This window comes from Rhineura floridana, chromosome 9 (assembly GCF_030035675.1).
Source record: "Rhineura floridana isolate rRhiFlo1 chromosome 9, rRhiFlo1.hap2, whole genome shotgun sequence".
NCBI classification, from domain to species: domain Eukaryota; kingdom Metazoa; phylum Chordata; class Lepidosauria; order Squamata; family Rhineuridae; genus Rhineura; species Rhineura floridana.
Genome location: NC_084488.1, coordinates 26,329,428 through 26,617,785, shown reverse-complemented (window position 1 = coordinate 26,617,785; position 288,358 = coordinate 26,329,428). Strand labels below are relative to the sequence as shown.

The 288,358-nt window shown below is 41.0% G+C and overlaps 2 protein-coding genes across 6 annotated transcripts; one reads left to right on the top strand and one right to left on the bottom strand.

Moving 5' to 3' along the window:
- Positions 1 to 63,324: 63,324 nt before the first annotated feature.
- Positions 63,325 to 255,304, top strand: ATP8A1 (ATPase phospholipid transporting 8A1). Of its 4 annotated transcripts, none has more exons than XM_061584305.1 (37): positions 63,325 to 63,649; positions 89,506 to 89,620; positions 91,539 to 91,638; positions 93,136 to 93,234; positions 98,029 to 98,074; positions 99,965 to 100,005; positions 104,858 to 104,931; positions 110,444 to 110,513; positions 112,548 to 112,675; positions 113,981 to 114,092; positions 114,720 to 114,885; positions 117,191 to 117,318; positions 118,679 to 118,756; positions 134,898 to 134,986; positions 143,677 to 143,721; positions 145,335 to 145,407; positions 156,804 to 156,909; positions 158,523 to 158,605; positions 158,728 to 158,777; positions 166,871 to 166,940; positions 173,513 to 173,597; positions 174,922 to 175,061; positions 176,056 to 176,194; positions 181,650 to 181,714; positions 190,101 to 190,273; positions 197,821 to 198,004; positions 198,110 to 198,220; positions 210,670 to 210,744; positions 210,846 to 210,968; positions 214,731 to 214,809; positions 220,816 to 220,877; positions 221,896 to 221,952; positions 224,413 to 224,520; positions 234,058 to 234,146; positions 234,825 to 234,917; positions 247,595 to 247,686; positions 254,387 to 255,304. In XM_061584305.1, exons 1-37 carry the CDS (start codon positions 63,601 to 63,603, stop codon positions 254,482 to 254,484), a joined length of 3,495 nt encoding a protein of 1,164 aa, XP_061440289.1. In that variant the 5' UTR covers positions 63,325 to 63,600; the 3' UTR covers positions 254,485 to 255,304. The 4 variants fall into 4 exon arrangements, with proteins under 4 accessions (XP_061440289.1, XP_061440290.1, XP_061440288.1 ...); XM_061584306.1 differs by lacking the exon at positions 104,858 to 104,931 and adding an exon at positions 103,672 to 103,745 and having other exon boundaries at positions 197,821 to 197,869; XM_061584304.1 differs by lacking the exon at positions 104,858 to 104,931 and adding an exon at positions 103,672 to 103,745.
- Positions 224,878 to 276,446, bottom strand: SHISA3 (shisa family member 3). Of its 2 annotated transcripts, none has more exons than XM_061584315.1 (2): positions 275,841 to 276,446; positions 224,878 to 225,127 (listed from the first exon to the last, which is right to left on the bottom strand). In XM_061584315.1, exons 1-2 carry the CDS (start codon positions 276,139 to 276,141, stop codon positions 225,117 to 225,119), a joined length of 312 nt encoding a protein of 103 aa, XP_061440299.1. In that variant the 5' UTR covers positions 276,142 to 276,446; the 3' UTR covers positions 224,878 to 225,116. The 2 variants fall into 2 exon arrangements, with proteins under 2 accessions (XP_061440299.1, XP_061440298.1); XM_061584314.1 differs by lacking the exon at positions 224,878 to 225,127 and adding an exon at positions 270,955 to 272,534 and having other exon boundaries at positions 275,841 to 276,441.
- Positions 276,447 to 288,358: the final 11,912 nt, after the last annotated feature.

Genomic DNA, 288,358 nt, shown 5'->3' with positions numbered 1-288,358 from the left:
AATGGTGCAGAGAAAATGGATAGAGAGAAAAAGCAGTTCTTCACACAACGGCTAATTAACTTATGGAATTTGCTGCTAAAAAATATTTTGCTTCTAAAAGATACCAACCCTGTAGAGTGCTAAGATCAGCAGAGAGGGCCCACTTTGTAGTTCTGCTGCCCACAGAAGCCCAGGGGGTGATGGCCTGGGAGAGGGAGCTCTCTCCCACAGAGGTTTGTCTGGCAACTGCTGCTGAAAGAATTGCTCTGGCTGCCCATTAATTTCCAGGTTAAGTTCTAGGTTTTGCTTTTGGTGTACAAAGCCCTATGCAGCTTGAGACCAGGAGACCTGAAAGACCATCTTACTCCTTATATACCCAGTTGATCACTGTGCTCTGCAGCTAAGGGCCTCCTGCAGATACCTTATCAGGAAGTCCATTCCGCACTACATAGGAAGCGGGCATTCAGTGTTGTGGCACCTACCCTTTGGAAGTCCTTCCCCTTAAATATTAGACAGGCACCATCTGTTATTTTTTTCAGCTTCTACTGAAGACCTTGTTCTTTCAGCAAACCTTTTAAGCCTTTTAATTAGAGACCTTATCCTAGTCTGTGTCTGTGCTGGAATTGCTTTTTTAAGAAGTTTTAAAGTTGTTTTCTTAAAATGTTTTAAATACAGTATGTTTTTAAAGATGTTTTGTTTTAATATGTTTTAAAATCTTCTGTTTTTAAGATGTTTTAAAGTGTTTTCGGTGATTTTGTTTGCCGTCCTGGGCTCCTTCTGGGAGGAAGGGCGAGATATAAATTTGATAAATAAATAAATAAAACTTCACTATACAGTTTTCAGAGAATGATGAAGATGCACCTCTTTGTACCCTACCCTTTGACGCCAGGTAACACACACACCCCACTGCCAGCACGGACTGGCCATGCAATGTCTTGCAGTGCCACATCAGCATACTGCACATGCATACTTGCCATCACCCAAGATGGTGGCAGGGGCATCAATAAAACCCTGCCATGTGGTATGTGTGCACAGCATGCTAATTTATTGATGCAGCTGGGCCTTCTTAAGCCCCCAGTAGCAGCGGTAGTGCCACCTCTGTAGGGTTGCCATATTGCCCGGTTATCTGGGTTTTACCCGGATTCTTTGCATGCCACCTGGCGCCCGTTTAGTCCCTTAGGTGGCCCGGATTCTCAGCTTTAATTTAAAAAAAATTAAGTTTCTCGGTGGTCCGGTTCTCGAGATATACATAAAAATGTCAGCCGCCCCCCTGACTGTTAAATCTTTCTTTAAACAGTACTGTATAGCACTTCGTAGCTTTAACCCCACCCGTTCAGGATTGCAGCCAATCAGTGAAGCCAGGGTTGCATTTGGTTGACCTGAGGCAGTGTCTAGAAAACCTCATTGCAATGCCAGAAAATGGTGGTTCCCCCCCCCGTTTATCTGAAAATCTCATAAATTTAATAAGTATATACATTTCAGGTTTTTTTCCCTCTTGTGTGCAGGAGTCAGATCCTGGGCAGTGTTTTGAAAACCTTCCCAATACTTGCTTTTGTAAAAGCAATGCTAATCCCATATGCCCAGAGTAAATCCCATTGAATTCAATAGGACTTACTTTTGAGTAAACATGGTTATGAATGTGCTGAAAATCAATGGGACTTTGGAGTGAATGTAAAAAAGAATTGTGTTTGTGTTCTAACTCTTTCTGTCCTTACTCCAGTCCTATTTTAAAGCAAGTAGGCAAGGCTTACTTAGGTATTACAGTTTTTATTCTGTAGGAAACTAATATTGATTTTTTTAAAACTAATACTGATTTTTCTGCAATGACCAACTGGTTTGACAATAAACTATTATATGGGCTTTATGTATTTATATGTAACTTGTCCCTCGGGTCTTCCTCCGTGCCTGAGGACTGGAAAGTGGCAAATGTAATGCCAATATTCAAAAAGGGATCCAGAGGGGATCCCAGAAATTACAGGCCAGTTAGCTTAACTTCTGTCCCTGGAAAACTGGTAGAAAGTATTATTAAAACTAGATTAACTAAGCATATAGAAGAACAAGCCTTGCTGAAGCAGAGCCAGCATGGCTTCTGCAAGGGAAAGTCCTGTCTCAGTAACCTATTAGAATTCTTTGAGAGTGTCAACAAGCATATAGATAGAGGTGATCCAGTGGACATAGTGTACTTAGACTTTCAAAAAGCATTTAACAAGGTACCTCACCAAAGACTTCTGAGGAAGCTTAGCAGTCATGAAATAAGAGGAGAGGTCCTCTTGTGGATAAGGAATTGGTTAAGAAGCAGAAAGCAGAGAGTAGGAATAAACAGACAGTTCTCCCAGTGGAGGGCTGTAGAAAGTGGAGTCCCTCAAGGATCGGTATTGGGACCTGTACTTTTCAACTTGTTCATTAATGACCTAGAATTAGGAGTGAGCAGTGAAGTGGCCAAGTTTGCTGACGACACTAAATTGTTCAGGGTTGTTAAAACAAAAAGGGATTGCGAAGAGCTCCAAAAAGATCTCTCCAAACTGAGTGAATGGGTGGAAAAATGGCAAATGCAATTCGATATAAACAAGTGTAAAATTATGCATATTGGAGCAAAAAATCTGAATTTCACATATACGCTCATGGGGTCTGAACTGGCAGTGACCTACCAGGAGAGAGACCTCGGGGTTGTAGTGGACAGCACGATGAAAATGTCGACCCAGTGTGCGGCAGCTGTGAAAAAGGCAAATTCCATGCTAGCGATAATTAGAAAAGGTATTGAAAATGAAGCAGCTGATATCATAATGCTGTTGTATAAATCTATGGTGCGGCCGCATTTGGAATACTGTGTACAGTTCTGGTCGCCTCATCTCAAAAAGGATATTATAGAGTTGGAAAAGGTTCAGAAGAGGGCAACCAGAATGATCAAAGGGATGGAGCGACTCCCTTACGAGGAAAGGTTGCAGCATTTGGGGCTTTTTAGTTTAGAGAAAAGGCGGGTCAGAGGAGACATGATAGAAGTGTATAAAATTATGCATGGCATTGAGAAAGTAGATAGAGAAAAGTTCTTCTCCCTCTCTCATAATACTAGAACTCGTGGACATTCAAAGAAGCTGAATGTTGGAAGATTCAGGACAAACAAAAGGAAGTACTTTTTTACTCAGCGCATAGTTAAACTATGGAATTTGCTCCCACAAGATGCAGTAATGGCCACCAGCTTGGATGGCTTTAAAAGAAGATTAGACAAATTCATGGAGGACAGGGCCATCAATGGCTACTAGCCATGATGGCTGTGCTCTGCCACCCTAGTCAGAGGCAGCATGCTTCTGAAAACCAGTTGCCGGAAGCCTCAGGAGGGGAGAGTGTTCTTGCACTCGGGTCCTGCTTGTGGGCTTCCCCCAGGCACCTGGTTGGCCACTGTGAGAACAGGATGCTGGACTAGATGGGCCACTGGCCTGATCCAGCAGGCTCTTCTTATGTTCTTAGTGTGTGTGTGTGTGTGTGTGCGTGTATGGAGTGTTTCCAACAACCCTGTGAGGTAGGGTTGGAAACCAAGGCAGCTCACAAGAAGAAATAAAGCCATTTAAAATCCAAAAACCATAAAAACAAGTATAAACAGTTGCAAAACAGCGTAAAGTGGCATGATTCAGAATTTTGGGTTGTGTGAATGAAGTTGCTTTCACTTGAGGTTGCATTTCTGTCCCTGTTTGAGTAAGCCCCACTGAATACACTGGGACTTGCTTCTGAATAAATAAACCTAGGATTGCACTATAAATATCTTTACAGTTTGTGTAAATAATAAATATATTTGATAGTCATGCTTATATAAATATTTCATCATTTATCATATTTTTGGTTAGGAATCCTGACTGGTTGTGAGATGCTTAGTTTTCTGCCTTACTCATAGGAATCTTGTGGTTGGTATGGTGTTGCATTTAAGAAATCATGGTATGAAATGGCCTGAATCAGTATAAGGCAGATTCCTTGGTTCCTAAAAGTGGGAAGAGGCTCAAGGGCCACAGTGACTCCAACATTTATTTATGTATTTTTATTTACAACATTTATATACCGGTTTATTGTAAAAAATCTCAAAGCGGTTTACAGAAAGAATTAAAACAATAAAATTATTGGCAAAAGCGTTAAGGACAGATACGTAAAAACATTCAAAATAATAAAACCAACAATGAGTTAAAAACAGATTTAAAAACACAATAGCTTCCACATGCCTGGAGAGGCTTGCCTCAAGAAAACTGATTTTAGCAGGTGCTGAAAAGAGGCGTCTGCCTAATGTCAATAGGCAAGGAGTTCCAAAGCGTAGGTGGTGCCACTTTACAGGACTGATTTCTTACAACAGCAGAACAAGTACTGTACTATGTGGCACCCATAACATGGAAAGCATAGCTTGAACTTGGCCTGGTAGCAAATCAGCAACCAATGCAGATTTCAGAGCAGAGGTATTATGTGCTGATAGGATCTCACTCATGTCAGCAATTGTGCTGCAGCATTCTGCATTAACTGCAGTCCCCAGGTCAGGTTGTTCTGAATGGGGATTTCTGTGACCTTGGCTGACTGGCTGCCAGGATTTTTTTAGTTTGGATTTTTGGTTATGAATCCTGACTGGTTGTGGGATGCTGAGTTTTCTGCCTTACTCATAGGAAACTTGTTGTGGTTGGTATGGTATTACATTTAGGAAAGTGTTACTGCGTTTTGTGTTATTTTTTCCCTATTTTCATTTCACTTATCTTTAACCTCACTCCGTTTCAGCCATAGAAGCAACAGCAGGATATGCAAGGTAATTAACTCCCATTAGAGATAAGAGCAAGAATTTATAATTATTATTTTAATTAAAACAAGAGGCTTATGAGTACTTTGAAGAGGACCAGATATTTATTTTCTTTCTGAGCCCAGGACTGGGTCTTTCATGATGCCCGGTGGGGGGGGGGGAGCAGGAGAGTAGTCGATAAGACAGACATCCTGGCATTGGTAATCTAATTAGCAAGGTATGTGTGGGGTTGTTGCACACTTCCAGGTCCAGATTCATTTTGAGTATGGAGGTGGAAACTGTGTAGATGTGGTTGATCAAAGGGAGAAGAAATTTTGAGTTAAGCAAAGCTCTGGTTTTATAAAACCTAAGAAACATACAGATACTTTGAATGTCTGAGTGCCTGCACCAGAGGAATACTGGAGGAACTTGTAAAACTTGCTGCAACAGTATTTAGAACACAGCATGTGTTGTGAAAGACTCCTTTTCCTAACATTTTGGCTTCTTGTTTTTCTCCACCCACCACATCTCTGAAATATATCGTATATGTAATGGTTAACCATACTAAAAAATGTAAATAATTATGTTTTTATACTAATTGTGTATTTTTATTGTTTTTATTATATTTGTAAGCTGTGCTGAGCTTTGTTTTTAACAGCAGAAGGGCAGGATATAAATCCTCTTAATCAATCAATAAATATCCCACAGTGTTGGAAACTAGAGTCTAGGCATTTAAGGCTGAAAATGTTGCTTTTAAAAAATAGATTTCTCACATCTTTCCCCAGTTTTTGGTGGTAATTCCTAGGCGCAAAAACAAAACAACTGGACAATCCAAATATTAATATGCAAATAATTTGCATAATATGCAAAATTGCCTGCCTGGATTTGTGGAACTGGAATATGGCAACTCTACACCTCTGCCACCTTTGAGGGCCCCTGCAGTCTTGTGCCTAAGGGCCCACCTCAGTCTAGTGCTGGCCCTGCTTGTTGCCAAGACTGCACCAAGAACAGTCATCTCTGAATCATGCATTCTTGAAGTATTCTAAGAATTTTTTTTTTTGCCCCTGAAGAAAACATTGAATGAACCTGATGACTGTGTCCAGTATAACATAAAACTGGCCAATTTAATACTAATTTTTAAAAGCAATTGAGAAGGGGATCTGGGAAATTACAGGGTGATTAGCTTAATGTCTGTTTGGGGGAAACTGGTGGAAAGCATTATTAACGATATAAATGTACAGCAAACAGTGCTGAACAATAACCAGCATGACTCCCACAAGCATAAGACCTCTCTAACTAGCTTTTTAGAGGTTTCTTTAGAGTGTCAGTAATCATATGGGTACAGGTGATCTAGTAGATACTATGTACTTAGACTCCACACCTCAAAAGGTGTTGTAGAGCTGCAAGAGCTTCAGAAAACAGGAACCAAGATGGTAAAAAGGTTGAAGCAACTCTCCTATAAGGAAAGCTTACAACATTTGGGGCTTTTCTAGTTTAGAGAAAAGGCACATGATACAGATGTATTAAATTATGCATGGTGTCGAGGAAGTGTATAGGAAACATTTTTTCTCCCTCTCTCATATTACTAGAATCCTGGGCCATCTGATAGGTGAATGTTGGAAGATTCAGGACAGACAAAAGAAAGCATTTATTTGCACAGCACATCATGAAACTTCCACCAACCAGTCTCACTAAACAGATAACCTTTGCATTAATACATTGAAACCATACAGTTATCTACAAATGCACAGATGCATGTCTGAAGCCTAGTCTAGCTCCAGTCTGTGTTCTAAAGCAAGTGTGATACATATCATTTTATGTACAGAAAACCAATAAACCTGTAAATACAACCAATCTTTAAAAAGAAAATAACTCTGACGTATTTGGTTTATGTTGTCTCCTGCTTTCAGGCAGTTAAACAAAAAGTTCATTGATTTCAGCATTTCATTAAAAGAGCTGACATTTTGAATGCTGAATTCCTATCAACACAGGACCAAATCAAATGCAAGAAAGAAAAAGAAAACCAGACAGAAAGATTAGCTTATCATGGACGTTTAAAACTCACAGGAAGAAAAAAAAAACCCGCAAGTTTATTGATCACAATCATATCCTACTCCTCTTAGTAGGATCCTACTAATTTCATGAGCTTATCCTGTTTGATCCTCACAACAACCCTGTGAAGTAGCTTTGACTGAGAGATCATGACTTGCCCAAGGCCCACCTAATGAGCTTAGTGAGAGTGAAGAGATTTGTGAGAGTCTGTGTGGTATAGTGGTTAGTGTTGGACACATAGAAGATGTCTGGGAGAAGTGTTCCCCTCAGCCTTCTGACATCCTAATTTTGTATGGAAATAGGTTTTGGGTTGTATCCATCATTTGTCATATTCAGAATAGGGCCATTAAAAGTAATGAACCACCAGTGGGTCAACTCTGAATAGAACTTAGTTGGACACAGCCCTTTGTTTATTAGAATAGTGGGATGCTTACTCATGTGCAACCTGAAATCACATTGTCCACTTGATTCTACTGATTTTACAACCTTTCCCTAAAGAACGTCAAAAATGTAGTACAGTACTTAGCAGACATTTCAGATTCATTTCCTGCTTGAGCTAGCTTGAGGACTAGTCACTTCTTTATTTTAAATGTCTCAATCACTTAAATGAATGTATTAACTTTTTAAGTTGTCACCCTCCTAGCATGTTCATGATGTTTCTGAACAGTTTCTAAATTAGTCCTTGTAAACATAATTAGTACATTTAATTAGGAAGACAATTCTCATAGATAATAACAGGGTGGATGCCATTCTCACCCAGAATATCTGCCTACTGTTGGTTTGTACAATGCTTATCACGAGAGCTCTCTAAGCTCTGTTGCAAAGGGAAAATATGGCCAAGCTGGATTACATAATCTTCATCACACAGTTTGCATTACTCCTCCATCCCTGCTAACTATTCATCCAAAAGCTCAAAACACCTTATCTCCACAGCACATCCTGCCCAGCCACTCATGTGCTGATCAAACTATTCCAGCATCACTTACCCTTGTGTCTCAATTCCAGGGTATATCACCCCGATGGATTATCCTATATGATGGGTGAAGAACAAAGTGTAGGTACAAAACCTATCAAAAAAAACCTCCATCAGTGGCCATAGCATCAATATATAAATAGGTACTGATTACTTCTCAAGAGGTAAAGGTAAAGGTGTCCCTGCACTTATAGTGCGAGTCGTTTCCGACTCTTAGGGTGACGTCTTGCAACGTTTCCTAGGCAGACCGTATATATGGGGTGGGATTGCCAGTTCCTTCCCCGGCCTTTCTTTACCCCCCAGCATATGCCGGGTACTCATTTTAAATCCATGATTAATGCAGAAAGAGGACAGAACAGAGTATGAGTGAACAAACGCAGAAGTGACACCAACACCAAGTCATACAAAGTTCTGTAGCAAGTTCTACAAAGCAGCAAAATTGGAAGTGAAGGCTGATGCCTTAAGAGGTATGCCCATGATCAGTGATGAAGTTGTGCAATATCACAAATTGTACTTGATTGCAACTTATCCTCCATGCACCCACAGTTTCCCTTGGGCTTTCTCCTCTGAATCTAGATGGGGAGGATAGAGTGCCTGGGACCAGCAAAGATGCTCCACATTGTCCTGAATTTCTTTATGAATTATCTAAGCCTTACTGCAGGGATGGGAAACCTGTGGCCCTCCAGATGTTACTGGACTACAACAAGGAAGCAGGCCATATTCAATTAGTTGAAACTGAAATCAGTTAACCAATTATTTGTCCTCTCCTGGCAAAACAGAGCTCACAGGCAAGCCAGGACCATATATATATATATATATCCAGCAAACAGTCTGGAAGAGGAGAGGACAGGTAGAGTGTCATCAAGCTTATATATAAGGACTGCCTTCAAGCTGATCCCGACTTATGGCAACCCTATCAATAGGGTTTTCATGGTAAGCGCCACCACTTTGCAGGGGAGGGCAGAGCAGTCCTTTGGCCTAGAGCCTACCACTCTGTTATCTCTCCACAGGCTCATCTCAGGCATACTGCCTGCCTTAGTGAAGTGGCTCTGTGGACCACAAGGGTCTTGGAGGAGAGCATGCTGACCTCTTGTTGGTCCTGGGCTCAGGGGTCTCTGGTCAGGAGCCAGGGTGAGGGGTCTCAGGCATCTTGGTCCTGGTAATGACTGGCACGTCAGGCTTGAGGGTCTCAGACCTGGGAATCTCCAGCATCTTGTTCCTGGGGAGTTCAAGCATTTCAGGCTTGGGGGTCCCTGGTTCAGTGGTGGTGCTCAGGTCCAGAGCCTCCTCCATCAGCATTACTGGACCCTTGGCCTCTGTGACTGTGTGACTGCTGGACTCTGGAGTCATGGCATCTTTGAATATCCTGCTAATTTTCTTCACTCACCCCACTCCATATAGATGACAAGGACTGGTGGAACAAAGCAAGGCTGGTTGGGATGTCCCAGAGGAAAGGGTTTCTGATTCTCTGGGGCATTCCCCAGTATCCCAGCTGTATACTATATGGTGTCATATTTTGCACTCCATGAGATTCAGATAACTTATAATTGTGGCCTGCTCACAAGTTCTACTACACTGAGTGACTATTGTTATAAACGCTAAGTATATCTAACAATGGCATAAATCTTTTTGCTTCCAATTGCAAAGAGTGACTCTCTTCTCTGGATGACCTTCCTGTAGGTATTGTAAGTTGTAAAAAATGACATGTGTTCTTATTTCAATGCAACCTTGCAGTGGTGGCTGGTGGCCGTTGGGATTGGTAGGGCGGAAGGCAGGGATCCCAACAATAAGTGGGGCCGGAGCCAATGAGGAGAGCTAACTAATTCTTGTTTTGTCTCCTCCTCCCTGCTAAGTTCTCCAAGGGGCAACATTGAGACTAAGGAGGAAGCTGATAGGCAGTGCCACCCCCTGGACTCGTAAGAAAGAAGGCAGGCAGGTGGGGGCTGGCCGAGAGCATGCTGAGGTTGGTGGGGCTATGCCCCAGTTGCCCAAATGGACTAGCATCCACTGTAACCTTGCATATATACAAAAGAATAAGCCTTTGAAACTTGCTAGGAAGATTGTCCCTATCTTGAAATCCTTTTGCACACACCCTGCCACTGAAAACAAAAATGGCACCACTGGCTGCCATCTGGACATGCTCTTTGAAGCTTAGCCAACCACTCCCTGCCTATATTCAGTGCTGGCCCATGCCGTGTTGTCACTGAGGTAAACAATCCAAATGGCACCTCCCTTACCACTAACTCACAGAGCCCAAACCCACATGGAAGTTCTCCCCACTGAAATGGAGAGGGGTTGCACATTCCTATGTCTTGTCAGTGGGACTTGTTCAGAAGAACTATTGAACAAGCTCCTCCTGAAGAGTTGGAGACTTTCAGTCCCCCCATGGATAATATCTGACAAAACACACACCTGAATTTTGAACACATTTGGGAATTCAGTGTTTATATTTGTAACATCTTCATTTAACATTCTTGAAGGAAATTAAAGCCATGGGCTTGGTCTCTATACCTCCCAGTCAGTCCTCCTCTCTCAGTCCATTTCTTCCTTCATTCACCAATATGAGCTAACAAGAGAGCTTCATTCAACATAAAGTGAGCTGAAAACTGTTGGAGAATTTAATTTCCTTTCCCCCCATACACAACACACACATACCCTGTTTTGACACCAACAAATAACACAGAGAATTTGAGAGGCAATTTGCACTTAGCCATATCCTCTTCTCAGCTTCTCTCATACTTGTGCTCTCATACCTATGGAGGGGAAAGAGGGGAGGGAAAGCCTTATTTAGTCAAAGTAGGTTACTTCATGCATGAGTTGCATCTAGGCAGCATGAAGCAATTTCTCAGAGCAAAACACCCGTTGTCTCCACTCCCTGGGTGCTTTCAGATAACAGTAGAAATCCATGCCCAGATGAGACAACTTGTTCCCCAACACTTATGTATTAATTCCACACTTCCTGTGGTATTTGCACAGCTCTCCCTAAGTGGGTCATGGGCCTTTTCATATGTCTCTATTCATGACAACATGTTTCCAAGGCAACCAGAGGCGACACGGTCATAAATGCTATGGCTGACCCACAAACAAACAAACCAGCAATCACAGTTAGAACCTGCAGGATGCTGTGCTCAGGAACAGGCTGGTTAACTTATTGCCCCAGTGCACTCTATGTGGGGCAGCTCTTTGGTTCATCATTTTACTGTAATTTTTAAATAAGAACCACAAAAAGCTCTCCCTACAAACAATCGCTTCATATCCAATTTTTCTCTCTAGGTATCAGGAAAAACAGTTTTCCTCATACGCTATTCACTTTTTCACACTAAGAACTACACCAGTTTCAGCAGGACCATCTCCATCACAATCCAGTTGTGCTTGAAAATGTCTGTATGGGTATCCAGTGTATGCAAGTTCAATTGTCATACTCTTCTTCTAGTTCTTATTCTAACCAGTGCTTCCTCATCTGCATTTGAGAGATAAGAAGATGCACCAAAGGAATAGCAAAGAAAGATATATTTGGTTTGTCAGTACCATTCAGTATGTGCAATTCAGAAAACAGATTTTTTTCCCCTGGATGTTAGTCCATCACATGGTTTTTCAGAACAAACCTTCTAGTTGGCCAAGCCATCTTCGCAACTATCTCTTTGGCCTCTCTGCCCTTCAGCCTCCCATCTCCCCAAACTCCCTTGCCTGCTAATTCCCTTCCTGCTGACCACATACCTCTTCCGCCTTTAGGTTTTGCATTTGATTTTTCCTTCTTTCTTCTTAGACCATCCTTCCTTCTGCTCGAGCTACCTGCACTGATTGTTCACTTCACGCTCCTACTTTTCATTTAAATACCTACTCAGTTCATATCCTTCAACCAGTGGTGCTTTTGGTCTCCCTGGCCAGCATACCTGAAGTGTTTCCAGGTTAACACAGTGGTTCTGCTTGCTTGCTTGCTTGCTTGCTTATTTATTTGCTTGCTTATTTATTTGCTTATTTATTTATTTATTATACTTGTATACCGTCCCATAGCCGAAGCTCTCTGGGCGGTTTACAGTAACTAAAAACAAATACAATTTAAAATACATCTTTTAAAAACAATTTAAAACACAATTTAAAAATTTAAAACAATATAAAACACATGCTAAAATGCCTGGGAGAAGAGGAAAGTCTTGACCTGGTGCCGAAAAGATAACAGGGTTGGCGCCAGGCGCACCTCGTCAGGCAGATCATTCCATAATTTGTGGGCCACCACTGAGAAGGCCCTCTCCCTTGTTGCCCTTCTCCGAGCTTCCCTTGGAGTAAGCCCCTTTATATGGCAGTGCCTTGCACTGCATCAGAGGTTGCTCCAGAAAGTCTCTAAGCCGTCAAGAGTAACTTTTACTCTGTATCTCGGCTACCTCCCTCATTCACAGTTTTTATTATATAAATAAAGATGTTAATGGTTATGCTTTCGCTTCACTTCATTAACAGTTACTGCTATATGCAGTGGTGCAGTTAGGGCCGTTATTGCGATGGAAGACTAAATCCATCTTTTGCCCAATGGAACTATTGAGAATTAGGCCTGCTCTGATCTTCATAGGTAGCCATGTGAGCACTGACCTCAGACCAGGCCTTCTGCAGGACTCAGACAGAATATTGTAAGAGAACAGCACTCAGGTTCAGAAACAGTGCACCTTAGACTGAGCCTAAGTTTTGTCTCAGTTGTAAGCTCTGTCTTTACTGAAAGCTGCTTCTTCAATTAAAGGGGTTCAAGCAGTCTTTTACTCTGATGGAGGGAGGGAGGTGCTGTTTGCACTGGAGGTTCTGTCCCGACTCAGAACATAGCAATGTGACATCCTTTGGCCAGCAGGGCACGAGCACCATGGGCTCATCTTGGGGATGTGCTTCTTGAGGTGCCACTGCATGCAGTTCCCCTTCTGACACAGAGACCTCGATCTCATCCCCTAAAGGAGAATAGTCCAATCCCAGAGTCATGATAGGCTCACCTATTCAACTGCAGCAAATTGCTCAGTTCTTTATCTTGTCGAGTATAATGCAGTATTGGGAACTGACATATTAATGGGTGGTGAAATGAGGTGGGCATTTTAGTGCTTTTTCAAAGATGGGAGTGAACTTTGAGCATGTGGACAAACTTACCACCACCAGCATGGCACTCTTTTCAGAGGCTGCCATCAAGCAGTTGTCACAGCCCCCAAGATTGCACCTCTAACCGTGTAGCATCATTCAGAGGGGGAAGTTTTGTTGTTATGTGCCTCCAAGTCAACTACGACTTATGGCGACTCTATGAATCAGCGACCTCCAAGAGCATCTGTCATGAACCACCCTGTTCAGATCTTGTAAGTTCAGGTCTCTGGCTTCCTTTATGGAATCAATCTATCTCCTGTTTGGCCTTCCTCTTTTTCTACTCCCTTCTGTTTTTCCCAGCATTATTATCTTTTCTAATGAATCATGTCTTCTCATTATGTGTCCAAAGTATGATAACCTCAGTTTCATCATTTTAGCTTCTAGTGATAGTTGTGGTTTAATTTGTTCTAACACCAATTATTTTTTTCACAGTCCATGGTATGCACAAAGCTCTCCTCCAACACCACATTTCAAATGAGTTGATTTTTCTCTTATCCGTTTTTTTCACTGTCCAACTTTCACATCCATACATAGAGATTGGAAATACCGTGGTCTGAATGATCCTGACTTTAGTGTTCAGTGATACATCTTTGCATTTGATCAGAGGGGCATTCTGGGGGTAAATGGTGGCTGCTGAAAGGATCCCTACTTGCTGCAAACTACAGCCTATGGTGGCAAAAAGGCTAAACAGAGTGAGTAGTTTCCCCACTTTATCCTTAGCACACTCCCTTCCACGCATCCCCATACCCAATTCAACCAAAAGTTTGACTTTTTGAACTTTTGGCCCACCATTCATTTAGATAGACTTAACGAAACACAGGATGTATTTTGCATCTTTCCTCTCCCCTGCACACATCTAAAATGGCTGCAAGGACCTAGCTGATGTTTAAACAGATAATCATGCTGAAAATGTATATACCAAGTTTCACTGTAACATCTCAGTGCTCAAGGGAGCAATCATGTGATGTTTTGTCTTAAAGTTCTTCATAGCTCCTTTGAAAATTAGTGTGAGGGTGAAGTGTTGGTTTGAAGTAAGGTAGAGTTGTGTCCTAAATATTAGGACAAATTTCATTATCATCTCTTGAATGGAGTTATGTTAAAAACATACAATCAATGCTGAACATGGAAATAGGTCAGGCACAAACTGTAGGCAGGAGCAAATGAGGCAAATAACCTACAGGCTTCACTTTGTTTGGCCAATTAGGCAAAGTTAGTAGTGAACATGGAAAACAAATGTATCCATTTCTTTCACACTGTGTGGGAAAGGAAAATGAGAGGGGGACTGTATGCTGACTACTGTCATTGCTTTGATTTAAAATTTCTTTTTGAGCTAATAATGTTTGACCAGTAGGTGTTGAGTAATGGTTTGACTTCGCAAATGCTTAGAGTAAAGCAATATGTATGTAAGACTATTAAATTTACCAAGGGAAAAAGAAAACAGAAGTACAATGATTCTGTAATTATCTATGGCTGCAATCCTAAACACACTTATCTGGGAGTAACTCTCATTGAATGCAGTGGCCTTGCTTCAGAATAGATAGGTAAAGGTATAATAATGTGCCTTTGGAATGATCTTAGAATTCTTTTCTGTTTACTTTTATTGGAAGTAAAACTGTAAATGAAAAATGACATTACAGAAGTACTGTCAAACACATTTCATCAGAAACATAGTGTGTGTAATAAAAGTTATTGTGGTACAGCTTTCTGGAGCATATTATTGTTTGTAAGCATTTCCACAGAGCTTATAAGTGTTTATAAAGTACCTTGCCATTTTTGTCCAACAGCCCTATGAGAACAAGCTATACAAAAACAACTTCTCCAAGGCCATTATTACAATATTACAATTACAATATTATCACCATAATCTTTTCTTAGCATACGCTGAGAACTTCAGAAGTGCCCTGGTGGATCAGACCAAAGGCCCATCCAGTCTAGCATTCTGTTCTCACAGTGGCTAACCAGGTATTCATTCATTCATTCATTTATATTCATTCATTTATATCCTGCACTTCCTCCCACCAGGAGCCCAGGGCAGCAAACAAAAGCACTAAAAACACTTCAAAACATCATAAAAACAGACTTTAAAATATATTAAAACAAAACATCTTTAAAAACATATTTTAAAAAAAGCTTTAAAAATATCTTTTTTTAAGGAAAAAAGAAGTTTAAAAACATATTAAAAAGCAATTCCAACTGGGATAAGGTCTCTACTTAAAAGGCTTGTTGACAAAAAGAAGGTGACAAAAAGATAACAGAGATGGTGCCTGACTAATATTTAAGGGGAGGGAATTCCAGAGGGTAGATGCCATTACTGTAAAGGTCCATTTCCTATGTTGTGCTAAAGAGAACTCCTGATAAGATGATATCTGCAGGAGGCCCTCACCTGCAGAGCGCAGTGATGGACTGGGTATACAAGGGATAAGAGATAACCAGATGCTTATGGGGAGCCCAGAAGCAGGACATGAGTGCAATAACTCTCTCCTGTATCTGCAGTCCTCACCTGGAAGAAAGCCCAACAGAGTTCAGTGGGACCAAATTCTCTGTAGGACAGGGCTGTTAATCTTTTTTAAATTTCTTTTTTATATATGATATGTAAGTGCCAGTGCTATGTCTACTATTGTTCTTTGACAGGTATGAACTCAATAGATAATAGAGTAGCCATTTACACATCATTAAAAAAAAGGAAATGCATCACACACAAAACCTGCATAAAATTATATGTCCTAATTTATATATAAATATGCACATGTAGAAATAATTACTTTAACTTAAATAGAAATATAGTACATCTCATCATAGAGGATAAGTCTGTGGCCAGGTGACATGCATGTCTGTTCACTCTGCTGCCCAGGTGCCAACTGTTGATGGGCAGCTTCCCTTCTTATGGCTCTTTTATTTTTTGATGTTTTTCCTTCTATGGCTCTTATCTTTAAGCCAGACCTGGACCTCACATACCTTCAAATAAAGGATGCCTCCAAATAGATGACTGCTCACAGACACCCCTTCAAAACAGAGGGCTGTCCTCTATTAAGGAGAACACAAGACCACTCCAGAAGTTACCATTCTGTAAGATGGGATCAGACATGTATCTTAATATGAAGCAGGCTCAGTAGTAAGTGGTCCATGTTAAGGCCTGAATAGGGGTTTGTGCACAATTTTTCCAAGATGATTGCAAAATAATCAGAATTTGCCAGTGAATTATACATCATTGATGGTTGCATCATCAACAACACCAACATCCCCATGTCATCAAAATAACATCTTTTTATTTTTAGTATTTTTGATAGAACAGTTTTATCAGTGAGTTTTAGAATTGTATGATACACATTTTATGTGTTGATGAAGTAACTGATAAATTAAACCAAAAATATATAAATTAGATGGGAATCTGCTACTGGAAGCTAACTCCTCAGGGCAGGGCCTGTCCTCTTATACTCTGTAAAACACATGCACACTAATTTTATTTATTTATTTGAAATATTGATAGACCACTGATGGCACTATATAAGTTAGTAGCAGTAGTAGTAATAATTTATTTTCTCCAAAAAGCTGATATCTTTTCCCCTGTCACATAGAACTTCCAGCCATCAAAAGGCATTTATTTATTCCAGCTCCTTTTTCTCTGATCAGCAGTCCATAGAGATGATATGGTCTTTGAGGATTTCCTTTTTGCTAAGTGCAAATCAAGATCTTCCATTAAAATCCACTCTGCACAGAGCATGTGTTCTCAGTGTTCCATTTAGTTCCAGATCAGTGTGCTCTTTGGGTTATAAACATTCTGTAAAATGTACTTCAAATCTTACATGAGTACAAATAGAGTGCTGTCTGTGTGGTACTGCTAATGGCATTAAAACAAGTATTAGAGATACACATAATTCTGGTTATAACTGACAATTTTAATTAAGCTCTTAATATGTGCAAAACTAGAAGTTTCTCTCTCATGGATGAGGGAAGCAATAGTGTAAAAAAGGGATAAGAGAAGCAATAGTGTATCAAAACAGCAGCTCTGGAGGCATTTGACAAAATGTGCATAGGCAATAAATACAAAGTATTCAGCATTTGCAAAGGCAGCATATGGCGTCCTTCCCTGGCTCTCCCTGTCAGGTTCCCACCTGCTTGTGGCTACTGGCTTTCCCTAGGCACCACCAGGGACACTGCCAGTCAGGATCGTCGTTTTTATGTTTTCTCCACTCTGCTCTAGCTCAGATCTCACTAGATCCCACTGCTAGGCAACACCACCAGTCACATCCTGTAACCAATACTCCCAGAGACTTTGCCTGAGTCTCTCTATAGCTGGTTACTTTGTGACTGAGTGCTTATGCTGTTCCCAACCCCCTTGTATCTGTCTCTATAAAGCATACAACTCTGGGTTGCTCTGGATACTTGTCTTTGTTACAATATCTCCCTTCACGGCTGCTACCATTAGATACTGTTTCTGTTCAGCCTTGGTAATTACCTTGCCCTCCCTTCTGGTATGTATATTCCCCAGACAAGGATCAGGCCTTTGGTAAACCAAATAAGTATTTATTCAATAATACCAGGAAATAACAAGATTACTTAGGATTGTTTAACAAATGTATGGTTTCATTTAGTGTCACTCTTTATGTTTCTGTTCATTTATATACTTTCTAAATATCAGCCAAATATAATCCAAACCTCCCTCAGAACTCTGCCAACCAACCCTCACCAAACGACCTCACTCCAACCAACTCAACTTCTCCCTCCCCACACAACTCTCATCCTCACATTTATACCTTCAGCCAGCCAGCCACTGAGCCAATCATCATCCAGCATACTTCAGCTTCTAACCCATGTACTCCCCCTTTCTCTCTCAGTCATTTACCATACATCACCTAATAGACCCACACTTACCATATTTACAGATGCTAACTTACAGGAACATCACACAGCACTACACTGTTTTTCTAAAGAGGTTAGTTTAAAAACACATTATTTTTACTTAGGCATAAGACGATAATACCACCAGTGGCAGATATTTATTTATTTATTTATTTAGACTATTTCTATACCGCTTAATATATAAAAAGATCTCTAAGCGGTGTACAGAACAGTAAAACAACTACAACAGGTATTAAGATTTAACAGAGGCAGTATTGATCACATCATAAGAAGCCACCAGGGACAAGAAGATAAAATTGGCTTGCCTTTCAACAGATCAATAGAGTGCAATGCCACCCATAAGTAGCAGTCATTTGGAATGTTTAGGTGTATTGTCATACATGTAAAGGATTTCCTCTTAGGCGTACTCGTTGTTATGATGGAAAGATGAATCCAAGGCAGCTCTCTGTTTTGCATAGGAGGATGGTTTTCCTCTGTCCTTCGCAGCCAGGAACGGATATGCTTCTGTTTTTTCCTTTCACATGCCATGAATGGGAGCCAATAGTGCCTTGATAAACTTGCTTGCCTAGGATTGCAAAAACTAGAAGACTGGAGGAGTGCCATGCACCTGGCAGGCTACAATCCATGGCTTCAGGACTGTAGTCAGTTTGGTGGATCACAAGTCTTCAAACCTGATGCAACTACTGCATTGCTGTATTTAAGTATTTATGTTGGTTTAAAAAACAAGCTGTTCAAGATGTGGCTTAACAGCAGCAATTGACTAATGTGAAAAAGAGGTTTCCCCTTTTTCCCCCACATAGCCCCTTTCTCTCAAACCTCAGTGGATGATGACTGTAAATCCCCAAACATTTCATTTATCTTAATCTCTTTTAGTAGACTGTTCTGCATAACACAGGGGTGAGGAACTTTGTCAGTCCGAGGGCTACATTCCCTTCGGAGCAACCTTCGAGGGGCCACATGCCAATGGTGGACAGACCGAAATACAAAAGGGAGCAGAGCAATAAATGTGTGTGTTACCTTTGTAAAGTAGGCTAGTTTCTACACACACACCCCTCCATCCAGACAAGCATTATTGGAGTTCAAGGACACATTTCCACCAGACAAAAACAATCAAGCAGTGATGATGAGGGATATGGCTCAGGAAGTATACGGCCTGGGGAGACTCCTGAGAGCCATAGAGAGAGGTCTGGGAGGGCATATTTATTCCTGGACCTGAGGTTCCCCATCCCTAGCATAACAGGTACACATACTTGATATTGTTATGATAAAACCTTTCCACATCTCACTCTGGTTCTCTTTCGTGTCCTCCACCCAGCCCTTTCTTGAGGTGGCAAGGCAAAGCAGAGCAAACATATTATCTGGTTTTAATCCACATTCCATGCATCTTTTGCATTTTGTTATAAAAGGCCAGTATAACAAAGATACTGCTTTGCCAGTTGTAAAATAAATATTGGGGGACTTTGGTTTGTGTTAATGTATATTTGCCCCCTGGTAAAACTGTACTGGAAACAGAGAACATTTGGAGAGACCTAACTAATTTACTGGAACATATAGATCACGCATGTCCAGAAGCCAGACTTTTGATCATGGGAGATTTTAGTGCAAGAATAGGAACCCCAGTAGAGGGTATATATCTCCCATTGGGAATCCCTGAGGAGGAAATTTTCCCTTTTGGACACACCTCTAGAAATAAGAAGACCAACAAACATGGTAAAAAAAAAAACTTTTGGAGCTCATATATAGTAACACCTCTTTTCATTACATGGTACCCCTTTGGATAAATCAGAAGGTAATTACACCTTCTTGAACCAAAGAGATGGAAGTGTAGCTGATTATATTCTAATTTCCCCTTCAGTCTTTGCATGGATTTATCTTATGGATGTATTAGACAGGAGAGAGAGTTACCAACTGCTGTTGCAAATGAAGTTGCAGATTAAAATTAAAATTCACAAAATAATGAAACTGCATAAAGTAGATGGAGCAGTAATAGGGGAGAAAAGAATTCAATGGACCTTGTAGACAGGAGAAGCTATAGATGGAAAGTTACTAGAGCTCTTTATGCTAGAGTGATGCAAATATATTATGGAAAACCCAAATGTAGTAAATAACATATACCATGAGATAATAACTGAACTTAGAACCTTGGTAGTAAAGTCACTAACATCTAAGACCCTGAACCATCAGGCACACGGATGGTTTGATATAGAATGTAGGCTAGCCAAGAAACAATTAGCTAAACACATGAGGTCATTCAAAAACACCAGGAGCTATTGATGAACTGATTAACTTCTGGATTTTTTTGGTAAAAATCTCCTCAAGGTAAAGAAGGAAAATTTTAAAAGAAAAATATGGCAGAAGTTAAGCTTAGCAGTGAAAGAAAAGAGAGAGGATAAATTTTGGGAATTAGTGTCATCTGGTATAAAAGAAGTTAAAATTGTTATAGAAGCACAAAATCCCGCAGGAACATGGGAATCATACTTCTCTGAAATCTATGGAGCACACGCAGAACAGGAATTTTCAGACACACAACTAGATGTAAAACAATTACAGCTCTTAGCAGAATGGCAACCAGTATCACCTCAAGAAACAGATATTCTGATTGCCAGGTTAAAAACAAAAAAGGCACCAAGGGAGGATATGATACCACCAGAGCTATGTAAGAATATAATTCTATGGAGTGGAATCACAGTGTCAACTTTAAAAAAAAGACCCTTCAATAGAGGCACCTGAAGGGTTTTTGTTGTTGTTGTTGTTGATTCCATAGTGTCAGGAGATGCATGCATCCAAGCTCATTTAAGCCTTTCTATTAATTATATGTTTGCTTGTTTATTTATTTATTTAACAAAATGTACATGCCACTTGATTGTAAGAAAACCTCTACGTTTTATGAAAGAATAAATTGTCTAGGATATATTTCATTGTGTTCCTTTGTAATTAATCCTAAAGTGCTGTGGTCAGGCTGTTTCTTATGCTCCTTCATTCTTACCTTCAAAGCCCTGTATCACCTTGCCCACCCGTTTGTCTCCATTCTTACATCCGATTCCTGATACATCCTGCTGATGACAGCCACTCCTCTAACTCCACCACTCCCAGCTACCTGCAGGTCTCTTGCATTCTTAAACACCTCAGTGGGGCTTTCTTCTGCATAGATGCATATAGGATTACACAGTTTAATTGCTTTCCTGTGAAAATGCACAGTTTATTAAGATTTTTACCTTGGATCTCTTAACAAGCTTTCCAATGTTTCTCTGCTTCCCTGTGCAGGTTTTGATGGTGATGATGATTACAATGAATTAGAGTAAGATACAGCACAGGAGGTCATAGCTTAGCTGTTGTAAGGTTTTGAAATTTGCACCAATATATCTCTGCAGCAGCTGTTGCAGTCTTTGCAATATTATTAGCTTATGACTCAGAGGGATTTTTGTATCAGTGGATTCTGGCATGTAGTACAGGCCTAGTTATTTTCACTCTGGGGAAAATCACTCCCACAAAAGAAATGAGGAGGTACAGATGAATCAGCCATACAGAAAATAGTCTGTAATGAACACTGCACAAGCCATTTTACAAGATAAGTGTCATTTTCAGGCCTGTAGAGGAACACACTGCAGAAGAATGAGTGAATTTTACTGAGTCTAGGCATACTGCTCTTCGCTACAGGTAAAAAAAAGTGCATATGCAATTGGTCTTAAATTTTTAGGATGATAATTTTTGTCTCTAAAGCAGGGGTTCCCAAACTGTGGTCCGTAAGCTTCATTCAGGTGGTGCACAGAGTGTCTGTAAAATCACAATTTTTAAAAAAAACATACAGCATCCCACAAGGTGCATTACAATAGCTACAGCAGACAGAAAAATCACCAGGTGGTCCATCAAGACTCTCAGAGATTTTCAAATAGTCCCCTGGGGGGGGGGGTTGGGAAGCTCTGCTCTAAAGATGGACCTTTGGGCTGACCTTGCAGGGCTTTCCTTATGTTCTTCTTATATTTATTTATGTAATCATGTCAAAGCAGGGAATGATTATCACATAGCCTTGTTTGTAACATTATGGCTGCAATCCTATACCCACTCGCCTGGGACTAAACCCCATTGAATTCAATGGGACTTATTTTGGAGTAGACAACATGCACTCAGAATAATAGAATTGGAACCTAGTGGGAACCAGAGAGAGTATCAGTTTGTGTTTCCTCTTCCCAGTATGCTTCAGACATATCACTAGAGCTTCTTCATATTCATTTCAGTATATTTCACACAATTGTTAATTAAGCTTCTGATCACCAGGGAGCTTTTGAGATTTTTAAAACCATAATGTTTTGAGACTGAATCATAAATATACCAGGAAGAGGTTTTTCCTAATACAAACAGTCCTGCCTTTTCTTCCGTCATAGATTTGTGTAGATGCACACTATATTTGAATGGGACTACTGTGGATGTGCTTCCCTCCAGCAATTCTTATTGTCTTGGTGACTGGAAAAGGTACTGCTATGATGAACATGGAGGATAAGACTATCAGCAGTTACTAACCACAATAGTTATGTTCTGTTTATTATTATTTCCTGCATTTATATACCACCCCATAGCCAAAGCTCTCTGGGCGGTTTACAACAATTAAAAACACTAAAACACAAATTTAAAAACTCATTTTAAAAAGCAATTTAAAAACACATGCTAAAATGCCTGGGAGAAGAGGAAAGTCTTGACCTGGCACCAAAAAGATAACAGTGTTGGTGCCAGGTGCACCTCATCAGGGAGATCATTCCATAATTTGGGGGCACCACTGAGAAGGCCCTCTCCCTTGTTGCCACCCTCCGAGCTTCCCTCGGAGTAGGCACCCAAAGGAGGGCGTTTGATGTTGAGCATAGTATACGGGTGGGTTCATATCAGGAGAAGCATTCCATTAGGTATTGTGGGCCCAAGCCATGTAAGGCTTTATAGGTTAAAACCAGCACCTTGTATCGAGCTCGGAAACATACAGGCAGCCAATGCAAGCGGGCTAGAATTGGTTTTATATGTTCGAACTGCCTGGTCCCTGTTACGAATCTGGCCACTGCATTTTGCACAAGCTGCAGTTTCCGAACCGTCTTCAAAGGCAGTCCCGCGTAGAGCGCATTGCAGTAATCTAATTTGGAGGTTAACAGAGCATAGACAACTGAAGCCAGGCTATCCCTATCCAGATAGGCGCGTAGCTGAGCCATCAACCGAAGTTGGTAGAGCCTCAAGTGATAGAGATGGTTCTAGGAGAACCCCCAAGCTATGAACCTGCTCCTTCAGGTGGAGTGCAACCCCATCCAGGACAGGTTGGACATTCACCATCCGATCAGAAGAACCACCCACTAGCAGCATCTCAGTCTTGTCTGGATTGAGCCTCAGTTTATTAGCCCTCATCCAGCCTATTGTCGCAGCCAGGCACTGGTTCAGCACATTGACAGCCTCACCTGAAGAAGATGAAAAGGAGAAATAGAGCTGTGTGTCATCAGCATACTGATGGCAACGCACTCCAAAGCTCTGGATGACTGCACCCAACGGTGTAGATGTTGAACAGCATGGGGGACAGAAGTGACCCCTGCGGAACCCCATACTGGAGAGTCCAGGGTGCCCAGCAATGTTCCCCAAGCACCACCTTCTGGAGGCGATCTGCCAAGTAGGAGCGGAACCACCACCATGCAGTCCCTCCCACTCCCAACTCAGTCAGTCTTCCCAGAAGAATACCATGGTCGATAGTACCGAAAGCCACTGAGAGATCAAGGGGAATCAACAGATGTTCTACTATCACTGTCAGAGGCAATATGCCTCTGAATACCAGTTGCTGGGAATCACAAGTGCTGTTGAACTCAGGTCCTTCTTACTTCCCATAGTAACAAATGCTAGAACAGATGGACCTTTCGGTTGACCCAGCAGGGCTTTTCTCATGTTCTTATATTCTTATAGGAATTGCTGCCAGCTGGCAGACATATGTATGATCATCCACTTCATATTTAACGTTTGTCCATCTGAACAAGCGTTCAGTAAAGATCGAGATTACTTGGGTCTGAAGGGGGGGTGTTATCTGGGGTGAACTGCTGATCTCACCCAGCACGGGTGAACAGGTGGCAAAAGGGGGGGTACATCTTCAGTTCTGTACCTCACTCACTCGCTCAAGGCAAGCTATGTTCTGCTTCAGTCCCTCGTTCACTTCTCTCCCTTTTCTCCCATGGTTGATTAATATTATAATCCTGTACTTGTCTGTTAAGAAGTAAGTCTCACGGTGTTAAGTGGGGTTACTTCTTGGTAAGTATGCAAGGGTTACAGCCATAGACACCAAGGTTTCCCCTCAACAACAACTACAATAAATGTTATTATTAATGATATTTATTAGTCACTTTTTCATAACTCAAAGTGACTTACAAAAAAACCTCAAAAACATTTACATATTAAAGATCACAGTACAGAAAGTACAAAATTTTAATATTTTAATTTTATTGTTTTAATATGCAGTAAGAGGGTATCTCACAAGAGTGATTATGTTTAATGCTTCTTTTAAGTACTGTTGTGCATTTGTGTATTTGTATATGTTCAGTTTGGTCTATGACCGTAAATAAATAAAAATCAAATCAAAAATACAAAAAGAGAAATCAAAACAATACCAAGAAAAACTCAAAAAACAATACAGTAGGGCCCCGCTTCCCGGCGCCCTGCTTTTCAGCATTCCACTAATACGGCGCCAGCAGGGCAATCAGCTGGAGGGGGGGCTGGAGCTCCCTGCACTCCAGCTGATTGCGCTGGAGGAGGGGAAGATCAGCTATAGTGTGCTACAGCTGATCTTCTCCTCGGGGCAGTCATACTTCTGCACTCCAGCTGATCATGCCGGAGGAAGGGAAGATCAGGTGTAGCATGCTACAGCTGATCTTCTCCTCTCCTGGTATGATCAGACTTCCGCTTGAGCTGATCATGCCCGAGGAGGGGAAGATCAGCTGTAGCGCGCTACAACTGATCTTCTCCTTCTCTTGTGCGATCAGCGTGTTAGGTTCCAGACCCCTGCGCTACAGCTGATCCGCTTTTCGCCGGTTTTCACTTTTTGGCGGGGGTCTGGAACCTAACCTGCTGTATGAGTGGGGCCCTACTGTACAATAAATAATTAAACCACAAAACAATACACAATACAATATATACATACAATTAGTAGCCTAAGTAGATAAAAATAATTAGATAAAGGGACATCCTCATGGATACTCTCCTTATTCTTTTCATCTGAACTTCAAAACCTATATCTATCTTCCTTTATAGGGTGGGTTTTATTTGATTTCAAACTCTCATGAGGGTTTCCTTACCTCATTTGTTGAGGCCGTGACAATTTACTTTTGAGATTCTTTTTTCCCTGCAGGGGAGTAATAGCTCTTGTAATAGATGTGTGAGGTTTTCAAATTGGATGTTATTAGGAAAAGTCAGAGGGGAATTCCTCCTCCCCCTCCTGAGGGCCTCCTGGTGAATAGTTCTGGTTCACAGGGGAGGTTTACTCTAATTTTAGTGGCTTCATTCTAGGATAAATAGTAGGTAAAAGGGGTTTTTGGCAGAATAGGTCCCATTTCTGACAACAGTTAGTGGGATTGAGAATGGTGCAACGTGTTCCAAACCTTCATGCTTATATTGGGATTCCAAAATCCCAATTCAACACTTCCCTTTAAGCCATTTGAATAATGTATGTTAAGCAGCTTAACTTCTCCCTACTCCAGCAAAACTTCTGATAGATTATATAAGTCATGCAATAATGTTTGCTTCCCAACAAAGGAACTTTGTGGGTTTTTCACTCTCCAGTTATGGATGGTTAGAATTGTAGGCTCTGGTAGTTTATCCTCAAAACAGTTTTTAAGGGTGGAAAGAGGCAAAACAGTCAAATTATCCATTCTCAGGGCTTATCCACATGGGAGCATTACTGTGTACTAAATATGCTGTTTTTACCTCTGTTTTCTATTTGCACCATCCACAGTAAGGGCTCAATGCCAGCTGCAAACATGGTGTTTTCTATTCACACTGAGGGGAAGGACCAATCATGTAGTTTCCTAATGACCACGCCCTCTAATTTAACATTTCCACTCCCTCTGGTTACTTGGCAACCAACCATGTTCAGTTTGTTCTACCTCTCAGTTTCATTTAAAAACAACAACCTGGAAGTGCAATTATTTGTATTTTCACTGGTACAATGCACGTGAAATATAAATATTTGTTTGAGTAGTGTTATCCTTTAATGCACAAGTTAGGAGGGAAAGAAAAATAAGGCATCGTTTGCAGCAACATAAAAAAGCCTTGCAGAACAGGGGAGAGCAGCCAGAAGTTCTTTGTCAGCCCACAGGAAATGAAATGAAAGAAGGGAGGAGGAGGGAGTGGGCATGAAGAGGGAAACGATTAACACACCCACCTAAAAGCATCAGAGCACAGTGTTTGCAAGCACCATACAGAGTGAGGAAGTTTTTTTCTTCCCTTTTCATATTGTTATGAGCATGGGGGTTGGAATGGATGATTCCTGTGGGTCCCCTTTCCAGCCTCTGATTTGGAATCCTGTGCCTTGGGGCTGGCTCTGCTAGCCAGATGAATTTCTTTTGTTAAACAAATAGAGTGGCCAGGTAGTTAATGGGCCTATTAGGTGCCCAGCAACTGATGAATGAGCCAGGAAGATCCTTTTGTCATTGAAGCTCTTCAGGAGAGCCTTCCCCTCCCCTCCTGGAGCCTGGGAGAGGTTTGTGCTTTTATTTTTTCTTTGTGTCTTGAGAAAGGCTGGTAACTGGAGGCAGGCAGAGAGACTGGCTCCCTGCACCATGGCATTCGGGGTGCCTCCTGTAATACAGATGGAAAAGCTGGATATTGGACTGCTGATGCCTTGAAGCCCTCCATCTTAAGCTCAGGTTGGAATGTGTGTAAATAAATAAACCATATTTCATAAAGACACCACAGTCTCCGCTGACCTTCTTCCCAAAGGAAACCAAACCCTGGAGGAACGCAGGGACCCAGGAAATCTCACCACTTGGAGATTGGGGAGGCGCGCAACAGTATTATCAGAGGACTGGGTTAGTATGGATTTACAGGGGGGAAACTGTGTGATAGCTTCTGTTTGCCAGTAACGTCATGTGAACCATGTGAATTAAAAGGGGATATGAGTAGCACCAAACACACACTAAACCACCATGTAGATGAGCCCTTAGGCGGAGTTGATAACTCCCTACTACAATGGGTTCTCTCTCAATTCAAAGAGATAGAGGACTCACTCAGACTACCCTTCTACTTATCCAGGGTCCTCATGGACCTTTCTGCCAGTTGGCTTGCAAGACTATCATCCAGAGAACTATTCACTTTAGGGGTATTTTTTTTAGCAAATCAACGTTCACTTGGTTCACCCCTGGAACATCCAAGACAGAAGACACATATGTAGGGGTTTATGCAAGATGAAAATTAATTTCAGTTTACACTGGAGAATTTAAAAGATCTTCAGGATTAATATGAAATTATCCAGTAATGATAGGCTCTCTCATACTCTTCTCTGTGCTTAGAAAATTTTCTGGAAGAGCAAATGCCATTATACCAGATTCTATCAGGTCACATAGCACAGAAGTTGTAGCTTGGAATCCTGACACTATTTGTTTAAGCAGGGTTATTTCATTAAAGATTTATTCAGCAAGTGTAGAAGTCAGGAGACACTGGTCTCTTAAAAAGAGATATGGGGACTACATTAGTCTCATCCAACCCATTTAGCTCATGATCTCCAACATGAGTCTTTTTAAAGTCAGAAACAGAGGACCTATCTTTATGTATAATACCATCATAATTTCCAGGTGTATATGAGGCATAAGAGCCAGGAGAGAACAATTTATCACAACGTTGGAAGGTTCCAATCAAAAACAGCATAACCCTATAAATCTATTTCCTCCAGGTGCTTCACCCCTATCCTTTCTCCTTCTTTACCTTTCTCTATAAAATCACATTCAGCCAGAGGGTGGAAAAAATCCCTTATTGATTTTGGGGTTTGAGGGTTGTTTATTTATTTTTTTTTATCATTAATTTTTATTCAAATTTTCAAAGACAAAAAACAAAACAAAACAAAAACAATTAAACAATAAAATAAAATGTTGACTTCCGATTTGTCGCAGATCAGTTATAGGTCTACAATATATAACAATCCTGTCTCTAAAATTATATTATAAAATCACTTTCCTCCAGTAGTTATCTTAATTAATCATCAAATCTCATAAACATTACTTTATTCTTTCCACAAAAAGTCAAAGAGAGGTTTCAATTCCTTGAGAGAGATATCTTTCAATTTTTCTCCAAATAAACATGTCGCTTAATCCATCTGATTCAAATCTGTTACGCCCAATAATTTCAATAGCCATTCTTCCATTATCTGTATTAATTCCATCTTCCATCTTCAATAATCCTGTTAAGTCCAGTAATTTCAGTAGCCATTCTTCCATTATCAGTATCCCATAATAATCTTGTTGTCATAGCCATAGTCCAAATAAACATATTGATTAATCCATCTCGTCAAATCTGTTAGGTCCAATAATTTCCATAACCATTCTTCCATTATCAATATTAATTCCATCTTCCATCTTCAATAGTCCTGTTAAATCCAGTAGTTTCAGTATCCATTCATCCATTATCAGTATCCCATGATGATCTTGCTGTCATAGCCATAGTCATATAACAAGAGTCTGATGGGAATTTCCCCCATCACAAATATGTCCTTGCCATAAATTCTAAATATGTTGCTGAAATATTGTTGTAAAGTCACATCTCTGCTCTTCTTTTTTACAAAATGCACTGGCTCATCTCTTAAAAGTTTTTCCATTGTCACATATTTGTAGTTAATTCCATAAATTTTTTCTATGTCAAGCCCCATCACATCATTCCAGTCAAGAATTCTGAATATGTTGCTGAAATATTGCTGCAAAGTCATATCTCTGTTCTTTTTTACAAAATGCACTGGCTCATCTCTTAAGAGTTTCTCCACTGTCACATATCTGTAGCCAACTCCATAGATTTTTTCTATGTCAAGCTCCATCACATCATTCCAGTCCAGAAAATTATCCAAGACATTGATAACTTTACCACCAAAATCTTCATTAATTTCTTCAGAGACAACGTTGAATTCCAAACAGTAAACTTTACTTCTAACATCCATAAACTCCAAATCTTTTTCCAATTTCACATTTGTTCCAATCTCCAGGGTTTGTAGCTTCCCTTTAATTTTTCTTTTCTCATCTCTAATCTCATCAAACACCTCTCTCACAGAATCCCCTATTTCTTTAAGCTCCTGCGTCATTTTGTTAAATTCAATTTTCACCTCCTGTCTACCCTGTTTCAGGGTTTGTTTCGTTATCTCAATCTCACCCATTATTTTCTGAAACATAATTTCTTCCATGGTCTCAATCACTTTCCTGGTTGTCATTCTTAAAACCACAGAAACAAAAATTATTTCAGCCACAATTGGGTTAATATTACAGGCTTGCTGACATCAGTGTAGACAATACAGCCTGCCTTATCTTTTATGTGTTCAGGAATACAAAACAAACTTAGTTCCCAACATCAAAACAATTAGTGGCGTCATGAACAAGCAGATTCGTCAAAATGAAATAGACTCAAAAAAATATTTTTTTTTCCCTTCCTCGAAATAGAAATCCCTCTTCCGTTGGTATCTTTAGAATGCACCTCCAGGACAGCTTTTTGCAATAAAAACAAATATAAGCTTTTTCGATTTCTTTCCTCCTTAATTTCATGAGTGAAAGAGAAAAGCCACAGCTTCTTCACAGCTGATTCATTGACAAATCTCTTTTTTGCTGCAACAATTTAAACCAAGTGAAAAAAGAAAATAGAAAGAAGGATGCTTATCTGCCTGTTAGAGTCCATTTTTCTTTGAAGAAAAGATAAATGTGTCGCTGTAATCAGCTAGAGCTTGATGAAAGTCCGTCCGGCATTGCAGTTTGAACCTTCTCTCATAAATAAATGAAATCCAGTCCTCCCCACAAAAACAGGCTTTGTGGTTAATCTCTACATTTCTCCCTGTCCGGGAGAAAATCTTTACCAGTCAAAAAGAACGTTTTGACTGATTTTAAAGCTGAAAAAGCTTCTTCTGAGACGAGAGCTCGACTCAGAGGCAGCACAGGCAAAGCAACCCTTCCCGGAAGTCCGTTTGAGGGTTGTTTATATTGTCATGCTGCAATTTATCAAGCCAACATTGTCTCCTTGTCCAAACCATTACAATTACCACGGTAGAACAATACAAAATAAAAAATTAAGAGGTATAATTCTAAAGTAAAAGAAAATAATAATAAAATAATCTTTAAAAACAAACAAAAAGTAACCATTGACCCCCCCCAAGCCCTACTGTACTACTCCTACTATATTTCCTACTGCATCTCCAACAAAACTTCAATATTCTGAACGGAGGCTTGTTTTGGAGGGACTCTGCAAAAACACCGTCTCTTTGTAGGCAGAGGTGTAGATGCCTCCCCTTCAACACAGGTGTGGGCTTCCAAAGACACTTTGGGGTAAAGGGGGCAGAGCAGGTCTCTTCCCAGGCTGGCAGAGCATCTGCAGAGAACTCCTTGCTCAATGCTCAGTTACCTTTGCATCCCTGAATCCCTTTGCATCTAGTAACTTCTGAGTCCATGTACCCAAGCCAGCAGACCTTCAACAAGTTGTAAAGTTCTGTGAAGCTAAGGTTGTGTAGTGGTTAGAGTACTAAAGGAGAATTGGATAGAGCTTAAGATATCCACTTAACCATGAAACTCTGTGAATGACCTTGCTCCAGCCATGATCTCTTAGCCTAATCTACTTCACAGAATAAAATGTGGGGGAGAACTATGTATTCCACATTAAGTTACTTGGAAGAAAGGTGGGATATAAATCTCATAAATAAATTCTAATTTGTTGAAACTGAGCTTCTCTCAACAATCTTTGCCTCCTCCTGCTTTAGATCACTACGGGTGCAGTGAGTAATAGTATTTTCATTTTTGTATTTGCATATGCAGTTTCTACCATTTGCATGGGTATTTGTTTATTGTTCATGGTGATGTTGGCTGGGGAACAAAATACACTCTGGTAGGAAATATAAATCGTATTAGCTAGTTCAGATACATTTTTAAAACCTAGACCTCACAATGTACTGGTATGCATATATGCGCATTAATAATAGCGATCGCTCACATATCCATATATTCAAGATCTCAAATGCTGGTGTTTCCATCCCATCTTTGTTGTTATGTGCCTTCAAGTCGATTATGACTTATGGAGACCCTATGAATCAGTGACCTCCAATAGCATCTGTTGTGAACCACCCTGTTCAGATCTTTGTAAGTTCAGGTCTGTAGCTTCCTTTATGGAATCAATCCATCTCTTGTCTGGTTCTCTTTTTCTACTCCCTTCTGTTTTTCCCAGCATTATTGTCTTTTCTAGTGAATCATGTCTTCTCATGATGTGTCCAAAGTATGATAACCTCAGTTTTATCATTTTAGCTTCTAGTGACAGTTCTGGTTTAATTTGTTCTAACACCCAATTATTTGTCTTTTTCGCAGTCCATGGTATGCGCAAAGCTCTCTTCCAACACCACATTTCAAATGAGTTAATTTTCTCCTATCGCTTTTTTTGCTGTCCAACTTTCACATCCATACATAGAGATCAGGAATACCATGGTCTGAATGATCCTGACTTTAGTGTTCAGTGATACATCTTTGCATTTGAGGACCTTTTCTAGTTCTCTCATATCTGCCCTCCCCAGTCCTAACCTTCTTCTGATTTCTTGACTATTGTCTCCATTTTGGTTAATGACTGTGCTGAGGTATTGATAATCCTTTACAAGTTCAATATCCACATTGTTAACTTTAAAGTTACATAAATCTTCTGTTGTCATTACTTTAGTCTTCTTGATGTTCAGCTGTAGTCCTGCTTTTGTGCTTTCCTCTAACTTTCATCAGCATTCGTTTCAAATCATTACAGTAGGGCACCGCTTTATGGTGTTGCATTTTCCGGCGTTCCGCTGACACGGCGGCTTTCAATTAGGGGAAATTCCCCATTTTAAAGCCGATTTTGCGCTTTTGCATCATTTTTGCGCGACGTGACCCATTATAGTCAATGGATTCCACTTTATGGCGATTTCCGCTTTACGACGGGGGCCTGGTCCCTAACCCACCGTATAAGCGGGGCCCTACTGTACTGGTTTCTGCTAGTAGTATGGTATAGTATGCATATCTTAAATTATTGATATTTCTCCCTCCTGTTTTCATACCTCCTTCATCTTGGTCCAATCCCACTTTCCATATGATATGTTCTGCGTTAACAAATAGGGTGATAAAATACATCCCTGTCTCACACCCGTTTCCGATGGGGAACCAATCTGTTTCTCCATATTCTGTCCTTACAGTAGCCTCTTGTCCAGAGTATAGGTTGTGCAGAGTATCAGAGTATCAGAGTATCAGATGCTGTGGCACCCTCATTTCTTTTAAAGCATTCCATAGTTTGTCATGATCCACACAGTCAAAGGCTTTGCTATAATCCAGCCTTTCCCAACCAGTGTGCCTCCAGATGTTGTTGGACCACAACAGGTCACCAGGAAATAAACCTATGTGATCAAATCAATTTAATATAACTTTTTCTGCTCAACATAAGTATTCTCTTTCTTGTAACTGTAAATTTATTTTTAGGTAATCAAACATAATAATAAAATAATAACATATATATATTTATATATTGTGTTTGTTTTATCTCTTATGTACACCGCCCAGAGAGCCTTTTTGGCTTAGGGCGGTATATAAATAAAATAAAATAAATAAATAAATAAACTCCCATCAGCCTCAGCCAGCATTGCCAATGGTCAGGAAGATGGGAGTTGTGGTCCAACAACATCTGGAGGCACACTGGTTGGGAAAGGCTGCTATAATCTATAAAGCACAGGGTGATTTTCTTCTGAAATTCCTTGGTCTGTTCTATTATCCAGTGTATGTTTGCAATATGATCTCTGGTGCCTCTTCCATTTCTAAATCCAGTTTGAACGTTTGGCATATCTCGCTCCATATATGGTACGAGCCTTTGCTGTAGAATCTTGAGCATTACTTTACTTGCATGGGATATTAAGGCAATAGTTCAATAATTACTGCATTCCCTGGGATCCCATTTCTTTGGAATTGGGATGTATATTGATCAATCCCATCTAAAACACTCGTTTTTAACATCTGGCATGCTTATTGCTACCTTTATACGTATTTGCTCATGTCTTTAAAATTCTCACTGAGCTCAATGAAAGGACATGATTATCCCACACAAGAGCAGAGCAGTATGCAGAGGCTTGATCAGGGATAAGAATCTGTCCCTAGATCACTGAGATCTTTGTTCTCTCATTTTGCTTGTTTGGCTTCTGGATGATTCATATTACTATGACACAATATTCTTCCAGTAAAACTCTCCCCATAATTCCAGCTGCAACTGAAGAGACATAATGAAAAAGAACTCATTCATGACTGCTTGTCAAATGAAATCCATTAAATGAATTTAATTTAAGACAATTCAACAGTAAGCTGTAACTAAAGAATCACTATTGAAATTTTAGAGCTGTGCACAAATGGCAACTCAAAATTCTCCATCATATTTGTGGGCAGAGAAACTCAAGGGACCACTTCACCAAATTTCTCTGTGGGGAGGAGAAATTTTCCAACAGTTTCTTGTGTGTGAAGTTTCAGCATTAGCAGTGGCAATAATATAGCTTTCTTTGCTATCACAGCAAGAGGCTACTGCGTTGGCAGCCTGGAAACCCTTTGCATTCTCCACAATGCCCCAGACTTAGCATTGTTCCAGGGTACTGGCAGAAAATATTCAGACAGATTTTTGCACAGTGATCTTCTTTTTCTAGGGGAGTGGAAAAAATAAAAATATCAGAATTTTTTTCAGGAAAAAAAATGTCTTCTGAGAAATGTTAACCTATATTGAAAAGAAAGACTGGGTAAACTGACATGTTAATGGGGAAGAGTCGACTTTCACAGTGATTTTAACTGATATAGTATAGGGGACACAAGGCTAAGGGATTAATAGAGATTATGTTACTAATCTCTGCAGAAAACACAGCTAATTTAATTTTCAAAAGTCAAGCAAGCAAAAACAATACCATTGTAGATATATAATGATACTTGACACTGCAGATAGTCATGATAAAGGCTGTGTGCTAATGCTGGGCAGCATCAGTGTTAGTCAAATACTGAACAGCCACAATATTTCCAGAACACAAAGATTGCTTACACAGAACCAGACACTCTCTCTTCCCTCTTTCTAAAAGGAGAAATCTATTATCACTAAAGCATGTCTGGCAGAACTGCTTTATGTCTATTGTAAAAACAAGTCAAAAGAAAAACAGCTGATGAATTACTTCCAAAATAATATAGTCACTTTTCTGCACAAAGAATAGCATCAACAGCCATGTAATTTCATCTCCTAGGATAATGTATTTTATCTCTAGACATATCTCTGTAGCCTTTTGCAAAAGATCTGTGGATCTAGAGCTCCATATACAAAAACCTGACTAGAAGGTACTGTTTTACTCTTGTGTTCAACCCTTAAGCTTAAGCTGCCCCTCTTCATTAGGGCAATTATGTTGATTTCAGGAATGAATTTGTCATGGGAACATGGAATATAATTAGGAACACTAGGCCTTAAATCAATTCAGAGAGTTAAGCTGTGTGAAATACTAAGTTGGGGTGGAGGAGTTTACTTAAACACATGGAATTCAACAGCTATCAGAGCATTCTCAAATCCAGGGCGAATCTGAAAAGAGGTCAGGAGGGTTATTTGGCCTGGGCCTCATGCTCAAAGAGGGACTCAGATTTAGACACTTGCTAACTTTTTTGGCAGGTGATAAGTTTCACAACTTGGATTTATGTGCATAGAACCAAAATGTGACACACACTCTCAGTTTAGAGCTGCAAATTAGTGCATTTGCACAGAAAAAGGCTAAAAGAGCATTTGTTAAATAAAACAATATTGAAATTTTGTGTCTTCAGTCATCATTTTTTGCATGTCGTCATTTTTTATTTTTATTATGGCTAGGTGCCTAAAGAGAGCCAGTGTGGCATAGTGGTTAGAGTGTTGGACTACGGTCTGGGAGACCAGGGTTTGAATCTCCACACAGCCATGAAGCTCACTGGGTGACCTTGGGCCAGTCACTGCATTTCAGCTTCAGAGGAATGCAATGGTAAACCACCTCTAAATACCGCTTACCATGAAAACCCTATTCATAGGATTGCCGTAAGTCAGAATTGATTTGAAGGCGGTCCATTTCCATTTTTCAGGGGCCTAAAAGCTGGAAGTAGCCTGGGCCTAGGGTTGCCAGGTCAGAAGAATCCCAAACCCTGAGATTGCAGGGCAGACCCTAGTGATGTCATGGGGATGGGTCCTAGTGATGACATTACACATGATACATTAAGCATCAGCCACAGTTGCTTGGAGTTTACAATTCAAACAAAAACATTTCTCTGATTGGAAATTAAGATAGAAATCTTAGCTAAAAGATGGTGTTCCCAGGTCCAGTTGAAGTGACAGAATATTTCCTTCTCACCTGCTTAGGAAGCCTGGGTAAGGAACATTTAATCTAGTCTACTTGCTTCTGGCAAGAAGGGTCTAAGTGCCCTCAGGCCAAGCCAGTCACCAGAAGGCCATTGTAGGAAGAAAGGAGCCTAGAGTTGTGGAGATGTTAGATGGGAGTACTCAAGAATAAAGATGGATGCCCCTGAAGACTGCAATTCTATACACACTTACTAAGGGACTAAGCCTCAGAGAACTCAACAGGACTTACTTCTGAGTAGATATTGTTTGGATTGTGCTTTTGGTAAAGCTTGACTAGAAGTCCTCTGCAAAGATATCCATATCCAAGCAGGATTGGCAACCCCCTGCCTGGAATGCCCTGCCCCTGCCTTTTAACACGGCTGTGCCAAACTTCTTTACAGACTTGATTGTTCACTTCAGAAAGAGGTTTGAGAAATGAGTAGGAGTAAGAAGTTTCTCTACCCTTTTCTGTCAACCCTGTGGGATGCTATAAACTCACTTTGACAGCCAACCCAATTCCAGAGAGCAATAACTGACAGAGAGAAAACACACATGGTTTAGTCTACCTTCACAGGCAGTAGCTTGGGAACAACAGCAATTGCAGCTATACTTCCCAGTATATGAATTCTCTTTTACCACTATTGGGCAAGAAACAAACCATCATGCAACCAACAAGGTGCATCATCAGTGGGTTTAAGGGGCTTGAGCTGAGTTCATGGAACCACTGTTGTTGCTTCTATGGATGTAAGGGAGTGAGGTAAAACGTAAATGAAATGCAAATAGAAAAAGAAAAAGAAAAGACAGTGATGATTTCCTAAATGCAATACCATATCAACCACAAGAAGATTCCTATGAGTAAGGCAGAAAACTCAGCATTCCACAACCAGTCAGGAATCCTAGCCAAAAACCAAAACAAAAACAATGCTGGCAGCCAGTCAGCCAAGGTCACAGAAATCTCCATGTAGGACAGCCTGACCCAGGAGCTAAAATTCATGCAGAATTGTGGCACAATTGCTGACATGAGTGAGATCCTATCAGCATGTAATACCTATAGAATGAACTTTATTGCATATAGCCATAGGCCTTTGCAAAATACAGAGATAAAAAAATTAAAATAAAATAAAACATCCAAGTACAAACAAACAGCAAAACTAGTTGTACCCAAATTAAAAACTGATTATACTTCATAGTTCTTAATATGGCTAGCCCGCAGCTTCTTGGCTGCCAGGGCAAAATTGGCAACTGGGATTGTTACTTGTTTAAAATTGTCTGCTAAAAGTTCCAGTACCAACTCCTGGGATGGTCTATCTGAGTATAGCTCAATACAATATGCCAAGAATTTCCTTCTGGGATCCTCATACAAGAGACAATACAACAGGTAATGAATTATGTCTTCTATCTGGTCACACCCATAAATGCATTTCTGTTCATTAGTTGAGGTTCCCAGGTATCTCACCTCAAGATATGCAGAGGGCATCACTTGAAACCTAAGTTCCGTGAATGCCCTGCGAAGTTGTGCATAGGCCAAAACCTCAAAATAATTGGATCTTGCGTGATTAACCTTAAGTACCAGATAGAAAAGGGCGTGACAACTATTATTGCCCTGTCTTGACTTGCATCATGGTCAAATATCCAATTCCTTAGTGCGAGTGGGCTAAGTCTTAAATATTTGTCCATGGAGACGTTATAAATCTCTAGCTTTGCTTGGCACTTGTAGGCCCATCTCCCATTCCTAAGTTACTCAAACCAACAGAGCTTGATGAGGGACTGATCATCCATCCTGTTTAATCTACACCAATATCTAAGGTAGAATAAATAAATTCTTGCTGAAATTGAGGGTAAACCAAGCTCTGCTCTAAGGTGGGCTGATGGAGCCCCAGGGGGAAGCTCCAGTATCTACCTCATAAACTTATTTTGCAAAACTTCTGTCTCATGTGTGGCTGATTCCCCCCAAAGCTCTGCACCATAGAGCATTTGGGCTATGATTTTGGCAACAAAAACCTTGAGCACAGGATTAATTAGTTGCCCCCCTCTGGTATAAAAAAAACTTTTGAGTTTGGCCAGTTGATCTGGCACATGAAAGTTGAATTATGTCTAAATGATGTTTCCATGACAATTTCTCACTGAAACACAAGCCCAAATATTTGAACGAGTGAACCTGTTCTAGTTGGTGCCCATCAAGGACCTAGCTGGAATGTGAAGTCCTCTTGCCAAAAACCATGATCTTGGTTTTTGAGTAATTAACTGTTAGTTTCTCCTCTTTGTAAATCTTTCCAAAGTTAGCTAACATCCTTTTGAAACCGATTTTACTCAGAGATAAAAGGACTATATCGTCAGCATAAAGCAATACTGAGATCTTACACTTGCCAACCGATGGTGGAAAAAAGGAAGGGGAAGCCATGCCAGGAATTATATCATTGATATAGAAATTGAATTAAAAGGTTGCCAATATGCAGGCTTGCTTCACCCCCCGTTTGATATGAATAGCTCGAGACAGGGCACCTTGGAGGCCCAATTGTACCTGCAATGTATTGGCCTGATGTAAAGACTGAATAAGTCAGAGCAGTCTTTCATCAGTGTTTGTTTTGGCCAATTTGTGCCATAGAAGGTCCCTTATTAAATTGAAGGCAGAAGAGAAATCTACAAAAGCAGCAAATATGGACTTATTTGGGCCTTGATGGTTTTGTGAATTAAATACTGCAAGACAAATGCTTGATCTATAGTGCTTCTGCCCTTTCTGAATCCTGCTTCTTCCTTGTGGATAATTGAATAGCTTGCGTCCATTCAAGGAGCTTGTTTAAAAGATAATGGCCATATAGTTTAGAGGTCACATCTAGGAGGCTGATGGGTCTATAATTATGAGGGTCTGATGTGTCTCCTTTCTTAAAGACAGGCACAACAATGCTGGAGCGCCAACCAGACAGGGTGTCTCCAGTTGAGTTAATGTAAGTGAAGTATGTTGCTAAGACTAGGGCCCACCAGTTAACATCTAAAAGAAAAACCTCAAGAGGAATCATATCTTCCCCTGGGGCCTTGCCAGAGCAGAGAGACAAAATCAAATCCTCTATGTCAGTGTTAGATACAGGTGGTCAGGCTGGAAGGTTAGAAGGATTCCCCATTGTATCTGAAAGTAAGGTTGTACTACTACTGAAGATATTGCTGAAGTGGGAGACTCAGGTTGTAGGAGGGATTGGGGGAGCAGCCTCAAAAAGTTTTGGGAGAGGCCTCCCTGGATCAGATTCCAAAATTTGGGGTCGTTCCCTTCAATTAAGGCAAGGCCCAAGGACTTCCAATTATTAGTAGAAAAGACTTTTTTTCCCCTGAGCATTGTTTTTACTCTCTCCGGTGTAATTGCAAAAGAAGAATGGCCTCGTCAGAACCAATGTGCATTGCCTATTTTATTAATTTATGCAACTCCCTTTTCTTAGCTTTACATTCTCTATCGAACCAAGACCGAGAAGCATTAGGAGTTTTCTCTACTAGAGGGGTGGTCACTAGAAGTCTGAGCGCACTGATTATATCCTGGTAAGTCTGGGAGACAAACCAGGGGCTTCCAAGGGCAAGTTGTTGAAGCTGTGAAAGCTTATCCGACCCTAGCATCTGCCCTATGTTGGAATCAATTTCCAGAGACCATGTTAGCCATCTCACTCCCTGTAAATGACCTGGCATTTTGGAATCTGTTGACACATTAAGATATGAATTGTGTAAATTAAGAATGAGCCTAAGTGGAAGATGGTCACTTTCAGATCTGCCTTCCAGTGTCATACACTTGACAAAAGGAACAATAGAAAGTAACCCTATTATATAATCAAGAACACTGACTCCCTTCTCAGAAATGTAAGTATAGTATCCCTTGGAGTGATCTAATTAAGTGCCATTAAAACAAACCAGCTGAAATTTAAAAATTAAAGAAAAAAGAGCATGTCCATACTTATTATCTTGTGAAAATTGGGGAATGCTTACTATTTCCCCAAGTTCAAGACCCAGGGTCTTTTCCAGCAGAGGATAGCTATTTCCCATCCTTGCATTAAAATCACCACAAATAAGGAAAAAATGAAATGAGTAATTGGGCAGCCGGTTATCTAGGAGGGCTTCAAGTTTGCTCAGGCCATTTGGTACCATCTAGCTCAATACTGATCACATGGACTAGGGAAATTCAAACCAAGAGTAGGGATGTTGAATAATCAACAGGGGAACACACTGACTGAGATAAAATAAAAGGAAGCTGGAAGCAATACACTGAACAATTATATAAAGGAGATGCAAGGATGACAGATTCATTCACGGAGGAACTGAATGATGAAGAACCTGAAATTTTAGAATGTGAGCTGAATGCTGCACTTAAAATGCTTGGAAGAAACAAATCACCAGGAATAGATGGCATACCAATTGAGTCGCTACAAGTTACTGAGATTGAATCTATCCAAATTTTGACAAAAATTTGTCAACAACTATGGAAAATAAAATAATAGCCCCATAGACTGGAAGCGTTCAATATACATCCCAATTCCAAAGAAAGGAAACCCCAGGGAATGCAGTAATTTATCAAACTATTGCCTTAATATCCTATGCAAGTAAAGTAATGCTCAAGATTCTACAGCAAAGGCTCTTACCATATATGGAGTGAGAAATGCCTTATGTCCAAGCTGGATTTAGAAATGGAAGAGGCACCAGAGATCATATTGCAAACATACGTTGGATAATGAAACAGACCAAGGAATCTCAGAAGAAAATCACCCTGTGTTTTATTGATTACAGCAAAGCCTTTGATTGTGTAGATCACGAAAAACTATGGAATGCTTTAAAAGAAATGGGGGTATCACAGCATCTGATTGTTTTGATGTGCAACCTATATTCTGGAGAAGAGGCTACTATAAGGACAGAATATGAAGAAACCAATTGCTTTCCCATCAGAAAGGGTGTGAGACAGGGGTGTATTTTATCACCCTACTTGTTTAATCTGTATGTAGAACATACCATACGGAAAGCAGGATTGGACCAAGGAGGTGTGAAAATTGGAGAGACAAATATCAATAATTTAAGAGATGCGGACAATACCATACTACTAGCAGAAACCAGTAACAATCTGAAACAAATGCTGATGAAAGTTAAAAGAGGAAAGCACAAAAGCAGGACTACAGCTGAAAGTCAAGAAGACTAAAGTAATGACAACAGAAGATTTATGTAACTTCAAAGTTGATAATGAGGACATTGAACTTGGCAAGGATTATCAATACTTTAGCGCAGTCATTAACCAAAATGGAGACAATAGTCAAGAAATCAGAAGAAGGCTACGACTGGGGAGGGCAGCTATGAGAGAACTAGAAAAGATCCTCAATTGCAAAGATGTATCACTGAACACAAAAGTCAGGATCATTCAGACCATGGTATTTCCGATCTCTATGTATGGATTTGAAAGTTGGCCAGTGTCAAAAGTGGGTAAGAGAAAAATCAACCCATTTGAAATGTGGTGTTGGTGGAGAGTTTTGTAGATACCATGGACCATGAACAAGACAAATAATTGGGTGTTAGAACAAATTAAACCAGAACTATCAGTAGAAGCTAAAATGATGAAACTGAGGTTATCATACTTTGGACACATAATAAGAAGACATGATTCACTAGAAATGACAATTATTGTTGTTTTTATGTGCCTTCAAGTCAGTTACGACTTATAGCGACCCTATGAATCAGTGACCTCCAAGAGCATCTGTCATGAACCATCCTGTTCAGGTCTGTGGCTTCCTTTATGGAATCAATCTATCTCTTGTTTGGTCTTCCTCTTTTTCTACTCCCTTCTGTTTTTCCCAGCATTATTGTCTTTTCAATAGACGTACAAGCTGGATTTAGAAAGGAAAGAGGCACCAGAGATCATATTGCAAACATACATTGGATAATGGAATGGACTACAGCTGAATGTCAAGAAGTAATGACAACAGAAGATTTGTGTAACTTTAAAGTTGACAACAAGGACACTGAACTTGTCAAGGATTATCAATCTTTGGCACAGTCATTAACCAAAATGGAAACAAAGAACAGGAGTGAAGGAAGAAAGGAAGAGCTGTGAAGCATATGGGGGTGGCATTGGCATCTACTTTTCATTGCAGCACACACACACACAAAACCTTTCTCCAAGTACCTAATTTTAAAAATGAAAATGGAAGAAAGTGTTTTACTAGGAAAAGGAGGGGGGGCTGGGTCAGTATCATGTCAATTTCACGTGGATGCCCTCTCCCGGCTTCAGCCTTGAAGCCCAAACAGTCATGGGAATTGCACCTCCCTCTCCATTCTGAGTTCCATAGCCTCTTCTTCTGAGTGTGCATGTGTGTTATTTAAAAGTCCCCTGCATGATGGTTGATGGACCCCCCCCCAATATAGTTGTATCGCCCAATTACCGATGTGACAGAAGGCGTGTGTGCACACACACACACACACACACTTCCACTAAAAATTGCATTTCATAAGTACTTAATAAAAAGGGGGTTGCTATAAATATGTCAGGAGGAAATGAAACTTACAGAAAAAAGTCATTCATGTCAATTGCATTCCCCATGTGCAATTGACAGAAAACAATGAAACAACACCCCCCCTTTCTCCATTAGCAATACTCTGGAGGGAGTAAACATGTAGACTTAAGGGCAGGGCCACAAGGAAACAGAGATACTAAATGTGAATGGAAAACAGCGGATTGGAAGGTAGTGGAAAACAGCAGATTGGAAAGTAGTGTGAATCTTGCAAAACTATCGTAAAGGGAAAAGCTGTGTCTTTAATCTGAAGTTTACCTCCTATATGAATCAGCCCCTAATGTAAAGAAATCAGCAGAGGGGGAAACCCATATAAGTAAACAGAACAGGAGGAGGAGAGAGTAGAATGGTACTTGAAACCTGGTTCATCATCAATATATTTAGAATAGATAAGAACCAAGGGGAAGTGATAAGCAGGGGAAAATGATTACATGCCATTTGGCAGGATGAAGCTAGATGAAGGCAGAAGCTGGTGTCTGAATGGTGCGGCAAGACTTCTAAATTTGTTGGCTTGAGCAGAGAGGAGGTGTCCTTTGGGCTTCAGGCAGCAAAATATCTTGGGCCAGGACTTTTTACCTGGTAACTCCTCCAAATATAAGAGCTAAAGGGGGAAGGCGTTTATCCCTTAAAGAAGAGACTAATGGGTTTTCCAATGGATCAGAATTTGTATAATATGCCATTTGTACTTGGAAATAAGACTTTTTTTGTTCCTGTCTTAAACAGCCAAACTAGAAAAAGCTGATTAAGGCTGCAGTCTAGTACATGTCTACTCAGAAGTAAGCTCCATTGGGTTCAATGGGACTTACTCCCAGGTAAGTGTGCATTGGATTGCAGCCTAAGTGTGCTTGGTTCATTGTATATTATACAATTTTTTATGTTTAAAAATTGTATAAATGTGTATGTGTGTGTGCACATGCACACACACACACACTATGTATCGGTTTCATAGGATTTTAAAATCACATCGTTGTGGATTTTCTTTTAAATATACCCAATAATTAGATTTTCTGTTTTGCCATTGAACATGGAAATAAAAATTTAATTTGGTATATACATGACTCATAGTATTCCTTTGATCAAATTAATAAAGGTGCCAAGATGCTGATAATAAACACATGCTTAGTGGATGATGCATGCAACTAAATTAACCCTTTGCATTCTTGTAGCAATGATAAATCATCACTGAATAGTTCAAACCACCTTCTCAGCAGGAATAGGATTTACCTTTGTTCACGTGAGCAATTTGCCAGTTCAGTGGTTCCTGTAAACAGTTGCCATTGGCAAGGTTTTAATTTTAGAAATGAAAAATGTTCTGTGAGTGTGATTGATCTGTTGTTCAGGGGTACAGTTTGAGCCTGTACCAGGTGTTCATAGGATTATGGAATCAGAGTGCTAAATTGAATCAGAAGACCATCTACTCTGATCCTTGCCACAGATCAAGTCGATTCACACATCACCACCACTGCCCTCCACAGATCAGCCCCACAATCCAGACTAGTGTATATGCCACAAGCAATGCAAAAGAGACTGTTAACAGCAGAGCTTGGAAATGTTACTTTTTTGAACTACAACTCCCATCAGCCCAATCCAGTGGCCATGCTGGCTGGGGCTGATGAGAGTTGTATTTATTTATGTGTTTATTATTTATTTATTGCACCTGTATACCGCCCCATAGCCGAAGCTCTCTGGGCGGTTTACAGCAATCAAAAACATTAAAACAAATACACAATTTAAAACACATATTTTAAAAACAATTTAAAACACAATTTAAAAATTTAAAGCAATATAAAAACAATTTAAAACACATGCTAAAATGCCTGGGAGAAGAGGAAAGTCTTGACCTGGCGCTGAAAAGATAACAGTGTTGGCGCCAGGCGCACCTCATAGTTCAAAAGAGTAACTTTTCCAAGCTCTGGTACAACTACTGTTCTCCTCACTTTTCTTTTAATATGCAAAGTGTGACTCATGGATCTCATTGTTGAGATCCATTAACCTCTCTTGGATATTACATTAGATGTGACAAAGAAGCCAACTCACTTGCACTTGTGACATCTGATCTGAGCCAGCTCAAAATGTACCACATAGCTTGTAGTGAGCTGGTGAAACATAGGGAATAAGAGTGTAAGCCAGGAAGCCCCTGGTTAAACTCACTTCAGCCATGAACTCGTAGCTGACTGGCTTTCTCTCTTATTCTTACACACACACACATCTCATATGCAAGATGTGGATAATAATGCTAATTCAGCCTTAGGTAGCCCGAGGTGACAAGAAATGCCATACTGGTGAGTAGGTGGGCTAGCAGATTATGGATCTCTCTACCTTTCCTCTGCCAGTCCATTTGGTTTCCATGCTGATTGAGGAAGAGGGGAAGTCCATCCTTCATCTTCCAGTCAGCTTGATAGATGGTGTTTTTTTTATAATTAGCCTGATAAGCAGCCTCCCCATGGCCAGCATTGAAATGAGAGTTACTGGCACCTTAATAAAAGAGTTGGAAAACAACAATTGTAGACTAGTAACATTTGTAGGCTTATGTACAAGGCTGTACTATCCTACTATATGGAACTGATGTAAAGATTATGGAGATAATGTATGTGAAACACTTTCAACATTCTAAAGCACCACGGAAGGAAGGAATCATCTTATAAATTAAAGTTTTCCTAGTTGGTACGAATCTGGTACTCATGATACTCACGTGACAATTTTTTGTGAATGTCAGAGATACACCAGTGAATTTTGATAGTTACCTATATGTAACATTTAGAATTTTATTTATTAGTTTTATTTAATTAAGACATTTATATGCCACTTAAACATTTGCATTTCTAAATAGGGTACATAAAAACAAACTATACATAGAATTAAAAAATAAAATAATAAAACCATCATAGAACCAACCACTACCTTAAAATGCCTGCTGGAACAAGAAAGTCTTAACTGTGTGCCTGAAGATCGGCAAAGAGGGTGCCTGTCTAATTTCAGTTGTAAAGGAGTTCCACAGGTTTGGGCCTACTACACAGAATGCAGAGATTCTAGTTATTACAAGTTATCCATCTGAGCCATGGGGAATTACCAACAGAGAGTCCCCCCAAGATCTCAGTGATCGAGCTGGGATATAAGGCACCAGGTGGTCCTTAAGATATCTTGGAGCCAAATTATTAGGGCCTTGTAAATTAATACAAGAAGCTTGCCAGCTGACAGTCTCTTAACCTACCTCACAGGCTGTTGTGAGGATAAAATGTAATAAATTAATAAACCTTGAACCTGGACCAGTAACACATAGGCAGCCAGTGCATGCTTTTAAGCGCTGGAATTATGTGCTGGTGCTACTCTTTCCCCATCAATAGTCTAGCTGCAGCAGCTTGCACCAGCTGGGGCTTCTGCACCAGGCACAAGGTTAGCCCCACATAGAGTGCATTGCAATAATCGAGTCTTTTTTTTTTTACAATAATTTTTATTCAGATTTTCATAAAACATAGAAAACAAAATCATAAAACATTCAAAGACAAAAAACAAAACAAAACAAAAATGATTAAACAAAAAAAATAAAATGTTGACTTCCCATTTGTCACATATCAAATCAGTTATAGATCTACAATATATAACAATCCTGTCTCTTAAATCATATTATAAAATCGCTTTCCTCCAGTAGTTATCTTAATTAATCATCAAATCTCATAAACATTACTTTATTCTTTCCACAAAAAGTCAAAGAGAGGTTTCAATTCTTTAAGAAATATATCTATCAATTTTTCTCCAAATAAACATGTCAATTAATCCATCTCGTTAATAATTATAATAATCTTATTGTCATAACCATAGTCCAAATAAACATTTCGATTAATCCATCTCATCAGAATCTGTTAGGTCCAATAATTTCAATAGCCATTATTCCATTATCCCTATTAGTTCCATCTTCCATCTTCAATAGTCCTGTTAAGTCCAGTAATTTCAGTGTCCAATCTTCCATTATCAGTATTCCATAGTAATCTTGCTGTTGTAGCCATAGTCATATAATAAGAGTCTGATGGGAATTTCCTCTATCCCAAATATTTTCTTGCCATCCATTCTGAATAAGTTGCTGAAATACTGTTGTAAAGTCATATCTGTGTTCTTCTTTTTTACAAAATGCACTGGCTCATCTCTTAAGAGTTTTTCCATTGTCACATGGCTGCAGTTAATTCCATAGATTTTCTCTATATCAAGCTCCATCACATCATTCCAGTCCAGAAGATTATCCAAGCCATTGATAACTTTATCTCTAATATCTTCATTAATTTCTTCAGAGATAACGTTAAATTCCAAACAGTAGATTTTATTTCTAAAATCCATAAACTCCAGATCTTTTTCCAATTCCACATTTGTTCCAATCTCCAGGGCTTGTATCTTCCCTTTATTTTTTCTTTTCTCATCTCTGATCTCATTCTCCTCTCTCACAGGATCCCCTATTTCTTTAAGCTCCTGCGTCATTTTGCTCAGTTCAATTTTCAGCTCCTTACTACCCTGTCGCAGGGTTTGTTTCGTTATCTCAATCTCATTCATTATTTTCTGAAACATAGTTACTTCCAGATTCTCAGCCACTTTCTTGATTGCCATTTTTAAAACCACGAAAACAAAGCAAAACAAAAATAAAGAAGAACCACTTCTTATTTCAGCAACAATTGGGTTAATATTCCAGGCTTGATGACATCACAATATAAACAGAGCAACCTGCCTTATCTCTCTATGTTCAAGAATTCAAAACAAATTTAGTTCCCAGCATCAAAACAGTTAGTGGCGTCGTGAAGAAGCAGATTCGTCAAAATAAAATAGACCAAAAAGAGAATAGTCCCAGACAATATAATATTCCTCGGAATAGAAATCAGGAATAGAAATCCCTCTTCTGTTTATTATCTTTAGAATGCACTTCCAGGACAGCTTTTTGCGACAGAAACAGAGATAAGCTGTTAATTTCGTGAATAACAGAGAAGAGCTATATCTCACCCAGAAGTTGTCCAAAGCCGATCAATCTGACAAATCTCCTTTTGCTGCAACAATTTAAACCAAGTAAAAAAATAATAGAAAGAAGGGTGCTTGCCTGTTAGTCCGTTCTCTCTTTAAAGAAAAGATAAACGTATCGCTTATACAGATAGAGCTTGTTAGGAATTCCGTCCGGCATTGTTGGCTGGACCTTATCTCATAAATTAATGAAATCCAGTCCTCCCAACAAAAACAGGCTTTTGAGGTTGATCTCTACGTTTCTCCCTGCCCGGGAGAAATTTCATCAGTCAAAAAAAAAAATGTTCTGACTGATTTATATCTGAATAAGCTTCTTTTGAGGCGGGAGCCCATCCCAAAAGCAGGCACAAGCGAAGTCACCCTTCCCGAGTCTTGAGGTTACCAATACATGAATCACTGCAATCAGGCTATCCCTGTCCCAGAATGGCCGTAGTTGGTACACCAGCTGTAGCTGGTAAAAGGCATTCCTAGCCGCTGAAGCTACCTGAGCCTCAAGTGACAATGATGGATCCAGGAGCACCCCCAGACAACACACGTGTTCTTTCAGAGGGAGAGTAACCCCATCTAAAACAGACAAAAGACTAATCTCAGACTCTTGAACCAGCCATCCACATTACCTCTGTCTTCCCAGGGTTTAAGCCCAATTTATTAGCCCTCATCCATTCTGCAACTGCATCCAGACAATGTTCCAGACCATGCTCAGCCACTCCTGAATCAGATGTTATGGAGAAATAGAGCTGCATATCATCAGTGTACTGATTACACTTTGTCCCCAACCTCCTTATGACCACTCCAAACAACTTCATATAGATGTTAAACAGCATTTGCAACAGGATCGTGGCCTGAGGCACACCATACCACAAAGACCATGGGGCTAAGACACAATCTCCCAATGAAATTCCTGGACATGATCCTGCAGGTAGGAATGGAACCATCACAAACAGTGCACCTGGTATCCATCCCACAGAGCCAGTCCAGGAGGATACTGTGGTCAATGGTATCAAAAGCTGCAGAAAGACTAAGAAGCAGGAGAAGAGATGCATCCCCCCATCTCTCCCTCAATACAAGTCATCTATCCAGGTGATAAAGGCTGATTCAGTCCCCAAAGCATGCCTGAACTCAGATAGAAACAGATCCAAATAGTCCATATCCTCCAAGAGTTCCTGCAAGTGCTCAGCCACCACTCTCTCCACTACCTTGGCCAAAAAAGAGTATTTGTGACTGGAAGTAGCTATTATTAACTACAAGGTCCATGGTGGGCTGCTTCAGGAGTGGACACACTATTGCTTGTTTAAGGGCAGTAGGCACCACTCCATTGCAAAAAGCCACTTTACCACACCCTGGAACCACCCGGTCAGCCCCCGCCCCCTGCAGTCTGGCTTTCACCAGCCAGGATGGACACGGGTCAAGAGAGCAAGAAGGTGGTTGCATCATTGCAAGAAGCCTGTCCACATCATGAGGTCACATCGATGGAAACAAATTCCATAAAATACAGGAAAGTGCTGCACTGGAGACCTTGACTACACTTGCAAAACCTGCAGCATCTGAGACACTATGGAGCTGAGTGACTTTATCCTCAAAGTGTCGTGCAGTGAGAACTGCTCACAGCTTGCAACCAGGTGTGTCCCAGAGGGCCATCCACCACCTCTTGTATGGTTTGCCTCTGGACCACCCAAAATAACTCTGTGCATATAAATAATAGTACATCAAAGAGGCAATGCTGGCAGCAAAGTAATTCTTTGCAGCCTTCACCACAACTTGGTAGGCAGAATTGTATTGCATAACAAGTGTTTGGTCTTCTTTGGTTCATGTGTACATATACCTCTGAAAAGTGGGTAAGTATGTCTTGTCCCCAAAGACATTTGCAAAGTTAATTTGGGATTGTTGGGAGTCACATGTGAATGTCAACATCTGCCAGATTTTGGATATTTACACTAAATATATTATCACTCCCTCTTGTAGTGAACTGAGGTGGTAAATGCTGACAGAAATGGAATCAAGATAGGGGCACTGAGAAAAATGGTTTGCAGAAATATACTGCAATACACACACACACTTAATGCGGCAAAACCAGCAACACCCAATGAGATTTGAAAGTCCTCAGGAGCCACAAAATGTTGAATGTCATTTCAGTTAAAACACACACACACACATACAGAGAGAGAGAGAACAAAGAAGAAGCAGGATGCCCTGTCTGAGCTTCTTACAGATATTCGTATCCTGTAGGAGGGCATGGCTGGCAGGCAGAATCCTGAATAGGAGCTCTTTTGCTGAAAGGTGAAGATACGCTGCAACGTTTTGTCCCTAGCCCCACTTGTCCTTTTATACGAGGAACAAATATATGTCACACCGATTTACTCTTCTTTTCCTCCTAGGTACCTTTTTCCTACTTCCTATTAGGGACTTTAACAAATAATCACACACAATGTTAAAATCTAGACACAAAGCACAGCCGAGCACCAGGGCCGTATTAAGCTGAGGAGGGCCCCTAGGCTGATTGGTGTTTGGGGGGGGGCTATTCCCACGCTTCACCTACCTTTCAGTTGTTTTTTGCGGCGTGCACAGATTTGCCATCCATCAAGATGGCGGCAGAGGTTTCCCTAAGGAGCTGAAGCCTCTGCCGCCATCTTTGTTGATGGCAGCAATGCGCGTGTGTAGCACACATGTGTGCCATCAGCCAAGATGGCGGCAGAGGCTTCAGCCCCTTAAGGGAACCTCGGACGCCATCTTTATTGATGGCAAATCTGTGCACGCCACAATAAACAACGGAAAGGTAGGTAAAGTGGGGGGATAAGCAAGGGGATGGCGGTCCGCGGATGCTTCTGCGGATCGTGGAAGGAGAGCGGAGGGCCCCCTGTAGCTCCAGGGGCCCTTGGGCCAATGCCCCACGGGCCCCCAAGAGCTCCTGGCCCCTAGGCTTCAGCCTACTAAGCCTAATGGATAATCCGGCCCTGCCGAGCACAGATTACTACAGACTAATGATGCAGAGAATAACGTATTATTTTCTGGCAACAAGCTGCTAACAGTTTTTCTGGCTCAAGGTCTGGGTGAAATTCACTTTTATTTCTAAACTTTAAACGTACATTTCACATTGTGTGGCACAAAACTTCTCCTTTTGTGATAACTAGGGATTATTTTTAAAACAATTCCCAGGTCTTCAAAACCATTTCATCCTCAGTGTAATCTTTTACCTTGCTCATATATGTTGTATCAGTTTGCGTAATTAATTATGAGAACACATTCCATATATTCCCCTTCACCAATTAAAAAGAACACACAAAGATATATCTCTTATATCTAGTATTGCAGCTGGGTTTCTCTCATAAAGTGTACTTAGTATATTGTATTAAGTAAAACATTTCCTCTTGTTTAGAGAAAATGCACACATACAAGATTAATTTGTGAAGGTCATATTGTTAGCCTTTGCAGGGCATATCTAAGTATGATCAGGTTCTTGGAACAATAGCTGCTTTATTTGTTTTATTTATCCAGTTTTGGCTAGGCAGCAGTAGCATAGTGGCAAATTCAGAAGTGTAGAGTCCCTTCATGTTAGTCACAGCCCTGCCCCATCCCCACTTTTTTTGCTGCCGGGTTGAGAATGAGATCCTTGTTAATACTTTCTCCCACAAGAACAGACATCCCTAGGAGTCAATAAGCATGAAAGAGGAGAGTGTTAGCTACTGAGAAGAGACTTCTCAGTGTTTGACTCACTTCCTTTCACTCTGGTTGTCTCCAATCAGCAGGAAAGGACAAGGAAGCATGTTAGAAGACTATTCTCAGTGGCTATCATGCTGATTGGCTCGTAGGGTGCTGGAGACATAGGGACCCTGCTGGGACCCTGCTCCCAAGAAAGTAAAGGATCTGAGACCTCCTGAGACCCTACATGACTATACCCCTGCTAGGCAGTCAATAGTTTCTAGGAGAAGACAACTGCTTGAGGGTGGAGAAGAGAGCTCCCTTTTATAAGAGCCACCTCTAGCCAAGGCAAGCCCTGAGGAAGGTGAGAGAATCCCTACAGGACCTACACCTTGCTGCTGTGGCCTCCTGCAAAACTCCATCTGCAGGCTTCCTTGGGTGTCAACTGCTACCCCCTGCAAGGCCTTGGTGCCAGCCGAAGCCAGTTGGGGCTAAAAAGGGAGAAGACAACTGCTTGAGGGTGGGGAAGAGAGCTCCCTTTTATAAGAGCCACCTCTAGCCAAAGCTCCTCCCCCCAGTGTCAGGTTTCTTTTAACATGTGCCGGGGTAGGAGTAGTTGGGGGCCCGCCATTGAGGTAATACAGTAGGGCCCCGCTTTACAGCGATTTGCTAATACAGTGGTCTCATTTAGACGCAATTAGACTAAAGCCCCACTCATATGACGCTTGTTCTGCTTTTACGGTGGTTTTTGGGCATCGCGCACCATTCTATTCAATGGGTTCCGCTTTACAGCAGGGGTCCGGAACATAATCCGCCATATGAGTGGGGCCCTACTGTATTGGGCAGGGGATGTAATAGCTGTGGGAGGCAGACTAGCTGTTACAGGGAAAGGGATATAAGACATCTTTGTGCCTGCATCCCTTCTGGTCCCCCTTCCAACCCTCAGGACACTGCCTGGTAGCTATGCTGGGAACTCCTTGGATCTTACTGTCCTGCTGATGAATGCAAGGTCAGTGACTAATAACACCACTTTAATTCAGGACTTAATCCTGGATGAATGCGCTGACCTTGCTTGTATTACCGAAACCTGGCTAAATGACCGAGGCGGAGCAGGTTTCTCCCAGCTCTGCCCACCAGCTTTTGTGTCACTCCAGCAGCCTAGATCCAGGGGATGGGGAGGTGGAGTCGCAATTGTCTGCAGGGAATCTATCTCCCCTGTAAGGTACCCTGTCCCTAACGCCTCCAGCTTTGTGAGTGTGTGTGCCTGGCATTGGGTCAGGGAGACAGAGTGGGGATTCTGTTGGTGTACCGTCCACCCCGCTGCCCAACAGTCTCCCTCCCTGAACTGGTGGGGCTGGTCTCAGTGTTGGTGTTGCAGTTCCCCAGATTGATGGTCCTGGGTGACTTCAACATACATGCCGAGGTTAGACTCACAGGTCCAGCTCAGGACTTCATGGCTGCCATGACAACCATGGGGCTGTCTCTAATATCATTTTATTTTAACTCTGTTTGTACACCGCCCAGAGAGCTATTAGCTATGGGCGGTTTAAAAATGAAATGAAATAAATAAATAAATAAATAAATAAATAATCTGGACCTAACACACTTGATCTTGTGTTCTGTTCAGGACAGGAAGAAGGTGATCTGAGGGTGGAGGGGTTCTTAGTGACTCCGTTGTCATGGACAGATCACCACCTGACAAGGTTTAGACTTTGTGTCCCCAGTAACCTTCGCAGGGGTGAAGGACCAATTAAGATGGTCCACCCCCGGAGAATCATGAATCCAGAAGGCTTCCTGAATGCTCTGGGGGATATTCCCAGAATGGCTGGCGATACTGCCAAAGCCCTGGTCAATATCTGGAATATGGAGGTGACCTGGGCGGCGGACACTATTGCTCCCAAGCGCCCTCTCCCACCAGGAAAGGCCCATAATACACCTTGGTTTACTCAAAACTTGGGCCTGATGAAACAGCAGGTACAATGGCTAGAGCGATGATGGAGAAAAACTCAGTCTGCTTCCGAATGAACACAGGCTAGAGCCCATTTTCGAGCCTATCATGTGGCAGTGATGGCAGTGAAGAAAGGGCACTTCTCTGCCACCATTGCATCTGCTCAGTGTTGTCCAGCAATGTTTTTCCGGGTGTTCCGGCGTCTTTTGGACTCTGGCCCTACATTAGACTCTGAGCCCTCAGTCGCTCGCTGTGACATGTTTGCGAGGCACTTTGCAGATAAAATTGCTCTGGGCAAGGTGATTGAGAGGGTAGTGGCTGCTCAACTCCAAGTTTTCCTGGATGAATCAGACTATCTAGGCCCTTTTCAATCAGGCTACAGGCCTGGCTATGGGACAGAGACTGCCTTGGTCGCAGTGCTTGATGACCTATGCCGGGCATCAGACAGGGGGAGTGCATCCCTGTTGGTGCTGCTGGACCTCTCAGCGACCTTCGATACAATCGACCATGGTATCCTTCTGGATTGTCTAGCTGGGATGGGATTGGGAGGCACTGTTTTACGGTGGCTCTGGTCCTACCTGACAGACAGGACCCAGAAAGTGGTGCTGGGAGACTACTGCTCGACCCCCTGGCCTTTGGCCTGTGGGGTACCACAAGACTCCATTCTGTCTCCCATGCTCTTTAACATTTATATGAAACCGCTGGGAGAGGTCATCAGGAGATTTGGATTACAATGTCAATATGTTCATGACACTCAGCTCTATCTCTCCCTTCCACCTGATTGCAGGAGTGCTCATCCTTGTGCTGTCCAGAGCCGAAAGAATGAGGCTGGAGTGTGTGTGCGAGTAAATCTCATTTTATTAGAGTAATGGATACATCAAAGGCATTGCGCTTCATAGGAAACCTTATGCTAACTCACTAAAACCCCTGACTATACTCTAGACATGCTCTACAGCGTGCGAAGGAAGTTGACTCAACGACCCCCCACTGGGAGCGGCAGGCTTATATAGGAAATGTTTTTGAACGTAATCTCTGGCTCCTTCGTAACTCCTGTCTTTGCCCTGTCCGTTTCTCGCGCCGGCGGGAACGAGGAGACAGGGGGCGCGCATCCAACTGCTCATCAGAAGACACCTGCTCGCAAGCAACAGGGTCGAGGTCAGAGGGCAGTGCCGCACTGGAATCCTCCTGGGAACTACTTGGAAAAGGAGGAGCTGGCACTGACTCTGAAACTTCCCCCCACCCGTTCTCTGCATCAACTGGGGGCAGTGCGCTCGGCTCCTCGGGAAGGGCGTTACTCGTGGGAACTGGCTGAAGAGCAGGCTGCCCTCCTCCCGTTCGCTCTTGCTCAGACACAACAATCCCCAACTCTGCTTCTTCTGGCTGCGGAGGTGCCTGAAACTCATGCCTCCCCCCTTCCTGTCCCTTCTGAGTTGGCTGCAGTGTAACAATCCTAAACCAGTGCCTGGAGGCTGTGAAGGGCTGGATGTGGGCTAACAAACTGAAACTTAATCCAGACAAGATGGAGGTACTGCCGGTCAAGGGGAAAACTGAATCATGGACAGGGTTGCAACCTGTTCTGGATGGGGTTGCACTCCCCTTGAAGGAGCAGGTCTGCAGTTTGGGAGTCCTCCTGGATCCTGCCCTGCTGCTTGAATATCAGGTGGCTGCGGTAGCCAGGAGTGCTTTTGGCCAACTCAAACTGGTCTACCAGCTGTGTCCGTTCCTGGAGGCAGTTGACTTAGGCACAGTGACACATGCATTGGTGTCATCGAGGCTTGATTACTGTAACACACTCTATGTGGGGCTGCCTTTGAAAAAGATTTGGAAATTGCAGTTGGTTCAAAATGCAGCAGCCAGGATGTTAACAGGAGCATGGCGCAGGGAGAATATTACCCCTGTGCTTTATCAACTCCACTGGCTCCCAATTTGTTTCCGGGCCCAATTCAAAGTGCTGGTTCTGACCTTTAAAGCCCTAAATGCCCTTGAACCAATGTACCTGAGGGACCGCTTGTGCCTATATGTACCTGCCCGAGATTTAAGATCATCTGCCTCTGGTCTCCTCTGCGTGCCTGGAGTAAAAGATGTTAGATTGACAGGCATGCGGGAGAGACCTTTTTCAGCTTTGGCCCCCAAGCTTTGGAATACTCTACCCCAAGAAGTCTGCTCTGCTCCCTCCCTGTTGGTTTTCCAGAGAGTTTTGAAAATGATCTTGTTCTGGAGAGCCTTTGGGAGGTATTAAAAGTACAGCCTCACACTGATTTTATGCCTTCTGAGTTAAATTTTACCTTTGTAGTCCCTTTAGTACCAATCCCTATATATATGTACGTCTGTATGTGTGTGTATTGTATTTTATGTATTTTAAATTTATTTTAATGTTTTTGTGATTTTACTGTTTACAATTTTATTATGTACATGTTTGATTTTATTTTTGTAAGCCACCCTGAGTGCCCTATTATAGGGTAGAAGGGCGGGATAGAAATATTTTAAATAAATAAATAAATATTTGACTGGTATAACTGCCAAACACCACAGAATCAAGAATCCCTGCAGTATGAAAATTCTGCATCATACTTTAAAAAAATGATTACCCTAGCCCTCCATTCTTAAATTAGAAATGTTTTATTTTACGCCTCTGACATTGTGAATCTGCTTTTCTTTGCCTGTTAACCATTGTGCAAATTGTCAGTGCTAGTGTCAAAATAAGTCAAAAAGCAAAATACTGTTGATGTTTCTCTCTGGAGGAAACCATCGCTTGAACTTCTTTTTTTAATCAAGCTGTATAGTGGAGGAGCTTGATGTCACACTGATGCAGATTTGCCAAGCTGTGACAATCTGGACGTTATTTAAAAGCTACATGATTGAAAAGTCTGGATGAAACAAAGTGCTGAAGAAAGGCTTGCAGAGCAATCCAAACTATAGAAAATCAGTGTAATTTATGCCAGGGTAAATTATGCCAGTATAATTTACCCTTATTCCAAACTCCATTCAGGAGTCCATTTTGCAGATTAAAAGGTAGCGCTTCTGTCTTGATTTCTACAATTTCTTTCACATTGCAATACCTGATGCATTAAAGAACTGTGACTTTTTCAGCTGATATACCAGCATTTAACACAAATATCTTTCACACTGCTGCAAAAAATGTCTTGTTTTCCCCATCACCCATTATATATGTGTGCACTGCAGTTCCCCTAATTCACTGTGCATGTTAGCACAGGCCCCCCATTTCTGCTGGTATATGCAGATATACTGGTAGTTCCTCAGCTACAGAGTCAATTGAACTTCTAATTAAAAAATGGAGTTTATAGTTTTATTAAACCTCATTCAGCTCAATCTTCAGGCTTTGTTTTTATTTTAAAAAAAGTCCAAAACATATTAATTCACCTGAGGAGGCAAAGACAGAAACAGAAGAAGGGGAATGTGCTACCCGTGCCTATGCTAGAATGCCAGCATGATTTTCATCAGGCAAAAAAAAATTGACATGCACCTAGATGGTGAGAATGCATTGCACACTGGGATGCTTGTCACATGAGCGACTGCAGCTAGCGCAAAACTCCCGTGATTTTCTGCGTTCCCAAGCTTGCAAACGGATTATTTCTGAAATGGAAATGAGTGCTGATCTTCCACTATATTCCACTAGATTTCCAAAACTAGCTTTTACAGCATGTGAAACATCAAATAAAATGCACAAATTATCAGGTAAGAAATTGTCAGAATAATGGAATGAAGTGCAGTGTGAAAGCAGTCTAAAACCTAAAGATCAAATAAGGAACAGGTTCGAGGCTTTCAACTTAGTTGAGAGAGAACCAGAAGAACTATGGATTGAAGTCAGAGACATTATCAGGGAAGAATGTAAAAAGACTCTAGTTAAAAAGAGAGAAAGACCTCAGTGCATGACTGAAGAAACTCTTAAAATGGTTAAAGAGAGAAGGAAAGCAAAAGCAAGAGGAGATAGAAACACGGTCAGAACCCTAAATGCAACAATACAGCGACTAGTGCGTAGGGACAAAGAGAACTATTACAATAGTTATTGTATAGAAATAGGACAATAAAAAGGGAAGAACAAGAGCCCTATTCCAAAAGATTAGAAAAATGAAAGGCAAATTTAAACCAAGAGTAGGGATGTTGAATAATCAACAGGGGAACATACTCGCTTACCGAGAGGAAATAAAAGGAAGATGGAAGCAATACACTGAAGAACTCTATAAAAGAGATGCCAGGATGACAGATTCATTCATGGAGGAACCATATGATGAAGAACCAGAAATTTTAGAATGTGTGAAAGCTGCTCTTAAAATACTTGGAAGAAATAAATCACCAAGAATAGATGGCATACCAATAGAGCTGCTACAAGCTACTGAGAATGAATCTGTCCAAATTTTGACAAAAATCTGTCAAGAAATATGGAAAACTAAACAATGACCAACAGACTGGAAGCGTTCAATATACATCCCAATTCCAAAGAAAGGGGATCCCAGGGAATGCAGTAATTATCGAACTATTGCCTTAATATCCCATGCAAGTAAAGTAATGCTCAAGATTCTACAACAAAAGCTCTTACCATACATGCAGGGCCGGTTCTAAAGGGCGGCCAGGTGGGGCACAGGCCTGAAAGCCCCTGGAGCTACAGGGGGCCCCTCAGCCACCCCTCCGCTCACCTTCTGCGATCCATGGCCCCCCCATGCCCCCCACCTCCCACTTACCTGTCTGCAATTACCATTGCCCTTAATGAAGATGGCGGCCGCGGTTTCCCTAAGGTACTGAAGCCCCTGCCACCATCTTAGTTGATAGCAGAGATGCACACGCATAGTATGCACACATGCCATAAACAAAGATGGCGGTGGAGGCATCCCCTTAGGGAAACCGCGGCTGCCATCTTCGTTAAGGGCAATGGTAAAAGACAGCAGACAGGTAGGTGGGGGGCGTAGGGGTGCCACGGGCATGCGGTCGCGCACACACGCACACATGCACACATATGCCGGGGGCCCAGGGCAAGCTGATGCCCAAGGGTCCCGGCATTCCTGGAGCTGGCCCTGCATATATGGAGCAAGAAATGCCAGACATCCAAGCTGGATTTAGACAGGGAAGAGGTACCAGAGATCATATCGCAAACATATGTTGGATGATGGAACGGACCAAGGAATTTCAGAAGAAAATCACCCTGTGCTTTACAGATTACAGCAAAGCCTTTGACTGTGTAGATCATGACAAACTATGGAATGCTTTAAAAGAAATGGGGGTGCCACAGCATCTGATTGTCCTGATGCGCAACCTATACTCTGGACAAGAAGCTACTGTAAGGACAGAATATAGAGAAACCAAATTGGTTCCCAATAGGAAAGGGTGTGAGACAGGGGTGTATTTTATCACCCTATTTGTTTAATCTATATGCAGAACATATCATACGGAAAGCAGGACTGGACCAAGATGAAGGAGGTGTGAAAATTGGAGGAAGATATATCAATAATTTAAGATATGCAAACGATACCATACTACTAGCAGAAACCAGTAATGATTTGAAACGAATGCTGATGAAAGTTAAAGAGGAAAGCACAAAAGCAGGACTACAGCTGAACATCAAAAAGACTAAAGTAATGACAACAGAAGATTTATGTAACTTTGAAGTTGACAATGAGGACATTGAACTTGTCAAGGATTCAATACCTCGGCGCAGTCATTACCCAAAATGGAGACAACAGTCAAGAAATCAGAAGAAGGCTAGGACTGGGGAGGGCAGCTATGAGAGAACTAGAAAAGGTCCTCAAATGCAAAGATGTATCACTGAACACTAAAGTCAGGATCATTCAGACCATGGTATTCCCGATCTCTATGTATGGATGTGAAAGTTGGACAATGAAAAAAGCGGATAAGAGAAAAATCATCTCCTTTGAAATGTGGTGTTGGAGGAGAGCTTTGCGCATACCATGGACTGTGAAAAAGACAAATAATTGGGTGTTTGAACAAATTAAACCAGAACTGTCACTAGAAGCTAAAATGATGAAACTGAGGTTATCATACTTTGGACACATCATGAGAAGACATGATTCACTAGAAAAGACAATAATGCTGGGAAAAACAGAAGGGGGTAGAAGAAGAGGAAGGCCAAACAAGAGATTTTATTTATTTATTTATTAAATTTATTAGTCGCCCATCTGGCTAGCTGTTCAGCCACTCTGGGCGATGTACAAAATAAAAACATACAAATACATTAAAACATCTCAACAATAATAATAAAACTTAACCCACCCCAAAAGCCTGCCTGAAGAGCCAGGTCTTCAAGGCCCGGCGGAAGCTCATCATAGAGGTGGCATGGCATAGATCATTTGGGAGGGAATTCCACAAAGTGGGGGCCACAATTGAAAAAGCCCTCTCCCTAGTTCTCACCAGTCTAGCTGTTTTAACTGGTGGGATAGAAAGAAGGCCTTTTGAGGCTGATCTTGTTGAGCGGCATCCCTGATGATGCTGGAGGCTCTCCTTCAGATAGACTGGGCCGAAACTGTATAGGGTTTTAAAGGTCAGAACCAACACCTTGAATTGATTCCATAAAGGAAGCCACAGACCTGAACTTACAAGATCTGAACAGGGTGGTTCATGACAGATGCTTTTGGAGGTCACTGATTCGTAGGGTCGCCATAAGTTGTAATCGACTTGAAGGCACATAACAACAACAACTTCCACTAGATTGCTAGATCTCATGAGCGAACTGAACAGAATTTGGAATAGAGGTTAATCTCCCCTTGGCCTTTCTCCACCACACACACACCACTCTGCTGGAATGCCCCTTTGTCAGGACTTATGCTGGCCTCAGGTCAGCCAGCATTGGCTTAGCCAGGATGAGGGACTTCATATGGCATAGCCCCAGCTGAGCCCAGGCCAGGCTCAGCCAGGAATCCACTTATTCCAAATTCCACTCATCCCAACAGATCTTGGTTTTGGATTGCTCCCTTATTTCCATAAATGTAATTCTTAAAGTAATTTTTTTAAATTTGGGCTGAGCTCTCATGATGACTAGTGGTCAATGTCGTGGGGAGCGATTTAAAGAGTTGTGCTTTTGTTGTGATTTAAGAAACTTAATTTAAAAATTTAATTAGTTAAAAGAAATCACAGTTATAAATCAACTCGAAAACCAGGTTAACCTGAAAATGATTAGTCATAAAAGTGATTTAAATTTGTATTTGTTTTGTGGTTTTGTGGTTTCTGAACTCATAGAGGTATTGTTACAGGATTCAGGGGGGTTGTGAAGGATTATTTCTTTGGGTCCCCTTCAAGCCTGTGATCTTGTGTCTGGAAGTTGGGATATGCAACAGAAGAAACTTTTGGTCAGCCAAGTTTGTCAAGTGCACTCATTAACATTTGTAAGGATTGGCAAGGAGAGCAATGTTGGCCATGAGAACTCTTGCAGGAGAGAGGCCCTCCTACCCCCATCAACTTGCTGGAGGTCTCCTCATGCTGGAGTCTGGAAGTGGTCTGTGTTGGTCTGAGGAAAGGCTGGGAACTGACAACAGACAGAGAGACTGGCTTGCTCTCTGTGTCTGAACCCCCAAAGTTGTGGGCTAGCAAGATCTAGTGGACTTTAATGCTGTGATCCCCTCCATCTTAAGCTCTGGTTGTGTATATGTGTAAATAAACCATATCTCATAAAGGCACCACAGTCTCAGCTGACATTCATTCCAAAGAAACCAAATCCTGGGTAAAGCGTAGGAACTCTTGCAAGCCTCTCACCGCTTGGAGACTCGGGTGCATGCAACAGTATGTTGCAGCTCAGATTAGTGGGGGTTTTTTAATAAAAAAATACTATCATTTCTGTTTTTGTTGTTGTTGGTATATTGTTTGATTTTATTTCGTTATCCTGTTTTATTTATGATATTGTATGCTGCCTTGAGTGGGCATTTTAAACATATGTTGGTGGCAGCTCTAAAACATGTACCTAGTCATATTCAGCTGACTCCACCTTATCCCCCCGCCCTAACGTGCGATGCTTCCATATATTTAACCATGCCAAAGTAACATGGGAAGCAATTCAAGCATTGCTTCAAGCATAACCATGTGAAGTACAAACTACACAAAAGTGATTTCCAACGGCAGTCATCTTACTGTGGCAATGTGAGTTGGCCCTAAATTTTACACAATTTAATATTTGCTATATAAATAGCAAAGGCACAAGAAAAACAAAAACAGACCCACATTAGGGCAATATCTTTATTTAGCAAACCAAAATGTAACAAATCTGTATGCAAGCTTTTCAGTTCCGCTATATACGTGTGTATTACCTTCCTTTTTTTGCTTTGTTTACCAGCTAGCCTGAAGAGTTCTAAAGAAGTCAAAAGCCAACATTTTGGTTGGCCAAATAAGATATTGCCTTAATGTGTTTGATTTGCATTTTTCTCATGTTCCAGCACTGCTTCTTTTTCTTTTTATGTGATTTGGAAAACTCTGAATTTATCCATTCAGCTAAGCCGTCAGGACCTGAAGGAACTGGATCCTGAAGATGTGACTTTCTTCCCTAACAAAACATGCCATTCTACCTAAAGCTACCCAGTTTGGCTTCTATTGATGTTTATACCTGGCACTGCACCTAAAATTAATTTCTGCATTTGTTGTTATGACTATTTAGTTTTTCTTGTAAGCCTACAAAGAAACCTGTGTGTTTTGCCTAAGTGTGGTGGGCAGACCTGGGCAATGACTAGTTTCTATATCTGCATAAGAAGGAGAAGTAATGTTGTGTTTTTGTGTGTTTTTGTGCATTTCTGTGCTTTCTGTGATTTCTGTATAGCCTGAGACTTGAATAGCACATAATGCAGCCTCATTTGAATGTCTGTTGCCTCATCTCTCACTCCATCTTAAAACTCTTACAAGAGGCAGACAGAGATGGTTTCATCCCAACCATATTTTCTCTTCTTTCCCTATTTAGGTATTGCCCTAATGTGGATTTTAGTGTGCATTCAAATAGGTTCTGGGTCAAAAAAAAGATGCAATTAGTTACAAAAATATTTACATACAAACAAGTGACTGAAGCAACAAGCACATCTGTTGGATATGCTTTAACTTGAATTCCTGCATTGAGAAGAGGGTTGAACTTGATGGCCTTTAAGTTCTACTATTCAATGATTTTATGAGTTGTTAAGGTGAAAATAATTTAATTAAATGTTTCAGTTTGACTTTTCTCTTTCATACAGAGGGGTTTAGACCAGGCATTGGGTGCCAAAGTGACAATTCTAAGAATGCTGGAAACATATGTTAGGAAAAGAACTAGACTTTTGTGCTTGTGACAGAAATCACATCAGAAATCACAATAAAAAGGCTTGAACAACATTTTACAAGACACTTTAATTTAGATGGACTAAATTTAGATCAGACATGGAAATATTTTCAGTTGCAAATTCATCTAATCCTAGGACATTAGAAGCAAAAGAGAATTGCTGGGTATACAGACTAAACACCCTAACACACCTTGATCTTAACATGAAGGATAATACCTAAATTTATATCCTATGCTTTTACTTCTTGGTTAACTTTCTCTTGAATGTATTATATCAAAGATATCACCTTCCATCCTGGGAATTCTCTTTATTCCCAGCATTTTTAGAACGTTCACCTTGGCTTCCAATGCCTAGTTTGAAATCCAGTCATGACTAACAAACAGTGGAAGCTGAAATATTTAACTATTACTTTTAGCCTATATCTGTTTTGTTGGTCACTTGTTTACACATATGCACGGGCATGCACACACACAAACGTGTGTAATGTAAGATTAAACCATGTACAATTTTCCTATGTCTCTATTATCTTCTCCAATCAAAAGTAGAATTGTAAGCTTCTTGGAGCAGTGCCCGATCTTTTTAAAGGTATGATTCATTCAAAGGTACATTAATCATCCTTTCAGTCTGACAAAAGTGTCAAAAGAACAGCTGAGGACCAGACTGAACATGATGTGGTCTGCAGCAGCAAGAATATGTTAACTGCCATGGCAGTTCAAAGATGGCCCAGTTTAATGATTTGGCATAAGCTTTTGTGGACCACCATCTACTTTCTCAAAGGTGTGAGAAGTGGAATGAAAAATAGATTGCCAGGAGGGGCATTTCAGTACATAGTTTCCTAAAGTTGTATAGGCATGGGCCTTGGCACTGTTTATGAGGTAAAAAGACTTGTGCCTAATGTCAATCCTTTTATGTATGCACCTGCCTAATCTGAATCTGGTTTATGCTCCTGTTTACTTTAGACCCAAAATGTTCTCTATCTGTATCCTAGTTACTTCTGTGTTTCAGTCTGATGGATTTTATGCCCCCAGATATCCACATTTAAGGGTGTGCTACTGAGCATGCTTTTCAAGGTATGTACTAGAAAAACTCTTCCTGTAAAGCTATAATAGATGCAAAACCCTAGTCTGAAAAACAGACGGGACCTGTGCTCAAGATCTGTGAGTGAGGCAACATCCGCTGCTTGACAGCGGTTACCAACCAAGGTATAAGTTGCCTGCCACCAAACGTAACTGCCACCGCCCTGATGTAGCCGTTGAGAGAACTGGCCTGCAACCACGAGTGCAACAGGCAACAGCAAACCATCACTTCTCGCAGTTTCCGTCTCACACCCACCTTCTCTACAGCTGCAACCTCCACCCCTCCCGAAATTTATGACAATTCCTTTCCCCTCCTATTATTGTCAGGCAAAGATCCGCCCCAAGACGTGGCTTATTCCATTCTTTCCCAGTTGTGGGTGCAAGTGGAGACGACAGGTTTGCGGCTGGAACGAAGATACAAAATTATGTGAATTAAAATTATCCATTTTAATTACTGGGCTTCTGTTTTAAAAAGGCATAAGCGGAAGGTTTTAGGGCTGCGAAGAATAGGTGTCTGACGAGGACAGCTGCGTTTACGGAATGTAGTTGGTACATTCCAGGGTGGCTGAGGAAAGAGCGGGGGGAGAGGGGGAAGAAAGGAAGAGCTCGCGCGTCAGTTGACTCAAGCGGCGGCAGCGAAAGGGGCGAGTGGGCGGCTGTGCGCCTGGCTCGCGACCGGATGTTCCCGGAGGTCTTGAGACTGCAACAGTGTCGCTCTGGTGTGACAGAGGCCCCTGCCCTCTCCCCATTTCCCCCTCTGTGTTTTATTATTATTATTTCTGGCTTGCGCAAGGCGAGGGAAGGAAACGCCAGGCAGAGCCAGTTCAGGTTTGAGGAGCAACGACTAGCCCAGGCGGCAGCGGAGAAGACAAGTGGCAGGTTGAGTCACCCGAGGGCTGAGGCGATATGCCCGCGGTGCAGAAAACCGTGTCTGACCTGCGGTTCAGAGCGGAGGGTGAGTGGGGCGCGCTGCTGCTGGCTTTCTGGGGTGTCGAGAGTGGAAGGGGGCCGAAGACCGGCTGGCGCGAATTGTGTCTCATTTTGTTTGAGGACTAGGAGGGGGAAAAGGGAGATACGCTATCGTTGCCGCCGCCGCCGCTTGGTTGTTATCTCTTTCTTTATAAAAGTATTTATATACTATCATAAAATATCAGGGCGGTGTACAACAATATATTCAAATGCAGGAAAATGCAAGGTACAGGGAACATCTCTTGTTAATGTGGAAGGGAGTCCTAGACAAGGCAGAGTCGTTCGTCCCACGCCCCCTTTTCATTTCTTCCTTGGAGCTTCTCTTTTGTTTCTACCCTTTCTATGTTTTCATTCTTTAGTTTTCTTTCAATTCTTCAAGCATCCCCCGCAGTAGCGTCAGGACGAGCATTCAGATAACAAAAGATCCCCACCTAGCCCTCCGGTGCTTCTGTCTCCTCCCCCGCCGCCGCCCAGCCTTTCCCCACTTTGTCATTAAAAGCAGTGCGTACAGTGTGTAGTAGGAGAGTGAAAAGACCTTCTATCTAGCATCCCCCCCACACACACACATCTATTTCGTTCTAGTACTTACGCTACTTAATATGTCACCTTCCTTCCAGCTGTTCCAGCACCTAGTCTCCTTTATTCCAGGTATACATCCTGGACCATCTTTGAGTTGTCTCTCTGTTCCTCTGCATCTCGCTTGTAATTCCCCCCAGTCATCTAACTGCCCCTAAGCATAAGAAAATGGTCAGCATACCTGACACAGTGGAAGCCAGACAGTGGATATTCTCTGAATCCATTAATATTCCACTTTACCTCTACAGCTTTTGTTGTTTGCTACATACTTTCTGATAATGGTGGAGGGGTGCTATATATTGTTCTTATTGTGGCAGGGATAGAAGTAATAAATAATTCTCATTAGACTTGCACTAATAGTTAACCAGTGCATGTACATGTCAGTCATATGCACACACAAGGAAGACATTTCTGTATGTTCCAGGAATTCCCAGCAATGCAGAAAAAAATATTCATTAGTATTTATTTATTTACAAAAAGGGGAAAAGAAACCCAAAGAGCACTGAGTGTGCTCATTGCCTTTCAGGAGCTGCAAAATGTTGATGGCAGTTGAGCAACAGGAGAGAGATTGGCCTGATCAAGTCCTTAAAAGTTTGTGGTACCCTGAAGAGCTTTGAGTTTTGGAATAGGTACTTCACTCAATCCTAATTCCCCTCCCGTCCAAGGTGCTATGAGTTTTTAAAGGCTTTTGGAGTTAAGAGCTCAGGAAGGCAGATTTGGTAGAATTGAAGGCAGAGCCCCTAACAGCTTAAAGTATCCCAGAAAAATAGGATCAGGGATGTGCATCTCTCGATTCCAAAACTCCTTCCCTGGCTCTCTGATAGCGAGGAAGAAGGAAAATACACTCCTTTCATTTAGGTTTGGAGCTAGATGTAGAGTTTTCTGCTCACCAAGCCCCAAACCTCAGTCAGTGCTATAGGGCAATTACGCTACAGCACTGGACTGCTGAGGCTCAGGGCTCTGTACATAGGAAGCTATTCATCTAGCCCCAAAACACAGCTGGAGCTGGTGAGACAAAATTTCACACACTAACTCACAGTTTGATAATAAAAATAAGAAACTGATACCGGCAAGTGTTTGCTTGGATTTTTGTTTTGTTTGTATTCTCCCATATGCATATCCCATATTCACAAAAATGAAAGGGAAACTAGATAGTCATTCAAAGTTGCTGTTATGCCTTTAGTATAACATTTCTTACAGCTTTATAACTTTTATATAATATTTCATGTCTGAATGCACTGTCACAGTGCAAACATTGTGATAAGCTTATGTCATGCTGTGTTTCAGTACAAATATGTTTCTGTTGTCTCATATTTTCGCATAGAAGGATTGGATACATTTCAGCACTAAGCAGATAAAGGCAGACACAAGCAATACCACTTTTCATCTTGGAAATAGTGGATACGTTTATAAAACTGTTTGTGATGGGGATATAGAAAGCAAGAAACTTGGCTGAAAATGTTGGACATTAATATTTGATTATCTCTTGGGATTCATGTGCCACTTGGTATAATAAATAAATAATGAACCAGTTTATGGGACTAATAGTTAAATAGAGGAGCCTCCGTTTACTGGACTTTGTGTAAAAGCTAACACATTATTTGGCAGTTTGTGTTGTTTGGCAATTTCTACAGTAACCATAATAACTTTTATTTTACTAAATACAGTTAGTGTTCCCATGTTCATTTATATGGACCCATGTGTGACGTAAGGCATGTTATAAGAAATAATAATAACAGTATTGTCAAAAGAAGCTACTAGAAAGGTGGAACTTTGAATGAATGACTTTCATTTTTGTGGGCATGATTGAATGCCATATTTAGAAGCTGTGTTCACATATAATGTCTAGCCCTTGCTTGGCCATTCAGTAGTAAAAGGAAGCTAAGTTCCTTATTAACCACAACATACACATTAATTTAATTTCTCAGTTTTAAAAAGACTGTTCAAAATTCTGTTTTGGAAGGTAAAAAGAAAATTATTTTCCTAGTAATGATTTCACTCTCGTCTTAAGGCTGATGGTTTCTTTTTTCCTGCATTTATAAATCATGTGAACCAGTCAGGCTCTTTGAAAGGAATGGGAAATAAACTTTAGTTTTGGAATAATAATATGACAGTTTTAAACAGTAAACCTAAAATCTTTTTAATAGGCTTTGTAGACAAACATAAATAACAGACTTAATGCCATATCAGCATATAGAACAATCAGTATTTTATAATGTGTATATGTGAAATCAGGATTAGAGGATTATTTGACATTATTAATATAAATGTTGAAAAGAAAGGGCCAATAGACAACCTTATTTAACATTTCTGTTGGGTTTTGTTTTGTTTTACGCCCAATGTGCTCAGAGTGAAAAGTGGCACTTTAAAAAACAAAAGGTTTTGCTCTTATGATTACGGAGATAAACTCTGACTTTAACATATGGAGAATATCTTGTAAAATCTCAAAAGCTGAGGAAAGAATAAACAGGAGTTTCAGCGTTCAAGTGATTGGGTTTCAGTGTTTGGCACAGCTGTTTTTCTGTTCCCTAAGGGGCTAGTGGTTGATAGCAGTGATGAAAGGAAGATTGCCGTCCTGGACTCCTTCTGGGAGGAAGGGTGGGATAAAAATTTAATAAATAGATAAATAAGATTGGCCCTTGTCAGTGCCTGAATGGGAAACTACTGGAACCTTCATGTAAACTACTTTCAGCTTTTCAAGTAAACACAGGTTAAAAGGAAAATAAAACATCATTTCCCACTGATAACAGCCGCATACAGTAGGGCCCCGCTTCTTGGTGCCCTGCTTTTTGGTATTCCGCTAATACGGTGCCAGTGGGGCGATCAGCTGGAGGGGAGGCTGGAACTCCATGTGCTTCAGCTGATCTCGCCAGAGAAGGAGAAGATAAGCTGTAGCACGCTACAGCTGATCTTTTTATCTTCTGGTGCGATCAGACTCCCACGCTTGAGCTGATCGTGCCGGAGGAGGGGAAGATCAGCTGTAGCGCACTACAGCTGATCTCCTCCGGTGCAATCAGCGGGTTAGGTTCCTGACCCCCACGCTACTGCTGATCCGCTTTTCGGTGGTTTTCGCTTTTTGGCTGGTGTCTGGAACCTAACCTGCCGTATGAGTGAGGCCCTACTGTATCCTTTCCCATTATCTCAGTACTTGGTGAAAACAAAATGGGTTTGCTAGATCTTGCACTGAACAAAGATATATTTGAGGAATAGCAATATGGAATTGAACCGTTTCCCTGACACTAGAGTTAAGAATTCTTTCATTACATCCTCAAGTTAATATGTGAGGATACTGGTTAGCAGAAAACATTGTTCACTGAGTTGTTTCCTGTAAGTTCATGTATGTAATTTTAAGTTATAACTTGAAAGCTGACTTGCATGATTTTGTGATATCAAGAATGTTTGTGATATCAAGAATTTTATATGTAAAAATGTAAAATGGCTGATCTTTATTTTTCTGTTCAGTTCCCTGAACAAAGTTGACCAGTCTTTATTTATAACACCAAGAGCAGCCTTTCCCAACTGGTGGGCCACCAGATGCTGTTGGACCACAACTCCATTGCCAATGGTCAGGAAAGATGGTAATTGTGGTCCAACAACATCTGGTGGCCCACTAGTTGGGAAACGCTGACCTAGAGTCTCTGTCTTTATGCCTGTTTGCATGTGAACACCTCCATAAGTAAGGAAGCCTTTAGATGCAAGTTGGACAGTCTGAGGACATACTATTCTTCACAACAGTGGTGTTTGCAAGAACAGCTAAAGCAATCTATTCTTTGTATGATGATTGTAACATATAAACCATGTGTGATTTACAGTTACTCAAACATCCAGTAAGTCTTTCAGCAGGAAAGACCAGAAACCTATGGCTTTGAATAAGAGTTAAGACAACCCAGTCAAGAGCTCACATACAGTTTGTTTATTTATTTATTTATTTATTATTTGATTTATATCCTGCTCTTCCTCCCAGCAGGAGCCCAGGGAGGCAAACAGAAGCACTAAAAACACATCAAAACATCATAAAAACAGACCCTAAAATACACCAAGACAAAACAACTTTAAAAACATTTTTTTTAAAAAGTGTTTAAACATCTTTTAAAAAGGGTTAAAAAACATATTGTATTTAAAAAAACATATTAAAAAGCAATTCCAACACAGACGCAGACTGGGATAGGTCTCAACTTAAAAGGCTTGTTGAAAGAGGAAACTCTTCAAAAGGCGCCGAAAAGATAACAGAGATGTTGCCTGTCTAACATGTAAGGGGAGAGAATTCCACAGGGTAGGTGCCACCACACTAAAGGTCCATTTCCTATGTTGTGCGGAACGGACCTCCTGATAAGATGGTATCTGCAGGAGGCCCTCACCTGCAGAGTGCAGTGATCCACTGTGTATATAATGGGTAAGACGGTCTTCCAGGTATCCTGGTCCCAAGCTGTATAGGGCTTTGTACACCAAAACTAGAACCTTGAACTTGGCCTGGTATCAAACAGGCAGCCAGTGCAATTCTTTCAGTAGCGGGGTGACATGTTGGCGATACCCTGCCCCAGTGAACAGTCTCACCGCTGCATTTTGCACCAGCTGCAGCGTGCAGACCAACCTCAAGGGCAGCTCCACATGGAGCGCATTACAGTAATCCAGCCTTGAGGTTACCAGTGATGGACAACAGTGGTCAGGCTATCCCAGTCCAGAAACGGCCGCAGCTGTCTTAGCTGCCGAAGCTAGTAAAAGGCACTCTTAGCCACGGAGGTCACCTGGGCCTCTAGCAACAAAGATGGATCCAGGAGCACCCCCAGACTACGGACCTGCTGTTTCAGAGGGAGTACGACCCCATCCAAAACAGGCAACTGACCAATTATCCGAACTCTGGAACCACCAACCCACAGTGCCTCTGTCTTGCTAGGATTTAGGCTCAGTTTATGGGCCCTCATCCAGTTCACCACCAAGTCCAGGCAGCGGTCAAGGGCTTGCACGACCTCTCCCTATTCAGATGTTACAGAGAAATAGAGCTAGGTATTGTCAGCATACTGCTGACACCTCACCCCAAATCTGATGACGGCTCCCAAGGGCTTCATATAGATGTTAAACAGCATGGGGGACAAGATGGTACCCTGCGGCACCCCACAGCACAACTGCCAGGGGGCCGAAAGACAGTCACCCAATGCTATTCTCAGAAAGTGACCCTGGAGATAGGATCGGAACCACTGTAAAACAGTGCCTCCAATACTCATCTCACCAAGTCGGCCCAGAAGGATACCATGGTGAATGGTATCAAAAGCCGCTGAGAGATCAAGTAAGAATAACAGGGTCGCACTCCCCCTGTCCTTCTCCCGATAAAGGTCATCCATCAGGGCGACCAAGGCCAATTCAGTCCCATAACCAGGCCTGAATCCAGACTGGGATGGGTCAAGATAATCTGTTTCATCCAAGAGTACCTGCAACTGCTGTGCCACAACCCTCTCAATCACCTTCCCTAAAAAGGGGTATTTGCAACTGGTCAGTAGTTCTCACAAACCAATGGGTCCAGGGTGGGTTTTTTCAGGAGTGGTCGGATAACTGCCTCTTTCAAGGCGACTGGAACCACTCTCTCCTGCAGTGATGCATTGACCACAACCTGGATCCACTCGGTCAAACCCCCTCAGCCAGCTTTAATAAGCCACGAAGGGCAAGGGTCAAGAGGACACATTGCTGGCCGCATCATCGCAAGCACCTTGTCTACGTCATCAGGCCACATCAACTGAAACCGTTCCCAAGACGTTGCAGCAGATGTTGCACTGGACACCTCATTGGGGACTACAGTAGATGTGGATGGGGCATCAAGACTGCTACGGAGGCGAGCAACTTTACCCTCAAAGTGCCTTGCAAAGAATTCACAATGGGCCTCTGAAGGGTCTAAAACTCCATTCCTGGAGTTGATATCAACAGACCCCTGACAATACAGAAAAGCTCCACTGGATGGCTACCTGAGGATGCGATGCAGGCAGAGAAGTGGGCCTTCTCTGCCCTCACCGCCACACAGTAGGCATGGTTATGATGTTTTACTCGTGCCCGATCAGCATCACAGCACGTCTTTTGCCACTTGAGCTCTAGCCATCGTCCAGCCTGTTTCATTGTCCTTAGCACACTGGTGTACCAAGGTGCAAATCGGGCTCCACAATGCTGGAGAGGGTGCTCGGGGGCAACCGTGTCAAGAGCCCAACGCACCTCGCTGTTCCACAGGGTGACAAGGGCTTCAACAGAGTTACCTGCTCTATATCTTAAATGTTTAAGCTATAATTTTTAATTTCTAATTTTTAGGATTTTGATTATGTCTATATGGAATGTACTTGTGTTTGGTTGTAAGTCGCCCAGAGTGGCAGATTAACCTCTGCCAGATAAGCGTCTAACAAATCTCATAAATAAATAAATAAATCTACTGGGAGCTCCCCCAGGGCATTCAGGTATCCTGTGGATTCCATTAGTCTCCAGGGGCGCCTCATCTTAATCTGTCCATCACCCCTGCAGAGAAGGATCGGAGCCATAAGTCTAAAGTTCACCAAGAAGTGATCTGACCAAGACAACAGTTAATATCAAATACTTAATTAATTAATTAATTTGAAAGTGTATTCAATATAGATAAATGCAAAAGTATGTAAATACAGATCCATACTCCTATAAGGTGTATTTGAGCCCATTGATTGCAGTTAATGTAAATGTACCTAATACTGGCTTCTTTCAGACATGATGTCAAACCATGGTTTGATGTTAGATGAATGAACAGTGACAAGGGCTTGGGCTTCCTCCTTTCCCACAGGGCTGTGGAGTCAAGAGTCATGGAGTCGGAATCGGAGTCGGAAGCAATTTTGGGTGGAGTCGGAGTCGGTAGAAATGTACCGATTCCGACTCTGGCTTCAAAATAAAAACTTTCATAGGAATTTAGGAAAGTTTTCTTGTTCAGAAATTTTAATCAAATAAATATATTTTATGTTCTATCAATCTAGCCTGATGATTCACGTGGTGGTGATGAAATGCCTTGTGCTACCATTTTACTACAATAAATTTGTTATTACTAGTTAATATACATTTGCCATTTATGTTGGAGTCGGACAGTAGAAAAATAGAGGAGTTGGAGTCGAAGGTTTGGCGTACCGACTCCGCAACCCTGCTTTCCCCCCTCCCCCCATGAAGAATCTCTGGTTTCTTAGCAAACTCTCAATACACTCTCAGTAAAGGTGGCAAACCATGGTTTGTCCATAAACAAGGGCTTGTTCCTGGTTTGCTGACATACTTTTTGTGTGACCAAATCATAATTTGCTTCATGTACATGGATGCTTTGGCATTATACCTGAATACAGCTATTGTGTTGAGTTTTAGCAAAAGTGTTATGGAAACCAAGATTGTATGTGATGTATCTTTTATTGCATACAACATGTGAATCTTTATAAATTAAGGTTTAAAAAGTTTTAATGGTAGCTTAATTAGAGGTCATGGCTGGAACTTGATGATGATTAATTTAATTTATGTCCCATCCTTCACCCTAAAGTCCTGGGAAAGTCACAACAATTTAAAATACAACATTAAAAGCAGTTTAAAGCAAATTACAATAACAGTCATAGGATGGGTCCTAAAAATATACAAAACGAGTGTCAAAGACCAAGGTAAAGAGGTGCGTTTTCAGCATATGACGAAAACTGTATAGCAAGGTGCAAGATGCATTTCTGTGTGGAGGGAATTCCACAACTCTTGGGCCACTACCCCCTGAGCTTCTGAGGGGGCACCAAATATACAGTCATTTTCTAAACAATGTTAACAACAGTGTTTTGCACAGAGAATATACCAATATTTGAATAGAATCCCCAGAAGTTAATAGGTTCAGTGTTGTCTCCCTTTTTTAAACTTTGAGGAAGTCTGGTGTTAGAAAAGCTTTAATGACTATTTCTAGTTGCAGCGATACCAACAAATATCTTGTACCACCTTAAAGACTAACGTATTTACTGTGATATGAGATTTAAAAGGCAATAACCTGTTTTATCAGATGCATGAAGTGATTATAAACTGCTTTGATGTTTTTAAGTGAAATAGCGGTATACAAATATATTTATAATGAATTAACAGAGCAATTACAACTGAAACAAGGAAAAAGGTTTTTCAAGATGTGGGTAAATATGGGAAACAACCAGCAGACAGGAGACAGAAGCAAAATAATTTACAAAAGAGGTTCTTAAACTGTGGTCCGTGTACCACCAGTGGTCTACAAGCTTCATGCTGGTGGTCCATGGTGTGTTTTTGAAGAGCAGCAGCAATAGTGGCAGCTGCTCAAACATGATGTAAGCCTGGGCTTTCCATGTGGCCAGGACCCACCGACAGATGTGTGAATGGGTAAATCTTGAGCCCCCTCTTGCAATTTCTGTGGAATGAGCTAGCCTAGCCTGGCTGTTCCAAGTCCCCACTTTTCAGTGAGGTTAGAGCTGTGGGCCAGGGGTCCAGGAACTGCTAGGAGCCCCACATGTCTTCCTGCCAAACATTGATCACCCCTATTCAGGAAAGCTAGTAGAAGAGGTAGTGGCAGCTTTTCCCCCAGGGTCTTTCTTCTGTCCTCTCCTCTCCTTTGTAAGCTGACTAGTCAGATGGGATCTGTTCTTCATCTTCATTCCTCCCTCCTTTTCCTTGCACGGCTGTGGCAGAAGGAGTAGGGTGGGATGGAATGACCTGAGTGGTACTGGTTGGGTGAGGAAAGGAGGGAGGATTATGTTGTGAATCAGGTAGTCCCCTTCTCCTGCCCCTCCACTGCCTAGCAAGAAGGGATGCTGGCTTATTCTGCATGATCCCCAGGAATGAGTTTCCTCATTTATTTCTTGTTTGCTATCTTGCCTTCCTACTCCCTCACATCACTGCTCTTGAAACTTCTCTATCAGTGCCCAAACCTATGCATGCTTACTCAGAAGTAAGCCCCACTGTATTCAATGAGGCTTACTCTTGGGTAATATAGGACTGCAACCTCAATATTTGGGAGCAGGGGCTTCACCTGCTAAGTTTCTGTTTTTTATGTATCCATTATGTTAGCTTTTAGCTTTCCTTTAAAGAGCTCAAGGCTCTCCCCCTCCCCAATTTATCCTTACAACAGCCATGTGAAGTAGGTTAGGCTGAGAGAGAGTGACTGGCCAAAGGTCACCCAGTGAGCTTCATAGCCAAGTGAGGATTTGAAGCCTTGACTTCCAGGTCCTAGCTCACTTAATATCCTTCCATCTTACTCCACACTCTTGAAAAGAAGATGCAGAAGTGAACAAGCTGGGTGGGGTGGTTGAGATTCTCTTTCTCCTTAGAGTTGGAAGCTCACTACTCTGTAGCATCTTTAAGACAAACCAATTTAGGCTGCACTCCTATATGTACTATATGCAGTCCTGTGCACATCTACTGTTGATCTTTGTGGGGTTTACTTCTGAGTAAATAGGCATGGGATCAGCTGTATGATGCCCCATTTAATGCCCCCTCCCCTAGAAGCAGAAGTCTTCTTCAACAGCCTGGATATAAGGAGGGGTAAAACCAGTAAAGATTTCCAGGCTGTGAACAATGATGCTTTCTTGCAAGTAAGCATCCTAAAAAACATAGGCTTCTTTTTGAGTAAAGATGCACAGGATCAAGCTTCTAAGGCTACAGTTCTATGTGCATCTACTATTGATCTTGGTGGGGTTTACTTCTGAGTAAATGTGCATGAGATCATCTGCATGGTGAGGTTAGGGGAGAAAAAAATCACAAAACTGATTGTTTGTGAGGGAAAGGGCAGAAAAATAATTAAGTGGTCCGCCAAGATCCTTATCAGTTTTCATGTGGTCCATAGGGAAAATGTTTGGGAACCACTGATCTACAACAATGATGGTAACTCAAAACTGAGTGGCAGTAAGAAATAGAAAATAAAAATGTATACCATAGATTAGGAAAAAGATGCCAGCATGACTAAATAGTAGAATCAAGGGGCAACAAAGTTTCCTTTAAAAACTTTGCCCAAATAAAAATGCACAATCTCTAGAAAAACAAATGTAAATTGAGAACAAGGCAAGCAGAGAAGGAACTGCAGAAACAAATTGTTAAAAATGTAAAAGCTAATTAACTTAAATACATAAAAAGCAAGAAAACAAATAGCAGGCTTACTGGATGTCATAGATAAAAAGGGATACTGAAGGAAGATAGGGAAATAGAAGAGAAAGTAAATGAATTCCCTGGAAAGATTCCCAAATGTGAATTTTTTTCAGGGAGTGCCTCTGAAGGACTATGACAAAGACAAAAGGATGAAGTTTTAGAACTGACAAATTTAACAACTAACAAGGCACCAGGACACAATGGGATTCAGAAATAACTCAAATGTGAAATTGCTTATCTGTTGACTAGAATGTGTAACATGGCTAAAATTGCCCTTCCTGTTGGATCTGTCAGTTGGTTTTATCTTTAACAGCTAAACCGAACCTCCTATCGGATGCTGGGATAAACAATAGGGAATGACCACCATGTTCATTCCTTGCTTGTGAGCCTTCTGGGATACCTAGCTGAGTTGGAAACAGAATGACCTTGAATTATTATATCCTTATGTACACTTGAATCATAAAAATATTAATACTGTTTATTAGCTATGAGTGTGTGTGTCATAAGAAACATAAGAAGAGCCTTGCTGGATCAGATCATAGACCCATGTAGTTCAGCATTCTGTTCCCATAGTAGCCAGCCAGATGCTTTTGAAAAGCTCACAAGCAGGACATAAGCACAATAGCCCTCTCCTGCTCGTATTCTCTCAGTTCCTTGCTTCCTGAAAATGTCTGTTCAGAAATAAATGCAGTGCCTTGCAAAATTACTCAGACCCCTGACCAATGCTCTTATATTACTGAATTACAAATGGTACATTGTAATTTCATTCCGTATATTTTATATTGAAGCACTGAAACTCAAAATCAATTATTGTAAGGTGACATTCGTTTTATGTTGGGAAATGTTTGTAAGAAACATAAAACACTGAAAGATGTTGCTTGCATAAGTATTCAACCCTTCCCATTAACATTTGGTAGAGCCAACCTTTTGCTGCAATAATAGCTTTAAGTCTTTTGGGGTAGGTATGTACCAACTTTGCACATGGTGTCAGAGGGATTTTAGCCCATTCTTCTTGGCACATTTGCTCCAGAGCGTTCAGGTTGGTTGGACATCACTTGTGGAATGCAATTTTCAAAGAGTACCACAGATTCTCAATGGGATTGAGATCAGGACTTTGAGTGGGCCACTGTAGGACATTCACCTTTTTGTTCTTGAGCCACTCCAATGTTGCTTTAGGTTTGTGCTTGGGACCATTGTCCTACTGAAAAGTGAATTTCCTCCCAAGCTTCAGTTTTTTAGTGGACTAAAGCAGATTCTCTTGCAGTATTTCCCTGTATTTTGCTCCATCCATTCTTCCTTCAATTTTAACAAGATGCCCAGTCCCTCCTGATGAGAAACATCCCCACAACATGATGCTGCCACCACCATACTTCACTGTAGGGATGGTGTGTCTTGAGGCATGGGCAATGTTAAGTTTGTGCCACACATAGCGCTTTGAGTTTTGGCCAAAAACCTCTATCTTGGTCTTATCTGACCACAAAACCTTTTTGAGTAACGGCTTCTTTCTTGCCACGCTCCCATACAGGCCGGTGTTATGCAGAGCTCTTGATATGGTTGACTGGTGCACCATTCCTCCACTCCCAGCCACTGAACTCTGTAACTCCTTCAAAGTGATTGTTGGCCTCTTTGTGGCTTCTCTCACAAGTCTCCTCCTTGTTCGAGCGCTGAGTTTTGAGGGACAGCTTTTTCTTGGCAGTGCCTGGGTGGTGTGATGCAGCTTCCACTTCCTGATTGTTGATCCAATTGTGCTCACTGGGATATCCAAACACTTGGATATTATTTTGTACCCTTTTCCTAATCTATGCATTTGTATTACATTATCTCTCACTTCCGTAGAATGCTCTTTGGTCTTTATTTTCCTTCAAATCCACAGCCTGACCAATGATCCCTCAACAGTGGAGCTTTTATCCTGACAATGTGACAGCAACTTAATGGTTTCATAGGTGGAGGCCATTGGTAAGGTAATTGTGTCCTTGATAGGGCAATTTCTTTCATCTGTGTAAACTGGGAGCTTTTACAACACAGAGGTTGAATACTTACGCAAGCAACATGTTTCAGTTTTTTATGTTTCTTACAAACATTTCCCAACATAAAACGAATGTCACCTTACAATAATTAATTTTGAGTTTCAGTGTTTCAAAGTAAAATATCATCCAGAACAAAATTACAATGTACCATTTGTAACTCAGTAATATGAGAGCATTGGTCAGGGTCTGATTACTTCTGCAAGGCACTGTATCTTCCCTACATTTTCTGTAGTGGATAGATGTAATGTCCTCGTTTAGTACAACTTTCACTTCCCTGTCAGACCAGGGCTGTGGAGTCGGTACATCAAACCTCCGACTCAGACTCCTCTATTTTTCTACTGTCCGACTCTTGACTCCTTCATAAATGGCAAATGTATATTTATTTATTTATTTATTTATTTATTTATTTATTTATTTATTATTTGATTTATATCCTGCCCTTCCTCCCAACAGGAGCCCAGGGCGGCAAACAGAAACGCTAAAAACACTTTAAGACATCATAAAAAGACCTTAAAATACATTAAAGCAAAAAATTTAAATTATTAATTTTATTTTGAAGTTGGAGTCAGTACATTTCTACCGACTCCGACTCTACCCAAAATTGCTTCTGACTCCACAGCCCTGTGTCAGACAGTGGCTCACTACCTCCGTAGCTACTTTCCTCCTCCTGGTGTATTTTTTTTTAAAATGTTGGTTTTAATGTTTTTAGTAATGTGGTATTCAAACAAAAATGTACAATTTGTTGCCTCCTTGCATATCTTTGTACAAATTTATGTTCCTTTTTGTCTTTCTTGTTTGAGTAAGACAATAGGACCTCACTGGTTTTGGAAGTGTTAACTATTGCCCTGTGGTAAATATTCCCTTTTTGGGCAAGATGCTTGAGAGGATAGTGGCAGTCCATCTTGGCTTCAGGACTAGTCATGGCACTGAAACTACCTTGGCCACACTGGCTGATTCCATTTGTCAGCAGAAGGGTGGGAGGAGTGCAACCCTGCTCATTGTTCTTGACCTCTCAGCAGTTTTCAATACCATTGACCATGGTTTACTTCTGAAGTGGCGCAGAGAGGCATGGGGGCTTTCCTGTGTTGTCCTGTAGGGTTCCATCTTGTCCCCCATGCTGTTTAACATCTATCTGAGACCACTGAGAGCTGTCAGCAGGAGATTTTGAGAGAAGTGTCACTAATATGTGGATGACACAAAACTCTGTGTTTCTGTTCCATCTGAATTGAGAGAGACAGCTGAGGTGCTAGACCAGTGCTTGGAGGCAGCGAAGGGCTGGATAAGGGCAACAAATTGAAACTGAATCCTGAAAAGACAGAGATGTTATGTGTTCAAGTTCTCGGGTCCAGGAGGTGGGAAAACAGCCTGTTCTGGATGGGGTTGCACTTCCCTGGAAGGAGCAGGTTCATAGATCCAGGGTACTCCTGGATCCAACAATGTCACTGGTGGCTCAGGTGGCCTTGATAGCTAGGAGTGCCAATTTCCAGCTGTGGCTGGTTCCCCAGCTACAATCCTTTTGGACAGAGAAGCCTTGGCCACAGCAGTCCATGCTCTGGTAACTTCCAGATTGGGTTATTGCAATGCCCTCTACAAGGGGCTGCCCTTGAAGGTGACTTAGAAATATCAACTGGTCCAAAATGCAACCACCAGATTACTGGCTAGAGTCCCAATTAGAACTCATTTAACCCCTGTTTTAAAACAGCTGCCTTGGCTGCCAATTCATTTCCAGGTCCAGTTCAAGGTGCTCACATTAGTGTTTAAAGCCCTAAAACCACTTAGGCCCCAAATATCTGAAAGACTGCCTCTTTCCTTACAGACTTGTTTGGGTGTTAAGATCAGCAGAGGGGATCCTCTTGGTAGTTCCACTGCCCTCAGAAGTTTGGGGAGGGAAGAGAGTGCATACTCTGTGGAAGCTGCTAGATTGTTGAATTCCCTCCCCACACAGGTGCATCTGGCACCTTCATGATATAGTTTCTGCCATATGCTGAAGGTGCACCTCTTTCCCTTGGCCTTTGACACCTGTGATACATATTTTCAGGACCCACCCTGTTCCTGTGACTAATTTGTTTTAAACTATGTTTAATATTGAATTTAAATTGCTGTAACCTGCCCTGGGACCTTATGATGAAGGGTGTGTAAGAAATATAATCATCACATCACCATCATCATTCCATTTTCTGAAGTAAGGCTTTTTTCTCTTTAATAGCCTATTTGATGCTATTTGTTAACCATCCTTTTGTGATCTATAATACACATTTTAGTGGAACATCTGATATTTTGGTTTTGAGTCATCCAAAAGTGTTCTAGAGAAATCTTTAGTTTCCCTTTCACCAATCCCCTTATTTTGGAGAAATTTCTGCTTTTGAAGTCAAATGTGTCTGTGTTGAATTTCTTTGGCAGTTGTCGACTTAACTATACATTAAATGGATAGCACTGTGGCCTCTGTAGTCCTGGGTGCCATTTAGAATTAAGTCCAGGGTCCCTCTGGTGACCAGTTCCATGACCAATTGTTTCAGGGCACAATCATTCAAGGAAAAGATGGGGAATGTGGCCTGTTGCTGGACTACATCTCCCATTATCCTTGATCATTGGCTATTATGTCTGGAACTGATTGAAGTTAAATGTTCAATAACATCTGGAGAACCACCATCCTCTGATTTAGGATGTCTGGGATTATTACCTCTTGTCATGTCTGGAACATGCATTTATATACTCTGTGTGAGGATAAAGTCTCCCATTATTCCAACATCTTCTGTTTTGGGTGCTTCCATTATTTCATTCATCATTTCAGCATCACAATCATCATTTTGGTCATTGGAGCAATAGAATCTCCCCAGTACTAAATTACTTTTGGAGCCTGCTATTGTCACCCACAACAATTCTGTGGAAGAGTCTACTTTTGACATTTCTGGTGTCACCAGAGTCCATTCTAGTCCCATATGAAGTATAGACTAATCCAGCCAGAGATGATAAAGTTCAACAAGGCCTTGGGTTTTTTTTGTGAGTAATGTGATTTTATGTCAGCATAACCAGCACTTCAGCAGGAGTACACACATAATTTTACTTCATTAAAATGGATAATGATTTCATGGGTAATATTTATTGCAGATATCTGGGACCTGCTTTTTATTCTTTGTAATACTAAAACTCTTTGAATGTATAGCATTATTTCATCACTTATTATATATATGTAGACAGAAAGAAATGAATAAACAGTTTTTCATGAAAGTAAAAGCTAGGGTAAATGCAGATTATATTATTAGAGCTATGTTTTCCTCCAATAATATAATCTGCATTTACCTTAGCATTCACTTTTCTCTTTAAGATCTAACTATAAGAAAAATTATTGTTATTGCTTTTCCTTCCCTTGTGCCTCAGTTCTCTAAATCAATGCAGCTGCACAGCGAAATGTACAAATGTTGCCCTGTTTAACCATATTAATATTTTAATGAGCATCTGTCATCTATGGTTTAGGCTAAGGAATCCTACTGTTTCATGTTATGTTAAGAGGACCCCGGAGAGCCCTTTCAACTCTACAATTTTCTGAAACAAAACACATATCCAGAGCAGACATGAGCTATATCTTTTGTGGTCTGTGCCATTTTAGACATTACTTACTTATTTACTTACTTACTTACTTAAATATATATCCCACCCTTCCTCCCAAAGGAACCTAGGGTGGCAAACAACAAGCAAAAAACAATAAAAATATCCTTAAAGCAATTGTAGTACAGATGCAGACTTGAAGAACTGGATGATTGAATGTTACACCATATAAAAACAATTTCCAGCTATACACACATGGCCTTCTCCTTACATACTGTTTTTATACATGCAGGAAGTTTTTTTATATATATAAACAACAGGAGGGGCCCGAGACTTTATGGTCACGATAGCAGCCTGGGAGCTACAATCCATTCAAACAGGGCCTACACATGCTGTGGGTCATGCCCTTGATCTGGTGTTTCTTTCCAGGGAGGTGGGCAGTGACTTGGAAGTTGAGGTGTTCACTGCCCCCTGTCCTGGTCAGACCATTATTCGGTTAGAATAGATCTTCGCCTATCCCCCCTTCCTTGGAGGACTGGAGGATCTACCAGGATGATTTGCCCTAGGTGGCTGTTGACCCCAGAGGGCCTTATACGGGAATTGGGGGACTTTCTAAATGCCTCCGATGGCCAATCAGCCGAGACCTTGGTGTCTAGGTGGAACGTGGGGGTGACTGAGGCGGTGGACCGGTTAGCCCTGAAACGCCCCCTCCCTTTAAACAGACGTAGGACAGCACCGTGGTATACCCCTCGGTTGCTTGGCCTATGGCGGGAGGAAAGACAGCTGGAACACCGTTGGCAGAAGATACGTGCAGAGGCAGATAGAACGCAGAGTAGAGCAGCAGCGGCTACCTATCGGACAGCGATGAGAACAGCAAAAAGGGAATTTTTGCGGTCTCTATAGCGACCACGGAATGTTACCCGAGGAGATTGTTCCAGGTGGTCCATAGCTTGGTAGGGCCAGTTGCTCTGGACCCGTCAGATCAAGCCGTGGCCTCCTGTAACGACTTCGCAAAACATTTTGCTGATAAAATTGATCACATCAAGAGTTCTATTCCGCTTGCCACAACCTTAACAATGGAATCTGAGCTGACCACTGGACCTTCAGGGTCCTGGGATAGCTTCTATCTCCCTTCCTCTGAGGAAGTAGCCAAGACCTTGTCTGTGCCGAGACCAACTTCTTGTATTCTCGACCGCTGCCCAGCGTGGCTCATTGTGAGCTGCAGAGACAAACTGGGCGAGAGGATCAGGGCAGTGGTTAATGCGTCCCTTGATGAAGGTCATCTGCCTTCAAGGAGGCGGTAATAATTCCAACTTTGAAAAAGGCCTCCTTAGACCCCTTGAATTTAAACAACTTCTGCCCAGTCTCAAATCTTCCATTCCTGGGTAAATTGGTCAAGCGGGTAGTGGTGAACCAACTGCAAACGTACTTAGAGGAAGTGAACTACCTTGACCCATTTCAATCAGGGTTTAGACCCAGACATGGGACAGAAACAGCGTTAGTAGCCCTGGTGGACAATATGAGAAGGGCACTGGACAGAGGGGAATATACCCTCCTTGTTCTCCTGGATCTCTCGGCGGCCTTTGACACCGTCGACCACGGTATCTTGCTGGATCGCCTAGAAAGGTTAGGGATTGGAGGCACCATTCTATGGTGGTTCCGCTCCTTCCTTTCCGGGAGACACCAGAGAGTGGTATTGAAGGATGATGTTTCAGAGCCCTGGCCTCTCACATGTGGGGTGCCACAGGGCTCTATCCTCTCCCTGATGTTATTCAATGTTTATATCAGGCCGCTGGGAGATGTCATTAGGAGATTTGGGCTGCAATTCCACCAATACGCAGATGATACCCAGATCTTCCTCTCATTTAAATCTTTCCCACCAGCGGCGATAGAAATGCTGTCTAAGTGTCTGGAGTCGGTGAGGGATTGGATGAGCAGGAGTAAGCTCAGATTGAATCCTGATAAAACTGAGGTTCTGTTGGTGGGTGATAAAGAGAAATTGGGGATTACTGATTTGATGCTCAACAGGGTACTATTGCCCCTAAGAGATCAAGTCCGGAGTTTGGGGGTCATTCTTGACTCCCAACTATCTATGGAGGCGCAAGTAGCGGCCGTCAGTCGGGCGGTGCTTTATCAACTACATCTCGTCCGAAGGATATGCCCTTACCTCCCGAGCCACTTGCTTCTCAAAGTAGTACATGCTCTGGTCTTATCCCGGCTGGATTATTGTAATGCTTTATAAATTGGTCTTCCCTGGACTACAGTTTGTAAGCTGCAGCTAGTGCAGAATGCGGAGGCTTGCCTGATTAAGAGTAGTCGCCGCCGTGACCATATCACCCCAGTCCTTAAGGAATTGCACTGGCTACCTGTGGTTGTGCGGGCCAAATTTAAGATCCTGGCTTTAACTTATAAGGCTCTTCATGAGGCCAGCCCACTCTATTTAAAGAGTTGCCTTCACTCATACCAGGGGCGCCGGCTTACAAGATTGTCCTTGAATGGCTCACTTCTTATACCTCCAGTAAAAGAGGTGAGGTTGGTGAGGACAAGGTCTAGAGCCTTTTCTATCGTGGCTCCTATGCTTTGGAATTTGTTGCCAACTGACCTCCGTCAGGCCCCCTCCCTGCTATGCTTTTGGTGGACCTTGAAGACCTGGCTCTTTACCCAGGCATGGGAAGGGGATTAGGCTGGCAGATTGCAGTTCTTGGGGGGATTAAATTCAATTTAGGCTGGCAGATTGCAGTTCTTGGGGGGGGTTAAATGTTTAAATTTTTAATTTCTAATTTTTAGGATTTTGATTATGTCTATATGGAATGTACTTGTGTTTGGTTGTAAGTCGCCCAGCGTGGCAGATTAACCTCTGCCAGATGGGCGTCCAACAAATCTCATTCATAAATAAATAAATAAATAAATACACAAACCTACTGTCTGAAATGGTACAGTTCAGCAACAGATGTATAACTTGAGGTTGCTGATTATGGCTGCAGTGCAGTCTAAGGGCACATGGGCAGCAACTATGACTGTATATATGGAACCCTCTTCAAAAAGCATTAGTCATGTTGATCAGCTGGTCGGTTGGCAGATAGAGCAGGGCAAAATTAAATCCAACTTCCTCTCCCAAACAGTTGATAGGTACTGGTTTACTGGTTTTTAAAAAGGGCTCTGTGTGTGTGCAGGCAGCTGGATCCAGAAGAGGAAACCCAAGTATAGCAACTATTGGCACACTCAGTTCTTTCTGCTGCTAGGAATGTATTCATGGCAATTTGTTTCCTTGTGTGTCTGGCCAGTAGACATCTTACATATTTTACCTTTGTGATTGTGATAAATGATGAATTTACTTCCATAGTACAATTATTTTCAAAGTATTAATTATCTTCAAAGTATTAACACTTCTAACATTAACCTCGCTATAGAAAAAATTACTACAGATGTGTGAAGAAAAGAGCTGATATTGAATGAGTGGTCGTTTCTTTAATAGATAACAGGTAATGATCTGGATAGTTAACTACTGTCTACTTTTGGTTCTGTACAGAATAAGGAAATATAATGCTATATCACGTGACCACATTCTGGTTACTACTGCTTACTGATTAGAGGCTCACAAGGGCTTTGTAGGCATAGAGTCACTCTTAATATAGCTTGTAATATGAGGAACAAAGAAGAAAAGTGAATGCAGAAAAGTTTAATAGACTGTAGGTAGAGGCGAAAAATATATTTTTCTGTTGTTAAATCTCGAACTGAGCCTAATGACTATATTAACATAATCTACCCCATATTTTCAAGAAAGTAGTATTTTCCTTATACAAACAGCTGGCAATACACTTTAAACATCTGGCAATATGGTTTAAATAGAATATAAATTGTTAGAATAAGCACTACTCATTTTTTAGAAGTGAGGCTTGTATCCAGTGGTAGTCCTGATAAGAGTAGACCTATTGAAATAAAAGGACTTAAGTTAGGGGTTTTTCCTTTGTTTTAATGATTCTGCTCTTAGAACATTGGCTAAAACCCTCAGTATATTAATAATAAAATGCTGCACTGTGTGGAGCACTTCTGTATTAGTTCCATTGAAACAAATGTTACTTATACAAGAACATTACTTTGTGATATTATTATTATTATTTTTATTATTAACAACAACAATAATAATAATTGATTTATATCCGGCCCTTCCTCCCAGCAGCAGCCCAAGGCAGCAAACAAAAGCACTAAAAACATTAAAACATCATAAAAACAAACTTTAAAACACATTAAAACAAAACATCTTCCAAAACATTACTTAAAAAAGCTATCAAAACATCTTCTAAGATTAAAAACATTTAAAAAAAGAAAGTTTAAGAAAATATTAAAAAGCAATTCCAACACACATGCAGACTGGGATAGGTCTCAACTTAAAAGGCTTGATGAAAGAGGAAAGTCTTCAATAGTCGCCGAAAAGATAACAGAGATGGCGCCTGTCTAATATTTGAAAATGGAAATGGACTGACTTCAAGTCAATCCCGACTTATGGCTACCCTATGAATAGGGTTTTCATGGTAAGCGGTATTCAGAGAGGGGTTTACCATTGCCTCCCTCTCCCCAGCTGGCTAGGACCTGCTCAGCTTGCCATAGCTGCACAAGCCAGCCCCTTCCTTGTCCACAGCTGCCAGCTGGGGGGCAACTGGGCTCCTTGGGACTATACAGCTTGCCCATTCCTTCACAGGTGGCAGGACACATAACCCCTGAGTCACTCACTATGGGAGTGATCTTTAGCTGCCCTTTACACCCAGGAGACACAAGCGGGGATTTGAACTCACAGGCTCTGGACTCCCAGTCAGACTCTCCTCCCCACTGTGCTATACCAGCTGTCGTCTAATATTTAAGGGGAGGGAATTCCACAGGGTAGGAATTCCACAGGTGATATGCTACCAAACATGCTATTAAGGTAGTGTCTCTACATTGTTAAAAAAAACTGACTAGGAAATTATTGCAATATTGCCATTTCCTGCTGAGTACTCCCTCCCCCCCCCCCCCGGAATCTTTGAATTAACCCATCAGAGTTACTGAGTAATTCCTTAAGTTGTGTATGACTTGGTGGCCGTATCTTTGAAGATGGAAATCTTTACAAGTTTGCCCAGTTAGATTAGCCCTCTTAACTGGCCCTCTAAAATAGTGCTAAATTTCTAAGAGAGAGGGATATAAGATTTTCTTGGAAGGCTTTTCCTTGAAATTTTTCTGTCAAAGTTTGGTGCCTGGTGAGGGAAGAGAACTTTCTGCACTTTCAAAGGCACTGTTTCTGTGATTATATGATTAGTTTTCATTTTAAGGGACTGGGCTGTGGCATTACTGAGACTTAATTCAATCTAAGGATAGAGGCACACTTACTGTTCTGCCAGTTCCAGTGTGTCTCCTCTTTTCTGAAAATGGGGGCACACAATGCTAGTCAAACCCCATGCCTTTTTACAGATTTTGCAACTGATCAGCAGATCAACCCATTGCCCCTTCAGGTGTGGCCAATGGAAACACTTGCTGTATGCAACTAGTGTGCTCACAGCCTAAGTTGCAAACATAGTCCTGCTTTGCTCCTTTTTTCAAATAATACTATCTTTGAATGGAGTGGTTTAGTGTAGGTGCCTGTCGCTTGATTGAGATCTCTTGATGCAGTTGGGTATGTTTCTTTATTTGCATTTATTTAATTAGTAGACTATATCCTGCTTTTTGACTGGCATCCTCACAATGACATTTATGAAGTGCATGGATACATTAAAAACACTCTTAAAACAACTCCAGCTGGAGGTGGAGAAAGCATCTTGCTATTGCCTTCACTCACCTCTATTTCCTGGAAACCTTCCCATAGGGCACTTGGTGGTAAATGGTCCTGTGATAGAGGAGGCAACAGTTTGGCATTAGTAATTTCCTGTTGTCGTCGCCTTCCTCTTTCTTCAAGATTCCTTTTCAGAGGGCATTTGTGTCAAGATGGTCCTGTATTTAGGAAAGGGGGCAGGCCAGCTGGAGCAACTGTACAAGCACATGTATCATAACGTCTTTCTCACAGCCATACATAGCAATAATGGCACAGTTGTGAAGTGACTCCAGCAGATATTTCAGAGATACATAATTTGGTTTTCTACTTTTGAGCAGAATAATTGGTAATGCATTTTTGCTCAATTTTAAAAATCTATTTGGAAGATTTTGAAGCAGAGGAATTTTAACTCTGATGTGTAATGATCACAAGTATAATATTTAATGCCTAAAGGGAGAACCTGCAAGAAACTGAAGTTGTACACAGATAAGGTAAATATTTGTGGAAATGTTGCAAACCATTTGAAGATTACCGTGCATTTACTTTTGCCCTTTTATAAAGCAGTCTGCAGATTGTCAGACTGATACATAACAAAGCAGGTTTTTGAGATATCTTCCTGCTATTGCTGCTATCTTTGCCCAGTGTAAGGAAGCCTTTTAGAAACATAGGAAGCTGCATTATACCGACTCAGACCATTGGGACCATTGGGACATCTAGCTCAGTATTGTCTAAACTGGCTAGCAGCAGCCCTCCAGGATTACAGACGGGATATTCCCAGTGCTACTGGAGATGTCAGGGACCTTTTGACCTTTAGACCTTTTGCATGCAAAGCAGATGCTGTGCCAATGAGCTGTGGTTATTTCAAGTAGTTAGGAGGTTTCATCTGCTCCATTAAATTCATTAAAATGTTGCTTACCCATAGCTTTCTGATCTGGATAGTTCCTAAATCAGAACATGCCCCACATTGCTGTTAATATGCTTGTAATCTCCCTTTATCCCTATTTTTCTTCTACCCACCCTGTTGTGGAATATCTCATATTTCTTGGAAGTATTACCATAAATCTTGGACGTATTGGAAGTATACATTTCTTGGAAGTCACTGCCTTTAGTACTGCCTTTAACAAGAAAATGTACTGCCTTCAAGTCAATTCTGACTTATGGTGACCCCATGAATAGCATTTTCATGAGGCTGAGAGGCAGTGACTGGCCCAAGGTCACCCAGTGAGCTTCATGGCTATGTGGGGATTCGAACCCTGGTCTCCCAGGTCGTAGTCCAACACCTTAACCACTACACCACACTGGTTCTCTTAACAAGAAAGGCAGGGTATAAATAAAAAAAAATTAAGAGGAAAAAGAACTAGTGTTATCTAATACAGCTTGTTTAGACCAAAGAAATAAGAAATGATCATTTAATTTCAGCACATGGGCAGTACTTCAATTTCCTTATACTCTGAAGTTACCCTAATCCAGAGCCCCCTGTGTGGATCAGTGTACCCATAGAACTTGTGTGTGCCCAGTGCCATTGTCCCATTAACAAGATGTACATGTGTTCATTAAACATGTGCTTACTTGTTCATCTATAAAGTATCAGTGGGGGCTTTTCTTTATCCATCAAAATTGAGTGGATGGGGAGAGGAGCAAAACCTACCTACTTGCAAGCATTTCCTCACCATGTTTCCTCATCATGTGGGGGGAGAGAAAGAGTGCTCCTCGCCGCCGCTTCCCGGCACGGGGTCTCCTGCTCAACAACAGCTGCTGCCCCCGCCGCATCCTCCTCCTGCTCAAGGCAAGGCCCAGGTCCTCGCTGCCACTTCTCAGCGCGGGGCCTCCTGCTCAACAACAGCCCGATGCGGGGCCTCCCGGCACGGGGGCCTCCTGCTCAACGACAGCCTGGTGCCTCCTGCCCAACAACAGCCTGGCACTAACTACTATAACATAATAATGATGATGATTATGATATTCAGCTGCTGTCAGCCAATTTCCTCCAGCTTAGTTTACTTCTGATACTGGAACTGAGCTAGGGGGAAACAGCTTAATGTAGATGAGCATGGCAAGATAAGGCAAGGATGTGGAAAGGTTTGCTCCCTTCCCCTGTGTGCTCTAAGTGGAACCTTCTCTTGCTTTACCATGTAACCATGCCTAGTTTTGCCTGTTACTATATAAAAGGATGTAGAGGTGAAGCTGTGCATTCCTTTCAAATGAATGGGACAGCTCTATAGGAGAGAACTCGATCTGTAGTGAAGCAGGTATCAATGGAAACAAGCTGAATAGCTTTCTGATATCCTACATCAATTATAGACTTCTAAATGCAAACAATAATTAAGATTCTAATGAGACCATTAAGGCTGGCACTCTGGAGGCAAGTTTGGATGGGCTGAACAAGAGCTGCTCAGTCTGTGCCCAACACATATAGACTGAGGAGCTAGGCTTCCCTCCACCTTCTAGAGATTTTAATTTCACTGAGCCTTTTTTTTTAAAAAAAGAACCACAAATATGTAAAAACAATATCACTAGTACAAAAGCTTAATATCTTAAAACCTAGTATTAAAATAAACATATTTTTAAATATTTCCAAATTAAATATATGGTTACATGGTTGTTTTGTGCCCTTTACAGATTGAAAGTCACTTTGTTACTTTATGAACATAAAATATATTATGTATAACTTGATTTGTCATGAAATTACCATTTTTAGTATATGAAAAGTACAGCTTACCCAATATCCATGTCAAATCCTCTGACTACCCTATCTCACCATTGTCAGAGCAGCCACATTTTGCGCCATCTAAAGTTTCCAGACCCTTTTAAAGTGATGCAACCCCACATAGAGCAAATTACAGTAGTCTAGTCTGGATATCACTATTGCATGGGTAATCAAGCCTATATCCGTGCTCTCTAGATAGATTTAAGCTGCCACACTAGCTTAAAATGGTAAAAACCAAGGCGCTGCTAGGTATTGTCACCACCTGTGATAGTGCCAAGTCTAGGAACCCCATCCAAGGCTAGTAGCAAACATCCATTCATGTTCATCAGATTTCCTACTCGCAACACCTTTGTCTTATCTAGATTAAACTTGTTTGTCCTCATCCAAAACTGCCTTCAGACATCAATTCAAGGAGTCCAAAGCCTCCCTGGGAAATAAGTAGAACTGCGTGTTTTGTTGTTGTTGTTATGTGCCTTCAAGTTGATTGTGACTTATGGCGACCCTATGAATCAGCGACTCCAATAGTATCTGTCATGAACCACCCTGTTCAGATCTTGTAAGTTCAGGTCTGTGGCTTCCTTTATGGAATCAATCCATCTCTTGTTTGGTCTTTCTCTTTCTATTCCCTTCAGTTTTTCCCAGTATTATTGTCTTTTCTAGTGAATCATGTCTTTTCGTTATGTGTTCAAGGTATGATAACCTCATTTTCATCATTTTAGCTTCTAGTGATAGTTCTGATGTAATTTGTTGTAACACCCAATTATTTGTCTTTTTCGCAGTCCATGGTGTGTGTAAAGCTCTCCTCCAACACCACATTTCAAATGAGTTGATTTTTCTCTTATCTGCTTTTTTCACTGTCCAACTTTCACATCCCTACATAGAGATTGGGAATACCATGGTCTGAATAATCCTGACTTTAGTGTTCAGTGATTTGAGGACCTTTTCTAGTTCTCTCATAGCTGCCCTCCCCAGTGCTAGGCTTGTTATCTGCATATAAATGACAGTGCAGCCTAAATCTTTGAATAAGTTCTCCCTGCAGTTTTTTTATATAGGTTATTGTGCTATAAATATGTTTAATTATATATTGACTTAATATTTTGCAGGCTATGAGAAGACAGATGATGTTTCAGAGAAGACCTCACTAGCTGATCAGGAGGAAGTGAGAACTATATTTATCAATCAACCACAATTCTCTAAATTTTGTAACAATCACGTCAGGTATTTATGACTAACTTTTATAACCTCTTTATAACTTGCAATTGTTAATTTTGTTTTTATTGTTTCAATTTTCTGTTGTGATAATTTATGTACAGTTTTGAGGAAACAGAGTCTAAGAAAAATCTGACAGAATAATAAATCATTTTCATAAGAAGGCTTGCTGCAATATCCAAGTCTTAAGTCGGTATCTAAACTTCATTACAGAGGGTGCCAGCTTCATCTCATGCCGTCTACAACCCTTTGGAAGAAGCAGAGGCTTGTTTCAGTAAGGGCGCAATCCTGGTAGATACGCTGGGCTGAGGGGCTTCAGGATGCAGCATACCTGCAAAGGAGGAGGAAGGGTGTTGGTGGCACCAGGCTCCACCAACATAGCTGTGGCGCAGCCAGAGAACTCTGCTGCCACCCAGGTGCAGCTGGGGCCCAACTGGCTCAGCCAAGACTAGTGCAAGTGGAGCCAGCAGAAAGCCCCAAAAAGGGACATTTGGGAGGGTTGTCAGGTGGAACCAAGGGGAGGGAAACAAGCAGCACCCTGAGCACCTTCAGCTTGGTCCTGCAGCCCTCTGTCCTGGCAGCCGATACTCTGGGAAAAGGGGTGGCAGAAGGAAATATGCATTTTGTTTTCTTCCATTGCACCCTGTCGGCGCAGCCAGCATCCTCTCCTGCCAGCAGCTCCTGAACGGAAGTTGGATATGACGGCTCCTTCCACTGGCTCCACTTTCTCCAGCCTCTGATGAGTTGGATTGTGCCCTAATGCTGTAGTTTGGAGAAGGTTGGAAACAGGAGTTTCTCACACTGTTTCTTATTTTCTCTAAATATCCACATGTGAGACAAGACTATGTCTTTGAGCTCTTTGGCAAGTGCAGAAGACATGGAAGAAAAGTGGACTTTCCACTCACTTTTGATGCACTTTGGAAAAGGACACTTGCTTAAGAACTTAAGAAGAGCCTGCTGGATCAGGCCAGTGGCCCATCTAGTCCAGCATCCTGTTCTCACAGTGGCCAACCAGGTGCCTGGGGGAAGCCCGCAAGCAGGACCCGAGTGCAAGAACACTCTCTCCTCCTGAGGCTTCTGGCAACTGGTTTTCAGAAGCATGCTGCCTCTGACTAGGGTGGCAGAGCACAGCCATCATGGCTAGTAGCCATTGATGGCCCTGTCCTCCATGAATTTGTCTAATCTTCTTTTAAAGCCATCCAAGCTGGTCGCCATTACTGCATCTTGTGGGAGCAATTTCCATAGTTTAACTATGCGCTGAGTAAAGAAGTACTTCCTTTTGTCTGTCCTGAATCTTCCAACATTCAGCTTCTTTGAATGTCCACAAGTTCTAGTGTTATGAGAGAGGGAGAAGAACTTTTCTCTATCCACTTTCTCAATGCCATGCATAATTTTATACACTTCCATCATGTCTCCTCTGACCCGCCTTTTCTCTAAACTAAAAAGCCCCAAATGCTGCAACCTTTCCTCGTAAGGGAGTCACTCCATCCCCTTGATCATTCTGGTTGCCCTCTTCTGAACCTGGTGCTTTTGTATTTTTTATTTGAATTGTTTAAAAACATACATGTATATATACACATGGGCAAGTTGTAAAAAAATAGGTGTCCATGACGTTCACATCAAAATATATGCATGTACTTGATAGCAGCAAAGGTCATGTTCTGGGGGCTAGTTTTGACTTTTCCAGAGTACAGTTTCAAGCAGAGTACCAGTGACTACAGTAGAAATATTGTGATCAGTTACTGTTCTGTTAATACTGCCTCCACAGTGTTGAAAGGTATCTTATATATATAAAATAAGTATTGTTTGACAATTTGAATTGTCAGACTATATGTATACACTGATGAATGAATTCTGAATACAGAGTGCTGTATGATTTTTATCTCTTATCTCTTAACTACATACAGTTTTAATCTCTGTCTCTTAGCACTGCAAAATACAACTTAATCACATTCCTGCCGAGATTCCTCTATTCCCAATTCAGAAGAGCTGCTAATGCCTTTTTTCTTTTCATTGCATTGCTTCAGGTAAGATAGATGAGGTAAATATATATTTAATAATATTTAATTGTTATTTCAGAAGAAAAATCACTTTGAATGTCCTGAAATGCCATGTCTTCATTCATTTGAATTGTATGATGTGGTAGAATGTCAGACAATTTTTTTTGGAACGTAGTGTTTTACACTGCTGAATTGTTTTATTTTTATAAACATAGTAATGCTTTCACAAACACATAATGTCTGTATTCGCATGTAATGCTAAACCAACTATATGAACATGCTGTAACAAACTGAGCATAGTATTGGGCTCGTGTACTTCTGCTCCCCTCAGAGAATGTCACCTTGTTGTGTCATATGAACAAGGAATCCTTGCTTACAACAAACCGGTACACTTCAAAGCAAACCAACCAAACTATGAGTTATGAAGCTGGCTGGTTAGCTAATCAGAGTTTGTTTAAAGCCAGGGTTCCTAGTTTATATGACACAACAAGCTGGCATTCTCTGAAAGTGAAACTAATCTTTGTGAAAGGTTTCCTCCTGCCACATATGAAGAAGAAAGGGGAGAGAGAAACATACAAGCCCAACTTTGTTTGGGCTCTTTGCAGCCCATCTACATAGCGCTAAACTGTTGTTTAATGTTCTGTTTTGGTGCAGTCATACTGTTGCAATAAAATCTTAATGTAAACTCATTGTCACACTTGTATTTTTCATGCATCATCAAAAATTAAGAATTACTAGGAGAAAAGGAATACTTCTGAAATATGTGTGCCTACTCATCATACTCTTGAGGGACTTTGTCATAATACCTAGAATTCCTCAGGATATTAAGATTTTAGTTCTAGAAAGCATTTCTTACTGCAGTTGCGGCTTCTGCAAGGAGTTGCACTAAAAATAATGCATCACCTGGGACTGAGAAGGATAAGACAAACACCTGGGAAAGTGGACTGATAAAATTGCTCCTTAGATATGGGATACTGAGAGAGCAGAAGAAGAATGATCAGAAGGTGACAGAAGCACTTGGGAGCAGTAGAGTGGTGGGCATGTAGCAGATGACAGCAAAAGATAATTGAACAGGAGTTGACATCACTTCTTTGTCATGCCTCAGTGTGCTGCTTGGGTCATCCTTTTCAAGATGTGACTTGTAAGAGGAAGGAGACAGGGAATATGAAACAATAATATGGGACAGTAATATGACAAGCACTTGATAGGCGGAACTAGTTGGAGCCCAAAGTTCAGGCATCTACCAAGATTTATATGAGAAAGAAGGTCAGAGGCAATGAGAGATAGCAAGTGGTAAACCTTGTGTTGTGAGCAGTTAGGAACAATAGTAACGGCATCCCAGGTTTCCCCATTTGAAAGTGAAAAGCCTGCTGCTTCATTCAAACATTCAACGTCTGTTTGAGGAATTGTCCTTTTACATTTAAAAGGTATCCACTGCGAGTTTTTATTATTTATTTCTGCTTATAATAATTAAATAACATTTTTCAATATAAAGTCTACATTTTCCCTTCTTTTTGTCTTTAGCAAATTCCAGATGTTTCTCCAACAGGACGTTATACAACATTGGTTCCTCTCTTATTTATTTTAATTGTAGCAGCAGTTAAAGAAATAATAGAAGACATTGTAAGTATTTTTCCAAATAATGGTAATCCCTTATACATATCTTCATTATTTAAATTACGTTGGATTGAATCCAGAGGTGCCCATATGGAATTTCTGGAATTTCTAGCCCAATACTTTTATTTTATTAAACAGCAAGAAGAAAATATTGGGCTATTGAGCAGACGTCTGTTATTACATATGTAAAATACATGAAATTGTAGTGGTGTCTTTGAGCAGTAGGAGGCCCAGAAACAGAACTGATGCAACTGATTGGCTTTCTCCTCCATGTGTCTACCACTTCCTTTTTTTTTTTACAATAATTTTTATTCAAATTTTCATAAAACATAGAAAACAAAATCATAAAACATTCAAAGACAAAAAACAAAACAAAACAAAAATGATTAAACAAAAAAAATAAAATGTTGACTTCCCATTTGTCACATATCAAATCAGTTATAGGTCTACAATATATAACAATCCTGTCTCTTAAATCATATTATAAAATCACTTTCCTCCAGTAGTTATCTTAATTAATCATCAAATCTCATAAACATTACTTTATTCTTTCCACAAAAAGTCAAAGAGAGGTTTCAATTCTTTAAGAAATATATCTATCAATTTTTCTCCAAATAAACATGTCAATTAATCCATCTCGTTAATAATTATAATAATCTTATTGTCATAACCATAGTCCAAATAAACATTTCGATTAATCCATCTCATCAGAATCTGTTAGGTCCAATAATTTCAATAGCCATTATTCCATTATCCCTATTAGTTCCATCTTCCATCTTCAATAGTCCTGTTAAGTCCAGTAATTTCAGTGTCCAATCTTCCATTATCAGTATTCCATAATAATCTTGCTGTTGTAACCATAGTCATATAATAAGAGTCTGATGGGAATTTCCTCTATCCCAAATATTTTCTTGCCATCCATTCTGAATAAGTTGCTGAAATACTGTTGTAAAGTCATATCTGTGTTCTTCTTTTTTACAAAATGCACTGGCTCATCTCTTAAGAGTTTTTCCATTGTCACATGGCTGCAGTTAATTCCATAGATTTTCTCTATATCAAGCTCCATCACATCATTCCAGTCCAGAAGATTATCCAAGCCATTGATAACTTTATCTCTAATATCTTCATTAATTTCTTCAGAGATAACGTTAAATTCCAAACAGTAGATTTTATTTCTAAATTCCATAAACTCCAGATCTTTTTCCAATTCCACATTTGTTCCAATCTCCAGGGCTTGTATCTTCCCTTTATTTTTTCTTTTCTCATCTCTGATCTCATTCTCCTCTCTCACAGGATCCCCTATTTCTTTAAGCTCCTGCGTCATTTTGCTCAGTTCAATTTTCAGCTCCTTACTACCCTGTCGCAGGGTTTGTTTCGTTATCTCAATCTCATCCATTATTTTCTGAAACATAGTTACTTCCAGATTCTCAGCCACTTTCTTGATTGCCATTTTTAAAACCACGAAAACAAAGCAAAACAAAAATAAAGAAAAACCACTTCTTATTTCAGCAACAATTGGGTTAATATTCCAGGCTTGATGACATCACAGTATAAACAGAGCAACCTGCCTTATCTCTCTATGTTCAAGAATGCAAAACAAATTTAGTTCCCAGCATCAAAACAGTTAGTGGCGTCGTGAAGAAGCAGATTCGTCAAAATAAAATAGACCAAAAAGAGAATAGTCCCAGACAATATAATATTCCTCGGAATAGAAATCAGGAATAGAAATCCGTCTTCTGTGTATATCTTTAGAATGCACTTCCAGGACAGCTTTTTGCGACAGAAACAGAGAGAAGCTGTTAATTTCATGAATAACAGAGAAGAGTTATAGCTCCCCCAGAAGTTGTCCAAAGCCGATCAATCTGACAAATCTCCTTTTGCTGCAACAATTTAAACCAAGTAAAAAAAATAGTAGAAAGAAGGGTGCTTGCCTGTTAGTCCGTTCTCTCTTTAAAGAAAAGATAAACGTATCGCTTAAGCAGATAGAGCTTGTTCGGAAGTCCGTCCGGCATTGTTGGCTGGACCTTATCTCATAAATTAATGAAATCCAGTCCTCCCAACAAAAACAGGCTTTTGAGGTTGATCTCTACGTTTCTCCCTGCCCGGGAGAAATTTCATCAGTCAAAAAAAAAATGTTCTGACTGATTTATATCTGAATAAGCTTCTTTTGAGGCGGGAGCCCGTCCCAAAAGCAGGCACAAGCGAAGTCACCCTTCCCGGAAGTCCATGTGTCTACCACTTCCTATGAAATTTATAATTATTATAGTCTCCTGTTGTCTTGATATTTTAAATACAGCTAATCAATGTCACAGTAGTTCACTAACAATTTTTTTCTGCTAGTGAAAGTTTTTCTGGATGTGGAATTGCTTTTGAAATTGGAGACTTTCAAAACCAATATGCCCTGACTTCATAGGCCATTTTATTTATTAAATTTATATCCTGCCCTTCCTCCCAAAGGAAGGGTGGGGTTAGCTTCACTGAGGGTGCAGTCCAACTTGCATTTTCGCCAGCCTGAGGGGAGTTGGATGTGGTGGGTCTCCAGCTGGGTCCTGGCTCAGCTGGGCTGTGCTGGCGTAAGTCCCTCAGCCCAACTGGGTCGGGACCCAGCCAAGTGGAGCCAACATAAGCTGGTGTAAAGCCTGGAAAAGGGTGTGTCAGGGGAGGGGCCGAGGTGAGGGTCTTAGGCCACATCTAATTCACATTTGGAGCTCTCCTGCAGGTACCAATTCAGGCAAAAGTTATGCTGAGGAAAAGGTCAGTCTAAGAAAATAAAGACAATACAAGTTAATAGAGAGGGCTTACTCCCTGGTAGGGATATTTGGGAGAACAGGCTTTTGTTTTCTGGTCCCTGTGTGCAGCTTCTGGCTGAGCCAGCATTCAGCCGAAGTGGATGCAGTGGAACTTTGTGCTGGCTTCTCTTGCTCCAGCACAACTTACACCGGCTTCCCCTGAGTTGGATTGCTCTGCCCGGGAGAATTTGCACTTGTATATATATCTCTTGATATCTCATTAATTTTCTCAAAACATGCATTTTAAATAGTTATCAACTATAACATCAAGATATTATTAACATGTACGAACAACAGATTAAATATTACAGATACAAATTTCAATTCTTCAGTGTCAACTCAAAGACAGTACTTTTCAGTACAGACAATTTGCACATTTGGCCGACAGTCATCAAATGATGAATACTCATGTCTGAAGTGGCCTTGGTCCCTTGCAAGTGGATATGCATGAGATGCCTCTTCTTCAAAGTATTGTGCTTTAGATAATTATCAAATGGAATGAAAATGCTATATGTTTGCTGATAGCTCTTTCACATATGTAAATCATCAGTTGATATTTCAGTCACTGAGAGATAATTGCTTCAAACACAATATGTTTCAACAGAGGTAGCTCACATGTAATTCACTTGCAAATCACCCAGGTCTCTTCACACAGATATGTTCATTATTTGATGACACTCAACCAAATGCATAAACTGTGTTGGAAAGAATTGTCTTTGAGTTGACATTAAATTTAATGGGTAATCTTAAGAGGTACTCAAAATATATGATTCTACATGACAATTTATTGTGGACTTCGTGTTGTTCATACATGCAAGTTTTGCACAGTAGCTACCTGGCATCCTTATCAAAATATTGTCCCACATTATTTTCTTATTTAATCCGGATTTACTGTTTCTGTGGAAAATCTGTTAAATTAAAATTAAAAAACAATGGAAACAGTAAATTAGGATAAAAAGGGTTGGGGGAAATGGGATGGCATTTTGATGAGGAGTGTTAGGTGGATGTTGCACAAAACTTGCATGCATGAGCAGTACCGAGTCTAAAATAAGCTGCTGTGTGGAAGTGCTCTTGTACTTAGACGACATACACTCTTTTTTTCTTGCTTGCTTTAAGGCAGAAGTTACATAAATGTTTCCACAAATCTGCTTGTCAGCTCACCATCATTTTGCTTTCTAAACTACTGCAAGTTAGTGTAGTGGTTAGGAGCACACTTCCCTTCTCCAAGCTCAGAAGAAGGATGAGGAATCTAAGCTTAGGATATCGTAATTGACCCTTGAAAGAAGAGGAGGGATAGTTGCAAGCACAAATTTGGCTGGCTAAGGCCAGCCTAGATCAGTGAACTCCTGGTTACAAGTTCTGCTTTTTTAAAGTTATGCTATCTTGCAATAGCTAATAAGATACTAAACAGATTCTCTATTTCAAAATGCACTTATGACAGTATTCGTATACCCTTCTCTCTTTCCTGATTTATTTTATACATTTACAAAGGCTTCCTATAACTCTACATGACTATGATATGGCTTTGCTTTTTTAGTCATATTGACATAATTCCTAGAAAAGGGAGCATTATTAAAGGCTACTAATTCTTAAAAGCTGCAGTCCTGGATACGTTGTTGTGTGTTAAGGCCAAATGAATTAAGCGTAATTGGCAGTAGTGCCTGGTGGGCTGACATGGCTGGGGCTGAGGAAGTGTGGGGCCCAGGGAGAGTTCCAAGGGCCAGAGAGAGAGTCCTAGAGGGCCACAATTGACCTCTGGGCCTGAGGTTCCCCACCCCTGGTCTAGTCAGTGAAGAGTGAGTGCAGAGCTTATATTTCTGCTGCCAATCCTGCCATGGGGCAAGAATCTAGTGGTAGTGTTACTGCAGATGGACCAATGTGTGTCAAGGACACCCCCCAGACACAGATCCCTAAATTATGATTTTCAGTTGTAGTTTCTTTTCCACTTAAATAGCACAGTGTCTTGAAACTTAATTATAGTCGTCTCTATCATTGTACAATTTTGTTTCAGAAAAGGCATAAAGCTGATAATGCTGTGAACAAGAAGAAAATACAAGGTAAAAACATTCCAAAGCAATTTTTTAATGTACAGTGAAAAATTAAGTCATGTGAAATTTTCTGGCTTCCATCGTTATTATGACTAGTTTTTGAAAGCAGATATCGATTCGTGAATCACGTCATTACTGGGCCAAGTTCAAGGTTCTAGTGTTGGTGTACAAAGCCCTATGCAGCTTGGGACCAGGATACCTGAAATGTCATCTTACCCTTTATATAACCAGTCAGTCACTGTGCTCTGCAGATGAGGGCCTCCAGCAGATACCATCTTATCGGGAGGTCCATTCCGCAAAACTAGGAAGCGGACCTTTAGTATTGTGGTACTGATACTTCGGAATTCCCTCCCCTTAAATATTAGACAGGTGCCATCTCTTTTAAACATGTTTTTAAAGATGCTTTATTTTAATATGTTTTAAGGTCTTGTGTTTTTAAGATGTTTTATAGTGCTTTAAGTGTTTTTGTTTGCCGTCCTGGACTCCTTCTGGGAGGAAGGGCGGGATATAAATTTAACAAATAAATAAAATGATAAATGTTGTACCTAGAAAGCTGAGGAATTTTAAGCCACAAATGGCAGCTCTAAAATATGGTTGAGGATATTCAGCACCTCAAAGAGTATAGTCCTCAGGGCCGGCTCCAGGAATGCCGGGGCCCTTGGGCATCAGGCTGCCCCAGGCCCCTCTGCTCCCCTTGCACAATCCGTGGCACGAGCTGCGCCGTGGATCGCAAGACGAGCTTCCGAGCCCCCCGCTGCCACCACCGCCCACCGCCACCATCCCCACAGCTTCACCTACTTCTCTCCACTGTTGTTTGTGGCTGCGTGCACTGCGCGTGCAGGGTTGCCATCAATCAAGATGGCGGCCAAGGTCTCCGTAAGGGACTGAAGCCTCTGCTGCCATCTTGGTTGATGACACGCAGCACGCGCATTGCTGCCATCAACCAAGATGGCGGCAGAGGGTTCAGTCCCTTACGGAAACCTCAGCTGCCATCTTGATTGATGGGAACACTGCGTACTCAGTGCGCACAGCCGCAAACAACAGCAGAGAAAGGAAGGTGAAGCAGGGGGGATGGTGGCGGGCGGCAGCAGGTGGCTCGGAATCTCTTGTCTTGCTATCCGTGGCGTGGCTCGTTCCACGGATCTCAGAAGGGGAGCCCCCAGGGGCTCCTGTAGCTGGGGGCCCTCAGGCCAGTGCCCAACCTGGCCGCCCTTTGGAACCGGCTCTGATAGTCCTAATTGGAGAGGGGTGGGAAGTGAAGCAAAATGAGGGACAATCCACCCCTTTCAAGCCCCTGCTGGCTTGTGCCAGCCAAGTCAAGAAGTGAGGGCAGGCTTACCTCCCCCCATGTGGTTGTTGTTTTTCAGCCCCCCCTCCCCCACGGTTCCATTGTGGGGAAAATTAGTTAATCTGCCTCTAGGCTGGTGTAGATGAGCAATCTGATCCTCGGGCCTCATTGTGTAAAGAACGGCCCCTGTCCCCCCAATGCCCACCCATTTTGACACGGGATACTGCTAGCAGGAACACTGGTGATGATAGATCTGTGCCTGCAGAGCTTTCTGCAGTTCCATACAATCTTAATCTCCTCCAGCTGGCAGATCTGGATTTCAGATTGCTCTGTAGGATTGCTTTCTTCATTCTTGAAAGAGAATTTTGATCCAAAAATGATAGATGATAGAAACATTACCAAATTCTAACCCAAAGCTTTTCTATTCAATAAGGATGGTCTCTGTGTTGGCACACAAGTTAAGTAAAAGACTGATTGTATTAATGGCGTAACTTGTGTGGTTGTGATGCATTTTTTGTAGGTATTTGTAAATCATTTTGTTAAAACCATGCCTAACGTTTGGTTTTATTTGATATCAACATTTGTGGTTTTTATTCATTTTAATTTTGTAGTACTGAGAAACGGAGCTTGGGAAATTGTTCACTGGGAAAAGGTATGTGATCTCTAGCATTTTGAATAAAAATGTAAATATTGGATTAGATTCAAATAATTGAACAGATGGAAAATATCTGCTAGTGCTGTTCTCGAATTTTTTTGCATAAGATTTTTTACACTAGGTAGGGTTTTCATATTTTTATGCTTTTGCAAGAACTTAGAATTTTGTTTCAGTATTCTTGTGCAACAACTCTTCTGTGAGCAGAAGACACCTTCTGCCCATAGAAAGGCACCTTTGAATCCAAATCATGTTTGCCATATCGATTTTATTTGATTAAACTGCCATTAGTTGTAATTTCTGTTTCATGATCTACGGACAAATACGACAGTGGACATATAATTAATTAGAAAAGAAAATACTTTTATCTGTGAAATGTATTTACTCATTTATTTATTTGAGACCATTCTATACTACTTAATATATAAAATATATCTTTATTAGCTACAGATTTTCATGCAATTCTATGCAAAGGCAATAGAGTATAGAATCTGGTGCAAGGCTCCCAGTTCCACTTTAAAAAGACACCTGTACCCTTGCTTGATGCTGTAAGCTGGGCCCTATCACTGTGTAGGGGCAACAGCAACCAGCAGCACTGTTCTGTAAGCACTCTAAAGAACCCCTTTCACAATGTTGCTCTGCCACACAAGGACTTTGGGTGGTGGAATGGGTTTCCAAAAGTTCCTTGTTTCATTCTAAAGGTGGTCAATGTGGCCTCCTCCCCTTTGTATCAATGCAACGTTGTGCAAACAAAACATCAAAATAATGATTTTACTGGCTTTGCCTCACTTGCTTAAGAACATAAGAACATAAGAAGAGCCTGCTGGATCAGGCCAGTGGCCCATCTAGTCCAGCATCCTGTTCTCACAGTGGCCAACCAGGTGCCTGGGGGAAGCCCGCAAGCAGGACCCGAGTGCAAGAACACTCTCCCCTCCTGAGGCTTCCGGCAACTGGTTTTCAGAAGCATGCTGCCTCTGACTAGGGTGGCACAGCACAGCCATCACAGCTAGTAGCCATTGATAGCCCTGTCCTCCATGAATTTGTCTAATCTTCTTTTAAAGCCGTCCAAGCTGGTGGCCATTACTGCATCTTGTGGGAGCAAATTCCATAGTTTAACTATGCGCTGAGTAAAGAAGTACTTCCTTTTGTCTGTCCTGAATCTTCCAACATTCAGCTTCTTTGAATGTCCATGAGTTCTAGTATTATGAGAGAGGGAGAAGAACTTTTCTCTATCCACTTTCTCAATGCCATGCATAATTTTATACACTTCTATCATGTCTCCTCTGACCCGCCTTTTCTCTAAACTAAAAAGCCCCAAATGCTGCAACCTTTCCTCATAAGGGAGTCGCTCCATCCCCTTGATCATTCTGGTTGCCCTCTTCTGAACCTTTTCCAACTCTATAATATCCTTTTTGAGATGAGGCGACCAGAACTGTACACAGTATTCCAAATGCGGCCGCACCATAGATTTATACAACGGCATTATGATATCGGCTGTTTTATTTTCAATACCTTTCCTAATTATCCCTAGCATGGAATTTGCCTTTTTCACAGCTGCTGCACACTGGGTCGACATTTTCATCGTGCTGTCCACTACAACCCCGAGGTCTCTCTCCTGGTCGGTCACCGCCAGTTCAGACCCCATGAGCGTATATGTGAAATTCAGATTTTTTGCTCCAATATGCATAATTTTACACTTGTTTATATTGAATTGCATTTGCCATTTTTCCGCCCATTCACTCAGTTTGGAGAGATCTTTTTGGAGCTCTTCACAATCCCTTTTTGTTTTAACAACCCTGAACAATTTAGTGTCGTCAGCAAACTTGGCCACTTCACTGCTCACTCCTAATTCTAGGTCATTAATGAACAAGTTGAAAAGTACAGGTCCCAATACCGACCCTTGAGGGACTCCACTTTCTACAGCCCTCCATTGGGAGAACTGTCCGTTTATTCCTACTCTCTGCTTTCTGCTTCTTAACCAATTCCTTATCCACAAGAGGACCTCTCTTATTCCATGACTGCTAAGCTTCCTCAGAAGTCTTTAGTGAGGTACCTTGTCAAATGCTTTTTGAAAGTCTAAGTACACTATGTCCACTGGATCACCTCTATCTATATGCTTGTTGACACTCTCAAAGAATTCTAATAGATTACTTAGACAGGACTTTCCCTTGCAGAAGCCATGCTGGCTCTGCTTCAGCAAGGCTTGTTCTTCTATGTGCTTAGTTAATCTAGCTTTAATAATACTTTCTACCAGTTTTCCAGGGACAGAAGTTAAGCTAACTGGCCTGTAATTTCCGGGATCCCCTCTGGATCCCTTTTTGAATATTGGTGTTACATTTGCCACTTTCCAGTCCTCAGGCACGGAGGAGGACCCGAGGGACAAGTTACATATTTTAGTTAGCAGATCAGCAATGTCACATTTGAGTTTTTTGAGAACTCTCGGGTGGATGCCATCCGGGCCCGGTGATTTGTCAGTTTTATTGTCCATTAAGCCTAGAACTTCCTCTCTGGTTACCACTATTTGTCTCAGTTCCTCAGAATCCCTTCCTGCAAATGTTAGTTCAGGTTCAGGGATCTGCCCTATATCTTCCACTGTGAAGACAGATGCAAAGAATTCATTTAGCTTCTCTGCAATCTCCTTATCGTTCTTTAGTACACCTTTGACTCCCTTATCATCTAAGGGTCCAATCGCCTCCCTAGATGGTCTCCTGCTTTGAATGTGTTTATAGAATTTTTTGTTGTTGGTTTTTATGTTCTTAGCAATGTGCTCCTCAAATTCTTTTTTAGCATCCCTTATTGTCTTCTTGCATTTCTTTTGCCAGAGTTTGTGTTCTTTTTTATTTTCTTCATTCGGACAAGACTTCCATTTTCTGAAAGAAGACTTTTTGCCTCTAAGAGCTTCCTTGACTTTGCTGGTTAACCATGCTGGCATCTTCTTGGCCCTGGCGGTACCTTTTCTGATCTGCGGTATGCACTCCAGTTGAGCTTCTAATATAGTGTTTTTAAACAACTTCCAAGCATTTTCGAGTGATGTGACCCTCTGGACTTTGTTTTTCAGCTTTCTTTTTACCAATCCCCTCATTTTTGTGAAGTTTCCTCTTTTGAAGTCAAATGTGACCGTGTTGGATTTTCTTGGCAATTGGCCATTTACATGTATGTTTAATTTAATAGCACTGTGGTCACTGCTCCCAATCGGTTCAACAACACTTACATCTCGCACTTAGAATAGGACATTGCATTAATTGTTCTAGTACATGCCTCTGGGTGGTTTGCAGTCTCTCAAAGAGGAGCTCATAGCCACTTTGCTCCTCCCTGGTATTTTTTACTCCTGTACTGCACTGAGCTAAACCAAGGTTTGGCTTAGTGTGTCATCAGAACCCAGACCCATGCTATGAGCTGTAGTAGCTTTACTCCTCCCTCATCTTTTTTACTCCTGCACCACACTAAGCCAGGCCAGTTTGTTAAGTGTAGGAAGACTGTAGACAGATGAGACTTCACCTCCAACTGATTGCACTGAAATTCAGGTACTTTAGGAAACACCTTTGCAAATTCCAGTGTAAGTAGTTTAACAGTTTTATTAGGAAATGTGTATTTAAATATAGTAAAAAGATAAAGAGCTGTTTTGTTAGTCTCAGATTATTAACCAATTCCTAGTTTTCTTTTCAGGTAGATGTTGGAGATATAGTTTTATTAAAAGGCACAGAATATATACCTGCTGATACTGTACTACTCTCATCAAGGTAGAGATGCCCATCAACGCTTCCTGTGTAGAGGCTGGTTTCTCTACCCTGCATTAATTTTATAAATGCTCCAAGGAAATAAAGAATAAACAGAAGCACTTTTTACCTCTGTTCCTAATTATATGTAATGCACTGAAATAATGTATTACTGAAATATGGATTAACTATATAAACAATATAAATAAAACTATTACGAATGGATAAAGGGATTTATAGAGTAGGGGCTTCCAATGTGTTTGATGCTATTTGCACAAAAATATTTTAATATTGAGAGTTGCTTCTTGGAAGATTAAAAAGCATTGAGATTATTCTGAGGTGATTGTTTTCATACATGAAAAAATCCCATTTCTTCATGACATCAATATGGCAAATATTATACTTAATATTTGAAAGATTTAATCATAGAGGTTGTTTATCTTTATTTCCTTGCACAACTTTATTTACAAGTCCACACTGAATATGTAAAAGACATACTTTTTTTCAAAATCTATTTGATCAGCTCATTATATGAATGATATAAATGTTTCAATATGTTTTAATAGCCTTAAAAGAAGATTAAAAATCCCAGGCAGGTATTTTTATTTTTACATTTAATGTTTATTTTAGTTTCTTGATATAATACGGGCATACTCTCCTGGGAGGCCAGAAGAACCATGAATTCTAGTAGTCATGGTTATGTGCTGTTAATGGATCCAGTGTATTGGGGTTCTTTATCTAGGAAGGAAACCAGAAGAAGCAACTCCATAAGTATCTATAGTTTTTTGCCCTGACTAAATATAATATTCTATGTTACAGTATCTGATTTAGTAACTGAACATCTTCAATAAACAGATGCTTACATTTTAACTATTTTCAGGGTTAATTTTTCTTAGAGTTAGTCTTTGTGTCTAAAAATATGTTTATTGAATAATATTTAAATTCTGATATGTAAATATTGTAACCATATTTTCCTAGATCCAATTTAAATAGATTTTGAAAAAAAGTCATCAAGCATTTATGAACGTGCTTTGTATAGTAATTTCCAACTTTCTATCTCTTTTTGTCTTTTGTACATTTGATTCCCCTCCCCTTTATTTGTTCTCTTGTAATCATTTTTAAATTGGGATATGTAGGTTGCAGTAGGGGAAATAGTGAAAGTGACCAATGGGGAACATCTCCCTGCTGATCTCATCAGTCTGTCTTCAAGGTTAGAATGAACCAGTTTCAGAATAAATGTGTATGTGGGTCCTCATATACTAAAGAAGAATGTTTGCCACCAACTATTTACATGTTAATTGTATGCAGAAATTCAATTCTAGAAATTATAGTATTCGAATAAAATGGGAGTTCAAGAGAGTTTTACTTGCACTAAAGTAATCGGGCTAAATGGGAGTGCAAGAAAGTTTTACTTGGGCTAAACTTCACTTGAGTTCTTAAAGACTGTTAAGGCTGCAATCCTTTGCATGCTTACTACAGTGCACGCTCCATTGAAACACATGGGACATACTTTTGAGTTAACATGCATTGGATTGCACTGTAACAAATACAAATGTAAGCATATTTGAACAACCAAGAAATTTTTATTGCCTTCCTGTTGATGTATTTACACCATACTAAGTAATACTGTATTATAAAGGAAACAAGTTTATTTGAAATGGTTCAATGTGCAGCTGCCTGTATTAGTTAAAACTTTTAATGAATTCTATTTAAACAGATTCTTTAAATAGATTCTATTTAAAGTTAACTAATATCTATATGCATGCTGTAGAGAATCTCTTGTTTTCATTAATTTGATATCACACCTCCAAAATAGCAGTTGACATACTTTAACATTTGTAGAGGACCCTCAGCACAAACTTAATGTTGCACATTTTGTACTGCATGCAGTTGGGAAATAGTCATATTTTTGTTCATAGAAATACTGCATGATATACTTCAGATTTTGAAAGTATTTGTACTGTGATTGCATCTGATTTTGATTTCACTAATCAGAAAGCCTCATTTGATCTGAATGGCTGTAATGGAGCATGTTTCCTTTATTTTTAATGTTTCTGTTGCCTTGTATGCAGCCCAATGCTATGCATGTTAACTCAGAAGTAAACTTACTTATATCCACACAGTGCATAGGATTGCAACCTTACTTTGTATTTATAAAAACACATGAAGTATGGCAGAATATAAATATGTATCATCTAACTGGTATACTGAAATAGGCTAAATTCTAAGCAGTAATCAGTCATTTGCATTTACAGAAAAGATGGCTAGAAAAAAGTAATCGGTATCAAACTGAGAAATGTATTGTCTACAAATGGAAATATTTTGCAATTCAACTAAATAATATTTTGATACAATACAACAATGTCAAAATAACAATCATAGATATACCTTCAGAACCAGTGGTATCTTTATGAGATAGTTACTTCTTTTCGTAGCTGTAATATTTAAAATTTAAAATTTTAGAACTGATATTGGTAATCATTTAAAAAGATGTAGTTTTATGGCTGAAATCATATTCAGCTTCTTCTTTTGAAATTAAATGTGACATTGCCTCTACTTTCAAGCTTCTCTTAACAACCTAAATGACAAGAAACTTGCTTAGAAAAAGTGAGATTTTTGGAATCTGAATTCAATGGCAGAGTTGCTACTCACACATAGCCCAGTCTGTGGCCTGATTCATGTGTCACGTTAAGCCAAACCTTGGTTTTGAATGACTGCAAAAGCATGTGGACTCTCAGAGTGGAGCTCACAGCCCCTTTACTCCTCCCCAGTACTTTTTGCTGCTATATTGAGGTCTCATGGTTTAGCTCTTCTAAACTAGCCATAAGTTAAATAAATAATAATAAATAAATAAGTTGTAAACCAAGAATAAACCATAGTAATGTGCATCAGACTCTGGCTCCTGGTAAATCTGGATACAGCTAAATGATGACCCCAGGTTCAGATTACACACTAAGCCAAAACTTGCCTTAGCTCAGCATGGCACGACAACAAAACAATGGGGGAGGAGCAAAGGAACTGTTGCTCCTTTACAGGAGATGGAGCAATCTCACTAAGCCAAGGTTTGGCTTAGTGTGACATGCAAACCAGGCCTATGTGTGGTCACTTTTATTATAAGAGAAGAGTATCCTTGCACAGGCTTAGACAGTAGCTTAAACTGTGGAAATACATATTTATTTAATGTTTTTTTTAATGATTGTAATCCAAAGAACTTGGTGTTTATGCATTAAAAGACTTCTGTGTGTAATAAACTATTTTCCTTGCCTGAGAATTTGATTAATTATGTGTAGCTTTTTTTTCCAGTAATCTGCCACTCCCCACAGCTGCTTTTGGCTGTATTAGGAAAAGATATGGTGCTGTATTTATTATTATTAAAATATTTGTAACCTTATTAATAACATTTATTTTTAAATAGATACCAGGGTGGTACAGTACATCATGAAAACAAACCATACAATAACATTATAAATATATATATATTTTTAGAATAGCTAGAGGCAGCTAAAAACAAAGCAGCAGAGCAGCTTAGACAGTAAAACCCTTAAAATGCCTGGGCCAATAAATAAGTATTTACTGGGTGCTGAAATGATAACACTGTTAGCTAAGGGCACTGCTAATGGCAGGGTATTCCAGAGGCAGACTGCCACCGCAGAAAAGACACTCTCCATGTAATTATTTGGACTGTATAATGCACTTCCCTTGACATATGCTTTATCTTTAAAATAAAAAATGGAAATGTACTGCCTTCAAGTCAATCCTGCCTTACGGCTACCCTATGAATAGTTTTTAATGCTAAGCAGTATTCAGAGGGGGTTTATCATTGCCTCCCTTTGAGGCTAGTCCTCCCCAGCTGGCTAGGGCCTGCTCAGCTTGCCACAGCTACACAAGCCAGCCCCTTCCTTGTCCGCAACTGCCAGCTGGGGGGCAACTGGGCTGCTTGGGACTATACAGCTTGCCCACGGCTGCACAGGTGGCAGGGCATGTAACCCCTGAACCACTCACTGTGGGGGTGATCTTTAGATGGCTCTTTACACCCAGGAGACACAACCAGGGATTTGAACTCACAGACTCTGGACTCCCAGCCAGGCTCTCCTCCACACTGTGCTATACCAGCTGTTTTAGTATGCTTTAATTTGGATTCCTGCATTGAGCAGGGGGTTGGACTTGATGGCCTTATAGGCCCCTTCCAACTCTATGATTCTGTGATGATGCGATGCAGAGAAAAGCCCTCTTGGAGATTCGTAAGGCATGGGCAAACTAGTATAGCTTCCTTCATGTATGAGTCCTGAGCCATTTAGGACTTTGAAGGTATGCACCAGCACCTTGAGTTGGGCTCAGAAGCAAATAAGCTACCAATATAAGTCTTTCAGAATCAATATGTTTATTTTAAAAGGGTTATATACATTTAGGAATTCCAAAACAATGTACAACATAGTAAAATCATACAATAATAATAGTAAATAGAAAACAGATAATTTCCAGAGTGACCAATAATATTATTTATTTATTTATTTATTTATTTAATTTGTATCCCGCCCTTCCTTCCAGCAGGAGCCCAGGGTGGCAAACAAGGCACTAAAAACACTTTAAAACATCATAAAAACAAATCTTAAAATACATTAAGACAAAACAGCATTAAAAACTTTTTAAAAACTTTAATATACACCCATTAGTGTAAAAAATTAGGAAATGCTTTGGTGAATTGATAGGTCTTCAGCATACGTTGAGTGTCCTGAGCAAGCAGTGCATGCATAATTTTTAAAGGGAGAATTTTCCACATGGTGGGTGCCATTACACTAATTTTATTCAAAACCAAAGTTTGATCCTGGCTTGTTTAAACCAGGGCTGTGGACTCAGAACGCCAGACCTTCGACTCCGACTCCTCTATTTTTCTACTGTCCAACTCCTTCATAAATGGCAAATGTATATTAACTAGTAATAACACATTTACTGTAGTAAAATGGTAGCACAAGGCATTTCATCACCACCACGTGAATCCAGAGCTTGGAAAAGTTACTTTTTTGAACTACAACGAGCCCAATCTCTGGGGCTGATGGGAGTTGTAGTTTTAAAAAGTAACTTTTCCAAGCTCTGGATTCACGTGGTGGTGATGAAATGCCTTGTGCTACCATTTTACTACAGTAAATTTGTTACTACTAGTTAATATACATTTGCCATTTATGAAGGTGTCGGAATCGAAGTCGGAGTCGGTACATTTCTACCGACTCCAACTCCACCTAAAATTGCTCCCGACTCCAACTCCGACTCCACAGCCCTGGTTTAAACAAACCATAGTTTAAACCAGAGGTGGAGAGCCTCTTTGGTTCCACGGGCCAGTTCCTTATCTTCCTTGTGGGCCAAATTTGACAGGTGGACATGGCTGCATACCAGTCAATCACCTGATGTCACAAATGACATGAAGGTTTGTTGTCCCGAAGTCTGGACTTCAAAGCATGTAGCAGGCAGCAGTGTGCTGCTAAACGTAAGGGGAAAAACACTTTTAGCACCCCCTTGCTGCCTGCTACATGCGTTGAAAGCACAGCCAAACTGAGCAGATTTAGATGTGCAAGAGAGTTTCCTTTAGGGACCTCTGTCATGCACCTGGACCAAGCAGGATCACCCTTCCTTTGCATCAGCTGATACAGATGGGGGCAATCCTGCTTAGCTCTGGGTTCGGGTGCACAAAAGAAATGCGTGCAAGGAGCTCTCTTGCACACCAAGCAGGATCGCGCCCCCCCTTGCATCAGCCAGTGTAGGGTCGAGGGCAATACTGGGTTTGGATGTGTATATGAGAGAGATCCCTGCAGGGGGCTCACACACATATCCAGACCAAGCAGGATTGCCCTCCACATCAGCTCTGTGTGTGCGTGTGAATGAATTCTGTTTAGCTCTGGGTTTTGGTGCACAAGACAGTCTTCTCACGCACCCAGACCAAGCCCATGCAGGGAGGAGGCCAATCCTGTTTAGCACTAGTTCTGGGGTGTTTTGGAAGTAACAGAAAAAGGCTTGGGCCGATCCCTACCCTTACCTGTATGACATCAGGTGTAGGGCTGGTGAGCATGGCTTGCCCAAAATGGCTTGGCAGGCCAAATGGGGAAGTCTGGTGAGCCATGATTGGCCCATGGGCCAGAGGTTTCCCACCCTTCAATTTGATGAACCAGAGTTTACCCCAATTCAGAGGTAGTAATAAAATCTAGTTAGGTTTAAAGCAGGTAGCAAACACTTCTGATCTCCTCCCTGTGGCTGTGAGGACTGTATCTAAGATGTTTGAGTGAAGAATGTGAAACTGCAACTGGAATAACTGTTCTGCTTGTGCAAGTTATTTCCATATTGCTTCATGTTGCATTATTGCAAAGTGCAAAAGAATACCTATCTCTGCAAAGTGTTTTATTGTTTTGTGTTATGTGATCCTGTGTATTTTAGCATTAACATGTTTTAAAATATTTTTATTTATCTAACATTTTTGTTCAACCTTTTTCAAAGGAATTCTTTTAATCTGGAATATTCTCACTACTTAGTACATATGTGAAGACAGTATAAATCAATCATCTTTGTTGTTTAGTTATTAAAGGTCATATTTTGGTAATAATTTTCTGCAAATGTGAATGGCTTTTTACAGACAGTTTAATTTAAAAAACAACATATTAAAGGATATTGCATTTCAATAGATATAAATACTAAAGTGATTAACTTACAAAAATAAATCTTTTTTTTCCTATAAGTGAACCACAAGCTATGTGTTACATTGAAACATCAAATTTAGATGGTGAAACTAATCTAAAAATCCGACAGGTCAGTTGATCCCTATCAATTATAAATATTTATGTTGGTAAAAAGTGTTGTTTCTGTATTACTTCTAACTAATGGACCATGAATGGTAGATAAGATACCTAGTATGTTAAAGAGAGGTTAACGTGTGGTATGTGTGTGAGTGAACTGCCAGAGGTGTGCATACAATTCTTTTGGATTAGTTCATGAACACCAGTGAATGAATGTTGACTTTTGTCTCCATTGGGGAAAATAACTCTAACCCTTATTCCCCCTCCCCCAATGATCTACACTGTGGAAGCTGAGAGTGTATACCATAGGAAAATCCTATTGTGAAACAGCAAATGCATTCCCAGCTATTTCACACAGGTATCCCAGGATCAGGCTATGTACATTTTATTTTTCTAACTTCTGTTGGTAAAAGAGTATGTAGATTTTATGGCTTTAAAGATCTTCATTATTTTTAAGAATCTCAATTTAGAATGTTTTAAAAAGCAAAGCAAGTTCATATTTATTTTTTGTTTCAGCTTATTAGTGTTTTTATAAGATGGTACAGTTTAGCCACCAGTTGTTGATAGTGTGGGAAAGGGATTTTGATGAGATCCAAAAGGTACCAGCCATTGCGACTTTTAATTCCATTTCATAACCCACACCATTCTTTTACAAGCTGGGGTGTAACTTGCTCATATTTTAGTAGTGAAAAATTAACACATTAAGGCTGCAATCCAATGCACATTTACATGGGAATAAGTCCCATTGAACCCAATGGACCTTACTTCTGAGTAGACAGGTATTGGATTGCAGCCTAGGTATGTATTAGCAGAAGTTGAGTCTCAATTCACTAACAGGCAAAAAAAAAACCTTGTGGTTTAAAAACGTACCTATAGCCAACAAATATTTTTATCAAACTTTTAAAAGCAGGGAAATTGAACAGCTATGGTGAATGCACCAGGGGAGCAGAAAATCTGACCTCCTCTCTGAGATATTGTATTGCCCTACAAATTAGTAAAAATGCAAACACAATTTGGGTTGGTCTTTCACAGTCCAATCTACTTCCTGTGTAGCTTGGAAGAATTTGGTAACTTGTGCCTCTCAGCATGTGGTGTGTGGTGGCAATCAGCCCAAACAACAGAAAGAAGACATGTACTGTGCTGATCTTGTTTTATCAGGGAGGAAGCAACAATATTAAGATAGTTGATTTACTTCAGATACTCACTTTAAATATGTTTGCAATTTTATTTATTTATTTATTATTTGATTTAGTTTATTTATTATTTGATTTGGTTTCAGATTCAACTGCTGATGCACCCAAAATAGAAATAGAATATAACCTCAAGTTTGAAACACAAAAGGCTGTCTTCACCATCATATGACACTGACCAATAAAAAGGCTTTGAAAAAAATAAAAATTAATTTGACTCAGATTTCTAGGATGAATAATGAGTGAAATGTAACTTTCTAGGTTAGATTCTCTGTAAAAACACAGGAAAGAAGCAAAGTAAGAAGAACACCAACAAGCATACAAAAATGTAATTCTCCATCTTTGGAGATGCATCTCTGCAGGTGTTGCCACCCCTCACCATTGCTCAGAGGCACGTTACCAAATTCTTCCTAGCTACACAGGAAGTGGATTGGACTGTGAAAGACCAACCCAAGTTGTGTTTGCATTTTGACAAATTTGATGGGCAGTACACTATCTCAGAGAGGAGGTTAGGTCTCCTGTTTCCCTGGTGCATTCACTATAGCTACCCAATTTCCCTACTTTTTAAAGTTTGATAGAAATATCTCTTGGCTATAGATACATTCTTAACCCACAAGGCTTTTTTGCCTATTAGTGAATTATGATTATGATTATTACTCCTCAAACCCTGGTTACCAGATTTCATGATGATGACAATGATGATTACTAGATAAAACAAGGGAAAGGGTTTGAAAGACATAATAGATCAAGAAATTGTAGAAACAGTATATAGTATAGGCAATCTTGTTGTCCTAAATGCTGTTTACTGTACAAATTTTGGTTATTGTGTTTTACTGTATAAAAATGTGTTTACACAGGGTTTGCCATTGACATCAGATATAAAGGACATTGACAGCTTGATGGGACTTTCAGGCAGAATTGAATGTGAAAGTCCAAACAGGCACCTTTATGACTTTGTTGGCAATATCAGACTAAATGAACATGGGTATGTAAACATCTAATTAAGAATTGTATATTTTCATCTTACCATTAAAAACTTGAATATAAATTATAGAAATGAATTTTAGTGCATATAATGAACAAGCATTAAGTCATCTATACTTTATAAATATACAGAAAAGGTGTTAGTCTTTACAAGAGTTTTTATTGTCCCAGAGGACAACCTGCTTACCATATATCTTTAGCTAAAGGATCTCTCTTCAGGGAAGTTGTTGGATTTCGTAGTACTATTATTCCAAGCATAGGAGCCCATATATCTTTAGTTTCAAGATAATCAATAGTATTACATGGTAGTCCTACTCACAGTAGACCCATTGAGGTTAATAGATATGACAAACTTAGCTTCATAAATTTCAATAAGTTTACGCTGAGTAGAACTTAGATGAATACAACTCAATGTTTTTGAGCATGTTGTCTTATTTTTATTTTGCTTGTTAAGCATAAGAAAAGCTCAGGATACACCATACTCAGACTTTATGAGCATGAAGCAAAGCCTCTTAGCAATGGTGACATCCTGAACCTCAGGATATTACTCATACCTCTAAATTAGAGCTATTCCTTCAGCGGCTGCAAAGCAAAAGAGTGAAAAGAGAGGACTGTCCTCTTAACAGTTAACTCTGTTTTGTTAAAAACTTGCGATGCATTTGGGAACATCTCTTTTATTTCCCCCACCCCAAAACGGTGAAGTCTGCCCTTGCAAGAGAACCACTGAACCTATCTTTCTAAAACTTGGCAGGCTTTGTCTGCATGGAGACAGCTTACATTGTTGAGCTCTCAAACTTAACACCTTAAGAAAGTTGCATTTGGTATAAAGGTGCCTAGGGGTTCTTCAGCACAGCGTGCTTTTTCAAACCTATGGGTTCTGTGTCTGGAATGGGAATATATTATTTCTTTTGACATCCCTCATCTTCTGTTATTCTACTCTGATTTCTCAAGACAATAAAGGGGTCAGAAATTAAAACAAAATAGGCAGTAGCAGTTGGTGAGGCAGCATGGGTAGGGCACCATTGCTCTCCTGGCTTCAAATGCAGTGGGGTGCTGCTACTGCCTAGGGGTGGAGCAAGGCACGGGAGCCCAGTACAGCAGCAGGAGCATTTGCCTCTGTGCACCAAGTTCCCACACCTCCCCCTCTCAGTCAGTGGCAGTGATTCACTATGTTTGGAAGCTGGGAGAGCAGTGGTGCCCACCTTCAGCACCTCACCAGCCGCTACTAGACATTATTTAAGTGTTTCTCCAAGTTAGTATTTTACTTTAAACAAAACCTAACTCACCTTTATTATATTCATTTTAGCACTGTACCACTAGGACCTGATCAAATTCTTCTCCGTGGAGCTCAGCTAAGAAATACACAATGGGTTCATGGAATAGTTGTCTATACAGGGCATGATACAAAACTCATGCAGGTTTGTCATAATTGTGATTAATCTTTATTTTTTGTTTAGATGTTCTAGTTCATGGGTACTACTTATAGCAACTTCAGATTGTGTGTTTATGAGGTACCCAGACACGAGCAGGAGGTCCGTGGGCTTGACTGTGGCGTAGAGTCATACCTAAAACATAATCACTGTCTTCCTCTCTAGTGCAGTATTGTTGCCTACTCAATAGCCTAAAGGCAAATTCATCACAAATCATGGGAGGCTGTACTGTATTTGTAGAAGAGTGACACCACCTAATGCTGTGAATTTGACAGGGCACACTTGTCAAAAATGTTGGTCACCACTCATATTCAACAAATATAATTGCATTATTAGAAATATGTCAAGGGAATTCTTGGTTTCTTTTATTACTAGTTATAAACTCATGGTTAAAAGTTACTTCACATGTGTCATAGCAAAATATATGCTTTTGTGTTGTAGTATGCCTTCATTAGAATGTACTGTATAAGTGAAATGTTGCTTTATGATGGTATTCACACTTGTGTGATAGGCCATATTGTCTTTGATATCTAAAACCATCTTCAGAAAATGTAGTTAAAAAATAACACGTACATGTGTTCTCTTACTTATGAACTCTTTGTATTGCATCTACAGAACTCAACAAGCCCACCTCTTAAACTATCCAACGTGGAAAGAATTACAAATATACAAATTCTGTTTTTGTTCTGCATTCTTATTGTGATGTCCTTAATTTGTTCCATTGGTTCAGCTATATGGAATAAAAAACATGAGGAGAGGGACTGGTATGTCAATTTAAACTGTAAGTACAAAAAGAAAGAGGTTCTTTGATGTCACTGTGATATTTAAATTATCTTGTATTCATAAAATAAGATAAATAAATGTTATATACTTTCATTATTAACTTAAAAGCCCAGTATTTTTGTTCATACTGAATAAAGATTTTACATCAAAGTATTTTTATCAATGGCAAGTATTGTATGCACATATAGTTGCACTAACTTATAAAAATTAACTAGAGAACAGCTTAGTTCAGGGCCAAGTTAGATGATAAGTATAACTGCATTTCATGTTTCTGATTTCTTGTGGGTGAAATAGCAGCAGAGGGAGGGGGACAGAACCACAGCACATGGGGAAGGTGGGTTTATTCATTTCTATCCATGCCATGGTCCTAGTGAAAATTTCTTCCCCAAGCTGCTATTTTCCATTGGAGGGAAGTTGTTATTGGCACCACTAGCAGATTCAGGACTGCAGAGAGGTAACCTAAGGCCTGTGGTATAACATAAATTTAACAAGATTTATGTACTGCTTAAATCAACAAAAATGTATAAATGGTTTACATAAAATAAGACATTCATTTAAAAATACCCATAAAATCAAACTTTAAATGCAAGTAGACATACAGTTTATTAAAATATAGATAAAATCAGCAGTTTTAATGCTAATATACATCATTAAGTTGCATTTCAGGGTAGGCTTGCCTAAACAAACAAAATAGGTTTTTAGGAGGCATCAAAATACAGCAAACAATGCCTCCCCAATATTACATAGTCTTGGGGCCCTCCTCCTGCCCCTCCCCTCAAAAGCATTGAGTAGAAAATACAGCATGTTTAAGTTAATGAAATATCTACATAATAAATGTATTATATAATTTCGTGTGTAGTATTTAATGGTAGATTAATTCATAATCATGAATGCCAATTCACTAAAGTAGGCAAATCTATTTTAATGGAATGCAAAAGGAACATAAGAAGAGCCTGCTGGATGCAAGCGGGACCTGAGTGCTACAGTGCTCTCCTCACATGTGATTCCCAATAACTGGTATTTAGAGGCATACTGCTTCAGACAGTGCAGATAAAACATAGTCATCATGTCTACTAGCCATGGATAACTTTGTCCTCCATGAATTTGTCTTAATATTTTAAAGCCATCCAAGTTGGTGGCCATCACTACCTCTTATGAGAGTGAATTCCATAATTTATGCGCTGAGTGTAGAAGTACTTCCTTTTGTCTATCCTGAATCTTCCAACATTCAGCTTTACTGGATGGCGTAAGTTATTTTTAACCATGCATGCATGGTAATGTTATTTACCTAACTACACTGGGAATGGTTAGGTCACTTTTCACGTACTTAATAACTTTGAGGATCAAGGAACAGCAGCAAGATTTCAGGACAGAGTAAGGCTGAAGGTGCAACTGTCATCTAATTACAAAGACTCTGAGAATATTTTTAGGTGCAACCTTGTTTGTCACACTAACCTTAGGGAATATAAGCCAACAGGTTGTGGGGGCAGCCATGTGTGGATGCAGGGCAATTTGCCCTCTCTTGCCGTCATACCCCAAGCTAATTTCCCCCAAGGGCAAATAACAGGCTCCAGGGGGCAATTTTGTTGGGACCATGGATGAGGCAAGGAAATCATGCAGAGCAATCCAACTCAGGGGAAGCTGGTGTAAGTAGTGCCGGTGCAAGAGAAGCCACTGTAAAGTTCTGCCACATTCAGTTGCCATTCAGAAGCCTCTGGGATGGCTGAACGCCAACTCAGCCAGAAGCTTTGTGCAGGGACCAGAAGGTAAAAGCCTGCTCTTCCTAATACCTCTACTGGAGAGTAAGCCTTCTACATTGATTTCTGTTGTATTTATTTTCTTCAACTGACCTTCTGTCAGTGTAACTTTTGCTTGAATTGGGACCTGCAGCAGCACTCTGAGCACGAGTTGGATGTGACCTAAATCCCCTCACCTTGACTCCTCCCCTGAAATGCTCCTGGAATGCCCCTTTTTGGGGACTTAACGCCAGCTTATGTTGGCTTCATTTACACCAGTCTCAGCTGAGCCAGCTGAGCCCTGACTGAGCCAGGCTGAGGGACTTAACGCAAGCGTAGCCTGACTGAGCTGGGACCCAGACAGCTCAGCTGGGGTCCACTGCATCCAACTCCCCTCAGCCAAGCATAAATGCAAGTTGGATTATGCCCTTGGTTTAAATTTTTCTTTTAAAAATTTAAAATAAACTTTTAAAATGCCAGCTGATACATAAACTTTTTGAAGTATTACTGTTAATTTCCTCAAGTATGCACATAATCTTCTTACATTTTTTCTTTTTTAAAAAACAGATGGTGGAGCTAATAATTTTGGACTGAATTTCCTGACCTTTATAATTCTCTTCAATAATCTCATTCCAATCAGCTTGTTAGTTACACTAGAAGTGGTTAAATTTATCCAAGCATATTTCATAAACTGGGTAAATATGAATGGCATTATGCAATTTGCAGACTTTTTATTAAGAGATTTCAAGAATAAATGTTATATATAGCTTTTTCTTATAGAAAGCTTTGTTTTATCAAAGTAATTCAAATTTAATTAAAAGGTAACAAGTTTAATAAAATCTAAAGTTTACAACAGAGGTGGGAAACCTGTGGCCCTCCAGATGTTGCTGGACTACAGTTTCCATCATTTCAGATCATTGGATGGCTGGGGCTCATGGAATTGGAGTCCAACAACATCTGGAAGGCAATAGGTTTCCCTTCTCTGGTTTACAAGTTTATACAGTTTTTCTTGTATAATTCAACCCACCACTATGAATCACTGTGCTGATGTAGCAACTTACAGAATCTTGCTTAGTTCTTCTAGCATCTGAAGAAACAAATACATTCAGTCATGCAAATATGGAATCTAAGGCTGGCTTACACATTTTGTAATGAAACAAGTTCATCTGTAATGGCATTCAGATAACTTCTCCATGCATATACACAACATGTGGAAGGGGAACTGTGTCTGCTGGCCCCATCCCCAATATCATGCCATCCTTCCCTGCACCCAACATTTGTTCATTGATAAGTGGGTAAGAAGGGTCTACATATGTACAGTTGTATGCTTACTGGGTTGCCCTTGCCAACATTCTGCTAAACTCACAGAGGTTGAGGGCAGGGCTGAGAGCATGATGATATCGAGGGCAGAACCAGCAGGTGCAGTGCCATTTCCCCATCCCCTTCATGTGCTATATGTTGGGGGGGGCACTTGTGAACAGCCTTTACTTGTCAACCACAGCTAATAGTGAAGAAGTGGGTTGAATATGTAGTACGCAACATTTGTAATAAGACATGGAACCAAAGGAACATGTAGCTAGTTACATATCTCTAAGGGAGTTTGGATTTGGTTTTCTTGAACAGCTCACCATACCACATCTTCAAACTTCCTTTTAAACTGAAGGGAGTATCAAAATCAGTTTCCAGTTGAACAAGAGGGTATGCCACTCAAAGTAAAAAATTAACAAGGTCTAGGCTGCAATCCAGTACATGTCTACTCAGTAAGCTCCATTGGGTTCAGTGGGACTTACTCCCAGGTAAGTGTGTATTGGATTGTAGCCCTAGTCTAGGATTCAAAGAATTACTTTGGCACTCAAGGGTTTGAGCATGCCTAGTAGACTTTTTTGCTAAGTGATATCAGCATACATTACGGAATTCTGCATTGGTGTATCCACATGAAATAAGTCTCACTGACAACAATAAACATTACTTTTACATAATAGACATAAAGGCAGAATGAAACTTTAATAATTGTGGGCCATCAGCTTTTTAAAAGCTGCCTTTTTCTTTTGTTAGGATATTGACATGCATTATGAACCTACAGACACTTCTGCTATGGCTCGTACCTCCAATCTTAATGAAGAACTTGGCCAGGTAGGTTGTTTTTCCTAATCTTGAATGATTTTGAACTTCATGGAAATTAGTTATTAAAAGCTTTTAGTGAGCAATTGATAGGTTTTTAGATTGCAAAAACTATATTTTGCTTAGAAGGCAAACAGCCTGAAACTTTCCTCTGATCTCATAGTATATGTATGTTAGATGTATCCTTAAAATCTCTCTCATGGACATACCAGTTTAGGTTTTTGTTAGTCAATGCTACTTTGGTCTATAGACAAACATGTCTTTAAAATGTAGACACTGAAAGCACTACTGTTGACTTTGTGCACCTGCTTTATAAAAGACTTTCCCATGGTAGAATCAACTGGTTTCAAACTTTGCAAATTTGTGCATTCGCTTCTCAGTTGGTCCACTTCTGAGAAGTATAAATTGCTTGTGTATATTCGATGGGGGATACTTCCAGTCTTTGTGCATTATGGAAAAAAGACATGGGCATTCAAATTCACGTGGTATGGTGGGATGCAGTTTGGACCAAATCCCCATTGAAAACTCTGTCAGCCAGGGTTCAGGAAGCCATTCTCAAGACTTTACTCAGATGGCACTGGACTCCTATTTGTTTATCTAGAATTAATAGCTTGTTCTCTCCTCTGTTGGCATGGGTGTGGGGAGAGGGGGTCATTTTTACATATGTGGTGGGGATGCCCTAAAGTGAGAGTGTTTGGGGACTGGGTGATCATGGAAATCTCTAGCATTGCGCACCAACCTTTAACCCCTGAACCAGGACTGGCTTTGCTTGCTGTACACGCTGATCTGAATCCATCTGTTGTGTGCAAAGAACTAGTCTCCCTCCTCTTAGCAGCGGCCAGGATAGAGGTTGCAAAGCATTAGAAATCTCCTGAAGGTCTTATTGTAAAGGGATGGTGGTCCAGGTTTTGAGATATGGCATCATCAGAGCAGCTTATACAGCATCATCTTGTACTCAGAAGAGAAATGAAGCATGACCACTTTGATGTGTTATGATTTCCATTCCTAAGTTATGTGAATGGGAACAAATGGACAGTCCGACCCATTGACTCATGCTTCTGTGTGGAGCCAGCATTGTTTGAGTTCTCTCAGTTGAATAGTGTGTTGGCTCTTATCATACTAGTAAAGGGTTTTGCATACCTTGCCTTGTATCTAGCTCTGTATACAACTGTTCATTTGTATGTTACACATGTTATTTCTTTATTTTTGGGTTTTCTCTTTCAATTTTTTTTTTAAAAAGACTTTCCTATGGCATTCACAAATGATGTAGAAGCCTCTTAATGCTGGCACAGCAATACCAATACTTGCCCTAGTACTGAGGATCAGGGACATTCATAGATTGGCATATATGCCCTCATGCTTCACTGATAGGGAAAGCTTGTGCTCATGTGACCTCCAAGAGAGCACTGGTTGCTCTGAATTGTGTTGAGTATGAATTTATATTTATTGACACCTAATGGATTGTTAAAATAGAGGTTACTTAAATATAGATTTAGATTTTCCCCCCAAATGGGAAGAGGACAGCTAGCATTGGGATATGTCCCTCCTGCAAAGTTTGACAGGCAGTCTTCTTTTGAAAACAGAGGACCAAGGACCTTCTCCTGAATCATCAAATAGCTTCCTACCTTTGTAGCAAGAGTCAGATTTCAGCTGGGTTCTTTATTTTTGTTTTGCCTTTTGTTTTGTTTTGTTTGCACTGTGAGGTCACTAGAACAAAGAGAGGCTCCACGGAGGTTTCCAAGAGATCTGTGGAAGGAATAAGTGACAGCATTTGAATTTGAATTGGGAGCATGATGAAGGGAGAGAAGGAATCGTTTTACTCACCAGAAAGGTGTTTCTTTCGGGGCACCAGGACACCCCCAATAAGTATTGTCTTCCTTTGCTAGTGCTTGAGGCAGGAAGGAGTTGACACTTCAACAAACTGTCACCGAGCCCCTCCCACGGAGTGCTAGTTCGTTTTTCCTGCCTCGCTTGAGCAGTACTGATTTCGCCTTTCTCTTCAGTCTGGCTAGCTTATATCCTTATTTAAGTTTATATTATTCTTCAGTGTTGTAAATTAATTGTGTGTGAATGTGTATGGAGGGTTTCAGACAGTTTTTTAATGAATTGGTGTGTGTCTGAGTAACTGTTGAGTGTCCATTGTGTCTGTTGATTAATTAATTTATTGTAGAAGTAATTATTCTAAATATTTGATTCCCTGAATTAACTACCCTGGTGATTAGCTGAGGAGTTTAACTTATTCCCCTTACAGTTTTCCTGTGTGGGGCCTTACAGTTAATGAATTTACTGGGTTGATTCCTCCATTTTTAAAGAACAGTATTTCAACAAACAAACCTCTCCTGCCAATTATTATTTATTATTATTATTTATTTATTAAATTTATTAGTTGCCCATCTGACTGGCTGTCCAGCCACTCTGGGCGACGTACAAAATAAAAACATACAAATACATTAAAACATTAAAAATCTCAACAATAATAATAAATGGCAAAATGCCTGAGGATCATAACAAAGGCTCCACACAGCACTCTAAAAAAATTAAAATTGGGGCACAAAGCGGCAAGAACAGTTGGTGCGGTAGCGCCTACAGCCTGCTCAGGCAAGATGGTTAAAAAGACAAGCCGCAGCAGTGCACACAGAGGCAGCCGCCATTTGACTCAACAATAAACAGCATCACAGTCAGTGCGTGGCCCATTCACTCTTGTGGTAGCACAAAGAGAAGCCAGTAATCAGCAGCAAAGCGCTTTAAGCAATGCGGTAGCAGAGCAATCAGGGAGGAAACATGTTGCCAAATCCAAAAATACAGATAACCCTGTGAGCAATGCTGTAACAGAGCAATCAGAGAGGAATCATGCTGCCAAAAATAGCGTAATAAGGAAGAGGAATTTACGGGGTTAATACACAGCAGCCTGAATTTGCATGCAGCAGTTTAGGCACGGTGCCTTTGTGTAATATTGCCACCTCTGGTCAAAATCAGCAACAGCAGCTTAGAGTCTTAATTAATACACATAAGCGTGAATGGGAGATTGATTCCCAAGCTATGGTAGGGCTTCCACCAGACAGAAGAGGAGGTGATGGATCAGCGCCCAACCAGGAGTTTCAAGGACAGTCAGGCAAAGTAGCTGCTCCCAGAACTGCTTTCAAAAGAAGTCCAGGAGCTCAAAAGTCTTAATCCAGGCCAGGGATAGAAAACAAAAACAAGGGTGACTGCTGAAAAACGGTTCCGGTTCCGGTGCTGGGTGAGACGCTTTTATTTCTGCTCCAATGTTTATTTCTATAACCTTCAAATCTCCAACTGACAATGTTTAGGTTAACATTAGAGACTCCCTTTGAAAGGAAAAGATTTGGCATTTAGGTCCTTTTCTTAAATTGCTGTGTGAACTCCGAGGCTGACGAGCCGCAATAAATAAGATAACAAGCAGCAATAAAGATAACAGCCGGTGAAAACCCTGAAACTGTTTTTCAGGGTCATACCACCAGCTGAAATAAACTCAAGGTTTTAGCCACGGCTATAGCTAAAGAGAGGTCAATAGGATAATTCTTCATTCCACAGCTCTTTGTTTTGAAATTCTAACCAGAAAGCTCAACTACAGACGCCACCTAAGCTGAGCCATTTTTTCTATGATGCTTACAAGGAAAAAACGCCGAGAGCTGGGGATTCCCAACAGGGAAGGCTTGATTATTCCTGGAACAACACAAGCAAAGATAACCCAATTCTTATCTTCGAATTCGGTTCCCAGAGAGCTCTCACCATCAACATTAAAGAAATCAAAGGACAAGTTACAAACTTCAGCTCACCATGACTGGACTGTAGATCAGCAATTATCAATTTACCCAATTAAAGAGGACTTACAAGCTAAAAGTTTAGCTATTGAACTTCAAGATGCAGGATTCAATTATTTATCCTCCCCTAAGGATGAAGAATATCCCTCAGAACTAATTACAGTTGACTCTATTGTTGATCTTCAAGAAGACCGACACCATTGCGCGAAAATCAACCTACAAATAACTCTTCACACATACAAACAAAGAAGGAGCTTAATCTCTTATCCCTTGGTTGGGGAATGGCTGTTACAGAAGACCTGGACTTAATAAAATCTTTTATCGCTGAGACGAATAACTTATTAACTACCCTGATTAAGTCCATAGGCCCAAGAAGCACAGAATTATTAAAGCCCTCCAACAGTGTGGATCACAATTTAGCCACCCAGGACAATCAGACCAAGATGCCTGTCCTGGTAGAGAAGAGCACAATGACCTCTAGTCGGGTGATCCGGAGAGTAAAAAAAATGGAGAAAAAAAATCAAAGAATAGAAAAAACATCAGACCTAAACATAAACAGTCTCTGAATTTTAAACCTTTATTCAAGTTACTGGAAGCTTCAAATAACAATCCCCATGCACCAGTATGTGTTGGGAAAAAAAGAAAGAAATCAAATAAAAACCTAAGTCTCCAACAACAGAATAGGCCCAGCTCGACCATAGGGAAGGTCATTACTAAAGCCGCCTCTATCTTGGAGATTTCGGATTGGGACCAAGATTCTTATAACTCAACTAATACAAGTTTCTCTGATGAAAGCGTTTCTACTGACTCGAACTGGAACCTACAATTAATGAGAGACAAATTAGCAGTTACTTTACTACTCTCAAATCAGCAGGACGGACGAACTTTAAATATAAGACACCATTTTGAGTCACGTCTTAGTTTCTCATTCCCATATATTACGCTCCAGGGATTTATAAAGCATGTAACCCATTTATATGTGAATGCTTTTGAAAAGCGGGTAATATTCACTTTTCACTCTCAAATAGCAGATCAGATCTACCAAAGCAGAAATGATCTTTTTCCACATGGTTTTTTAATTCAACGCTATTTTATAAACAAGGCTCCCCCTATTTCCCTTCTACCACAAAATGAGGAGCTCTTGACCCAGATATCGCAATTAAGCCATATTAATCAAAAATACTCTAACCTTAACGACCAACCATCTAATTCACAAAGGCAGCTTCCTGGACAAGAGGATATGTATCCTGAAGAACTGTGTCTTTTGGAATCATATTCCCATTTACCTAATTCTGAACAAAAAGGAATTATAAATAGACTAGTTCAACTTATTAAATGTCTGGATCAAAGTTACATAGGGTTAAGTGACGATAATATACCATCAAGATCTACATCTTCCAAAATTAACTCTTGCAAATCCCCTAATAGAATAGATATAGTTCAACCCCCTTCCTCTGTATTAAGTAAAAACAAAGGAGAACTGACGTATAATAGAAAATTGAGTTCATCTAATCCTAAACTCCAAGAAGAATCCTTGAGCACAGGGAAGCCAATCTCTCCAGCTACCTGGCTTGAGATGCGCAGGTTACATCCAGAAGAACTGGGATCCCCTAATAGCTCATGGAGAAAAGAAGTTATTTCCCCCTGCAAGTTAACTCAAGCATTAAGAGTCACTTCAAATGTCAGTGTACTTACCCCTGAAATTAACGTTATTACCCCATGTCCTTGACTTCAATGTACTCCTCTAGTTAACTCAGTGAGGCCTTTCAATAACATTAGTCCTTCAGTTGGATTTAAAATCTTAAACACCTCTGGGCCGAACTCCTCCTTATCCATAATTTCCTGGAATATTGCAGGGTGGAATAGTAAGGCAGCTGATAGTGCGTTATTACAATTTCTACACTTATTTGATATCATCCTCTTGCAAGAAACATGGCTTACATCTGAGGACTCAGTTATGTTAGAGGGATATAAAACTTGGCTAAAACCAGCCACCAAAATTGCTAGAAAAGGCAGAGGACGAGGGGGGCTGGCCGTATTAGTAGATATTCATCTATCGGCCCACATAATGGATCTAAAAGAGAAGACTCCGGAGACTTCTTTAGCCGTGGGAATGAAAATCCCAGGCTTTCCAATTCTTATTTGCGTAAATAATTACATGTCTCCATTTAACTCCATGTCTCAAGATTCCCCTTGGCAGACTTTAGAAATATTTCTAGATGAACTCCAAGCTAGTTATCCATCATATGAGCTTCTCTTAGGAGGAGATTTTAATGCTAGGATGGGAAAAAATAATTCAGTAGATGATGACTTTCCCAATGAACCTCAATGGCACCCTTTATTACTCAATAGTTCTATTAAGGATCCTGTGACCAATAGATATGGTTTAGCTCTATCGCATCTAATTCAAAAAATTGATCTGATTTGTTTAAATGGTTCCTCTTTAGATATATCTAAAGGCTCTTTTACTTATTTAGCAAGTCAGGGAGCCAGTACAGTTGACTATTTTTTGGGTACACACCAGATAATAAACAGTGTCAAAGAATTTAATATATTGTCGAGACCTGAAAGTGACCATCTCCCTTTAAGGCTAACCCTTATACCTTCTGCTAAAAGCAGAGCTAACTTAAAAAAAAAAACCATTATAGATTCTATGCACAAGTATAAACGACGTAAATGGACACAAGCGGTAGGGAATAAGGCCCACTCCTTACTGCTAACAGACCCATTCCCTTATTTACAACAGATAGCTATAACAAACCCTCAGAACTCTATTAGAACATATGATCTATTACTTGATGAACTCTGTCCTAGAATTGCAGCTATAACTATGACTACGGCTGCATTCCAACCCAAATCATGGTTTGATAATGAATGCAGGTTTTCAAAGAAACAGCTAATTAGACAAATTAAAATTTTTAGAGCTTCTAATCGAACTGATAATTTTCACCAGCTGATAGTACAGAGGAGAGCTTATAAATCCCTTTTAAAAGCCAAAAGACTTGCCTTTTATCAAGCAAACTAGAGGTCTTTGGATAATGCGGCCCGTCTGGGAAATGAGAAAGAATTTTGGAGTCTTTTACAAGGGAAATTTAATCCAAAAAGCTATACATCCTTACCCCCTATTATGCATGAGGAATGGCTAGCACATTTTAGTTTAATCTTCGGAAGCTCGTTTTCCACTAAAACTGTGGACATATCGAAAGAGCTAGAAGACATCCCGTTATGGCCTTCAATTACTTCTGATGAGATAGAGAGGCTAGTGCGTTCCCTGAAAGCGGGGAAAGCTCCTGGAGAGGACATGATACCACCTGATTTCCTGCTTCAGGACCTATCCTGGTGGGCCCCTCTTTTAGCGGCCTTTTTTACCAACATAAATAATACAGGCTGTATCCCGAGGGGATGGCACACTAGCATTGTGGTTCCGATTTTTAAAAAAGGGGACCCCTCAAATCCAACAAATTATCGGCCGATCAGTCTCCTAGATGTATCAGCGAAGATTTATAGCCATTTTCTCCTAAATAAATTAAATGATTGGGACCAAACTAATTTAATCATACATGAGGAACAAGCTGGTTTTAGAACAAATCGGAACACAATCAATCAGGCCTTTATTCTGCATCACTTAATAAGGAAAACAAAGAAAAAAATCTGGCCATCCTTATATATAGCATTCATTGATTTCTCCACGGCATTCGATTCAGTGGACAGAGGACTCCTCTGGCAAAAGCTCACCCAATCGAATATTGATCGCAGATTGTTTTGGCTGATCAGGGCGTTATATCAATCAAATAATATCCAAGTGCGCCTAGGTAACAATGGCGCCCTCTCCACTAAAATTCCAGTTGCTAGGGGAGTAAAGCAGGGGTGCCTTTTGGCCCCCTTTTTGTTTAACTTCTTTATAAATGACTTAGTCGAGGCAGTATCTTCGCCCTCCTTCTTTCCCCCCTCAGTAGGAAATAAAAAGGTTCCCATCCTTTTATATGCGGACGACGTGGCTATATGCTTGCTGAATAAAATCGGCCTCAGACGAATGCTCCGCAAATTAAACGAATTCTGCCAATCACATAAACTTAAGATCAACCATAATAAATCTAAAATAATGGTTTGCGGCAAATTCTCCAGAGTTAAGAACACCTGGATATTAAATGGGGCCCCAATTGAACAGGTTGTATCTTTTAAATATCTTGGAATCCACCTGTCCAACAGACTTTCCTGGGCAACGCAAATTAAAGCCACGTCACTAGCCGGTACCCAAATCTTAGGCCTAACCAGAAGGTTTTATTTTTCGCAAGGAGGCCAACTTGTACCACCCATGATTAAAATTCTTAAATCCAAAATAATACCAAAGATTCTTTATGGCTCAGAACTGTGGGGCCTCTCTGCCAGGCACCAACTTGAGCCTACTCAAAACGCGTTCATGAGACTAGTTTTAGGCTTACCACCGGGGACGCCAGCAGCACATTTAAGAGCCGAGCTGGGATTTCCATCGATGGCTGCTTGCATTGATTTGGCCAATCTAAGACTCTGGCAGAGAATCTCTAAAATGGAAGAGGCAGCTCTGGTTAAACAATGCTGGCTAGAACAAATGCAATCTGAGGGTTGGGCTTCGGATTGCTTGAAGGTACTTGCAAAATACGATCTTTCTCAATCCAAAGTGCTGGGTTTTAATAGAATAGCCCTTCGAAATTTAGTCTTCGAAAATGATGCAGGCCAAGATCGTGCTTATATTATGATGGCTTCCTTTTCACGTTGGTACCCAGGTTTTAAATTAAATCACTACATGTCCAATTATCTTGACACTCTAGACAGAGCTAAAATCAGAAGAGCTTTCACAGCTCTTCGATTTCAAGTTATGCCCACAGCCTTTCTAGACGGCAGGTATAAAGGCATCCCTTTGGCTCAACGACATTGTTCATATGGCTGTATGGCAGTTGATGAGATTGATCATTATTTGCTTCATTGTCCTCTTTATGAACAACCTAGGCAAAAAAATTTAAAATCATTTTTAGAACCAATAGCATCTTACCCTGATGAGGTTAAGGTCAATATACTTTTATCGGACTACTCTAGGTTAGTCTCTCTCGCGGTTGCAAACTTTGCGATAGCCACACAAAAACTGAGAGAGAGTTTTATCCATAGGTTAACAGATCCATAGGACATCTTTTTTTTTTTAATATAATGTTCGTATCTCTATATGTATTTGCAAAAGGCTTATGGCTATGATGCAATAAAGTTGTTGTTGTTGTAATACACATAAGCAGCAACAACACCATACAGATTCAGCACAGTCAGTTAATGTGGTCTCTCTGCCACCTCCTGTTCCAATCAGGAACTCCATCAGGTGGTATCTTTTCATTTAAGCACTCCTGAATTGAATCATATTAGAAGAGCTCTGATGGATGTCATTTCAGCAGAACTTGCTGCTTTTCGCCAGTCTTTTCAAGTAGCTCCTGTACAAATACAGCAGTTTACACAATCACGTCATGCAGCAGGGAGTAGTCACTTGCCACCCAATATGTTGCAGTGCAGTGTTCAGATGGGCCAAGCAAGTATACCTAATGATGAGCAAGGGGCTACAGAGAGCACGTGCAGATGACTCACCAGATCCACATGATGTCGTCAGAGGTAGAGCGCAAGGGTTCACAGCACACAGACCTGACAGGGTAAAGCTGATATGCAACAGTTTGTGCACAATGATTCAGTTGTTACTCTGGAGGAGGATACAGATGAATGGAGTGATGGCTCACAGGTGGATGAGAAGCAGTCCACTAGACTGTTCCATAGTGCTTATTACATGCGTTTGCTATGCAAGGCTATGGCAGCTTTAGATTAAATGATTCAGTTGCAGAGCAGGCACCTTCTACTTCAAGGGAAGTCACTGTACTTCCAGAAACAAAGCCTAGTGACAAGGTGGTTAAAGTGCCATCACTTCTCAAGAAAATAGTGAAATCTGGATGGGATTCACCAGTTCAGTCTAAAAGATCAGTGTCATATGCTAATAAATTATACTTGTTAGAACCAGAGTTCATGGAGCAGCTGAGAGCTCCAGCCATTGATGCCCCAATTTCTGCTTTAGTTTCTAAAAATTTCCTTTCAAGGGAAGGGGATGCTCAGCTGAAGGATCTTACAGAATGAAAGTTAGGCAAGGCATTTAAGAAAGTACACGAGGCTACAGCAATGATTATACATGCTTCATGTGCAGCATCTGTGTTTTGAAGGGCAGCATTACTGTGGCTAGATGGTGTTTTGGGCAGTGCAAATCAGGATCCAGAGAGACTCAGGAAAACCATTCTGAAGCTTTCAAGAACGGAGGCTTTTATTGTGGATGCTACAATGGATGTGACACAATTTGCATAGAGGATCTAATGGTCTTAGCAAAGGTTTTGGGGATGCTAGTCTCAGCTATCCAAGTTACACCATGGGCCAGATTTCACGTTCGGCCTCTACAGTGGACATTGTTACCTTACCAGTGGCAAATAGCACATTCCAGGCACTTCCAATTTCCACTAACAGCACAATTGAGGGCAGCTCTGTGGTGGTGGACAAAGGATTGCAACTTATGCAGAGGTGTCCCACCATGGACCCACCACAGAAGATTGTTACAACAGGTGCAAGTCTGTGTGTTGTTGGGGCTTTCACTGCAGAGGCCAGATTCTGCAGGGATCGTGGTCTCCTCAGGAAGCAAAACAAAGCATCAACTTATTGGAGCTTTGGGCAGCGCAACTGGCGCTGCAGCATTTTGTGCCCTTTTCCCACCTCAATCATGTGATGTTGAGGACAGACAACAATTCTGTGCAAGCATTCATAAACAGTCAAGGAGGGATAAAATCACAGATGCTTCATCTGAAGGCAGCACGACCGCTATCCTGGGCAGAGAGGGCCCTGCACTCACTGACAGTAGAATACATAAGGGGAGTGGACAGTGTACAAGTGGATTGGTTAAGCACACCGGATGTGTTGCTGGGAGAGTGGCAATTTAACAAGGAGGTATTCAAACAGATCCACAAAAGGTTTGGAAGAATATCAATAATCAGCTGAGAAGGTACTACACTCGGTACTCATTGTTGGTATTGTTGGTAGCAGAAGGTGCAGACACCCTGAATTCTCCTTGGCGACCAGGAACACTTTACATCTCCCCTCCCCATTCCCTTTGTTGGCTTGAGTGCTGAAGAAAGTGAGGCTAGAGAGGACCAATCTCATTCTGGTTGTACCAGATTGGCCAAGGAGGCCATGGTTCTCAGCACTAATCAAACTATCTGTGGAGCCTACATAGTCTCTGCCGCTTCGTCTGGATTTGCTGCTGCAGGGATCTCTACAGCACCTGATCTGCAGTGTTTGAGCTTAACTGCATGGAAGCTGAGCGGAACAAACTGCTGATAGCAAGGTTGCCAGCGGAGGTAGTAACCACCATATTGGCATAGAATAGTAGAATTGGAAGGGGCCTATAAGGCAATCAAGTCCAACCCCCTGCTCAATGCAGGAATCCAAACCAAAGCATTCCCAACAGATAGCTGTCCAGCTGCCTCTTGAATGGCTCTAGTGTCGGAGAGCCCACTACCTCTCTAGATAATTGGTTCCATTGTCGTATAGCTCTAACAGTTAGGTCTTTTTGCCTGATGTTCAGTCAAAATCTGAAGGAGGAACTGGGGAACTACAGACCAGTCAGCCTAACATCAATCCCTGGAAAAACTCTGGAGCAGATTATAAAGCAGTCAATCCGTAAGCACCTTGAAAACAATGCAGTGATTACTAGGAGCCAACATGGATTTATGAAGAACAAATCCTGCCAAACTAATCTTATCTCGTTTTGTGATCGGATAACCTTCCTTGTAGACTGAGGGAATGCTGTGGACATAATATATATTGACTTCAGCAAAGCTTTTGACAAAGTGCCCCATGACATTCTGATTAGCAAGCTAGTTAAATGTGGGCTGGATGGAACAACTATCAGGTGGATCCACAGTTGGCTCCAGAATCATACTCAAAGAGTGGTTATCAATGGCGGAAGTAATGAGTGGGGTGTCACAGGGCTCGGTCCTGGGCCCAGAGCTCTTCGTTTTAATTAACGACTTGGATGAGGAGGTACAGAGCATGTTTATCAAATTTGCAGATGATATAAAATTGGGCACAGCTAATACTGTGGAAGACAGAAACAAAATTCAAAGGGACCTTGATAGGCTAGAGCATTGGGCCGAAAACAACAGAATGAAATTCAACAGGGATAAATGCAAAGTTCTACACTTAAGAAAAAGAAACCAAATGCACAGTTATAAGATGGGAGATACTTGGCTCAGCAATATAACATGTAAGAAGGATCTTGAGATTGTCATTGATCACAAGCTGAATATGAGCCAACAGTGCAGTGTGGCTGCAAAAAAGGCAAATGCTATATTAGGCTGCATTAACAGAAGTATAGTTTCCAAATTGCGTGAAGTATTAGTTCCCCTCTATTCAGCATTGATTAGGGCTCATCTTGAGTATTGTGTCCGATTCTGGTCTCTGCACTTCAAGGATGCAGACAAACTGGAACAGGTTCAGAGGAGGGCAACAAGGATGATCAGGGGACTGGAAACAAAGCCCTATGAGGAGAGACTGAAAGAACTGGGCATGTTTAGCCTGGAGAGGAGAAGACTGAGAGAGATATGATAGCACTCTTCAGGTACGTGAAAGGTTGCCACACAGAGGAGGGCTGAGATCTCTTCTCAATCGTCCCAGAGTGCAGGTCACGGAATAATGGGTTCAAGTTGCAGGAAGCCAGATTTCGACTGGACATCAGGAAAAACTTCCTAACTGTTAGAGCCATACGACAACAGAATCAATTACCTAGAGTGGTAGTGGGCTCTCCGACAATGGAGACATTCAAGAGGCAGCTGGGCAGCTATCCCTCAGAAATGCTTTGATTTGGATTCCTGCATTGAGCAGGGGGTTGGACTTGATTGCCTTATAGGCCCCTTCCAACTCTACTATTCTATGATTCTATAACTACCACGTTGCTATCTTGATCAGAAGTCTCCATGACCTCCTGACAGAAATGTGAGGTCTCTGATAGAAGACTGGGGAAAAAACAGTTCAGGGCAGTTTTTTTCTCATAATTGCTTCCTTAAGTTGTTAAAGCTATGACCATTGTCAGTTAAAATGACAAGCATCCGTCCAGCTACCTCCAATTCATCTACACTGTACAGAACTACTCTAGCCTTCCTAGCAACCCCACCTTCAGCCCTCTCTGTTCATATGCTAGTATGCTTCAGTGACCTGATGTATAAAGACTTGTCCATACCCAAAATGGATGCACATACCACAATCGTGATCTCAAAAGCTCTACTCAAGTCAAATCTGGCAAGCTTCCAACTGATTGACATGCAGAGTCCACCTTATAGAGAAGGTCTAATGCCTGAACATCAAGTGTCTTCTGAACCTCTTCCTTAGCCTCTATAGTTGTCATAATTTCCTTCACATGGATCAGTAAGGACCAGGGAGAAATTCATAAAGAAACCATATGCATCCTAAGCAAAACTTGCCTGATTGATTACTTTAAACCTGGTTGTGAGGAGGAACCTCTACTCCAGCAGAGGCTGTCCCTCCAAATGTTAGACTATAACTCATGCATCCCTGACCATTAATCATGCTGACTTGGGCTGAAGATTGGAGGGCCAAAGGTTATGAACCTCCGCTTTAGTGGACTGGACAGCCAGTATGCTGCTCAGGATACAAACTATTTAGAAATCCAGAAGAAGCAAGACTAGTGGAAGCCAAAGACAAAAAGAAGACTGTTCCACCATCTCCAAGAAGAAGGAAAAGAAGTGTTTATTATTCCTCCAAGTCATTCTCTTGAACCAAACATAATCCAGAGACTTTAAGCCCAGGCGGCCGCCATAGAAAAGAACAAGACCTGAACCCAGACTGACAGTGTAAAAAAAGATATCCAACTCAGCACATCTATAGCCCTTGTTCTAATAGATACCAGTCAGGGGTTATCTGTTACTATTTGTGACCATAATTTGACTATAGGACTGAAAGATGGCCAGACCTATAGCCTGGGTTCAGTCTCTAAGGGCTATGCTCTGGAATTTACCCGGGTTTGTTGTGATAAGTTTTTTTTCCTGTACTGTTACTCAGTAACCCCTCCAAACACCAGAGAAGCAATCTTGTACCTATTTGAATTAGCCTTAAAACTGATCCCCTCCCTGGAAAGAGTACTCAAAGACAAATGGTGTCCTGGGGCATAAATATGACAACAGATACAGAAGCTGCAATCCAATACACTCTTACCTGGGAGTAAGTCCCATTGAACCCAATGGAACTTACTTCTGAGTAGACATGTATTGGATTGCAGCCTTAGTCAAGTGCATATTCCATATGGAAACTGTGCAATCTGTTCTGGCATGGCTGAGGGCAGACAGCCTATTCATCAACTTTATGGAGGCCTATCTTCACATCTCTAGCGTAAAGAGACACCACCAATACCTCTAATTCAGCTACAGAGACTTGAGATCAGGCTATCTTGCCTGAGAAGCATTACCAATACTAGTTGTCCTGCTCTTAGGCAGATAGATACTCCTGGTCTTATTAAAGCATGAAAGACAGCTTAGTCCTCCTAGGAGATACCGCTGCAATCTCTGGTTCCCTTTCATCCTAGGAATTCAGGGAAGAGAGTGAGATCTCCTTATGTTTCCTTTCTCCTCACCATCTCTCCTACTTTCTGGAAGCCAATATATCACACATACTCCCCAGAAAGTGAAGATTGTGTACAGTTCTTGGTTTTATGTTTCTTTACACCATTCCTGTATTTGCTGCTTTCAGCAGTTTATTTGGTTTTGATATTGATTATCATGCAGCACGAGTACATCTGCAAGCCTAAGAGGAGGAACCTACCCTAATGCTGGCTCTCCTCTTTTCCTTAAAAAGAACAGTCACAGATAAGCCCAAGAATAAGTGAGACAGTATCTTCTGCTATTCCAGGTCATCATGGGTATTACTGGGTGCCACAACATATTTATGACACCTAAGAGCCTGAGGAAGGGTTGTAGTTCAGTGGTGGAGCACATGTGTTGTGTACAAAAGGTCCCAGGTTCAATCCATGATGTCTCCAGATGGGAAAGACTCCTGTCCAAAACCCTGGAGACCTGCTGCTAGTCAGCGTCAACAATACTGAGCTCGATGGATCAATTGTCTGACTTGCTATAAGGCAGCTTCCTGTGTTTCTTCCCCCCCCCTCCCAGCACATCCAACATCCAGTCTGAGAAACACTCCTGGGTAAATTCAGGCTTGCTTCTAGTACTTTATCTGCAGCTGATCTGAACAAATACCTCAGACGTATCTGTGGAATGCCTCTAAAAGGACTTTTGACTAGAATTAGCAGACCCCCATTCTGTGTCACAAATGACTTTGGAAATTTCCTCACGTTTTTGAAAATGACGTGGTTGACAGCTGTTCAAGACACAACAGTACAAAACTCATTTAGGTGTGCAAAGCCTGTAATGTGGTTTTGAATTGTGGCACTGGTATCACTTGTTTTGCATATATTTTTCAGTGAAACTAGTGTGGCTAAATTATTAATCTAAGAGTAGAAAATACACCTACCATTCAGAAAGATTGTGATTACAGTTCAATACTACTTTTCATGTTTCCACTGTGGCATTCTGTCTGAAGTATGTAAGTACAAATGTCCAGTAGTGTATGTTATTTTAGCTGCTAGCCTATTTTATTAGGTGCTTTAGATGTAGGTATAAAATTTACAAAGCAACAGTGTCAAAAAGCAGAAACTTGTAATTAATAATACTCCTACAACTTTGATCTAACAAATAAAATGAAAACATCACTATAAATGGATCTGTAAATATTTTAATGTGCAAGAAACTTAATTTATAAAACAATGCTAAAAACTAATACATAAAAACTAACACATGGGGCAGGGCAGACATTTCTTTTGTATATCACTCACCTACATGTGTAGTGAATGGGAGTGGGAGTGTGCCTTTTCTCCATGCCCACCCAGCACACCTGCTCCGTCTCTGGCAATACCTGCTACTCAGATGGGGGCATAACCATTTGACTGGAAATCAACTGAGTAGGCTGAACCTGGATTGTATGCATGTGGGCTCTGGTAGAATGTTATGCCTGTGCTGAACAACTGGCAGCATTGGAGGTGGGACAGGAGTTCTGAGTGGATGTGAAGAAAAGAGGAACAACCTACCAATGTATCATCCAATCCAGGCAGTAGTTTTTCTTCTTACTAAAGTGGTTTAGCATTTTCAACATTTATAATTTATGCAACTTGTTAAAACATGAACAGTTTTTACTACTGCAAATATCAATAATATGAATGTATGCTTAATGAAAAATATTAATTAACTTTATAATTCGTTTAGGTCAAGTACATATTTTCTGATAAAACTGGCACCCTGACATGCAACGTAATGCAATTTAAGAAGTGCACTATTGCAGGAATAGCTTATGGGTAAGTTTTCCTGAAACAATTGCTGTATTTCTACTCTTTGTTATTTTGTCTGGTGAAGATTTTTTTGTTATATTAATACATTTGGGACTTCAGTAAAGTCAGAATTTTAACCATCAATTCACTTTGGAATATCTTTTTAGCAGTTGAAATGAAAATTCAGTTAAATGGGCCAGAAACCTTCTTTTCACAATGAACAGGTGTCGGTGTTTGGGCAAACAGGATGTTTCACATAGACATATTTCACTCATGCAGAAATTAGAACTGAGCCTTTGAGCAGTAGGCTAAGACACCTCATAGCAACCATAAGATTAATAAGTCTTTAGTCCTGGTTTAGAAAATTAAAATTATAAAAGGTAATATTATTTTAAAATAATCATTATTTAATTAGTAAAATGAGTAGCTGTTGATTATTAATTTTCTAGGGAACAGGTATACTTATAATTAAAATCAATAATAGTAATTAAACAAGTTAGGGATCCATGAGAAATCACTGGTGTATGGTTGGATGTGTGTATATATCCCATTCTGCATCTGTATCAGAACTATTTTAACTGTTTGTATATATGGAATTGTTTTTAAATGTTTTTGTTGTTTTTAAATATGGAACTGTTTTTAATTGTTCTTACACTTTTCTTGTTCTATGGTTGTAAATGTTTTATTTGTTTTGTAATGTGTATTTTCTGTAATGTTTCATTGTTGTAACCCACCCTGGGACACCCTGGCCATTTATTCTTTTCCACAAATAAATAAAATATATAAACCACTGGTGGGGAACCAGATAATTATCACCACATGTTTGACAAGTGAGCAAGGCCTCCCACCTTTCCTCCAGGATGATAGTCCATCAGGTTGGTTATCATCGCCACCTAGTGACCAAAGGCCGGAAATGCACGCAAATTCAAGGAAGTAGGAATCTGAAGAAACTATTAAATGAACCCACAGTGCTTAGAAACACCACATTAGCATACACACATGTCTCTGAACCTCTCTGCAGCACAGCAAATGCCAGCAGCCCCTGGGAGATTAGTTTGTAGTCCTGGTGTAGTTTGTGTTCCTGGAATACATGTAGTCGTGTTGTGGAAAAGGAAGTTTGGGGGGAAAGCAGTTGGTGGGAGTTGGCCTTGTGAAGAAGAGGGAGGAGAAAGTCCAACTGGAACAAGCTCTGTGGTGCCTCCCTCTCTTTCCCAGAATACTTGCCACAGGGCAGTTGATGGTAGATGTCTCTGTGAGAAGATGGGAAAGTCCAGTAGGAGCAAGCCCTGATGTCTTCTCTGCCCTTCCCCTCTCGTCCTACATGGCAGTTGGCTATAGATGGCCTGGAGTTGGAGACTCTAGCTGGAGCAAGCTCTAAAGTGCTTTTTTGTCTCCCTCTCTCTATCGCGATTCTTACTTCTGGAAAGTTGGTGTTAGAAGGGTTTAGAAGAGAAACTCCAGTAGAGCAGGCTCTCATGTCTTCTTTGCCTGACTCCATCACTTTCCTGCTATCCTTCAGGAGATTAAATGGGACTTACTTGCAAGTAGGTAGATAGGACTGTAACTTCAGTGAAGCAACTGTCCACATGCCAATCTTAATGATAGCGCTTTGCTTCTGGCAGTGGGAAGAACTGCATTTTCCAGCAACTGTTAAATTTTAAGTACTGCGAAATGTGATATCTCCATTGCACAGTGCTGCCTGAGAGAACTGTTTGAGATCCCCTCACAAAAGAGTTACAAGTGTACATTTATTGCATAATTAAGTTATTTCTGCATAAGTCCTTAGTGCTTCTTGTGAAAGTTCCTTTGGGCTTTTCAAGCAAAGTGGAAGTTTTAGGAAACCTGACAAATGAGACCTGCAACAAAATGTTGCAGTGTTGAATGTTCCTGTTCAGAGTTCCAGACAGTCAGCCATGCCCTCTTCCAAGACAGTTTATTCCATTTCCCTCTTCCCCACCCCTTGTATTCCATTAGTTCCTTCTCTCCCCTCATCCATCACTACTGAGCATGATCTTTCCTCATTGTGTATGTGTGAGTGTGTGTGTCCCTTAGGATTTATTTTATCCATAAAGATTGTATAGTTCTGAGGTTTCCCCATATCTTTTTGGCTGCATAAGGATCCATAGATGGAGAATGAGTTTGTTGTTAATATGTAGGATAAGCCATGTCATTCCCAAGGACTGCTGTAGCTGGATTAAATGGATATATTCCTGATCCACGAGCTAGAGGGAGCCCTCAGCTGATGAAACATCTGTGCCCCAGCTGACAAAGCATCATGACGGATTAAGCAGCAGAGCAAGTGGTAGAGAGATTTGTGGATGGGGCCTTTGGAGACATTATAACTGTGTCCCACTCCCAGGAACATAGCTCTCCTGTTATCATGGAGAATGTGGGTCTTGGGGAAGGAGATAATCTGTCTGAGAAAGAAACAATCCCTTAGAAGGGACCCATTCCTTGGGGGATGAGCAGATATCCTATTGTGCAGAGGATATGTCTCTGGGGGTGGAGGGAACCTAGTAGTGGGTGATTTGTTCATTAGGAACATAGTGGGGGGGTGATGGACATGCAGATCACAGGGTGATTTGCCTGCCTGGTGCAAAGGTTACAGATGTTGCCTGTTGGCTAGATACCATAGTAGATACTGCTGGGGAGGAGTCGGTGGTTGTGGTGCACGTTGGCACCAGTGACATGGGGGAATGCAGTCATGAGGTCCTGGAAGCAAAATTTAAGTTTCTTGTTGGGTGCTGAAAGTCAGGACATCCAAGGTAGCTTTCTCTGAAATGCTACCTGTTCCATGCATAGGGCCAGCTAGGCAGGTGCAGCATTGTAGTCTCAATGTATGGATGAGACAATGGTGTCAGGAGGAGGGGTATGGATTTTTTAGGCACTGGGGAACATTTTGGGACAAGCTGGGGCTATAAAAAAGGGACGGGTTCCACTTGAACCAGGATGGAGCCAGAAAATCAAAATCAAAAAGCTGGCAGTAAATTCTATCATCCCCCTGACCATAATGCCGAGGGAGAACTTGAGGTGAAAAAGGAAATCAAGAAAGCATCTAAACGAGGAAGTGTTATAGTAGTGGGTGACTTTTAACTACCCTGACATAGACTAGCTACTGTGTATTAGGATAAATTCACTAAAATGCTGATGAATTTTCATGAGTACTTTTTAAAAAAAATGCAAATGTGTGAAATTGTGGAGAACTGAACTTGGATTGGAAATATTTTATTTATAAACAGATGCTTAGACTGCCCTTCATATAAAATATCTGGGCAGTGTAGTGCAGAATTTAAAGTACAAAAAGCATAAAATACCATAAAGACAATACAAAATGATCATAAAAGTGACTTGCTCATCTTTAAAAAGTTTAAACAACTGAATAGGCCTGTTGATATAAAATCATCTTCAAGAGACGTCTGAAGGTTGGCAACTAGGATGTTTGCCAAATCTCTGCTGGAAGTGTTCCACAACTTTGGACCAGCAACATTAAATGTCCAACTGCAAGTTGAAGCTAATTGGGTTTCTGAAATACAGTCGGTTCAGGAGGATGCTGTGGTCAATAGGATTAACAGCCACTGAAAGACTGAGTAAGGTCATCCATAAGGTCCATAAGGGTGACCAAGGCTGAGTCAGTCTCCAAACTAGGCCTGAATCCCAACTGAAGTGGATCCAGATAGTCAGTATCATCTAGGAACGGTAGTAGTTGCCCTACCACAGCTGCCTTCCCCTTCCCCCAAAAACAGGTACTGGTGAATGGCCAGTCGTTATCACATACCTTTGGATCCAGGATGGTTTTTTTAAGGAGCAGACACCACCACCTCTTTAAAGGTGATGAGCACCAAACCATCACACAGTGATGTGTTCACAACACCCTGGACCTACTCAGCCACCCCACTCTGGCTAGCTTTAAGCAGCCAGGAAGGGCATGGGTCCAGAGGCCACCTGGTCAGGCACAAAATAAGAAACTTGAGAGAAACCAAAGCTCCCAGAGACTATTTATTTAATAATTTATAAACCATTTTACATCCAGGAACTACCCAAGCAGCGTACAGAAATAAAATATAGAACATAAAAGCCATCATAAAACAGTGTTAAAAATGTAAAAACCAGCAAGAATTAAAAACATAATATAAAATAGACTAATTTGAGAACACTTGGGAGAAAAGGAAGGGTTTCAACAAATGTCAAAAACTTGTTGGGATTTGCTTCTCTTTTAAGGAAAGTGAATTCCAGAGACTAGTGCCATAATGTTGAAACTAAGTGCCCAAGTTACAGCATACTTTACTGCAGGGACCATCAACAAATCTTCATGCCCAGATCTAAGTGATCTGGGTGAGATGTAGGGGGAGAGACAGCTTCTTTGACTCCCTGGACCAGAAACATATAGGGCTTTATACCCGGTAGTAAAACCTTGAATCTAGCTCAGTGCTAAATTGGCAGCCAGTGCAACTCTTTCAACAAAGGTGTCACATCGTGTCATTAGGGTGCCCCAGATAGCAACCATGCAGTGGAATTTGCAATTCCTGTAGCTTCTGGACAGAATTCAAGGGCAGCCCCTCACAAATCACATTACAGTAATCAAGTCTAGAGGTTACCAATGCATGGACCACTGTGGCCAAGCTATCCCTGTCAATGAACAGTTGTAGCTGACCTATCAGTCAAGCAATCCTAGACACTGAAGACACTTGATCCTCCAGTGTTCAATGCTAGATAAAAAATTGTCCCTGAACTCTGCACCTGTTCTTTCAGAGGGAGTGCAATCCCATGTGGAACAAGCAACTGAGCAATTTCCTGGACCCAGGAGCCACTCACCCAGGGTCCACCTGTTGGGATTCATTTTCTGTTTAAATTGAGATTTTCTTGTTCGGATTTAGTTTCCACTTATTGGCTCTTATCTAGCCCATTACTGAGTCCACACCACCTCCTGATTCAGTTGCTATAGAGAAATAGAGTTGTGTTGCCCCAAATATCCTAATGACCAATTCCAGGAGCCTCATATAGATGTTGAATAGTATTGGGAACAAACTAGTGCCCTACAGCATCCCATAGAACAAATTCCAAAGGGACGAAAGGCAATCACCCAATGTTACTCTCTGGAATCGGCCCTGTAAGAAGGAGCAGAACCACTGTAGTATAGTGCCCTCTATTCCCAACTCACAGTGTCAGTCCAGTAAGATATCTTGATCTAAGGTATCAAAGGCTGCCAAAAGATCAAGGAGAATCAACAGGGCCTCACTCCCTTGTATCTCAGCGGCGTTTGATACCATCGACCATGGTATCCTTCTGGGGAGACTCGTGGAGTTGGGAGTTGGAAGCACTGCTTGGCAGTGGTTCCGCTCCTACTTGGCGGATCGTCGCCAGAAGGTAGTACTTGGGGAACATTGCTCGACACCTTGGACTCTCCATTGTGGAGTCCCTCAGGGGTCGATTTTGTCCCCCATGCTTTTTAACATCTACATGCAGCCTCTGGGTGCCGTCATCAGGAGTTTTGGAGTGCGTTGCCACCAGTACGCTGATGACACGCAGCTCTATTTCTCCTTTTCATCTTCTACAGGTGAGTCTGTGGATGTGCTGAATCATTGCCTGACCGTGATAATGGACTGGATGAGAGCTAATAAACTGAGACTCAATCCAGACAAGACTGAGACACTGTGGTGAGTGCCTCCCCTGCCCAGATGGTGGATGTTCACCCTGTTCTAGATGGGGTCACACTCCCCTTGAAGGAACAGGTTCGTAGTCTGGGAGTTCTTTTCGATCCTTCCTTGTCTCTTGAGGCGCAAGTGGCCTCGGTGGCAAGGAATGCGTTCTACCACCTTCGGTTGGTAGCCCAGCTACGCCTCTATCTGGACAGGGATGACCTCGCCTCAGTTGTTCATGCTCTGGTAACTTCTAGGCTGGATTACTGTAATGCGCTCTACGTAGGGCTGCCCTTGAAGACAGTTCGGAAGCTTCAGCTAGTGCAAAACGCAGCAGCCAGACTGCTGACGAGGACCAGCCGGTCAGCACATATAACACCTGTTCTGGCCCATTTGCACTGGCTACCTATTTGTTTCCGAGCCAGATTCAAGGTGCTGATTTTGACCTATAAAGCCTTACACGGCATGGGACCGCAATATCTTGTAGAACGCCTCTCCCGCTATGAACCTACCCGGTCACTTCGCTCAGCATCTAAGGCCCTCCTCCGGGTACCAACCCATCTAGAAGCCCGGAGGACAGTTACTCGATCTAGGGCCTTTTCTGTAGTGGCCCCCGAACTGTGGAACAGCCTCCCCGAAGAAGTACGCCTGGTGCCTACGCTTCTATCTTTTCGGGGCCAGGTTAAGACCTGGCTATGCTCCCAGGCATTTTAAGCGTTTATGTTATAATTTAATTTTTTTATTTTTTATTTTTTTCTTTAGTTGCTGCTTGTGTTTATTGTTTGTTGTCTGATTTTATTGTTGATATTTTGTATTTTAACCTTTTTGTACACCGCCCAGAGAGCCACTCGCTATGGGCGGTCTATAAATGAAACAAATAAATAAATAAAATAAAATCTCCCAATAAAGATCATCCTTCAGGGCAATCAGAGCAAATTTGATGCCAAAATGAGGCCTGGGTCTAGAAAATCAGTCTCATCCAAGAGTGCCTGTGGTTGTACTGCCACCACCCTCTCTTATCACCTTCCTAGACAAAATGCAATAGTTGTCAACTATTGGATTCAGTGCTGGCTTCTTTAGGAGTGGTCACACCATCTCTTCATTCAAGACAGTGAGGATCACTTCATAACCACCCTGGGCTCCTTGGGAGGAAGGGCGGGATATAAATTTAATTAATAAAATAATGCAAAGATGATTTAAGCATGCCCTGGATTACCCAGCCAAGCCCTTTAGGCTAGCTTTAATCAGCCATGAGGACATGGTTTAAGAAGGCAGGTTGTTGATCGCATTCCTGTGAGCGCCTTGTCCATGTCATCAGACTGCAACAAGTGAAATTGATCACACAGAATGGTGAAAGATAGTGCATTGGGCACCTCACCTGAATCTGCCACAGTGATAGCATCCAGACCTCAGTGAAGTTGGTCAACTTTAACCTTAAAGTGCCCAGCAGAAGAGTCACAGCTGGATTCAGAGAAGAGCACAGCTCCATTAACAAGGGGCAGATGTTAGCAGCCTTCAAACTACTTGGAAAAGTTCCACTGGACAGCTACTAGTGGATGCAACAGAGGCAGCAAAGTATGCCTTCTTCTCTGCCTCCACTGCCACATAACAGGCATAATTGCGTGCTCAAAGGAGGGTTCAGTTTATTTGTTTATTTATTTATCTATTTATTGCATTTGTATACCAGCTGAAGCTCTCTGGGCGGTTTACAACAATTAAAACATTAAAAACAAATATAAAAATGTAAAAACACATTTTTTAAAAAGCAGTTGCAGTAAGACCTGCCACATAGACATTTCAGTCATTGTCTATAGCTTGCTTCATAGCCCACAGGCCCCTGGAACGCCAGGGCATGTTGCAGGCTTCAAAGACGGCACTCCAGAGTGATCCTGGTTTTGACCCATTGTGTCTCACCATTTGACCAAGACCAGGGCCTCAGCAGGATTGCCATTTCTAACCACTGGGAAATCCCCCAGGGCATTCAGGAATCCATCAGGTTTCATTAGTCTCCAGGGCAGACAAATGGGTCCCCCACCCATGCAGAGTGGAGTTGTCAGTGTAAGTTGAAACATCACCTGGAAGTGGTCTCTCCACAGCAATGAGGTTATTTGAATACACATACACCCCAAAATATTCAGACCACACATCTCCACACTTTGAACAAAGACAAGGTCCAGAGTATGACCTGCTCTTTGTGTTGGACTGATGACTTGAGACATCTCCATAGTTGTCATGGAGGCCATGAAATCCTGAGCCAGCCCACCAGAGGCAGCTTCAGCATGGATATTGAAGTCACCCAAGACCTTGTCTTGGGTTCACCCAACACCATGCCAGGCACACCCTCTACTAGCTTGATCAGGAAGCCTGCTGGGCAGCAAGGTGGGTGGTATACCAACAGCATCCCCAATCTATGTCTATGGTCTAAGTCCAGGTGCTGTTCCTTCCATCCTAATACAAAGCAAAGAGTTTTCCTAGTGAGGAATATGGAAACCTTGTGGACCATGGCATCACCCTCTTCCCATCCCACCAATGTGTTGATGTAGTACCAAGTGCCCAGTTGGGCAAAGCTGGGACAGACCCAGACCACCCATCCACTTGCATCAGTAATGCATGCCAGATTGGCTGTCTCATCCAAGATCAAATTATAGGTGAGCAAGAATTTATTGTGAGCCAACCTGGATTGCAAAGCAACACCCCCAGACTGGTGAGCACAGTGACAGAACAACAAGGTACCCAAGAATCACAAGACGGTTGAGGGACAGTAAGCAGGGATCTGTGCCTCCTCCTTTCATTGAAATTGCCTACTTATCCCACTCCATATTTCCACAGTCTTGTGACCACTGGAATTAAAGTTCTTCCCTTTCACCCACAATACTAACACCTCCAAAACACATCCCAGTGGTGGAATCCAACAGTAAGCTAGTACACTCTCACACATTCACCCACCAATCATATGTGTGTTCTACCTACTTTCTCCTAGGTCTCATTTCTGTACATTAAATTATCTTTTATGTGTCATCTGAACATGAAACCTTTCTGAACTATTTCCTATATTTCTCTACCTCCTTTCTTTTCAAACAGCCATTCTCCTGAATCAGAGGATTATGCCTATTCTACAGATGATTGGTAAGCAGTAACCTTTTAGCATTTGTTATTTTCATTTAAAATGTAGGCACCTCCAGACTGCCAGCATTTTGTGGGTGGGATTCAAATGCATGATGGAAAAGTTAGGTTCACACAATTAAAGTGGATTAGAGCATAACAAAGCGACTTTAAGAAAGAAACAGGCTTTTCGTGTTTAGAAAAGTGGCTGGGAAACGCATTAAAAAGTGTGGAATGAATGAATGATTAACCAGAAGGTGTATGTACACCCCAAATGCAAATCAGGATGAATGTTCATTGTCGTATTAACTTCTCTGCAAACAAAACAGAACAAATGCTTAATAAAGACTGGATATAATCTAACCTCCATGTGAGCTTTGTGCAAGCAAAGCAGGATCAATGCTCAATAAATTCTTTCTTGTTAAACTGTTTTGTTTATGTTTGCGGCTCTGGTCTCTTTTGGGAGGAAGGGCAGGATACAAATTCAATAAATAAGTCACTTGGAGAAGCCCCTCATGTTTATGTATCATTATTACTAACCAGAGCCAGCACCAGTCATGGCTGGGCCTTTGGGCACCAGACTGCCCTGAGTCATCATGCTTCCTAACGCCCCTTCCCGATGTATGTGGCGTGAGCTTAAATAGGCCCACTCACCCCACCTACCTCTCCCATTGTTCCATCACCCCCTCACCATGCTGTACATGCCTGACATCACCCAAGATAGCAGCGGGAGCATCAACCCCTTAGATGACGTGAGAGGGAGGTAAGGCAGGCATGTGGGCCTATTTAAGCCCACGCTGTCCACATCAGGGGGTATTGCCTGGGAGGGAGGAGATTGCAATCTGCAGCAGTGTCTAGTTGCTGGGTGTGATTTGCCGCATGACCCAATGCTGGCGCAAAGTAGGAGCTACACCCTACCTGCTTAAGGAGGAGCCCTTATGGGCTCCAGGGGCCCTCGGACAGTGCCTGACCTGGCCACCTGCTGGTGGTGGGCCTGTTATTAACTATAGAACAACTATTAAAATTACATAATGAATTGATAGATAGGGTACACAATGGACACAGCTCCTGACTCTGAAAGAGAGAACCTCTAAATCCATTGTCAAAGTTTGATTGCCAGGACCACAGATATCTTAAAATTGGTTTATTTTCTGAAAACATTTGATTCTTAAATTTAAATAGTTAACCTGAGTTTAGAATTGCCTTGTTAGCAAAAATATTCATAAATACCAGAGTCCAACAAAGCTAAATGCTTGTGTGATGGAAAACCTGGTGTTGGCAGTTTAACCTACATATGCAAATCATTTTGTAATGTTGTAGTCATCAAGTTATAAATATGCATGGGTGAACTAGCAGTCACTTGTTTATTGTGTGCAATTTTTTGTATATCAAGATCCTGTCCTGAATCTACATATGTGCATTTATTCTGTGAAAGATATAAACAAGCACTCAAATGAAGAATAATTTAACAAATTCATTAACAAATACAGATTGTATTCTTATATTGGTTAATAGTATATTAGGGAATACTAAAACAATGTGGTCAAATCCTGTTCTAGTGTGTGGTTCTAGATGATGCATTGTTAATAGATAAATTAGATGTTTATATGCTTTCATTTCTCATTTATTTCTTTTAGGCAAAGTTTGCAATCCAGAGATGAAAAAATATTTACCGATTCATCATTACTGGAAAACCTCCAAAATAAACATGTAAGTTATAAAAATAAATATTGCTTTTATGCAAAGACTAAAGGGAGATTCAGTAAATCAAAAGGTACATGTCACAAGCAAGAAACTAATTTTAGTCCAATCATCTGCACATAAAGCCATATTAATTAATTAAAATTTACTTTTTACGTAAGGGTCTAACTAAATGTTCCATGTGAATGTGAATAAAACTTTGATAGACACTTTTGTGACAGGAAAATGTGATTTGGACCAATGGTCAGAGGGTAGCTTTTCCTACTACAGCACCCTTCAGGGAAACAAGCACCTAGAATACTGCTGAGGATGGAACAGTTGGGGAAATGGAGTTTTAGTGTAAAAGCAGCGTGCAGGGAAAGGATTAAGCACTTACTTTGCTCTAAATGAGGGCCCTCTCCAAGCAGCGTTTCTGTGACAACTGTGTCCACCCAAGCTTTGTAACGTATGTGTGTCTAACATTTAGCCATCATAAGCAGATGTAGAAACTAGCATTCATGTCCTGAACTTTGCATAGTTAAAACACATGTGGCAGTTTCTCATTTTCTTCCATGAAGACAAAATACATTCACTCAGGTACATAACATATTCATTGAAAAGAAGGAAGGCCAGACATGCAGTGTTTTGCCTACATAAACTTCCACGTGTTCATCAGAGCTGCTGTGGCCAATCTGCAGCCAGTCTGTGCTTTTTCATATACTGCCCCCTTTCAAATCAGGGTATTCATCTTATTAAGCTTGTATGGTTGAATACAACAATAGCTTTACCACCTACATGTGTTACACTGTGCTAACAAAGTAGATAAATATATTAATGCAGCGGAAGACCATCTCACACACTGAGCACTATTGCTTTAAGAAATATAAGGAATCTTATTTATCTATTCTCTCATTAGGATATATGAAATTTTGCTGTGGTTACTTTTACTCTGTGAAGGTTCATTTTGCACAGTTGTTAGCGGCTCTCTAAGAGTCAGTCTTACGCACTTTAACAATCTAAACAAAATATTAAAATGGTGATCACAGAAATACACATCCTGCAAATGCTAGATCTTAATGTACCTGTATCTATCAGCCCCTTTTTATCCATCCTATGTGGCTCATAACATATAAAATTCTGATGGGCTTCTCCATCTCCCTCCATACCTTTGCATATCCTTCATCATGTTAGAGTCTCCAGCTCACTACTCTGAATTCATCAGTAAACTTGATGTGACAATGCTGAACACTCCTGACAACACAATGCTGACAGTTCTTCAGACCTTGAATCAAAAATATTAAGTTCTGTAATGTACTCTACTCTTCTCCTGAGCTTGATCTTGTAGTCCTTTTTTTCTCTTGATCTATTATCATCTGTCTTGAATACTTCTCCTTCTCTTTCTGCTGTTTCTGATTGAATGTCTTCTCATTATCTTAAGCTTAACATACCTACACTGAGGTATTGTCTGTCTTCCTTCTTCTGGGTCTTTACCTTTTTCCTTTTCTCTTTGAGTAATTGTTCTATTTTTCCTTCTAAGTACAGAACCTTGGTGTTGTATTTGATTCTTTTCTTTCTCTCTTCCTTTTATTTGCTACTATGAATCTGGTTGTTTTCAAGTTTTAAATATTATTTTACATTTATTTATTTATTTGTCTTCTTTCACCACTAAAACACTGGTTTATTCTCTCTCTCCTTGACCATTGATTTCTGTTCTTCCTGTTTTACCTCTCAGCTTAACTCTGCTACCTGTTTGGTTTTTCTCCACATCTTGTTTTGCCCACATTCTTCATTAGTTTCTATTTTCTTACCAGTTCATGTTATTGCTTTGTAGTTTTAAAATTTCTTAACTCCTTAGCCTCTACACATCTCTTCTCTCTTAATGTTTTCTTGTTATCATGACTTTGGTAATAGTTTCTTTTTCGTTAGACCTCAGATTAGGGCCAAAACTGTTGTGTTAGTAGCATGTTATGCCTTTGAGTACAAGAATTGTCTTTCTTCAATAGCCAGTGTGGAGGCCCCAATCTGGATTGGGAACCTGGGGGGGGGATCTTAAAGTACTTGCCAATGTGGTCCCTATCTGGATTAGGCCCCTTGCCTTCTATTTTCATGGGGGAAAGTTCTAATTCACTCCAGAAGGTTATTTTTCCCATGTAAATAGCAGGCACAGGGGGCCCACTACACTGGCTGTTTCTGAAATACATATCTTTCACTTAAAGGCAACACGTGACTAACATAATGTGTAGTTTAACCCTTCTGCTGTTTCATGGTCTTGATCCTTTATCTCTTGCTCTTCTTTTTGTTAACTCCTTGCACATCCAGACAACTTCCTTTGCAAACATTTAAACAGTATTTGAAAATGTATCTCTTCTCCCAAGCCTTTAACTCCTAATCTCTCCTTTTCCTTTCCTTCAGTTTGTGTCCCTTTCTTATTCCTTAGGTTGCATTATTTTATCAGTCTATTATGTTAAATTCAATTTATTATCAAATTTATTTATTTATTTATTAAACTTGTATACCGCCCCATAGCTGAAGCTCTCTGGGTGGTTTACAATAACTAAAAACAACTACAATTTATAATACATCTTTTAAAAACAATTTAAAACACAATTTAAATATTTAAAACAATATAGAACACATGCTAAAATGCCTGGGAGAAGAGGAAAGTCTTGACCTGGCACCGAAGATAACAGTGTTGGTGCCAGGCGCACCTCGTCAAGGAGATCATTCCATAATTTGGGGGCCACCACTGAGAAGGCCCTCTCCCTTGTTGCTTTTGATGCCTTAAAAACTTTGCTGGTGCAATACCCAGTTTTGAAAGCTCCTGATTTTTCCATTCCTTTTGTAGTTCAGACAGATTCCTCAAACTATGGGCTTGGAGCTGCTTTGCTTCAAAGAGATGCTGATGGAGATTTGCACCCCATTGCATATCTCAGTAAAAAACTAATTCAGAGGGAGCGCAATTTGGCTACAATTGAAAAAGAGTGTCTTGCTTTGGTTTGGGCTCTTGACAAATTACGCCCTTACCTGTGGGGACGCCATTTTCATTTATAGACCAACCATTCACCCTTGTGTTGGTTGGCTAAGATGAAAAATTCCAACCAGAAACTTCTTAGATGGAGTTTAGCACTTCAGGATTTCGATTTCTCAATCACACACATAAAGGGATGAGATAATGTGGTCGCAGATGCATTATCTCGTGCTCCCATTCCAGATGATTGATTTTTTGGCTCTGATGACATATGGCTTGTTCTGACGCTGATTTTACTGTTTTAAGATTTTAACATGGTTTTTTGGATGTTGGACCTGATTTTATGGCTTATGACCTTGTTTGGATTTTGGACCAGCTTTTGCACTGCCCATCTTTATTCTATCTCTTTATTTTTGAAAAAAAAGTCTTTTTCCTTTTTGTTTTATTTTTGTGGGTATTTTAGGGGTCCTTTTTTTCCTCTTAGATATTGTTGATTTTTGATTTTTCATTATATTGTTGCTGTTGTTGTTCCAAGAGAAATCTCTTAATGGTAAACTGACCCATCTTTCAAGCGTTAGTCCACCATACTACCTTGAGTCTTTGTTTTCCTTGAACAGCAGAAACATATGTACTGTGATGATACAGGTTAAAGCAAGTCCGTGTGCCAGTAATACCTTAGGTGACTTCCTATAGTTAATTAAAGGTAAAATCAGCCTTGGGTCTAATAAAAGATAATGTTCTCTCAACTTTGCAACTACATTTTGACCTATTCATATGTACTTAACGCTTTTAATCTTGGTAAGAAGCATATTCTCCCATAAATATAAGATGATCTCAAGTGGGTCTTGAGTTCCTCCTTGTAGCTGAAGGCAGAATAGCACAGTTTGATTTTTCTGACGTTTTCTAACTTCCCCCTTAGCTTCAGGGAACAGCTCTTTTCTGCCTTCACCAACTGTGGTTGTGTTGTTTCATGCTCTCTGCTTGCTCAGTTATTCAGGCCTATATTTGTGTTTTAGCTTCTAGTTACTTATTTGTTGGTGTTTTCTCTCCTTTCTGGTCTTCCTAACACCCTTGCTTAAATCCTCAGTGGCTTCTCCTTCATTGTAGTTTCCAGCTACTTAGTTTGTCTCTTGTGTTTCTCACTTAAATGCTTAAATTTCCCTCATGGACATTGAAGATCCAGCTTTTTCTTCTTTCCCTCAGGCATCCCCGTTTGTTCCCTTCTCCCCATTTAATTTTGACAGTCTTCCTCCATATTAATGACCTGGCCTTCCAAACAAGCCCCGCTTTAATGCAGTGGCAGCACATTTTTTTTGTTAGTGGCAAGACCCCGCATGCAGGCTATGGGGAAAGTTAAAGATAAATCAGCTGCGTCACTCAAGAAAATGTGGCCACTGCCACTATTTTCCGCCTTTCACTCTTCATTGATGTTGACTGTGGAGCAGCACTATTTATTAGTGGCGGGCAGAGTCAGTCCCTTCTCCGTCAGGCCAGAGAGTGCTTTGGCAGCAGCTCTGGCCTCTGGCAGGGAGACCTAAGCATATCCTTCAGCACCTTTGCTCTGACACTGAGGCTTTTCGATACTGTGGGTCTGAGAGACAACAACAGCAGTGCCATGTTGCTGTTCTTAGACAGTGAGTACACTCAGCATGGAGGGAGGGAGTATGCACCCCGGTGGGAAGCTTCAAGGTGGCTGATAATTCACAGTACCTGCTAACAAGATCCTTAAGGGATTAGGAGCAGCTTTCTGAGGATGAGGGGGCCAGCCCTTGAGAGATCTAGAGGCCATATTTTCTACCCATTCCTCCTGAAGCCTTCAGAGGGTTTGTAAATCCCTCTGATTCACAGCGTGGGTGCCCACTAGTAGTAAATTAAGCAACCCAATCCACTTCTGTCTTGCAAGTTCAGGATCTCCCTATGCAGTTGCATCACTCTGTGGTAATGCTGAGGCAGCTAAAGGAGGTTTTGTTAGCAGGCCTGTGTAGAGACCAGGCTGCTACCTTTCAAACTGCCCACACCTGCTCAGCTACCTAGCGTTACTACTAGTGCCTCTGAATTGGTAGCTCAATCCCAGTCTCCACTCCAACCCAGCACTTTACCATCTATGCAGCACTCTAAGGGACAAATTGCATTCCTCCCCAGATCCTCGTGCAGTTGCTAGAAGTTAAGGCAATTTCTAAATTTGCTCAGATGAACCCATCAGACAGAGCTGAAGCCACTAATCCACATTTAATTGTTCTTGTTGAGGAGTGGAGTGGAGACTCAGAAACTGAAGAAACATCGTCCAATTGCCTATTTCAAGAGACTTGCTATCTTCCCTTGTTCTGCAAGACTATGGCAGCCCTGGATTTGACACTACATAGGAATCTCCTACCCCAGCATCATCTAGGGTGGCAGCAGTCTGTCCTGACCTGAAGCCCAAATCTAGAGTGGTTAAATTACCATCTATGCTTCCTAAGATCATTAAATCTGAATTTGATGTATCCTTGCAATACAAAAAGTCTATTCCTGTTGCTAATAAATATTACTTCTAGAACAGTCTCTGGTGGATAAATTGAAGCTTCAGCTCATTGATGTCCCTGTGGTGGGATTGGTGAATTGTTCACTCCATCCCAAAGACTCAGATGCACAGTTTAAGGATGTGATGGAACAGAAGTTTGACTTAGTTTTTGTTTGGTATTTTAAAAATATAAAATGAAATAGGAACTAAGTTTCGTGGTCCTATTTCTTAGCAGAGATATAAAATTGCAAGCAGCAGAGTGAGATAAAACCAGTCCACACCTTTCCCTAGGCACAAATAAAAACAGACACAATCTTCTTAGGTAAAAGATAAAGAATATTTACTCACAACCTTTCATATGTTCAGAAACATAGGCTCTAGCTTAGATGAAAGTAGAAGTCTTAGTCCATCTTAGTCTTTGGTAGTGATGCTCTCAGAGGAGAGCATCTGCCATGCGGCCTCTCCCAGAGATAAAAAGATCAGCAAAGGAGAATATGCAGGAATCTCCAGGACAAAGAAGGAAGCCAGGTAACTAACCCCACCCATTAGGAAGTTACATCAAGGTAAACAGGTACATGGGATATTTCCCCAAATATCCCTTAAAGTGAACATGCAAGTTTGCCTATTCCAACAGTTTTCTGGTGGGTATATAATGCAAGTTGTCTCTCAGTGCAGATGGCAGTTTCTGTTTCTGTGTTTGCCAGAGCCTTGCTTCTTTGGTTAGAGGACCTCTTGGACCCTGCCTAGGTTCGCAAGTCTCTCCTGAAGAGCTCTTGAGCAGCGACCTTCATGGTGGATGCTTCAGTGGATGTGGTGCAGTGTATGGTGAGCCTTGGCAGCAGGTGTTTTCACACAATGGATCCTGTGGCTTTGTCACTGGGAGATGGGTGCTATGACTTGCTCAAATTTGTCTATGGAGCCTTATGTGGCTGGCAAACTATTGGAGATGCTGCCTTGGACACTGATTTGGTGGAATCCAAAGACAAGGTCTTCTTAAAAAAAAGAGGTTTGGAGATGTTATAGTTTGATATCTTACCATCCCTACTTTTCCAACCAGTCCTACCAGACCATCCGGATGAGAGATATATGTTCAGACCTATCACCTCTCCCCCATGGGCCAAACAGTGCTTCAACTCACAAGGTCAACAACAGTTCTTAAGCAGGTTTGCTTCAGGTGTACAGTTCAGAGGTAATAAGCATCAGTTCTGTTTTCAGATAGCTATTTTCAGACGGATGGCAAAATATTACCATGGATCGTTGGGTTATACAGACTCTCAGACAAGGCTTCTGCCTGGAGTTCACCTCAACTCTCCCTCACAGGTTTAATCCTTCTCTGTTTCCCTCCAACCTGGAAAAGAGAGCCAGGGTTCAGGAAGCCATCCAACGAATAATCTCTCTCAGCCTTCACAGACTCTGCCTACTGTAGGTTCTCAGTCTTTCCAACCTGCTACCTCTCAACCATGTGCCAAGCAGTCTTCTCTGCAGTCCACAGATATAAGTGTCATGCCTCTCCAGACCCTCATGTGGTTCCTAGGGGTTCAGCTTATTAGAGGTGCTATGCAGTTCTTGATGCAGCTGTTGATTTTCCTCTTGTCCAGCCTGACTCAGATCTGATTGTTCTGGATGAAGAAGATTGGAGTGGTGAGTCTGATGTGGAAGAATCTGACTTCTTTACTTTTTCAAGATTCTCATTATCTGCCTTGCTATGCAAGTCTATGAAAGTCCTGGATTTGCATACCTCAAGTGAAGTACCTGTTCCTTCCACATCTAAATGGCAGCTTTGTACCCTGGTCCATAACCCAAGCCTAAGGTAGTTAAATTGTCTGCCATGTTTCCTAAACTCATCAAGTCTAAACTGGATTCCCTGCTCCAATAAAAAAGAAAAAGGAAAAAAATCAGTTGCCATTGCTAATAAGCACTATGTACAGGAGCAGTCTGTTGTAGATCAGCTAAAGATTCTGATGTGCAGCTTAAGGATCGCATGAAATGTAAACTGGATGTGAGGTTCAAATGCTCCCATGAGGCATCTGGATTCTTGGTGCGTGCTGCTCCTTCTGCTTTTGTCTTTGCCAGGGCTATCTTGTATGGCTAGAGATCTTCTAGATGACCCTCAAGAGGATCTCACGCACCTTCGCAAGACTAAAAATATTGAGTGCCACGGCTTCTGTAGCTGATGCCTCAATGGATGCTGTCAAATTCTTGGCTCACTCAGTGGCTGCAGATGTCTTCTCTAGAAGAATCCTTTGGCTCTGCCACTGGGATGTGGGTACCCTTTCTTGTTCTAATCTGACTTTTCAACCCTGTGGAAGGGGGAGACTATTAAGTGGTGCTGCTATTAGGATGTCTTGGTGAAATCCAAGGAGTCTGTTCCTTCTCTTCATAAGAAAGTGAACAGGCAATCTGCCAGAAAGCTTTATCTGGAGGTGTGGACCTAGGAACTGAACTGAGAAATGCTGGGTCTCAGACAACCAAGCCCACTGCACAATGGTGGTGTGCAAAAAGTGGCTAATCCTAAAGGTGCTAGTAGTCCAAGGAAGAGTATCCTAAAGAAGAGCAAAAATGTTAAAAATCCCAAGCCTTTGCAGTATAGGAATATGAGGTTTAACTGACTTTTCAAATTGTTAGATGGAACTCAAACTCAAAAACCAGAACAAAATCCAAAGAAGGAAACTAAGCACAAAGGAACTCATAGTGACATTGCTTCATCTTCATCTTGCCCCACTACAATGGGGCAATTGTAGTGCAATTCCTCTTTACTACCCTCCCCATCTTCACCATCTCAGCAGTTGCCCCAAGATGCCACAATTCAAGATCCATGGTCCCTAGCCTCTTTGACAGTGCATTCATTGCAGAAGCGGGTAGAAATTTATATAAGCTGGTCCTAGTGAACTACCCTAAGCCTGATGGTTTCTTATCCCAACATAAGTGTAAACTTCATCTGATGGAAATTCTGGAGGCAGTACTTCCTGGACAGTTTTGCATAGCTAACATCATCCATGTGGATTACTTATTCTACAATTACACGTGCATGAGCAGTGGTCACTTTCAGGGATTGGAACCTTGCCAGATTGGTGTACAATTGCAGAAATGTTTTCACTGTGAGATAGCAATCTCAAGATTTTTTGAGAATGTAGCCCCACCACAGGCCTTGGGCTCCTCCTATCTCCATCCTCAAAAAAATGGTTTGGAAAATGAGCCCAACGTCTCCACCAATCTGATTGAGTTAGACACCCACAAAGGCTCTACTCCCTCGCCCCTGGGCAGAGGTGATTTTTCTACAACTCAGTCAAGAAGGTGTGCCACCATTAAGGGAAAGGAATTGCTTGATAATGAAGAATGCCAGCTAATAGAATCATTTCAAAATTGTGAAAAAGCTGGACCTGTTAAAAACTTACTGAAAAATCTGCAAGCAGAACAAGCTAGCCTATCTAACAAAAGGAGTATACATTGGAGCCAGACGGAGGCTGCACCAATTCCACGGGTATCGGAGGAGCGAATCCACCATGTGGAAAAACGCTCTTTAAATCAACAGACAATTGCAGAAACTAACTTAGTTGCCTGTAGAAGTGAACCAAGCAGCGTCAGGAATAATTTAGCCCCTATTACCATTAAAGACAAACTTGGGACAATCAGTTGCACCTCTTGGCTCAATATGTGTTACCTAAAGAAAGATGAAATGGGTTCCCCTGGGAGAAGCATTGACCCGGATGGCCAGCCACTAAATCATGTAGGCCGAATTATTTCCAAAGTCAGTAGATTGAGTCCAACTTTAGAGGCAATTGTCTATCTGGAGGAAGCTGCGGAGTGACGGGAATAGTATTTCCCCAATATTGCTTCAACCAATCTACCACAAAACAGCGAGCGCGAATCTAACATCCATGCTGCACAAAGTAGAAAATATTTAGAGACTAAAACACCTATGCCCAGAATTAACTGCCCTGTAATCGCAAACTTGAGGATACAGACAAAAGGCGGACTTACCTGCCTGATGAATTTAAATCCCCCACGCAAGTGGGAGAATCCAGGTGTAACCAACATTGTGGCCTCAGTGGTGTGCCTCTGCTTTCTTTTGCTGAGTGCCAATTAATGGACATTAAATGCCTTGGTCCACCTATAAACCTCCTGTCTTGGAACATGCAGGATGGAAGAATAAATTGGCAGATTTCGGTTTTATCCACTACCTGCAGTCCTTTGATATTGTTTGCCTCCAGGAGACTTGGCTCCTGGAAAAAAATTGAGAGGCATTCTCTCAATCTACAAGGCTTCAGAATCTAGGAGCAACCTGCCCTGAAAACCCCTTTTCCAGGCCGAAGCAGTGGAAGTCTGGCCATTTTGATCTCCTCAACCTTAGAGGTACAGATCTCTGAGGTAGTTGAGTCGATTCCCAACTTCTGCCAGCCCTTAGTCATCTGAGGATGTAAGATGCCCCCCCTTATATGTGTTGATGTTTATCTTCCCCCTCAAACCTCTAGATTTGCAGCTGGGTCTTTGCCTTGGCAGCCAAGAAGCTGCAGATAGCCATATTAAGAACTAAGAAGTATAATCCGTTTTTAAATTGGGTATAACTAGTCCTGCTGTTGTTTTATTTGTACTTGGATGTTTCGTTTTATTTTAAATTTTTTCTCTCTGTTTTTTGCAAAGGCCTGTGGCTATATGCAATAAAGTTCATGTATGTATGCTTCTCTTCATAAGAAAAAGAACAGGCAATCTGTCAGAAAGCTTTATCATCCTTATTTTTCAAATCAGGCTGGGAGGGAGGGGCAAAGGTCTTCAGTCCTCCTGGATGCCATAGAGGGCCTCTGCAGAGGCCAACACCAATATAACAATAGATTTGTTCCCTCCAACCAGTCAATGAGCAGCAGACATTAGTTCTGATGCGACTCCATTGCTAGTGGGAGGCTGTTTCAGCAGGCAGTTCTTCTGACAGATGGCAAGGCATCACATCAGATCGCTGGTCCTGGAGACCTTCAGGCATGGCCTTAGACCACAGTTTTTGACTGCTCTTCAGAAGGCACCATTTGAGCTGCTGAATTCCATTTCTCAAAAGCTCTTGTCCTTCAAATTAATTTTTCTCCCGGCCATTACATCTGCCAGAAGAATGTCGGAGCTTAATACCTTATCAGTGGATAAACAATGTTGTACCTTCCACAAGGACAGATTTATACTATTCCCTAACCCAGCTTTCTGGCCCAAGGTTCTCTTGTCTTTTCACTGTCAACAAGACCTTGCCTTACCCACTTTCTGTCCATCTCAAATCCATCCAACTAAAAAAGCCTGGCGTTCCTTAGATGGGTGTAGAGCACTAAAGCTTTACATTTCTAGGATGAAACACCTCCATCAAATGGATGCCGTCTTTGTTTCTTTTCACCCCTCTTCCTTGGGTAAAAAGGTGTCTAGCACATTCCACTAGGGCAGCAGCCACTTCAACTGCCTTCCCTCTCAGCGCACCTCTTCATGAGGTATGTAGGGTGGGCACATGGACTAGTTCTAACACATTCATTAAACATTACAAGATTAAGACACCTTTGGTGTTACCATGAAACAGTCTTCTACTTGCATGTACAGATGATCTCAGGGCTTCCCATATGTTCCATGGGTTGCCTGATATTTCCTATTGTTTGTTACTTTTGCCTGATGCACCCTTTTTTCTTGTTTGTGGCAGAGAGTGTTTACTTGGTTGTTGAATGTTTTGTTCGCTGTTCCTGTAGTTTTGTCTTTACTGTGAGCATGGCTTGTCATGAAAGAACTGTCCCCTGAGGCTAAGAGGAAGCTAGAAGACTTCAGAAAGTTGAACAGCGCTATTCTGCTTTCAGCCTCATGGTGGAGGTCAAGTCCCTCCTGAGATCCCCCTTACATGCACATAGAAGACTGTTTCACGATAAGACCAAAAGTCTCTTTAATTGTACTATTAATCTTGATAAGATGCATATTAATTGTACTATTTTGTGTTTGTTTTAGCCAACCGCTCCTATAATTTGTGAATTTCTAACAATGATGGCAGTGTGCCATACAGCAGTTCCAGAAAGAGAGGATGATAAGATTATTTATCAAGCAGCATCTCCAGGTAAGGACACTGAAATCTGTAATTATCTTGTTGAGCATATTACTATGCTGATCCAAAAAAATTTTTAAGTGACCTAAAGAGAATATATTATTAATTTGTGAGTAGGGTACAATCTTGTATTGATCATAATGCAACTCTGTTGTAAATATAGGGCAGTATTATTGGATATAGGACCATATTCCTAGACCAGTGAAGGCTCAGCTGGTAATCTTTTTTCTCACCATAGATACCAAGCCTAAAAGAAGGGTTAGAGGATTTTTATATGTACTATAATGTGAATGGGGTGAGTTAGTACAGCTGCCTGCATGCATATAGATTTTCCTAACAAATTATAGGATGAAAAGCTGCACATACAGTACTTCCATCCAGCATCATTCTAAATAGCTGTCTTTCACTGTGTGTGCGTGCAGTTCTTGGAGGGGATGTGGAAGCAGGCACGAACCATAGTTCACCTGTTTCCCTCATAACAACCCAAACTTAAGTTCAGTGTTAACTGCACTGATCACTTCCTAAACAGGGCTCCATGAGGAAAGCAGCAGGTATACAACACCTCATTTGCTGGAACAGCCTTTAATTTAAAAGGCATTTACTGATTTCAATTTAGAACTGAAATATCCCGGTTTAGAGATGCAAGGTAATGAATTTCTTTAGAATACAGATAACAGAAAGGGGAAATCTGAGTTACATAAATATTTTATTCATTTATTTTATATTGCATTTATTAGTCACATTTTTCACAAAAAGTGTCCAAAATGAACTTACAAAGAGATAAAAATATTAAAACCAAGTATTTGAAAAACACAACAAAATTAAAAACAAAAAGCACATGCCACACACACACACCTCTCTATAAAGGCAGGTCTAACACAACTCACCCCACTAAAAGATGAAGATAAAGAAGCAACAAATATATCAAATGCCCTCAGAATTAAAACCCAAACCCCTGGATGAAAAGAAATGTAGGAGAGGCTCAAAAGATTTACTATGAATGTTAATTACATGCACTTTAAGAGTAAATACCAGGGCTGTGGAGTCGGAGTCGTGGAGTCGGAGTCAGAAGCAATTTTGGGTGGAGTCGGAGTCGGTAGAAATGTACCGACTCCAACTCCAGCTTCAAAATAAATTTTGAATGACAAATTTTAAAAAATATAAATTCAAAATGTCAAAGAAGCTTCCCATGAAGTCAGCTGTAGTTGAGCATTTCACCATAACTCAAGATGGAAAACATTTTGTGTGTCAGTGTATGACACAGGACCCAGATGAAGAAAAATGCTGTGATGCCAAGATCAGCGCATATTCAGGCAGCGATAAAAATGCTCCTATGAGAGCTTCCAATTTAAAAAGACATTTACAGCCCTTTCCAGGGCTGTGGAGTTGGAAGCAATTTTGGGTGGAGTCGGAGTCAGACAGTAGAAAAATAGAGTCGGAGTCGAAGGTTTGGTGTACCGACTCCACAGCCCTGGTAAATACACCAGGAAATTTTAAAATGTGTTTCTTATTACTTCAAGACATAATCTGCAGAGTATATAAAATGATTAAAATAAAACATCAAGGTTTCAGTGTTACATTATTATCAATTTGCCAGTAAAATAACCGGTGATTGTTTGTTACAGATGAAGGAGCGTTGGTTAGAGCAGCCAAACAACTCCATTTTGTTTTTACTGGAAGAACACCAGACTCTGTTATTATTGAATCTGTAAGTACATCTAAAATAGTAAAAAGCTAGTTGTTGTTGCTAATTGTTTCATTAATATAGAAAATACCTTTGAAAAATTTTTAAAAGACTAAATTAATCAAGATTTCACTTTTCCTCCCCAGCTTGGACAGGAAGAAAGATATGAAATGCTAAATGTGCTAGAATTTACAAGGTAATCAAACACACATGAATTTTAATGTTGCTTTTTAAAAACCTGTTTTCCCCCTGGTAAAGGAATTTTCCTAATGAGAAGGTTTGAGAAAAGGCACATTCAGAGCAGAATTTAAGGAAATAGTCTAAATTCAGGTGATTAAGCACATTTTAAAGATATAGATTACAAAATAAGAATTTTAAACAGATTTATGAGTACAGATAAATTAAAATAACGAAAACAAAAGTGTGCAATTCATCCATATAAATACAGTTCATCCTATTTATTATTCATTAATTGTTTAATTAGTAACTCTCAGTACCTCATTTTGATAATTAATTTTCTCATTCGAATAACATACATATTTAAAACAACATTGTAATGAATCTTTTAGTTATTTGACCTTCCTAAATTTTCTTACGGTAGGTATTTTACATGTTAGAATTCTGTTGCCAAGTATATTCTCCAAGTCTTCCAATGATGTGGAGTTGTTTTTCCAATACTTAGCTATTAAAATGCATACTGTAATTAACATTAACTATAGTTTAATGAAAATTACTTGATAGTAGCTTCCCAAATCCCTACAATAATAAAACAGTAGGGTCTATTGGTAATTTATGAGCCATGATTTGTTTGATAATATTAACAAAATTACTCATCTAGAGTTTCTTTATGTCCTTAATTCCTATCAAAAAATGAGAATTTAAAAATCTGCTTGATCTTGTTCACATGTTCAACAATACACAGATACTTGCAATTTATTTGGTGTATAATACAATAAATAACATGCATTATAGACGTTTTCCTTTGTTGCAGCAGAATAATTAGGGCCCTCTTGACATATTGTAACCCACTATTTGTCTGATACTCTAATCTTAAACACTATCATCTATTTTTAATTCCAGTCTCTACATCTTGTACTTCTCGTAATAACTGATACATCCTTGAGAATAAGGCATTTTACATTCTCTGTTCAATCAGCCTTGTTTCAAAATAAATACTAAGACAATCTGCATAAACATTGAAACATGAATCCTTGTTGAACCAGCTCTAAATATGCAATAAATTCTTCAGGAAATCTTATTATCAATAACTAATTTTGAGTCCATAAAATATAATACTAGTATCAATGAAGAAAATGCCTGAGGTAATAACAATCTAAGTTTATCCCAGTTTTGCATAATGCACCCCTAATTGCATTGGTTTCTTCTGTTTGATTCCTTTTCCTTATCCATATCCACTCATTTTATTTATTTAGAATATTGTTACATTTCCCAATATACATCCTGAGTATCTTACTACAGAGTCATTGCTATTATCAAAACAGCATATTACTGACTAATGTTAGGTATGGCTAATCCTCCTCCTTTAACTTTTTTTCCCTGAGTAACCTTAAAAGTAATACATGGGATTTTTGAATCTAAAATAAAATTGTTAATACTAGATTGTAAAGTCGTAATTATTTTTGATGGATTGTTAATGGAAGGGACAAAAATAAAAAATATATGGAAAGTATTAATCTTAAATTGTCACAGATTGACCATTCCGTGCCAAATTTCCTTATGACCACTTTTTCAATTCTGCCTGCATCATTTTAATCAAAATATCAATATCTCTATTGATCATTTCCATAAGACTTTGTGATACAAAATTTCCCAATAGCAAATGCCATTAATTTTTTGATTTTGCCTGCACACTATTTCTTGATTTATATCTTTAAACATTCATCAATATTTAATCCAGGTATTTCCAGGTTTTTTTATTATGCAAAGTTCTCATTAGTTTCATAGCTGATTTCCTTGGATTCTCCAATGTAAATATCACATCATCATCATGATTATCATCAGCAGTTCTCAACTTTGAGTCTTATTTGAATTCCAGAAAATTCATTTTTAGTTCTTGCTATACCTCTCAAAATAATTGTACACATATTAAACAAAAGTGGGGGTAAAGGGCAAGCTTGTCTTACCTCTTTGTAAACAGAAAGAATGCATTAATACTTGCTTTAAGATGTTTATTTACTAATAATGCCCATGCCAATATATGTCCAATCCTATTTCTTAGAAAACGTCCATAAGAGAAGGCTCTACTTACTTTATCAAATCTTGAATGTTTAATAGGAAGAATATTTTCTTAATGTTGATCTTAGATTGTTTTGGGGGAGGGAGAGTAGTCTGCTTTCAGACAGGAATGCAGGCCCCTCAAAAGAAATCTTTTTGTCTTACCCTTAAACACCAGTTACATTCCTAACTTCACATGGAATAGTTTATTAGAAATTATCTGTATTTTTTATATTGGCATGGCTTCATTTAGTGTGTGTTTGTTTTCCTGTCAGCACCCTGTCCTTTTTGTGTCTGGTTTCTCAGACGTTTGTTGTGAGAGTTTTTATAACCTCAGCGACTGATTTCTCTCTGTATTTTCCCCCATCATTGTAATTTCTCTCTGATTTCTCCATTTAGTAATCAGTTCCCCTTTATTATTCTTGTTCCCACTGATTAGTTTGCCTTTTTTTATTACCACTTTATTAACTCAGTGATTACTTTCCAAATGTCTTTGTTTGGTCATTTTGTGTTCCTATACCCACTTCTTATCCTCTGTTGGTTCAGTAACATTCAGGATGATCTTTTTTGGTTCTCTTTTTGTGCCTTTCTGCTTGTGTTTTTCCCCATCTGCTCTGGGCCACTCCATTACTACAACAATGGGGAATACTGTAAGAGCCAGGCTTGCTGCATCCACCAACAAAACACGTGTGTTTCCTGTGGCCCTGCACTGTTTGCAAAACTCGGCTAGGTGCACATCTTCGTGAGTCAGGCCAAGAAGCCTTTGGAGTGTATCGCACAAAAAGTCCACTCTTCGCTCCTGCCTCTAACATTACTGACTGCCAATCTGAAATGATAACGGAAAAGGGAAGCTTCCCCAGCAGCAAATGGGCCATAAAGTGTTAATTTAATGGCTGACACTCAGGGGTCTAGACCAGGGGTGAGGAATCTTTGACCTGTGGGCCAAAATGGCCTGCAAGACCTCCCCACTTGGTCTGCCAGGCCATTCTGAGGAAGCCACACTCACCCACCCTACGCCTGATGTCATTCATAGTGTCAGATGTGGGGTGGGTATGGGTGGGGTTCCAAAAGAACAATCAGGAGCAGAGTGATTATTCAGCTGATGGGTGAAGGGAGTGTGCCTTTCTCATGGAGGAGGAAGCAGTTTCCATTCAATGGAAATCACCTCCCGCCCTACACTGCTCCTTAAATATCTGATTTCATAGAGCTTCCAAAGGGCTTTGCAAGCCACTTCACGCTGCACAAGAAGGGAGAAGCAGTTTCCATTGAGCAAGCCTTCAAGCGGCTTCCAAATGGTGTTCAAACAGCCCAGCATTGCATTTTGAAGCCTCAACAATCTGGCCCATCAGCAAGAAAAAAATTCCCTACCCCTTCTCTGGATGGAGGTATGAAGGGCACATGAATAGCACCCAAAGATCCTTCCCACCTCGTTTCCAGAGATAAGGGCAGAGGGGGACCTGTCAAAGAATGAAGGTGTCCAGTATTTGGAGAGCACCAATGTGCCTGAGTCAAATTCGGGGGGGGAGCTTTTAGGGTTTGAGGTTTCCCCCTTTCATCAGTCACTACAGGTGCAGACTCAAAGTAATCGCCAGTACATTCCTCATCCCTCTCAGTTAGCTACAGCACAGCTGCAACTTAGTGGTGAAATGCTGAAAGTTATCAAGAAGGCTTTGCTAGCAGATTTGACAAAGGAGTTGAGAAATATTCCTGGGGTTAACCCTACTTCAAGGAGGCCAGATTATGCTTCTCAGACAGTGACAGTGCTTCATCAGCAACAAATTACCCAAGCTCTTACTTTGCCTTTTACCTAGGGAACATTAGAACAAATCTATCTCATACTGCTGCAAGTAGACGATCAAACAGGGGCCGTAGGAACTGGTCTAATGCAGTTTTTACAGGATGTGGATTCAACCCCTGTTGCACCAGCAAATAATATTTTGCAATTAGACATTGAGAAGGGTGAGTAGAGTGATGGTTCTGAGATGGAAGAAGCTTCTTCTAATAGACTCTTTCTGCAAGCTCATTATATGCTCTTACTTTGTAAGGTAATGGCAACTGTTGCTCTTAACCCTCCAGGAGATAAGTCAGACCCCTTCATCTCCAGGGGAACAGTGGTACTGCCAGATGTTAAACTGAGCTCAGTGTTGGTGTCTGTGCCACTTATATTTAAGAACCTAAATAATTCTGCTTGGGAGATGCCTTTACAGAACCATAAGTCTGTGATGTATGTTTTAGACCAAGATATCATAGATCAGCTGAAACTACTAGCAGTGGACAGCCCCATCAAAGTGTTGGTTATGTCCAGAATGCATCCGAAGGATGGGGCTGTGCAGTTCCAGGATTCTATGCAACGTAAGCTGGACCTGGAGTTGAGGGTACCTGAGACTGCAGCCTTGGCTTTAAGGGTATCCTGTGCAGACTCTGTGTTTGTGAGGGCCTCAGTATTGTGGTTTGATGATATTTTTAATTGTCTTTGACAGGATCCTGGAAGAATGCAGAAACTCCTGTTGAAAATATTTGGAGCTACAGCTTTTGTGGCTGATGCCATGATGGGCATCACTCAATTCTCAGCCAGAGCAATAGAGGTAGAGGGAGGGCCGGATTATCCATTAGGCTTCACAGGCTGAAGCCTAGGGGCCCGGAGCTCTTGGGGGCCCATGGGGCACTGGCCCGAGGGCCCCTGGAGCTACAGGGTGCCCAGAGCTCTTTGGGGCCCATGGGGCACTGGCCCGAGGGCCCCTGGAGCTACAGGAGGCCCTCCGCTCTCCTTCTGTGATCCACAGAAGCATCCGCAGACCGCCATCCCCCCGCTTTACCTACCTTTCCGTTGTTTTTTGCGGCACGCAGATTTGCCATCAATAAAGATGGAGGCCTTAAGGGTCTGAAGCCTCTGCTGCCGTCTTGGCTGATGGCATGCATGTGTGCTACACACGTGCTACACGCATGCATTGCTGCCATCAACAAAGTTTGTGGCAGAGGCTTCAGCTCCTTAGGGAAACCTCTGCCGCCATCTTGATTGATGGCAAACCTGCACGCGCCGCAAAAAACAACAGAAAAGTAGGTGAAGGGTGGGGATATGGGGCCCCAAACACCAATCAGCCTAGGGGTCCTCCTCAGCTTAATCTGGCCCTGGGTAGAGGTGGTTGTGCAGCACACTCTTTAGCTATGCTACAGGAGGTGGAGGTGGCTGCTCACATTTACCTTTCTTTTAAGCCATTGGTAGGTGGGAAGCTCTTTGGAGACAATACACTGTGTGATGTATTATTGGGGTCAAAAGATAAAAAACCATGCCTTCAGTATCAGGAAAGGAAGACACACGATCCTTTCAGAGTTCCTTTCATCCCTCTCAATTGTTTCACCCAGTGGGTTCCTCGGGAAGAGGTTGGTATTTTCAGAATCCTTGTGCCATCTGGAACTGGTCCAGGTTCATTCATCAAGTCAGCAGCAGCAAACTGCCATCCATTATGCATCCACCTCTCAGACTAAAGGTGGGAAACAATTCTAACTCCAGCAGACCGCCAAGTGGAGGACATCTGACCCACTTCTCTCAGTGGTGACTGGCCATTACTTTGAACTATTGGATGTTCAACACTATCAAGCAAGGGCTCTGCCTGAAGTTGAAAGCCCATCCCCCACTTTGCTTTCTATCTTCACCGCTGCCATCCAGTCCTGCAGAGAGGACAGTGTTCTATACTGCAGTGCAACATCTGCTAGATATTGTGGCAAAATAATTGATCTCTGCAGGGGAATCCTTCAGCATTTATTACATCTTCTTTGTGGTGCCAAAGAAGGATAGATCTTGCAAGGTTGTTCTCGACCTGAAATTTCTCAATATCTTTGTGATCTACTGCAAATTCCTTATGATGCTGGCATTGCAACCAGAGGTGCTACAAGAAGTGGACTGCTTTGCTTCCACAGACCTCAAGAAAACGTCTTCACATTTTAATTCACTTGGTACAAAGAAGATACCCTAGGTTTCCATACACAGAACAGCATTTTCAATACAGGCAAAGCCATTCGGACTGGCATTGGCCCCCAGAGCCTTCACCAAGATTATGGTGACTCTGGTGACCTACCTCTGGATCCAGAGGGTATTTACCTGTACTTAGATGACCTACTGATTCAATCACCCTGCAAAGACACAGCATATCAGGACCTGCAGATAAAAGTAGCATGTTAAAAAGACAATGGTTTCCTGTTCAATGTTCCCCAAAGTCACATGATGCTATTGACCAGAATAGAACACCAGGATGCCTCCATAGACACAATGACGCCTTGACTTTGTCTCAAGATAGGATCCTCAAGATCCAATGGTGGATCAGTTCCTATGATCCACAAGATCGACTGACTTGATGCTGCTGGCTCATGTGTGGGGATGATGGTGTCTGTGATTCAGGTCACTCCATGGGCCAGATATCTTTCACGTCCTTTGCAGCGGTCTTTCCTATGTCAAATAGCCAGCATATCCAGGTATATCTGAAAAAGGAAGTAAGAACATTACATGGATGGTGGTTGTGAAAGGAGAAGTTTTAAAAAGGCATTTTTCTGAGAGCTGCACCATAGATGATTATCATGATGGATGCAAGCCCATGAAGGATGGGGAGCCCATTGCAGTGGTCCAGTCATGCAGGATTCATGGTCTCCCATCAAGAAGAGGTAAACTGTTTGACGCTAAGGGCCACAAGGCTTGCTTTTCAACGCATAATGTCAGTGAAGACTCTCCAGCAAGTTCTGTTAAGGATGAACAATACAACAGGAAAAGTGCATGTCATCCATCAGGGGAGCACTCAGTTCTGAAGTCTGCAAACAGCAGCTGCAGCCTTTCCCACTTGGGCAGTGATTCTCCTGGGTTCATTGATAGCAGAGCATGTCAGAGGCAACAAAAAGTTCATGCCATCACAAGGTGCTCTCATCATTACAGAAACCTCCCTTCAAACTCTTAGTCTGTTGTCCCTTCATCTTACATCTTTTAAGATCTTATTTTTGGTGGCTGTTACATCAACAAGAAGAGTATCAGACCTGAAAATGCCTTATCAATGGTGAAGCACTTATGTGTGTTTTTAGGGGTTGTGTTGAGGACGGACCTTGCTTTCAGTGAATTCAGCTTTTCATTGGCAGTAGGAACTTATCCTTCCAATCTTTTGTCCTTCCCCTTCCCGTTTGAAAAGGACTGGCACTTCCTGGATACATGCAAGACCTAAAAGTTTATATTACTATAACACACACTTTCTTTTCTCTTTTCTGCTCTCAAATCTGGGCAAGAAGGTGTCCACTTAGTTATGTAGATTAAGATTAGAGTGATACCTTATGATGCCATGCACTTCTGCTTCTTCCAAAATCACAGCACATTCCATCAGAGAGGCTGAGGCTCCTTTTTCAACTAATGCTCCTTTTCAACAGGTTTACAGAGCAGCTATATGGACTAATCCTAGCTCGTTCACCATCATAAGATGCATTTGCATGCCTGGCTTAGGCAGCATATGGGAGATGAATTTTACAGAACATTCTCCCCATCACCTAGGCAGCCTTGTTTTCCCCCACCTGCTCTTTGGGCCACTTTTGAACATCCCACTTAAGTCCATTATAATACCATAAGAGATGGGACTGTTGGTCTTATCTGAACAGTGTTTCTACTTGGTGTTATAATGGACTCAAGGCTGCTCCCAATTTTTTGAGGCTGCTTGAAGTTGCAAATATGTACTAAGTATTACATTCATTAAGATGGTATCAGTGCCCTGCTATATTCATGGGGGTCAGGAGTGTTATTGTTGTAATTGTTATTTTGTGTTTTTCTTGTCTATCTTTCTGTGCTTTTTAAGTTTTCAAGCATGTAACTGGTGTTTTAAGATATCAGACCCAAAGGTTTCCTTTGAGACACCTGCATTCCTGCTTTCAAACGGTAGGAAGAGCTAAACCCACTCCAGTCAATCCCTTCTCTAAATTATTTCTCTGTGGCAAACATGCTTTCATTTCAAAATATGTTGAACCAATGCTTATATATGTTTATTGTAAAAGTTTCTTAAAATGTTGAAATGGAGTTTACCTTTCCTTCAGTTCTAGGAAAAGAATGTCTGTGATTGTCCGCACACCTTCAGGAAAATTAAGACTATACTGCAAAGGGGCTGTAAGTTGTTGGTGATATTTTTTTCATTTTAAATTTCTTTGCGCTGTTTTGTGTCACTGTTCAGCTCTGAAGCAATATGCCAGACATAGGCCCAGTACAGATGACCATTTTACAGAGTGGTGAGGTTTTGTATGATTGTTTTGGTTTGCTGTCTGTATGAACAAAACTGTGAATTGCTTTTTTAAAAAATGTGTTTTTAAATTTGTATATTTGTTTTTAATGTTTTTAATTGTTGTAAACCTCCCAGAGAGCTTCGGCTATGGGGCGGTATGCAAATGAAATAAATAAATAAATGTGATTTTTTTTCTAGCACAACTTCTAATGTGTGTTAATGGTAGTGGGTCTTATTAAGACTTTCCCACATTTACCATGTGGTAAATTAGTTATTTGTATGATAGGTGACATTAAATGAAGAAGGGCGGGGTATAAGTTTTATCAATAAATATTCCTTTGAACTTCAGAGTCTCATGCTACAATTTAGCATCCCAGCATCCCTAATGAGAGAAGCTGCTCTGTGTTTATGTAATTTATTTATTTATTAGATTTGTATCCTGATCTTTCTCCCAGTAGGAGCCCAGGAATAGTGAGAAGGTGGCCTTTGTGACCTTTTCAGCATCACAGGCATTCAGGGCATCTTCTTTCATTGGAGATACTGGGTCTTGTAATCCCAGTTCAGTGTCCAATAATAGAAAAAGATGGTCTATGTACCAAGAATGTTGAAGTGGGGTTTGGGAGAGGGGTTTTGCATTCTCAGAATTGTCAATGTACTGAACATCTTCTCTCACTGGAAACTAGGTTGAAAGTAAATCAAGCCCAGTTTCATGTGACAGAAGATGCTGGTGATTGCCACACCTCCACTACTTCTGCCTTTACAGGAATCCTGGGGCAGAAGATGATTGGAGGCAGTGAGTGGAGTTTTTGAGCATTCAAAACTATTGTGTGTAAGCCCTCAAACATTTGTACGTGTTCACTTGGAATGTTCACAACAGATTACTCTCTTCCAGGAGAACAGTAGGATGTTCATGCATCTTTCTATATGATTAATCTTGATTTTTGAGGTGTGACATTATACTTAAGAGATATCTTTACAAACTTAAATACAACACAATCTTATTTTTTTTAATTGTTTTTGCTTAAGAGAAAAAATTCTAAGAAACAAAACAAAGAAATATTTTATTGATCTCGTTGAAACAACACCATTGTCAATATGAATAAACTTTTTAAGATTATGAGAACATATTAACCATCTATTTCTCATATATAGATATATGAGCCCAGGGCAGCAAACAACAACACTAATAACACTCTAAAACATCTTTAAAAACAGAGTTTATATTTATAATATTCTGAATTCTCAATATATTGTATTTATTTATAATAAATTGTTTGTAGCCATAGGCTGTTACAACAGAAAAACCGTATACATTGACACATTGTAAAATAATCATCCTGAATTAAATTGAATTAAAATTCCAAACAAATTAATTATAATAACTATTCCCAGAAAAACCATATACATTAACACATTGTAAAATAAACATCCTCAATTAAATTGAATTAAAATTTCAAGCAAATTAATTTTATCAACTATTCCCAGAATAAGAGGCTCTCAGTTTCTTTGCCGCTAAAGCAAAGTTTGCAATAGAAATTATCATGTGTGGCTGTGTAGCAGATAGTAACAAAATCAAAGTCTGAGACTTATTGTCGTTATTATTATTCGCTGGGATCAGTGGTGATAAAAATTTTGCTCGTGGGGAAGAAAATAGAGGGCAATCGTGCATATAATGAATTAGGTCTTCTGGCACTCTACATCCTGCTATGCATAGCCTTTCGGCATATGGGATACCAAGGTATCGACCATACAGATAGTTCGAGGGCATCACCTGAAATCGTAATTCGGTATAAGCTCTTCTGAGGGGGGCGCTTGTTAGAACATCTAGGTAGGGAGGCCATGTATGATTAGGTTTAATATGGGTAAACCATTTGGAAAAATGGGAGGTGGCGATATCTTGTTGTGCGTCACTATCATAAATTTGGTTAGACAGAGCCTTTGAATTAAAACTGGCGAGCAGAGAAGGGGTCAGAAGATACTGAATGCCCAGGGCATAAAAATTTTTTGCCCAACCCCCTTTTTCTAGCCGAACCTCCCAGCAGAGTTTGGTCAGTGAGGATGGATTGGCCTCCGAGAATTTTTTCCATAAGCGTAAAAACGCTAGGTCGGCTCTGGCCATTAAGGAGGGAGAGTTAAGTTCTATTCTCATATGGGCCGCCGGCGTGCCTTTGGGTAAGCCTAAGATTTGCTTAAAGAAGGTGTTTTGAATAGGTTCTAGGGCTGACCGTAGAGAAGGGCCCCAGATCTCACACCCATACATGATTTTTGGAAGAATTTTTGATATATAAAGTTTGGACATGGGTCTCATCAGTTGGCCGCCCTTGGAGTAAAAAAATTTCTTCAAGAGGCTGAGGGCCTTGAGGGCTACAAGTTTAATATGGGCCAACTGTTGAGCCCATGACAATTTGTTGTTAATATATATACCCAAATATTTGAAAGTGTGGACCTGTTCTATTGTATGCCCATTTAAGCGCCAGATGGATTTAACTTTACTATACTTTCTGCAAATCATTATTTTAGTTTTTGAGTAGTTAATATGAAGACATTGAGCGGCACAGTATGTCTGGAATTGTGAGAGCATTCGTTTAAAGCCTAGTCTATTTTGGGAGAGTAGGAGTAAGTCATCTGCATATAAAAGGACCGGAACTTTTCTATCTTTGATTGAAGGTGGAAAAAATGATGGAGAGGACATTGCCGGGACTATATCATTGATAAAAAAGTTGAACAAGAAAGGGGCCAGTATGCAGCCCTGTTTTACTCCTCTCCTCATTGGAATTTTTTGGGATAGAAGACCATTGTGACCTAAGCGAATTCTTAAAACAGTGTCTTGATGTAAGGATTGGAGAAGCCAGAGCAATCTTTTATTAATGCCAGCCTTTTCAAGTTTACTCCAAAGTAAACGACGGTTAATAGAATCAAAGGCGGCCAAGAAATCAATAAACGCTAAATATAGAGAGCACTGCAGGTTCATCTTTACATGCGTGATAAGATGATGGAGAATAAACAGTTGGTGTAGTGTTGAGGCCCCTTCCCTAAATCCTGCTTGGGCATCTGATATAACAGCTTGCTCCTTGTCCCAGTCAAGGAGTTTATGTAGAAGGAAACGCCCATACAGTTTTGCCACAACGTCCAGAAGGCTTATGGGTCTGAAATTTGATGGTTTAGTGGGATCTCCTTTTTTAAATATTGGGACTACAATACTCATTTTCCAACTGAGGGGAATGTAGCCTGTTTCGTTGATTTTAGTAAATAAGGCGGCAAGAATAGGGCGCCACCATAAAGGAAAAGATTGATACAGTTCAGCTGGCAACAAGTCTTGGCCTGGGGCTTTTCCAGAACGCAGTTGTGTGATCAAGTTGTCTATTTCAGTTCCAGTTACTGGGGGCCATTGTGGACAATCAATAGGAATAGTAAAAGAGGGTTGGTCCAAGGAGGATGGATCATCAAAAATTGCCTGGAAGTGGGAAATCCAAGACTCGAGGAGGATTGGAGGGATTGAGATATGGGAGTTATCAGACTGAGAATTTCGACCCAATCTCCAGAAGTTCTCCTGATTAGAATTAAGAGCCGCCACTCCAAGCCGATGCCAAAATGAAGTGACATAGGTTGATCTTTTGTATTTTAGTAGGTTATTATATTCTTTTTTAAGTGTATAAAGTTTAGCTAAGGCCGATTCCGAATAATGTAATCTAGTGAAACGGGTTTAAAACAAAACATCTTTAAAAACATAAATAAAGAATCAAGCAGTAGTGACAAGGCTACAAAACACATGGGAAACTGTTTCAAGTTCCAGTTGATTACAGAGCTAGTACCTATCCTTGCTAGGAATTTAGCAAATCTGCCCTCTAAAATCTTTGAAGTAAAATGTTGAGACATGCCACCAGAACAGCTCTTTTATACTTAGGTAGAAGTAAGCATGGCATACACTGTTTAGAAGCAGACAAAGTCAGGCCCAGTGAGAGTGGTGAACATGGCTCATTGGCTAAAGTATAAAGCTCTTGGCCATCCATATCTTTTAATCTCTGTTTAACAATGGATTTAGCTGGCACTGGATGTTTTGGGTATTATCTTCTTCTAGTGTTTTATTGGTTTTAAAGATTTATTGTTTTACAGTTTGAATTGTATTTACAGATTTTTGCTTGCATTTTTTTTCTGAGAGTATTGCTTACCCACTTACATTAAATAAGATAGGCAAAACTAAATATGTGGCTAGTCCAGAGGGCCGTTTACTGCTTCCTAAACATAAACAATCAAGGATTGATAGATTCTGTTTTCCTAACAAGTCTTCTGCCTCCTATTCTGTCCCTGTTAGCAATCAATTTGAAGTTTTAAATTTTGACAATTCCGGACCTTTTGGACAATGAGCTTCCAGTTCAGGAGGCCTACTCCATTTCTGAAGTTGGCCTTGGATTAGTCTAATGCTGATCCTGGGATGGGGATGGTCAAAATACTAGCTGAACAACATTTTCTCATTGCTAGAACTGTGGATTCAATTCATTCCCAATTGACAGACCTGAGTGTAAAGTACAACTAGGTCGTTTAGAAGCTTTGCCTTTATTGGTTTCTCTCTAGTGCAGGCGTTGCAAACCTTTTGGCTCCACAGGCCAGATCCTTATCAGCACTGGTCTCACAAGCCAAATTTGACTTGTGGGTGGGTGCATTCAAAATCACATGATGTCATTATGGCATCACATGTTTGTCTGGTGGGTCATCCCTCCCACCTATCAAAATTTCTTGCTGCCACTGAGAGGAGCTCGAGAAAGAAGCCTGCAATTTGAAATAAAAAGTTCTCTCACTTCCTAGTGGCAGGGGAGTTTAATTCTTTCCTTCCTCCCCTTGCTGTCACTGCCATAGAATGGAATGGAAACTGCTTCCCCCTCCTTAAACAAGGCACTCTCCTACCACCCAGCAGTTGGGAGCAAGCCTTGTTCTAGCAAAGCAGTAATTGGGAGCCCACTTTAGTCTCCCAATGGCTGCTTTTTATTTTATTTATTTATTAAATTTGTTAGTTGCTTTTCTGCAGAAATATATGCACTCAAAGCAACTTATAGTTAATAAAAATTAAAAGTAAAAGATATATGTATGGCAGTGGAGCACCCTTCTTAGAAATGCTATACAATAGAAGCCCTCCAAATCCTCCAGTTAAGAACCTGGGAGAAGAGTAATGTTTTACTGTCAAAGTGTTTTGCAAACAAATCACAGTGGGCCACTGTAGGTTCCACTATCTCTTTTAATCCAGACTGTAAAAATCCTCTTTGAAGCCCCCTCTTTATCTACCCCACACCTAACATCATGCGTGACATTAGGTGTAAGGTGGGTGAGCATGGCTTCCCTGGAACAGTCTGGCAGACCAAATGGGGAGGCCTGGCAGGTGAAGTTTGGCCCATGGACCAGAGATTCCCCACCCAGTCCAAAATCCTGAGTGTCTACCATTAAATTCTGGCTTTATGGCCTTTCTGGTCATGTATGACATCAGGTGTAGGACAAGTCAGAGGGGCTTCCCCCAAATGGCCTCATGGGCCCAATGGAGAGACTGGGGGGCACATTTGGTCCCTGGGCCAGAGGTTCCCTGCCCTACTAAGAATATTAAGAAATATTTCTTAATAACTTCCATGTGACTGGTGTAATGAAACAGTCTCCAAATTATCTGTGTTTTGTCTTGCAGGATGTTCTTGTTATATTCATATGGTCAGGATGAATTGCACATCTGGGTCTGGCCTGGTCCTTTCACTGTTCTTAGATCTTACGTTTATTTTTATTTCACATTGCATTTCCTGCACTACATTATGACTAGGGTTTACTTATCTGTTTGCCACCACCCTAAAAAAAACTACATTATTGTGACTGATGAGCTATCGGACCAGTTGGATGAAGCATCAAATACATGAGAAGGAAAGGTGATCAAGAGAAGACAAAGGACAGATGTGACATCTACATGATAGGATGTGTCTAGACTAGAGGCAGTGTACTCAAAAGAATGTACCTATTTAAAGAGGAAGTGTATGGCCTGGGACAGTCCAGCATTGACATAAGCACCAATACTAGAATAGCACAAGTGATTGCAAGCATCTGCAATGCAGATCCTATAAATCAGTTACACATCAAATTTGCAGCTGAACCACAGTCCAGTAAAGGCTGTGAAGGTTGGTTGTATATTTATGCACTGATGCAAATAAAACTGCTGTGAAATTTGTTGAATAACAAGAATCAAAAATTCACTTTTTTGTCTTCCCTTCAAATAAAAAGCTTCTGTTTACTTTCTGTTGAAAAGTGTTATATAAATATTCTAAATAAATGAATAAAAGTGGCATAAATATTCTAAATAAAAGAATAAGTTGAAATAAATGACAATGCCACAATAGAAATATATTTATTAATAGAAATATATATCCTCTTTTTATGTGTTTCCCATTGCTTTGTAAAAAAAAACTTGCTTCAGTTTATTATTTGTCATTTATAGGACACGGTAATTTATGATCGCCTGGCTGAAAATTCAAGATACAAGGAAATTACTCTGAAACATTTAGAGCTGTTCGCTACAGAAGGTATTATCATTTGCATAATAGTGTGAATAAAACCATTAAGACAATGCCAATATTACGAATTTGTACCAATTGGTGATTACTGTAAAAAACACTTTTTCATTAGTGCAGTATGGTGTAGTTGTTCTTCCTTCTGACTCCTCTCTTAGGGATGCTTTGAACATGTACATAACTTTATTTCTCTACCTTTGATTACATTAGACTTAATGTGTGAAATGACCTCATTGAAAAAGATAGTGTGTGAGATAATATGAAGGACATTAAAGCTCTGTCTGTAGGGTTATGTCCATGTTGATCTAGTCACACATAAAAGTAGCAATATGGCAGCAGTTATTATTATTATTATTATTATTATTATTATTATTATTATTATTAATTACATTTGTATCAAAGGAAGAAGAGCTTGTGTGAACGAATAAGTTTTGGGTTCATCTTGAAATGTAAGATTTTGATTGGTTCAAAACCATTTGACACATTTAGTAATTACCTGTACCAGAAAACAATAGCCCTTCTCTTATAAAGGAGGTTATGATTTTTCATTGGAGAGTAGCAGATTGGTGACAAGTGCTTGTAATTATGCTTGTCAGATGCTCGCATATAAGCTGTTTCTCCTCTGAGAGGAACACTTTCTAGGCAGTGAAGTGGAGTGGTCACTTCCTTTTGAATTATAACTAATTTTCTTGACTCAGCATAGCATTTCTTCTTTTTTCAAGTAATTCAGAGTATTAACCAAATTAGCACACTCTTTTTGTTTATGTTTGTGTGATTTATTGTATGTCCTAGTCTGCTTAAATATTTATTTTTGTATTAAGGTTAATAGTTTTGTCACATGGTGCTCTGAATATCTTTCCTTTGCTTGAGATGTAATACTATTTAGGAGGAAGAGCAGTGTGGTTGGAAAGTTATAATAGTTCCCATTGTTTCTAGTATCCCTGGACATTGTAAATATTTGGATTAAAACACTAAGGTGAAACTACTATATACTGGCATAAATTTTGACACTGAATCTGAAGTTAGATTTTTAAAAAATGGGAAAAAAGGATGCATCAGATCAGATGCTGTTTCTCAGTGTCACACATATCACACATATGAATGTGTGATAAAATTGAGTCAACTTCTGTGGCTGTGTGTCCAATGTCTATTTTTTAATGCAAACTCAGATGAAAAAGGATGCTTTTAGTGTGAGGTAACATATAAAAACAATACTGTAAAATTGTAAAGAAATTGATATTTATTTATTTATTTATCTGATTTATATCCTGCCCTTCCTCCCAGTAGGAGCCCAGGGCGGCATTACTGAACACTGTATGGCCATTTATTTCTTTAGGCTTGAGAACACTTTGTTTTGCTGTTGCGGAGATTTCAGAAAATGACTACCAAGAGTGGCTAAATGTCTATCAAAGAGCTGCAACATCTGTACAAAACAGAGCACTAAAACTTGAAGAGAGTTATGAACTAATTGAAAAAGTAGGTGATATATGTTGCTTAAATACGTTGTTTTTTTTGTGGCATGTAAAGCATTTTTATTGAAGTTTATGTTGATAATATTTAGAAGTTTCATTTACTATCATTTCAATTTGATCAAACAATTTTAAAAGAAGTGAGCTTTGATAAAGTATTCTAACAGAGCGATTAAAACCCCGCTTATGTTGGGCTGCGGGGGCTAGATTAGGTGAAGACACCCCTTAATCCTGCTCTCCTGGCTGAGCCAGCCTCCTGTTGGATGCTGCCGAACAAACTGTCAGGAGAGCCATAGTTGGGTTGCCTGTCGTCAGTCATCATCACTGGATCCCATGCTAGTCACACTGCTGCCATATGATGGCATTAGACCCGATTAGGGCTTAATGGCTGTGCCAGCCTGGAGTTGGTGCAGAAATCAGGTCTGGATTGGGCAGAATCATTCTGCCCCTCCACCTTCTGCTGCAGCCACCATGAGCAACAGGTTTACAAATGCGGTGGTGGCCCTGACTGCAGGGGGAAGTAGTTTGAATTGTGCCATAAGTCTATTTTGGAAAAACAAAATATGCCCAAAACATTGATTTGAAACAAAATATTATTCAGTTTAAATGTTTAAGCTTCATCAAATACAGTTTTTTATGGCTTGGCCCACTGAGTTTATTCACTTTGGTCTGGTCAGTTATAGAGCTATTATTGACAGGACAGCCCTGAATTAGAGCCAAAGCTTTTCCTAGCCAGCTGTTCCCAGATCTCTTACCCATGTTCTCTAAAATATCATTACTGATGAAAAGCCAAATGCCCAGTAGTTTCCTAAGTAGCAAGAGGGAGAATGGGCGCCCTTAAGACGCATGACTAGTACCAGAAATGATAAGGCCAGAAAGATCCAGATGGAAACCATCTGCTCCTTACCTGGTTTAAAAGAAAATGTTTCAAAAAAAAAATAGAACAAAGCAAAATAGTAATGAAGACTAAAATGTAATACTCTGATATGTTCTTTTCAAAGAATCTTCAGTTACTTGGAGCTACAGCCATAGAAGATAAGTTACAAGACCAAGTGCCTGAAACAATAGAAACGCTAATGAAAGCAGATATTAAAATTTGGATCCTTACTGGAGATAAGCAAGAGACTGCTATTAACATTGGTAATGTGTTAGAAATTTCCCTTAAGGCATTAGAGACAGCTGTATCACAAATGGTTTATTTGATGTTTCCTTTTTTATTCCTTTTTTGGCCAAGTTGTACTGGGTAAATTCATGCGGGAACTAGAGAGAGAAGATATTTCTCACTTATGTTATACACACTACCCATGCATTATCAAATTTCTCTTCTCTTTCATGGAAGAAGAAAACTACACAATAATATCATCTTGATCCTTGATTGAAAAATAGGGACATTTTTAGCACTAGTAAAGAAATCAGACAATAACAGATTGTGCATCAATAGGGTAGTCTCTAAGAAGTATGCCCTGCAGTTGTTGCATTGCCAAAAGGGTAGTTTTGTAGTATCTCCAACAAAGAAGTTTTTGTCTCAACACCAGAGGATCATGTCAGAATCCAAAATGTTTTGTATACATACAAAAGGTGTTTTACAATCACTCAAGTGTAAGTTATATGATATCTTGAAGTATAGCCATTTTAATAATGAGGTTGCTTAATGAGAAGGAGGTGGTTGCATCTCTGCCCATCCTGAAGTGATGGCAGCAGCTATGGGATTCAAAATATTTGTGGCAGTAATAGATTTTTCAGAAGTGTATCCATATAGCCCCAGAAAATGTATTTGCCTTATTTACTATTTCAAATTAGTGTTCTGGCCTTCTAGGGTTATATAAAGAGGTGAACATTTCTCATCCATTTGGACACCATATTTGCAAAAGCCTATATCTGTCTCCATTGAGGCTTAATCTTTCATGTTCCAACAAGCATGTTTGTAACCAGGGGTGAAGGTGCATTCTTTCTTGAGTGTTGAATGTCTCCAGGTGGGTTTAGTTCCCTCATACGTTTTTCTCTTTTCCTCAGCATATCCCTGCAGCCCTCTTTTATCTTTCTGCTTTTGCCATATCCTTGGCTAATGCCTTTTAATAAATCCTTGGCTAATATCCTTTAGTTATCCCCTTTTTTGTCATTTTGTGATTCTAATTATTACCTCTGCTTTGGTATGTATAAAAAAAGAACTCCGTCTATTTTCCTCAGCTCGTCCTGTTTTCTCATTCCCTCTGTATGTCTTCTGGGTTTCCCCCCATCTGTTACAAGCCAATCTGCTGCATCAGCCACGGGAAAGACAGAAGTCGGACCGTCACACCCACCACAAGGCCTGTGTGCTCCACAAAGCCCTTTTTCATTTTCCCCATCTTTTTCCTGTCTAGCCCAGCAGCCACTCTCACCAGAGCAATGATTATATCACACAGAAGGGCAGGCCTTGAGGCCTCTGCAGTTGTCATACAGCAGATACCCTGAATGGCAAAAGCCATGTTTTAGGAGTGGATTACTCCAGTACTGCCGGTGGGTCAGCAAACTGCATGTCTTCCCTTATGAAACCAATATTGGAGGCAGCAGCACTAGTGCCAGCAGCAATACCCCTGGATGACTGCTGGGCAAGGTGTGTGGGGAAGCTGTGGAAAGCACAGGCCTCCATAGGATGCAAGATCTTCCACCACCACATTGCTTAAAGCCAGGAGACATGAGGAGTTATCAGAGTAAGTCCATCTGTTGTGAATACAGAGACTTCAGCCATGGTTGAGTCTCCATCTGGTAAGGAATTATTAGGCTTTGACAATTCCTCTTCCTAAACACTGCCATAGTCCCAAGTAGTTCCAGTCCAATTTCAACTGAGTGCTGATGTCTTAAAACAATTTACAGAAGCATTGCTGTCACATTTGCCTAAAGAGCTATCAGGGACACAGAATAAGACTCTCCTGCCCCCATCCAGATCACCAGCACAAGCTAATAGGGTGGCTCTCACACACCCCTGCCTGGAGGTAGTGCCATTGCCTTTATCAGAGGATGAGGGAGATGGTCCCCAGACCCACATTTAGGTCCAAGGAGAATGACCAGGAGAAAGTGCAAGGTTATTTGAGCTGCTCAGCATGCCATTGAGGTGGAGGATTAGTTGGATACTGCACATCCCAATGACAGAGAAGATGAATGGAGTGATGGTTCCAAAATGGAGAGCACCTCCAATCGACTCTTTCAAGAATCACATTATCTGCCATTGCTGTGTAAAGCTGTGGCAGTATTAGACTTCAGTGTCCCTCCTGAAAAAAGTTTCCTCCACAGTGAAAAATGCACCTAAACCTGGCAAAACAGGTGTCTCTGTTCCACCTCTCTTTCAGAAATTAGTCAAGTCAGACTGGGATGCGCCTTTGGAAATAAGAAAGTCAGTGTCTTATGCTTACAAATTCATGGATCAGTTGAAGCTGCTGGTCCTGGATAGCTGCACCGTGGCACTGGTGTGGGGTGTTTCTTTCTAAAGATGGGAATGTCCAGTTCAAAGATCCGACCAAGCATAAGTTGGACACGGGATTGAGAAGGATGCATGTGGCCTCATGTGCTGCATCAGTGTTTGCTAGAGCATCCCTACTATAGGTGGATGACCTTTTAGATGATCCCCAACAGAACATACGTTGTGATCACAATATGCTGTTAAATATTTTGAGAGCGACAATGTTTGTGGCAGATGCCACTGTGTATGTAACTCAGTTCATGAGCAGGGCAATGGCGGCTGAAATAGTGGCAAGAAAGACCTCTGGCTTCACCATTGGGAGGCTGATCCCACTTCCTGTACTAATCTTATCAGCTGAACAGTGAGGATGTGCTGTGCAGTGTACATGTAGAATCCAAGGACAAGAAGAAGGCCATGCCTTTGGCAGCAAAAAAGAATAAGAGACACAATGTTTGTCATTTCTTCCATCTGTACCAGTGCTTTGAAGCAACTGGCCCACAGGCAGAGGCAGAGACTTCCTTCACCCTACACTTCATGGTTCCAGACATACAGTCAGCAGCAATCTTCATCAAGATTTGTCACCACCTTACAGTCCAAAGGGGGGAAACAACAGTTCCCCAAGTGGGGGATGCCTTCCTGACTTCTTTAAGGCATAGCATGCCGTCACAATGGATTAATAGGTCCTCAACACAATTTAACAGAGTGTGATTAGAACTGCTGTCCCAACTATCAATTCTTCCTCTCACTGGTGTCATCCAGATGGAAGAAGCAAGGGATAGTGCTAATGGTGATCAAATACCTGCTGCATGTTTCAGCAATAGGGCTGGCCCTGACGGGAGAAGCCTGCTTTAGCATCTGCTCCATCTTCATTCTGGCACTGAAGAGGAACGGCTTCAAGAGGGCTATGCTGGACTTGAAATACCTCAACAAGTTTGTGGTCTGCAAGTTCTCCATGGACACACTGGCTTCCACCAAGATGACATCACAAGAAGCAGATTTCCTGGCCTTGATCAACTTGACAGCAGCTTATCTGCATGTCCCTATCCATCACAGCCATACCTGTGCTTTCCATGTGAAGGGCTATACTAGCAATACAGGGTCATGCCCTTTAGACTGGTGTAAGCTCCCTGGGTCTTTATAAAGATTGTGGTCATGTTGGTAGCTCATCTCTGTCTCCAGGGCATATGTGTGTATCCCTGCCTAGAGTATTCACTCTCCAGCAATATTCCAAGTTTGTCAAGACATCCAGGTCACACTTCATGCATCAAGGACCAGGGTTTTTTTGTTTGTTTGGTGAATATAAGAAAGAGCCATCTCATGCAAACAATGCACCTGCAATATTTGGGGGTCATGTTCAACACCAGCAAAGGGACTATAGTCCTGTCACAGGAAAGAATAGAAAAGATCTGGGCAGCAGTGAAACAATTGTGCATAGCAAAGGCAACATACGTCATGTTGCCTCAGCTACTTGGCATGATGGCACCAGCAATCCAGATCACACCATGGATTCACCACCATTCTCTCCCTCTTCAGTGACCACTTCTTCCTTACTAGACAGCCATTGCATGCAAACATTATCTTTGCATACACTGTCCAGAAGCATTGCTGAGGTGGTGGTTGGCATTGAAGCTGGTATACTGAAGGATCCACCATATGTTATAATCATGATAGATGCCAGTCTGTTGGGACAGGGGACACATTTTGAAGGGCAGTTTGTTTAAGGCAACTGGTCTACAATGGAAATGCATCAAACAATTGATTGGAGCTGACAGCAGTGCAGCTAGCCATTCAACACTTCGCATCAGTGAGACCACTCCATCATGTATTGCTGCATGACACCACCACAACTGGAAAGGCATATATAATTTGCTAGGAAGGTAGTTAATATCTGAGTCTTCAACAAGAGACCTTCACACCCATAAATTGGACAGAAGCTCATTTAGAGTCACTGGGGTCAGAATGCATTGAGGGCAACTAGTACATTCAGATAGATTGGCTGAATCAGCAAGACTTTCTGGGGAGTAGAAGTTGACTCAAGACATCTTCAAGGGACTACAGAGTCGGTTTGCCCAGATAAAAGTGGACCTTTTTGCTATTCTGTTCAGCCACCAGAGCCAGGGTTCTTGTACCGGTTCTTTTCTTTGGGTGCAGAGGCAACAGATGATCTGCATTCCCTGTGGCCAACAGCCCTGCTTTACATCATCCCACTGACACCTCTGTTGGCATGCGTATTGAAAAAAATATGGGAAGAATGTGCTCAGTCATTCTGGTTGCCCCCTGAAGACTGACAAGGCCTTGGTCCATGGCATGTCTGTCTGGATCTGTAGGTGAAAGGCACATCCATCATATTAAATATTCATATTAATTTTAATTGTATTTTATTGCTTTTTTATTTCTTAGATCACATTTTATTGCACTACAATTTGAATTGTATGGAATTCCAATAGTAATACAATAAAGTACAATATATAAAAAATAAAAGAAGCAATACAATGCAGTTAAAAATCATACAGGATCTAGTGCATTATGATTTCTACAACGGGCAGAACATTCATTAAGTGGTCCACCAAGATCCTCAACAATTTTCAAGTGGCCTGTGATAAAAAAAAGTTTGAGAACAACTGTTCTGGAAAGTTACTGTTGGAGATGCTTAGTAGGATTGAGGGGTCTTAGCTTGCCTGACTCAGTCTTTGGAAGTTAGGTAATCTATCCACCCTTTGTGTCATAGCAATGTTATCTGCCTGAAGATAGGAAAATGTGTTGTTCCAGATGTGATGACTGCCTCCCTATCACCTCAGAAAATGTGAGTGAAAAGATCCCTTTTCATGCCCATTTTAATCTGAAGGCATCAGTTCTGCAGTTTTTCTAAGCACAGTTCCTGGCCTAACTCTCACATCTGTAAACAATCATTGGAGAGCATAAAAACAAAGCAACAGTACAGTAATATAAAGTTTGTACTATTGGAAAATGTAGGATCCTTTTGAACAGTAACTGAAAACGTACCAAAAGCAGGTTAGTCGGTGCACAATACTATTGTGAGTTACTTTTAATGTTTCAAGTGTTATATCTCAACTTGTCTCATATTTTGAGATATAGTTATTACATTGATTTATCTTAATAAAATATATTTATCTGAATAAAATATATTTTTTCTAACAGGACACTCCTGTAAACTCTTGAGAAAGAACATGGGATTAATTGTCATAAATGAAGGCTCTCTTGATGTAGGTATAATCTAAAAATGTTTTAATGTCTGTATACTACAATTTACAGTGCATACATTTCTGAAAAGCCCTTAATAAGTATTTGGATCCAATTTATCAAGAAACATACAGGGAAACATGGCTGTTGCTGACACATACCATCCAAGTCACATCTAATAAAATAATTAAACATTTCCTTGCTGCTGCTCCAGTTCTTAGGCTTCTTCTTGGAGGGGCCAGGAAACCCTCCACACAGTAATAGTAAGTCACATGTTTATTTTATTAGATTCTGTCTCCCTTTACTTCAGATGCTTCCTGATCTGAGATCAAATGTAGCTGAATCTTTATATGTCCACCAGAGGGCACTGTTGAGTTATTGAACTTAATTGACATACAAAAAGAACAATAAAATAAAGGCAATATTTTTAAAAAAGGAAAGAGATAAATTATACAAATTAAAGCACTGATACAGTATTATGGCTAAGAGTATGAGCTATGCATCCTTTTGAATCTCATCTCAGCTATAAACTTTTTAGGTGGCCTTAGGCAAGCTATTATTCTCTCAGCTTCATCTCACCCTTCCCCATCTGAAATACAGGGAAAATCATATTTGTATGTGGAGCACTTTAAACACTTGAAATGCTCTGTGTAATTGCTAAATATTAATGTTGTGCAATAATATGAAATGTAAAGGAAAAGGTAGGCGTAATTAAAACTGGTCAATTCTGTGAACTTCCATAACATCCTTTTTAGTAGTAAGATGTCCTTAATCAATGAATTCCTTGCTCTGGGTCCCATTATAGTGAAATGACATAATGTGATGGCAAAAGGGAATTTGATCAGCTCTTGAAAACAAAGTACAAATGAATGCCAATATTGAGAAAATAATTTTAAGGAACTCTGGACCCATGCTATTGTTGTCTACAATATCAATATTTCTCAATTTTGATTGAGAAATCAAAAGTCTTAAAGATAAAACACTGATAGAATAAGTTTATTACCCTCGTTCACAAACAACACTAAACCAAATGATGGCTTAGTGTAAATGAGCAGATGTGTGGGCTTCCAAAGATGTGATTGCAGCTGCTTTGCTCCTTCCCAGTTGTTTTGGTGCTGCTTGGTGCTGAGCTAAGCCAAGCCATGGTTTGGCTTGGGTTGTTGTCCAAACCTGGCCTCACTGTTTAGCTCTCTCCAGACAAGTCACGAGCTATAAATAATAGAACAAACCTTGACTAGAGCTTGTAGTTTGTGTAGAGAAAGCTAAACCACAAGTCTGGATTCAGACAACACGCCAAGCCAAACCATGCCTTAGCACATCTCAGCAACAAAACAACTCAGGAGAGGCAAAGCAGCCACAATCTTCTCTCCAGAAGCCTGCACATTAGTGTATTCATGCTAAGCTATGATTATGTCTGAACGGGGACAATATCAAGGCAACTCCAAACAGTATTTGCCCCTCTTCTGCATCTGTCTTCCATTGGAAATTGCAGCTTGAGCACCTCCTTTAGGGTGAAAAAATAAAAGGGGAGAACTACACATGATTAATATGTGTTCTTAGAGAAGGAACACCAGATCAATCTGGGCATCTAAAGAAGGACAAAGAGAAAACAGTGAATATGCCTTAAAAGTGAACAAATAATTGACAATTCAAAAATCAACATCTACATGACATTATTTAATTAATTAATCTTCTATAGTAGGTTAATTTGGATACAATTGCAATGCTCAATATTCTCCCATTATCCAGATGTGGAGCAACTATTTTTTTTCCAATTTGCGGCTGTAAGTAGGTTTCAACAACTTCAAGATTGGCATCATTAGTCAAGATAACATAACACTATCTGGGGGATTTTTAGTAGTCAAACAATTAACCATTTTATTAATTCAACATTTCTGTCCTAAAGGGTTGTATTGTTGGACACTTCCAACAAATAAGCAAAATGTGATGGTCTGAGGACCTTATTGCCCTTGCTACATTTGAACATATTCCCTTTTAGCAGCAATCTTGCATAAATACCTTTTTGGACAACTGGAGTGCTTATATCAACATATGTTTAATTTAATGTGGATATACTAATGGTTATTATATGCTTACTGTGAGCTGACATTATTTGTTACTGTGTCCTCCATTTTTTCTCTTACTCTTTTTTTCTATTTTCTTCTTTGTTAAATTTGATACTTAAGAAAATAATTTTTAAAAAGTGATATCTAGGTCACATCACCAGCAATGATCATGTACTGACTGATAACTGACAATTTATGGAACGTTAAGTACCATATTAAATATACATATATTTAGATAGATTGTTTTAAAAGCAACAAACAGAACTTCACCCAACCTGCTCTGGATCCCTATAAGCATTCCATTAATTATCTAAAAATATATACATGTAATTGAGATTAACAACACAAGTTTTTACTTTACAGTAGGGCTTCGCTTCTTGGTGCTTCGCTGATGCGGCAGTTTTGAATTGTGTCTCTGTCCCATATGTGCTGCGCTTGTTCTGTTTTTGCGGCGATTTTCCGATTTTGCGGTATGACGCAATTCATGGTGCTCGATGCCCTGAGCGTGTCATCAGAGCGTCAGGCGCCATTTTAAAGCAAGGGAGGCAACGGAGAGCGAGCGAACAGGCAGGGGGGGAGGCGAGCGGACAGGGGGGATGAGTGAGGGAGGCGGCAGAGAGTGTGTGAGTGAAAAAGCAGGGGGGACTGGGACTGTCGCTGTTGTTCCTTTGTACCCAGCTTCTTTGTCTTCCTCTCCCTCCTCTTTCACCCTTAGTGTTTTCTGGGTTTTGGTTGGGTTGTTTTGGGGTGGTTCTTTTCAATTGGTGTTTTTTTTTCCCTTTTTCCTTCTGCCCGGCTGTTTCCCTGCCTGTCCTCATTTTTGGGGATAGTGGAGGCTGCTACTGCCGCCTCTGGGAATAGCGGAGGTTTTGGGGTTGGAGGAGGCTGCTATGGCCACCTTTGCTTTAGCGGCGGTGCGCCCCCATTCTTAGCTGGTTGAAGCGGTGAGTCGGAAGCTCGCAGTGACGACTCCGTCTCACTCCCGCTTTACGCTGCGCTGCTTCTGATCTCCCCTGCTGGGCACTCGGCTGCGGCTCCTTCCTCCACGGCTCGCTACTGCGGCTGTTGGAGCTCGCAGGCTACTGAAGCAGAGCTTGTGGAGGTGGCTCTCTTCTTTCTCGGTGGCAGCTCCTTTCTTCGCGGCTCGCTACTGCGGCCGTTGGAGCTCGCAGGCTACTGAGGCAGAGCTGGCGGCAGTGGTGGCTCTCTCTCCGGAGCTTGCAGCCGAGGCTCTCTTTCTTTCACTCCTGGCAGCAGTGTCTGTGGGGGTGGTTGTCTGTTGCCACTCCCCCCCCCCGCTGGATTTGGTTTGGTGGCTGCTTTTTCCAGCCGCTTGGCACTACTTCCCCACCATAATGAGGGTGAGCGAGCAGGGGGGAGAGGGTGATGCACGGAAAAGCGGAACATTGATTAGCTGTTGCGGGGGGAGCTTCAGGGGCCAAGTGCTGTCAGCTGGAGCTCCCCGCACTACAGCTGATCGATGTTCTGCTTTACGGCGATTTTCACTTTACAGCGGGGGTCTGGTCCCTAACCTGCCGTATAAGCAGGGCCCTACTGTATTAGCAAAACATTTCAGCTTCCACCTTCATTAGCTGCTAACATGTAAATGCAGTTACCAAGATGGCAGTTATAGAGCTTTGAGGATAGAATCTTCAGAGGGGCTTCGTTTGCAGAAGCTAAGTAATGTTTTTACTATTCTCCAGGTTAAGACCATATGATGCCGATGTGTCCAGGGAGTTGTTCAAAAAGAACAGAAGGAATAGTGAAGGAGTTGGAGTTGCACTATATATTAAAATATATATATCCCTGCACAGAAATAGAGGATGATGACACTGAGAGTATGTGGATTAAAATAAAAGGGGCAAGGAATAAAAGGAGCATGGTAGTTGGAGTCTACTACTGACCACTCAACCAAGGAGAAGACGAGGATGAAACTTTTGAAAAGCAAATTGCCAATGTTTTGAGAAGGCATGATGTAGCAGTAATAGGGGACTTCAATTACCCCGATATCTGCTGGAGATAGCTTTCTCCTACAGAAAGTGGAGGAAGGAACTAGAGGGTCGGCTATCCTTGACTTGATTCTAACCAATAGAGATGATTTAATGGATGAAGTGGAAGTTACAGGAAATCTAGGGGAAAGTGACATGTTGTACTTGAGTTCTTGATTTTAAAGGAACCAGAAGCTGAGTGTAGCCATACACGTACCCTGGATTTCAGGAAAGCAAATTTTTAATAAACTCAGAACAATGATAAGTAAGGTTCCATGGCAAGTGACCCTAATGAGAAAAGAAGTCCAAGATGGATGGGAGTTTATTAAAAAAAAAAAAGGAAATTCTAAAGGCATAATTACAAACAATTCCATCAAGGAAAAAAGGTGGAAAACAGCAGAAGAAGCCAGTGTGGCTTTACAAAAAGCTTAGAGATGACCTGAAAACAAAAAAGGACACATACAAGAAGTGGAAGGAAGGCCACCACACAAAAGAAGAGTGCATACAAGTAGCACAGAATTGCAGGGATGGCCTCAGGAAGGCTGAAACAGAATGAGCTGAGGTTAGTTTGGAATGCTAAAAGCAACAAAAAATCTTTCTTCATAGTGAGGGTGGCAAAATGATAAGAGATGACAAAAGGCAGATGTGCTCAAATCCTACTTTGGCTCAGGCTTGAGGGCCTATGACCCTGACCCTCCTGGAAAATGTGGGCAGGATTGCAGCTTGAGATTGATAGATGAAGGAATACCTAATTACTTTGAACAAGTTCAAATCTGCAGGGCCTGTTGAGCTGCATCCTAGAGTATTGAAGGAACTGGATGAAGAACTCTTGGAACCACTGTCTTTTATCTTTGTGAAATCGTGGAGGATGGGTGAAGTGCCAGATGACTGATGGGCTCAAGTTGTCCTTATCTTCAAAAAGGGCAAAAAGAAGAAACCTGGGGACTACAGACCAGTCAGCCTGACATCAATCCCTGGGAAAATTCTGGAGCAGATTATAAAGTGGTCAGTCTGTAAGCATCTTGAAAAAACAAAGCAGTGATTACTAGAAGCCAACATGGATATGTCAAGAACAAATCCGGCCAGACTAATCTTATCTCATTTTTTGATCGAGTAATTTCCCTGAGAGGGAGTGAGACTGAGGGAATGCAGTGGACATAATGTATCTTGACTTAAGCAAAGCTTTTTGACAAAGTGCCCCATGGTATTCTGATTAGCAAGCTAACTACATGTGGGCTGAATGGAACAACTATCAGGTGGATCCACAGTCAGCTACAAAATCGTACTCAAAAGTACTTATCAATAGTTCCTTCTCAAACAGGGAGGTTACAAGTGGGGTGCTGCAGGGCTCGGTCCTGGGCCCAGTGCTCTTCAACATTTTTATGAATGACGGATGAGGAGGTGCAAGGAACTCTTACCAGATTTGCAGATGATACACAATTGGGTGGGATAGCTAATACCCTGGAAGACAGAAACAAAATTAAAAATGATCTTGATAGGCTGAAGCATTGGGCTGAAAATAACATAATGAAATTTAACAGGGATAACAGGTGTAAGTTCTACACCTAGGAAAAAGTAACCAAATGTACAGTTATAAGATGGGGAATACTTGTCTCAGCATGCAAGAAGGATCTTGGAATTGTTGTGGATTACAAGCTGAATGTGAACCAACAGTTCAATGTGCCTGCAAAAATGGCAAATACTATTTTAGGCTGCATTAACAGAAGTATAGTTTCCAAATTGCGTGAAGTACTAGTTCCCCTCTATTTAGCACTGGTTAGGCCTCATCTTGAGTACTGCCTTGTTCTGAATACTGCACTTTAAGAAGGATGCAGACAAACTAGAACAGATTCAGAGAAGGGCAACAAGGATGATCAGGGGTTTGGAAACAAAGCCCTCTGATGAGAGACTGAAAGAACTGGGCATGTTTAGCCTTGAGAAGATATGATAGCACTCTTCAAGTACTTGAAAGGTTGTCACACAGAGGAGGGCCAGGATCTCTTCTCAATTATCCCAGACTGCAGGACATGGAATAAAAGGCTCAAGTTACAGGAAGTCAGATTTCAACTGAACATCAGGAAAAACTTAACTGTTAAAGCAGTATGACAATGGAACTACTTGCCTAGGGAGGTGATGGGTTCTCCAACACTGGAGGCATTCAAGAGGCAGCTGAACAGCCACCAGTTGTTGGATTCCTGCATTGAGCAGGGGGTTGGACTCGATGGCCTTATAGACTCCTTCCAACTACTGTTCTATGATAGGTTGCTTAAGCACAGCTCTCACTAATAATTTGTGTAAATTAGGAGGCTGGCAAAATGCTACAACAGGAGGCTTGTTGATAGCTCTACCAAGATGTTCAGTGTTTGCTTAGGTAGCTCTCCCTGATTGCCATGTGATAGTTAGGAGATGGTGGATGGAAATCTACCACAAATAGAATATATTGTTCTTTCTTTTTTGAAAGCTCTTTATGATGAAGGAGGTTTTCTCTAGACAGGATGGAGGTTTGGTGGATGTTGCAATCAAATATGTGTGGAGGATATTGATTGTAACATCAAGTGAGCTTCCATCCTGGAAAACCTCCTTCATTATAATGAAGTTTCAAAAAGCAAAGAACAACGTATTCCAGTTGTGGTATATTCCATCCAACATCTTATTATCACCTAGCAATCAGGGAAATCTACCCATTGCCAGCAAACTCTGAACAACTTGCTAGAGCCATCAACAAGCTCCTGCTGCAGCATTTCACTAGCCTCCTAATTTATGTGAATTATTAGTGAGAGCTGTGCTTAAGCCCCCGTCAGCAATCCTGGATCTCTTTCTTGTCACTCCAGATGCTGTATTACCTGTGTGTACCTCATGGATACAACTACTTTCAAAAGCACAAGGATATGCAGAACATCTTACATCAAACTGAACATCACCTGCAGGTCCTGCAATATAAAAATACCATTGAATGCAAAAAACCAGGATGTCATATCCAGTACATAGGAAAAACTACAACTGACCTACACACGAGCTTCAGAAACCACAAATCGGCAATCTTGATTAAAAACTTGGAGCAACCAGCTGCAAAACTGAGGGCCACAGACTTGGACTTAACAGCTGTAGAGATGCCAACAGATCCAACAGCATTGACTAAGAGGGAGAATTCTGGATATGCTCCCTGGGCACATTGGCACCATCTGGCCTTAACTTGGAGGACAGTACAAACATTATTTAGCTTCTGCAAATGAAGCCCCTCTGAGCATTCCATCCTCAAAGCTCTATAACTGCTATCTTGATAATGGCATTTGTATGTTAACAGCTGATAAAGGCGGAAGCTAAAACGTTTTGTAAACAAAATAAAAACCTCTGTTTTGTTAATCACAACTGATGCTAATTTAGGCAATATGTTCCTCCACATCCAATCCCATTTCTTCACATGAATCCTTTGTTCCATGTCCTTTGTCCACTTTTTCATAAAGGTACAGTGTTAGTCCATCAGATTTAATAGTAGGGTTTAAAACTGATTTATAAGAAGTTTTGTTAGTAACAGACAGTAATTCTTGGCTCCTGGGAGAAAAGGAAGGATATAACTTTAATAAATAAATATTTCATGTTTACTTTTGTTCATCATTTAATTATATTTTCTACATTACAGTGCTTCTAGATTGAAAATATTGTAATTTTGGATGTCTTATATCCTCCATAACACCCAGCACTTCTTCATGTTTTGACCATTTACCAGACTTTCTACTTTATCTGAAATAATGTTGTCTCCATATTGATACATCACATGTCACACCTGAGTCTTATGATCTTTTATTGTTAATATATATTATATATTATTAATTATATATTATATTTGTGCACAATGATAATCCAGAATGTAGGCTTGATTTGATTTTTTAGCAAACATCCAAACTGAATCGATTATGGTCCTTTAAATACTCTTATATTCATAGTTTCTAAAAGGTGAAAGAAGCATTCATATTTTTCAAAACATGTTACTGGTCATTCTGATGCTTTTAGATAATTGCAGTAACATTCCAAGTTAATGAATCTGTAATCAAACAAAGCAGATTGCATTTATGTAATTCCATTGTATATATGTGTTTGTGGTACGATGGTGATCCACTGAATATCAGTCAAAGGGGTCTCCTAGCATTTACAGTGATATTTTCATTTTCTAAGGCTTGTTATTTTGTGGCAGTGCTGATGTTTTTAAATGTATCTTTGCTGTTTTAAATACTGCTCAAGTAACTACTTTGGTAGTAAGGCAGAATATAAATGTTTCATAATTATTTGTCATGTTCATGTAGAAAGTATAAAACAGAATAGAAGTAATGCATATTTTTGGTGGTGATTTTTTACAGGCAACAAGAGACACCTTAAGCCATCATTGCAGCACTCTTGGTGATGCTTTGAGGAAGGAAAATGATTTTGCTCTTATTATTGATGGTAAAACATTGAAGTACGCCTTGACATTTGGTGTAAGACAATATTTCCTGGATTTGGCTCTGTCATGTAAAGCTGTTATTTGTTGCAGGTAAAACTTTTTCTTCTTAAAAACAAAGTATTCATGCAATTTTAAGAAGTATACTTCTTCAAAAAAAAGAATTTTCTATTTCTAGATTCATTTATGGGTTTAACTAGGTTTTGGTTGAAAAAAATCATAAGTTCAAGTACAATATGGAAAAAAGACATAATTTTACAACCTGCGATACCTGTAAATATAGTTGGATGAAATGTTTGTTCTTTTATATTACATGAGATGTGATAAACAATATCCTAAGGTATAGAACTGGATGGAGCACAATGGGCTTTCCAAAGCCTTCCAATAAATTTGCAGAATGACCTGAGTCCATGCTGGTGTCAGACCACCATGTCTTAGGAACAAACTACTAGTCTGTCAGTTTTAGTATCTGTCATTTACATTTATCCTAATATAAACATTTGTGAAAGACGTTTTCCCTAATGCAATGCATTTTGCACCTTACTTTCAATAATACACACTTTTCCTTAATATATTCATTTTTGTACACATTTTTGCGTGGTGAACTGCATTGCGAAATTCAGAGAAGTGTGAATTTAGAAGGACAGCTATGTTTTGGCTCATTTATTGGTGCAGGAAGCGTGAATTAGTAGGGTTCACATTAAAATGTGAACTGAAACAAAAATTCCCCCCATCCCTACAAACTAGACATTATGATAATCACATAAATAAATTGGGTTTTGTTTAACAGATAGAATGGAATTGGGATCACAGCGAGGGCAGGGGTTACTCCTTTGCCCATGCTGTGGACCCAGTCAGAATTGGGCTCGCCTGTGGCTGCTGTCTACTAAATAAAAACCAGTCACACAACTGCTAGTAGGCATGGTAACTTGCAAAGATTGTAAATGTCACATATCATCTAGATAACCTGGTAAGAAGGAGTCGGTAGTCATGGTGACCCATTACCAATGATGTAAGAAAATATAGTTGTGAGATCCTAGAAATGAAATTTAGGTTGCTATATAGGAGGTTACAAGCCAGGACCTTCCAGGTAGCTTTCTGTAAAATGCTATGATATGACCCTCACGGACCATCTAAACAAGCACAACTGTGTAGTCTCAGTGTGGATAATATGGTGGTATCAGGAGGAGGGGTTTGGATTACACTGGGAAACATTTTGGGACATGCTAGGCCTGTACAAAAGGAACAGGCTGCATTTGAACAGAGATGGAACCAGACAGTTGGCACTTATCATGAAAAAGTTGGCAGAGCAGCTTTTAAAATGATTGGGATGGGGAGGCAAAGGGATCTGAGGAACATCTGATTGGAACAATTCATCCCCCAGGGATGAGGATGAAAATGTTTATGATTTTTCAAATGAGAGAGTGGTAGAACTAGGCACTGAGAGTGCAAGGGCATATTGTAACATTTCAGAGAGGCCAAAACACTGTAGGGTATCTCGAAGTGCCAAAGACATTTGGAGAGAAACATGGTGTATAGGTGTTTATATGTTAATGCTAGAAGCCTCTGAGCCAAGATGGACAAGCTAGAGTGTTTGGTCTTAGGGAGAACATAGTTATAGTGAGCATAACTGAGATCAGGTAAAAGAAAGAGGAAAAATGGGACACTGTAATCTCTAGATACAAGCCCTATAGGAAGGACAAGGAAAGGCACTCTAAATCAAAGCTCAAACAGGGTAGACTCCTCTACAGAATTAGTATAGATGGTGATGCCACAAAGAAATTTAGTACTGGGGACATACTATCATCCTCTTAACCAAAATACCCAAGGTGATTTTCAGATGGAGAATCCGATATCCAAAACAGAAAGTGCTGTAGTAAGTGACTTCAATTACCTTCACATAGGCTGGGCACATGTGTGCAATCATGACAAAGAAGTAATATTTCTAAATGCCCTAAAAGACTGTGCCCTAGAAAAGTTGGACATGAATCCGACTTGAGGGGAACAGCCCTCAATGTAATCTTAAGTGGTGCGCAGGACCTGGTGCAAAATGTAAGTGCTGTTGAAACGATTGGAACAGTTGGCCATAGTGCTATCAAATCCAACATTTATCTAAATGGACAATTGCCAGGAAAATCTAACATAGTTAATTTTGTCTTCAAAAGAGGAAATTTCCCAAAAATGAGGGAATTAGCAAAATGGTAGCAGAAAGGGAAAGTGAAGAGGGCCAACTCTTCAGAATGCTTGAGGTTGGTAAAAAAACATAATAAAGGTTTAGCTAGAATGTATACCACAAGTTAGGAAAGGTACCACATGGGCCAAGAGGTTGCCAGCATGATTAACAAGCAGGATCAAAACAACTATTAGAGAAAGAGTGGTTTCCATCAGAATATTGAAGAATTGTCCAAATGAAGAGAACGAAAAGGAACACAAACGTTGGCAAAAGAAATGCATACAGATAATAAGGGATGTAAAACAAAAACAAAAAAAATCTGAGGAGCACATCTCTAAAACTATTAAAGACCAAGAAATTATTCCAATACATTAGTAGCAGAGGCCAGCTAGGGAGGTGATTGGGCCGCTGATGGGCAGTGGGAATACGCTTTGCTCTAGCAAAGGAACACCTGGGAGCTCACTTTAAGCCTCTGATTGTTCCTTTGAAACCCTGCCCTTACTTATCACACTTGAAATCATGTATGGCATTAGTTGTAGGCTGTGTGAACGTAGCTTCCCAAAAATGACCTTGCAAGCCAAATGGGGAAGTCTTGACAGGCTGAATTTGGCCCATGGGCTGGAGGTTCCTGTAGCACAGCTTCTGCAGGGGACTTTTTTTTCTCACTAACCTTATAGAGTCCTTTGAGACTGTTAACAAGCATATAGAGGTGATGCAATTGACACTGTGTCCTTAGACTTCCAAAAAACCTTTGATAAAATATCTCACCAAAGACTCCTAAGTAAGCTTACCAGTTATGGAATAAGAGGAGAGGTTTTCTTAATGGATTAGTAACAGGTGAAGGAACAGTAAGTAGAGAATAGGAATAAATGGATAGTTTTCCCAATGGAGGTATGTAGAAAGTAGAGTCCCCCAAGCATCCATATTGGTACCTGTGCTTTTAATTTGTTCATTAATGATATGTTAGGGGTGAGCAGTGAGGCAGCCAAGTTTGTTGAGGATACCAAATTGTTCAGGGTAATAAAGAAAAAGGTTTTTTAAGGAGGTCCTAAAGGATCTCTCCAAATTGGGTGAATTGGCAGTAAGATGTCAAATGCAATTCAATGTAAAGTGATGCACACTGGGGCAAAACATATATCTTAATTTCACATGTACACTCTTGGGGTCTGAACTGGCAATGTTCAACCAGGAATGAGACCATGGGGTTGTAGTGGATAGCTCGCTGAAGATGTCACAGTGTGTGACCACTGTAAAAAAAGGCAATTCCTTGCTAGGAATCATAGAATCATAGAATAGTGGAGTTGGCAGGGGCCAATAAGGCCATCGAGTCCAACCTCTTGCTCGGTGCAGGAATCCAACGATGGGTGGCTGTCCAGATGCCTTCAGTCTTCCCTCAGAGGGCTTTGTTTTCAGTCCCCTGATCATCCTTGTTACCCTTCTCTGAATCTGTTCCAGTTTGTCTGCATCTTTCTTAAAGTACGGTGTCCAGAACTGGACAGTACTCTAGATGAGGCCCAACCAGTGCTGAATAGAGGGGAACTAGTACTTCACACAGTTTGGAAATTATACTTCTATTAATGCAGCTAAAATAGCATTTGCCTTTTTTGCAATCACATTGCACTGTTGGCTTATATTCAGCTGGTAGTCAACAACAGTTCCAAGATCCTTCTCACATGTAGTATTGCTGAGCCAAGTAGCCCCCCATCTTATAACAGTGCACTTGGTTTCTTTTTCCTAGGTGTAGAACCTTGCACTTAACCTTAAATTTCATTCTGTTTTCAGCCCAATGCTTCAGCCTCTCAATATCTCTTTGAATTCTGTTTTTGTTCCCCAGGGTATTAGCTATCTCACCCAATTTTATATCATCTGCAGATCTTATAAGCATTCCCTGCACCTCCTCATCCAAGTCATTCATAAAATGTTGAAGAGCACTGGGCCCAGGACCGAGCCCTGCAGCACCTCACTTGTTACCTCCCCCCCCCAGTTTGAGAAGGAACCATTGATAAACACTCTTTAAGTACAATTCTGTAGCCAACTGTTGGCCCATCTAATTGTTTTTTTATCCAGCCCACCTTTAGCTAGCTTGCTAATGAGAATATCATGGGGCACTTTGTCAAAAGCTTTGCTGAAGTCAAGATATATTATATCCACAGTATTCCCACAGTCTACCAGGGAGATTATCCGATCAAAAAATGAGATAAGATTTGTTCTTGGCAGTATTTGTTTTCAACAAATCCATGTTGGCTTTAGTAATCACTGCATTGTTTTCAAGGTGCTTACAGACTAACCGCTTTATAATCTGCTCCAGAATTTTCCCAGGGATTGATGTCAGACTGACTGGTCTAGTTCCCAGTGTGGGAGAAAAACAAAGCTTCATGTTGTGTTTAGATCAGATCCGTTAGAGGCACCTTTATTTTTATGCAAGTTCAGACAGCTGTTTGGAGAGAAATTAGACAAACATGGAGACCCCATGAAATTCCAAAGCTCTCTTTCCCTTAATTTTTACAACACATATTTATACCATTCCCCAAACACATGTAACCAAATTACAGTATGTCATCATTTTAGCATGTCAACTTGACATGTATTTACTATCCTTCACAGAGTAGAGAAAATTAAACAATTAGGGCAAACATTTAGCAGTTTAAAGTCTAAGGGTTACATACACACAGCTTGCAAATGTTTTCCAAACCTGTTTGCTCTTCTCTTGTTGCACTTCTTGCGTTACAGCGTCAGCGTTTTTCTCAGAACATCTTTTTGGCTTCTCTCTTAGTACATTAAACAAGAAACATTCTACCCGTCATTCTTTGCATTCACAATTCTGGACCAAAGCTAGGAAATCTGAATCAAAGTTAAGGCCTTGCTTTTGTTACTTCCACACCAGGTTCCTTCTTTCTGCCCTTTTTGAAGATTAACCCTCCTCTAGTCATCCGGCACTTCACCCATGTTCCACAATTCACGAAGACAGTAGACAGTGGTTCAGCCAGTTCCTTCAATACTCTAGGATGCCGTTCATCAGGCCCTGGAGATTTGAACTTGTTCAAAGTGATTAGGTATTTCTTGACCGTTTGTCAATCTCAAGCTGCAATCCTGCTCCTTCAGCTTCTGTTTGCCAGGAGGGTCATAGGCCGTCTTTTGGGAGAAGACTAAGCCAAGGTAGGAATTGAGCACATCTGCCTTTTCTTTGTCATCTGTTATCATTTTGCCATCCTCATTGAGTAGCTGTACCACCATTTCTTTTCCCCATCTTTTACTATGAATGTACCTGAAGAAAGCTTTTTGTTGCTTTTAGCATCCCTCGCTAACCTCAGTTCATTCTCCGCTTTAGCCTTCCTGATGTCATCCCTGCAATCCCATGCTACCTGTCTGTACTCTTATTTTTTGTGTCATGGCCTTCCTTCCACTTCCTGTATGTGTCCGTTTTTGTTTTCAGGTCATCTTAAGCTTTTTGTGAAGCCACATTGGTGTCTTCTGCTGTCTTCATTAGGAAAGGGATTGAGAACAAAACTGCCAATAACATAACGCTGTTATACAAATCTATGGTGAGACGACATTTGGGATATTAAAAAAGATACTGTGGAGCTAGAAAAGATTCAGAGAGGGGCAACCAAAATTATTAAAAAGTTGGAACAACTCCCCTACAAGGAAAGGTTACAACATTTGAGGATTTTAAGTTTTCAAAAATGTCAAGGAAAGGAGGATATGGTAAGAGGTGTATAAAGTTGTATAAGGTTTTACATGGTGTTAAGAAAGAGGACAAAGAGTTTCTCCCTCTCTCATGATACTAGAACCCAGTGCCATCCAGTGATGCTATATGTTGAAAGATTCAGGACAGATAAAAAAAATACTTCACACAGTGCATAAACAATGGAATTCGCTCCCACAAGAGGTAGTGATGGCCACCAACTTGGATGGCTTTAAAAGAGGATGAGACAAATTCATGGAGGATAAGGCTCTCAGTGGGTACAGGCCATGATGGAGAAAATGTTTCACCTCCTGTCAGAGACAGTATGTCTCTGCATACCAGTTGCAGGAAATCATTATTGAAGAGAGTGCTATTGCACTCAGATCCAGCGTATGGGCTTCTCATAAGCATGTGGTTGCCCACCATGGGAACAGAATGCTGGACTAGATGGGTCTTTGGCCTGACGTAGCAGGGCTCATCTTATGTTACTATCTAGTGATGCATGCTGGGAAGGGAAGTCCTAGAAAAGCTCAATTTTAGCTATATGGCTAGATTTGACAGCTTCCCTCAAATATTATACAATTATGAACCTTACCAAACAGATTCTGGATCGAAATACTTTAACATAAGTGACTTCAACTGCATTGTTTTGCAGTGTGTGTGTTGAAGTGCATTTACTGCCATAGTAATATTGTTTTGTTAGCTAAAAATGCATTATTGAGTGAAAAAAATGCCTCTAAAATTCCATTGACTTTCAGAAAGGAAGATGAATATACAGTTGCACAAAGTTTTCCTGCATATTCACAAATTTTTATTTTACAGTATAATACTAACCATCCCTACTCAGAAGTAAGCCCAATTAAATTCAGTTGGGTTTACCCCAGGTGAGTGGGGTTGAGATTGCCGGCAACAGCCCTCTGCCATGGGAGAGATGTGGCTCCACCAGGAGCCTGCAAGCACTGCCAAGGGTCTGCCAGGGATGGTCAGCCTGGCAAATGGAGGGCTGGTGGAAGCCCCAAAAATGGGGCATTCCAGAGGCATGGCAGGGATAGAGCTGTGTGGGGGGGACTTATGCGAGATCCTTCTTGCTTTCAGAACCCTCCCCCGGGTCCCAATCCCCCTGCAACCTTTGGCCAGCAGAGTAAAAAAGATTTTAAAATTTCCATACAGGTCTACAGGGAGTGCTTACTCCTCAGGAGGCCTGTTTGCCGGAGGCAGCACTTCTCGGCTTCCCAACAGTTGAATTGCTCTATAAGTGTTATCTCCTACCATATTGAGATACTTCTCTAATAGCACAGAGTAGACTATCTTTTTCTTCATTGCACAGGACATTGTGCACACAAAGTGGAGAACTGTGGTACATTTTAATAATCTACATCTGAAGTCCCTACACCTCAGGCAAAATTGTTACCAAAGAAATTGAGTAAAGAGGAATCAACTCAAGTTAACATGCAAATAAATGCTGCACATGTACGTTCTACAAGTTTTTAAAGGGTGTTCTGGCAGTAGCTTGCAGTGCAGTCTGAAAATCTTGATATTACAGAAAGACGTGCACACATAACCACATGCGTGCACATTTCATTTCTCACATGGGGAGGGGAAAGTTTATGTGTGATTCCTGTTTTCTGGCTTCTATACTTCCATCTTGTCTAGTAGTAGGATTTCAGAAGTCGGGGGTTAGAGGCAGAGCCTTCAATTGCAATTGTTATTTTCTTTGTCGCCTTACTTTTAGAAAAACAAATAGCATAATTGTATTCTCAAAATAGTTTTCTTCTTTTATAGGGTTTCACCTCTTCAGAAATCTGAAGTTGTAGAAATGGTTAAAAAACAGGTAAAAGTAGTAACGCTGGCAATTGGTGATGGAGCAAATGATGTTAGCATGATACAAACAGCACATGTTGGTGTTGGTATTAGTGGCAATGAAGGGCTTCAAGCAGCTAATTCTTCAGATTATTCAATAGCTCAGGTAAATCCTTCCACTGATAAAGAATATAAAAAGACTGTTCTTTTAACTGATAAATAGTAGAATACTGAATACATATGTCTAAGTTTTTTCCATTATCATTTATAGTTCAAGTACTTGAAGAACTTACTCTTGGTCCATGGTGCCTGGAATTACAGCAGAATTGCTAAATGCATCCTATACTGCTTCTACAAGAATATCGTACTTTATATTATTGAGGTAATAATGGCATAATATGCCAGAATAAATCTTTCAAAATGCTCATTTAAACTGAAGTAGTTTGTAAACCTTTTAAAAATAATCTCTGAAGTGTAAAATTCTTCCGTATATGCTTTTGTGCCTTTTACAGAGTTCACCAACACAGTGCCTGCGGGCACCAATATATCCAACAGTAGCTTCCTATTGTTATGCCTAGCTAGCTGTAGTGCCCATGAAAGGTCTCAGTTAATATCCCTTCAAAAATCCACAATGCATTAGTTCCTGTTTGTGCTGGCTTGGCCTCTCTTACACTGACTTGGCCTCTTCTCCCCAAAAAGAAGCCATTTCATGTTATGCCATACCTCAAAGCAGCCATTTTGTGATTAGCCATTTCCATTTACCCACGGTACTTTCTCACAATTCCAAAGTGCTGACTGGCACCTCAAACATACTATTTTCCATTTTGTAAGACCAGTTCAAAGTAGAAATATTAATTACTGGTCACTAGTATGAAAATTGCACAAATTTTTACAGATTAGCTTTATTAGTTATTATGTTTAATGGACATAAAAATAAGAAAAACAAAGAAAAATAAATATATACACAATGCTTCCTCTTCTAATAAAAGCGAACTACTTCAGCAGGAAATCAGTTAATTTTATTTACTATATTTTTATCCCACCTTTTCTTACACTTACTGTCCCCAAACGCAGCTCACATCAATAAAAAGAGAGAGAGAGAAACAGATCCTACTATCAGGCTTACAAACTGAAAAGACAAGCAAAACACACAAGGGAAGGGGAATAGAGGGAAAAGGTAAAGGAGGAAGATCAGTTCATCAAATATAGAATAAAGTGGTGATCTAAAAGCATGTATATTCAGTACAAGCAGGGTGATGTTCTTACTTGAACAACCATTGGTAGCCCTTGTTGCTTTGCCAGCAGGTGGGGCCAGATTGTCCTTTCCCCTTGCTTCCACAGCCCCAGGGCAACTGGTAATTGGCACAGAGTGTTCCTCCTTGCAGGGAGAGAGGAAGCAAGATCCTGCAACTGCTTCCTCACTGGCTAGTGGATAGGGCCAGGTTAGTCTCCACCTTGCCATAATGTTCTTCTTGGGAGGCTTGGGGGCCAGTTTGCATGGTCCCCCTGATCAATGTCAGATGCCAGAAATGTGCTGCCCTTCTGCCTTGCAGCTTCAGGACAATAAAAGACAATCTTTCTTGAAATACTTAACTATACCTACTATTCAAACAGGTCAAAAACCAGTCCCAACTGTTTATAAATACATCCTTTTTTCCTTGCCTTCCCTTAAAACAGATCATATGAGCAAAGGTCACTATCAGTATCATATCTGATGTTTTCCTTAACCCAGGGATCACCCTTATGCATTTTTTGGATTTCTTTTTTAAAAAAAAAAGGATTTTGAGGGAAGGAAAATGTCAGGCACTTCCTTCACCTATGGAGGGACGTTTCTGAATGTGTGTTTGGGGGGGGAGGTGCTCAAGTATGCTGTGTGTGTGATTGAGAGAGATGCACTTGAGCAGGGATGAAAGTTGTATGTGTGGTCTTTGGGTGTGAGAAAGAGAAGGAGGGAGGAGAAGTATGTAGGCATTTATGTGTGGTCTGTGAGAAGGAGAGAGATGTGTATAGTAAGTGCATGTGTGGTATGTATGTGTGTAATTTGTGAGAGTGCGGAAGAGATGCACTTGGGCAGAGAAAGAGCTGTGTTGTTTATATGTTAAGTGTATAAGTGTGTGTGAGAAAGATACATATGTGTCTCTAGTCTGTATGTGTGGTATGCATGTCCTGTATATGAGAGGGAGTGACTGTAGTATGGCCACTATTGTATATCTTTCCTGGTCCTGGGGACTGTACTCTGTTTTGTGTTATACCATGCCCTTCATGGCAGTCATTTTGTGATTGGCATCACAGCATTTTCTCAAAATTTGAAATATGCCAGCTGGTCCACAATGATTGGTGACCCCTGCCTTAACCAGTCTTCAATACATATACATATGTCTGGACAAATGGTAAAGAGAGCTTAGAACAATTTAAAAATTACATCAACTCTATCCATCTACCTTTTAAGTTTACATTTAATAGTACAAATGATCCACACATCCCTTTTCTTGATGTCCTTCTCACTGTTGAAAACAACAAAATAGCCACAGATCTCTGCAGCAAACTCACTGATGCCCATACCTATCTAAACTGGAAATCCTGCTGTCCTAAGCATATACAGTAAAGAAAAACACTCTGTATAGCTTAGCTCTGAGAATCAAACATATTTGCAACAATGAAGATAAATACCAGAGAAGGATCAGTGAGCTTAAATTACAGCTTCTTCTGAGAGGATATCTTCCAATTATTATCAACTGCAACATCCACCGAGCCTCCATTCTGTCCAGAGAAAGCTTCCTCCATCATAATGAGGTTTCAAAGAACAATGGATTCCATTTCTGGTAGATTTCCATCCAGCATCTCCTAACTATCACCTAGCAATCCGGGAGAGCCGTCCATTGCTAGCGAACTCTGAACATCTTGCTAGAGCCATCTACAAGCCTCCTGTTGTAGCATTTCACCAGCCTCCTAATTTACACAGACTATTAGTGAGAGCTGTGCTTAAGCCACCTATCAGTAATCCTGGGTCTCATCCTTGTCACTCCAAACGCAGTATCACCTGTACGTACCTTATGGAGACAGCTACTTTTAAAAGCACTAGGATGGGCAGAACATACTACATCAAACAGAACATCACCTGCAGGTCCTGCAATATAATATTGTCATTGAATGCAAAAAACCAGGATGTCATATCCAATACACAGGGAAAAGTGACCTACACACACGCTACAGAAACCACAAATCTGCAATCTTTACAAAAAAAGTGGAGCAACCAGTTGCAAAACGTTTTAGCACTGAGAGCTACAGCCTGTTGGAGTTTGCTATAACAACTATAGAGATGCCAACAGATCCAGCAACACTGACTAAGAGGGAGAACTTTTGGATATACTCTCTGGACACATTGGCACCACATGGCCTCAACCTGGAGGACAGTACCACCACTACTTAGCTTCTGCAAATGAAGCCCCTCTGAGCATTCCATCCTCAAAGCTCTATAACTGCAACATAATATACAACATTTGTATATTAGCAGCTGATGAAGGCAGGAGGTGAAACGTTTTGGTAGTACAATAAAAACCTCTGTTTTGTTAATCACAATTATATATATATATATTTCATGTTCTACTTAGAAGCAATTACAGAGCCTACTGTGATTAACATATTGATCACCAGTGTGAACTGACTCAATTGAAAAGCATTGTGTTTGGGGTGATATGAAAGTTCTGGCTGTAATAAATAATTACTTCATATTGCAGTCACAATGATGGACATATATGTATGAACCAGGCGAAGAAAACACTGTTCTGTATTTACTCTTAATTTAACTGTATGCCTATTAATCATATATGTCAATAGACTTGTCTGCTTAACAGTAATTAATAGAAATATTTTCTGAATTAGAAGCAGGAAGTGGAACCACCATGTCATGCAATTGTTAATAGCAGCAATTACTAAAAATGCACTGCAACAGAAATGTTAGAAATTTTGTGTCACATACCTATCATTTAAGGAGGTCAGTTGTCAACTTTTTCCTAATGATCAAATTTCATCCTCATTTCCATTATTTATTATCAAGGGATATTTAACAAGTTAGTAAATGTCTGAAAAAGCATTATGGCATTTCTGACATTTACAAATAAATCTCAAAACCAACCTAGTGTGTTTGGCTTACAATCAAGCTTTAACCTCATTTCAAAGTTGCTCATTTGGGTCACTTGCTGAAGTCTTGATAGTGTTTGAAGTGGACTGGCAATTTTCTCTGGGTGGCATGATATCAGGTGGGTTGTAGTGCCGCTTAGCATCCGAAGGCAGGAATGTACAGAAGCTCTTCCAGTCCTCACTGTACTCCATTCTTGCATTTATCTGAGGCACATTATTGTGCATCTTATTTTATTGGCTCCTTTCCCCCTACTCTTTTTCTTCTCTATTTTCTTCTCTGGTCTCTCTCCATTTTCACCTTTTCCTCCCACGTCTCTGATAAGTGAGTGTATATATAGTTTCTGGTGTGCTACCCACTGTCTGGACAATTGGTTTGGACCCTGCCTACATCACACACACCCATCTGTGTGTATGTGTCATGACTCTTGAGACTCCTCTGCACCCCTAATTTCCTGCTGCTTCTTTTTCTTTGCTGTATCCACTGTGCCCCCCACCTCTGTGCGTGTGTTGATATCCTGCCACCGCGTACCGTACTATGTGCATGTGAAATATTGGAGATTTCAGTATGGTATCTTCAACAAGTTGCCATGACCTTTCCAAACAGCCTTGTGCAGTAGAACACCATGACTTACCTCAGTCAGTTCCTACTGCTGCTGCTATCTCTGCCTCTGTGACATTTGGGAAACACAGCCACTGTAAAGCGCCCAAAGCTGTCCAAGCACAAGCATGTGGTCTCCAAATCAACCAAGTCAAGCAAGTCACAGACTGGTGCCAGGCAGGCAAGTTACATGGGTATCCCCACAACCCGTGGTGGTGCACCTTCTATTGATCTCAAGGTAGAGGAGGAGCTGCTCTCTGAGGAAGATATCTTGTTTTGTTCCTTGGATGAGGACTTGTCACTTCACCAAGAGACTGTCATTCATCAGGGTAGAACATCTAATGGGGCCCACCAAAGTAGAGATCGATTGGCTCAATAGAACTTCAGTTGAGAAATCAGAATGGATTATTCATCCCCCAAAATTTCAATAACTACTTCACCGCTTTGTGCAGCTAGCAATGACCTGTTTGCAACTCCAAACAAGGCCTAATTTATGGCAAGACATCATTTTATAAGTACCATAGGCACAAAAGCTTTCAAGACACTGCAGCCATCTAGTCTGCTGTATGCCTTCTGGCTAGTACCACTGCTCCCTTTAATTTGTTGAAGCATCTGGAAGTGGAAAGTTCCCAACCAGAGGGATCTCCTAGCTCAAGGTCAGTATTCCATCTACAGCCAGAGACGTTGTAGCTGACAGCTTGAAGGTCAAGCAGCAGTTGCTAAAACACCTAGACTCCTTCAGAAGAGTTCCTGCCACCCTGCTTTCTCTAGGATGTGGTCTACAAATTAATTATAGTATATGGTAACACCAATCAGACATATTTCATGTGGTATATGGTTGTTAAAAAGGGCAGGGCCAGTTCAGGCTTCTGGAGGCCTTCTGGCCAGTGTGCCCCTTACCACCACCAATGCCATGTCTGCTCACCGCCTCCTGCCACCCATCTTCATTGCTGCAGGGGCCTGCCGGTGCTGCTACCATCTCCTCCTCAGTGCTTGTGCATCCCTTCAGATGCTAGGGGCTCTGAGTGCTCCGCTGTGAGCCCTTCCACACCCACCACCACTAGAAGCATGTCAGGCTTCCATGGTGTTGTAAACTTCATCTCACGGACACCTTAACTGTGTGTCGGTGAGGCAAGGTTTCCCGCACTATGGAGGCTTTTTCCAAGGGGGCAAGGCCTGATGTGCTTCTGGTGGCAGAAGAATGTCTCACAGCAGAGCACCTGGAGCTTCCAGTCACTGAAGGGATGGGCATGCACTGAGGAGGAGGTAGCTGCACTGACAGCCCCCTGAAGCAACGAAGATGGGAGGAGATGACCAGGCCCAGTGTGAGCTCCTGGGCCCTTGGGCCAGTGCCTGACCTGGCCACCCACTGGCATCAGGCATGAAAAAGGGGTTAAAATATGTAGGATATTAAGGATTTCCTGCAAGCACACTTAAACACAGGACTGAGGGCTAAAACATGCTTTCACATTGTACTTTATTCCATTATTCTGACAATTTCTTATCTGGTAATTTGCACATTATACTTGATCTTTCGCATGACATACAAGCTAGTTCTTGAATTCTAGTGGAATATAGTGCAAATTTTCATGATAAATGATACCAGAATTAATCCGTTTGCAAGCTTGGGAACCCAGAAAATCCCGGGGGGTTTTCACTAGCTGCAGCTTCTCACATGACAGGCATCTCAGCATGCAGTGCATTCTCACCCTTTAGGTGTGCATTTTAAAAAAATCCCTGATGAAAACTACCAGTACAGTAGGGCCCCGCTTTATGGCGTTCCGCTGATGCGGCAGCTTTCAATTAGTGGAAATTCCCTGTTTTAAAGCCAATTTTGTGGTTTTGCAGCATTTTGTGGCATTTTCACGCGATGTGACCCATTATAGTCAATGGGTTCTGCTTTACAGCGATTTCCACTTTACTGCAGGGGCCTGGTCCCTATCCCGCCGTATAAGTGGGGCCCTACTGTATTCCAACATAAGTGCAGGTAGCAAAAGCATTTCCCACACACTCCCCTGTGTCTATACAACTAATATATATATATATATATATATATATATATATATATATATATATATGTCAGATGCTAAAGGGAGAGGGATTTATGGTGACAGGACGAGATCTTAGACTTCCTACACAGTGAGGAACTATAGTGTGCATGTGTATAACAGATGAGGGACTAAAACAAGACGTTGCAGCCGTGTGAAAGACATTTGCGTGAAATGCTGGTATATCGGCTGAAAAAGCTGCTGTTCCTTAATGCAACAGGTACTGCAGTGTGAAAGGAATTTTAGAAATCAGAACAGAAGTGCTACCATCTTAATCTGTTAAACTAACACAATAAGTCCCATGTCTGAAAGCAGCCTTGGAGGGAAGGAGTCTATTTCTAGTCAACCCCGTGTTCATAGCTTCTTAAAAGATGTGCTTATTTTGAATCCACCTGTAGCGCACAGATATCTAACAGGAATTTTGACATGGACAACTGTCTTGATGGGATCCCCACTTTGAGCCCATGAGAAGGAGCTTGCTTAAAGCTTTCGCTTTAAGCAAAATTAAAACAGGTTGCAAGATATGTTGTTCTTTTACCCAAAGCCAGATTCTCAACAGGATAATAATGCCACAAATTGTATATATGGGAGACTATCCATTTCAGTTTAAATAGGACAGCAAGTGTTAAGATATCTAAGGCCTGATTTGTGTCCTTTCATGACAATACTGCCAGAGGCGGAGCGCCCCCCCCACACACACACACATGAGTTACAGCCTTTTTTCCAGGAAAATGAGACATAACTGGCCTCCAGGTATCCAGGCTCAAAAGCCCACTTTACAAATAAGGCTTGCTCTATAAAGAGAATTGCTAGACAATTAAATACAGAAATTGTCTCCTTCCTTTAGCCTTTTATTATAAAATATATATTTTGTTTTATATTATTAAAACAGGATAGATTTTAAAAATTAAAAGTAAGGACCAATAAAAAAGACAATATGGTTCATTTCCCTCGTCTGTTTAAGTCCCACATCTTAATCTTAAAGCAGGCAAATCCACTGAGCACTAACACACATATGTGCGATTCATACTCTATTATGTTTTTAAACACTTCTCCCTCTCCCCTAGCTAGCAGAAAGACCTTGGGTTTACTTGGTTACAATATTAGTAAGGAACTCAAGCATGTCAACAAAGCCAGGCTGAGCTGGTAGTTTTCCAAAATAGCACTAGACTTGATATTCTGTAAACATTCCTGTGAGACTCACTCTGGTCACTAGTTCATAAAGAGACACTGAAATAGCATCCCTCTGGCTCTCCTTGAAGACCTCAGTTCTCTGTTAAATGGCTAAATACAAGGTGGATACTCTGGGCCTTTCTGGGATCTGTCACAATAGCTTGGTAAAATCTCCAAGTCTAACATTGTTTGAGAACTGTGTTGTGGCCTATAAGAACTTGAGGGAACCACCCCTACAGGGATGACAAGTTTCTCTAATCTTTTGGAATAGGACTCTTGTTCTACCTTTTTTGTTGTCCTCTTCTATTTCTATACAATAACTGTTGTAATAGTTCTCTTTCTCCCTATGTATTAGTTGCTGTATTATTGCATTTAGTGTTCTGACTGTGTTGCTATCTGCTTCTGCTTTCTTTCTAACAATTTTAAGAGTTTTGTCTGTCATCCATTGAGGTCTTTTTCTCTTTTTAATTAGAGGTATTGTCTTTTTGCATTCTTCCCTGATAATGTCTCTGACTTCAGTCCATAGTTCTTCTGGTTCTCTGTCAAGTAAGTTTAAAGCCTCAAATCTGTTCCTTATTTGATCTTTATATTCTTCTGGGAGGTTACTTATATTGTATTTTGGCATTATGATTGCTTTGTTGTTGTTCTTTAGCTTTACTCTGATTTTCGCTATTAACAGTTCATGATCTGTACCGCAGTCTGCTCCTGGTTTTGTTTTCGCAGAAAGTATGGAACTGCTCCATCTTCTGCTACCAATTATATAAACAATTTGATTCCTATATTGACCATTTGGTGATGTCCACGTGTACAGTCGTCTTTTTGGTTGCTCAAAAAATGTGTTTGCAAGAAACAAATTGGCTTCACAGAATTCAATAAGTCTCTCTCCTGCTTCATTTCTATCTCCTAAGCCCCATTTTCCCACAATTTCTAGTTCTTCTCTGTTCACTACTTTTGCATTCCAGTCCCCCATGATTATCAGCACATCTTGTTTTGGTGTGTGATCAATTTCTTCTTGTACTTCTGTGTAAAATCTCTCCAATTCCTCATCTTCTGTGTTTGCCATTGGAGCATAGAATTGGATGATGGTTATGTTAATAGGTTTCCCATTTAATCTAATTGATATCACTCACTCAGACCTTGTGTTATAGCTCCTAATTGCTTTTGCTACATCACTTCTCACTATTAAAGCAACCCCGTTCCTTCTTAATTTCTCATTTCCTGCAGAAAATTAGGCTCTGCTATCTTTTCGGCACCTTTTGAAGACTTTCCTCTTTCAACAAGCCTGTCAGGTTGAGACCTATCCCAGTCTGCATCTGTGTTAGAATTGCTTAATATGTTTTTTAATAATGTTTTTAACCCTTTTTTAAAGTTGCTTTTTTAAGAAATGTTTTTAATGCTGTTTTGTTTTAATGTATTTTAAGATCTGTTTTTATGATGTTTTAAAGTGTTTTTAGTGCTTTGTTTGCCGCCCTGGGCTCCTACTGGGAGGAAGGGCAGGATACAAGTTAAATAATAAATAATAAAATAAATAAATAAAATACTTTGTAGTTGCCTGATTCAAAATATCCCATTCCTGTCCATTTCAATTCACTCACGCCAAGTATTATAATGCTAATGCATTCCATTTCTTTCTTGACAATTTCAAACTTACCCTGGTTCATGCTTCTCACATTCCATGTTCCTATTGTGTACGTCGTACAACTCTGGACTCTCGCATCTGTGTGCATCAGCCTCTGGGCTTCCTTTCAGCTTTGACCCAGTTGCATCATTAGTCACAGCACTACTCGTGCTTGGCCATTGTTCTTCCCCAGTAGCTCGATGAGTGCCATCTGACCTGGGGGTCTCATCTTCCAGCACTATCTCGTGTTGCATTTTAGATTCTCTGTTCATAGGGTTTTCGTGGTAAGAGGTATTCAGAGGTGGTTTACCATCGCCTTCCTCTGACTTTGGATGCATCTTAGTCTGATGTCTCAGCTTTGACCATTCCACCTTGGGTGCCCCTGCTAGGAGTCTAGCCTCTTGATCTAGACTCCTGATGGCATTCCTCTCAGTTTCTTCGACACTCTCAAACCCCCTCACCATGTTAAGGTGTGCATCCTAGAGGAGGCTGTGCATAGTTAGGCTTCTTGTATTCTCTGTTTCAAAAAATATTAGACTGTCATTTTAGCAGTTTTTCCTTAGTTTTTAAATAAAAAGCTTGCTAAGGCTGCAATTCTGTGTTTTTTCAGTATGAATCCTAAACAAATTATTAGAATTAGTGAGTATTGTAGACAGGAATCATTGTATACTATCAAAAGCCATTTCCTTATCCTGATTGAAAATATGCTGAAATTGGAAGTGTAGTAAGTGAAGGGAGATGAGAATTACTAGGAGATGCCCTGTTCCACTCGCAGACTTTCAATCAGAGCAGCTGACTGTTAAACCACTCTGGCCACTGGAGCTCTGTCAAGGGAATAGGAGTCTCCTCTCAGCACCCTTCACAAGCCCAGCAGCTGGAAGTCTGGCTTTTAGAACACTGACAGTTGATTCTTACTGAGCATGCCTGACATTATCATTGAGTTCAAGCCAATATTTCTTAAATTAATTAAAAATCAGCCAGGCATTTTTTTAACTCTTAAACTGCAGAAGATGAAGGTCAGAGTATGGGGCAAGGTCAGTAATAGGATTACAGGTACTGTAACATGGCTGGTTTTTAATTAATTTCAACAGATTATGAGAAGTCTGGCAGAAAAAAGTCCAAAAGGGGTCCGGTTTTTCTCTCTGTCTTTTTACACTTTGAACTCTCTATTCTCTTTGACTGTTTTGTGTATCACCATGAAAATTTAGAGGGTTGTTAAGCAAGCATTTCTGAGTTCAGGACTATAAGTTTTGTAAGGTTTTGTTTTGAAATGAGCTTATGGGAAGGATCAGAATGGCATGGGGGTATTTTCAATTTAACATTGCTGAATGCGAAAAATCCATGCTGACTATAGTTGATAGATAAGTTGATAGATAAGTAGTACCTATTCTTCAGTCATATACCTTCATATATGAAAAGCTTTAATAGGGTTTTATTTAGAAATTCTGACAACAGAAGGTTTATGTAACTTTAAATTTGACGAGGACATTGCACTTATCAATAGCTTGGCACAGTCATTAACCAAAATGGAGACACTAGTCAAGAAATTAGAAGAAGGCTAGGACTGGGGAGGGCAGCTATGAGAGAACTAGAAAACTAGGTTCTCAAATGCAAAGATGTATCACTGAACACTAACATCAGGATCATTCAGACCATAGTATTCCCGATCTCTATGTATGGATGTGAAAGTTGGACAGTGAAAAACGCGGATAAGAGAAAAATCAACTCATTTGAAATGTGGTGTTGGAGGAGAGCTTACTGTGGACTGCGAAAAATACCAATAATTTAGCGTTAGAACAAATTAAACCAGAACTATCACTAGAAGCTAAAATGATGAAACTGAGGTTATCATACATTGCACACATAATGAGTAGACATGATTCACTAGAAAAGATAATAATGCTGGGAAAAACAGAAGGGAGTAGAAAAAGAGGAAGACCATACAAGAGATGGACTGAGTCCATAAAGGAAGCCACAGACCTGAACAGGGTGGTTCATGACAGATGCTATTGGAGGTTGCTGAGTCACAGGGTCGCCATAAGTCGTAATTGACTTGAAGGCAAATAACATTTAGAAATACTATTTAGAAATAGTAGAGTTTAAATCAAGTAATGTGGCATCTTCACATGTTTTCTCCTTTAGCAATTTGAATTCATACATGTCAGTTCAGCATCCATAAAAATTATAAATGTACTCTTTTTACAATCAAATTTGAACCAGTTTCTTAGTATACTAATAAAAAGGTATAGTTGTGGTATTAGTAGTAGAAGTTGTAGTAGTAGTCGTTTAAACAAAATTAAGATTATGTTCCTTGGTCAAACAAATGATCCACCATGGCAAGGATATGTTTATAATGAAAGTGAAAGAATTTGTTTGAAGTTAATGAATATTTCATTGGGATTGGAATTTGAAAAATGCAGATTTATTGTTCCTGAAAGCAATTCTAGGAAATATGGTTTATTAGCATGCGTATTCTGAGTGTGTGTATGTGTATTTGTATTTTTTAGTTTAAAAGACCAAATAAAAGAAAGAAAGAAAGAAAGATGACACTTGTTTTCACTTGCAGTGAAACGTTTTGTGGTGTGTTAAAAGACCAGATTGTTCAGGAACCAGTTATCTGGAGACCAACCTGGTCACATCTCTATAAATAGGGAATTAGTGACAATTCAAGCTCCTATGATGTTAAAACAAAATATGGACTGTAGCCAACTCTGTGTCACCTTGATTCCTAACATCATTTGACTAACAGATCAAGCTTGCCCCCCCTTTTTTTTACTTATATTATTGGTCGTTGATATTTTGTACTGTGAAAGATTTTAAATCAATGTAATATATTATATATCTGGACAATGTTGATATACTTAGTTTTGAGTAGAGACCCATTACTATTGACGCATTACCATTATTATTGGTAACCCATTATTATTGTTGTATTTTAAATTAATGAAGGGAGCTGAATAGTTCAGCACTTTTTCATGAAAAGCCTGTGTGATTTATTAAGCATTAAAATTTCATTTTATTTCCAATGTATGTGGAATTCAGGATAATAGTATGAGAATAGTATTCATTAGTACTTCTAAATATGTCGTCACAACTGTGTTTTACTGTATGGTTCAGTTAAATAATAAACTCTCAATTGTTCACCACCTAGTTTTTCTTGCTGAAATTGAAACTTTGTTCAGATTTATCAAAACAGTTTAAGACAACACCAAATGTATAAAAAAATTGACTATCTTCAAAAATCTCTTCTTTAGATATGGTTTGCATTTGTTAATGGATTTTCTGGACAAATACTATTTGAAAGATGGTGCATAGGACTTTACAATGTGGTAAGATTTTATATCTATTTATTTTGATAGTTTAAATTATTGTTAAAATATACTGATTCTTTATCAAATTTATCCCATGATGTATTTTGTTTACACATTAGATGTTTACAGCTATGCCCCCACTGACACTTGGAATATTTGAGAGATCCTGTCGCAAAGAAAATATGTTAAAATACCCAGAATTGTACAAGACATCTCAACATGCCCTGGATTTCAATTCAAAGGTAGAAAATAGTTTAATTATCTTTATAATAGTGTCATATGAATGTATATATTTCATCCTGTTTAAGTTCTGCATGATTAAAAAGGATTAAATATATGCTTAATAATGAAACTATTCTACACCACCACCATGCTGTAAAATAATTGTATAAAATGTCATAAAAATGCAATCCACAGATTGCTATGCTGCACTGATTCTTCACCCCCTCCCCTCTACATGGCAACATGAATAGTAGAGACATAGCAAGCCCCACATATGAACATGGCAGCATCTATACATTTCTTGCCAGGGATGCTTGCAACTACAATGAATAGGTTCAAAAAAACACCTGCCATTGTTGCAAAAGCACTAGACCATGCAGTGTCCTGGAAGCCTGGTAGGCCTGCAACTTGGCTGCAAGCACTGGCTTGGGTTTAGGAACTTCAGTACTGCAGTCTTTGCATCATATACTGTGAGGTATACACACACACACACAGCCAAGCCCCTGTAAAGCTGCTCTGGAGGGCTTAGGGAGGGCACTGTGGGCTGAGGAGGAAGGGGAAGTCGGCAAAAATCTTCTCCCACTCCCTTCCTTCAGCAGTAGCTTCCACTGGATCTCATTCCCTTCTGCAAAGAGAAGGAGCCCTTCTGTTCACCTATGTTGCAAATATTTTTTTACCTCAGGATTAATCCTGATCTAAAAACACGTGTTTTTTTTTAAAGCAATATGTTCAAAGCATGAGTCCTTCCTTGGCCACCACTACTACAAGCACATCGGGCCTCTATGGTGTTGGAAACTTTGCCTCTTAAACACTGTTACTACAGCAGTGTCTGTGATGCAAAGTTTCCCACACCATGAAGGCTACTTCCAAGGAAACAAGGCCTGACATGCTTCTAATGGTGGTGGCAGAGGAAGGGCTCACAGCAGAGCACCCAGAGCCTTTAGCAGCTAAAGGGATGGGCATGCACTTACAAGAAGGTAGTGGCATCCCCAGGCCCTTGCAGCAACAAAGTTGGGAGGAGGTGGCCAGGCTCAGTAATGAGGGGCCCCTTGACCTAAGCAAAACCTATGCTTCCAATAAAGTAACTCAATACAAAAGCAGTTACGCAGGTAGAAAGCCTGCAGGGGGGTGGGAGACTTTCCGGTGCATTGCACTGTGTCACATGTATGAGTATCTGCCTGTTGGACAGAAGTCATGGGTGTGCCCTCAATACAATAAGCTCCTGGCTCTCTGGAAACAAGTTTGTTCCCTTGAGTCCAAAGTGGCTGACCAGGAAAAGTTGAGAGGCAGACAGGTTGATGGATGAGGCCTTTGGAGATGTTACAGCTGTGTCCCACTCCCAAGATGATAGCTCCCGTATTGTCATGGAGAATGAGGATCTCAGGGAAGGTGAGTGCTGCTCTTATGAAGAGGGAAACGATCACTTATTAGAGACCCATTCCTTGGGGAACGATCACTTAGAAGAGACCCATTCCTTGGGGAATGAACAGTTATCATCTCATGCCAAGGATACTTCTCCAGGAGGTGGAGGAATCCTGGTAGTGGATGACTTGATCTTTAGGGACATAGATAGTTGTGTGTGTGATGGACTTGCAGACCACAGGATGAGTTGCCCACTTGGTGCAAAGGCTGAAGATATTGCACATTGTCAAGATAGCCTGAGTAGATAGTGCTGGGAAAGAGTCAGTGATGTTGGTACAGGTTGGCACCAATGACATGGGGAAATGTAGCCATGAGGTCCTGGAAGCAAAATTTAGGTTGCTAGGTAGGATGTTGAAAGCCAGGTCTCCAAAGTAGCTTTCTCTGAAATGCTACCAGTTCCATGTTTGGGGCCAGCTAGACAGGCACAGCTTTCTAGTCTCGATGTGTGGATGAGACAGTGGTGTTGGAAGGAGGCATTTGGATTTGTTAGGCACGGAGGAACATTTTGGGACAAGCCAGGCCTGTACAAAAGGGACGAGCTCCACTTAAAGTGAGATGGAACCAAACTGTTGCGGCTTAAAATCAGAAAGGCGGCAGAGCAGTTTTTAAACTGATTGTGGGGGGAGCCAACAGCAGCTGAGGAGGGTACTGTTCGGAACAAAACTCCCCCACCCCAAGATGACAACGAAAAAAATATGAATATTTAAATAGGGGAGGAGTAGAGTTAAGCATTGAATATATGTTATATTTAAAATGAACACGGGAAATGTTTTTTATATTTGTCATGCATATTTGATTTTTTTAATCTTTAAAACATTTTATGCTATTTTTTAGTATTCTTGTGTTTTATTTTCAGTTTATTCAATGGCACTTTGGACTTCAAAGGTTTGATAGGTAGTTCTGTATTGTGTAAGTCACTTTGAGATATTTTGTACAAAGTAATAACAAATATAATAATAGTACCGTTTTTCACATCAAATTTCAGGCAGAACATAAAAGAAAAAAGAAAAAACTTTTTATTCAGAGTATCTGTTCTTTATATTGACTTTTTTGTTGTTCAATTGCTCATAGATTCAAAATAATCATGCAGACTAAACGTTCCCCGAGTATCATTTAATGTGACCCTAAATAAACTTTTTCAAACTTTCAACGAATTCAAATTAGGTTATATGATATGTACTGTTTTTTGCAGAATATTTAAAGATTCTTTTCAATTGTTTGAACATCTCCATTGTAATTGTTCTAATTATTGGTTTTAGAAAGCTTGTATATTTTACTGGATTTATTATGAGTAAGTTTTGGGAATAGCTGCAAGCTACCTATGAAGACAGAATGGTTGATGCAGATTTGATGTGCAGCAGATCTGGAATAATTGCTGCACTGAATGATGATGCATAGATTTGTTATGTTAAAAGGGGTCAAAGTTCATGGGGCCATGACAGAGGTTAAAGGATTAGCATGTGACAATAAGTACTAGTCAAGAAAATAGAAAACTAGGCCTGATTTTCTTGCACCCACCTGTGCTTTCTGCCAAATAAAACTTGTAGCAATGACACAGCAACAAGGAGACAAAGGTTAATGAGTTACACAAGTTCAAATGTGCTAAGTATTGTGGTAAATTGGATCATAGAACCTACTTGGATAAAGTGACAAAGAATTTAGAGACATGGTAGAACATTTTTTTCAATTTATGTTGTTTGAGCAACTTAAAACTATTAATGCACATCAGTATCACAATAAAGATTATGTTTTGGAAAAGTATATCTAATTCTAAAACATGATTACCTTCTGTATGATAGAATTTGACAAAAGCTCTTTTCTTACTTTGCTTTCCTATATTGTACATAATGCTATGTTTATACATTTGAATAAACTTTCCACATTTTGGCAGGTATTTTAACACATATGTAGTAAAAAGAAACAATTATAGGAAAAAATTGTGTAGTGAAGGAAACGTGTGTGTATCGACAACTAATTCTCATTTTTGTTTCTGTTTTCATTTTATATATCATTTTATACTGAATGGGAAACAGAATAAAACCACAAATGCTTAATGCTAATTTAGTGCATAGTCAGATATAGATACAGATTTTGGCTTTGGTTTTACTATAATAGACATTTTTACTTTAAAAAAAGAAATTAAAAGTGAAAGATTGTGAACATCTTTTGAGAAACATAAAAATAAATAAATGACCCATGAAGATCTGTGAGGCAGAAAATGTCTCAGTTATATTAGTTCTTAGTAGAAGCCTTGTGAAAAAACACATTTTCTGAATCTAACTGAAAGATAAAAAGAAGGTCAGAGTTCACAGAGTTAGTTTCAGCACAAATGGTTCTCATGAATGTTTGTTTTCCCTTAGGTTTTCTGGGTTCATTGTTTAAATGGCCTCTTCCACTCAGTAATTCTATTTTGGTTTCCATTAAAAGCCATCCAGTATGGTAAGTAAATGAAATACAGAATTTGAAACTGTATGCATTTAAAATTGCAATATCCAGGATTACACTGAAGCAAATTCTATATTCTAAAATTAAATGTTGTCTTCTGACAACTAATAATTTTATTATCCTTTTTTCACTTCACATCATTTTAAATCACTGATATTTTGTAATTTGGAGTATAATTATGTAACAGTGCAACAGTTAATATTAATACATATGAATAGAAGTTCTTTTTGGCTTAGACTTTTCTCAAGCTGTACAGAGGGTCTTTTTTTGAAATTGTGTTGTTGGACCTGTGGGAGTTGGTTGATATGGAAGAAGTTTTTTTGGAAATGTGTTTCCAAATAAAAAGTATTCATCCTCCCAAGTTTTAAAATTATGAATTAGTTATAAACCAAAGATGATAAAGTAAATAGAGAAACCAAGTTATAAACCGAAAGCCTTAAACTTTATATCATACTAGTGATTGGTAGGGGGAAATATATTCTGGAAGAATAAAAACCATTGGGTTGGATCCAAATGTTCCCTTCAGTGAATGGAATGAACTTTTTCCAGCAGAAATAATTTCCTGTCAGAGGAAGAGAACCCTTAGTTGCTGGACAGAAACTCATCCGCTTGGGTTATATCTCCACCTTGTGGTCACAGGCAGGAAAGACAAGTTGAAGGAAGTAGGTCACTCCTAGGATTCCTCAGTTCGTTTTCTTGCCTATATCGAACTGGTCGCATTCTGCCTTTGCTCCCATTTTCCCTCAGGTTTTTTCTTCTTACTAACTATCATTGTCTCTTTCTAAAGCCTTTCTCCTGCTATACTGTTCTAGTGACTGTTTTTCCTTAAAAAAAAAAGTTCTGTCTTTCCCACCCTTTTCCTGCTTACTACTCCTATCATAGCTCTTTTGGCGGCGGCGGGGACACAAAACAGTCATATATCCCCTTCACATACAACAAATTCTTTCTTCCTGAGTCCACCACGCCTTCGTGTTGGGTGTGTGTGTTGCACTCCACTTGCCTCCTTTACCTCAGCCAGGACTGCTGGAATGGCATCCAACAGTCATTTACCAGAGGCATCTACAGCTCCTATGCTCCCTGCAGCCCGCAAGGCCAAGTACAGTAGGGTCCCACTCATACGGCAGGTTCTGTTCCAGGCCCCCGCTGAAAAGCGAAAACCGCCAGAAAGTGGGGCCCTACTCAGCTGTAGCACGCAAGCTCCCTGCCCTACAGCTGATCGCACAATGACAGCGATCAGCTGTAGCATGCGAGCTCCCCACACTACAGCTAAACATGCTCTACAGCTGATCAGCTGGAGCACTCAATCAGCTGGAGTGCAGATTGCTCCCGTGCTCCAGCTGATACCCATCAGCGGTAGCGCAATCAGCTGGAACAGGAAGCTCGTGATAGCTGTCAGCTGGAGCATGGCGGCTGGAGCTCCCCACGCTACAGCTGATCACCCCGCTGTTGCCGCCGTATTAGCAGAACGCCAAAAAGCAGGACCGTACAGTAGAAGCACAGATATTTGCCCCCCCCATGGCCAAAACGAAGCTGTGGGGGCAAATACCAGTGCACCATGAAGCCGTCTGCCTCACACCATGAACAGCAAGTATTTCTCTGTGCCTTGTGGCTGCGAAGCCCAAAAACTGGAGGGTTGCCTTTTCCACCGCCATGGTGATACAGGGGATCAAGTTTATCAGCAGTGGGCTCCATCTTCTCATACCTTGGGAGAGGAAGATTTTCTGGGTTTTCTGGAGTCTCCTCCACTAGACCCTCCATCCCATACTCGGGGCTCTGATGATTCTGGCCAAGAGTTCCTTCTTAGTGCCAACATACTGAGGCAAATCAAAGAAGCCTTAATGGGGGAATTATCAGCAGAGTTAAGGGCCGCCCATCTCTCTCCTGCTGCTTGTGAATCACAGCACAATGTTCCTCATGGTTCTGTAGACCCTGATGCGTGTTCCTCATTGCATGCCAGGCCTCCTAGACAATTGCTGGTGCACACTAATTGCTCTAACTATAGGCAAGCCCGTACTTCCACAGAACATGCCTCTACTTCTAATTCTTCTAACCCCTTTGTTTTGTATAGGAGTACATCCAGGGTCACCTTCCTCAGGGATTATCAGGTCACCCTTTCTGTGTATGCAGATCTCTTGACACTTTTGTAGATCAGAGGGAGGGGAATGGAGTGAGGGCTCCATGGGGGAAGAACACACAGCCCATTGCGTATTCCTTGACTCGTATTTTGCTCCACTGCTGCACTGACCGCACTAGAACTTAATTCTCCTCCTACTGACCTGCCTCCAGCCCAGTCTAAAAGCAAGGTGGTGCTACCTGAACCTAAAGCCTCAGGCAAATGTATTCCAGTATCTAGCTCCTTTGGCTGTTACTAAAGCTGAATGGGATACCCCCATTCAATACAAAAAAAGCTGTTTCTTTAGCTAATAAGCTTTAAAATTTGGACTCTTGAGTTTACAGACTTACTTAAAACTCCAGACATTGACCACTCTGTTTTGGCTCTCGTCACCAAAAATGTCCTGCCAAAAGATGGGGATGGTCAGCTCAAAGATCCTAATGAGAGGCACCTAGATTATTCCATCCACAGAGCACATGAAGCTGCAGGTTTGACCATGCATGCATCCTGTGCTGTTTCCGTCTTCACTTGGCCAGCTTTAGTTTGGCTTGATGTCTTAGCTTATGCAAGACCCTGCTGAAAATTTATAGGGCAGCTGCCTATGTAGCAGATGCAACTCTGGATGCCACCCAATGTACAGCTTGGTCCCTTGTAGCAGATGTGGTGCCCAGGAGGACCCTATGGCTGAAGCATTGGGATGCAGACACCACCTCAAGAGTCAGCCTTTCCACAGCTCCTTATACAGAAGGAAAGCTCTTCGGTGAAGAGGCATTGAAAGGTGTTCTGATGGAATTGCTGGATAAGAGAAAGGTTTTGATCTCACACAGAGATGACAGGTGTTTTCCTTGCAAGTACTCTTCCTACCAGTCAAGTAATTCCTTTCATGGCTGCCGTCCACCATCAAGATATAAGGATACCAGACCAAGCAGAGGCAACAAACAGACCCCACTTTTCTCCACGTTTTCAGCAAAATTCCAAGCCTCTCACCTCCACTAAGGGTGGACGGAATCAGCAATCATAATGATGCCACAGTCCCAGAAGTCGGGGGCAGACTATAGCACTTTTTCCCAGCTTGGGAGTCTTCAATCACTGGCAAATGGGTTCTAAACACCATCCTTCAGGGCTACAAACTGGATTTCTGTGCCTGGCTGCTCTCCCAATTTCGTCTCCATTTTCCAACTCTCAGGAGAAGAGGGATATCATTCAGGAGGCTATCCTTCATTTGCTATACATGGCAGCCATCGAGCCGGTGCCTCCAGACGAGTCCTTCTTTGGCATCTACTCAATATTTTTCATCATCGTGAAGGACCAAAATGCCTGGAGGGCTGTCCTTGACCTCAAATTCCTGAACCAAGGCAGGAGGTTCAGGGTGGAAGCATTGGCCTCCATCAGGGAGGCTCTACATACTCAAGACTTCCTCATATCAATACACCTGAGGGAGGCTTATCTTCGTGTACCCATTTATCCAGAGCATCAGAAGTTTCTCCATTTTTTCTACAATGGCCAACATTTTCAGTTTCGGGCCCTTCCCTTCGGCTTGGCATCAGCCCCGAGGGTGTTTACAAAAATCACGGTTGCCCTGGTGGTGTATCTCTGCATTAGAATTAAGTAGGAAAATTTGGGAACAATTGGAAGTCATAAAATTGACTATGCTGCTGCAACCTTATGGGTTCTATAGTGTATATTAAAAGGGAGATGGTATAAAGGACCTAGAAATAAATTATTTGCTGCAATAACTTACCAAAAGTTTAATTTGTTCATGATTAACTATTAAATATTGTTATTGAACTGTCAGTTTAATGAATTTAATAATTATAAGATTTCTGGATTATTGTTATTTAAGAAGATGAAAATTGATCTGCATTTATATTTATCTTTTATGTGCGTGCATTTTTTATTAATGTAGTAGTGACTACTCTAGTTAAATAAATAAATAAATAAGTTCTGGTTTTAAAAAAAGGGTATACCAGGCCAGCAGAAGGGCTCTAGCCCAGTGACAGAGTACATGTGATGCATGTAAAAGATCAGGCTTCTAGGGGTCCTCAGGCACAGTGGGCCCCTCACCAGCACCAGCACTGGGCCTGCTCACATCCTTCCACCGCCCAACTTCGTTGCTGTAGGGGCCTGCCGACGCTGCTGCCATCTCCTCCTTCTTAGTACTCTCCCATCCCTTCAGCAGCTGGAGGCTCAGGAAGTTCCGCTGTGAGCTCTTCTGCAGCCTCCACAGCGACTGCCCATAGAAGCACATCGGGCATCCCTGGTGTGGGAAACTTTGCCTCATGGACAGCATAGCTGTGGTGTCTACTAGATGAAGTTTCCTGCACCATGAAGGGTGGTCTTGAGAGGGTGGGGGTAGCAGCACAGGCAGGCCCCCACAGCAACAAAGATGGGATAAGGTGACCGGGCCAGTGGTGAGGGGCTCCTGTGAGCTCCTGGGCCCTTGGGCCAGTGCCCAACCTAGCTGCCCACTGGCACTGGGCCTGCAAATATTTGCAGGCTGAATCCTTAGTATATCCCGGTAGGACTGGAAAAGACTCCTGCCGGAAACTGTGGAGAGCCTCTGCCTGTCAGTGTTGATAATATTGAGCTGTTCAGACTTGGAATAAGGTAGCTTTCTACGTTCCTACGTTCAGTCCTTAAACAACTATATTGGCTGTAAGCAGTAGTGTAGTGGCAAATTCAGACGTGCAAGGTCACTTCATTATAGTCATGCCACACCCCCTCACAGCCATGCCCCCTTTTCCACTTTCCATCATCTCCTTTGCTCTCCCTGTCGTCTCACAAGCCCACTCTCCATTACAACAGACATCCCTAGGAGCCAGTGAACATGAAAGAGGATGCTATGTGTTAGCTACTGAGAAAAATTTTCAGTGGCTGACTTGCCTTCTTTCATTCTGATTGTCTCCAGTCAGCACAAAAGGACAAGGACTCTTCTCAGTGGCTAATATACCCCCTTTTCATGCTGATTTCCTCATATGTTGGGACGCTGCTCCCAAAAAAGTAACGGGTCTGTAACCCCCCACGTCCCTGGATGACGACACCCCTGGCTGTAAGTTTATTTCTGGACACAATTCAAAATAGTCCTGAAGGCAAAATAATGCTTTCTTTTTACAGTGTACCCATGTGATGTCATGGGAATAATTTCAGAAGAGGCATTCCACACACATGCACATTCACGCACGCACACACACAAAATGAGGTGCCGATACTCATATATTGATAAAAGTACCATGGGTGTAAGCTTTTGCTTTTTTTTTTATAAAGTGGAGCCATGATCAGAGGCAGCTGCAGTTTGCCCAGAGCAGTGGCTCTGAGAGAGAGAGGGTGGGGTGTTTAACCCTTTGCCACAGTGCCATTCTCACAGTTAAATTACCCTCAGCTGTTGGGTTTTTTTTACCCAGGGGAGGCAGAATACATATACCTGTAACCTGGATAATTATTGTACTAGATATGTAGACACACACAAAAGTTAATTTTAGGTTTGATATGAATTCATTTTTTCAGGAGCAGTGGAAGGACCTTTTTGCTACAGCTTAAAATTACAAGTAATTTTATATGTCTGCCTTATTCAGGCCTTTTCTCTCACAAAGGTCAATATGACCAATTCATTTATTTGGGTAAAAGTAATGGGAACTTTAATTTGGGAGCATTACTGATGTGGGAGCAAAACCAGAAGTGCAATTACCCATGTACTTTTGTCCAGTGAACCTCTTTGCTGGAGGCACTTCATTTGATAACTGACCACATTCTACCTCAAGTTTATCAAGGAAAAATAGTTTTGGCCTGGTGGAGAAACCCAAGGGGAAAGTTCTTTGGCAAAGTTCTGTTATAAAATTATTTCTATAAATAATCCCAATTTTGTTATTTCTGATACTGTTATGTTACAGATACTGTATTTGCCAGTGGTAAAACTTCAGACTACTTGCTTTTGGGAAACACGGTATATACAGTAAGTATTGCTAATATTACACTAGCTTGTATCCTAAACAGAAGAGGGTGCTAGAATTTTGACAGTGGATTGTGTACACATTACTGGCTAAAAACGCAGCTAGGTGGGGAGTTTTTTTCTCTCAATTTGGATCAAAGCTCATTTAGGAAAAAACATCAAAATGCAGTATCTCATAAGAAATAACAGAATAAATACAGGACAGATATAGATTATGGCCAGCATCATGTGTACACTGCTTCCCAAACCAGCAGTGGGAGCGCACTGGAGGCAGAGTAAACAAGAGTGTGTATACAAGCCTGGGTCTCCACTAGATGTTTCTTTAGTCCAGTTTTATTATTTTTATTAAGGTTTTGTGGGGGGGGGGTTTTCGCCTGAGGGGTGTTAAATAAATCTATCAAACAGTTTATATACCGCTTAATATTGTAATCTCTAAGTGTTAGTTGTTTCTTGAATGTACTGTTCTTGGTTAAATCACTGTCGGACCTTTTTCATTTGAATTTATGATGTCTCATAGTATAAAAGGCTCTTTTATTATATGTAATATCTTTTAACATGTTTTCTGTGTTCCTTTTTGTCATGAGAATTAGATAGAAGGCTGGCATCCAAAGAACTATTTTTAAATTTGCTCAAATGCTTGGGCACACCCAGTGGAGTTTGAGACGTCATTTCTTTGAACAGCTTACCCCTTCCTCCCATATCATATGATAAACCATAAGAATCACTTCCGTTTCAAAAGCAGTTTGCTATGTGGCATTGAGGATGGGGTAAAGGCTGCAGTTTGAGAAAACCCAACACTAAGTCCTCCTCGGGCTCACTGAACTAATTCCTCAATTCTTTGGATCCTGGCTAAAACCTCTAAAACTTGTGTGCATGTAAAGCTATCAGAATGTTAGATTGTAATGTGGAATCACATTTAATTATAAACCTGGTCTTTTATTTGAAATTTCGTATTTCATTTGGAGTTTAAACACTGTTTCATCTGTTAAGGAAAAGTAAAAAAATTCTCTCTCTCTTTTAGTTTGTGGTAATAACTGTGTGTTTAAAAGCTGGATTAGAGACCTCATATTGGACTTGGGTAAGAAATTATTTTTAAAATAGGTCATGTTACAATATACAATAAAATAATTGGTGTAAATTCATTGTAATTTATGTAAGAGGGAGAGAGGTCAATATAATTAGTGCACAAAGGAAAAAAGTTTTGCTGCCCTTAACCAACTACAACTTGAAAAAAACAGAGTCATGGTAAACATATAAATTGTATATGTATCAGTGTTTAATTTTCCATAGGATAAAATGAACAGTATAAGTGAATATAAGAAAACCATTTTTTTGTCCGACGTATAGGCTATTGCCAATTAAAAATAAGATTTCCTAAAAACGTAACAGTCAGACATGTTTCAACATTTTGTCTTCAGTAGCCAAATATTTACAGTCCTTGTGCTTCTTTAGAAAAAAAAATCAAACTGGAATTCTAATATAGACATCCAGGCAATTTTCAAAAATAAATGTGATGCCACAGGGTTAAAATAACTCATGTTACAACGTAGAATAAAATGATAGGTGTAAATTCATTGTAATTTATATAACAAAGTACAGAGTACCAATATAATTAGTGGCCAGTATTTTGTTTGTTCAAAATTTTCTGGGAACAACTATATACAAATAGGCAGTCTTTTATCTGCTTGTTTATCTGCAAATTCTGACACCAGTAAGTAGAACTAGGATTAGGAACAATTGTCAATATCTAAAGTCATGTGTTTAGATGACCACAAGGACTTGTGCATGTCCAGTGTGATTAATTTTCTTTGTAGACCGCCATACCGTATTGCAAATTACATTTAAAATTCCATTGTTTCAAAAATGGTTTGCTGAGTTTAAAGCCCCCTTTAGGCCACTATATTAAATAATTCATTGTCTATTTATGTATTTGGTGAGAAAATTGTATATTCTATGTAAAGAACAGCTATAAGTTCTCAGACTTCTTTATTTAGAAAAAAATAACTAATCCTACAGTCCTAACACCATTTACCTGGGAGTAAACTCGCTGAATTAGATATGTCAAGCATTGCACTGTAAGGCTACAAGTCTAAGCACACTTATTTTGGATTAAGTTCCAATGAAGTAAATTGGATTTACTTGTGAGTAAACTTGCTGAGACCTGGGCTATGAGAGTGTTCCTATAACAGAGGTTTAAAGACTTATGAACACTGTAGGGAATGTAAATAGAGAGAATTCTGGACACGGCCAAAGTTTTAAAATAAACTACACAAGTTCAATTAAAACAGAAAACTGTAGTATGGAATGTAGTTGTGTAAGTGCCATACAGGCCGCTCTGTCAGATCAATTTTTTTATTTTATTCTTTGGAAGTTCTGTGTTCTCTCCATCATAGGAGCTCTTTTATAATCTTATTTAAAACAATATAAACAAAAAAGATGGGGCAGATAGCACTTTTTAATAGGAACAACAAAGTGGTTTATCAATAATGCAATTATATTCTGTAATCAGAATCTTCATAGTAAAACTAGTGAACTAAAACTGGGCAAGTATTGTGTATATGTGAATAAAGCACTACCAGTTTCAGTAGTTCTTTCAAAATATCATTTAAGAACATAAGAAGAGCCTGCTGGATTAGGCCAGTGGCCCATCTAGTCCAGCATCCTGTTCTCACAGTGGCCAACCAGGTGCCTGGGGGAAGCCCGCAAGCAGGACCCGAGTGCAAGAACACTCTCCCCTCCTGAGGCTTCCGGCAACTGGTTTTCAGAAGCATGCTGCCTCTGACTAGGGTGGCAGAGCACAGCCATCACAGCTAGTAGCCATTGATAGCCCTGTCCTCCATGAATTTGTCTAATCTTCTTTTAAAGCCGTCCAAGCTGGTGGCCATTACTGCATCTTGTGGGAGCAAATTCCATAGTTTAACTATGCGCTGAGTAAAGAAGTACTTCCTTTTGTCTGTCCTGAATCTTCCAACATTCAGCTTCTTTGAATGTCCACGAGTTCTAGTATTATGAGAGAGGAAGAACTTTTCTCTATCCACTTTCTCAATGCCATGCATAATTTTATACACTTCTATCATGTCTCCTCTGACCCACCTTTTCTCTAAACAAAAAAGCCCCAAATGCTGCAACCTTTCCTCATAAGGGAGTCGCTCCATCCCCTTGATCATTCTGGTTGCCCTCTTCTGAACCTTTTCCAACCTTTTTCACACCCAACTTACACAACTTTGGATGCAGATATAAGTTCATTGTACTTAGTTCCCTTTGAAATCAATGGGACCTTCAATTAAATTAACTTTTCATGTTTATTTCATTGGGTAACTACCTGACAGTGCAATCCTATGCATATCTACCCAGAGAAGTAAGTCCCATTGAGTTCAGTGGGGCTTATTCCCAGGTAAGTAGGTATAGAATACAACTTTAACCTGGATCTAACCCATAGTCTATTTATAATCAAAACTTAAACTTCTAAAAAAAAAAATTCTCATATCTATACCTATTGTGCAGGTATTGACTTTTGGTTTTTTATTCTTTATTTCAGTTTAGCCACATAGCTATATGGGGCAGCATTGCACTGTGGGTAGTATTTTTTGGAATCTACTCTTCCTTGTGGCCTCTAATTCCTATGGCACCTGATATGTCTGGAGAGGTAATATTTGTCTTTTTTCCAAATCTGTATGTAAAACCATATTCTAACTTTGTTTGAGACCTGACTGATCTAAGATTATTGACTTACAATCGATTATACTGTTATCTCTTAGAAGCAAGCAGATATTAGCAAAAGATTACTGAAAGCTTGTCAAGTGAATCAGTTAAAGGGGAAAAACGAATATGAAAAGTTAAGGAAGCAAAACATATTCAGAAAACAATGCTTTTTAAAAAGAAACTAATTTCAGTGTTTAAATTTTTCTTAAAATTATTTTTTTAATGTGAGTGTAATATAACTACAAATGGAATACATTTGAGGTGTGCTCAGAGAAGACTGAATTCCCGAAACTTCTGTCCTCTTGTAGATCTCACATATGACTATACCCAACACAACATGGACATTTTATCAATTTCTTCTATAGGAACAACCATTTGGAGTACAGCTCACGCACTGCTTGGTTGACTCTCCTTGCATCTTTACCAAGATATTGCTGATCATTGTAGTAGGTCATTCAAAATCCAGGAAAAGCAGCACTTTAGCACATCCTGTTGATCTGGTGGTTCCCCCCCCCAAACAATATGGCTTTATAGTCAACTTCAATAATAACCTATTGGGAAAAAAATGAGAGGCATCTTATCAGTAGGACACAGGATGCATTCTGTATTCCATTTCAGTATGATGATTTGTGATGGAGTTCACAGCACTTCACATGGACTTACTTTATTAAGTAAGCCCCTTCAAGCCTTACTTGAGGGTTTTATTGGGTGTAAGTAGTTATGTGGTTGTCTCCTTTACTACAGGAGCTTTTAAACTAATAAAAGAATCCAAGATGGTAGTCTATTGCTGGTACTCAGCCAACAGCATGGCTAAAGCTTGAAATATGTAGAATCACATCTGGCTGTGGAGTTTCTAATTGGCATGGAAGTTTTCTCTAATTTCACCTGCACAGAGGATGGCACATCTTGTCTACTAGAGTACCCAGTCAGCATTGAAAAGATCAGCAACATCATCTAAGGAAAGCAGAACCAAGAGTGGAAGATTAACCATCTAGAAGTGCTGTACTATATTCACAAGGAAGGTTGATAAAATGGAGGCAGACCATCCTCAGTCACCAATGGCTGTTTCAGGATTCTTTCTGCTTCCCACCATTCTCCTTTATCCTATTAGATCAATTATCTGGGTCTTGTGGAAGTAACCAACAGATGAAAGTGGATAGCATCCAAAACCAGAAAAAAGGGGGGAACCCAAAGATACATCTTGGGGTTCCCCCCTTTTTTTCTTTTTTCTTGTGGAAGTAAATCATCAAAGTCATGCCTCCTGGCCTAGCTATGCATTCAAAAATACAGTTTGCACAGAGCCTACACAAATAGAACATAAGAGCCATGCTGGATCAGACCTAAGCCTATCTACTCCAGCATCCTGTCTCCCACAATGGCTAACCATTGCCTATGGTAAGTTCACAAGTGGGACATGAGCACAACAGCACTGTCCGGCTCATGGTCCTCAGCAGCTGATAATTCAGACACATACTGCCTCTGATCCTAAAGTTAATACATCGTCATCATGATTAGTAGCCATTGCTAGCCTTGTTCTCCGTAAATTTGTCTAATTCCCTTTTAAAACCATCTAAATTGGAAGCTGTTAAAACATCCTGTAGTAGCAAATTCCATAATTTACCTATGTGATCTGATTGTGTTTGTCTCCTCTATGCACAGTGCAGTACCCTGGAATAGGTAAGACCATAGATCACACATATATGAGCCTGCACAGTTTCAGGTATACGCTCATAGGTTTCATGCAGATAGTACATTGGAACAGTAAGAGGGCAGGGACACCAGCTGCAACCCAGGTAATTTCCCTCTACGCTTATTTGTGCACAAATGAAAAAGAAAAAGACTATTAAGTAGGCAGCATACAGGAATACCCCGCATTAACGTACACAATGGGTCCAGAGCGAGTACGTAAACCAAAAATGTACTTAAAGTGAAGTACTACCTCTTTGTTTCTGAGGAAACACGGGGCGGTTTATTTTAAACCCCACTTTCTGGGAACATGGCGGAATCCTCCGCTGTTTTGTGTATCTCCCTTTCCTCCCGACCTGCGACGAACGGAGAAGGCAAACAGAGCCCTCAGCCGCCTCCCACCCACAAGCGACAGGGGTCTTGCCGCAGCCACCGTTAAAGATAAATAAATGCAATCGAACCTGGCTAAATGACTCTTTGTGGCGTTACTCCTTGTTTCTCAGCAGGCTTTTCCACCCTTTTCACTCCAGGTTTGCTAGTGTGAGGGAGCACGCGAGGATGCACAACGATGCCATAACTCTAAAGCAGTTGGTGCTTGATGTTTTTTGTTTTCTCTGCCTCACTAAGTAACCTTTGCTTGTTCGGAATTCTCCATTGCGTTTCCCGATTGGCTGTCTGTGCCACCACAGGCTGCATACGTCACCACGCTTTCAGATCGCGCGCTCTCCTTCTTCCCGCCTTCCTTTCCTGACCTAAAGGTTGAATCCTACTAGCACTTCCTCCTTCCTCTCCTCCTTTGTATTTGGCTGTCTTCTGTTTTCTCTGACATTCTGTTTTCACCTTACGGGGGGGACGCTCTATAATCTACAATTATAGATACAAATTAGGGCGGTGGCGTCATGCTGTTAAGTGTCCATTCTTGCGAAGCGAGCGTATGTAAACAGGGGAATGGTGCTACTGTAAATATGCCCGTACTCGTGAGTGTCCATAAAGTGAAGGTCCGTATAGCGGGGTATTCCTGTATTGTGTACATATGGACACGTTTAATATGTCTACACATAATCAGGCATAGACCATCTGTAAACATAGGGAAGAAAAAACAAGACACTACTAAGCAAAACGGAATTATTCGTACCAATATTAAAACAACAGGAATAGTACACATCCCCAGAAACAATCATGTCATCATGATTAAAGAGAACAACAAAAGAGGAACTCATGAGCAAGTTGAACTAAATATGGGAAGCCAAGACACAACTTTCCAGCACCACATTTTACAGGACCCTGTCTTCAGACTGAGGAATACCAGAAGAAACTGTATAACCTGGCGAAAGAATTTCCTACAGATGTGCATGACCAAATCTGCACAGACACCAAGTATCTTGACCAGGGGTCTTCTATCTACTGTCTGGCTTCTAGGTGATTAGTGAATCCAGGCTATGAAGACTTTTTCAGTGGCCCAGCAGCCACCTATACTGCTCCACAACAGCAACAAATTAAACCTCTTCACCCAGCACCAGAGTGGGGATGAAAATCCCCCTGCTGATCTCAAGCCCAAGGAAGTTGTGTGTCCATCTATATGTGTGTGCCTGTACTCTTTGTGTGCATGTGCGTATGTGTGTATCTCCACTTCTGGCATGAGATCCTCAGACCAAAAAGGGTCTGCCATCCCTGTACTAGAATAAAAAGGGGGAGGGAATCCCAAGATGCTGGAAAATGTGTTGTTTATTTTCAAGAAAAACCCAGCATGTTTCGGCCACTGTATTGTCTGGCCTTCGTCAGTGGATGGACTGGTCTGTGATATTCTTTTCTAGCAAAATTGCTTGAAATTATAAACGACCACAAAGGAGAATTCTCATGAGCATATTCATAGGCCAGACAATATAGTGGCCGAAATGCGTTGAGCTTTTTTTGAAAATAAACAACACATTTTCCAGCATCTGGGGATTCCCCCCCTTTTTTTTATTCCGGCTTTTTGGAACTAGCTAATTTCTGCTTTTGGATTTCATCCCTGTACTACCCAAGCTGCACAGATCAGGCAATCCTGGAGTAGCTATAGTGCAAATCAATCCTGGAGCAACCATATCACTCCATTATCAGACTGTGTTCCAAGTTCCCAGAGAAACACAACTGACTTCCTGAAAAAGCTACAATGCATTTACAGTCATCCAGAAAATACCACCTTAGCTATCACAGATGTTATTATTTCAATTTGCATGTCACTTTTACACATAAATGTGCCCAAAATGGGTCACAATACAACAGCAAAAAAAAAAATTAAGGCCCTTGACACCATCAGCCCCAATAAAGACAAACAACAGGACATCTCTGGTGGTGCTAGCATATCATGCTACCAAACTCATTAGCCAGGTTATCCCAGTCCAAAACCAGCTGTACCTAACAAATCAGCCATAGCGAGTGTAGGCACTCATCACCACTGAAGCCACCTGGGCTTCCACTGACAGCTTGCAATTACCCTCAGCCTACATACCTGTTCTTTCAGAAGGAGTGCTTCGCCAGAATAATTCCTGGACCTGTCTTATTTGGGATTCACCTTAAGTTTATTGGCTCTCAGCCTACCACTGCTTCCAGACACCAGTCCGATACTTGCAGAGCTTCTGCCACTTCATACGGAAAGGAAAGACCTGGGTGTCATCCACATATTGATGACACCACTCTCCAAAAGTACAATGCAGTACTTCCTACTCCTATCCCACAGAGCTGCTACAGGAGGTCACCTTGGTCAGCAATACCAAAAGCTACCAAGAGGTCAAGGAGAATAAACTTAGTAGATTCTCTCCACGTCTCTTGAAGAAGGTCATCAGTCAGGGTGAACAGGGAGGTTTCCGTGCATACCTGAGCCTGAAGCCAAATTAAAATGAGTCTAGATAATCTGCTTCATCCGGGAACATCTGCAGGTGCTCAAGTTCCAGTAAGGTATATTTGCAAGTGGACAATAATGATTTAAAACCTCTGGGTGCAGAGGGGGCCTCTTCAGAAGGGGGTAGACCACTGTTTCTCTCAGAGTGGCAGGTATCATTCATGCACACGCTTACCCATAGTAAGGCATTGACTACTCCTTAGACTCATCCAGTTAATCCCTCCCTGATAGATTTCTTTTTGTTATTATTATTGATTTAATATTAAAAAGATTACATAGAAAAGTATCCAATCACAAAAGACAAAGAAAAAAAGTGAAAGAAAAACTTACAAATCATGATTAAGGATTAAAGACACTAAAGCTGTACAATATTATATATTAACAATAAACATAAAATGATAATTATTGAAACAAAAAAATCAAGTAACTGGTTCCCATGTCTATTATTCCAAAACTGAACAAAATTTGTTCACCTATCCCTGAACTCCTCAGTTCTTGTGATGCCATCCCTCCTATATAAATATAGTCAGTTAGTTTATCCACAATTGCAACTTTTAGACATTTACCCAGCTACTCATTTTCAGCAGGAGGTTGAGATTTCACAAGCCAAGAAGGGCAAGGATGGAGAGAACATGTGGTCAGCAAGCTTCCTGTCCCCATTCTCAGGCTGCAACAACTGAAAGTGATTTCACAAATCATAACCAGACGGTGCTCCAAACACCTCCACTGGATCTGCACGAGTTGTGGAGCCTAGTTCAGTAAGGATGCAAAAAGCTTCACAAAGTCATTGCAGAGCTCCTCCAAGGGATTAGTTCCTATCTCCAAATTGGAATTAACCAGTCTGTTCACCATTGAAAGACCTCTGCAGGGCAGTTTGCTGAGGATGCAATGGTGGCAAAAAAGTAACTTTCCTTCACCAGACAATAGACACAATTATGCATTCTCACCTGTGTTCAGTTGTATCTGGACCAAGACTTATGCAACCAGTACTCTAGCCATCATCCAGACCATTTCAATACCCAGAGTTCCTCAGAAACTCAAGGGACCTACTGGGCTTCCTGAGGCTGGAGAGGGCGCTCTGGAGCAATTGTATCCATACCCATACTCATCTCACCATTCCTGTGAGACAAAGACATTGACGGGAGTGCCAGCCATGTAAGCCAGAAAGTCTTCCAGAGCATTCAAAAATCCTTTGGATTCTATAAGTCTCTGGGGGCAGACTATCCTAATCAAATGATCTCCCATCCCCCACAAGGGTAGTTACAGCCAATCCAGGGAGTGATCCATTCATCACAACAGAGTAACGCTCACCCCCTCCACACCTGATTCATTCTATAGCAAACATCAGATCAAGAGTTTTACCTGCAACATGTGTTGGGTCAGTGATGTATTGAGACAGCCCTATGGTTGCCATGGTGGCTATGAAGCCCTGAGCTGACCCAGTCGACGCAGCCCAACATGAAAAAGTCCCCCACAACTACAGTCCTTGGGTTTTCCACTGTTGATTGTTTCTGCCAGCTCACCATAGGGATTAATCCTTCAACATAGCAAGATGCAATAAAGGCAGAAAATTAATTGGTATTTTGTCTGATAATCCATAAATGCCCTCAGAATTCCTTTCCTTCGTTGAGGCTGTGCTGATATAAGGCACAAAAGACTACAATCCTAAACGCATTTTGAGGGAACTGAGGTGTGGTTGCCAAGAGACTTATACTTCAAGCCTAGAAGGATAAACACCCATTACCTATTACACAATGGTCTGAGGACCTCAACACCCTTGCTACATTTGAACGTATTTTTTATAAATGTCAGTTTCATGTGGATACCTATTTGAACATCTGGTCTAATATAGACTTACACATTTAATTTTAGATGGAAGTACTGATGCTGTTGTATTTTCAATGTGAGCTGACAATATGTATAGTGCTTATTTCTCTTTTCTATGTTACATTTGACACTTAAAAATAAATTGTGTTTTCTCCAATTGCTGCTATTGCAAAGAGTCACTGTTCATATTTTGCATACAATTAAGCTCTAATTATCACAGAATGTACTTTTTGCAGTTCATTGCCTTTAATTCTAATTTTTTATGTTTTTCCTTTACATCCACATGTATATTTCCTCTTCTCCCAGGCATTTTAGCATGTGTTTTTAAAAAATTTTTTCAGTGTTTTTAAATTTGTATATTTGTATATATGTTTTTAATGTTTTTAATTGTTGTAAACCGCCCAGAGAGCTATGGGGCGGTATACAAATGTAATAAATAATAATAATAGTAATAATAATATTTACTGCCATCTGAGGATTAAACTTCATGCATCTGATGAAGTGAACTCCCAAAAATCTTATAATGTAATACATTTGTTACTCTTTAAATGCCATTTTTTTTCTAAGCAATATTATTGCTTAGATAAACTCTGAAATTGCCTTTTCCATTGTTATATTTAAGCTTATTTTAAATTACACTTATGCTTCAAATTGATGTTTTAAATGGATCTTTCACATTTTTCAAAACTGTCATAAAGAAATATGTTCCTATACTCTTCAGTGTTAATGTTACTGGTGTTAATTAATAATGCCTTTCAGAATTTTTGCCAAGTTCATACAATGAATAGTTATATGACTCTGAGTTGTAACAATCCTGCATAGCTTTTCCTACACAACTAAGAGATATTTTGGCTTTGAACTTTCAGATTTTCACAAGTTCTAAAAACATAAGACAAGTATTTGTTTTTGTGACCAATTAACACCAGTTAATTGGAATATATATTTCAAATTTTCGGCTATATATCCTCAGGAGCCATGTTTGTAGGAGAATCCATTTGGTTTCATAAGTCGAAAAGGGGGAAGGGCAGAACTAGAAGAGACTTGGCATAAACCACAACTCTCATACATTAGTATAAATTTCTAAACCACAAACTGAGGAAAACAGAATCCACCCTCATTACAGGCTGCTCCTGTTAACACCATTGTCTAAAATGGATCAGTTTGCCATTTCCCAGCTGACCTGTCTATGTGCAAAGAGATGTGAAAAGTTAGAGACAAAAATGGTTCTGCTGAGCAAGGAGGGAGTTTTCTTGTACAGAAAGGAAGGAAATACCTCAGTGGGATTTTATTTTTCTCCCTCTTCATCCAAATATACAAAGAGGCCTTCTGTCTTTAATGCGAATGTCAGCTTTAAATCTTTTAGTTTTGGATTAACTCTAGAAAAGGGAAAAAAATCTGACAGGCTTTCAAATATGATGCAGAAAAACTGTTTCCCCCCTCAATTCATGTTGTTCATTTGTGAAGCCAAAGGCTGGATTGACTGAATGGTAGGCGCCAGTTGTTCATTCTTTCATAGTTAGCATTACAATGGTAAGAATTAACATCCTAAGACCTACATTATCACTTCTGCTGTTTCACCAAGAAACATTTAATACAGAGAGTTTTACAGAAGGATAGCTGCTTGCTCTGTTACCCTAATCTTAAAATCTCATGAAGAACAATTTTAAAAGAAAACTATATTATTTAAATTACATCTAGTTCCAATTGTTGATTCTTATTTTTAATGCAGGAATTAACTTGTTTATCAACTGCTTGTTATAAAACTTTTACCACACACTGTTTGCCTAGGAATAGTGGCTTTAGGAATTGATTATGCCATCTAGCCTGACAAAGGTCATGTTTTACATTATAACATTGTTTATAAGTTAAAATATGTTATTACCTTGTTTGTAGATCCTTTTTTTCTTTTGAAGCTATATACGATTGCTAATACTGTTTTTAGTATTTAAACTTTTTTTAAAAAATTCTGTTTAATTCTTACTTCAGCAATTGTGATATTTAATACATCCTACTTTATGACGCTCCTCCTTGCATGTATGTACATGGTAATGAATGTATACAAACTTGGGGAGGTGGTTAATTGCCAAACAGCCTCCCTCCTGAAAGAATCATCATCTGCTCTTTATATTTAGTGGAACTTACATTTGGGTAGAATAATTAGCATATTATTACTTGTCCCAAGCCCTAGAGACAAGGCAAGCTATAAGTCTAATAAATAAACATTGGTTTAAATCCAAAGGTCTGCTGAATGCATAGAAGATGCTTCCACTCTTGCACAGGGGAGGTCGCTGATTCCCCATACACACATACTTTCCCCCCTCTGCCTTGCAAAGAGTTTCGCATCCCTCTATAGTAGCTTACGGGGGGCTCAGGAGCTACAGCAGGGGGGTAGATTAGCAACTTCCCTCTGCGTTAAGGAGCAGAGCCTTCCATTTGTGCAGGGGAATCTATAGATCCATTCTAATGATTTTGATGTATCATGCACTTTTGCCATTCAGCAGAAGTTTTAAATAGCAGTTTTCTATACACATCTCTTTATTGTTCTCTGGTGTGGCAGTGAAGGTTCAGCAATTTTATATAATTGTCTCAAATCCAGCCAAATTACACGTGACTACATGTACTTGCCTTTTCCCCCTCTCTAGTCAATAGCGTTAGCAGATCTGATCACATACACTTTGGACCCAAGACCCCTTGATTATCAATTTTTTAAAAAAGCATTTGTAAACATCTCCCATGAAATGAGGACATGAGTGCACTTCATTTGCCTTCTTCTGTGGAAATCAAGGAAGGCATTATAAAATTTAAATGAGTAGTTGCCAATCAACCATCAACTGATAGTGCCTTTCTCATCCTCTCGTGTGTATTGCAGGGTGGAGAGAGAGAGAGAATCTAGGAAAAACCATTGCCAAACAGCCTTCTAAGCCCCTAAGGAACACCTACATTCCCTCACTGACACCTTTCACCTAATTCTTTCTCAGTAGGTGATTTTTTCTGTAGGTTACTATTTTTCAGTCATAATACCTAGCTTCATCCTAAACGTTTCATATTTCTCTTCTATAAGTAACACCACGGTTTACATCCATGCAGGCTGCTATGTTGTTCAGTTCTGGTGTTTTCTGGATGGGCTTACTAAGCATTCCAATGACAGCTTTGATATTCGATGTAGTATATAAAATGTAAGTATAATACTCTTAATTTATAGGTTTTAAATAAAATGCATTAATTTGTTAGTTACTTAAGGTTTTATTTAGAATGGAATCCTATACATGTCTACTTGGAAGCACATCCTATTGAATTCAGTGGGACTTAGTCTCAAATAAAAGAGTATAGGATTGTAGCCTGACAGCTCAATTCAGTACATCCCTACTCAAAAGTAAGGCCCATTAACATCAATGGGGTTTATTCCCATTTAAGTGGCTATAGGATTGCAGCATTTATCTATTATGATCTGCCTTTATAGATATTAAAATGTTAATGCAAATTTATGGTGGTGTTAACTCTTTAAAAAGAATTGTTTTTAATATAAAATATAATCTGATAAATAGTTAATATAAATTGTTAAAACAAAAGAAAAATCTCACATATTTCTTTAGGGGGTCTAAAGTATACATCTAGTAACTGAGTGCTCATTTTTATAATCTTTCCCAGTTCTCTAATGGTTAATCATGAAAATTTATAATTATATTCTGTTTAAGCTACTAAAGTGTAACATGTATGCTCATTTTAAGTAGCATTACTTTTGATTTAAATCAGTGTACAAAATAGATTTTTTTTACCAAATATTTTTGTTGTAGTTTCTCACAAATTAAGGAGGAGTTTCAGTATGAATTATCCAAAAGCATTTTTCATTGCAGAGTGAAGAGAGCCGCATTTAAAACATTGGTAGATGAAGTTCAGGAGTTAGAAGCAAAATCTCAAGATCCAGGAGCTGTTGTTCATGGGAAAAGGTACTATATTACCTGTAAATAATCCACACCACTGAACAAGTAGATCCCTATTTGAATGTTGATAGGAAGCACTGAGGTATCCTGCTGTCTCTGACATGATCTCAGTGTTTTAGCAGTGGAACTAAAGATTGTTCAGAAAAGTCTTTTCCACTATATTAATTTTGCTCCTGAACTGAATCGCATGCGGTTGTAGTTAAGTTATCCATTATTCGATTAAATCAAGTTCCTCTAGCACTAATGTTGAAACCCTCTTCTAGTTTACATTGATTTAATTTAGAATGGCCAGCATCAAAATAACTACAAAACCAGTTCTACATGGACAGGGACATTTTGCACTTGTGTTTCTCAGAGAGCAACCCTTCCTATGACATAGGACAAACCATGTGTGGCAGGTGCGAGATGTGTCCCCACATCAGCAACAGGAATAAAACAGCCAACAGTGGTTTATGGGTGAAAAAAGACCACAGCTTTATTTATTAGAGTAAGTACGTGGGGTTGGCATGGCAGTAAAGCAAGAATCTGCTTCCATTTCAGCAGCCTCTGCTGAGGGAATGTTGAGTCAGCCCAACAAGCAGTTGAGGATTACCCTTGGGAGTTGGTCAGCATTATACCCAAGCAAGGCACAAGCCAATGCACCTGTGATCCCTCCGGCCAACCAGTGGTGGGTGGTTGTGAGATGGATGAAGAGCAGCCCTTCCCATGCTAGGGGCATGGCCTGCACATACCCCACTAGACCTCTCATGCAGGTCCTCCTTTATGTTTGATCCTGCCCAATGCCATTTCCGCTTTAAGTTGTGACAAAAGCATATGAATGCCTAACATATTGCAGAGTAATCACTGAGGGATAGGTGAAAAACTACTCCGCTGAGAGCCAATTGATTGAGAGGGGGGAAATCCTTTCCAGCCCCATCAACCAGCAACCCTGTTAGGAAGAGCTCAGTGATGCACTAAAACAGAGGGAGGGCAGGTGGGAAAGCCAGCTCACAAAGAAAGAGGCCAGCAACAGGCAGGCTGATGCCTTTTATAGGCCTGTGCCTGTCCCTGTTCTCTTGGAGAATTGTGGCCCCATGAGAGAGGGAGTACAAGAGGGAGGATGAATCTTCCAACCTGTTGCTGCCTTAGACCGTCTGCTACCTCACAACAGCACCCTGCACTAAGGGCATGAAGCTACATTTTTGAAACTGAAGATGCTTTCTCTAAACAGTGACAGCCTGCTTGTTTGAAAGATGGACCCTAAACTGAACATCTTTTCAGATAAATTAGTATAATTACAGTAAGTTATATAGCCTAATCATATATTATTTGGCCTAATTATATATTTTGCCTTTTCATCAACCTATAATAGATATTCATAGTAAAACAGCAGTGAAGAAAGAACATTAAGGAAGAGGATTTCTGTCCTGGCTGGTCCTAACCACCACTTGCTAGAGTGAATTCCTGCTTTATTTTTTGTTTTTTTGTTCAAGACAACATGAACCTATGAGTTGTGAAGAGAAAATGAGGAGCTTTTCTCTTTAGAAACCCTAGATGTAGTCCCAGATCAGAATTGGCTATAACTTACAAGTTTTTAAAGAGAAAACGTGTTTAATTCCATACTTGCATGCCCTGTTCATATTTGACAGGATGTGTGTTTTGTGTTTGGGTATGTGTACCTATAAAAACAAAGGGTTATATTTAATGAAGTCGTCCTATTAGAACAATGACTTCTGTGCAAGGATGGGACTGTTTGCAAGTAGAAGTCCTTCTGCTAATGGAACAACTTTGTTGGATAGAACCTCTCGTAAGAAAAGTTCCCCTGAAATCAGTAAAGATGCTTACAAATAAAACTGCTTGGGATGGGGTGATGGGTAATCGTGAAGAAGCATCCCTAGCTCCTTTCTATTATTTTCATAATGTGACTCTAAAAGAAATCTTATCAATATACAGACTGACTCTGACATATTTCTTGCCAAATGTTTCTGAATCTACATATAAACAATAGACAAAGAATTAAATTAACTAAAATAATATTTTAGAAAATGTACCATCCTGTATTAGAGATCCTGGGGGGATCCCGGAAATTACAGGCTGTTTAGCTTAACATCTGTCCTGGGAAAACTGGTAGAAAGTATTGTTAAAGATAAAATAGCCAAGCATATAGAAGAGTGAGCCTTGCTGAAGCAGAACCAGCATGGCTTCTGCAAGGGAAAGTCCTGTCTCACTAACCTATTTAGAGTTCTTTGAGAGTGTCAACAAGCATCATGGTAAAGGTGATCCAGTGGACATAGTGTACGTGGACTTTCAAAAAGCTTTTGCAAGGTACCTCACCAAATACTCCTGAGTAAACTTAGCATTTATGGAATAAGAGAAGTCCTCTTGTGGATCAGGAAGTGGCTAGGAAACAGAAAGCAGAGTAGAAATAAGAGGACAGTTCTCCCAGTGTAGTGATGTAGAAAGTGGAGTCCCCCAAGGATCGGTATTGGCACCTGTGCTTTTTAACTTGTTCATAAATGATCTAGCACTAGGCAGGAGCAGTGAGGTGGCCAGGTTTGATGATGATACTAAATTGTTCAGGGTAGTTAAAACAAATAGGGATTGCAAAGAGCTCCAAAATGACCTCTCCAAACTGAGTAAATGGGCAGTAAAATGGCAAATTCAATTCAATGTAAAAAAAAAAGTGTAAAGTTATGCATTTGCAAGCAAAAAATCTTAAGCTTATGAATATGTCAACCCAGTGTGCGGTGGCTGTGAAAAAGGCAGATTCCATGCTAGGGATAATTAGGAAAGGTATTGAAAATAAAACTGCCAATATCATAATGCCATTATACAAATATATGCTGCGCTTGCATTTGGAATACCGTGTGTAGTTATGGTTGCCTCACTTCAAAAAGTATACTGTAAAGCTGGAAAAGGTTCAGCAAATAGCAACTAAAATGATCAAAGGGAAGGAACAACTCCTCTATGAGGAAAGGTTGCAGCATTTAAAGCTTTTTAGCTTAGGGGAAAGGCAAGTCAGAGGTGACATGACAGAAGTTTATAAAATTATGCATGGTATAGAGAAAGTGGATAGAGAAAAGTTTTTCTCTATCATAACACTAGAACTTGTGGAAATCAAACGAAGCTGAATGCTGGAAAATTCAATACAGACAAAAGAAAGTACCTCTTCACACAGTGCATAGTTAAACTATGGAATTCATTTCCACAAGAGGTAGTGATGGCCACCAACTTGGATGGCTTTAAAAGAGGAGTAGACAAATTCATGGAGGATAAGGCTATAAGTGGCTACTAGCCATGTTCTCCCTCTATAGTCAGAGGCAGTATGCTTCCAAATACCAGTTGCTGGAAACCACAGGAGAGTGCTCTTGCACTCATGTCCTGCTTACAGGTTTCCTATGGGCAACTGGTTGGCCTCTGTGACAACAGGATACTGAACCAGATGGACCATTGACCTGATCCAACAGGCTCTTCTTATATGCCTCCTTAGAACTTTCCTTTCTTATTCCCAGTTATCCTTTAAAGTTATTTATTTTTAAAAAATGGATAGGGTACTTAGTAGAATCAAACCCTCTCAAGGTAGCTTCCAACGTAAAATTCATAATAAATAATCAATTTAAACCAAAAGACACTGAATTCCTCCCCTTGGGGTCCCAGGTGATTTCAGAATGCCAGGTTAACTTTTGTCAGCAAAGACAAAGTAGATGAAAATGTAGAGCTGAGTTTTATCTGCATACTTATAACACTTCAGCACAAATCTCCGGATGACTTACCCCAATGGTTTCACATGGAGGTTAAATAGCATGGAAGATAAAACAGAGCCTTGAGGCATGCCATAAGCCAAAGGGCCAAAGTTGGAACAGAAATCCACCACCACCACCTTCTGAGACCAGCCATTCAGGAAGGACTAGGGCCACCATAGCACCATGCCACTAAGCCAGAATTCATGCCATGGTCATGCACTACGTTCTGCTACGAAGGCCCTCCTCCGGGTTCCAACTCACAGGGAGGCCCGGAGGGTGATGACAAGATCTAGGGCCTTCTCAGTGGTGGCCCCCGAACTATGGAACAGTCTCCCTGAGGAAGTACGCCTGGCGCCGACTCTGCTCTCCTTCCGGCGCCAGGTTAAAACCTTCCTATTCTCTGAAGCATTTTAAGTTACACTGATTTAATTTTAAAAATGTTTATTGTGTTGGATTGTTGCTTGTATTTTAGTATTGTTTTGTTATTTATTGTATTTTTATGCTGTTTTATGTTCACCGCCCAGAGAGCTATTGCTAGTCGGGCGGTATATAAATTTAATAAATAATAATAATAATAATAATAATATCGAAAGACTCTGAACGGTGTGGGAGAACCAACAAAGTTGTACTCATTCCCATCTGTTTGTTTATTCATTATTCATTATTTTACATAGTTTATATACCACTTGATTGTAAATAGAACTTCTATTAAGTAAAAGTAGTTTACAAAAATAAAAGACATTAAAATTGTCAATAAAAGACAAAGTTAAACACAGGTATTTTAAAAAATCAAAATATTATTAAGATCAACAATTATACTAAAAACAGATTAAAACACATGTAAACTTCTACATGTCTAGATAGGCTTGCCTGAACAAAAATGCTTTTTGCATGCACTGAAAAGGGTATTGTCAAGCTGCCTGCCTGCCAGGGTGGCCTAAACTGCTTCCATCCCAAACCCAAGCCTGAAACCAGATTGGAGTGGAACTAAATATTCTGCATCATTCAATACTACCTGGAACTGAGAAGCCACCATTTGGTTCAGCATAATGATAGGTTTGAAACTAGGCAATAGTTATTCCAAACCACTGGATCTAAACTTGATTTCTTTAGTAAAAGCCTCACAGCTGCCTCGTTTATGGCACTATATTTTTTATTACCTCCGATATAAAAAAAACCCTTGCCATACTAGATCTACTTCATAGATCATCTGATCACAAAAAGACCTTACTTGCCGATTTCACAGAGCTTGTAGAGGTTTAGACATTGCTTTGCTAATGCAGATTTGTCTACAGTTGTTCTCTATTCAAATTGCCACTTCAACAAATTATAGAGAAGGAAAGGATAAAGCCATCTCTTAAACCTTTCCATGCATTCAGAAGAACATGTAAGGATTTAATGTTGGGAGGAGTAATGGGCATTCACATGCCAGTTCCGCTCCCAACATTCCCATGCACGTGCCTGCTCCATCATCAGTGGTGGAAGGGCACACACACACACCCAAGCATACACCCCCTTCCAGATTTAGCCCTCATACGTTCTTTTGAATAGGGTTTTAATATAGCAGTTATAAACACTTGTTTCTGTTATCTCTGCATGCCCAGTGAATAAAGGGCATGCAGTTTAAATATTTCAAATATAATATTAACAAGGATTTAATTGCACAGTTGTGGCTTCAATTAGAAATTAAGGGACATCCCATTATAGAAGTTGTGTAAATACATATGAAAAACTTGTGTTGTGCCTCAGTCTGATTTCAAAGTTAATCCTACAACATTGTTTTGAATCGCAATCTGATTTACATCTTTCTAAATACAATACATGTTGTTTTCTTTAAGTTGCAGATGTTCTTTCCTAATTGTGAGACTTTGGAGTCGTAAATATCATTGTAGAGATCCCATTCAAAAAGCAGTGGTTACTGGCATGTCTGGTGGTTTTCCACAGGTAGCCTGCCATCAGATTGGGTAGTACTGCCATCTAGCATCCGAAGGCAAGAATGCACTAGAGTTAAAACCTGGGGCTCGAGCCCCTCCCACTCCAGTCTTCATTCTTGCCTCCGTCCGAGGCAGATCGGAATTTAGACAGAGCGTAGCTAAGTCTTTATTTTCAACTCTTCTCCTTATCGCTTTACCTCTTTATTTCTTCGGGGTTTCCCCTGAGGCTCCACCAGCAGCAGCTGCTGCTTTCCTGTTTAGCGGGGGCTCCGCGGCTGCGGTCCCCCCCTCCCTTTTTTCCGTTTGTTATTCAGCCTTCTGAGGCTCCAGCAGCAGCGGCTGCTGCTTTCCTGTTTAGCGGGGGCTCCGTGGCTGCGGTCCCCTCCCTCATTTTTTCCATTTGTAATTCAGTCTTCTGAGGTTCCAACAGCAGCGGTTGCTGTTTTATCATTTAGCGGGGGCTCCGCGGCTGCGGTCTCCCCCCTCCTTATTTCCGTCTGTAATTTAGCCTCTACATAGGGAAGCTTGCGGCGGTAGCTCCCTCGTAGCCCGTTTCCTCCCTCAGGGATTACTGAAGCCTCTTGTGGCGCTCCCGTTTTCCCGCCAACCCCGATATTGCGGCTGCCATTGTTAATTATTTATTCAATTCTTTTACAGAGGCCCCTCAGCCCAGCTGTTCATTCAGCCCGGCTTGGGCTTAATTAGGCTTACTGATATCGCCTCTCTCGCCTGTTTTTTGGCACCCTCTGGTGGCATATCCTTCCAGCTGGCTCCCGGCCGTTTTCAAACCCTTCTAGGGCCTTAGTGAGAGGCTCCGATATCGCGGCCGCCATTTTGTTTCGTTTTTTGCTGCTTTTTTCTTTTCTAATACTTTTCTCACTTGTGGGACTTGTGTAGTCTCCTGTTAACAAACATATACTCACCTAATATATTCACCTAATCAGTATTTCCCTCAGACACATCAAGTAGCCCTGTTGTGGGACTTGTGTAGTCTCCTGTTAACAAACTTATATTCACCTAATCAGTATTTCCTTCAGATACATCAAGTAGCCCTGTTATACCACACCTTCCCCATTGTGTGTGTGTATATTTGTAGGTGCACCTCCAGTAGCCCTGTTATACCACACCTTCCCCATTGTGTGTGTGTATATTTGTAGGTGCACCTCCAGTAGCCCCGTTATACCACACCTTCCCCATTGTGTGTGTGTATATTTGTAGGTGCACATCCAATTGACTTATGCTCCACCTTCGGCGGCGCATTATTAGTCTGTGCACCTTGGCGGTACCGCACCTTCCCCATTGAGTGCGTGTATCTAGCCCTGGCCACACTGCGATTGTTAAATAAGGCTTATCTTTTCTGGCAGTGTAACTAGCGGTCTCGCACCTTCCCCATTGTGTGCGTGTACTTAGCTCATGGCCAAGTTGGCAGTGTAACTAGCGGTCTCACACCTTCCCCATTGTGTGTGTGGACTTTGCTCGTGGCCAAAGTGGCAGCGTAACTAGCGGTCTCGCACCTTACCCATTGTGTGCGTGTACTTAGCTTGGCGCCAACCTTACCCGAGTCATTATTTTCCTCGTGCTGGGCGTACTTACTCCTGTCATACTGTCTCTAGTCTGTCCTATACTATTTCTACCTTAGCTCTGTTACCGCTCCTTCCCCATTGTGGGCATTCATTCAGAGATTGACATGGCGGATTTGAACCCTGAGGTGACAATATCCTCTGAAGCAGGCCATCCATCACCACGCCAGCCAGCTAAACATAAACACGCCAAGGCAAAAGCAAAGACTAAACACCTGTCTAGTCGCCGGGCGCCCAAGAAGGCACGCTACGTATCACCCTCGCTTCCAGAGAAACCTCGCCATGCAGCCGTTCCTGCACTTTTCCAGTCTCCTTCTGAGTCATCAGAGGAAGAGTTTGAAGGATTCCCCAGTCAAGCTCCTCAAACTCCGCCTGGGCAGCCTCAAATTCCTCTTCAGGAACAGGCACTACCGTCTTCCACTCTCCCAGGGATACAGTTGACCCCTGTCTTCCTGCAACAACTACGAGAGCTGCTGGGGTGCCTATCCCAATCCCAGCCTTCTCTACATTTGTCTTCTCAGCCCGGAACCTCGCGACAGCCCAGCTCTGCGAGACACCCTGGTGACAATACTGATGCTCCGCTACCCTCTCCTAACCCATATGAGGTGGTCAGGGGTAGACTGGACGTAGAGCAATCTCAGACTGATGAGTACATGAACGTTTTTCAGACTGACCTGGATGAATGGAGTGGGGAATCTGACCAGGAGGAGGAGATCTCCTATCGCCTATTTGACCCAGCAGATTTCTCTCATATGTCACGTAGAGTCATGGACACTCTTGGCATTCAACCAGAACTTGTACAACCGGTTGTCCCTCCTGTCAAGGGTGCCAGAGTTCTCAAGTCCCCCAGATCAGTGCAGCACTTCATTCCCGTACCAGACCCCATTAAAAAACTGACTAGAGAAGAATGGGCCCGTCCCCTTCGTCCACGTCGTTCCTCATCCTTAGCCAACAAGCTCTATACCCTTGACCCGGAATTCATGTCCTTTCTGAACGTCCCGGGGGTGGACCAACCTATTTCCAATCTTGTATCCTGGTCTCTCCTCCCAAAGGAAGGCGAATCACTGTTCAAGGACCCCTATGAGAGGAGGCTTGACTTTGTCTTCCGTAAGATCCATGAAGCTTCCGCTCACTCCATCCGGGCCTCTTCTACTGCCTCTATCTTCTCACGGGCTTCCATGATGTGGTTAGAGGATCTCCTTGACGACCCCAACCCGGATCCCGCCAAACTAAGGAAATGTATCCTCAAGATACACAAGGCTGCTGCCTTTGTGGCCGATGCCACATTAGACGCTTCCCATCACGGTGCACGCGCCCTTGCGGCCGAAATTGTAGCTCGTCGTACCCTATGGCTCCAACATTGGGATGCCGATTCGACTGCCAGAACCAACTTATCCTTAGCTCCATACTCGGGATCTATGCTCTTCGGCGAGGACACACTCAAAGCAGTCCTTGTCAACCCCAAGGACAATCGTAAACCTGCACTAGCTACGGCCAAAAGAGACGACCGCAGACCCGTGCGACGGTTTACTTCTTACCGTTCCAACCCTTTCGGAGAGGACGACCTGGTGGACGAGGACGGGATACCAGGCCTACAAATTTCCGTCCCTCCAAGGCACCCTGGCCCAGACAACGCTCACAATACAGGGGCCAATACCAGAGCAGGCAGGCATATGGCAGAGGAACCCGTCAGCGCAGGCAGTTTTGACTCCATCCCCATTGGAGGCAGACTCTCCTTCTTCTCCAGCATCTGGCTAAACTTGACAAACATCTCCTGGGTCAGACTTCTCTTCACCCAGGGCTACAATATAGAATTTTGGCGGACACCACCGGACAAATTTTGCATCTCCTCCGTCTCCAGGGCACGCAAAAAGGTCATGCAGGACGCCCTACGACATCTACTAGAGATAGCCGCTATAGAGCCTGTTCCTCCATCCGAACGGCTACAAGGCGTGTACTCCATCCTCTTTACGGTTCCCAAGCAAGACTCCTCATGGAGGGCGGTCTTAGACCTCAAGGGCCTCAACCGCTTCGTCAAATACCGCCACTTCAAGATGGAATCTCTGGCGTCTATTGTAGAGGCTCTACAACAAGGGGACTTTATTGCATCCATCGACCTGAAGGACGCTTACTTGCACATCCCAATTTGCCCGGGTCACAGACGGTTCCTGAGATTTGCACTAGGCCACCTCCATTTTCAATACCGGGCCCTTCCATTCGGCCTCTCCTCGGCTCCCCGAGTCTTCACCAAAGTGATGGCCACCATGCTGGCGTATCTCCCCCTCCAGGGGGTCCATATTTATGCTTATCTCGACGATCTCCTCCTCCGAGCAGGCTCCCGGGACTTGGCCAACAGGCAGATCCAGTTCACCCTAGAGGCACTACATTCTCACGGCTGGCTGATCAATGCCGAAAAAAGTCATCTACAACCAACTCAGCGCCTCCAGCACTTAGGAGCAATACTGGACACATCCCTAGCCATGTTCTTTCTGTCCCCAGACCGTATTGCTTCTATCACAGCCATGGCAACCTTACTTCTACATCGCCCCACAGCAGATGTCATGTTTCTGGCCCAGTTTCTCGGGGCAATGATCTCCTCCATCCACATCGTTCCATGGGCTCGACATCATTCCAGACCTTTACAATGGGCTCTCCTACCTTTTCAAGCAGACATTTCCAGGTCCAACCATCGCGTATTTCCGCTGGGCCAATCTCTGAAGCAATCATTCCACTGGTGGGTATCCACAACTTCCCTCACCAAGGGGACACCGTTTCGGGACCCAACCAGAGTCCTAATCACCACGGATGCCAGTCTGTCCGGCTGGGGAGCCCATTGCAACTCCACCTTTGTCCAAGGCGTGTGGTCAACCCAGGACCTAAGTCACAACATCAACTGGCTGGAGCTCAGAGCTGCTCATCTGGCTCTGAGACACTTCCAGCCACTATTCGCTCTACAACATGTCCTCATTCGGACAGACAATGTTTGCGTGAAATCTCACATCAACAGACGGGGGCACAAGGTCCAGGGCTCTGCAGGAGGAAACGACACGAATCTTCGACTGGGCCGAGTTCCACCTCCTGTCATTACGAGCAGAACACCTCAGCGGAACTCTAAACGTTATGGCCGATTGGCTCAGCAGGCAAAAGGTCCATCCGGGAGAATGGAAGCTTCATCCGGCTGTGTTCTCCCTTCTCCAGCGGCGGTTCGGCCCCCTCTCGCTGGATCTCTTCGCCTCCAGCCACAACTGCCAACTGCCTCGTTACTTCTCAAGGTACCTAGAGCCAACGGCGGAAGCAGTGGATGCTCTGACGACACCATGGCCAGACGGGCTCCTGTATGCCTTCCCGCCTATATCCCTTATAGGCAGGACATTGACAAAACTCTGACTCGAACGGACACGGATTTTACTCATAGCACCTTATTGGCCTCATAGACCCTGGTTCTCGGACCTCCTCTCGATGTCAATGGAGGATCCTTGGACCCTCCCAATCAGGCCAGATCTTCTCTCCCAAGGTCCAGTTTGGCATCCGGACCCGAACTGGCTCAGCCTGACAGCCTGGCTTTTGAGCGGACACAGTTGAATACTGCTGGTCTTTCTCAAGGGGTCATAAACACTATTTTAGCATCAAGGCGACCGTCAACTACTCGAATCTATTAGAGTACTTGGCGTGCTTTTTCCAGCTGGTGCACTTCCAAAGGTTTTTCAGCACCCCAAGCCACTGTACAGCACGTTCTACAGTTCCTATACAGAGGCATGACATTGGGACTCAGACCGAACACACTGCGTAGACAGGCCTCCACCATCTCCTCAATTTTGTCTGTTTCTTCATCGGCAGCACCCCTAGGCACTCACCCGCTCATCAAACGCTTCTTAAGAGGAGCTACCCACCTCTCTCCAGCGGTACGTCACCACTTTCCATCCTGGAACCTCTCCAAAGTTTTGCAGGCATTACAGCGACCTCCATTTGAGCCTCTTGCCTCAGTGCCTCTAAGACTGTTGTCTTTTAAAGTCCTTTTCCTCGTGGCTATCACTTCCGCGAGGCGGATTTCGGAGTTACAGGCCTTGTCATCGGCCCGTCATCTCTGCGTATTCCATAAGGACTCTGTAGTCCTGAGGCTGGATCCATCATTCTGTCCTAAGGTCAACTCAATCTTCCACAGTAGCCAGGACATTGTACTTCCATCCTTTTGTCCAAAGCCGGTCCATCCCCTCGAAAAGGCCTGGCATTCGCTGGATGTTAGGAGAGCGCTCAAAGTTTACCTCTCTCGCACCCAGGACATTCGACAGACAGACGCATTATTTGTATCCTTCCATCCGAGATCTTTGGGAAAAAAGGTGTCCAAATCCACTTTGTCCTGTTGGCTTCGAGCCTGTATTTCTCTTGCATATCAGTCACTTAATTTGCCAGTGCCGTCTAATATCACGGCTCATTCGACCAGGTCTGCTGCCACTACGGCGGCTTTCCTAACTAATGCTCCTCTTACAGACATATGCAGGGCGGCAGTATGGGCTACCCCTAACTCCTTTGTGAAGCATTATAAGATCGATCGCTATGCTTCAGCTGACGCCTCTTTCGGGAGACGTGTCCTGCAACACGTTATTTCTGATTTGTAACTCTCTTAGGAATCCCTCCCTATTAGGGGGCTACGTTGGTACATCCCAATCTGATGGCAGGCTACCTGTGGAAAATGGTCCCTTGGACCCACCTGAAGGGTGATTTTCACAGGTACGCCTGCCATCACGCCCCTCCCTTGTGGGGGATTTCTGGGGAAATTTGTTCAGTATTTTGTATATAGTTCAACCTATATGTTTCGTGCTCTGTCTGATTTTCTTTAGTTAAAACCTATTCTCATGTTGCAAGTTCTATGATATTTGCTATGTATATTTTCTTTGCTGCTGGGGCTTTTGCCCTTTGGTTACTTTCAGATTTACCACTTCAGACTCGTCATCATGAAGACTGGAGTGGGAGGGGCTCGAGCCCCAGGTTTTAACTCTAGTGCATTCTTGCCTTCAGACGCTAGATGGCAGTACTACCCAATCTGATGGCAGGCGTACCTGTGAAAATCACCCTTCAGGTGGGTCCAAGGGACCATTCTCTACATCCATTCTTTTGTCTTATGTCTCCCATAAGTAGAAATTTAAAGAGCCTATCTTGAAGAATTACCCTTGCCAATCAATAGTCTCTAACAGTGCAATCAGAAATAAGCCCCACTAAGTTGCATGAGACTTACTCCAAGGAAAGTGTGAATAGGATTGCAACCCTAGAAAGCAGTGCTATATCCATTTATCTGAGAGTAAGCCCCAGTGGCTTACTTCACAGGATTGTGCTTTTAGTTAACTTGCGAGACCCTGCTTAATAGCCCCAAAGAACACTGAATATAATTTCACAGTGCTGCGTTATTTCAGACATTAGCATATTGACATATTTTTTACTTTTCTTTTTAGCTTAACTGAACGAGCTCAGCTACTGAAAAATGTCTTTAAGAAAAACCATGTCAGCCTGTACCACTCTGAGTCTCTGCAACAAAACTTGCTTCGTAAGTATTTGGGGATTTACAAGAAATAAGTACAAATCCAAAAAACAAAAATAATGGTACAATCATGGAGTTTGGTTCTGCTTTCCTATGTGTTTGGCTTTATGTTTGACTCTGCTAAATTACATTTTATATGCTAAATTGCTTAGCTTTCATTATATGGACCATAACTATTTTTAACATTGCATTATTAACTGTTATTATATTGGTTTTTATTGTGAGTGACTTTGAAGACTTCAAAATGGAAAAATGGGATGCAAACATTTCAAATAAGTAAATAGAATGGGTTTTAGAAGTCTAGTGAGAATAAATTTTGCATGCCTTGCTCACCTTCACGATTTAACCAAATAAAGGAGAGTAGAAAAGTAAGTAAAAAAGGACCGTAACTGAAAGCATATTTGGGAGAGAAGGACATTCCTTGACAGGGATGATTCCTCCTATTGGACATGACAGCCAGAGTCCCTGGATCCTTTTGCCTTCTTTCCAAGAGGAAGAGTTTCCCACCCACTCCCCTCCAACCAACCTTGCCTGTGGTTGATGACAGATGGGGTCCTTTCTTCTGTCAAGAACCTTTCTTATTCCAGAGCCATTTTCATCTCTCTCTTTTTTGTTTTTGTCTTTTTTCTTTTCTTTCTTTCTTTCTTTATTAGATTTATATCCCACCTTTCCTCCCAGTAGGAGCCCAGGGCAGCAAACGAAACACTAAAAACACTCTAAAACGTCATAAAAACAGTCTTTAAAATATATTAAAACAAAACATCTTTAAAAACATTTTTTTAAAGCTTTAAAAACATCTTTTTTTAAAAAAAGGTTTAAAAACATTAAAAAGCAATTCCAACACACAGACTGGGATAAGGTCTCTACTTAGAAGTCTTGTTGAAAGAGGAAGGTCTTCAGTAGGCATTGAAAAGATAACAGAGATGGTGCCTGTTTAATATTTAAGGGGAGGGAGTTCCAAAGGGTAGATGCTACTACATGAAAGGTCCATTCCCTATGTTGTGCGGAACGGACCTCCTGATAAGATGGTATCTGCAGGAGGCCCTCACCTGCAGAGCGCAGTGATTGACTGGGTATATAAGGGATAAGATGGTATTTTAGATATACTGGTCCCAAGCTGTATAGGGCTTTGTACACCAAAACTAGAACCTTGAACTTAGCCTGGTAGCTAATAGCCAGTGCAATTCTTTCAGCAGTGTGGTGACATGCTGGTAATACCCTGCCCCAGTTAGCATTCTCGCTGCCATATTTTGCCCCAGATGCAGTTTCTGGACCAACCTCAAGGGTAGCCCCACATACAGCGAATTACAGTAATCCAGCCTGGAGATTACCAGTGCATGGACAACAGGGGTCAGGCTATCCCGGTCCAGAACTGTCTTACCAGTCGAACGTGGTAAGGCACTCTTAGCCACTGAGGTCACCTGGGCCTCTAGCGACAAAGATGGATCCAGGAACACCCCCAGACCATGGACCTGCTCTTTCAGAGGGAGTACAACCCCATCCAAAGCAGGCAACTGACCAATTATCTGAACTTGGGAACCACCAACCCACAGTGTCTCCGTCTTGCTAGGATTCAGACTCAGTTTATTGGTCCTCATCCAGCTCACCACTGAGTCCAAGCAGTGGTCCAGGGCTTGCACGGCCTCTCCTGATTCGGACGTTGCAGAGAAATAGAGCTGGGTATCGTCAGCATATTGCTGACACCTCACCACAAATCTCCTGATGACTGCTCCCAAGGGCTTCATATAGATGTTAAACAGCATGGGGGACAAGATGGTACCCTACAGCAGTCCACAGAACAACTGCCAGGGGGGTGAAACACAGTTGCCCAATTTCTCCAATACCCATCTCACCAAATTGGCCCAGAAGGATACCATGGCCAATGGTATCAAAGCCGCAGAGAGATCAAGTAAGAATAACAGGGTCACACTGCCCTGTCCTTCTCCTGATAAAGGTCATCCATCAGGACGATCAAGACCAATTCAGTCCCATAACCAGGCCTGAACCCAGACTGGAATGGGTCAAGATGTTTCATCCAAGATGATTTGCAATTGCTGCGCCACAACCCTCTCAATCATCTTCCCTAAGAAAAGGTATTTGCAACTGGGTGATAGTTGTCGCAAACTAATGGGTCCAGGGTGGGCTTTTTCAGGAGCAGTCAGATCACTGCCTCTTTCAGGGTGGCTGGAACCATTCCCTCCTGCAACAATGCATTGACCACACCCTGGATCCACTTGGTCAAATCCCCTTGGCAAGCTTTAATAAGCCAAGAAGGGCGAGGGTCAAGAGGACATGTTGCTGGCTGCATTGTCACAAGCACCTTGTCCACGTCATCAGGCTGCAACAACTGAAACCGTTCCCAAGAAGTTGCAGCAGACGTTGCACTGGACACCTCACTGGAGACTACAGTAGATGTGGATGGGGCATCAAGATTGCTATGGAGACAAGCAACTTTACCCTTAGAATGCCTTGCAAACCATTCACAGTGGGCTTCCAAAGGGTCTAAAACTCCATTTCCTGGAGTTGATGTCAACAGTCCCCTGACAATATGGAAAAGCTCTGCTGGACAGCTACTTCAGGATGCAATGGTGGCAGAGAAGTGGGCCTCCTTCTCTGCCCTCACCCCCACACAGTAGGCATGGTTATGATGTTTTACTCATGCCCCATCAGCCTCATAGCACGTCTTTTGCCACTTGCGCTCTAGCCATCGTCCAGCCTGTTTCATTGCCCTTTGCTCACTGGTGTACCAAGGTGCAAACCAGGCTCCACAAAGCCAGAGAGGGCACTTGGGGGCAACCGTGTCAAGAGCCTGATGCACCTCAGTGTTCCACAGTGTGACAAGGACTTCAACAGGTTCACCTGCTGTATCTACTGGGAACTCCCCCAGCACATTCAGGAATGTGTATTTCATTAGTCTCCAGGGCGGACCATTTTAATCTGTCCACCACCCCTGCAGGGGAGGATCAGAGCCATAAATCTAAACTTCACCAGGAAGTGGTCTGACCATGACAATGGGGTGAAATCTACCACCACCCCATCTCCAGACCACCACTTCCTCTATCTGGAGCAAAAACCAAGTCAAAGGTGTGCCCTGCCCTGTGTGTTGGGCTGGTGATAACTTGAGACAGCCCCATAGTCATCATGGAGGCCATGAAGTCCTGAGCCGGAACACTAGAGGCAGCCTCAGCATGGACATTGAAATCACCCAGGACTATTATTCTGGGCTCCTCCATTACCACAGCCAAGACAGCCTCTGCCAGCTCGGTCAAAGAAGCATCTGAGCAGCAGGGTGGACAGTACACCACCAGCAACCCTAGTTTACTGTCTCCTTGGCCCAACACCAGATGCAGGCTGTCACAGCCAGCTCCAAGACTGAGTGGTTTCCTGGTGACAGAGATGGAAGTTTTGTAGACCACAACAACCCCTCCCCCCATCCCTGCAGCCTGTGCTGGTGTTGCACATAGTATCCAGGTGGGCAAAGCTGGGTCAGATCAACTCCTCCCAGCTCACCCACCCAAGTCTTGGTAATGCACACCAAATTGGCACCTTCATCCATGATCAAATCATGGATGCGTATGGTCTTATTGTGTGCCGATCTGGCATTAAACAACACACACAGGCCAGTGGGCACAGTGAGCAATGAGGAACCTGTCCATGAGAGAAGTGGGAGCGGACTTCCGGGAAGGGTGACTTCGCTTGTGCCTGCTTTTGGGACGGGCTCCCGCCTCAAAAGAAGCTTATTCAGATATAAATCAGTCAGAATTTTTTTTTTTTGACTGATGAAATTTCTCCCGGGCAGGGAGAAACGTAGAGATCAACCTCAAAAGCCTGTTTTTGTTGGGAGGACTGGATTTCATTAATTTATGAGATAAGGTCCAGCCAACAATGCCGGACGGACTTCCGAACAAGCTCTATCTGTTCAAGCGATACGTTTATCTTTTCTTTAAAGAGAGAACGGACTAACAGGCAAGCACCCTTCTTTCTATTATTTTTTTTACTTCGTTTAAATTGTTGCAGCAAAAGGAGATTTGTCAGATTGATCGGCTTTGGACAACTTCTGGGTGAGCTATAACTCTTCTCTGTTATTCACGAAATTAACAGCTTACCTCTGTTTCTGTCGCAAAAAGCTGTCCTGGAAGTGCATTCTAAAGATATAAACAGAAGAGGGATTTCTATTCCTGATTTCTATTCCGAGGAATATTATATTGTCTGGGACTATTCTCTTTTTGGTCTATTTTATTTTGACGAATCTGCTTCTTCACGACGCCACTAACTGTTTTGATGCTGGGAACTAAATTTGTTTTGCATTCTTGAACATAGAGAGATAAGGCAGGTTGCTCTGTTTATACTGTGATGTCATCAAGCCTGGAATATTAACCTAATTGTTGCTGAAATAAGAAGTGGTTCTTCTTTATTTTTGTTTTGCTTTGTTTTCGTGGTTTTAAAAATGGCAATCAAGAAAGTGGCTGAGAATCTGGAAGTAACTATGTTTCAGAAAATAATGGATGAGATTGAGATAACGAAACAAACCCTGCGACAGGGTAGTAAGGAGTTGAAAATTGAACTGAGCAAAATGACGCAGGAGCTTAAAGAAATAGGGGATCCTGTGAGAGAGGAGAATGAGATCAGAGAGGAGAAAAGAAAAAATAAAGGGAAGATACAAGCCCTGGAGATTGGAACAAATGTGGAATTGGAAAAAGATCTGGAGTTTATGGATTTTAGAAATAAAATCTACTGTTTGGAATTTAACGTTATCTCTGAAGAAATTAATGAAGATATTAAAGATAAAGTTATCAATGGCTTGGATAATCTTCTGGACTGGAATGATGTGATGGAGCTTGATATAGAGAAAATCTATGGAATTAACTGCAGCCATGTGACAATGGAAAAACTCTTAAGAGATGAGCCAGTGCATTTTGTAAAAAAGAAGAACACAGATATGACTTTACAACAGTATTTCAGCAACTTATTCAGAATGGATGGCAAGAAAATATTTGGGATAGAGGAAATTCCCATCAGACTCTTATTATATGACTATGGCTACAACAGCAAGATTATTATGGAATACTGATAATGGAAGATTGGACACTGAAATTACTGGACTTAACAGGACTATTGAAGATGGAAGATGGAACTAATAGGGATAATGGAATAATGGCTATTGAAATTATTGGACCTAACAGATTCTGATGAGATGGATTAATCGAAATGTTTATTTGGACTATGGTTATGACAATAAGATTATTATAATTATTAACGAGATGGATTAATTGACATGTTTATTTGGAGAAAAATTGATAGATATATTTCTTAAAGAATTGAAACCTCTCTTTGACTTTTTGTGGAAAGAATAAAGTAATGTTTATGAGATTTGATGATTAATTAAGATAACTACTGGAGGAAAGTGATTTTATAATATGATTTAAGAGACAGGATTGTTATATATTGTAGACCTATAACTGATTTGATATGTGACAAATTGGAAGTCAACATTTTATTTTTTTTTGTTTAATCATTTTTGTTTTGTTTTGTTTTTTGTCTTTGAATGTTTTATGATTTTGTTTTTCTATGTTTTATGAAAATTTGAATAAAAATTATTGTAAAAAAAAAAGAGAGAAGTGGGAGCGAGGAACAAGGCGTAGATAGCCTTGCTTTCGACTGCTATGGAGCTCACCACCTCCCCATGGCTATACCTTTCTCTATCCGTGATCACTGAAATTGGGGTGGCATCACCCATGTTCCTCCTTACTAAGACTCCTCCTAAACACCTGATATGGGCACAACAAGAGCCCACCAACAAAACCTACCTGAAACAGTTATCCCAGTAGGCATCTGAGAGAATTGGGTACAGTCAGACCCACTCAATATCTTTCACACAGGACACATCTACTCCCCCTGTCTCATACCCAGGTAGGGCCAGCCTTCTGCCAGTTACAGACTCTCACTCTGAAGGCATCTGGTGACTTTCTCCTATCGTTCAGTTCACTGCACAGGCTCTCACCCTGCACAGGAACTAGACATGCGCCATATGCCCTCCCCACTACCAATCTCCTTGGTTTTTTTAAAATAGAAGGGGGTAGTGCCCCCGCCCTCAGGACTCTCCTTTGGTGTTGCCCTTTCTGTGGTGACCCCTCCAGCGGCACACCTGCTTCTAGCTTCCTCTCTACAGTTTAGTGTCTGTTCCCTTTCTCTGTGGTGTGTCTGCATTTTTTAGGTAAAATCAGTTAAAAGCCAAATAAAAAAGAAAATGTCATACAATACAATGCAATCAAATCCATCACTTACTGTAGCCCTCTCTAGGCATTCGACCAAATGCAAGAAGTCATAAATGTGTAGGGGGGTATGCCTGCTGGTCCTGTTCCCAACATCCCCGTGCACAGCTCACTCCTTCCCTGCCATTTCTAGGAAGGTCTGAAGGGGGCTTCTAGGCTGGGCTGAACATGCTTAGAAGCGTCCCTGCAATCAGGAACCCTTGTAATACCAGGTTATGATCCCTTCTTCTAATATGTATCATTCTGTGTACACTCTGAATATTTATTATTTGAATAACAGATCTTTATCTGCTTTCATTCCTGCTTCTCTGTAAAATATAAGGGCTGCTCTCAGCAAAAATGTTTCTTTAAATTGAGTGATTCTTTTGAAATATTTAAGTAAAACTAGGACAGTAGTCAGTGTTTCTCATTCCAGATTGGCTTTATAATTGCAGATGGTTATGCCTTCTCTCAAGATGAAAATGGGATTGTTTCACAGTCTGAAGTAATACGAGCCTACGATACTACAAAGCAAAGACCTGACGAGTGGTGAAGGAGAACAATGTCACTGAGCTCTCATATTTGCCATAGTATGGCAAACTAATATATATTTTCTGGGTCTGCTAACAAGGTCCAGTAACAGAAATTAGAAGATGTGTGTTGTTAATCTTATTCCTTGAAGTTTGAGTTCACATACTGAGTAGACATAAGCACTGTGCAACTATACTGTAATACACCATCTCTAAAATTTTTAACAAGTGTTACTTGGATTTTGTAAGCAGAGATTGAAATTTTCCTTCAGTCTTTGCAGACTACTTACTTACACTGAAGCTGAATACGTACCGTTCCTATATATAGAGAGGGAACATACTGAACAGTCAGATTATACATTATAGCATACATTGACAACCATAGCGTTTGCAAAGGTTTGCAAATGGGGAATAATTTAAAGTAACTAGCCTTTGATTTCAACAAGTGCTAAAATCAATTTTTAGATATGTGATGAAGTAAGATTTCAAAGCAAGACATTTATAGTTAAATGTGTCAAACTAGCCTAAAAAGTTTGCCAAAGAATTTCCATATTTTCATTTTAGTAATCATTAGTAGAAAAATGTTAAAGGATAGCAATGTCAAGTGTGATATCAGAATTGCATGCTTGATACTCTGTACTTGAAAAGTTTTACAATAATGTGAATTTGATACTGTTTGCTTTGTATTGCATTTATTTTTTAAATCTGTGATCATTTTCACCTTTGGCCTTATACAAGCCTTTCTCTTATTCATGTTCATTTAATGGAAATGTATCCATTTAACACAGCAGCCATTTTCTATGTAAGGGGCATTTGTCTTTGAATTATAGATAAATACTGGTCTGCCTTATATCCCTTCCTTATGCCTAAGGACCTGATCCAGGGATACCTGTGCTCAAAAACGGGCTGTTTGCAAAGATGTTCCCCTGATACCACACCCAAACATATGACCATCACTTTCATTTTAATGGCACTTATTACCTATAAGGGGCAGAAAGAAAAAGGTGGTGCCTTGATTTCTGTTTTCATTCCCACAAACAGATATAAACACTGTCAGAGATGAAAAAGCCAGCCATGTTGTTTATTGTCCACACATAGTGCAGGAGCATTATGCATGCATACCACATGAGGTTTTCCCCCCCCCCAAGCAACACCCTTTTGGCATTTATAGGACCCAAACCAAAATTTTGTTTCATGCACAGAAACTGGTTTCCACCCACAGTTTGCTCTTACTGGATTGGAGCACAAGTGTACTTTAAAATGCTGATTTTAATTTACACTTAGTCATTAGAGCATTTTATGTGCAACTTGCTACAAAAAGTAATTACTTTAGTGCTTTTCACAATATGAGAAACAGGAGTCATTAGCATAGTACTCTTTTCTGTTTGCACTATACAACAAGTATTTATTCTTACTGTCAAATATATGTGTAGATTCCCAGATATGATTTAAATTAGACTATGTTGAAGTTTGAGCATTTTAACCAATAAATTATTTTCTGTGTTATTTAGATGTACATCTAAAGGTGTAAGACGTAAAGTACTAATGCACAAGGAAAGTAAACTAACTAAAAAGTTTTCATACTCTAATCAGTAATGTGAGATTTCCCTCCTCACAACCAGAAGTATTTTAATTAAGTGGTAAATAGGTTTGTCTAATCAGGATGAGAGAGACAGAATCTGATATAGACTGCAAATTAATATGCAGTCTGCTATGGATTTTAAAAGCAATTTCAATCGTCCATTTTTAAAATATATTTTATATAGAAGGTTTCACCTCTGACTTGAGTACACTGTACAACTGTTCTACCCGTAGAAAGACAAGTATAAATATTCTGATAAATGCAATGTTTGTATGTGATGGTTCAACTTAAAAACAAAGTGTAATAGGAACATTGTATTTATTAAATGATGTAGAACCTTTTATATACTTATGATACACAGTTGCACCGACTCATAATGGCAAGGACACTGTTCTTTTTCACTAGTAATCATTCAACAGAAAATAAAATGGAAGAAACAGAGACCAAAAGAAAAAACAACCCCTCACTGAAAACAGCCTTGCTTTCCATCGTGCAGCCAGAAATTGCCTGCAGGAAAGCTACTTTAGGCATATGTAATGAATGAATCAACAAGGAAGGCCAAACACTTGACCTAAACCACACACAAAAATTCAAGGCATGCCCTTTCTAAAACGGCCTGTTACTCTATGTCATGAGTGAGACACATCTACTTCAACAGATTTCCCAAGTGAATGATTAAAACGTGTAACTTTCTAGCATACTTATAATACAATTCTAAGCGTTGCATATTTCTTTTTAGAATAAATAAAGTCACTTTATGCTAAAATCAGCATAAACTATGTGCTTGTTCTTTGCTTCTGGCCCCAATGCAGCCTGTTATGGCCTCTAACATGGAGTGATCATTTGTAAGGACTAAAGAGTGTAGTCTCGATTTGTCTCCCACGCCCCAGGCAAGTGGTCAGTTACAAGTACTGCATACTTCCATAAATCCTGGGGGCTGGATGCAGGTGTGTGCCCTTATTCCTTTCCCTGAAGCATGAAACAGTAGTTTGCATGCAAAAGACCTAGGAGAATGATCTGCATGCAGAAACCTATTACTACACACACACACACACACACACACGTTTCCTCAAACAGACCACCCTCACTGGATTAAGGTGAAGGTATAAATATCACATTAGGTACAGTTCAGGAAATGAAAGTTCCATGACCATCCCATTTACCAAAATGGCATGCAACCAATAATCATTTTGACTGTATTGCTGTAGACTGTTCTTAGCACATTTCCTTGATCATAGGATTTTAAACTGCCAGTGATTGTTGTATCTTTTATCATATTTTGATTTTAAAAGGTGCAAGTTTATCCAGCATATTTTAGTAATTCTGAGTGAGTGTACCACAACTTAATTTTTCATTTTTACCCATTTTAATCTTTGTGTTAACCCATTTGATTTTTTTTTTAAAAAAAAACCTCATACACTGGATGTGATTTTTCAGATAGCAGTCATTATTAGGACACATGCAATTTATAAAAACAATCTGATGACTGTATATTTATTCTGTCTTTAATAGTTCGATTTTTCCCTGATATTAAAATCTAAATTAAATCTCGTAAGTTCCTAAAGAGTTGATGCCCAAGTAAGCTATATATTTTTGGAAGAAGGATAGACATGCAATACACATATTATTTGCAAACATAGACATTTCATAACAAAATGCTATGTAAGTGGTTTATTACATTATAATATAGAAATTATATATTTGGGGCTATTGGTTCGCAAGCATATGTTTGAATAAAGCAAATGTTTGAATAAAAAATACTGTACTTGTTACAGTACTTTAATCTACTTGTTTTGAAATTTTAAACTTTTACATTTCTCTTAATTAATCCAGAAAGAGTTACATTTTGTATGTATTAAATGTATTGTGTAACAATTTCAACCTAATGTTAAAAAATTATTTTATCAATTCAATGAAAATTGTGCCATGCAGATAGAACTTCTACATATCTGTATTTCAATTACTTGCGAGAATGTAGTAACCATAACATCAGCTAATTGGAATCACTTTGAGAAGCCATAAGTGGACTTGTTTTTCTTAGTGTTAAATTTATTTTTTCAAAGAAATTTTGACAAATTTATAAACAACTTTCTAGTTGAAAAAAAATAGAGGAAATATTTAAACAAATGTAATAGTGAAAGATTCCTGTTGCACAGTCTCACATGGGAAGACATCTTTTTTCATCATATAATTCATTTTGAATTATTTTCTAAGAGAATTGCACTGTATATTTAGTTTTCTTCTTTTTCTACTCATTTACATATTGTGCAAAAAGCAGTTATCGTTCTGGTAAGTTTTATCAATCTGTCTGCATGAGTTAATATGTCACAGTGTGAATCTGAGCTGATGCATGCTTGTGCTATAAAGGTCATTGTTTCTTTTCCTTCAGTTCAAATATGCATCAAACTATACATTATTGATAAGCAAAAGTAAGTGTTGGATAAACAACTAAAAAATAGCTTCATTTTATTAGCAATGAATGTGAACTCAGAAAATTAACATTTCAAAATTTATGCAAGATCCATTAAACTAATTGGATTACTCAATCAGGATGATTGTGAAAATAGGCAGAGTTACATCTTACTGTGTTTTGTAGGTTGTTCCAGCACAGATTTTGCATCCATTCAATATTTTGTAACTACAAAACTGTGACCCAAATGTGTAAAAGTAAAATCATGTTTCAGTGTTTTTTCTTGTTCTACAATTGAAGCCATAATGCATTAATATTTTTCTACTGGAACTTGATTTTCATGCTGCCATGAAAGGCAGGCGCTATATAAAAAGACTACATTCAAAGTAAGGTAGAACTTTCCAGCTCCACTGAACCATTACTGCTGAAACTACTGTGGAAATTGTGAAGCTGCATGAATGGAGAGATTTTGGCTCAGTGTTTATGGTAGTTTTTCTCAGGTTTAGTTTTAAATGGATGTCAAATGCACTGTTTTATAATGTTATTAAATTTTAGTAATATATTCAGTTCTATGCAGTGTTACATGTCATTGGCATTTTGTGAATGTGCATGTTTAGAACTGCAAATTTTAAATGTTTTGTCTTCTAATTGTTAAAAAATAAACCTTGCCATTAAATAAACTGAAGTTTTGTGTGCACCTTAAATGCAAACATCTGTCAGAAATACACTCCATTGTTCCAATTTTAACTAATTTTAAAATAAAAATTAGTTTGATATCACTTAATTAACTAATATGACATTGTGCAATTTTACTAAATAATTAGGAACACAAGAAAGTGGGAAGAAATAGCACTCTAACTAAAATGTTATTTTATAAAGGCACTTATGGAAGAGTGCAAGCCAGTATAATGAAGTCACTTTAAAACTATCATGCAATTTGATAGCCAAAGAATGATTTCTCGCAGAGGAACACCATTTACCTAAGAATATGTAAACTTTTAAAAACCTGTAAGATGTGCATGTAATCCCAGTGTACAGTACATAAGATTAAAAAATGATCAGGAACCTGTTTAGAAAAGACAAGACAAAAACAAGACACATCATTGAAAAGTCACTGCTGCAATAAAAGTAAAATAACTGATTTAGCTTCCCAAAGAAAAAATTAGTATGCATATTCAAGCCCCACTGAAAACAATAAATCAGTTATTTTCCTCACTAAATACTCCAGCCCTTCCAGGGCTTTTGCTAAAATCTAGTTGGTTATTTGAGCTATGTTTGTCGAACAAGAACATTATTTTTCATTCAGAATCACATATTTGAGTTATAATAGCAGGTTTCAATTGATTGATAATTACAATGTGGTTTTGCCTAACAGAGTTAATCCTCCCTGGAAGTTATTATTCATTTAGTTAATATGTATGTTTAATTTTGTTCTATTGTGATTTCTTATTCACATATGCCTAAAGAATTATGTTTGGCCTCGGTCCAAAGAACTGATGTGTGTGTGTGCTTCTTAACAACTTGTCTTTTTGGAAGTCAGAACTGCTATAGCAAGATAGCAGTTCTGCACCTGCACACCTGTCCCCTCTTTGTATTCCAGTCTAACAGTGCAATCCTTTGCATTTCTATACAAGCAACTGAGTTCAATGGGACCGATTCCCAGGTATGTGTGTATAGGATTCCAGCCTAAATCAGCAACAAGAACCAAATTTCAGATCCTATATGGCTATGGCCCAGTCTGGATTATCATGTTTTCAGTTTATTAAGCCAATATATGCTTGTATTGTATTGTACTGCCTTCAAGTCGATTCCGACTTATGGCAACCCTATGAATAGGGTTTTCATGAGGCTGAGAGCCAGTGACTGGCCCAAGGTCACCCAGTGAGCCTCGTATGTGGGGATTGAACCCTGGCCTCCCAGGTCAAAGTCCAACACCTTAACCACTACACCACACTGGCTCTATGCATGGATCTCTTTCTGTGAGCTGCAGTTAAACCAGATACTTTCAAATTAACCATGGTTAGTTGGTCAGCAGAGGAGTGAAAAGGGTTAACTCCTCTTCCCGGTAGAAGGCAACTTCAAAACTGAAAATTAAACTACATGCCCATCCAGAAGAGAAGGGAATCTTCCAACTAGTCTTGACTCTGCAGTTTAGTGGAGATCAGGGTTGATTTCTTTTTCTGCTGGAGAGCTGTGTGCTTCTGTTTCCTTGTCCCCAGTGTCTGCTCCATTAGCTCTTAGGCAGGGACTTGATCTTCATAACAGGTCCAAGAGAGTGGGGGAAGGAGCTGGCCAACATCCCAAAGTAATCATATTGGTTAGTTGGTATCCCACCCTTCCTCCTGAAGGAGCTCAGGGTGACAAAAACATCAACACAACATTTTAACAGCATATGGGGACTGCTGTTCAGAGCAGGCCCCTATTTCTCCTGTGCATGGAAAGATGGTAACAGGTGGGTAAGTAGCTCCACCTAGCGGCTGAAGGCAGAAGAACACTGTTGATTTTTGCAGGAACTTCCTGTTCTGTACAGCTCCCAGCTCAGTTCACTTCTGCCTTCACATACAATGGTTGCTCGCTCTCTGCTCTGTGTTCAGGCCTGTATATTTGTCTCATATATTTGTCTTATATATTTCTGTTTTCCTTTCTACCTTACCTTTCTGTTTAAAAAAAGGTTTTTTCTTTCCTCCCCTCCCCCGGAGCATTTCCTGCAGCGCAAGCCAAGCCAGGGGATTCCACTCCTTCAACAGAACCCCCAGGTGTGGGAAGTTCGTAAGGGGTGTTCTACTTATTACCCCCCTTCCACCTGGACCAGCTTGCTACCGCCACTCTCAGCCTTACGCCCCCCCCCACGGAACTCGCTACCTGCGGAGGTGGGAATTTAGGCAGCAGCGTTTTTAAGGCACCAACACTCCTTTCCTGCCTTGGAACAGCAGTGCTTATAGTGCAAGCCCTAGGAGGAGTCGTTTTCCATCCTCCTACACCAGCGTCACTGCCTTGATCTTAACGCCCGCAACAAGACATGCCAGCCCCCCCCACTGGAAGCATCAGCAGGAACATAGCCGCTTTGTGGCTTCCAGCCCCCGTAAGACCCGCAGCACAGTTGCCCCATGGGGAAAGCAACCTGCAAATCAGAAAGACCAGAGAAGAGGTCCAAGCTGCTCCCACCCAAACCAGGAACAGCGCCACTACCATTACCCAGACAGGCCTTAGGGCCTTCATTTGTGCTGAATGTTCAGACGGAGAGAGCCATGACCCACCCCTCTTCCGGCAGGCTGGCTGAGGCAATGAATGTAGTGGGCAGGGTGGCTTCAGATGGCACGATGCCCATGGCTTGCAGACAGACTGGCCAGGCCAGGCAAAGCTCTGATGATCATAATGCAGATGAGGGGAGGGACACCCACAGCACTGCCTTCAGGACTCAAAGGGACCAAGAGTCACTGTCTGAGGAAGAAGGCATACAAGCCCATCCTAGCTTGGACTCATTTTTTTCTACCAGATCCTCACCAGAGGATTTCATGGGATTTACAGACACGTCGGCATCTTACCAAACCATCCATGTGACAGAAGGGGAAGGATCTCAGCCCCCCTTCTCCCTACACACTAATTGCAACGGGGGGCATATCCCTGTTGTGCACATACAGGCATACCCCACTTAACGTCGCTTCACTTAATGTCGCCTCGCTATAATGTACATGCTTCATATGCCTGTATTTCTCCAGAAACACAGCTAGCAAACCACTTACAGGGTTAGGGTTAGGCGCGGCAGCACAGCAGCAGAGGCTTTAGCATGTGGGGGTGGAAATAGATGCGATCGCACCACCGCAAATCAGCTGGGAGGCTCGATCACGATCAGCTGAGAGGCGCGGCAGTGCAGCAGCAGAAGCTTTAGCGCAAGGCTTTGAGGCTCCGCATGAAGGAGAGGGGAAAAATGTTTTAAAAGGTAGTGCTTCACTTTAAGGACATTTTCGGTTTACGTACTCGCTCTGGTCCCATTGAGTACATTAATGTGAGGTATTACTGTACTCAGCCTCTGCAACTACATCTATCTGCCCACATGCTGCAACAATTAAAAGATCAACACAGGGATTCCCTCTAAGTGGATTTGGCCAAGGATCTCACTGGCACTGCATCCTCTATACAGCACCCCCATAGGGACACATCTGGAATGCATGGAGCGCAGGGGTCTTCCTCAGCCATCCCATCATCAAACCCGCAGCCTCCTCCATCACACAATTCACCTGACCCTTATGCTGCCACCCAAAGTAGACATGTTCAACCTACAGAGGAGACACCTGTTGACCCAGACAATGAACTGATTGTCTTAGATGAAGACTGGAGTGAGGAGTCGGAACCGGAAGAGATTTCAACCAACAGAATCTTCCAAGAGTCCCATTTCCTTCCCCTTTTGTGCAAGGCAATGGAGGCCCTCAGCTTACATTCCCCTGAAGACCCTCCAGTTCCTTCAACATCCAGGATCTCAACAGTGTGTCCAGACCCAAAGCCTAATTCCAGGGTGCTCAAACTCCCTTCATTACTGCCTAAAGTGATCAAATCTGAGTTTGATGTCCCATTACAGTCGGTGACAACCACTAACAAATTCTATACACTGGAACAACAGATTATGGACCAGCTGAAAGTCCCACTAGTAGATGCGCCCATAGTTAATCTTCTAAATCCATCCTTGAATCCTAAAAACTCAGATGCTCACCTCAAGGACGCGACAGAACGTAAACTGGACCAGGGACTCAGAAGGGTACATGAGGCTAGTGCACTTTCCATCAGGGCAGCAGCAGCATCCTCTGTCTTTGCACGAGCTTCTCTTTTATGGCTAGAAGACCTTCTGGATGGCCCACAACAGGACCCTGCCAGGACACGCAAGTCCTTGTTAAAAGTTTCTCGGGCAGTGACCTTCATGGCAGATGCATCCATGGACGCCATGCAATTTGCAGCAAGGTCATTAGCAGCAGGTGTCTTCACTCGTAGAACCCTATGGCTGTGTCACTGGGAAGCAGATGCCACAGCTCGCTCTAACCTTGCTTCGGAACCCTATGCAGGAGATAAGTTATTTGGTGATGAAGCCCTAGCAGGCGTCTTGGAATCCAAGGGCAAGAAAAAATCTATGCCCTCTTCCAGGAAAAGGGAGGACAAAAGGCTGTTTCGAAGAGCCTTTCACCCATATTCACAGTCACAGTCCTTTCGGAATTCTAGGACATTGGGACGAACTAGGGACAGCCAGACCAATCACCCCTTCTGGTATAGACAACGTCCGCAGACAAAGGGCCAACCACATTTTCCCAATAGACCTGGGTTCTGAATCTAGGCATGAGGGAACAAACATCAATTCTGACACCAGCATCCCTCCGGTGAGAGGCCACCTCTAATGCTTTGCTCAGCGGTGGAGGGACACGTCATTGGACCAATGGGTATTACACACCCTCAGAAATGGCTTGAGGTTGGAATTTACATCCCTCCCCCGGGCAAGATTTGTCCCATCTCTCTCGGCAGCTCAAGACAAAAGAACAAAAACCCTCCAAGCGATTTCCCATCTGCTCCAGATATCAACAATAGAATCCATCCTGACAGGGAAGAGATTTGGGGGAAATTACTCAATATTCTTTAGGGTCGTTCAGGGTGGTGCTCGACCTCAAGAACCTGAACAAATACATACAATACCGCAAGTTCCGCATGGACACCTTGCTCTCAATCAAGGAGGCGCTGAGAAAAGGGGGCTTCCTCTCCTCAATCGACTTGAAGGAGGCCTACCTCCACGTTCTCATCTTTTCCCCCCCACACACAGATGCTACTTCAGGTTTGCAGTGGGGAACGACCATTTTCAATACAGGGCTATGCCCTTCGGCCTATCATCTGCTCCCAGGGTATTCACGAAGTTTGTGGCTGCCCTGGTGGCACATCTCAGGATGCAGGGAGTCCACGTATTTCTTTACCTAGATGATTTCCTCATTCGGTCCCCATCGCTAAGCAAGGTCTGGGCAGATCTTCACATCATCCTGGTGTGCCTGAAGGATCACGGCTTCCTAATCAACCAAACCAAGAGCCACTTAGTTCCTACCTGTCGCATTGTACATCTGGGGGCCACTATAGACTCACAATAGGGGATAATGCAACTTGCACAAGACAGAATCAACAAGATACGTGCTGTGGTATTACATTTTATGACTTCCCCATCAGCAGACCTGATGCAGCTGGCCTCAGTCCTGGGGTTGGTGGTAGCATCATTCCAAACAACTCCTTGGGCACGTCATCACTCTCGCCCCCTGCAGTGGGTGCTATTGCCTTTCCAGAGTGAGATAGCAGCCAGGCAGCACCGGAAAATGTTACTGTCACCTGCAGTTCATCAGTCCTTGATGTGGTGGGCACACAAACCCAATCTGCTCAAGGGAGTGCCATTCCGGGACCTCCCACATATAGTACTCATGTTGGATGCCAGCCTATTGGGCTGGGCGCCATTTTCAATGGCCGGATGGTGCAAGGAACATGGTCACCGCAGGAATCCAGGCTTCCAATCTATTTACTGGAACTTCGGGCAATCTGCCTGGCACTGACACATTTCACACATGCCAGACAATTGGGGGCGGTGCTTGTCAGGACAGACAATGTGTCCACCAAATCTCATTTGAACTGTCAGGGGGGCGCGCAGTCTCCCCTTCTCCAGAGAGAAGCTTCACTCATCTTCCAGTCGGCGGAAGAACATTTGGAGTCACTCACGGCAGAATACCTCAGAGGGGAGGACAATGGTCAAGCAGATTGGTTGAGTCAGGAGAAAATACATCAGGGAAAATGGAAGCTACATCCTCTGGCCTTTCAGGCAATACTGGCACACTTCGGCAGAATCAAAGTAGACCTTTTTGCCACCAGTCTCAACCACCAAGTAAAGAGGTTCTTCGCCAGGTACGCAACACCAGAGGCAGAAGGAATAAATGCTCTCATGGCCCAATGGCCTCCAAGTCAGTTATACGCCTTTCCGCTTCTTCCGATCCTCCCCAAAGTAATCCACAAAATCCGAGCTGAACGGGCAATGGTTCTGCTGGTAGCTCCTTGGTGGCCAAGGAGACCTTGGTTTCTGGAACTCATAGACCTATCGGTCGATCCTCCATAGCGAATACCTCTCAGGGACGATCTGTTGTCACAGGGACGATTTCTCCATCCGGATCCTGGCTGGCTGGTTCTTCATGTTTGGAAATTGAACGGCAACGTCTCTTGAAGAGAGGCATTCCGATGCAAGTAGTGGAGACAATAATGGCCTCCAGATTCCCTTCTACCATTCGAATATATGAGGCCTCATGGAAAGCCTTCTTGTCATAGATGCAGAAACAAGGCATAAATCTAAGTAAAGCAGGTATTAAAGAGATCCTTTCATTCCTACAGGAGGGCTTAACAATGGGACTCAGACCAAACACGTTGAGACACCAGGCTTCGACTTTGTCATCAATCCTAAATTCCCTGAAAAACCATTGGGTTCTCACCTGTTTCTGAAGCATTTCCTTCGGGGGGCAACGATATCAATAACTTGGGACCTACAGAAAGTCTTAATGGCCCTGCAGAAATCTCCCTTCAAGCCCTTAAGTCAAGTATCTCTCCATTTGCTATCCTTTCAAGTCCCGTTCCTTGTGGCCATTACTTCGACCCACCATATGTCTGAGTTGATAAGAATTTCTGTGTTTTTCATAAGGACAGGGTAGTACTTCGCACTATCCCTTCCTTTCATCCTAAGGTTCTATATACCTTTCACTGTCAACAAGAGTTAGTGCTTCCTTCCTTCTGCCCTAAGCCTGTGCACCCCACAGAAAAAGTGTGGCATTCACTGGACGTGAGAAGAGCCTTAAAGTATGTATCTCCAAAACTAAACCTTTTCGCAAAACAAATAGTTTATTTGTTTCATTTCATCCAGCTTCCCTGGGTAACAAAGTTTCAACCTCCACCCTAGCTAGGTGGATTAAAGCATGTATTACCTTGGCATATGCTTTGCTGTGGCTTGCATGAACAGCCAGGATAGTGGCTCACTCCACTAGGGCGGCATTCTCTTGAAATGCTTCACTGATGGAGATCTGTAGAGCAGCCACATGGGCCACTCCCAATATGTTTATTAGACATTACAAGATTAACATGCATGTGTCTGCAGAAGCAGCTTTTGGGAGGACAGTGCTACAGCATGTCCTCTCCGACTATTAATGAGTTCAGCCCAGCAATATTCCCATCCTACATGGGTCAGCTTTGGTATGTCCCACCTGATATCATCTTCCATGCACAGGAGAAGAGACTTTTGGTCTTACCGTGAAAACTGTCTTCTCTGTGCATGTCAAAGATGGTATCAGGGCCACTCCCTAGGAGGGCTGGGCTGCAATCATGGGTACCTTGCAGGCCTCTAGCAGAGAGTGTATGAATGCTGTTGTCTTTCATTATATGTTGTGCTTCCTGTCACTGCTCTCACCATTAGTTAGCTTGTCATCAAGAACTGAGCTGGGAGCTACACAGAACAGGAAGTTCCTGCAAAAATCAACAGTGCTCTTCTGCCTTCAACCGCTAGGTGGAGCTAGTTACCCACCTGATATCATCTTTGACATGCACAGAGAAGACCCTTTTCATGGTAAGACCAAAAGTCTCATCTGGGATAGCAGGGAATCCTCCATTTGCCCACCAGATGCTGAGCTCTTGGTAATTTTAAGAGTGTGATTGCTGAAAGGAGCAGAGAACCTCGTGGCATTCAAATGCCCAATGAGAAGCAAATTAAAGGCCTACTTCTTCAAAGGGGAGGTGGTAGGTCTCTTGGTGTGAATCCTCCTCCTCAGTTTTGTGCTCCAACACTTTTGGCCTTTGCATTATATCCCTCACTGAGTACAAGGAATGCACTGAAGGCATCCATGCCTGTTCCAGCTCCCATATGTTATTTGTTTTAGGATAGAGAGAGTCGTGCTGAGGGGCCACCATCAGTATGCCCAGCCCTGAAATGGACTTCAGTATTGTGTTGCCTGGTTTCTCTGGGCAAGGGCAGCCTTACCACAACCTCCTGAAGTGGCTGAATGGGAGGTAGGTAAGATGGCAGCAGCCATGCTGGCCATGCATAGGAACATGGGAAGTTGCCTTATAGTCAGGCTATTGGTCCATCTGGCACAGTACTGTCTGCACTCTCCAAGGTTTCAGACAAGGTTCTCTCCTAGCCCTTCCTGGGACCTTCTACATGTAAAGCAAAAGCTCTACCCCTGAACTATGCCCCTTCCCCTAGCCTCTAACCTGCTTCACCAATCAGGGGAAAGGGGGTTGGATACTTCCTCCATTCCAGCCCCATTGGCCTCCTCTTCATAGTCCCCTTATTCCAGTCACTGCTCTAAGGATTGCCAGGGGAAAGAGCATGCAGTGATTAAGCCACATAGGCATCACAATTCACAAACTGGTAGGAGCGCGAGTGCCACCTCCCTCCCTCTAGGGGAACACTATCCCCACACTTTCAAAAAGAACCCCAAGGCCCCTGAGCATGAGCCAGGTAGGACCATCATCTCCCAGGCCAGGCCCAACACCACAACAACCCCAAACCCTCTCCCTCTTTTAGATGGAGAAGGAGCAGAGGGGGTGGATTTGTACAGACAACCAAGGGAGGAGGGAAAGTTGTCAGGATAAAACTTCTCTCTCCACTCCATCTCAGATATTACTCTTTCATACTGAGTCATCGCCAGTGGTGCTGTGCAGAGTCATTAAGATCCTGAAATTGATTTTTTTCCCTTCAGAGGTGGCATCACAGCCAGCTGAGGATGGGGGTATGGTTCAGGGCTCCTCCAAGGTTTTTCCTAGGGTTGGCCCCAAAGATCCAGTGGTTCCTCTCCCCCATATTTTAATATGTTCCTTGAGGAATGGAAGGGACCTGCAAAGCTTAGAATTCCACACAAGCTTTCCACAAAGCTGCATAATCTCCCCATGAAATTGCTCATGTTATCCTCTGTTGATGACTTGGTGGCTGCTCTGACATCTACATCCATGGTGCTCAAGGATGGTGGGAAGTTCCTGACTTGACCAGGGAGACTACAAGATTAATGCTACTCTCCAGTTCCTGATAAAGCTTCAAACCATAGTTGTTTAAGATCCTGGTTTGTTCCAAAGCTGGTAACTATAGTTTTCCAATTCAAATTAAATGGGAAATATGGTGATAAGCTGATATAGGATTGTCTGAATGTGGCCGAATGTTGTTTGTTCAATGATAACTACTATTTTATTAACAGGCTCTTTATGAAATTATAAATGGCAAGACTATTTTGATAGTTGTAAATGTGTCCTCACTGGCTGCAAATAATTGTCTCCTTCCCCATGCAAATCCCTGCTTTACCCAGTCAGTCCCAGAGAGTCCCCCAACATTCCAGATCACATTTGGGGGAATGCATGTGGGGCTGCAGGGGAGAGGAAAGGAAGGGAAAGTCTCATTTGCACAAGCAGAAGTCTGTTTCGCAGACTATGACACTGTTGGGTGTCACCCAATATTAGGACAGCCATAACCCCAGTATTGCTTTTGTCTAAATCTGCAAGAATTGAAGGCTAGGTATACAGGAACAGCAACAATTAATCAACAAAGTGACTCTCAAATAAAACCATAAAGATACTATAATTTATTATGTTAATCTAGAATTTTCTCATTTAAAAAAAACTGACACCAAAATCACAGGGCCTTGTGCTAGCACTGACAGAAACAGGCCAGCTTAGATGGTTAAAATAGTCCTGAAGCTTCTTTTCTGGACCAGTCCACACTACCACTCATTGAAAATTTCAGGATTTGTTTAATGATTGTAGCTTGGCAACTCTAATCAACTATTGAGTTTCTGATGGTGCAATAGCATAGCATTTGAAAAAATGGAAATGAACTGCCTTCAAGTCGATTCCGACTTATGGCAACCCTATGAATAGGGTTTTCATAGTAAGCGTATTCAGAGGGGGTTTACCATTGCCTTCCACTGAGGCTGAGAAGCAGTGACTGGCCCAAGGTCACCCAGTGAGCTTCATGGCTATGTGGGGATTCGAACCCTGGTCTCCCGGGTCATAGTCCAACACCTTAAGCACCATACCACACTGGCTCTCTAGTGTAGCATTTAGCCCACCCTATTCTAACAATTATTTGTTGGTACACTTATTAGAATTGGACAGTTGACGTTAATTTTTAAGTGTTAGAGCTCAAAGCTGGAATCTGCACTCTTGACTGAAAAGTCCTGTTAATTTCATCTGTGCAAGATGAACTGTGCTTGATCAACAATTATGGCATTTCCCTTGGCTCACGGGCACTTAAGTTCCAAAAGTGAGGCCTGGCACTGAAAAAGATCTAGAACTGAAATTACTGAATCCTGGGCCAAATTAAGCCTTAGTTAAGAAATCCTCTTGCACAATTGTGGCTCTCCAAATCTATATAGTGGTGTTTGTTTTTGCTCAGACTAAGGGTCAGGATCGGGACCATGGCCATGTCCCTGCTGCAGTCCCAAAAGGAAATGCTCTAGCCCCACCCCTGCTATTCACAGTGGGAGGAAAGCTCCCCTTGCAAGTAACACCCTCCCTTCACACCACAGTCTTAACCAACTGTTTTGCTTTTAAAAAAATAAAAATAAAAAGCACACAAAGCTAAATGATATAACCTCACATCTAGTTTGGTGCCAAGTTTTCACTCTGGGTAGTGAACATGCCAAACCACTTCAGTAGTGCTGAATTCTAGGAGCTAGAATCCGAATGAAATTGTTACCTGTGCAGAGGTGCTGGTATATATCACCTTGGAAAATGTATGCTTCACTTTTCTTGCTAGATTTTTGTAAACATTATAGGAGTAAGAATAGAAAATTGCTGCTTTAGCTGGATATTCAACAGATGCAGCCTGATCCTATATATGTGTATTCAAAAGCCCACCTGTGCACAACAGGGCTTAGAGTCTTATTTGGAAGAAAACCAATCACCTTTGCTTTAACGGAGCTTGCTTCCTTCCACATACATTCTTAAATTTAAAAACACATTTTTAAATTGTATTCTTTTTAACATTTTGATGTTTGACACCCTGGACTGCTTTGGGACGAAGGGCAGAGATAGAATTTTTTACAGAAATATATATGTTCTTAAAATTAGGATGCTAATCAGAGATGGAAAACCTTTGGTCCTCCAGATGTTGTTGGACTCCAACACCCATCAGCTCCAACTAGCATGGTCAGTGGTCAGAAATGGAGTTACAGTCCAGCAACATCTGGAGGGCCACAGGCTAGCCACCTCCAGTGTAAATAGTTGACACAGCTGTTTAAATTGATTTCTGGCCATTTTCATATGTGTAAATGTTTTAATGTAAATTCAGCTATTACTGTAATTAATACAGCAATACATTACTGCCATTAATGCAATTTTAATGAAATTAATTCAGCAGTCTTACAGATAACTTTGTAACTCTAGAAATATAAACTACTGTAGGGAAGTAAACTGTGCTTCTATTATTTCAAAATATAAACATATTCGACGACCAAAATATAGTTTCAGTCACTGAGTGTTTTATTGGAAGAAAACCCGAGACTACTAAATACCATTAATGCTGTGAACACATTTTAAATTACAGCTCTTAAACATTATTTTATATAGTACGCATTTTACAAAATAAAACTTGATTTATCCAGCTTGTGTTTTCCAAGGTACAGGACGCTATAAATACATACTTGAGAAAAAAATACACAAGTCTACTTCAGCATTTTAATGTTTTACGCAGAAAACCTGTAAAATTACTGTATAGTTTTTAAGTTTTATTACATTTTATGCTCTTGACTGTGAGAAAACTTCCATATTTTTACTTAAAACTTGATTATTAGGGGGGGTTTTTTAAACAAAAAAAACCCTAACAATCTTGTCACATCTCATATATTGTGCTGGCACAGCTGTCTGTGCTGCCACACATTCAAAACAGCTTTTTCCTGGCACAGCAAGTTTTAGGGTTGGTTGGTTAGTGTCTTTATTTCACAAATCTTTTTTAAAAACTTCTGGTTCTTATAACCATTAATCTTCTCTCATTTTAGAGCTTTTAGTGATGCAGTCTATTAATAACACTATTCCCTTTATAAAAAGTAATACTAATTCTGGTGAAAATGATTTATACAAGTCTCTGTTTTAAAAACAAACAAATGGGTTAATCAATAATAAAACATAGGGCATAATCCAGCCAAAGATGCCCCATTGTCTGAAACTGACATATGTCTCAAGTTCCCATAGAAATCATCAGCAACGTTACCTGTCACCTAAATAAACTCTTCAATTTGGCTGCTCGGTGCCTCATTCTATTTGTATCTGCAAGAGCTCTGCTCACATTAGATGTGTAACTTTACACACATACTGAAGATGAGATTTTAGTCAACATAAATCCACAGTGGTTTGGTGACTCTTATTGAAAGCAATAATGCTCTAAGTTTGTATCAATTTGGAATCTGCATTCATTCCAATGACATTTTAGACCAATGTTTATATTTTTAAAAGTTGCAATAATTTGTGCTTTTCAAAAGGGTAACTCACCCATTCACATGATTTCCAATCCCATAACCAGAGAACACATCAATGAAAACCACATAAAGCAGGAGTTAATGGTGCTTCTCTGTGAGCATATTGTTTTGAAAACCCCTTTTAGCTCTGGCTAAGATCTGGAATACTCTTCTCAGTCAGAGACGATTCAGAGTCAAGAGGATAGGAGAAATATGGTCCTGACATCAAAAGTCCAGATGGCTGTGAGAGGCTTATAGAGTGGCCCATTTGTAAGCAGCCCGGGGTGTAAGGTGGGGGTGAAGATGCCACTATACACTATACACCCATATGCTTGGCAAATGAAAACCTGTGGATAGAGCCAGCAGTACAACTGGAGCTGGTTGCAGTACTGGGTTGTCTTGATGGAGTCCTTAAGCTAGTTGAGGTCAGGATCATTGGCAAAGTCTCCATCTGGTAGCTTCGAAGAGAAAATCTTATTGGCTGTGGCAATGTTTGCTTAGGCCTTAAACACGTACAACAATAAACAGCGACGAAGGAGCCCACAAAAATGAAGGCAAGAAATATTGATCCAACGATAAGAAATGGTACGTAGATTGGTTCTGAGCAAAAAGAAAAAGAAATTACAAACAAAAAAAATATAGTCATACTGAAGTCTATGAAAAACCAAACTATTACTTAGATATTCTTCTATTTTCTTGAAAACACTAAGGGCTTCACAAAGATTGTTACATAATAATGTCTTAACACCACTTCCGACACTAATTCACTGGATAACTCATTAGTGGGCTCGAGCCAGACTAAATTAATTCCACTTTGTTTCCAATGAAATCAATGGAACATAACTTACGACTATGATGACCATGTCCCATTTATTTCAATGGGGCCTATGTTCTTAGCCTTAGCAAATTGGAAAGCAGCACCAGACTGGAAGCAGCAGCGTGAAGGGATGTGCCGTGAAAAGCTTCCAGCATTCATAACATACAGCTTTGAAAAAGGAGGGTGATTCAAAACAAAATAAAAACCACATACTGTATCCAGATAATCTCATGCTAAGTGTTTTAGCTGAGTGTTTTAGCGGAAATTCTAGTGACAAGCACATATATTTTCCTTACTCAGACTCAACTATGCCTAAACAGCTCCTGCACTGAGCCTTTTCTTTCTAACCAGCCTCTACTTTCTTCATGCGAGACAGAATTTCACTGGCGAACAGTTTTTAAAAGACACAGGTTACTATGAATGATGCTGTCCTCTACCAGAATTCCAGAGCTGGCTAAATCCACCCTATATTTCCATCTGGAAGACTTGTTGCTTCTTGTATCTGATTTGCTCTTAGAAGAGGAATTGTCTCCAACAACATTTTTCCACTGGGCACATCCTAACCTACCCAGGCTGCAATCCAGTACACACTTATCTGGGAGTAAGTCCCACTGAACCCAATGGAGCTTACTTCTGAGTAGACATGTATTGGATCGCAGCCTTAGTCTACAAAGGGCTTCCTTTTTCTTCCCTTCATTTCTTTTTCCTTTTCATTTAATGCTGACCTTGAGGAAGACTTCTGTGAAACTCGAAGGCTAGCTCATCGTGTTGTAATTATTATTATTATTTTAGACAGTCCTAACAAAGGCACTATGCTAGTGCTCCTGAGGCTTTTTATATATAAAAATTTATAAAGGGGAGGTGGAGAAAGCATTTTTGGTTTGCAACATTTTTGGTTTCTTTTTTAGAACATGTTCTCTCAAATTCCTAACATTGTTCAGAACCGCAACATTGCAGTTCCAGAGCTTTAAAACTCCTTTATACGCAACCAGTAAAATAAAGACATTATGACAGATATAAAGCTGCAGTCCTAAACCCCACTGAATTCAATTAAGCTTACTCTGAACAGATAAATCAGGCTGCAACTCTAGGTATGCTTTAACTAAGTTGGAAGTAAGTCCCACTGAACTCAGAAGAACTTGGAAGAAAAGAGATGCTGGATTTAATTGAAAGTATTTTGGTGGATGTACTAGCAAACTTCTTCAAAGTGCCTCTTTAAAAAAAAAGATTAAGAAAAACAGGCTCATTTGGGAGTGGAGAGGGGCAATTCCCAGACTTGACTTGGATTCCAGCTTTAAAAGGAAGAGCAGGGCAGTTCTGCTCCTTTGACTTTTAAAGGCTAGTCCTGTGTGCAGTAACTTGGTATGCTGGCTTAGCTTTGATGTCAATATTTGTTATTTCAGTGGGGATTGTTTTTTTTTATTTTATGTTTAGGACTGTAAGCCACCTTGAGTTTCTTTGAAAATTAGGCAGGCCATTAATTTTTAAAACAACTCGTCCTCTGATTTTGGGGACATTTGCATTGACAAGAGCATGATATCAGCTCACCAGCTGAAAGTGTTCTTATGCATACATATATATATAATCAGATATAAGTTGAATACAAAAACCAAGTATCTCCTGTGTAGTGGTTTCTATACTGTAGATACTTGTGTCCTGAACACTTTCTCATTTCTGCAGTGATTAACTCTGAGGCTCCAGGAAAATAAGCTAAGATATAGTTACAACAATATTGTATCTTATTTCGCTGCAAGATATTTGGGGTGGGGCTTAAAAGGATGCTTTTAAATGATGTTTACTTCCTAGAACTGAACAGGATTAATCAGTAAATTTCATGATGGGCTGAAGGTTTTATTATCCAATCTAACAACTAACTACCCAAGATGAGCCAAACAGCAGCTTTGAAAAAAAGCCTTTCTAAGCCTTATGTGCTTGAACAAGTAAAGATTTAACTGTAATATGTTTCTGTCCCAGAAAAAGGCAGCTTCCTGTCCTTTAAAAGTCCATGAAGTTGGTAAAGCTGTCCCAAGAATGCTCAAGAGTTTCAATATCCCTCTTCTCAATTGATTAAAAGCATGAAATGGTTGATAGAACAGAAAAGGCCTGCAGGACTTCATATTTCTGAGGACTTACCAAACCCACCTCCTTCACTGGTGAAAAACATTTTGAGTGCAATCGTGTGCAAGTTTACTTGGAAGTCCCACTGTGTCTAATGGGGCATACCCCATAGTAAATACACATAGAATTGAAGCCTTTGTCCCTTAATAACTGGTGGAAATAGCAGTGCAACACACGACCCCGATTCGAGGCAGATCCTGACCTCCTAGGTTGGGTAGGAAAAGGCTTACTCTTCTGGGAAGAATCTCCTTTCTCTTTTAGCTTGTACAATTAATTCGGTTCGTTAAATAGCTCCACGACAGAAGTCCTAAAATTGCATCAAGAAAGAATAGCTAAGAGCCGAGAGGTATGCAGTATAATGACCTTGTCTCTTACACTGTTCGCTGGAAACTACACTGGGCTTTTCTTAGGATAAGAGCAATTGCACTGTAACAATTGTTATAATGTTCTCCAGGTAGGTAGATCTCCGTGACATCCACCGGAAGCCTTCAACGCTACCTACGCTCTCTTGAGAAGTGGTAGAACATTTTGAAGGACTTACGTCTGAGTAGCCACGTTCAGGCTGAAAATACGCTTAGGATTCCAAAGTGAGGGATTGTCGCCCTGCAATTTTATTTCCTCTCAGCAAGACGCGGGGGGGGGACAATTGGATGGGGAAATAATGCAGGCTGCAAGCAAGCCTATGCAGATTGACTTCGAACTAACTTCCACTGAACTCTGTAAGATTTACGCCCAAAATAACACGAGCCGCGTGCAACTGTTTAACCAGGGAAGATGTTTGTAATGCAGCCTGAAACGCAGGTGACTCGCAATGAGACCAAACTTGGTGTAAACAGGCGCAGGACAGGAAGATCGGGCTGCAAAGGTTCCACATTTCCCACCAGGCAGGTATGCACCTCTCCTGGCAGCCCGCCCGCGCTTCCTTCCGCGCTCTTGCCCGCCGCCCTCCCCTTCTCTCTCCCTACACTCACGGGCGCTCCCAGACGGTTGTTCCAGCTCGCGGTCGTTGGTGCAACCGCCTTGCTCCAGGCGCGCCTCCGTGGTGGCGCAACAATAGCGCAGGGCGCACGAGCCGCAGCAGATTGTGGCGTCGGGCGTGTCGAAGCGCTCCGGGCAAGGGAAGCCCTCGTAGTACCTGCCGTGCGCGTCCACCCAGCCGTGGCAGTACTCGCCGCCGCTGCCCAGTCCCACGGCACCCGGCCTCTGCGCGCTGCCCCAGCGCCAAGCCAAGCAGCAGCCTAGTAGGAGGCAGCTCAGCCACTGGCCGCCCATGGCCACTGGCCCCGCCGTCGGCTCTGGCTGCTGGGAATCGCCGCCGCCTGCCCAGCCAGCGAGTATTCACGTTGCTTCCTCCCCACCCACAGAGGTCACTGGCAGGAGCGCGACGGCGCCCGCAGGAGAAAAACAGAGGGGAAGGGCTGGGCGTGAGACCCCTAGAGGTGAAGGCTGTGACGGAAGCTTCGGGCACCCCTGGCGGCCCCTCCTCTCCCAGCTGAGGTCGATGGACGGGTCACCGGCGTCAGCCGTCGGGCCTGGCTGTTCTCCCCCTCCCTGAGGCTATCGGGAAGAAAGTCCCTTTCAAAAAAAATGTCTCCGAGGTAAGTGCGTCGCTTCCTTCCTCGTCCTTCTCCTCAGAGATTGTAAAAAAGAAATAACCAGTGATGTGTTATATGTCACTGTGTAGTCACTGCAATAAATTATTATTGTTGTTTATTTCTACCCCGCCTTTTGGGCAAAAGGCCCTCAAGGCGGCTTACAAAAAAACACAAATATAAAAATACATCAATAAAAACAGTACAATTTACAATAAGCAATACATAAATAAATAAATGTGCGTGAGAAGAAGGATGGGCACAGGAGAAGTCCAAAGGAATGGATCTTGAGGGAAAAGACCTGGAGGAGAGATCTTTTCTCCATGACGACTGAGAAGATGAATAAATAAAATTATTTCTGCCCTGCCTTTCAGAAAAGCAGGCCCGGTTCTGTGCTGTAACCAGGCCCGCAGGATCTCTACCCTCTTCCAAACCGCTGGTACCACTTGTGGTACCCATTCCCCTGGCTAGACGCTTGTACTGTACCTGCTTATGCATTGTATACAAAGCTGTTTTGTGCCTGTGTCTTTAAAAGATGGGCAGGGCCAAAATGGGAGGAAGTGGGGTTAAACAGGTATGGTTAAAGAGGGTGGTGAAACTACAATACCAATGTTACCTATAAGAGATGCCCTTACAAAACATGGCTATATAGGCACAGGGATTGGCTGTAGATCTCTCCTATATACATGCACAGTCCACACAGGCAATGGCTTGGTGAAGCAATCCCTGGGTGGGGGAAGGAATCCTAGCTAAAAGCCAGTCAAAAAGAAGTAGCCCTTGTGGTGTTGAGCTGTTTGCTCAGTGGCATATCTTTCAGACCTGTTTTATTGTTTTTTAATAGTGCCTGAAGACTGATTTCACCCACATACTTATCACTTGGAGCCTGGGCCAAGGCCTTATTGGGGTTCTGAAATCTGTACAGAGTGAGCTAATGCTTTAAAATAAAAAAGGGGACTTGAGGACTAGAAACCTGCTTTAATACAATTAGTCTGTTAATCATGTCCTTTCATGAGCCTGAGTTTGCACTTCACAAGAAACCCAAGAATGCATGGAATGCATTGAGCTTCAAGCATGATAGGCCCTAAACGTAACTATTTCAGAAAACATTTGTTTTCCAGATAAATAGTTCCGTACTGAGTTTTCAATGAACTCTACAAGAGCATACGTTGCAGATCACACGAGGGAGCCCCTGGATGAAAGCCCTCGGTGTTAGGAGAAGCTCAGCTGTCTTCCTCCTGGCAAAGTTCAGCAAGGAAGCTGTCTTATTCCAAGTCATCTAGCTCAGCATTGTCTACACTGACTGGCAGCAGCTCTCCAGGGTTTCAGAGAGGGAATCTTTTCCAGCCCTACCTGGAGATAACTGGGGTTGAAGCTGGGACCTTCTGCATGCAAAGTAGATTACCACTAAACTGTGGTCCCGTTCCTCCCCGCACCACATTTAATGTTCTGTTTACATCTGGGGAAAGATGGTGTTAATTCTAAATGTCTGCCTGGTTTCTTAAGCTTTCTATTGAGAAGAGGAGAGTGGAAGGAAAAAGAGGGGAAATGCATACATCTAGAAATTGAGGTAGCACAGTGCAGACACCGTGGCCAGCAAGTGCAGCAGTGGATAATCTCCTCTTTCCCCCCTTCCTCTACTTGCTCCCCAGTGCCTAAAAGGCATCTATAGGGTAGGTAGATAGAAAAACAAGATGAACAGTTGAAACATGATGAGAATATTAGTGTTTATTTTCATAGTTACACAACTCCCCACTCTGTCAAGATTGTTCTACGGGAAATGTGCCCACCAATAGACTCTTGTATATAAGTTCTTTGAAAATCTGGCCAGGAAAATGGGTTTAGAGAAGAAAAGAAACCAGAGTGAAAACAAAAGGAGCTGCAAGGAAAGATGGATTAATGCAAGAAGCTTAACCTATTATATGTTGTAAGTCTTAAGAGAGGACTTTTTTGTATATCTTTTTTGTTTTGGGGGGTTTTATTGTTTGTTTTTTGGTCTGATTTCCTTGATATGGCCAGTGTTAGGTTTGCAAAATATGATGGGAAATGTCCCAGTTGATTACTGTGGCTTGTTTTATATTTTATAATGTCATTCAGGTATTAATTGCCACACATGCTAACACAGATAATTAAGAAAATAACAAAAGCAGCTTTTGAGATGGAACCCAGGTGGCCTAAATTCTCTTCTCTTTCTATAATCCAATAATTTCATGAGTCCATGAAATTTCTCCCCCTCCCCCCCAAAAAAGAATTTTCTTGGAGTTTGAGCTAATACCCTTGGTCATTTTCTTTGGCAAATAATGGAAAGGGAAAGCACCCTTTTATGAGTTATGACCTATATACTGTCAAATCCAGCTTGAAACTTATTCAGAAACCAAGAGTTAGAGCTGTTCCATGTTTTCAAGATGTTTTCTGTCTCTCCTGTTTGGCTGTCCAGAGTAATTGTCATATACAGCTGTTATACAAAGAGCAGGGTTGTTAACTGGGCAGGCTCCTAGTCACTTCCTATTTGCAATGCTCTGATGCTTACATTGCTATGCGCTCTTGTCACAGTACTTCTTCTGTCATTGCGTCTCCATAGATAAACCTTTTGTAATAATGACTTAAGGACTATTTGTCTCTTTCCAAGGCTCAAGCCTAGTGATCCTGTTAAAGCATTGAGAAGAGTATTGCAATATTAACAAAGCGAAGTATGACATATTTGAACTGGCGATTTGCGTCCTTTCCATGCATTTTTAAAGCAAGATATCTTTCCTAGTTGTGCTAGCAACTGGGTCAGTCCATTTTAAGACATGTTGAGTCAATAGTGAATTATTTTGTTATTTTATATGGATAGATTTTATAGTCCACCCCCTGCTAAAGACTCAGATGGAGAACAAAGAAAAACAATGAAATTCCATCAAATTCACGGAAAATTCACCAGTCCTAGCAGGTAGGTCTTATAACATTTCCCAGTAGTGCTTGAGTGTGGCCTTTGGCAGGTCCATAGTGGGATGAACTTGTGGTCTGGACCTAATGCATATAGATTATTCATGCAGAATTGTCCAAACAAAAACACATTAATTTACTAGTTAATATATTGGCAACTCAACATTCTGCAAAACTGGTAAAGACAAGTAAGATCAGGAATTCCTCCAAAAAGAGTGATTTTATTTATTTGATTATTTTCAGTTTGAAATGAAATGTATTTGTATAACCTTTGGCATGACCATAGCTCTCTGTCCAGATGTGGCATTGGTGGACAACCTAGAACTCCCACTTGCTGTGTGTTGGTAAAAAAAAAAAAAGGAAGGAAGGAAGGAAGGTGCATCCAAGTTGCTATCTCCCACAAGCAGGGCAACTCCAATGCTATTGCACCACCATCCTATCTTGCTTTCACGCCTCTTGGAAAGAAATTACTTGCCTTGAACAAATATGTGTGATCCAAATAGGAGTACTCAGCAATTAGAGTTGAGGTGAAAATACAGAGATGTGGAGGTCTGGGGAACGCCACGCAGACCCTGTTCCCCTCTCCAGGAATTCACATCTCTAGAGAGGACGGGCTTCAAAATATCTGGGAGGGGGTTGCTCAGATAGAACAACCCCAATGTGAGTAGAGGACGGCTCTCTTTTCAAGCAGGGCCTGACTCAAATTGGGGCTCACACCAGGAGTGTAGCGAGACAGTTTTCATTGGGGGACAGAAGAGTTGGAGCATTGGTCACTATACAAGAGGTTTCTGGGGGGGAAGTTTTCATAGGTAATGACAAAAATAAAGCCCAATTTATGCATTTTAATGAGGAACTATGACTTGCGAAGTTTACAAAAACAATCCAATTTGAATACAATATTTTCCACATGCAAAATAGCTGTGTAAACTAAATAACAGTGACTTGGAGGTAAATGTATATTGTGCAAGTCATCCACCATGATCTGAACTGGTCTAATGCACTGTGATTTCTCTGCAAACTTGCAGAGGAACTGTTCACTTGAGATTCCTTCAGATATGTTACTTTGAAAAGCCAAAGTTACTAAGTTTGCTTTTCTTTGATGAAGCGTTGAATATCTGTATGGTGTCAGCGCACGTGTCAAAGTTAAGAATTAATTTTTACACACCACTGTAGATACACCAAAGGTGAGTCCTGAAGCATAGAAAGTGTACATGAGTGGAAAGGCTTCCTTGTATGTTTTATTAAGCTCATGAACTGTGAGTTCAGTTCTCCTGAGGCAGCTGCTTCCTGGAATTAACTACCCTGGTCTCCTTTACTATGCCAGGAAACCAATTAAGAGCAGTTTCACTTTAAAAATTAAATTAATAGCTATAAACATAACCTTTCATAAGGAAATGCTTGACAGCATGTCACATAGGAACTATGCGTCTCTCCGAACTACAGGTGCAAGAATTAACTGTGCAAGCACACAATCTCTGTCCTATAGAAAGGCCCTGGGCCAGCTAATACCTCTTCTGATGCAGTAAATGCATCAAATGATCCAGCAAATGCCACATGCCCTATTTGGGTAGTACACAAGTTCTCATGAGAAACGTTAAATGAGGTAAATTATTTATAATGATTTGCATAGTTGGGTGGAGGTCTAAAACAGTTGCCAATAAGTCTATGTCCATATTATACTCTTCAAAACCATTTTGAAATAGAGCCAGCTTGAAAGGATTGAAAGGATATCTTTTTCAACTTTTTAAACAAACTAGGGAAGAAATGCCCCCTGGACACGCACTCACATACAATATTCCAGCTCCCCATTGCCTGCGCTAAGTTAGTAAGGTGTCGTTAGGCTTCCTGGGCCTTGGAGAGTTGGCTCACTCACCTGTCCTCCTCCCCTCCCCCTCCTGCCTGCTCCCCTCCCCCTCCTCCCCTCTGCCCTTCCTCCTCTTCCTCCCCTCCCCATCCCTTGTGGTCAGTTTCACCTATCCTAAGCATGATTGCAGGGGAGTAAATCCCACTGAACTCAATAAGCATGCAAATGATCAATCCATTCTCAGCAAACTTGCACAGGAACCCATTTCTTACCTCCCAGATTAAAAAGCAGAGAAATTCATTAATAGGCAAAAAACCTTGCGGTTTAAGAACGTACCTATAGCCAACAGATATTTCTATCCAACTTTAAAAAGCAGGGAAATTGGGCAGCTATAGTAAATGCACCAGGGGAGCAGGAGACCTGACCTCCCCTCTGAGATATTGGACTACCCTACAAATTTGTCAGAGTGCAAACACAATTTGTGTTCGTCTTTCACAGTCCAATCCACTTCCTGTGTAGCTTGGAAGAATTTGGTAACATGTGCCTCTGAGCATATGGTGAGTGGTAGCAACACCTGCAATCAGCCCAAATAACAGAAAGAAGACATGTGCTGTGCTGATCTTGTTTTAGCAGGGAGGAAGCAACATTATTAAGACAGTCGATATAGTTCAGATGGTCACTTTAAATACGTTTGATTTACTTAGCAATTTTAGTGAAGTTTCCTATAGGAAATCATTTTCTTTTGTTTCTATTTCTGTGAATATATGAAGTACAGCAACACTTTGCAAAATTTACACTAAAAAAACTCCAAAAATAATTGTGGAATAATGGCAGTGACTATTCTGCAGAATAGTCTCCAGTGGACATCAAGAGTGTCTCAGTTTACACAAGATAAAACAGTGGGAGGTGAAATATATTCTTGCATAATTCTTGATGTGCTCTATGTTTTTAATTGACCATGCCCCCCTTGCATTAAATGAAGTGATTTAAACATAGCAGGCCGAAAACATGCATCCTCTTTTTTCCAACAGCTAGAGTCACTGCTGAAGTAGCAACATATTGTAATCAGTCTGATTTTACATCAAACTGCAATTTCAGATTCAACTGTTAATGTACCCAAAACAGAAATAGAACATAAACCTCCAGTTTGAAACAGAAAAGGCTGTCTTCACCATCATGACATTGACCAATAAAAAGGCTTTGAAATTAATAAAAATAAATTTTTTGACAGATTTCTAGGATGAATAATGAGAGAAATATAATTTTCTAGGTTAGATTATCTGTAGAAACAGTAGAATCACAGGAAAGAAGCAAAGTAAGAACACCACCAACAAACGTACAAAAAGATAATTCTCCATCTTTGGAGATGGCAGGTGTTGCCACCACTCTCCATATGCTCAGAGGCACATGTTCCCAAATTCTTCCAAGCTACACAGGAAGTGGATTGGACTGTGAAAGACCAACCCAAATTATGTTTGCATTTTTACAAATTTGTAGGACAGTACAATATCTCAGAGAGGAGGTCAGGTCTCATGCTCCTCTGGTGCATTCTTTATAGCTGCCCAGTTTCCCTGCTTTTTAAAGTTGGATAGAAATATCTGTTGGCTATAGGTACATTCTTAAGCCGCAAGATTTTTTGCCTATTAATGAATTGTATTTAGGTTTGGAACTGCAGATATAAATATGTGTGTGATTTGAAAGAAGTATGGAGGTTTTGCATTCTTCTTTTTTTTAGGTTTAAATAATGCTCTGTGTGTGTTTGATTGGCTACTCTGAGAACAGGATAGTGAACTAGATGAATCTTTGCCTGATCCAGCAGGCTGTTCCTGTGATGATTATAAGATGTGTTATACAAAGGATACCTGTTGTGGAATCACTTTATTGAATACAAAAAGAGGTTCCCCATTGGTGAGGCAAGTATACTCGGTGCATGCTTAGGCCATTTATTTCTGAGGTTTATTGTTCCTAATCGTTATGTCTCCTTTGGTGCTGCTGAGGCTGAATTACGCTTTGATTGGGTAAATATTCCCTGCACATTTTCCTTATCCTTTCAATCAAAGGGGTAGCCAACTAGCCATAGCTTACAGCAAAAATGAAACAATAGTCAAGTAGCACTTTAGAGAAATGCAAACAGTGAAAAATACAAAAAAATACTCAAAAGTAGAAGTTTTTAAAAAGTCTAGATTTTGGCTAGACAGTTTCATAAAATACATAATAGGTGGGAAAAAATGAAATTGAAGTATTTGTAAAAACCGCCAGATTCTTACCATAAAATGTTTTGACGTCCACTAGATTTCCCACTAGCCACTAGACAGAAAATTCGCCACTAGATATGTGCCTAAAAACACTAGATTTTTAGTAGGGAAATCATTAAATTGGCAGCAATGGGGAAGGTGCTCTGCAGTGCATCACAATACTGTTCTTTTCATCTTGCCTTCCTCCAATTGCAAATCCTTTAGGTTTGCCAACTCACTCCCTCATCCATCAAGATTTGTGTTCACTTCATTCACATGTTTAACTCTTGTATTTGCTGTGTTTGGTATCTAGGGTTAGCATGATCTGTCAGTTTTGGTTTTCTCAGTTTCTTATGTTTCTAATGTTAAATTAAGTTCTCTACATGTTGTGAGGGTGGTGAACTGGACCCCTGTTACCTCTCCCCCAAATGGACTGTGGGCAGATTCTAAGATCGCAGCCACTGCTTTCTCCATATACTCCTCTTGCTTCTGGGTTGGCATCTAGTTGCTGATCCTTGTTTAGAGTATGGAGTAGCATCTGGAAAGGCTTCAGAGCCTATGCTCAAGGCAGGTTTGAGGAGCCTATGGTCCTTCAGATGTTGGACTCCCAACTTCCAGCAGCCTCAGCTGGCAGGGACAATAGTCGGGGATGATAGGAGTTGTAATCCAGCAACATCGGGAACGTCACAGATTCTCCACTCCTGACTTAAGGAAAGATTCTTGCCGCTCAGCAATGTCTTGGATTGAGTTGTCTCCTCCCCCACTTCCACAGTTTAATAGGGAGCAAAAGATGCGTGCAATACTTCCTAAGGGCTAGCTTGGATCTCATAGTAACTAAAATTGCACCATACTGTTTTCTAGGCGTGTCTGCTTTGCATCTTAACTCTGTTTCTGGGATCCAAATTCCTCTTCGGGTGTGTCTGCTTTGCATCTTAAAACTGAAGCGGGCTCCTCCACTCTTGTCTACTTTGTCCCTATGATGGTCTTCACTCATCTGCAGTCCCCTAACACAGAGGGACACACAGGAATTCCTTGTGAGTAAATAGCTTTGTATTTCTAATATCCTGACGAGCAGCAAATCAGAGGTCCCAGGGTCAGTCCCCCATATCTCCAGGTAGGGCTGGGAGAGAACCCTGCCTGAAACCCTGGAGAGCTAACTGCCAGTCACTGTAGACAGTACTGAACTAGCTGGACGAGTGGTCTGACTCGGGAGAAGGCAGGTTCCTATGTTCCTAAATCCTTTGACAAACAGATCCACAGGAGGCAGGGCTCCAGTCAGTGAGCCACATAAAGCAACAAATTAAGTGTAGCTGGTGCCCTGGTGTCCTGCTGCTTTAATATAGTAAGAAGTCCTTTATTTGCATTAGCCACAAGCCAGTGCAATTGGAATATACAGGGAAGACAGAAACCAGATATAAACAGCTTGATCAAATTACCTTACTAAAATTCTAGCGTTTACATGAGATGCCAGCCAATTAGATTAATGTACACAGAATCCATCAGCAAAAAACAATCAACAAGTAAAACTTATCAGCGGAACAAAACGTATATCAGATTAAAACTGAAGGTGCCATACTAGATCTTGTTCTAATGACACCTGCTAAAAATTTTGAAGACTTTACTGTCACCATCTGCTCTTGGTCTGCAAGAAGAAAAGCCATATAAAAATTAGTTGAATGCCCTGGAAAAGCTGGCAGCAGTGTGGTAATCCAGATTGCTTCTCAGATCTCTATAAAAAGAGCAGAGCAGCAGTACATGGGCTACTGTTTCAGCACTGCCCTCTCCACATGGACATACACGATTTTGCCGTGGAATTCTTTCAAAATACCCCTCTAATATGGCTGATGGTAGTATATTCAATCTTTCTCTAGCAACAGCTCTTCTGTGTTTAAGGATTATTAGGTTTTGCAAATAAAGTGCCAGTGTATTAAGAGAATGAAGTGGGAAGCTATCATACCATGGGCAAAATTTTCTTATAGCAGCCAAATTATTCTGCTGTTCAATGTTATAGAGGTGCTGTCTGATTAAATCTGTTGCTTTACTAAACCCTAACGTTAATAACTGTTGTGGGGATAAACCAAAAGTGCAGAGCATTCATTCAGCTGCTCTCGTGAGAGTCATGCAGAACTAGAGGGAGCAAACCAGTGGAAATTAATTGTAACTGCAACCAATAATTGAATGTCCTCAGCCAAACCTGCGAAGTATTAGAGGGAAGCCCAGCTTCCATTCATAATAAGGCATTAGGAACACAGCATGGGCAAAAAAAATTGTCTGAGAAATTTGAACTGAACAACTTCCAATGATCTTAATCAAGCATCAACCCAAACTTGAATCCCAAACAGTAATTAGACTGAGGATTTAGCCTCAAGTGCTGGAGTCACAAAATTACCACCTTTTGTGTGGGGGAAAAAAAACACATTAAGATTTTACTACTCTGTAAGGCTTTTTCAACCACATATTTCTGTTGGGCTAGCCATGCCCCTGTTGACTAAAAACTACACCCAGATGTTTAAAAACTCTAGCTTGTTCAATTGGCTGCTTATCCAGAAACCATCTATACTGCTTATATTGTTCAGAGAATACCATAACCTTAGTTTTGTTATAGTTAACCACTAGATATTCTTTTTTGCAGTAATCAGAAAATGCCCCCATCAGTCTTTTCAGGCCCACTCTTGTTTGGGAAAGAAGTACAGCATCATCTGCGTACAATAAGACGGAAATAACTTTTGTAGCCAGTTTGGGAGCATGAAAGGCTGGATATGTTAAATGCTCAACTATGTCATTGATATACAAATTGAACAATACAGGGTCCAAAATACAGCCTTGTTAAACCCCTTTTGTCACTGAAACAGAATCGGTAAGATGTCAATCTATAGTACATTGCCCCTTCAACCAAGTATTATATATAAACATTTAATATCCCCCCCTCCAGAGCTTGGAAGTAACTCGTTATTTTTAACGAGTTACTTGTAATTAGTTGCAATTTTTAATAACGAGTGGGTAATTCCATTACATTTGGCAAGTAACGGAACGACTAGTAATTTCCCTACTTTTCAGCTGCAACTTTAACGTTTCCACGTTAGGTTGGATGTTACTTGGGGGCGGGAACAAGGAGAAGTCAGCTCCTGGCTGTGATTGGTTAACACAAGACATGTGCCTCACACTGATTGGACCTCTGCGCAGACTGTCTCTTCCCTTGTGATCTGTGTTAGGAGGCACGAGGGAAGAGGTGAATAGGCAGGGCCTGCTAGCGTCTGAGAGGAAAAAATGGACGCCGGAGGAAAAAGCCAGGGCAAGGACAACGGAGGAGAAGGCAGCAGCAGAATGGCGAAGAGCTGTGGAGGTGAGTGACGATGATTTGTGTGTGTGTGTGTGTGTGTGTGTGTGTCCGCAGCCCCTTCTGCCCCCCTGTGGCATTTTGGGGAGGCCGCCCCCCCCCACGGCCCGTTCTGCCCCCCCACTGCCTCTCCTTGCCTAGGTATGCATGGGAACAAGGGGGAGAGTTCAAAAAGGGGGGGAAGGAAGAGAAGTAGGCCAGAGCTTGGAAAAGTTACTTTTTTGAACTACAACTCCCATCAGCCCTAGGCAACATGGCCACTGGATTAGGCTGATGGGAGCTGTAGTTCAAAAAAGTAACTTTTCCAAGCTCTGGCCTACTTCTCTTCCTTTCCCCCCTTTTTGAACTCTCCCCCTTGTTCCCATGCATACCTGTGTGCTGTATTTATCCAGACAGAGCACTCCTGCCTTTTAAAATGCCGGCTAGCTTTTTATTGTATATTTATTTGAACTCCATCTTTCTTTTTATTTGTATTTTTGTCCTGTTTAATCACAAGACTGAATTTGTATGTGGGACAAAAACTGTCTCAGTAATAATAATAATAATAATAAATCATTAGGCGTATAATAAATGGCTTAAGGCTGATTTTTTTGTTCTTGGCAGAGATGAGGTGAGAAGTAGGGTCCTTGCAGCTCCTCCTCTCAGTCCCCCAGCTCTCAAACTCATGTTCTGTGACAGAGAGATTCCCAGTCTCAGAGAGAGATAGACTGTTGACAATCTCTGCTAATATCTATACAAATGTACATAACATGCATCACCTGAACTCACATGATCTAGAGTTACCTTAGATCTTGCAAGATTTGCAAATGAGAAGCAATAGGGTTTTATATTAGTTCTGATTGTCTATTGGGCTATCATAGGTTATATGTTTTTTTCATTTTCTATGGCAAAAACTCCAATTTCAGTGGAATTTATGTGATGTGTTCTAATCATTTGAATTTGGCTAATGAATGCTTTATTCTTTCATCAGAACTTTAGCAGTAGTACTAAAATATTAATAAAAAAGAAAAGGGAAAGAAAAAATACTTTACATACATCATTCATCTGTATTGCTAATTATAGATATAGATATAAAAGATAAACGGCATTTTGTCAAAAGTATTTTTGTCTACATTTTATACCTCCTCCTTGGTTTTCCAAGCTTGGCATGGAATGCTTCTCATACAGAATTAATTTGAAATGCTGCATATTTATTATCATAATCATCATATTCAAAATAAAAAATATATGTACCGCCTTCAAGTTGATTCCAACTTATGGTGACCCTATAAATAGGGTTTTCATGAGGCTGAGAGGCAGTGACTGGCCCAAGGTCACCCAGTGAGCTTCATGGCTATGTGGGGATTTGAACCCTAGTCTCATTTTGTTCTCACAACAACCCTGTGAGATAGTAATAAATAATAATAATAATAATATTTAATTTGTTTGTCGCCTATCTGGCAGTTAGCCACTCTAGGCAACGTACATTAAAAAAGATAAAATACAATAATATCAGATGCAATCACATTAAAACAATAGATAGAAATACTGGACAGTCATCAATACATATAAAAGCAATTAAATTAACAACATACGATAGATGACAGACTCATGACGA

What these genes read in the sequence shown, in the direction of transcription:
- ATP8A1 (XM_061584305.1), top strand. Translation starts at nt 63,601, where the DNA reads ATGCCCGCGGTGCAGAAAACCGTGTCTGACCTGCGGTTCAGAGCGGAG. An exon ending in ATTGCAGGAATAGCTTATGG is followed by an intron (nt 134,987 to 143,676) that starts GTAAGTTTTCCT and finishes CTTTTCAAACAG; the next exon opens with CCATTCTCCTGAATCAGAGG. An exon ending in AGAGCTGTTCGCTACAGAAG is followed by an intron (nt 173,598 to 174,921) that starts GTATTATCATTT and finishes TTATTTCTTTAG; the next exon opens with GCTTGAGAACACTTTGTTTT.
- SHISA3 (XM_061584314.1), bottom strand. Translation starts at nt 276,141, where the DNA reads ATGGGCGGCCAGTGGCTGAGCTGCCTCCTACTAGGCTGCTGCTTGGCT. An exon ending in ACAACCGTCTGGGAGCGCCC is followed by an intron (nt 272,535 to 275,840) that starts GTGAGTGTAGGG and finishes CTTTTTGCTCAG; the next exon opens with AACCAATCTACGTACCATTT.